The sequence below is a fragment of the Xenopus laevis genome, chromosome 6S (genome assembly GCF_017654675.1).
Source record: "Xenopus laevis strain J_2021 chromosome 6S, Xenopus_laevis_v10.1, whole genome shotgun sequence".
In the NCBI taxonomy this organism is placed as follows: Eukaryota; Metazoa; Chordata; class Amphibia; order Anura; family Pipidae; genus Xenopus; species Xenopus laevis.
Window position 1 is genome coordinate 128171660 of NC_054382.1, and position 227075 is coordinate 128398734.

The following is a 227075-nucleotide window of genomic DNA, read 5'->3' on the forward strand; positions in this document are numbered from 1 at the left end:
CCTTATAATACATGAGTGATACTCAGAGTTCCCTGTATATCTCAGCCTCAAAAAGCTCAACTTTAAACTGATATACATGGATATATATGGCTAGCTATGTACGGCGGCAGACACTGTGGGAGGACTGTGGCAGTAATTGTATAGATATGTGTGATATGACTATGACTTCACTTTGTTTCTTACTTGTCCTTTAATATCGAATATGGAAAATGGACAAAATGGGTAACAAGTGTGTTGAGTGGGGCTGTTGAGAGGAAGCAGAGTTACTGTATAAGTAGTAACACATTCCAGCCACACAGGGATTATTGGAGACATTCCCAGTAATACACTCCTGGACCATCATTATCCTCCATAAACAGCTCTAAAGGTCAATGGTTTGCTTTCGAAGCATCATGAAAAAATCATGGGATTTTATTTTAAAAAGAAATTAGACAATCTGTGGATACACCATTAGGGGCCCATTCACTAAGCTCGAGTGAAGGAATAGAGGAAAATATAGGAAAAAAGTTCGATTTTCGAATGTTTTTTTTGGCTACTTCGACCATCGAATTGGCTACTTCGACCTTCGACTACGACCTTCAACTTCGAAACGAACGATTCGAACTAAAAATCGTTCGAATATTCGACCATTCGATAATCTAAGTACTGTCTCTTTAAAAATTTCTTCGACCCCCTAGTTCGCCACCTAAAACCTACCGAGGCCAATGTTAGCCTATGGGGAAGGTCCCCATAGACTTCCTAACAATTTTCTGATCGAAGGATAATCCTTCGATCGATGGATTAAAATCCTTCGAATCGAAAGGATTTATGCGCAAAATCCTTCGACTTCGATATTCGAAGTCGAAGGATTTTAATTCGGCAGTCGAATATCGATATTCGACCCTAAGTAAATGTGCCCCTAAATGTCATTTATTATAATTCCACCCCCCTATAAGTGAAAGAACACCATGGACACAATACAGGTATGGGATCTGTTATCCAGAAACAAATTATCCAAAAAGCTCAGAATTACAAAAAGACAGACTCCCATAGACTCCATTTTACCTAAATAATCAAAAGTTTTTTAAAATGATTTCCTTTTTCTGTGTAATAATAAAACAGTAGCTTGTACTTGATCCCAACTAAGATATAATTAATCCTTATTGGAAGCAAAACCAGCCTATTGGGTTTATTTAATGTTTACATGATTTTCTAGTAGACTTAAGGTACGAAGATCCAAATTACGGAAAAATACGTTATCCGGAAATCCTCAGGTCCCGAGCATTCTGGATAACAGATCCCGTACCTGTACTTGGCAGTCAGTAGTAGGCACAATGTATAACCCTGGAACAGCAATAAAGTGATAATGAGCACAAATACATTTATGGTTTTATATCCAAATAACTGCTGCACTATTTCACATATTCACTTGTTTCCCAGAAGCAGAATTTATAAACCTGAAAATCAATAGGAATTATAAAACATTCAGTTCCAGTGCTTATTATGTCTAAATCAGGTTGGAATATCAATTGGCGTTGGCTTTACCTCCCCCACCCGCCGCTACTCCCAGTGTCCCACTTCCAATCTCCTCAGTTAATATAAGGAACGTCCAACAATTCAGATGGATTATCCTGGGTGCAAACCTGCCATAGTTGCTTCCACTCTCTATTATTCCTGGTCAAAAAAAAACTCCATCCGCCTCTAACAGTATTGGTTTATTAGCAACTCACAATTTACTACTTGTACTTCCCACTGACCTTACATAATGTAGCTGAAACCATTTGTAATGATTGATTGTACCATAAATGTAATAGAGTGCAAGAGCTCAGAATGTCAGGAACAAGTAACAGGAAAAGAAGAATATTCTCCTGTCTGACTCACAGCAAATCTAAATTTGCTAAATTTCTCTAAACTATTAAAAAATGTTAGAAATATACTATAAAAAATGAATACAGGGCTCAACTGGGTGCTATGAACCATCATTCTACACATATATAAGTATGTAAGATCTGTAGGAATAATATTCCAGTGATATATTTGTCACTCTCTGATGTCACAAAGTAACAAATATAAGGATATACGTTACTGATCATGTGACCTCCATCCAGCTTATTGGGTAGGGAGAGATGGTGCCTATAGTAACAGTGGATAATAGTCTCTGGGAAGGGAGTGTGACTGTGGGATAGCAGGTATAGTAGGGAGAGATGGTGCCTATAGTAACAGTGGATAATAGTCTCTGGGAAGGGAGTGTGACTGTGGGATAGCAGGTATAGTAGGGAGAGATGGTGCCTATAGTAACAGTGGATAATAGTCTCTGGGAAGGGAGTGGTGACTGTGGGATAGCAGGTATAGTAGGGAGAGATGGTGCCTATAGTAACAGTGGGATAATAGTCTCCTGGGAAGGGAGTGTGACTGTGGGATAGCAGGTATAGTAGGGAGAGATGGTGCCTATAGTAACAGTGGATAATAGTCTCTGGGAAGGGAGTGTGAACTGTGGGATAGCAGGTATAGTAGGGAGAGATGGTGCCTATAGTAACAGTGGATAATAGTCTCTGGGAAGGGAGTGTGACTGTGGGATAGCAGGTATAGTAGGGAGAGATGGGTGTCTATAGTAACAGTGGGATAATAGTCTCTGGGAAGGGAAGTGTGACTGTGGGATAGCAGGTATAGTAGGGAGAGATGGTGCCTATAGTAACAGTGGATAATAGTCTCTGGGAAGGGAGTGTGACTGGTGGGATAGCAGGTATAGTAGGGAGAGATGGTGCCTATAGTAACAGTGGGATAATAGTCTCTGGGAGGGAGTGTGACTGTGGGATAGCAGGTATAGTAGGGAGAGATGGTGCCTATAGTAACAGTGGATAATAGTCTCTGGGAAGGGAGTGTGACTGTGGGATAGCAGGTATAGTAGGGAGAGATGGTGTCTATAGTAACAGTGGGATAATAGTCTCTGGGAAGGGAGTGTGACTGTGGGATAGCAGGTATAGTAGGGAGAGATGGTGCCTATAGTAACAGTGGGATAATAGTCTCTGGGAAGGGAGTGTGACTGTGGGATAGCAGGTATAGTAGGGAGAGATGGTGCCTATAGTAACAGTGGGATAATAGTCTCTGGGAAGGGAGTGTGACTGTGGGATAGCAGGTATAGTAGGGAGAGATGGTGCCTATAGTAACAGTGGATAATAGTCTCTGGGAAGGGAGTGTGACTGTGGGATAGCAGGTATAGTAGGGAGAGATGGTGCCTATAGTAACAGTGGATAATAGTCTCTGGGAAGGGAGTGTGACTGTGGGATAGCAGGTATAGTAGGGAGAGATGGTGCCTATAGTAACAGTGGGATAATAGTCTCTGGGAAGGGAGTGTGACTGTGGGATAGCAGGTATAGTAGGGAGAGATGGTGCCTATAGTAACAGTGGATAATAGTCTCTGGGAAGGGAGTGTGACTGTGGGATAGCAGGTATAGTAGGGAGAGATGGTGTCTATAGTAACAGTGGGATAATAGTCTCTGGGAAGGGAGTGTGACTGTGGGATAGCAGGTATAGTAGGGAGAGATGGTGCCTATAGTAACAGTGGATAATAGTCTCTGGAAGGGAGTGTGACTGTGGATAGCAGGTATAGTAGGGAGAGATGGTGCCTATAGTAACAGTGGGATAATAGTCTCTGGGAAGGGAGTGTGACTGTGGGATAGCAGGTATAGTAGGGAGAGATGGTGCCTATAGTAACAGTGGGATAATAGTCTCTGGGAAGGGAGTGTGACTGTGGGATAGCAGGTATAGTAGGGAGAGATGGTGCTATAGTAACAGTGGATAATAGTCTCTGGGAAGGGAGTGTGACTGTGGGATAGCAGGTATAGTAGGGAGAGATGGTGCCTATAGTAACAGTGGATAATAGTCTCTGGGAAGGGAGTGTGACTGTGGGATAGCAGGTATAGTAGGGAGAGATGGTGTCTATAGTAACAGTGGATAATAGTCTCTGGGAAGGGAGTGTGACTGTGGGATAGCAGGTATAGTAGGGAGAGGTGGTGCCTATAGTAACAGTGGATAATAGTCTCTGGGAAGGGAGTGTGACTGTGGGATAGCAGGTATAGTAGGGAGAGATGGTGCCTATAGTAACAGTGGATAATAATCTCTGGGAAGGGAGTGTGACTGTGGGATAAGGGAAGGTGATGACAGTAACAGTCAGTGCTACCCATTTTGTCTCCCCTTGAATTCTCAGCTCTCTAGAGTCTCAGTACCACTATACACAACCTCATTCACAGCCAAACAATCTCAGAGTTTCTTTAAAGGTCGAGGCAATGATTGAGCTGCAGCATTTTACGATCCAGCCCATTAGTACGACTCTACCATTTATTTTCAGTTGTATCAGCAGAAAGTATTGGCTTAATGGGCTGACACTCAGGAGCAGACGCTTTATAGACGTGAGTATAAATAAATATAAAAGTACAATACTCTGCGGGTCCCTGGAGGTGGGAGAAGCTTACGAATATTCTGGAAATCAATGACTTTATAAAGGTAGAAAATCTTGTTTAGCCACTGGGAAGACTTTCAGAAGGGGGAGTTGTGCGTTTTGCAATAGAAGGTCATTAATACCATGTGACACATTTCTATAATGAGGATGTTTGAGAGAATATGGACAGACCTGGAATAAGACAGAAGTGGAAGTGGTTTAACAAAGAAATTGCAGATGACGAGACACAGTCCTTCCCTGAGAAAAGCGTCGGCAGGAAAATCACTGTCATTACTAAGTTACTAACACTATACTAGTGGAAAACTACACATTGTGTGAGCCAAACACTTCCATATTTTAGGGTAAAGGAGGGGGGGGCAACCACGAGAAATGCTCTTTTATTGCTCGCGACTCACATGGGACACCGTCCAACTCCAGCTGCACTACACACACGCGTTTAAAAAAATAGTTTGCATTCAAATTAACTTTAAACATTTTTTAATTATTCACCTTCTCCTTTTCAGTTTAAATTGGGGGTCACTGACCACAGAGACCAGAAAACTATTGTTCTGTGAGGTTAAAATGTGGAAGGATGCAGCCCGAAAGTACTACTCCTGTACTACTACTCCTTTATTACTACTCCTGTACTATTACTCCTGTACTACTACTCCTTTATTACTACTCCTGTACTATTACTCCTGTACTATTACTCCTGTACTACTACTCCTGTACTACTACTCCTGTATTACTACTCCTGTACTACTACTCCTTAATTACTACTCCTGTACTACTACTCCTGTATTAATACTCCAGTACTACTACTCCTGTATTACTACTCCTGTACTACTGGTGCCGTGTCTAGAATATTAGCAGCTGGGGTGGCAAAGCAGAAATTAGAAGTGACCATATAAAGGCACAAGGCTGCAGGCTGAGTTATACAGGGAACTCTGAGTATCACTCATGTATTATAAGGGATAATGTACCCCCTACTGTAAATGAGAAGGATATTAGAAGTCACTGAGGGGTTGTTCTGTGACCATATAAAGACACAAGGCTGCAGGCTGAGTTATACAGGGAACTCTGAGTATCACTCATGTATTATAAGGGATAATGTACCCCCTACTGTAAATGATAAGGATATTAGAAGTCACTGAGGGGTTGTTCTGTGACCATATAAAGGCACAAGGCTGCAGGCTGAGTTATACAGGGAACTGTGAGTATCACTCATGTATTATAAGGGATAATGTACCCCCTACTGTAAATGATAAGGATATTAGTACAGTATTACATTACATTTTTCTAGATTTTAACACTTGCCGGAGGTCTGCCACTTTGTAGGTTGTGTGTATATCCTTAGTAATATTATAGCAAATCACCCCCAGTGACAAGAAACATTAGAGAATGTTGTTATAAGAAGGGGCCGGACAGAGAGTTGTTAGCAATTCTAGTTACAACTGTGAAGTCAGAGAAAGTCCCTTACAAACTGCACTGTGACAATGATATAAAAAACACTGTATAAGTGTAACTGGGTTTATACCCTACTCACCTTTATTCACTCAAGGAGGTTGTCAGGAGAAAGAAAGAGGCTGCTCTGATGTTCTTCTGCTTAGGATAAAAATTAGAGAACTTTCTCAAATCTTTCCTAAGCAGAAGAACATCAGAGCAGCCTCTTTCTTTCTCCTGACAACTTCCTTGACTACTTGGTGGTCAGAATAGTCAGAAACTGACCAGCAGGTGGCGCTGTTGTAACAAAATTCATTCATATTAACAGCACATGTATCCCTTAATATCTTGGAATAAAAAGAAAATAAACAATGAATGTACATTGCAATAGTGCTTAGAATAGCCCCCTCGTCAATTTTACATTCACTTATTCTAAAGGTTTATTATACTCTCAGGACTGGACATTGGGAAGTTGCTTAAAAGGACATTTTCTTTCATTGAGCAAAATTGTATTTTGTGGGGTTTATATCCCCTTTAAATCTCAGGCTGGACGAATGGGCACGTTCTGCACTTCAGTGTTCTGGGGAGAGACGGAGCAAAGTACAATAAAGGGAATATAAAACACACAATTACAGGAGGGGGTTGGTTCTCAGAATAAAATTCCTTATCGACCCTCATTAAAGCTGCGGCTTTATCACAAAGAGGAGCAGTAGATGTGACCGACATTCTGTTCCACATTCAGATCAGAAATACGAGTCCCTTTATGAACCGCACAGAGAGAACAAGCCCAATCTACAATCGTCTGTTCTGCAAAGCCCGGGAACATAAATGAGCCGCTCCAGCAGGATTTCTCCTCACTCCTCACTGCCGGGAGTCCCACGTCTATTCATTCCCGGCTCATTACATTATTGCCCCAGAGCTTACGCTTTGACCCTCTAACGGCTGATCAGGGAGTCATTTTACTTGGGGAAGAGAAGAACAGTTTTGCTTCCGTTATAATGTGATTTATTTATTTTTTTGCATCAACCCTAGAATACTAAATGTTGAGCAAAGGAGATGGTTACAAAGCCGTGGACTTAAACTCACCCAAAACCTTTGCTGGAAAGGTCCCAGACTGGGAGAGATTTGGGAAGAATCTCCATTTTCTCAGTTTGAAGTGACATTTGGCAGTGAACAACTATTTCAACATCTAGTATCCTTGGAACTCTCAGCCTGATGCAGTGATATTTCCATGGCTGAGATTCTAGCTATCTGTATAACAGAGCATTCTGTCCCAGTGGCTGCACAGATCCTATCTGATCCCCATTGTAAGCAGCAGTCCTGTCCTGCTTTATGGCAGCTGAGATTCTAGCTATCTGTATAACAGAACATTCTGTCCCAGTGGCTGCACAGATCCTATCTGATCCCCATTGTAAGCAGCAGTCCTGTCCTGCTTTATGGCAGCTGAGATTCTAGCTATCTGTATAACAGAACATTCTGTCCCAGTGGCTGCACAGATCCTATCTAATCCCCATTGTAAGCAGCAGTCCTGCCCTGCTTTATGGCAGCTGAGATTCTAGCTATCTGTATAACAGAGCATTCTGTCCCAGTGGCTGCACAGATCCTATCTGATCCCCATTGTAAGCAGCAGTCCTGTCCTGCTTTATGGCAGCTGAGATTCTAGCTATCTGTATAACAGAACATTCTGTCCCAGTGGCTGCACAGATCCTATCTGATCCCCATTGTAAGCAGCAGTCCTGTCCTGCTTTATGGTAGAAATTCTCTCTCATCTAAGAACTCACGTTTTTTACATCCAGAGCAGGATTGAATGCTCTTAAGAGGTTTAATTAGCAGAATGACTCGTATTAAGAAACCATGCAGATCAATGCAGCAGAAACAACCCCACAATAGATCTAAAATAGGGAGTTTTATGATAACTGGACACATTGTCCGTCACTAATTAGCATGAAAAGGTAAAGTGGAACATGTTATCCCTCGAAATATTATGATCTCACAGATCAGCCAACACCTCTTCCTCCAGCTCTGCTCATACTTCTCATTTCTCACTCACTGCACTTCTCTGTTCTCCGTCTGACAGTTGGACACCACATCTAGGATCTAAACAGAATTAAAATAATTCAGTCCTTTAATTGTTTAGAAAGGAAATGTAATGCCCAGCGACTATTCCAGCGGTACAGTAATATGTCATGAGATCCACAACTCCATTCCAGTCTATGGCCGCAGGGACTTCTGGGATTTGTAGTTCAAGTGTAACCCTAGTGTTACTCTATAGAATACCATTGTTCTCAGTATGTCAGGGTTGAGCACCAACACCGATCTACAAGTCAGTGGCAGCAAAATTCTAATTTCCAGTATATATATATATATATATATATATATATATATATATATATATATATAGGTTTAAAAATAAGGAGCAGGTTAATTATGCAACTCATTTTAATTTGTGCCCCACAAGCCCTAAGCAGGGGGTGGTACACCTTTAAGGTAACTTTTAGTATGTTATAGAATGGCCAATTGTAAGCAACTTTTCAATTGGTTGTCTTTATATATTTCTTATAGTTTTATAGTTATTTGCCTTTTTCTTCGGACTCTGTGCAGCTTTCAAATGGGAGTCGCTGACCCCTTCTAAAAAGCAAACCCTCTGTAAGGCTACAAATGTATTGTTATTGCTACTTGGTATTCACCATCTTTCTAATTCAGCCCCACTCCTATTCATATTCCAGTCTCTTATTTAAATCAATGTGTGGTTGCTAGGGGAATTCGCACCCTAGCAACCAGATTGCTTAAAATGCAAATTGATGAGTTGTTGAATAAAAAGCTAAATAACTCAAAAACCTTAAATAATTAAAAATGAAATCCATTGCAAATTGTCTCAGAATATCCCTCTCTACAGCATACTAACAGTTAATTTAAAGGTGAACAAACCCTTTAAGAATGTTTTTTCAATACTGCAATTCATCTACTGGGTCCATCTATAACAGGGCTACTCAGTTAAAGGACTGTGGACCTAATGAGGCCCATAAAGGAATTTATTGGCCCCAGTCAGCTCAAGGGCTTAACATACATCACATTGTTATTATAATATAATCCATGGAACACACAGAATGACAAAACATCAGCCACTACGAGTAACTTCCCCTTTACTATTTACACTCCTAATGTAAATCTGCACATAATAAAGTGTCTGCCAGTCTGGTTATGGGAAATGGGTTAAAAAAGGAAGAGTTGGCTTATTCTCCCCTGCCATTTGCTCATCTTTATTACACTTCCCTATGGGACCCAAGGCAAATACACCCTGAGCCCAAGGCTTCCGAAAGGAGAAGTCTGTTTTATTTTAATTTAACATTTGCGAAAGAAAAATAATTATTACTGTGTAAATACGGTGAGATAGGACTGCAAGGAGGAAGTTCTGATTTATATACTCACAGCAAGAACAAGAACTCAGGAGGAAGGAACAGTTTAACCCACGCATTGCTGCAGGGACAGTTGTCTGTAGGGTGATAGCAGGTATAGTAGGGAGAGATGGTGCCTATAGTAACAGTGGATAATAATCTCTGGGAAGGGAGTGTGACTGTGGGATAGCAGGTATAGTAGGGAGAGATGGTGCCTATAGTAACAGTGGGATAATAGTCTCTGGGAAGGGAGTGTGACTGTGGAATAGCAGGTATAGTAGGGAGAGATGGTGTCTATAGTAACAGTGGATAATAGTCTCTGGGAAGGGAGTGTGACTGTGGGATAGCAGGTATAGTAGGGAGAGATGGTGCCTATAGTAACAGTGGATAATAATCTCTGGGAAGGGAGTGTGACTGTGGGATAGCAGGTATAGTAGGGAGAGATGGTGCCTATAGTAACAGTGGGATAATAGTCTCTGGGAAGGGAGTGTGACTGTGGAATAGCAGGTATAGTAGGGAGAGATGGTGTCTATAGTAACAGTGGATAATAGTCTCTGGGAAGGGAGTGTGACTGTGGGATAGCAGGTATAGTAGGGAGAGATGGTGCCTATAGTAACAGTGGATAATAGTCTCTGGGAAGGGAGTGTGGCTGTGGGATAGCAGGTATAGTAGGGAGAGATGGTGTCTATAGTAACAGTGGATAATAGTCTCTGGGAAGGGAGTGTGACTGTGGGATAGCAGGTATAGTAGGGAGAGATGGTGCCTATAGTAACAGTGGATAATAGTCTCTGGGAAGGGAGTGTGACTGTGGGATAGCAGGTATAGTAGGGAGAGATGGTGCCTATAGTAACAGTGGATAATAGTCCCTGTGAAGGGAGTGTGACTGTGGGATAGCAGGTATAGTAGGGAGAGATAGTGTCTATAGTAACAGTGGATAATAGTCTCTGGGAAGGGAGTGTGACTGTGGGATAGCAGGTATAGTAGGGAGAGATGGTGTCTATAGTAACAGTGGATAATAGTCTCTGGGAAGGGAGTGTGACTGTGGGATAGCAGGTATAGTAGGGAGAGATGGTGCCTATAGTAACAGTGGATAATAGTCTCTGGGAAGGGAGTGTGACTGTGAGATAGCAGGTATAGTAGGGAGAGATGGTGCCTATAGTAACAGTGGATAATAGTCTCTGGGAAGGGAGTGTGACTGTGGGATAGCAGGTATAGTAGGGAGAGATGGTGCCTATAGTAACAGTGGATAATAGTCTCTGGGAAGGGAGTGTGACTGTGGGATAGCAGGTATAGTAGGGAGAGATGGTGCCTATAGTAACTATATAATATAAGATAGGTACAGCTCAGCCCAATGGACAGTGTCTAGTTGAATCTGCAGGATTGATACAGTCCCTCCACTGATGACATTGACACTATTGCTTTAAGGCAATGGGGCAACTTTAAAGGGGTTGGGCGCCTTTAAATTAACCGTTAGTATGATGTAGAGAGGGATATTTTGAGATAATTTGCAATTGGTTTTAATTTTTTATTGTGGTTTTTGACTTATTTAGCTTTTTATGCATCAGCTCTCCAGTTTGCAATTTCTGCTATCTGGTTGCTAAGGTTGAAATTCCCCTAGCAACCATGCATTGATTTGAATTAGAGACTGGAACATAAATAGGAGAGGCCTGGATAGAAAGATGAGTAATAAACAGCAGCAATAACAATAGATGTGCAGTGTTAGGGCTCTTACACACGGGCGGTTTTTCCTGCGCTCCCCTGCATTGCGCTTTCTTCCGTTCAGCCGCAGGGGAGCGCAGGAGTAGACACAGTCAATTATTATGAAGGGGCTGTACTCATAGAGAGGCATATTTGTTGCACAATAAAACTTCTACATGACGCCATCATTCTTGCACTGGTTACAGTAGGTGCCACACATCAAGCAACTCATCATGGGAAGCTTGAGAGCAGAAGACTTGAGATGTTCTCAAGAGTTGTACCTAGAAGCTTGGATATTGGTGTCTATTTAACCTATGGGCTGTGCCACTCAGTGACTTGTAACTTTATTGGTGGGGTAACAAGATTCCAAGAGGAGTGTGGGGCGGGTAAAGAGATAATAATGGTGTATTTGGGCCTGAGAAAGGGAGGACTCATAACTACAAATATATTGATTAGCCCCACTGTTTGTTGTAGGATCTAACGGACCCTCCCTACAACCACAGTGTCAGGAATGTGACAGTCTATCTGAAAAAGATTGGGTACAACCCAACTACCATCCCCTTCGTACCAGTGTCTGGCTGGACAGGAGAGAATATATCTACGCCCAGTCAAAAGGTACCATAATCCAACTTCTAGGGATCTAGCAGATAGTTGGGCAGTGGGTAAATCCTGAATTGTATTGGTCTACATCATACAAGTGTTGGTCTACACATCATACAAGTGCAAGGATTAACTGCCCCATTAGGTCTCAATTATTTTTCTCTTTTTCTCTAGATGGAATGGTTGGAAGGTGAAACGAAAAAAATGGCTTTACTAAGGGTCAATCCCTTTTGGAGGTTCTGGATGCCCTTGTGCCTCCAGTGAGTCCTGCAAATAAGCAATTGCGGCTCCCCTTGCAGAATGTATACAAGATAGGGGGTAAGTCAAAGATGCAAAATGGGAATAGTATGAATCCATCGTTCCAGTGGCCAAGAAAATGGGGAAATCTGTGGCCAATAGGAACCCAATGTAGGGATTGGGTTGGCTCTACAATGAAGCTACACAGATTACCCCCAATTATGTAAGGCTAAATTAGTGGGTGTAGCTGGGTGAAAATTGTATTTGTGCTATAGGGGGGACTGTGCCAATTATAAATCAATTGGGGGGAATTACTATGGCCCTAACTATTTCCTCCTATAGGCACGGTTCCTCTGGGCAAGATAGAAACTGGGATTCTCGAGCCAGGCATGACCATCAGCTTTGCACTGTCCAGTTTCTCGGCTGATGTTAAATCCATAGAGACGCACCACGAGCCGCTTCAGATGGCCTTCCCAGGGTTCAACATCGGATTTAATGTCAAGAGCGTTGTGGCGAAAAGTCTAAAACGTGGCAATGTGGCGGGAGATTCAAAGAGCGACCCACCGACTGAGGCTTCCAGCTTCACTGCCCAGGTAAGTGGTACTAAAATCCCAAGAGGCGAGTTCTTGTATAATCACTCAGTACAATCTCATCTGATGCCCCAGATCTTCAGTACTCGGCACAAATTCCACACAGTGATAGAAATACCCAAGTCTGTTGGTACCAGTGGGATACCCAGTTACATGGTTGGCATATCTTGGAACCATCTAGTACATTGCCTGAGAAAGTCTGAAGTCCACTTAGAGATCCATGACTTGTATAGGTCCTCTTGCAGTTTATATGCCAATCCAGCTTCATATAGACACAGTGGGCCCTGTTCATATTGGGGAAATGGGTCCTTGCCAACATAACTCAAACTGTTGGATCAGATTGCATAGGTTGAAGACCTCTGTCAAAACCATATTTCTTCTGCATTTGACCAATAATTCTAAGTGCATTAGGCCATACGTGACCTATAGCCTTAAACTTCTATATGGTCTTCAGCCTAGATGTACCTCAAGTTTCTATAAGGTCTTCAACCTCAATGTACCTTAAGCTTCTATATGGTCTTCAACCTCAATGTACCTTAAGCTTCTATATGGTCTTCAACCTCAATATACCTTAAGCTTCTATATGGTCTTCAGCCTCAATGTACCTCAAGCTTATACATGGTCTTCAACCTTGATGTACCTCAAGCTTATACATGGTCTTCAACCTCAATGTATCGCTTATATATGGTCTTCAACCTCTATGTAGCACATGTCGGCAGTTGACTATTTTGAAGACCTTAATGCAGTGATCCCCAACCAGTAGCTCGTGAGCAACATGTTGCTCTCCAACCCCTTGGATGTTGCTCCCAGTGGCCTCAAAGCAGGAGCTTAGTTTTGAATTTAAGGCTTGGAGGCAAGTTTTGGTTGTATGAAAAACAGATGTACTGTCAAACAGAGCCTCAATGTAGGTTGACAATTCACATAGGGGCTACCAAATGGCCAATCAAAGAACTTGTTTGGCACCCCAAGAACATTTTTCATGCTGTTGTTGCTCCCAAACTCCTTTTACTTCTGAATGTTGCTCACGGGTTCAAAAGGTTGGGGATCCCTGAATGAATACAGGACTTGGTATTGTCGAGCTGGCCAAGGTGGCTGCTTACAATAAGTGGTACAAGAAACTCCATGGACTATTCAATGCATTGAGGTCTGCTTTTTGAGTATGTTGGCAGGCAGCTGGTTGTTATCTTCTTTATGTACATTGCCAAGTATACACCTTACCCCTTCTCTATATCCATACCGGTCTTGCAGGTGATCATTCTGAACCACCCAGGCTTTGTCAAAGCGGGCTACACACCGGTTATCGACTGCCACATGGCGTACATCATGTGCCAGTTTACAAAAATGCAGGAAAAGATTGACCGGCGGACAGGCAAAAAACTAGAGGACAACCCGGGGCTACTAAAATCTGGAGATGCCGCCATCAAAACCCTGAAGCCCATCAAGCCTTTCTGCGTGGAGAGGTTCTTTGATTATCCGCCTTTAGGTCCGTTGGGGAGTCCATAATTCGGAAATGTTGCCCCGAAAGCCTAAATTATTTGCATCCTTGGTATTGCCCAATGAGTATGAGCGGAGGACAGGGTTGTCTTCACTGTGGCTATTGGGTGAAAGTCAAAGGTCACCTGGTGTATTTCTGAACTAGGGGTGCAAATATCAAACCTGTGGTACTACTGAGTTGGACTAACCAGGTTTTGCTTTTACTACAGGGAGGTTTGCAGCACGAGATCTAAAACAGACCGTTGCCGTCTGGGTTGTGAAGTCAGTGAGGCTGGAGCTGTTGCCAGAAGACAAGTCATGAACTTCCAGCAGGCCGGGGTTGCCAGTTTTCCAGCCAAATTGGGCTACTAATTTAAAGCCAAGGTGGGTTTTTGAAAGGACTACATTTTGGGCCTTTGGCTGGTTTGTACTTTGGAAACAAGAGTTATTTTATTTTTGTGCCAAGCCTGCGTCCCAAGGCATGTTGGGTAATGTTGTTTCTGCTTAACAATTTGCCAACTTTAATACAAAAGCATGATCTCATTTTCCAGTGACTTCCAAATTTCAGACAATTTTGGGGCAAAAATCTGCTGCCCACCGAAATGTCTAGAGGTTGAAATGTTTTAACTATCTATTGAAATAGTTTATGTATTAGGGCCTCATGGGACCCCTGTACCTCCTGGGCCCCTCTGTAGTTATTGCCCTGGTGACTGGAGGATTTTAACCATTTTGCTTCATGGAAAAACTTGTGAACATTTGAAAAAATGCTCATTTAATTTTTTTTAGACTTTTTTTTTCCACTGGACGTATTGTGCTATTTTGGGGCTACTTGTGAAGCGCCTCTTGGCTAGTTTTTGGCTGGTTGTGGCTGTTTTTTAAAATTAGACCTGGGGTCAGTCACACCAACCTGTAGTTCTGCCCCTGAGCGAGTGATGACAAAGGGAAAGACATTGGATTTGTTTTTAATGGGAAATATGAATTTGTTTATATGGGGCTCCTAATGGGCACAATATTGGTGCAGCTGATGCCATTGCTGGGTTGGGGCCCTGGTTTTGACACAAGTCCATTTCATTAAGACATTCGCTTACTGTATATAACGGAGTTGTTTACTGGGCCTCAAGCACATGTGCACTGCAGGGAACTTTGACTGCAAGCTCTTCTGCAACATGGACTGTGTAAATAAACTCTGCTGTATAGAGAATGATGCAATGTAGGGGTTAATTGCAGCACTTGTACATATAACCGTATACTATCTCTATTCCATTAACAAGTCTCCCATCCATAAAAGCATTTAAAGGAGAACTAAAGTTTAACTAAAGAAGTAGGCTAGAAATGTTGTACATGATGTTTTGTGCTTCTGTACCAGCCCAAGGCAACCACAGCCCTTTAGCAGTAAAGATCTGTGTCTCCAAAGATGCCCCAGTAGCTCCCCATCTTCTTTTCTGCTGATTCACTGCACATGCTCTGTGCTGCTGTCACTTACTGAGCTTAGGGACCCACTCACAATATACAGTACACATAGAATAGAAATGTCACAATATAAGGCTGATTAGTAATTAATACACATAATTACTACATGGCAGCACAGAAACCAGTGCAATTAGCATCAGAATTTAATAATCAGCAAACCTGTAGCATCAGCTTATATTACAGCCAGGGAAGCTCATTTTCTGCTGGATAATTAGTGACGAGCCCTAAGCTTAGCTTCTCAACAGCCAATCAGAGCCCACTGAGCATGTGAGTGTCACAGACACTTTCCAAGATGGTGACCCCCTGTGACAAGTTTGAAGTCCTGGATCATTGCTGCTATTGACAAGCTCAAACTTTAGCCTCATGCAATAAGTTCAAAATATGCCATTTTAGGTCTATTCATTTTTAGGGTTAAGTTCTCCTTTAACATTCTGTTCCATGGAAAATATTACTTAAGTATTAATTTATGAGAATTTATTATTTAATAACTATTTCTGATATAACTTTAACATAATAATTATCTGAATGAAACAGGAGGGTGATATAGAAAAGCTGTTTGTTGAGTCTTGAGATCTACTCACCAGCTAAAGGTCTACTGGTAGATCCCGATCCCATGATTTAAACACTTATTTGATAAGTGCTCCCTCTAATGGCTACACATAGAAAGTGCAGGTATATATATATTTATAATAATACACACACATTACTGACTGGTTAATATTTGCCCCATTTTGATGATACTGATGTGCCTGACATATAAGGTAAATGATTCAACTATATATATATATATATATATATATATATCTATATATTTTTAAGTAGGGATGCACTGAATCCAGGATTCGGTTCTGGAGCCAGCCTTTTTCAGTAGGATTCGTATTCGGCCGAATCCTTGTTTCTGGCTGAACCAAATCCTAATTTGCATATGTAAATTAGAGGCGGGTAGGGAAATCACGACTTTCGTCACAAAATCACTGTTTCCACTTTTTCCTTTCCTGGCCCTAATTTGCATATGCAAATTAGGATTCAGTATTCGGCCGAATCTTTGAGCAAATATTCAGGGATTTGGCCGAATCTTTCCCCCAGGATTCGGTCGGATCCCGCTGAGAACAGAAAACATAAAGGACAGGTCCGTGTCTCTGAGAGCTTCTTGTTCTAGGCGTATGTTTTCCCACTGCTGGTGCCGATTGATGTAGTTGTGCCCTGGGCATATGAAAGGACTAGGGATGGGCGAATTTTTTCGCCTTATTTCGCCGAAAAAATTACGCCCATAGACTTGTATGACAGTGTGCGTCAAAAAAAAAAAAATGCGCTTCTAAAAAATTGCACTGTGCAAAATTTTTTTGAGGACCATAGACTTTAATGGGCGTCTGCGTCATTTCGCCCAGCGGCAAATTTTTTATCGAAACTAAACGGGTCAAATTTGCCCATCCACAGAAAGGACCCCCAGCAACTCGATGCTTTACGACTGTGTCACCAAGCAATCTAATCCTGGCCAGGACCAGGCAGAGAGCATGGAGATGTGAGTCCCCAGAACTCAGACCAACCGCAGGGGTGTCTTATTCTGACTCCTTGTACAACTGATTGGGACTCAATAACGCAACGATTTCCCCCTGAAATGTGCCACATTATCATTTGTACTGGCCACACAGGATAAAAAGCACTGCAGTGTGTGGCTGGTGTCAAACCCTGAGCATGTAGCTAGGAATGCTGGGAGTTGTAGTACATAAAGCACTAAATGGGGTTTATCCTATTTATTCTCCCTTATTCTGTAACTATAGGACCCCAAATACATATCTGCTACACGCAAGGTGGGTCCCGGGGTTTAGGGAACTACAACCAAGGGTGAGTTTAGTTATTGTTTATGTGAGTAATGTCTGAGTGTAAAACCTATTGCAGGTATAGACGTGATGTTGGAGTGGGTTTGTATATACAGTGGTGTGAAAAACTATTTGCCCCCTTCCTGATTTCTTATTCTTTTGCATGTTTGTCACACTTAAATGTTTCTGCTCATCAAAAACCGTTAACTATTAGTCAAAGATAACATAATTGAACACAAAATGCAGTTTTTAAATGAAGGTTTACGTTATTAAGGGAGAAAAAAAACTCCAAATCTACGTGGGCCTGTGCAGTGTCGGACTGGGGGGCCCGGGGCCCACCGGGACAGCTGTCTAGGGCCCCCCTCTGGCCTCCCCGTCCGGCCCCTACTTTGAAGTGCGCCGGCGCGCACGCATTCTGGCGCGCTCAGCGCGCACGCACGATGCTGTACTCGCCGCATGGGCGCATGCGCAGGCTGCGCGGCGCAGTTTTCTCTTTCCGATTTGTGAATGGAGAGAGGTGGTCTGGCCCGGCGGGGGCCCATGAGGGTCGGGGCCCACCGGGTTTTTTCCCGGTGTCCCGCCGGGCCAGTCCGACACTGGGCCTGTGTGAAAAAGTGATTGCCCCCCTTGTTAAAAAATAACGTAACTGTGGTTTATCACACCTGAGTTCAATTTCAAAGGTTATAAAGCCATTTCTAAAGCTTTGGGATCCAGCGAAACCACAGTGAGAGCCATTATCCACAAATGGCAAAAACATGGAACAGTGGTGAACCTTCCCAGGAGTGGCCGGCCGACCAAAATGACCCCAAGAGCGCAGAGACAACTCATCCGAGAGGCCACAAAAGACCCCAGGACAACATCTAAAGAACTGCAGGCCTCACTTGCCTCAATTAAGGTCAGTGTTCACGACTCCACCATAAGAAAGAGACTGGGCAAAAACGGCCTGCATGGCACATTTCCAAGGCGCAAACCACTTTTAAGCAAAAAGAACATTAAGGCTCGTCTCAATTTTGCTAAAAAACATCTCAATGATTGCCAAGACTTTTGGGCAAATACCTTGTGGACCGACGAGACAAAAGTTGAACTTTTTGGAAGGTGCGCGTCCCGTTACATCTGGCGTAAAAGTAACACAGCATTTCAGAAAAAGAACATCATACCAACAGTAAAATATGGTGGTGGTAGTGTGATGGTCTGGGGTTGTTTTGCTGCTTCAGGACCTGGAAGACTTGCTGTGATAGATGGAACCATGAATTCTACTGTCTACCAAAAAATCCTGAAGGAGAATGTCCGGCCATCTGTTCGTCAACTCAAGCTGAAGCGATCTTGGGTGCTGCAGCAGGACAATGACCCAAAACACACCAGCAAATCCACCTCTGAATGGCTGAAGAAAAACAAAATGAAGACTTTGGAGTGGCCTAGTCAAAGTCCTGACCTGAATCCTATTGAGATGTTGTGGCATGACCTTAAAAAGGCGTTTCATGCTAGAAAACCCTCAAATAAAGCTGAATTACAACAATTCTGCAAAGATGAGTGGGCCAAAATTCCTCCAGAGCGCTGTAAAAGACTCGTTGCAAGTTATCGCAAACGCTTGATTGCAGTTATTGCTGCTAAGGGTGGCCCAACCAGTTATTAGGTTCAGGGGGCAATTACTTTTTCACACAGGTTTGGATTTCTTTTCTCCCTAAATAATAAAAACCCTCATTTAAAAACTGCATTTTGTGTTTACTTGTGTTATCTTTGACTAATAGTTAAATGTGTTTGATGATCAGAAACATTTTGTGTGACAAACATGCAAAAGAATAAGAAATCAGGAAGGGGGCAAATAGTTTTTCACACCACTGTACATATATAGACATATAGGTAAGGGCAGATTTATCAAAGGTCGAGGTGAATTTTCAAATTAAAAAAATTCGAATTTTAAGCTATTTTTGTGCACCTCGACTAGGGAATAGTCTAAATTCGAATTTGAGAAAAATTCGAATATCAAAATTTATCATGTACTGTCTCTTTAAAAATTCAACTTCGACCATTCGCCATGTAAAACCTGCTGAATTGCTGTTTTAGCCTATAACCTCCTACAACCTATCTGGAGTCAATTGGTGCACTATGAAAAAAAATCTGGTTTTTTTTTTTTTGGGAAAAACTTCGATTTGAATTCGATCGAATGCGCTATTATATCAATTCGTACCATTCGAAAACGGAACCAACTTAATTTCGGTTGGTCTTTTTGAATTCGAATTTCGACCCTTGATAAATCTGCCCCGTAATGTCCATTTGCTCTACTGTCCTTACCAGCAATTATACCCCTATAGGGGCCCCACTCCTTTATTTGCATCCCTTACAGACAGCTCTGACTACAACTTAAATCCTGCACAGAACCAATTTCCGCGACCAGGCATGTTTACTCACTTTAATCCGCTACCCAACCCAGACCCGCAACTGCCTTATCCGTAACCCAACCCGCTGACCACCACCAAACAGGAAGTGATATTGCTGCAAACTGGAAGTGACGTCATCAAAAGTGGGCGGGGACAGAAACAAGTTTTGTAAAATATAGACAATATTACATAAGATAATATACCCACACCTGAAAATCTTTCCCTCATTCCCCAGGGTGCCACTTTTTTTGGCAGGTAACCCGCAGGTACCGAGTGTTACCACCTTTTCTGAAAAAGTTTACCGGCCTGTGGGGGGGCGGGAACAAAAGGGGGTGGACTGTGATAGAAAAGTGGGCGGAAACACGTACAGTGATGCAAAAAGGGCGGAGCAACATCACACAATGGCAGAAGGCTGAAAAAAGGTACGTTTTCAGCGAATTGGGGGCGGGAACAAAAGGGGGTGGTCTGTGATAGAAAAGGGGGCGGAACCACATACAGTGATGCAAAAAGGGCAGAGCAACATCACACGATGGCCAGAAGGCTGAAAAAAGTGTACGTTTTGAGTGAATTGGGGGCGGGCCAAGGGCTTTTTTTAAAGGGTATTACAAATTACTACATTGCCGGTAAATCTGTAATACCGGCCCTGGACGGCTAGGCCCTTAAAATAGCGGAGGGGAGGCAACCCTACTGGTACCGGAGCCGCTGCAAGGCTCTACTACAACTCCCAGCATCTGAAGGAATTGAATGTAGAAACCTCTCCTTGAACAGCTTCACCTCATCTGAAAATCCTTTACCTCTTTCTGGGAGCAGCCCCAGCAGAAGAGGCAGTTGGAGAGTCGCCATTTCCACGACTGTCAGCCAGGGGGCGCCACCTATATATTTAGCACCACTTATTTAGGGCTCACCCAACACACACAATAATGACACAAATGCTCTTGCTGGATTGACGTTAAAACATTTTTATTATCCTATAGTATGGAATGGTTAATAAATTCAGCTTCCAGGCTACCGTACCATGTGCTGGGGCTACTGAGCAAGGGCTGCTATTCCCCATCTGCGCTTTCCCTTTAAACTCAACCTGATACGAAGTCGCCACAATAACGGCAAATAAATAGGACTTTCCCATGCAAAGTCTCACTGCTTTCTGTTTTTGAATTGTATAACTTTATTAATAAAAAGTAAAAAATGGACTGGAACCAATCAAAAAGTATTTAAAAAAAAAAAAAAAAAAAAAAAGGGGGGTTGGGGAGAAAACCTCTCCCCCCAAAAAACTAGGAAATATAAATAAAGTCAATTTTCCATGCCTTAAAGCAACGGTAGGTATTGGTTCCCAAAATAAATGCGTAAAGCAAAGTGCATATAAATAGGGAGAAGGTTCAATAAAGGTTTTATATTCTCTTTAAGGTGGAGTTCCCCTTTAAGTTAACCTTTATAGAATGTCCTTAGAAACTTTTCACTCGTTCACTTTTTGAACTATTTGCCTTCTGCATCGTTTCAGCTTTCAAAACAGGGGTCGCTGACCCTGGCAACTAAATAACTACCGCTTTGTGAGGGTACTTTTTTTTTTCCTGCTTATTGTGGTCTTTCTATTCATTTATACATATTCCACGCGGTCCCTCAAACCATCGCCTGGTTTTAAGGGTACATTGGACCCCTAGCAACCAGAGAGGCTGCTGAATTTCCAACCTGCAAAGGTAAATAATTTAAAAACCACAGTAAAACGAGGACCAATTGCAAACTCTTAGAATATCCCTGTCTAAATCACACTAACAGCTCATTTAAAGGGGAACTAATCCCTTGAACACGAGTTGTATCCACAGAGTTCTCCCTCACCCCTTCCCAAACTAAAAAGCTACCACAGATAGTTTCACTAATAATGATTAGGAGTCACGTGATTATCCGTGTAAGGCGGATCTGAACACGACTCCGCCCCCTACGTAGAACCGGCCAATAAAAACTCTCTCCAGTTTTAATCACATGTTGTTAAGAGCCAATAAGCTTCTCTATCACTAGCCATGTACATAAATCACTCTACCTTAGTACAGATTAAATTATATACAAAAAAAAATGACAATTGTACATCGCCGTGGTACTAATGATATTTATTACTGATCCCGTATTTAACACTGTCTGTTCCATGTAGCCGTTTACATGGGGGAAAAAATAGAATCTCTCTGTGAAGTCCCGTCGCACCCCAATAAAATAGATTAGGACTACAATGAGTAAAATCCTGTTTGTTTAAGGGCAGGGTTCAAGTAGGCTGGAATGGGGTTAAGAATCGCATGCAGAATGGAAACAGACTAATATCGGACATTCGTTTTGAGTCCGGCGAAATCAAGCGGAAATGTCGTATCTATATATATATATAGGTGTGTGTGTGTGTGTGTGTGTGTATATATATATTTATATATGTATATCCTTCTAATAAAAGAAGCCTTTAGATAGAAATATAGCTTTTTGTCTGTACTACTTGTAGTAAAGTGGAGGCGGCCGATGAGTAGGGAACAGACACGGGGCACATTAATACCATCAAAGAGTTAAAATCTACATGAAATTCTGCCGTTGATACAATAAATACCTTGATGTGTTCATTATAAGGAGAAGCAGCATTTCCCTGGCAGATATACAGGTATAGGATCTGTTATCCGTAACCCCTTATCCAGAAAGCTCCGAGTCTCCCATACACTCTGTTATAATGAAATAATCAAAACTTTTAAAATGATTTCCTTTTCCGTAATAATAAACCAGTAGCTTGTACTTGATCCCCACTAAGATATAATTAATCCTTATTGGAAGCAAAACCAGCCTATTGGCTTTATTTAAAGGATAAGTCAACCTTTAATATAAGTCAATGTAAAATTGATGAGGGTGCTATTCTAATAATTCATTATTTATTTTTCTTTAATTCCAAGAGTTAAGGGTTACATGTACTCTTTTGTTACAACAGCGCCACCTGCTGGTCAGTTTCCCACCAGTCTGACCACCAAGTAGTCAAGGAAGTTGTCAGGAGAAAGAAAGAGGCTGCTCTGATGTTCTTCTGCTTAGGATAAAAATTAGAAACCTTTCTCAAATCTTTCCTAAGCAGAAGAACATCAGAGCAGCCTCTTTCTTTCTCCTGACAACTTCCTTGACTACTTGGTGGTCAGACTGGTGGGAAAATGACCAGCAGGTGGCGCTGTTGTAACAAAATTCATTCATATTAACAGCACATGTATCCCTTAATATCTTGGAATTAAAGAAAAATAAACAATGAATGTACAAAGGTGCTTAGAATAGCCCCCTCAACAATTTTATTTTTAATTTTTAATGTTTACTTATCCTTTAATGTTTACATGATTTTCTAGTAGACTTAAAGGAATCGTTCAGTTTGAAAATAAAAACTGGGTAAATAGATAGGCTGTGCAAAATAAAAAATGTATCTAATATAGTTAATTAGCCAAAAATGTAATGTATAAAGGCTGGAGTGACTGGATGTGTAACATAATAGCCAGAACACTACTTCCTGCTTTTCAGCTCTCTAACTCTGAGTTAGTCAGTGACTATAAGGGGGGCCACATGGGACATAACTGTTCAGTGAGTTTGCAATTGATCCTCAGCATTCAGCTCAGATTCAAAAGCAACTGTCATGTCCCATGTGCCCCCCTCAAGTCACTGATTGGTTACTGCCTGGTAACCAATCAGTGGAAAGCAAGAGAGCTGAAAAGCAGGAAGTAGTGTTCTGGCTATTATGTTACACATCCAGTCACTCCAGCCTTTATACATTACATTTTTGGCTAACTAACTATATTAGAAACATTTTTTGTTTTGCACAGCCTCTCTATTTACCTAGTTTTTATTTTCACACTGAACTGTTCCATTAAAGGGATCCTGTCATGATTATTATGGTGTCGTTTTTATTTCTAAATGACACTGTTTACACAGCAAATAATTCTCTCTACAATATAAAATGTCATTCCTGAACCAACAAGTGTATTTAGTTGTAATATTGGTGTGTAGGTGCATCTCAGGTCATTTTGCCTGGTCATGTGATTTCAGAAAGAGCCTGCACTTTTGGATGGAACTGCTTTCTGACAGGCTGTTGTTTCTCCTACTCAATGTAACTGAATGTGTCTCAGTGGGACCTGGATTTTACTATTGAGTGCTGTTCTTAGATCTACCAGGCAGCTGTTATCTTGTGTTAGGGAGCTGCTCTCTGGTTACCTTCCCGTTAGGGATGCACCGAATCCACTATTTTGGATTCTGCCGAACCGCCGAATCGGCTGAATACCGGACTGAATCTTTCTTATGCAAATTAGGATTTGGTTCGGCCTGGTAGAAGGATTCAGACAAATCCTAATCCTGCTCAAAAAGGCCGACTCCTGGATTCGGGAGCATCCCTACTTCCCGTTGTTCTGTTGTTAGGCTGCCGGGAGGAAAGGGAGTGGGTAATATCATTCCAACTTGCAGTACAGCAGTAAAGAGTGACTGAAGTTTATCAGAGCACAAGTCACATGACTGAGGGCAGATGGGAAACTGACAATATGTCTAGCCCCATGTCAAACCCCAGGTCCAAGCATTCTGGATAACAGACCCCCATACCTGTATAGTGTTGAACGGAGAACACCAAGATGGGGTATGTTGGCAGGACAGAGACCAGGGACCACTAGGGCACATGGCAGGTTCCAAGAGTCCCCTGGGCTACTGTAATACTGGCAAAGGCAGAAGGACATTGAACACAGACAATACATATACATAGAGTTCAGCACAAGATGAAGGTTCAGGACTGTGTAACAGAAGCATATATATATATATATATATATATATATATATATATATATATATATATATATATATATATATATATATATATATATATATATATATATATATATATATATACACACGAGAGACTGGAGCACAGAGCAGAAATATTCATTTCTTATTATTCAGTCAACAGGTGGACGAAGGAAACAGGGAATACTCCTTTCCGGTCCGGGAAGCCTTCAATGTGCCCAATCTGCAATCAATAAATAAAGTTTATCTAAACATCTGTTTTACAATCACAAAAAAAAAAAAAATAGACACACTGGGGTTCATTTATAAACACCGGGCAAATTTGCACCTAGGCAGTAACCCATAGCAACCAATCAGTGATTAACTTTTTTTTCCCAGCCAGCTACAGGCTGAACTCTGAAATCAATCATCTGTTTGGTTGCCATGGGCTACTGCCCAGGTGCAAATTTGCCCACTGTTGAAGCCAATGTCTTAAATAGAGAAAAGCTTTGGATGCATGGTGGCAGCTCTACTGTAGATTTCAGGGTGGAAGGTCCCAGCTGAGCAAAGAGCTAACACACAGCAGTATTATGGAGTCTGTCCATATTGCAGTGATCCCCTCGGGGAACACGTTGCTCCCCAATCCCTTGGATGTTGCTCCCAGTGACCTCAAAGCAGGGGCTTATTTTTGAATTCCAGGCTTGGAGGCAAGTTCTGGTTGTATAAAAACCAGATGTACTACCAAACAGAACCTCCTGTAGGCTGCCAGTCCATATAGGAGCCCCGAAATAGCCAATCACAGCCCTTACTTGGCTCCCACAGGTGCTCGTGTTGAACCCCAACTCTTATTACAATTAAATGCGTCTCACATGGGGTCCCCTTGCCGTATTGTATGTATAAAACCATATCCCAACTACATGAAACTCACCCACCACTCCTGGTCCTCTTCTCCGGTGACGACAATCACTTCCCCCTCCGCAAACGTGAGTTCGTCGTCATTGTCCGCTTGGCAGTCGTATATTGTTTTAACTCGTTTCGTTTTATTCTTCCCCTTTAAAAAAAAATAAAGTCAGTTCTGTTTAAATTACTATTAAACATTATAATTATTCATCTATTAATATTCAGGTGTGGGGTTCATTATCTGGAAACCCGTTATCCAGAAAGCTCTTAATTACGGAAAGGCCATCTCCTATTTTATCCAAATAATCCAAATTTTTAAAAACGATCTCCTTTTTCTCTGTAATAATAAAACAGTAGCTTGTACTTGATCCCAACTAAGATATAATTAATCCTTATTGGAGGCAAAACCAGCCTATTGGGTTTAATGTTTATATGATTTTCTTTAAGGTAACAAATTTCCAAATTACAGAAAGATCCATTATCCAGAAAACCACAGGTCCTGAGCATTCTGGATAATAACAGGTCCTGTACTGTGTACTTGATCGAAACTAACAACTAATTAATGCTTATTGCATTAGTATTGCATTAATTATCCTATTGGGGTTATTAGGAGGCAAATTTATCAAGGATCGCGTTTTTTTAAAACTCCCATAAATTCGAAATTCTACCAAATTTATTAATAAAATAGAATTTTCTCAGCTGGGACAAATTTAATCGACCCGAAAAACTCAAATCAAAATAGTTTCTAATTAGATTCAAATAAGAAAAACTCGAATCGAATCAGAAGAACTCGAACCGAAATACTAAAACTTGATTTAAGTTTTTTTTTTCCTCCAAAAAAACCCTAGAATATCAGGAAGGCTGCAAACATCACCAAATTGATCCCTGGACGTCTCCCACTGACTTACACAGTAATTCGGCAGGTTTAAGGTGGTGAATAGTTAAATTCGAGTTCTTAAAGGGCCAGAGTATGATAAATCTCAAAATTTCAAATTCACATTCACACTGGAATCGAGTTTGGATAATTCACAATTCGAATTTGAGAGATTTGACCCAAAAAAAAAAAAAGTTGAAAATTCGAATTTTCACTTCGACCCGTAATAAATCTACCCCTTAATGTTTAAATTATTATTTTGTAGACTTATGGTATAAAGAACCAACTTATAGAAAGACCCCTAATCCAGAAAGCCCCAGGTCCCGAACTTTCTGGAAAGTAGGTGCCATAATTGTATTTATCTTCATATTTATATTCATCTGTATGAATTATAAAATTTCCGACTATCCACAGCACTTACCGTGTTAATCTTTCGGGGGAGGGGCACAGGCGTTTCTGGAAGTGGGGGTGGGCCATTGTTGGAAGTTTCTGGAACTTGCTTTTGGACAGGGGTTTGGTCTGTGTGCTGTGCATTATGGGTCACATCCACCGGCTGAGCATTTTGATTGGTCTCGTGGGAGTGAGGCTTGGGAACTATATCCCCAACAGGGGTTTTAGACATCACCTCTGCCAGGTTGGGCTTGGGTGGAAGATCTTTCAGCTGGGGCTTTGGAGGTAAATCTTGGGGTTTGGGGGGCAAATCTGCCAGCTGAGGTTTAGGGGGCAATTCTCCAGGCTTGGGAGGCAGATCTCCGACGTGTGGTTTCTGGGCGATATCCGAAGGCTGCGGTTTTGGAGGAAGATCGGCAATTTGTGGCTTCTGAGGAAGATCTGCAGGCTGGGGAGATTTCTGGAAGATTTCGGGCTGCTGGTTATACTTATCCATCGACAGATGATGACTGGTGTCTATTTTTCTAAGTGCCACTGAGGACAAACAAAGAAGAAATAGTCAGACTTCTGAGAAACAATGAATGTGGGTAAACTTAGTGCGTATCCTGTATTTACATACAAATGACATGGAATCAAAGTATAAATCCTTATTCTATGCCCACAATTTATTTACTCTGTGTAAAACACATTCCAAATATATAAACATAGGGATTCAAGGCTGACAAGGCTACAGGGAACTCTGAGTATCACTCATTTATTATAAGGGATAATGTACCCCCTATTGTAAATGATAAGGATATTAGAAGTCACTGAGGGGTTGTTCTGTGACCATATAAAGGCACAAGGCTTCAGGCTGAGTTATACAGGGAACTCTGAGTATCACTCATGTATTATAAGGGATAATGTACCCCCTACTGTAAATGATAAGGATATTAGAAGTCACTGAGGGGTTGTTCTGTGACCATATAAAGACACAAGGCTGCAGGCTGAGTTATACAGGGAACTCTGAGTATCACTCATGTATTATAAGGGATAATGTACCTCCTACTGTAAATGATAAGGATATTAGAAGTCACTGAGGGGTTGTTCTGTGACCATATAAAGACACAAGGCTGCAGGCTGAGTTATACAGGGAACTCTGAGTATCACTCATGTATTATAAGGGATAATATACCCCCTACTGTAAATGATAAGGATATTAGAAGTCACTGAGGGGTTGTTCTGTGACCATATAAAGACACAAGGCTGCAGGCTGAGTTATACAGGGAACTCTGAGTATCACTCATGTATTATAAGGGATAATGTACCCCCTACTGTAAATGATAAGGATATTAGAAGTCACTGAGGGGTTGTTCTGTGACCATATAAAGGCACAAGGCTGCAGGCTGAGTTATACAGGGAACTCTGAGTATCACTCATGTATTATAAGGGATAATGTACCCCCTACTGTAAATGATAAGGATATTAGAAGTCACTGAGGGGTTGTTCTGTGACCATATAAAGGCACAAGGCTGCAGGCTGAGTTATACAGGGAACTCTGAGTATCACTCATGTATTATAAGGGATAATATACCCCTACTGTAAATGATAAGGATATTAGAAGTCACTGAGGGGTTGTTCTGTGACCATATAAAGACACAAGGCTGCAGGCTGAGTTATACAGGGAACTCTGAGTATCACTCATGTATTATAAGGGATAATGTACCCCCTACTGTAAATGATAAGGATATTAGAAGTCACTGAGGGGTTCTGTGACCATATAAAGGCACAAGGCTGCAGGCTGAGTTATACAGGGAACTTTGAGTATCACTCATATATTATAAGGGATAATGTACCCCCTACTGTAAATGATAAGGATATTAGAAGTCACTGAGGGGTTCTGTGACCATATAAAGACACAAGGCTGCAGGCTGAGTTATACAGGGAACTCTGAGTATCACCCATGTATTATAAGGGATAATGTACCCCCTACTGTAAATGATAAGGATATTAGAAGTCACTGAGGGGTTGTTCTGTGACCATATAAAGGCACAAGGCTGCAGGCTGAGTTATACAGGGAACTCTGAGTATCACTCATGTATTATAAGGGATAATGTACCCCCTACTGTAAATGATAAGGATATTAGAAGTCACTGAGGGGTTGTTCTGTGACCATATAAAGGCACAAGGCTGCAGGCTGAGTTATACAGGGAACTCTGAGTATCACTCATGTATTATAAGGGATAATGTACCTCCTACTGTAAATGATAAGGATATTAGAAGTCACTGAGGGGCATATGCATATATATGCACATACACGTCTCACATTTAAAGAAAAAGGAAAGCTACTGGAGCAGTTTATTGCCAATAGATTTTCCACAATAGTGCAAGTTTTAACACTTTATTTATTCTGTAGAATGCTTTACCATACCTGAGAGAACAACTCTCTGTTTAGGAAAGCAGTTGACATATTAGCTTGGTGTGACATTGCTTCCTGCCTGAGTCTCTTAAAGCTGTAGGCTCAGATTACAGCAGGGAGGGGAGGAGAGAGGGAGAGAGGAACAAACTGAGCATGCTCAAGCCCAAGCCCTGGAGGTTTAAGCTGAAACAGGAAGTCTGATACAGAAGCCCATGAGTACACAATAGAAGGAAAGAAATGTGATGTTTCTTCTGACAGAGGACTCAGAGCAACATTACTCTGAGGGTTTACTGGTGTATTTATATAGACCTTTCTGATAAAGCTTACTTAGTTTTAACCTTTCCTTCTCCTTTAAGGTATAGGTGTGAAAGAGAGAGACTTACCTTTCTGAGGTAGTTTAGGTAGGACTCTTGGGCCTAACGTAGTCTTCGTTGTTCCTGTGCTAAAATAAATTAAAAATAAAACAACAGATGATATACAGGTTTCCAGGCTCTTCTCTTACAAGGAAAAATAATTGCCTTATTAATCTTACTGGAAAGCAGCAAGAGTTAAACTGTCTACTGACATGTAGATCTCTAATAGTGGCTTAGTCCATCCATGTTCTCCCTTACAGAATAGCTGCAATCCATACACCCCCACAAGCCGTCTCCTTAAACCCAACCAGACTCACCTTACTGAATGGGACAATCTCTCAAACTTGTTCAGAGTTTTGTCTGCAGCACTCAGGCCCGTGTCATTACCTGGCGGAAATAAATATTAAAAGTATAAACACAACCACAAAAAAAGTCTTCTTTAGAGTGGGAATATACTCAGTTTATAAGCAGGGTTATCTTACTGAAAAATAATACGAGTGGGTACTGCCATACTGCATGCACTGACCAAGGCCAATCTTCTACCTCACCTTACGAGCACTAAAGGTGCTACTTTTATTCCCTGACATATAAGAACCCTTCCAGACCCCAATGATTCCTTCTGAGTGTGCCCCATAATGGATTGGCTTATATTGGTTATGGTTCTTAAGCATTGTTGCTTAAAGGAGAACTAACCCCAAGAAACAAACGTGGCTAAAAATGCCATATTCTATATAGTGAACTTATTGCACGAGGCTAAAGTTTGAGCTTGTCTATAGCAGCAATGATCCAGGACTTCAAACTTGTCACAGGGGGTCACCATCTTGGAAAGTGTCTGTGACACTCACATGCTCAGTGGGCTCTGATTGGCTGTTGAGAAGCTAAGCTTAGGGCTCGTCACTAATTATCCAGCAGAAAATGAGCTTCCCTGGCTGTAATATAAGCTGATGCTACAGGTTTGCTGATTATTAAATTCTGATGCTAATTGCACTGGTTTCTGTGCTGCCATGTAGTAATTATGTGTATTAATTACTAATCAGCCTTATATTGTGACATTTCTATTCTATGTGTACTGTATATTGTGAGTGGGTCCCTAAGCTCAGTAAGTGACAGCAGCACAGAGCATGTGCAGTGAATCAGCAGAAAAGAAGATGGGGAGCTACTGGGGCATCTTTGGAGACACAGATCTTTACTGCTAAAGGGCTGTGGTTGCCTTGGGCTGGTACAGAAGCACAAAACATCATGTACAACATGTCTACCTACTTCTTTAGTTCGGCTTTAGTTCTCCTTTAAAGTAGCTGCCCATTAGCTTAAGACAATACTTTTATATTAAACCCTAGTGCCAAAGTGGTCAATGAGGCTTCTCAAGTTCTTTCCTAGCAGTATGGCAGCTTCCGTGCACATATACTTCATGACAAACAAATGGGAAGAGAACCCCCTGCTGATAAATCAAGTATATTCTGCCAGTGCTTATCTCAAATTGGGAATAAAATAAAGGCCTTAGAGAAGAGAAAGCAGGAATTTAGAAAAGAACAAGAGAAAGGAATATCCCAGCGTTCATGTTGCTCATAATTCTCATTTTAAATAACTACTGCTCCCAGAATCCTTAGCCATATCTATCATATCTATCTATAACTATCTCTCTCTCTCTCACTATCTCTCTCGCTATCTATAACTATCTCTATCTATCTATCTATCTATCTATCTATCTATCTATCTATCTATCTATCTATCTATCTCTCTCTCTATCTCTCTATCTCTCTATCTCTCTATCCAGCTATCTATCTATCTATCTATCTATCTATCTATCTATCTATCTATCTATCTATCTATCTCTCTATCCAGCTATCTATCTATCTATCTATCTATCTATCTATCTATCTATCTATCTATCTATCTATCTATCATCTATCTATCTATCTATCTATCTATCCAGCTATCTATCTATCTATCTATCTATCTATCTATCTATCTATCTATCTATCTATCTATCTATCTTATCTATCTTATCTATCTTATCTATCTTATCTGTCTGTCTGTCTGTCTGTCTGTCTGTCTGTCTGTCTGTCTGTCTGTCTGTCTGTCTATCTATCTATCTATCATCTATCTATCTAAACTAAATAGCATTGAACATATATATATTGAGGCTGATTAGGGATAAGATGAAGAAAGAGCTGCTGAAATCAAGGCAGGAATAGGACTGGATTATGTCCTAGTGGAGCTTACAATCTAAAATCCCCACCATATTCCCACACATTACAGGACATTCTATCAGCAGTAGGGATGCACCGAATTCACTATTTGGGATCCCTGAATCCTTTGTGAAAGATTTGGCCGAATACTGAACCGAATCGGAATTTGCATAAACAAATTAGGGGCGGGAAAGTAAAAAGCGGGAACAATTTTTTCACTTGTTTTGTGATGTCACGTGATTTGGCTTCCTGTCCCTAATTTACATATGCAAATTAGTATTTGGATTCGGTTTGGCCGAATCCTGCTGAAAAAGGTCAAATCGTGGCCGAATCCCGAACCAAATCCTGGAGTTGTTGCATCCCTTGTCAGGTGTCTGTCTGTCAACCTGTCTATGAATTGTCGGAATACGAGGAAAGAGACCTAGTGATAATGAATGCAGCAGCAAAAATGACAAAGTAAAAAAAATTGTTTATTTAGGACATAGCAGCCTATGAGTAAGTGCAAGTCTGGTACGAAACGCGATAGGCTACTATGTCCTAAATAAAAACTTTTTTACTTTATAATTTCTACTGCTGCATTTATTATCACTGGGTCTCTTACACGGATTTGGAATTATAGCATCCCATTGGACTGGGGTTTCATGTGTTGAGACCTAAGTGGAACTTTTTTTGTAAGTTGTAAGAGCAAAAAGATTTCTTTTTACATTTAATTTTGAAATCTGACATGGGGTTAGACATATTGTCAGTTTCCCAGCTGCCCCAGTCATCTGACTTGTGCTCTGATAAACTTCAGTCACTCTTTACTGCTGTACTGCAAGTTGGAGTGATATCACCCCCTCCCTGCCCCCCCCCAGCAGCCTAACAACAGAACAATGGGATGGTAACCAGATAGCAGCTCCCTAACACAAGATAACAGCTGCCTGGTAGATCTAAGAACAGCACTCAATAGTAAAATCCAGGTCCCACTGAGACTGATTCAGTTACATTGAGTAGGAGAAATAACTGCCTGCCAGAAAGTAGTTCCATCCTAAAGTGCTTGCACAAGTCACATGACTGGGGGCAGCAGGGAAACTGACAATATGTTTAGCCCCATGTCAGGTTTTAAACTTGAAAAAAAAATCTGTTTGCTCTTTTGAGAAATGGTTTTCAGTGCAGAATTCTGCTGGAGTAGCACTATTAACTGATGTGTTCCGAAAGAAATGTTCTCCCATGACAGTATCCCATTAATCCTAGGGCCAGGGGGGCACAACTCATAGAGGAAGAGGCATTACATTTCTCCTCTGTTCTATAGCTATTGAGAAAGAGGAGGAGAATGGTTTATCCCGCTGATCCTGTCAGCTACTTGCCCTGCATTTTTCTGCGTAATGACTTTGCTGCTTTCCTCAGGCAATTAAGGGCAGAGTCACATGATCAGATTCGGGGAGATTTAGTCGCCCAGCGATTAATCGCCTCTTCTCCGGGACGACTAATCTCCCCAAACTGCCTTCTGTCGGCTAGAATCGAAATCACCGGCAGGATGGCACTCGGAGTGCTTTGTTTTCCGAAGTCGCCTGACGTTTTCTCGTGAGGCACCGATTGCCATCCCGTCGACAATTTACATTCTAGCTGGTGGGAGGCAGTTCGGGGAGATTAGTTGCCTCGGATGAAGAGAAGATTTGTCACTGGGCGACTAATCTTTCGAATCTGATCACTTGTCTCTGCCCTTAATGGCCTGAGGAAAGCAGCAAAGTCATTATGCAGAAAAATGCAGAAACCAGGGGATAACTACAGCAGACCCTATGCACTTGCCAAAATGGCATTACAGAGACAACTGACAAGTAGCCAGAGAACCAGATATTCCCCACAGAGCTGGGAGCTACAAGAAGTGACCCAAATATCCAAATCTACCCCCCTATGAGCAGCGCATCTCAAAAACACACGTGCTCCACAACGACCAGAAAATCAGATATATAAAGTGACTTGAGTCCTGAGCGCAACCCGATCTGCAGTCCATCAAGAAACAGGAAGTGCCGTCATTGTAAACTGGAAGTGACATCACTAGAAATAGGCGTGGTCAGAAAACGTTTTAAAAATATGCGTAAAGGCGTAAAACTCGCAATTGAGAAGACCCACAGAGCAGCCGACCCATGTCTATACTCGCACCTGAAAGTTACCCAAGGGTACCCGACCCACTGCAGGCCACAAAAGCAAATGTGCGCTATATCCATACAGCCATTGAACGAAACGACCGCCATAGGCACCAGCACCAAGCCAGACATGGGACCAAATGAGCTCTGAAGATGATGGGAAGTGATGTCGATATCCAGAAAACTCAATGGACTCCAGAGACGCCACAGGAACAAATGTGCTCTAGAAACATCAGTGGAGGTGACCAAGAAAGTTTCTGAAGAGTAGGTCTCCTCAGGAGATATAACTCCATATCTGGATCTGCCAGATATCTACTGGCCCGTTGATGTGGTCCTCTTTTGACAGGCCCATTGATGGCCGATATGAATTAAGTGGACTGACTTGGCCAAAGTGAGCAACGGTCTGCTTGTTTGGAGGTCTTGCCAAATAAACAGGTATATTAGTGTAGGCCACCTACTGCCATGGCATTATGTATGGCTGATGGTTCCATTTTGGCTCCTTTCAGCACTTCTCACCATAACCAGGTTAGGCTTTCCATTTTGCTACTTCCCAAGTCTTACCCCATCAGAAACCATGTTCCAATATCTTGCATTGATGGGATCTAACAAGATGGAAACAGACTGTCTGCAAGTTTGATATATGGCTCTGAACCATTAAGTTGTATCTGTGCTATAAACCAGCGGTTCTGGATACAAGGTTGGCCAAAGGGACATAAAGGAGTGATTTGCATGTCTCCGCCCATGAGGCCTTATGGGAGAATAAAAACTCTAATTAATGGTATTTAGGTAGTGTTGGGTGTATGGCATGAGACAAGTAAATACCTTCTGAAGGGCTTTTTGGCTCCTTTTAGCCCATCTCACCCTAACCAGGTTCAAGGAGAAGGAAAGCTACGGAGGCATTTTATTGCCAATAGATTAGCTGCAATAGTGCAAGCTAGAATGCTATATTTATTCTGTAGAATGTTTTACCATACCTGAGTAAAAAGCTTTAGAAACTCTCTGTTTGTTTGGGATAGGAGCTGCAGTATTAACATGGTGTGACATCACTTCCTGCCTGAGTCTCTCCCTGCTCTGGGCTCAGATTACAGCAGAGAAGGGAGGGGGTAGGAAGAGGAGCAAACTGAGCATGCTCTTGCCCAGGGCAATGAGGTTTAAGCTGAAGGCAGGAAGTCTGATACAGAAGCCCATGAATACACAATAGAAGGAAAGAAATGTGCTGTTTCTTTTGAAAGGGGACTCAGAGCAGCACTACTTTGGGGGTTTACTGGTATATTTAGATGGACCTTTCTGATAAGGCTTACTTAGTTTTAACCTTTCCTTCTCCTTTCAGTTTTCTATGATGGTTCCATTATTATACTGCATTATAAACCGTGCCGTGAGATTAAATCGGAGTCGCTAAAGTGGCCCAATAGCAATGCAGCTGTTTGTTTTTGGGGCCACACTGAACATTTGCCCAGTCCCTAAGAGTTTGACAGATTTAATGTTGGCAAAGCCAGAGAGAGCACAAGCTGCAGCCATTGGCTGAGAACTGTTTGCAGAGTGGAAACGTTGTGAAGAGGTGGATACAGAGGAGGAAGTGCAGCAGCAAAGCATGGAGAAAAGAGGAAGACGAGGAAAGGCACAAACTTGGCCAGACAGCTTTCACTTTAGAACTCACCACAAATAACTGAGCCCTTACTGGGGGGGCCATGAGGTAGCGGACTTGGTGGGTCGGAGAGGGTTCGTTTGTGTCCCGGGGGTGGGGGAGGAGGTCTCTTCTTGGACAGGGTGCAACTGCCACTAGGGGATTGGGTGCTTAGAGGGAGGGTTGAAGTAGGGCCACTCGCCACTAGAAAAGCATAAAGAAATCTTACTAAAGTTATTCGCTTCCCTACTAACATCTCTCACTTCTGCTCAACAACGGAGTGAAAGCAAATCTGAAACGTCACGTTGTCAGAGACACTTTTGTGTTGCATTCAATTTGCAGACAGTTGCTTTCAGATGATCCAAACAGCTGGGAGGGGAATAGACAATAATTAAAGACACTGAAAAGGTTTTTGAAAACATTTAAGGAACATGAGAATTTACTCAACTTACCTTTAAATTTAGTTGCGGTTTCGTGTTTGCCTGTGCCCCTATCTGCGCATGAAGCTCCTGGGCTCAAAGGAGAAGCTATGCCCATCAGAATTGTTTTGTGCCAAGTGATTAGAACGTTAAAGGGGAACTATAATGAAAATCTAATATAAGCTTCATCATACTGAAATAAGAAACTTTCTAAATATAATCAATTAAATATTCTGTACTGTTTTTGAAATCTGAAAAAGTTTATATTCACTATTCCTCTCTCAGCATCTGTTTCTCTTCATTCTCTCTTCATGCAGCAGTTGGGTGTCAGATATTCATTGACAGTTAGATCCAATATATCTTATAGGGGGGCTCCTTTCCTAGCAGATGAATTAGAGCTCACTCAAATAACTGATTCCAGCACAAACAAAATCTAACAAAATAACTGCCTTTTGCACAAATTCTGCATGTAGAGAGACATGATGTCTGGTGATTTTAATAGCGTGAGCTCTAATACATCTTCTAGGCAAAAGGAGCCCCCCCTATAAGATATATTGGATGTAACTGTCAATGAATATCTGACACCCAACTGCTGCATGAAGAGAGAATGAAGAGAAACAGATGCTGAGAGAGGAATAGTGAAGATAAACTTGATTATTTCAGAAACAGTACAGAAATTTTAATTGATTGTATTTAGAAAGTTTCTTATTTATATATGTAGGGATGTGAAAATTTAGACACCCTCACATATCATTGACAGGCACATCCCTAGTAATACGGACACCTAAACGGGTCTTAATGGGGACCTTGTGTCTTAGCTGTGCTTACCCCTGTAGTTCTCACAGTTTACTCCAGATGGCAATGTGTCACAGTATAAAGGTCCTGGAAAACATGCGGTCTGGGTCCATTACTTTAGCCCAACCAAGCAGGCTGGAAGGGAATGGGTAGTGGATCCTAGGAGCAGTGGCCCTAGTAAAGTGATAGCATACTCTTTTATAGATCACTCTAAGAGTGATAGACAGGTTATGTAGTTGAGCAGCTCAAGGCTCTGACGAGCATAGCTTCTTGTAGTCGATGGCATACCCGAGCTATGTCCCATAGACAGTGTGAATCACTCTCTTAGGGGTTACCCAATATTTGACGAGTTTGAATATATTACAAAGGGGCCCTCGAGAGAGAGGGGGAAGGTCAGATTCTTATACTGGGTCCCTGATGAGCCTTGTAAGAAAACATGGCCGTCCACAGTCTATCCTATTGGAGCCCCTGCCAGGGGTTGCCCGTGTGTCTATCAGGACATGTTTAAGCCACGTCCGGTTAAAGACCCAAGTATGCTGGTTATACTTAGTCAGCTTCCCGTGAAGGAAGAGAGTACCAGGCTAACTGAATCTATGGGAATAGAATGGATGGGACCCTTTCACCGGGCTGACCAACTTCCATTGGTGGAAGAAATAAGGGATAAGGTGAGCAACAAACCCATCATAGTTTACCAGGAACTAGAGGGTGCCCCGGGGGTGTCAGCGGCTGCGGCCCCCACATCAGGACCTGTCCCAGAACCCGCACTAGAGCCAGCATTAGAACCCATAACAGAAGCCGTACAAGATAAACCACCTCGCGAGGTTTCGCTCACTCCTGATTGTGCCTCCCTATCCGATGTGGTTCCGCTTGAGGGAATAATGAAGCTTATACTAAAATTTCATTTTTGCGATAGTTCCCCTTTAAAGGAAAAGACAGTGCCAAGGAAAATGGAGTTCCTTCAAGATGACTCTAACATATCATATTGTATAGAAGACACAGTCCTGCTGTGCTCCCGGGACAGACATGTGTGAAGAGAGGGTCAAGTGTGGATATAAAGGAAAGGCTAAAGGTTTCTGAGAGAGAGTTGCCAACCCCAAGGGCAGAGCTGCATATGCAGATTGGGACACAGACCAACATAAAACTCCATCTAAATACAAAGATCAATGAATAAAAACAGAAAAATAAAAATAATTGATGCCAATTGCAGGATGTTTTATAATACACCATATAGATACTAATATATCAGAAATAGTTATCATCCATCTACCTAAATACACACACAAAAGGCTCTCTGATATTAAAGCTGATACGCATAGTGCTCTAACAGAGCTGTAATATTTTTTTAAATACAGGTATGGGACGTAGAATGGTTTTCCGGATCACGGATCTTTCCATAATTTGGATCTTCGTTCCCTAAATCTACTAGAAAATCATGTAAACATGAAATAAATCCAATAGGCTGGTTTTGCTTCCAATAAGGATTAATTATATCTTAGTTGGGATCAAGTACAAGCGACTGTTTTATTATTACACAGAAAAAGGAAATTATTTTAAAAACTTTGGATTATTTGGATAAAATTGAGTCCATGAGAGACGGCCTTTCCATAATTCGGAGCTTTCTGAATAACAGATCCCATACCTGCTTAACGTATTTTAAAGACATTTTGAAGTCTCTTTTGCACTGGGTGTCCTTTTGTCATGTAGTTTATTGAAGGTATGGGATCCGTTATTCGGAAACACGTCACCCAGAAAGCTCCAAATTACGGAAAAAGGTCTCCCATAGACTGCATTTTATCCAAATAATCCAAATTTGTAAAAACGATTTCCTTTTTCTGTGTAATAATAAAACAGTATCTTGTACTTGATCCCAACGAAGATATAATTAATCCTTATTGGAAGCAAAACCTACTGTAGCTCATTATCTCCTTCAGAAGGTAATCCTGTTGATATTACTTAAAGGGCCCTCATGTTGATATATAAAGCCAGAGAGCCTGCACCGTACCTTTGCCTGCGTTCCGAGGGGGCAGCGGAGGGGCATCTGCAACAGGAGACGTGGGGGAGTCTGTGCTCGTAGACATGAATATCTGGTTGGTGAAGGCTCCATAAGAGAGTCTCTGCTTGTCCCGAGGAGTGATAAATCCAGGCAGCGACAGCTTGTCTTGTGGGGAAATGCTGGACGAATGGCAGAAGCTCTGGGGTCTGGGGGAACGCTCTTTCTTTATTGGGCTTGGCTTTTGGGAGAAACAAATTAAAGTCAGTCACATAAATATAAGCACACACATTACCCCCTCTCATCCTCCTGTCTGAATATCTGACGTAGAGAAAGCAAAATACACCTACATATAAGGTAGGGATGTACCAAATCCAGGGTTCGGCCTTTTTCAGCAGGATTCGGTCGAATCCTTCTGCCCGGCTGGACCGTATCCTAATTTGCATATGTAAACTAGGGGCGGCAAGGGAAATCGCGGGACTTTTGTCACAAAACAAGGAACTAACATATGTTTTCCCCTTTCCATCCCTAATTTGCATATGAAAATTAGGATACGGATTCGCTTCGGTATGTGGCCAAATCTGTCGCGAAGGATTTGGGGGTTCAGCAAAATCCAAAATAGCGGATTCAGTGCATCCTTAATATAAGGAGCACTTAGTATTATGTGGGTTTATGGAAAGATATATAATGAACATTTAAGCCAACCTTATACTCTAAATCATCATCGCTCTCATCCATTTCTTCCTGTCGGAGGTTCCAGTCGTACTCCACATGGACATGAGGATTCAGCTTCCCTGCCAGGCCTTGGGAAATCTGCACCAGAAACATTCCGTTAAAAAAAAAAAAAAAAAAATATATATAAATATATATATAAATATATATATATATATATATATATATATATATATATATATATATAATATATATATATATATATATATATATATATATATATATGGAAACTACGCAGGAGGGGAGATTGGTACCATATAGACACTTCTTTACATTGTCCTACTGCCCATAAAATTAATATTCTGCTATTGGTTTCCAGGAAGCTGTATGGCACCACTTTTTGATATATATAAGTTGATATTTACATAACTAAGCATAAAAGGCTTTTAATAGTTCTTTTAAGGAACACCACTAGTTTACATGAATTTATTAGTGGTTCTTGCATTTTCGCCTTGCTTAAAGGAGAACTAAACCCTAAAAATGAAAGTGGATAAAAATGGCATCTTTTATATAGTGAACTTATTGCACGAGGCTAAAGTTTCAGCTTGTCAATAGCAGCAATGATCCAGGACTTCAAACTTGTCACAGGGGGTCACCATCTTGGAAAGTGTCTGTGACACTCACATGCTCAGTGGGCTCTGATTGGCTGTTGAGAAGCTAAGCTTAGGGGTCGTCACTAATTATCCAGCAGAAAATGAGCTTCCCTGGCTGTAATATAAGCTGATGCTACAGGTTTGCTGATTATTAAATTCTGATGCTAATTGCACTGCTTTCTGTGCTGCCATGTAGTAATTATCTGTATTAATTACTAATAAGCCTTATATTGTGACATTTCTATTCTATGTGTACTGTATATTGTGAGTGGGTCCCTAAGCTCAGTAAGTGACAGCAGCACAGAGCATGTGCAGTGAATCAGCAGAAAAGAAGATAGGGAGCTACTGGGGCATCTTTGGAGACACAGATCTTTACTGCTAAAGGGCTGTGGTTGCCTTGGGCTGGTACAAAACATCATGTACAACATTTCTACCTACTTCTTCAGTTAAGCTTTAGTTCTCCTTTAAATCACTGTCTCTTATGTTGTCTTCCTTCCTTATCACCTCCCACAAATCCTGTTCTGTTACCATGAACCCCCTAACTAAAAGTCAGAGAGAGTCAAGCAACTAGCAGCCTAGAAGGAGGCATATCATCACTGGATGCCCAATAACCAACCCGAGTCGTAAACAAGCCTTTCCATAGCCCGAACTTCTGTCTCATAGCCTCATACTATATAATTATGGCAACATCATGTTCCTCTATAAAAGACTTCTCTGATGTTCTTCTGCTTAGAAACCATAGACAGATACTTACCAGCTCCTCACACTGAGTTGCTTTCAGTCTCTTTGCTATGTCGTTAGCCGTCTCACCGACATGGTTAACTGTTACAAAAATGACAATGCCTGTCAGTCCTGAAATTTATGCAGCATCTGGCTAAACTGTATACTGCCCTACTATTTATTATTATTATTACAAGTATGGGATCCGTTAACCGGAAACTCGTAATACAGAAAGCTCCAAATTACAGAAAGGCCGTCTCCGATAGACTCCATTTTATTTAAATAATGAAAATTGTTTAAAATGATTTCCCTTTTCTGTGTAATAATAAAACAGTCGCTTGTACTTGATCCCAACTAAGATATAATCAATCCTTATTGGAAGCAAAACCAGCCTATTGGGTTTATTTAATGATCACATGATTTTCTAGTAGACTTAAGGTACGAAGATGCAAATTACAGAAAGATCTGTTATCTGGATTATCCGGAAAACCCCAGGTCCCGAGCATTCTGGATAACAGGTCCCATACCTGTGTTAATGTATTTTTAGAACGCCAACATATTGCGCAGCACTGACTATGCAAGAGAATCAGGATCAATGTGTGGTGGAGGATTACTATGTAAATGAAAACAAAAGCATTATTCACTAGAGTCCTGCAGCGGGGCGGGTACAAAAAAATTGATCCGTGCAGGACTAGTGATCTTATCACATGATAAGGACCAGTGGGACCAGCCATAAGGCAACAAACTACAGATATGGGACCTGTTATCCAGAATGCTCGGGACCTGGGGTTTTCCACATAATGGATCTTTCTGTAATTTGGAACTTCATACCTTAAAGAATAAGTAAACCTTTAAAATAAGTGAATGTAAAATTGACGAGGGGGCTATTCTAAGCACTTTTGCAATGTACATTCATTATTTATTTTTCTTTTATTCCAAGATATTAAGGGATACATGTACTGTTAATATGAATGAATTTTGTTACAACAGCGCCACCTGCTGGTCAGTTTCCCACCAGTCTGACCACCAAGTAGTCAAGGAAGTTGTCAGGAAAAAGAAAGAGGCTGCTCTGATGTTCTTCTGCTTAGGAAAGATGTGAGAAAGGTTTCTAATTTTATTCCTAAACAGAAGAACATCAGAGCAGTCTCTTTCTTTCTCCTGACAACTTCCTTGACTACTTGGTGGTCAGACTGGTGGGAAACTGACCAGCAGGTGTCGCTGTTGTAACAAAATTCATTCATATTAACAGTACATGTATCCCTTAATATCTTGGAATTAAAGAAAAATAAATAATTGCAAAAGTCCTTAGAATAGCCCCCTCATCAATATTACATTCACTTATTTTGAAGGTTTACTTATCCTTTAAGTCTACTAGAAAATCATATAAACATGAAATAAACCCAATAGGCTGGTTTTGCTTCCAATAAGGATTAATTATATCTTAGTTGGGATCAAGTACAAGCTACTGTTTTATTATTACAGAGGAAAAGGAAATCATTTTTAAAAAATTGGATTTAATTGAGTCTATGGGAGCCGGCCTTTCCGAAATTCGGGGTGCTTTCTGGATAATGGGTTTCTGGATAAGGGATCCTATACCTGTACCGGTTGCTTTGGATGTAAAGTAGTAGCTATATAGCAGGACACCACATTGGGGTTCTTACCAGCATCAATAGTTGGCTTTCCCCTCAAGAGCAATTTTAAGCATTCTGGCTTGTTATATAAGCAGCAGTAGTGTAAAGCAGTGTTGCCCTTTCCAGTCTGTTTATCTAAATTTCCACTGCAGGAAAAAAAAAAAGTGAGACAAGAAAATAAATTTGGGGTGGGGGTAATGATTCACAGTGCTGCACATTTTAATCATTTTATTCTATCAATAATGAGGAGATATCAAGAACATTCCAGACAACAATAACTAAAAAGTACTTATTACTAATTACATTCACTCTTTCTAAGGCCTAAAGCTTAAAGGGGTGGTTTAGCCAGGGTGGGTCCAATGCCCCCATTCCAAAGCTGGGTTTACCTTTACGTTAACTTAGTATGTTATAGAATGGATAATTCTAAGCAACTTTTAGGTTGGTCCTTTTTATAGTTTTTAAATTATTCTTCTGACTCTTTCCAGCTTTCAAATGGGGGTCACCGACCCCATCTAAAAAAACGAATGCTCTATAAGGCTGCATATTTATGCTTATCGCTAGTTTTTTTTTTATTACTCCTCTTTCTGTTTAGTCCCTTAGGCTCATTTGTTATTGCTACTTTTTATCACTCATGTTGCTATTCCGGTCACTCTCCTGTTCATATTCCAGTCTCTTGTTCAAATAAATGCATGGTTACCAGAGTAATTTGGACCCTAGCAACCGAATGGCTGAAATAGCAAACATGACAGCTGCTGAATAAAAACCTAAACAACTCAAAAAACACAATTTATAAAAAATGAAAACCAATTGCAAATTGTCTCATAATATCACTAAATAGCAAAAGGATGTGAGTTTTTATCAAAAAGATAAACCAAAAAGTAGTTTAAAAGTTCAAATACATTTATTAGGACAATGCAGGTGAAGGCCTAATGCGTTTCGTGCCTATTGGGGCACTTACTTATAGGCACAGCCTAAGTGCCACAATAGGCATGAAACGCGTTAGGCCTTCATCTGTATTCTCCTAATAAATGTATTTGAACTTTTAAACCACTTTTTTTAAATAGGCACGAAACGCGTTAGGCCTTCACTTGTATTGTCCTAATAAATGTATTTGAACTTTTAAACCACTTTTTTGGTTTACTTTTTTTAAATAGGCACTTTACGCGTAAGGCCTTCACCTGTATTGTCCTAATAAATGTATTAAAACTTTTAAACCACTTTTTGGTTTACTTTTTTTAAATAGGCACTTTACGCGTAAGGCCTTCACCTGTATTGTCCTAATAAATGTATTAAAACTTTTAAACCACTTTTTTGGTTTACTTTTTTTAAATAGGCACGAAACGCGTTAGGCCTTCACCTGTATTGTCCTAATAAATGTATTTGAACTTTTAAACCACTTTTTTGGTTTACTTTTTTTGAAATAGGCACTAAACGCATTAGGCCTTCACCTGTATTGTCCTAATAAATGTATTTAAACTTTGAAACCACTTTTTGGTTTACCTTTTTTTAAATAGGCACTAAACGCATTAGGCCTTCACCTGTTTTGTCCTAATAAATGTATTTAAACTTTGAAACCACTTTTTGGTTTACTTTTTTTGAAAAAGGCACTAAACGTGTTAGGCCTTCACTTGTATTGTCCTAATAAATGTATTGGAACTTTTAAACCACTTTTTTGGTTTACGTTTTTTAAATAGACACTAAACGCGTTAGGCCTTCACCTGTATTGTCCTAATAAATGTATTTAAACTTTTAAACCACTTTTTTGTTTTACTTTTTTGAAATAGGCACTAAACGCGTTAGGCCTTCACCTGTATTGTCCTAATAAATGTATTTAAACTTTTAAACCACTTTATGGTTTACTTTTTTGAAATAGGCACGAAACGCGTTAGGCCTTCACCTGTATTGTCTATATAATGTATTTAAACTTTGAACCACTTTTTGGTTTACCTTTTTTTAAATAGGCACTAAACGCATTAGGCCTTCACCTGTTTTGTCCTAATAAATGTATTTAAACTTTGAAACCACTTTTTGGTTTACTTTTTTTGAAAAAGGCACTAAACGTGTTAGGCCTTCACTTGTATTGTCCTAATAAATGTATTGGAACTTTTAAACCACTTTTTGGGTTACTTTTTTTAAATAGACAGTAAACGCGTTAGGACTTCACCTGTATTGTCCTAATAAATGTATTTAAACTTTTAAACCACTTTTTTGTTTTACTTTTTTGAAATAGGCACTAAACGCGTTAGGCCTTCACCTGTATTGTCCTAATAAATGTATTTGAACTTTTAAACCACTTTTTGGTTTACTCGCCAACACAACAAGCTTTTGTGTTGGCGAGTGATATCACAAAGAGTGGTGTGATGTCAGAGAACATTGTTGTCAAGACCGCCGGGAGCGCGAGGAGTCGCGTCCGCTCCCGGCGGCGAAGAATCCAAGATGGCGGCGCCCAGTCAACCCACGTGGGTTCCGACGCCGGCGCCCGTGACGTCAGCGCGGCGCGACGGTTCCAGCGCGCGCGCTGACGCTGGCGCAAGGGCGCCAAATTCAAAATATAAAAGGACGCCTGAGACGCCAAGATGGCGCCCGAAAATAGGATTCTGTTCCCTGAGAGTTTCCTGGGTTCCCTTGCTGTTTTCCCTACTTATATCTGCCTGATTCCTTGTTGTGACCCTTTGCCTGGACCTGGACTTCGCTGATACTCTGCCTGCTATTGACCCCCTGCCTGGACTTTGGACTTTGATTATATTCTGCCTGCTTTGTGACCTGTTGCCTGAACCCGATTACCCTTTCTGCTTAATCCCTGGATACCACGATCCTGATCCCTCCTGAGGGGCTTCCTCCTAGATCCGGACTACTCCCCAGAGGGGGCTCCCGGCTCCCTGACATTATTTTCGGGCCATGGATCCTTCTGAGGAAGCCACACCTCATGTCGGACGAGCGCTCCGCGGACTGGCATCCCGCATGGAGGACTACGAAAACCAGCAGGTTCGCATTGGGCAAGCACTCGATGTCCTGCTAGCTCAAGTGCCCTTCTGAGCCTTCCACTGCTCCACCTACTGGAGATCCCCCCATGGCGGCAGCCCCTACGAACGCAAGCTACCCGACAGGTGAGCCTCGCATTCCACTCCCCCTCGCTTCAGTGGGGACCCACAAGCCTGCAGGGGGTTTGCCACGCAATGCCAAATTCAATTTGAGTTCCAACCCAACACAGTTTCCAAGTGAGCGTTCCAAGGTTGGGGTATGTGAATGTCTCGATTGGAAGGCAAGCCACTAGAGTGGGCAACGTCTCTTTGGGAGAAGAATTCCCCGCTGACTTTTGATGTTAAAAGACTTTCTCCAAGCTTTTCGTTTAATCTTTGATGCTCCAGGTCGGGTTACGAACGCCCCTGCCCGTCTCTTGCAGCTCCGGCAGGGAAGCCGCAGTGTCAATGACTATGTTATAGACTTCCGAACACTGATGGCGGAGACTTCCTGGTGTGATGACGCTTACAAGGCTGTTATACTACCAAGGCCTATCCATCCGCATCAAAGATGATCTCGTCTCCAGAGAGACTCCTGACACCCTGGAAGGGCTGATCGCTCTATCCATTAAAGTGGACACTCGTCTCAGAGAGCACCAGGTGGAGAGAGAGCGCAGCAGACGATTTTCTCCCTTGTTGGCCCCTCGCTTTCAAAAGGCCGATTCTGCAAACACCCGCTGTTCCTGTGACTCATGTGTCGACGTCCCCCTTGGAGGAACCTATGCAAGTAGGAAAGACTCGCCTCTCCGAGCAGGAAAGACTCCGAAGACGTATGGCAGGTCTCTGTTTATACTGTGGTGGGCATTCCCATTTTGCCAACGCCTGTCCTGCCAAAACCAAGAGTTTTGTACCCGAGGTATGTCTCAGGTTTTCTCATGTAGGGGGCATCACTCGAGGTCCTCTGGAGAAGTATCAAGAAAGTTCACGCAGACTTCTTCTTCCTTTGCAGATTCACCTGGCAAGTAGGTCTATCTTCGAAAGGGCCTTCCTCGACTCCGGAGCGGATGGCAATTTCATGGATGCCTTTTTTGCCGAACGCATGAAGATTCCCCTGCTTCCATTATCTTCACCCCTGCGAATTACCGCCATAGATGACAAACCCCTGGAGTTTGAATTCGTCACAAAGTTCACGGCGGAACTATCTGTACAAGTTGGGGCGCTGCATCAAGAAAAACTTTCATTTTTCATCATCCCCTGTCCTTCTACTCCAGTAATATTGGGTCTTCCGTGGTTACGTCTGCATAACCCCACCATAGACTGGTCCACTGGGCAGATCTCTCGTTGGAGTTTATTTTGCCAGCAACATTGCCTTCCGTCAAAACCCCTCGAGAAAAGGGGAATGTCTCCTCTGCGGAATTAAAAACTTTGCCCTCCACTTACAAGGGATTTTCCGATGTCTTTTGTAAAAAGTCGGCAGAGTTCCTTCCCCCACATCGCTCCTACGATTGTCCGGTTGAACTCCTGCCAGGAGCTATGCCCCCAGAGGGCGCACCTACCCTCTCTCTCCTGCAGAGACTACCGCTATGAAGGAGTAAAATCCAAGAAAATCTCCAGCGGGGGTTTATCCGCCCTTCTACCTCTCCTGCAGGGGCTGGGTTCTTCTTTGTGGAGAAGAAGGACGGAGGCCTTCGCCTTGTATAGACTATCGGGGTCTGAATAAGATCACCGTGAAGAACAGGTACCCCTGCCCTGATTGCCGAGCTCTTTGACCAGCTGAAAGGGGCAAAGATTTTCTCCAAGTTTGGATCTCCGGGGGCTACAACCTCATTCGCATCCGGGAGGGTGACGAATGGAAGACGGCATTCAACACTCGGGATGGGCACTATGAATATCTTGTTATGCCCTTCGGCCTATGCAATGCCCCTGCCGTCTTCCAGGAGTTTGTTTAATGATGTGTTCCGAGATCTCCTAGGAAGGTTCGTAGTCGTATACTTGGACGACATCCTGATCTTTTCCAAGGACCTTGAAAGTCATCGCTCCCAGGTGAAGGAGGTACTCTCTCGTCTGAGGAAGAACTCTCTCTTCGCCAAGTTGGAGAAGTGTGTCTTCGAGGTATCCAAGATCCCCTTCCCTAGGATACATTATCTCTCCAGAGGGATTTGAGATGGACCCCGTGAAAGTGTCGGCCATCCAGGAGTGGCCTCTCCCACTGAGTACCAAGGCAATCCAGAGGTTCATCGGATTTGCTAATTATTATCGACAGTTCATCCGGGGGTTCTCTCCCGCATTGCACCTATCCTGGCCCTCATTCCGGAAAGGGGGTAAACCCAGCCTGTGGCCTCAATCCGCCATAGAAGCCTTTCAGTCCTTGAAAGAGGCCTTCACGTCCGCTCCTGTTCTCCGAACATCCCAAATCTGCTGCACTACCCTTCTGCATCGAAGTTGATGCTTCTGAAGTCGGAGCCGGAGCTATCCTGTCTCAGAGGACACTCCACTGATGGAAAATTGCACCCCTGTGCGTTTTTTCTCCAAGAAGTTCTCAATCCGCAGAGCAGAACTATGATGTCGGAAATCGAGAACTCTTAGCAGTCAAGCTTGCCTTGAAGAATGGCGTCACCTCCTGGAGGGCTCTGAAATTCTGTCCAGATTTTCACAGATCACAAGAATCTGGAGTTTATACAGTCCCTCAAGAGGCTAAATCCCAGACAAGCCAGGTGGGCCCTTTTCTTTTCCCGTTTTAACTTTGTTTTGACTTATCGCCCAGGTTCCAAGAATCTGAAAGCCGATGCCTTGTCTCGTAGCTTCACTCCGGTGGACCGTGACCCTGAGAGGCAGGAACCAATCATTCCACCAGTCAAGATCATTGCCTCTCTGTATCCCCAATTTGCCGACCAGATTCTGGCTGGGCAGTCCTCGGCTCCTCAAGATACTCCGATTGGCATGGCCTTCGTCCCTCCAGAACTTCGCCTGGCCATCCTGCAACAAACCCACTGCTCCAGACAAGCTGGACATCCTGGTCCGGCCAAGACCCTTGAACTCTTGAGGCGCCTAGTCTGGTGGCCTGATATCCGCAAGGATGTAAAGGACTTTGTGGCTGCTTGTAATGTCTGTGCCACTTCTAAGCCTAGCCATTCCCGCCCCAGCGGGTTGTTACAGCCTTTGCCGGTTCCCTCTCGTCCGTGGACGCACCTCTCTATGGACTTTATTGTCGAACTTCCTCCCTCCGGTGGGAATACTGTGATCTGGGTTGTCATTGACCGCTTCAGCAAAATGGCCCATTTCATCCCTTTGAAGAAGTTACCCTCTGCGGTGGAATTATCCCAACTCTTTATTAAGTACATCTTCCGCTTGCATGGTTTCCCGGTGGAGATCGTCTCCGACAGAGGCACCCAGTTTACCGCCAAGTTCTGGCGTTCTCTATGTAAAGACTTGGAATAACACTTAAATTTTCATCTGCCTACCACCCGCAGACGAATGGGGCAGCTGAACGTGTGAACCAAGCCTTAGAACAGTTCCTGAGGAACCACGTGTCTCTTTGCCAGGACGATTGGTCTGACCTCCTCCCGTGGGCGGAGTTTGCTCATAATAATGCATGTCATTCCTCCACAGGAAGGTCTCCATTTATGGTGGTGTATGGACAGCACCCTCAAGCCTTTCCTCAGGACTTCGTGTTGTCGGACGTCCCGGCTGCAGATGATCTGACAGCCCATATGCTTGCTATTTGGGCTGCAACCAAGTCTAATCTGGAGAAGTGTGCTCTAGTCCACAAGACTTTCGCGGATCGCCGTAGAAGGCCCTCTCCTCCCTACAAGGTGGGTGATACTGTCTGGCTCTCTTCCAGGAATATTCGCTTGAAGGTGCCATCTCCCAAGTTGGGTCCGAAGTTCCTGGGTCCATTCCCCATCTTGGAGATAATTAACCTGTAGCCATCAGACTTCAACTCCCACCAGAGATGAGAATCCCCAACGTGTTCCACGTCTCCCTGGTGAAGCCCACCGTCTCCAACCGTTTCTCTGGTGTCCAATCTCCTCCTCCTGCTGTCTCTGTGGAGGGTCAACAAGAATTCGAGGTGGAGAGAATCCTTGATTCCAGAATCTCCAGAGGGTCCCTTCAGTACCTCATCCATTGGAAGGGCTTTGGCCCCGAAGAATGCTCTTGGGAGGGACATCGTGATGTGCATGCTCCTCGTTTGGTAAGAGACTTCCACTCCAAGTTTCCCCAGAAACCAAGTCCCGGTGGTCCTGAGGCCCCCCGTGAGGGGGGGGGTACTGTCAAGACCGCCGGGAGCGCGAGGAGTCGCGTCCGCTCCCGGCGGCGAAGAATCCAAGATGGCGCGCCCAGTCAACCCACGTGGGTTCCGACGCCGGCGCCGTGACGTCAGCGCGGCGCGACGGTCGCAGGCGCGCTGACGCTGGCGCAAGGGCGCCAAATTCAAATATAAAAGGACGCCTGAGACGCCAAGATGGCGCCCGAAAATAGGATTCTGTTCCCTGAGAGTTTCCTGGGTTCCCTTGCTGTTTTCCCTACTTATATCTGCCTGATTCCTTGTTGTGACCCTTTGCCTGGACCTGGACTTCGCTGATACTCTGCCTGCTATTGACCCCCTGCCTGGACTTTGGACTTTGATTATATTCTGCCTGCCTTGTGACCTGTTGCCTGAACCCGATTACCCTTTCTGCTTAATCCCTGGATACCACGATCCTGATCCCTCCTGAGGGGCTTCCTCCTAGATCCGGACTACTCCCCAGAGGGGGCTCCCGGCTCCCTGACAATTGTGCCCAGTGAAGCTGTACAATTGTAGGCACTACACCATTAAATATGCAAATACAGTTCAGCTGTTTCTTAAAATGTACAACGGTGTCTGCCGAGGTACATAAAGTGCAATAGATTTGTGTGATGTGATATAACCGGGTTTGGAATTTTAGCATGAATATGTACACATTAGAGATCTCAGAGCTTGGCAGAGTTAGGGGTGCCCTGGATAATGCACGGTTATTTTAGAGTAGGGCAAAAATACAAAATCCTACCAGTTTTGTACCAGGAAGTCGACCAAGGGAAGAGACGTAGGGTCAGCAGTCCGGACTGCAAAATGAAGTGCAGTTTCACCTGGCTCCTAGAAGGTAAAATACACTCTGCACATTACTTCAACTCAGGGATATAGACAAGGAAATTACTGGTACTGTCTTAAAGGATAAGTAAAACTTTAAAATAAGTGAATGTAAAATTGATGAGGGGGCTATCCTAAGCATTTTTGCAATTTACATTCATTATTTATTTTGTTTTTATCCCAAGATATTAAGGGATACATGTGCTGTTAATATGAATGAATTTTGTTATAACAGCGCCACCTGCTGGTCAGTTTCCCACCAGTCTGACCACCAAGTAGTCAAGGAAGTTGTCAGGAGAAAGAAAGAGGCTGCTCTGATGTTCTTCTGCTTAGGAAAGATTTGAGAAAGGTTTCTAATTTTATTCCTAAGCAGAAGAACATCAGAGCAGCCTCTTTCTTTCTGACCAGCAGGTGGCGATGTTGTAACGAAATTCATTCATATTAACAGTACATGTATCCCTTAATATCTTGGAATTAAAAAAAATAATAATGAATGTACAAAAGTGCTTAGAATAGCCCCCTCATCAATTTTACATTCACTTATTTTAAAGGTTTACTTATCCTTTAAGTTTGTAGAAAGGCAGAATATTACAAGGACGCACAATGCAGAAACAATATATTCATGCAACCTCTATTCTTTAACAGTACAGAACAGCAGCAGCTCTCGGAACTCTCAAAACCTTTATTTGTCATTGACAAATAGAAAACATTAAAGGAGACATTTTATATAACCTTCATATTCAGATATATTACTCATCCTTCCTTAAAACATGGAATGATGCAGAATGAAAAATGGTTTAAAAGCATTTTACCTCTAAAAACTGTCATTATATCAGAGCTGCAGAGAGAACCTCTCTGCTCTGTGTCTAGGCTGAAATGAAGAGTGGGAGTGTCTGTTCTTTCTCTCACAGGAAGTGGTCACAGCACTGACTGACAGGCTGAACTCTGCACGGAAACTCCTCCCCTCTCACCCTCTGTCCTGTGTTTCCCCAGCCTGCACATAAACTGTCGTATGTCTTAGCTGTGGGTTTGTTTTCCTGCATATTGATATATGATCAGGTGCAGGGAGTTGCAAAGGAATAAATGCAGCAGTTCTGGGACAATTTATGTTTAATTGCAGGGAGTTGCAAGGGAATAAATGCAGCTGTTCTGGGACAACTTATGACCAGGTGCTGGGAGTTGCAAGGGAAAAAATGCAGCTGTTGTGGAACCGTTTATGGTCAGGCACAGGGAATTACAAGGGAATACATGCAGCTGTTCTAGAAAAATTTATGATCAGGTGCAGGGAGTTGCAAGGTAAAAATTCAGATGTCTGGAACAATTTATGATCAGGTGCAGGGAGTTGTAAGGGAAAATGCAGCTGTTGTGGAACAGTTTGCGGTTGGTTGCAAGGAGTTGCAAGGGAATAAATGCAGCTGTTCTGAAACAATTTTTGATCAGGTGCAGGGAATTGCAAGGTAAAATGCAGCTGTTCTGGAACAACTTATGTTTAGGTGCAGGGAGTTGCAAGGGAATAAATACAGCTGTTCTGGAACAATTTATGATTAGGCACAGGGAGTTGCAAGGTAAAAATGCAGCTGTTATGGAACAATTCATGTTTAGGTGCAGGGAGTTGCAAGGGAAAAAATGCAGCTGTTGTGGAACAGTTTATGGTCAGGCACAGGGAGTTACAAGGGAATACACGCAGCTGTTCTGGAACAATTTATGATCAGGTGCAGGGAGTTGCAAGGGAAAATGCAGCTGTTGTGGAACAGTTTGCGGACGGGTGCAGGGAGTTGCAAGGGAATAAATGCAGCTGTTCTGAAACAATTTATGATCAGGTGCAGGGAATTGCAAGGTAAAATGCAGCTGTTCTGGAACAATTTATGTTTAGGTGCAGGGAGTTGCAAGGGAATAAATACAGCTGTTCTGGAATGATTTATGATCAGGTGCTGGGAGTTGCAAGGGAAAATGCAGCTGTTGTGGAACAGTTTATGGTCAGGTGCGGGGATTTGCAAGGGAAACTGCAGCTGTTATGGAACAATTCATGTTCAGGTGCAGGGAGTTGCAAGGAAATAAATGCAGCTGATGTTCTGGAATTGTATAACATATAATAAAAGATGCGGGGAGTTACAAAGGAAAACCCAAAAGATGTTAATTGCTTTTTGTATACAACATAATACTGTGTAGAAAATGACTATGGTATTTACACTAACTGCTGATATACATTGCCCCCAGAAAAGAATAAAATACTTTTAGTAACAGATTATGTTTTATTTATACAGCAGTTTGCTTTTCTTTTTTTCCCAGTCATAGCAGGGCAAGGGAAAGGAACAAGCAGTGAAGGGAGGAGGAAGGACAACGAACAGGGCAGAGCGAGGGTTAAATGAACAGGGCAGAGAGGAAGAGAGAGGAAACCTGCAGGGAGGGAGTTAAATGAACAAGGCAGAGAGGGACAGAAAGGAGCAGTTCAGGTAAAGTAAAGGGTGATCTGATATCTGCATCACAATACAAAACACGCCCAATCCTCCCTCAGTCGCTGCTGCTCTGTGCCAAAGGCAAGTTGCAAAGGGGGAGGGCTGAGCACAGTTTTCAAGCTAATACAGACATTTGACCCAAGAGGTATTAAAATAAACAGTATTTCTTCTATTTTACATTATTTTATAATGGTTTGATGCATTGCCAAAATGTATGCTATATGTCCCCTTTAACTTGGGGTTAGATCAGTGGCTTCCAAAGTCGGTGTTTGTGACTATTTGTTCTCTTAAATAAACAGGAAAGCCCAGTTTTCAGTTAACTTTAAGTATGTCCACTAGCAACCAGATGGCTTTAACTGCAAACTGGAGAGCTGCTGAATAAAAAGCTAAATAACCCAAAACCCCCAAATAATAAAAAATGAAAGCCGATTGCAAATTGTCTCAGAATATAACTCTCTATGTCATACTAACAGTTAACTCAAAGATGAACAACCCCCTTAAGGCCAGTTATAAATATATATAAATAATTTATTTGCTGCCTTGATATTTTTGAAACTATGACTTATTGACCAATGTTTTCCTATATCTGTCCACATATCCTGAGCTATGTATTGTAGGGTACTGCACAAAGGTCAAGTTGGGCTTGAGCTGAGCAAGTTTGAAAAGAGAGAGAGAGGAAACTAGACCTAGGTATGGTAATGCTGCTGAGATAATGTCAAATGGACAATATAACATTTTAAATCACATATAAATAGCATGTCAGCATGAAATCAGTAACAAAAAAAACCCATTAAAGCTGAAGAGCTAGAGTCAGTTACCTGTCCAGATTCTACCAGTGGTTCCATGATCTCTGCACCTTCTGCATAGACTTGGATTAGTGCAAGTAAGTCCCTGGATTTCACAGCCTTAAGTAGCTCATTCAGTTTTTCTGCCCCGGTAGAACAGATCATTCTGGAAAACCTCCGCTCCACATACTTAGCAATGATATATTCTTTACGTGCGATCCTGTGAGCAAGGCAGCGATAAAGGGAATTAGAAGAGAAATTTCTGTACTGCAGACATTATTGGATATTACATCTACTATAAGTAATTCTAAAAAAAAACTGGACTTGCTGTAGAAAGACAGCCGAGTCTTGCCCTGTAGAGTTCTCCCTCCTATGCTGAGCCATTTGCTTGGTGAGAAGTTGTTTTGTCTCCCCAATGTATAGATCTGTGCACTCCTCACTTACCTGTGATACTGTTACAATTAGAAGACTATGTGAAGCCAAGTTATCCGCAAGCAGCCCCCGCAAAGTCCCATTGTTGAAAAAAAGACGTACTGAAGAGCTTACAATTTGCCAAAGAAAACAATGACTGGCCTAAAGAGAAATGGCACAACATTTTGTGGACTGATGAAACAAGATTGTTCTTTTTGGGTCTAGGGGCCACAGACAGTTTGTCAGACGAGCCCCAAAAACTGAATTGAAGTCACAGTACAGAGTGAAGCCGGGGGCACAAGCATCATGATATGGAGATGTTTCTCATACTGTGGTGTTGGGCCTATTTATCTCATACCAGGGATCATGGATCAGTTTCAATACATCAACATACTTGTTGCCTTATGCAGATGAGGAAATGTCCTTGAAATGGGGGATTCAACAAGACAACGACCCCAAACACACCAGTAAATGAGCAACACCTTGGTTCCAGACCAAGATTCATGTTATGGAGTGGCCCAATCCCCTCACCTTAATCCAATAGAAAACTTATGGGATGACATCAAAAATAGTGTTTGTGAGGCAAAAGCAAGAAATGCAGAACAAGTTGTTGGAAGTTGGTGGACTCCATGTAAAGGTGGCCATACACGGGCCGATAAAAGCTGCCGACAGACCGTGTCGGCAGCTTATTGGCCCGTGTATGGGGCCCCGCGACGGGCTTCACCGATCGAGATCTGGCCGAAAGTCGGCCAGATCTCGATCGGATGGGACAGAAAATCCCGTCGGATCGCGGCCGCATCTATTTGTTGATGCGGTCCCGCGATCCGACCGCCCGTTTGGGCATCGTTAGGATCCGATCGTTGGGCCCTAGGGCCCACGATCGGATCAGCCCGATATTGCCCACCTCAAGGTGGGCATATCGGAGGGAGATCCGCTCGTTTGGCGACATCGCCAAACGAGCGGATCTCTCCATGTATGGCCACCTTAACACAGATGTTCAGCAGATCTCAGAAACACTGATTATACAACTCAATTTTAGTTCAGCCATTCAAAGGAAAGCAAAATCTTGATACAGGTTTCAGTTAATACAGTGAATGAGTCTGACACTGCTATTTTTGGCAACAGCCTGATATTCCCTTTTTTTCAGGCTGCTGTCAGGAACCAGATAGGGATAGGGGTACAGTGGCCCTTTAAAGGAAAATAAAAGCCTTTACCACACGACTTTATTATGTTATAGGGAAACCTTTGCTTTACCTTATCGCTACCTTTTTTTTCCAAAATACTTTTTATTTATTGTTCGGTGTCATCTCGTATGTTAAAGCATGAAGGCTGCGAGTTGAAAGCATTTTTGTGACTTGGTTGCTATTGGTGCAGGCTGAAGATAAGGCAGGTATTGCGAGGGTCAATGTTTGCATTTGCGCATGCGTCACTTACTGATTAAAGCTAATACGCATGCTCGCAGTCACGGTCAGAGTGCAGGAGAGCTGCATTCTGAGATATTTTTTTCATTAACTCCACATCTTTTTCTAAAGCGCGATGTTTAAACTGCTGAATGGGTTGAACTAAAGGAGAATCAGTCATCACAAAACAGGTATGCTTCGCTAATGAGCTTAACTCTTTGTTAGACTTTCCTTGTCCTTTAACACCCAATGCAGATTGACTTGAAATACTAAGAAAAATAAAGAGGGTGAAGCCGGCCATAGACGTACAGATATAATCGTACAAATCCTCGATTCGTATGATTTTCGGACCGTGTGTGGAGTGTCCCGACATTTTTCGTGCCATGGCGATCGGTCGTTCAGACAATCTGACAGGGTAGAACATTTCTGTTGGTTACCAATAATATCTCTCCATGAATTGCTGATCTGACGATATCAGTGGGAGACTGTCACCAGCTTTGTCGGACATAAACGTTCATACGATTGCTGTTAGGGGCAGAACATTGTTTTATCTGTTCTTTTACTACTTTATTTAAACTGAAGGTTAGTGGCAGGTCGGGGGATGGGGACGTCCGTTCATTCGTCCGATATTGCAGGTAAATCTGCACGTCTATGGCCACCTTTAGAACAGTATTGATCCCAGACAGCTGTGGGAGCCAATCAGAGACTACATACTTGTCCTGCTCTATCCACATCTGTAACCTGCTACCTTCATAGTCAGGTCTAGATATAGACAAACATGATAATAAATCTAGACCAGACCAGGTGCATTCAGGTTACTTACATATCACTGGAGGGAGACGGCTTGGCTGATGGAGAAGGCAAATTCCCTTCCATAATGTCGTTGAAGCTATTGTTTCCTACATTCTTGGCCAGCTGTGGACAGAAGAAAAGAGAATTACATTGTTCTTGGAAGCACACATTTAAAGAGAGAGAGAGACAGCGCATTAGAGATATCGACAACATCAAACATCATTGTTTCTTCAAATTCACATATTGTATCAATGATAAATGACTCGTGTTAGACACACAACTGGCAGCATAGACATTGTCCAGGCAAATTGCTTGTATAATATCTACTTTATAGAAAGTCTGATTAATATAATTAATCCTACTAGGGGTCCAGTTCTTTTTGTATTAACAGGGGGTTTGTATTTTTTTCATTCCACCCCTGTCACAGTGAGACCCATAACTCTTGTGAGCATTCTGTAATATAATTAGCCCTCCTACTGTTGTACACTCACTCAATGATGTAGGCAAGGGGCAGGGCCGCCATCAGGGGGGTTGAGGGGGGACAAGTATCCCGGGCCCGGGGTTGAAGGGGGGCCCGGCAGTGCTGCACTTTTCGAAGAGCCGGGCCCCTCTTAACCGCTCCGCAGCCGTGCCTCTGCTTGCGAAGTCCCGAAGAGGCAGAATGCGGAAGTGCCAGGTATACGAAGTCCTAAGCGGCGGAAAGACCTGAAGTCACGAAAGGAGCAGACAATGAAGTCCTGAAGCGGCGAAAAGACTTTAACTTTTAAGGGGGGCCCTGGCACCAATGTTTTTTTAAAAAATAATTTTTGGGGCCCCAATTTTTTTTAACTTGTAAAAAAAACTTTTATGTGGGGCCCTGGCGCCAATGTTTTTTTTTTTTTTTACCTTATAAGGGGGCCCTGACCATCAATATGTGTGTGGGGGGTTACTTTTTTAGCGCTGATGTCTGTGTGGTCTTTTAATTGTGATGTGGAGTGGGCAGGATCAGGGGTGGGGCTTGGGCACCAGGGTTTTTGTTGTATGGGGCCCCGTGATTTCTAATAGCGGCCCTGGCCAGGGGTCCCCAAGCTTTTGTAGCCATGAGTCACATTCAAATGTAAAGAAAGTTGGAGAGCAACACAAGAATGAAAAAAATTCTTGGGGGCTAAATTTGAGCTGTGACTGGCTGTTTCGGTCTATAGTCCTGCAGCGGGTTGTGTACCCGCGGGTTACCTTCAAAAACATGCGGTACCCTGCGAGTTGCAGATAGAAGTTTCGGTAGCAGCTATAGATGCAGGTCGGCGGTTCTTCGGATCTTCTCAATAGCGAGTTTTACACCTTTATTTGTGACCACGCCTACTTCTAATGATGTCACGTCCGGGTTACAATGACAGCACTTCCTGTTTCTTGATGGTCAGCAGGTTGCGGATCGGGTTGTGAATAAGGTACTTGCGGTCGGGTAGTGGGTGGAAGCGGGTAGCGGGTCCGGGTTTAACAAATTGGTTCTGCGCAGGACTCTAGTCTATGGTAGGCCCAGAAATGTGCAGAACTAGTTCTACTTTGTATCACGTAGCAACGATCATGTGGTAACTATTTCCTTTTTTTAGCAGATTGGATACAATAATGTATTGGAACACGGATGTTACAAATGTATTACTATGTCTCAATGGTGTGAAAAATATGCATTATGGACACTGCTACATGGATTTATTTTAAAATACTGGGACTCACATACTGATTGGACATTTGCATATGGCCTGGGAAAATAATTGGATTCTGCACATACCCCCTCTTTTTTGTTTTAATTGCTCATTCAAGCACTGGTGGGGGGATGGAAGGGGTGTGTTTAAAAAGCCTGAACATTCTGTTTTTTTATGTTATACTTGATAAAGGGCACACAGGCCCGAAACATGTCGTGTTTCAGTAGTCGGCAATAAAAGACTATTCACAGCATTAATATGATTTTTGAGAGCTCTCCTCAATTTTCAAGATTCTAAAGTCCATATATCAGGATATTTGTGAGCTGATCGGGGAACGTTGCACTCCTATACTGGATTGAACTAGCAGTGCGTTTGGATAGCCCCTACTACTCTGTTACTGGCTCTTTGGTAGCCCCTATGTGTACTGGTAGCCTACAGGAGACTCTGTTTGGCAGTACACCTGTTTTTTGGGCAACCAAAGCTTGCCTTCAAGTCATGAATTAAAAAATAATCACCTGCTTTGAGGCCACTGGGAGCAACATCCAAGGGGTTGGAGAGCAACATGTTACTCATGAGCCACTGGTTGGGGATCACTGATGTAGACAATTAGTTCTGGGTGCAAGACCACGAAAATTGAGCCCCATATAAAACTACAACAGCCTGATGAGGTTCAATTAACACTTATCCATTATCCGGAAACCCGTTATGCAGAAAGATCTGAATTACAGAAAAGGCCGTCTCCCATAGACTCCATTTTATCCAAATGTTTTAAAATGATTTCCTTTTCCTCTGTAATAATAAACTAAGATATAATTAACGGATAATGATAAAACTTGGAATAAACAGCTTTCAGGCAGTGATTTTCAGGTTCTGCCCGAAACATGTAGTGTTTTACACTGCTAAAATAAATGGAAATTTGCAGTTTGAAAATCACTGCCTGAAAGCTGTTTATTCCAAGTTTTATCATTATTCGTGAATACTTTTTGGGGTTAAACAGACTCCTGGAACTACTACAGCTGCACGAACTTTAATATTTGGAACGTTTGAGCCAGCATTTTCACTTTTCTTAAGATATAATTTATCCTTATTGGAAGCAAAACCAGCCAATTGGGTTTATTTCATGTTTATATGAATTTCTAGCAGACTTAAGAATTACGGAAAGATCCATTATCAGGAAAGCCCCAGGTCCTGAGCATTCTGGATAACAGGTCCCATTCCTGTACTGACTTTTAAAGTTCTTTTTACACCGGTAGGATAGTTACTAGGACATGGCTACAAAAACTGCCTCGAACTAATACGGAATGAGTATTGGGATAGGTGGTGAGAATAAAGGGGAGAAAGCAAAGGAGATGATAACATTAACAGAGCACAATTTATAGTACTTACCAAGAGTTCAGAAGTTCCTAATTTGTCTAACTCCAGAGATTGGATCCTAGAGATATGAACCCCCATTTCCCTATGTATCCCCGAACATTCTATACAGGTTAAAATCCCAAGGTTTGTGGAAAGCCATGTTGGGTCTGTGAAAATATATGAAAAACACAACAGAACTGGATTAATAATATCCAATGTATAAACCTCTGAATGGCACCATTAAACTATACGAACTAGCATTTTCTTTACATTCATGTTATGTACATTTAATAGATGAGGGGGCTATTCTAAGCACTTTTGCAATGAACATTCATTATTTATTTTTCTTTAATTCCAAGATATTAAGGGATACATGTGCTGTTAATATGAATGAATTTTGTTACAACATCGCCACCTGCTGGTCAGTTTCCCACCAGTCTGACCAGCAAGTAGTCAAGGAAGTTGTCAGGAGAAAGAAAGAGGCTGCTCTGATGTTCTTCTGCTTAGGAATAAAATTAGAAACCTTTCTCACATCTTTCCTAAGCAGAAGAACATCAGAGCAGCCTCTTTCTTTCTCCTGACAACTTCCTTGACTACTTGGTGGTCAGACTGGTGGGAAACTGACCAGCAAGTGGCGCTGTTGTAACAAAATTCATTCATATTAAAAAAAAATGCCAACAATTTTTGGTGACTTTCGGCCCATGTGCAGTGGTTCGGGACAGGAAATTTACTCCAACTGCGCATGCGACGAAACTTCTGAAAAAGACCAAAGAAAGAAGATGGCTGCTGTGAACGCCAAGGCCAGAATCTGCACGGAGGGGTGAGTAAAAAATTAGGGGCATTTGCTCGGAGGGGGCAGGTAGCATGGGGGGAGGAGGGTCTACCCAGGGTAGGGTTGAATTCTCCTTTAAAGAAAAATAAATAATGAATGTATATTGAAAAAGTGCTTAAAATAGCCCCCTCATCCATTTTACATTGACTTATTTTACAGGTTTACTTATCCTTTACAAGGAACACAGCAGTCAGCCCAAAAAGGTACAGAGCATAATGAATTGTGAGGAGTAATGAATGGCTACTATCAGCAGATGGCAGCATATCCCCAACCCTAGCTCTTACATGCCCGACTGAATTCCCAGACAAGCTCAAACAATTTTGGAAGGTGTAGAGTAGACACTGCAGAAGACCATTGATCTTGTCAGTGGGAATACTGATATAATACAGAAAAGCCATGAATATCTTGTAAATTATATCCTTATAAACGGTGAGTTCTGATGTCATCAGTTATAAACAGTGAGTTCTGATGTCATTTCTGTCACATGACTCACTGAAACTTGTGTATTATAATAAATAAATAATAATATCGGAGTTCCATGACCTGTATAAAAACACTCGGCCTTCGGCCTCCTGTTTTTATATGGTCATGAAACTCCTCGGTAACTTATGATATCCTTATATTTTACAAGAGGGGGTACTTTATTCACTATATAACATGCATCAGAATGCCTGGTGTGTCATGCAGTATAATTAAAGGGATACAGTCCTTTCTGCGCCTAATCTCTCAAGAGACTCCAGTAACTCATCATCAATGGACACCCCAAAGCAGGCACTAAGTGGTATTCAGCAAAGTAATGGATTTGGCAGTTGCCAAGTTTATTTAGACTGAAATGCAGCGATTGCTCATCTGCCTGAACTGATTTGAACAAACCTTCAGGATGAAGGAGGTACAATACCAACACCAATGCTGATTCATTTTGCATGAAAGTGAAAAGTAATTGTTTAAGACATAGAGGAGGGGCAGGCAATATTTGATTGACAGCTGAGATGTTTAAATGAGTTTACAACAGCTATGAATGCTTTAATAAAAAAATGAATTTGGATTTCATGTTTAATTTGAAAAGGACTTTTATTATACAGATTTGTATGTCTGGGTGACAGGTCCCCTTTAAATGATTAAATACCACATTCTAGGTACTGTTAAATCCCTTACTTCATTGGATGTAGCTTAAAGGATTTCTGCCATGATTTTTATGGTGTCGTTTTTATTTCTAAATGACACTGTTTACACTGCAAATAATTGACTCTACAATATAAAATGTCATTCCTGAACCAGCAAGTGTATTTAGTTGTAATATTGGTGTGTAGGTGCATCTCAGGTCATTTTGCCTGGTCATGTGATTTCAGAAAGAGCCAGCACTTTAGGATGGAACTGCTTTCTGGCAGGATGTTTCTCCTACTCAATGTCACTGAATGTGTCATAGTTAGGGATGCACCAAATCCAGGATTTGGTTCGGGATTTGACCTTTTTCAGCAGGATTCGGCCGAATCCTTCTGCCCAGCTGAACCAAATACGAATTTGCATATGCAAATTAGGGGCGGGGAGGGAAATTGCATGACATTTTGTCACAAAACAAGGAAGTAAAAAATGTTTTCCCACTCCTAATTTACATATGCAAATTAGGATTCGGTATTCGGCAGAATCTTTAGGAAAGGATTCTGGGGTTCAGCCTAATCCAAAATAGTGGATTCGGTGCTTCCTTAATCTCAGTGGGACCTGGATTTTACTATTGAGTGGTGTTCGTAGATCTACCAGGCAGCTGTTATCTTGTGTTAGGGAGCTGCTATCTGGTTACCTTCCCATTGTTCTGTTGTTAGGCTGCTGGGAGGGATGATATCACTCCAACTTGCAGTACAGCAGTAAAGCGTGACTTAAATTTATCAGAGAACAAGTTTATCAGAGCACCAGTCACATGACTGGGGGCAGCTGGGAAACTGACAATACGGCAAACAAAAAAATTTGTTTGCTCTTTTGAGAAATGGATTTCAGTGCAGAATTCTGCTGGAGCAGCACTATTAACTGATGTGTTTTGAGAAAAAAAAATTCCAGTGACAGTATCCCTTTAAAGGCAAATCTCACACGAGGTGGTATCTCTGATTTTACAGGCAGTTATAAAATTAGAAGTCACCTGTACACTGTGTGACCCTTTTGCTCACGCCATCATAATAATGTTGAACCCTCTTGGTTTTGAAATTTCTTTAAAAACAATATAAAGAAGAGCATTGCTAAATACCTGGTGACCCACAATCACAGCAAACTTCGTTGCCAGGCGTTTTTTGTACATCGTCTATAATTGCTTTAGTGAGATCCTCCAGGCTGCTCTCGCCAGTGCTCTGATCTCCCCGGAAAGCCATATTCAGTGCATCTTCTTTGCTATTCGTCAGCACAGAGATCCACCTGTAACAGAAAAACACATTGCTATGTTAATATCTGTAAACACAAAGTATACAATTGGGAGCAGCTTCCATTGGATAGAGAGAGAAACATATATGGGGTGCAGGGTCCAGTTGGATACTTATTAAACAGAAAAATTAGAAAAAGAATCACCCATTTAGTTGCACCCACCCATGATATAGTCAGAGAGTCCCACCAAAGGTAAGTTAAAACGTAACTTTTAATATTATGTTAAGAGTGAATGTCCAGACATCAAATCTAGAAGGGTTAAAGGAGAACTAAACCCTAAAAATGAATGTGGCTGAAATGCCATATTTGATATAGTGAACTTATTGCACGAGGCTAAAGTTTCAGCTTGTCAATAGCAGCAATGATCCAGGACTTCAAACTTGTCACAGGGGGTCACCATCTTGGAAAGTGTCTGTGACACTCACATGCTCAGTGGGCTCTGATTGGCTGTTGAGAAGCTAAGCTTAGGGCTCGTCACTAATTATCCAGCAGAAAATGAGCTTCCCCTTTAATATAAGCTGATGCTACAGGTTTGCTGATTATTAAATTCTGATGCTAATTGCACTGGTTTCTGTGCTGCCATGTAGTAATTATCTGTATTAATTACTAACCAGCCTTATATTGTGACATTTCTATTCTATGGGGCCCATTTACTTAGCTCGAGTGAAGGAATAGAGGAAAATAGAGGGAAAAAAAACTTCGAATTTCGAATGTTTTTTTTGGCTACTTCGACTATCGAATGGGCTACTTCGAATCGAACTATTCGAACTAAATCGTTCGACTATTGTACCATTCGATAGTCGAAGTACTGTCTCTTTAAAAAAAAAAAACTTCGACCCCCTAGTTCGCCACCTAAAAGCTACTGAAGTCAATGTTAGCCTATGGGGACGGTCCCTATCTTTTTTTGGTCGAACAAAAATCATTCGATCGATGGATTAAAATCAACGAATAGTGCTAAATTAGGATTTAACTTCAACAGTCGAATATCGAGGGTTAATTAACCCTCGATATTCGACCTTAAGTAAATTTGCCCCTATGTGTACTGTATATTGTGAGTGGGTCCCTAAGCTCAGTAAGTGACAGCAGCACAGAGCATGTGCAGTGAATCAGCAGAAAAGAAGATGGGGAGCTACTGGGGCATCTTTGGAGACACAGATCTTTACTGCTAAAGGGCTGTGGTTGCCTTGGGCTGGCACAGAAGCACAAAACATCATGTACAACATTTCTAGCTACTTCTTTAGTTAGGCTTTAGTTCTCCTTTAAAAGAAAGAATTCGGAGCCAAAGCTATATAGACACTTCTGTCACTAGCTTGTACAAAGATTGTTGAGGGTTAACTGCTATTCAAAGTCATTGCATATAAACCCTTTGAGGGGAATTGCTTTGCCCATATAAAGATAAAATTGCAGGAAATGTGGATAACTGAAATTAATCCCCTTAGTAATAACAGAGAAGAAAAGAACCCCTCTTCTATCCGATAATCCTATGGTCCATTTCTAGTAATCAAATGAATCAATCAACTTGCTTAATAAATATAAATGAACGTGAATTCACTTTAACTATATTGCTGCTTGATCTTGGAAGTATAAATATAAAGGTGGATAGATCAATTCATTAAAATTTCATTATTTGATTACAGAGTTTATGGCTTTTAAATTAAAGTGCTAGTTCATCGAATTTTTTAAAAAAAGGCAGACTTAATTAATTAGAATCTATTATAGGCTTACCATTCATTAACAATTAATTCAATTGCAATTAATCCACTACCTGAAGTGCATAAGTGTTAAGAATACAATAAATTAATGAATTATAATACCTAAAGTGCAAGTGCATTAGTCCAGTTTAGGACTTAGAAGAAAATAAGAATTAATACATGAACCAAATTAATTAAGGATAAATCAATTGTCCAGCAACTCAAACCCAATATAGAAGTAAGAAAACTGATATACGAAGAGGTGGAGTTGTCCCAAAACTTTCTACCTATTGTATTTACTATGCCTGGGACACCACAAAGCGAAGAAAGGCAGGGAAACCAGGAATGTGGTCTCGATTTTTATGATGGCCCTATCTGTTGTAAGAGCTTATCTGTTATCTGCTGTGTAACCTGATCCTTTTCTCCTTTGAATGGCTGCCCCCATGGCTACACAGCAGCTTGTTTATATAAACTATAGTAGTACTTATCTGTTATCTACTGTGTATCCTGTGCTTGAATGGCTGCCCCCATGGCTACACAGCAGCTTGTTTATATAAACTATAGTAGTACTTATCTGTTATCTACTGTGTAACCTATGCTTGGATGGCTGCCCCCATGGCTACACAGCAGCTTGTTTATATAAACTATAGTAGTACTTATCTGTTATCTACTGTGTATCCTGCGCTTGAATGGCTGCCCCCATGGCTACACAGCAGTTTGTTTATATAAACTATAGTAGTACTTATCTGTTATCTACTGTGTATCCTGTGCTTGAATGGCTGCCCCCATGGCTACACAGCAGCTTGTTTATATAAACTATAGTAGTACTTATCTGTTATCTACTGTGTATCCTGTGCTTGAATGGCTGCCCCCGTGGCTACACAGCAGCATGTTTATATAAACTATAGTAGTACTTATCTGTTATCTACTGTGTATCCTGTGCTTGTATGGCTGCCCCCATGGCTACACAGCAGCTTGTTTATATAAACTATAGTAGTACTTATCTGTTATCTACTGTGTATCCTGTGCTTGAATGGCTGCCCCATGGCTACACAGCAGCTTGTTTATATAAACTATAGTAGTACTTATCTGTTATCTACTGTGTATCCTGTGCTTGAATGGCTGCCCCCGTGGCTACACAGCAGCATGTTTATATAAACTATAGTAGTACTTATCTGTTATCTACTGTGTATCCTGTGCTTGTATGGCTGCCCCCATGGCTACACAGCAGCTTGTTTATATAAACTATAGTAGTACTTATCTGTTATCTACTGTGTATCCTGTGCTTGAATGGCTGCCCCCATGGCTACACAGCAGCTTGTTTATATAAACTATTATAGCGTTTTTGAAGTTTTTATCAGTGTAGCACAAAAGTACATTATATTATCATTACTTTTAAACAATTTAATTTTTTGCTGCTATTGTTCCTTTAAGTTACTGAGTGGAAACCAGTTTTTCACTCACGCTATGTATTCCTGTTCATCTTCAGCTTGGAAGTGGTATGTTCTGTTGTCTGCAAAGGGAAAAAAGAAATAACTGATTAAAAAATAGGTAAACCACAGAAATTCATTGTAAAACATGTAAAAATACAATACTATTAGACAAAAATGTAATTATGTGTACAGGTCCCTTTGCCTCATTAAGCTTTATCATTAGATGTAGACAGGGCTAAATGTTTTACTTACACCAATGACTGAAATAAATAAGGAGTTATTGAAATGATCTTTAGCTGCGGCCCATCGAGGCAGTCCAGCATGACACTGATTTATTTATTCTTTAAAATTAGGGATGCACCGAATCCAGGATTCGGTTCGGGATTTGGCTTTTTTCAGCCGGATTTCACGTGATTTTTTTGTTACGAAAAAAGGAAGTAAACCAATTTTTTTCCACTTTTTCCTTCCCCGCCCCTAATTTGCATATGCAAAAAAGCATTCGGATTCGGTTCGGGATTCGGCCGAATCTTCCAAGATGGATTCGGCCGAATCCAAAATAGTGGATTCGGTGCACCCCTATTTAAAATACTGTCTTGCCCTCATGACAACTATAAAGGTGTGGGATCCGTTATCTGGAAACTCGTTATCCAGAAAGCTCAGAATTACAGAAAGGCATATGCAAATTAGGGGCGAGGAGGGAAATCGTGTGAATTTTTGTCACAAAACAAGGAAATAAAAAATGTTTTCCCCTTTCCATTCCTAATTTCCATATGCAAATTAGGGTTCGGATTCGGTTCGGTATTAGGCTGAATCTTTAGCGAAGGATTTGGGGGTTCGGCCGAATCCAATAGTGGATTTGGTGCATCCCTAGAAATAATTTGAAAAAAATTTGGCTTAATTAGATAAAATGGAGTCTAGTGGAGAAGGCTATTCTGTAATTTGGAGATTTCTGGATAACGGGTTTCCAGATACCGGATCTTATACCTGTAATTCGCAGTCAATCACAACATTGCCTTTCTTTACCCGGAAACCCGTTATCCAGAAAGTTCCAAATTACAGAACGGCTGTCCCGCATAGACTCCATTATAATCAAATAATCCAAATGTTTTTTTTTCCTTTTCCTCTGTAATAATAAAACAGGAGCTTGTACTTGATCCCAACTAAGATATAATTAATCCTTATTGGAAGCAAAACCAGCCCATTGGGTTTATTTAATGTTTACATGATTTTCTAGTAGACTTAAAGGTGTTGTTTACCTTTCCTTTAACTTTTAGTATGATGTAAAGAATGACATTCTGAGACAATTTGCAATTGGTTTTCATTTGTGTTTTTTGCGTTATTTAGCAACTCTCCAGTTTGCAATTTCAGCAATCTGGTTGCTAGTGTCCAAATTACCCTAGCAACTACACACTGATTTGAGCAAGAGACTGGAATATGAATAAGAGAGGCGTGGATAGAAAGAGGAGTAGTAAAATGTAGCAATAACAATACATGTGTAGCTTTACTGAGCATTTGTGTTTGTTAGATGAGGTCAGTGACCCCTATCAGTAAGCCGGAAAGAGTCAGAGGAAGGCGGAAAATAATTTGAAATTAAACAATGAAAACCTACTGAAAAATTGGCCATTCTATAACATACCAAAAGTTAACTTAAAGGTGAACCTCCCCTTTAAAGTATGGAGATCCAAATTTGAGAAACCAGAGCTGAACCTGATAGGCTTTATGTATTGTGTACAATAGGGATAAATGGGGGACCACACAATGAGCACATACGTGAGATGAGATCAAAGCTTTTCTTCTCGTCAGCATTCGGCTTGACTTGGCAGGTGAGCAGGTTCAGCTTTGCCGGTGGCCTGTTCGACTGGAATGAGAAAATAAAATAAAGTTTGAGGAATTTCAGTCAACAGACACATTTCAATAGACTGGCTGGTTTCCTTGCTTCTCAGCAACAGTATCACACCCTTGGCATTAATAGAGGGAGATCACGTCCTTTCAATGCAAACAATAGCTCCCTATACAAATGTATTTAAAGGAGAACTAACCCCTAGCAAAGAAGTAGGATAGAAATATTATGTATCATGCCTGCGGATCCTGTACAAGCCAATTCATTAAACCAATAATGTACAAACTGACCTGCTGGTCAGTTTTTGACCATTCTGACCACCAAGTAGTCAAGGAAGTTGTCAGGAGAAAGAAAGAGGCTGCTCTGATGTTCTTCTGCTTAGGAATAAAAATAGAAACCTTTCTCACATCTTCCCTAAGCAGAAGAACATCAGCCTCTTTCTTTCTCCTGACAACTTCCTTGACTACTTGGTGGTCAGACTGGTGGGAAACTGACCAGCAGGTGGCGCTGTTGTAACAAAATTCATTCATATTAACAGCACATGTATCCCTTAATATCTTGGAATTAAAGAAAAATAAATAATGAATGTACATTGCAAAAGTGCTTAGAATAGCCCCCTCATTAATTTTACACTCATTTATTTTTATTAATCCTTTAAGGTGCCCATAAACGAGTAGGCATTGGCCTACGTGGTCTCTCTTCACCAAACTGGCAGTTGACTGCTCTGCACATGGTTCCACACCGTGGGTCTGTGGCTTCTTCAGACTCGGATTGGGCTAGCTGGAATAACCCTTATTTTATTTTGATAACTTACATTTTATCTTATTTATGTTCTAAAAATGACCTGACAGAGCACACAGGCTCATTTCCCAGTAGGCCTAACTGTACTGGATTTTGTAGAGAAGAGCATCTGGGAACACAGACAGTTCCAAGCAGTTGGATCTCATGAGCAAGTGTCTAATTGCTGCACTCACTGAAGCACCAGCTGGTAAGTCTCATCAGCCAATATCTGCACTTGCTACAATACTGGGTGACACAAAGTAAATATATTTTCATTCCTCACCTGTTATACAAGCAGATGAGCAGATTTATTTAGTTACGTATACTATCATGCAGCAGTTGGGTGTCAGATATTCATTGACAGTTAGATCCAATATATCTTATAGGGGGGCTCCTTTTGCCTAGAAGATGTATTAGACCTCACTCTATTAAACTCACCAGACATCATGTCTCTCTACATGCAGAATTTGTGCAAAAGGCAGTTATTTTGTTAGATTTTGTTTGTGCTGGAATCAGTTATTTGAGTGAGCTCTAATTCATCTGCTAAGAAAGGACCCCCCTATAAGATATATTGGATCTAACTGTCAGTGAATATCTGACACCCAACTGCTGCATGAAGAGAGAATGAAGAGAAACAGATGCTGAGAGAGGGATAGTGAACATAAACTTCAAAGAACTTTAATTTGAAGCAACGTAGGGGGTTCATCACAGTGAGGACAGTGAGGTTGGGGAATGCACTGCCGGGTGATGTTGTGATGCTGATTCAGTTAATGACTATAAGAGGGACTTGGATGATTTCTTGGACAGACATAATATCAAAGGCTATTGTGATACTAAACTCTATAGTTAGTATAGGTATGGGTATATAGAATTTAATTAAAAATAGAGAGGGGTGTGTGTATGGATGCAGAAACAGTGCAGACTATTTAAATGATTGTATTTAGAAAGTTTCTTATTTCCGTATGAAGACGCTTATATTAAATTTTCATTTTCGAGTTTCCCTTTAACCAGTGACATACCGTTGCATGGGAAATGGTCAGGATCCCGTTTTTCACAGTGCACTTTCTCCTCTGCCAAACTTTCCGGATCCTATAACATAAACACACAAATATATATATAAATGAATTATTAAAAGTAGCTATGAAATGTACAATGCCGAGAACCGGTTGTCAATAATCTCCTGATCTCAAAGGATTCAAGAAGATAAAGTTATAACCCTAATCTAATGTATTGATATATATATATATATATATATATATATATACATCGCAGTAGCCAGACACAGTATAATACACAGTTTTAAATAGGCTGGTTTTGCTTCCAATAAGGATTAATTATACCTTAGTTGGGATCAAGTACAAGCGACTGTTTTATTATTACAGAGGAAAAGGAAATCATTTTTAAAAATGTGGATTATTTGGATAAAATGGAGACTATGGGAGATGGCCTGTCCGTAATTCGGAGCTTTCTGGATAACGGGTTTCCAGATAACGGATCACATACCTGTACTACAGAATAACAGCAGTATGTAACGTACCCATCGCTCTTCTTCAGCAGGTAGCCTTTCTTCTCACTCCCGTACTCCTTGTTGCCCTGGAGCTGGTGCATGCTGTAGCCTGTCTGTTTACTCTGGGAATCCTGGGGAAGGGACACATGGATGAGTAGGGGTAGAAGGGTATAAATAACAACTGTAGGGGTAGAAGGGTATAAATAACAACTGTAGGGGTAGAAGGGTATAAATAACAACTGTAGGGGTAGAAGGGTAGAAATAACAACTGTAGGGGTAGAAGGGTATAAATAACAACTGTAGGGGTAGAAGGGTATAAATAACTGTAGGGGTAGAAGGGTATAAATAACAACTGTAGGAGTAGAAGGGTATAAATAACAACTGTAGGAGTAGAAGGGTATAAATAACAACTGTAGGGGTAGAAGGGTATAAATAACTGTAGGGGTAGAAGGGTATAAATAACTGTAGGGGTAGAAGGGTATAAATAATAACTGTAGGGGTAGAAGGGTATAAATAACAACTGTAGGAGTAGAAGGGTATAAATAACTGTAGGGGTAGAAGGGTATAAATAACAGTGTAGGAGTAGAAGGGTATAAATAACAACTGTAGGAGTAGAAGGGTATAAATAACAACTGTAGGGGTAGAAGGGTATAAATAACTGTAGGGGTAGAAGGGTATAAATAACAACTGTAGGAGTAGAAGGGTATAAATAACAACTGTAGGAGTAGAAGGGTATAAATAACAACTGTAGGAGTAGAAGGGTATAAATAACAACTGTAGGGTAGAAGGGTATAAATAACTGTAGGGGTAGAAGGGTATAAATAACAACTGTAGGAGTAGAAGGGTATAAATAACAACTGTAGGAGTAGAAGGGTATAAATAACAACTGTAGGGGTAGAAGGGTATAAATAACTGTAGGGGTAGAAGGGTATAAATAACAACTGTAGGAGTAGAAGGGTATAAATAACAACTGTAGGAGTAGAAGGGTATAAATAACAACTGTAGGAGTAGAAGGGTATAAATAACAACTGTAGGGGTAGAAGGGTATAAATAACTGTAGGGTAGAAGGGTATAAATAACAACTGTAGGAGTAGAAGGGTATAAATAACAACTGTAGGAGTAGAAGGGTATAAATAACAACTGTAGGAGTAGAAGGGTATAAATAACAACTGTAGGGGTAGAAGGGTATAAATAACTGTAGGGGTAGAAGGGTATAAATAACAACTGTAGGAGTAGAAGGGTATAAATAACAACTGTAGGAGTAGAAGGGTATAAATAACAACTGTAGGGTAGAAGGTATAAATAACTGTAGGTAGAAGGGTATAAATAACTGTAGGGGTAGAAGGGTTAAATAACAACTGTAGGGTAGAAGGGTATAAATAACAACTGTAGGGTAGAAGGGTATAATAACTGTAGGGGTAGAAGGTATAAATAACTGTAGGGGTACTGTAGGGTAGAAGGGTATAAATAACTGTAGGGGTAGAAGGGTATAAATAACTTTAGGGGTAGAAGGGTATAAATAACAACTGTAGGGGTAGAAGGGTATAAATAACAACTGTAGGGGTAGAAGGGTATAAATAACAACTGTAGGTAAATATCGGACTGTAATGAGCATTGAGCACAGGTGAACATGACTGCTACAATCTGCAACTGATCTTTTTGGATTTGGAATGAATGTTTATGTTTTTGTGGCTTTTCAGTTTGATGATTAAATTGCTATATACAGTGGTGTGAAAAACTATTTGCCCCCTTCCTGATTTCTTATTCTTTTGCATGTTTGTCACACAAAATGTTTCTGATCATCAAACACATTTAACTATTAGTCAAAGATAACACAAGTAAACACAAAATGCAGTTTTTAAATGAGGGTTTTTATTATTTAGGGAGAAAAGAAATCCAAACCTGTGTGAAAAAGTAATTGCCCCCTGAACCTAATAACTGGTTGGGCCACCCTTAGCAGCAATAACTGCAATCAAGCGTTTGCGATAACTTGCAACGAGTCTTTTACAGCGCTCTGGAGGAATTTTGGCCCACTCATCTTTGCAGAATTGTTGTAATTCAGCTTTATTTGAGGGTTTTCTAGCATGAACCGCCTTTTTAAGGTCATGCCACAACATCTCAATAGGATTCAGGTCAGGACTTTGACTAGGCCACTCCAAAGTCTTCATTTTGTTTTTCTTCAGCCATTCAGAGGTGGATTTGCTGGTGTGTTTTGGGTCATTGTCCTGCTGCAGCACCCAAGATCGCTTCAGCTTGAGTTGACGAACAGATGGCCGGACATTCTCCTTCAGGATTTTTTGGTAGACAGTAGAATTCATGGTTCCATCTATCACAGCAAGTCTTCCAGGTCCTGAAGCAGCAAAACAACCCAAGACCATCACACTACCACCACCATATTTTACTGTTGGTATGATGTTCTTTTTCTGAAATGCTGTGTTACTTTTACGCCAGATGTAACGGGACGCGCACCTTCCAAAAAGTTCAACTTTTGTCTCGTCGGTCCACAAGGTATTTTCCCAAAAGTCTTGGCAATCATTGAGATGTTTTTTAGCAAAATTGAGACGAGCCTTAATGTTCTTTTTGCTTAAAAGTGGTTTGCGCCTTGGAAATGTGCCATGCAGGCCGTTTTTGCCCAGTCTCTTTCTTATGGTGGAGTCGTGAACACTGACCTTAATTGAGGCAAGTGAGGCCTGCAGTTCTTTAGATGTTGTCCTGGGGTCTTTTGTGGCCTCTCGGATGAGTTGTCTCTGCGCTCTTGGGGTCATTTTGGTCGGCCGGCCACTCCTGGGAAGGTTCACCACTGTTCCATGTTTTTGCCATTTGTGGATAATGGCTCTCACTGTGGTTCGCTGGATCCCAAAGCTTTAGAAATGGCTTTATAACCTTTGAAATTGAACTCAGGTGGGATAAACCACAGTTAAGTTATTTTTTAACAAGGGGGGCAATCACTTTTTCACACAGGCCCACGTAGATTTGGAGTTTTTTTTCTCCCTTAATAACGTAAACCTTCATTTAAAAACTGCATTTTGTGTTCAATTATGTTATCTTTGACTAATAGTTAACGGTTTTTGATGATCAGAAACATTTAAGTGTGACAAACATGCAAAAGAATAAGAAATCAGGAAGGGGGCAAATAGTTTTTCACACCACTGTAGTTGTCGGGGTCGCTGACCTAGCAACCAGGCATTTGTTTGACCATCAGAAGGCAAGGTGATCAAAAATGAGGGATTTATGGCGGTGATAACAATGAGAGACTTGTAGAGCAATTGACAATAAATAAAGGTGACACTTACTCTCCTAGACTTCGATCAGGGAAAGCAAAATAGAAAACAAGGGAAGAAAAGCAAAGCAGCAATTAAACAATAGTCTTTATGGCAGCTCCCACAGTTCAGTCAAAGATTGTTTCTTTATTCAACGGCAAGAAACATACAGGTCACAGGCTTGGTTAAACTACACTGTAATACTTTATCATTATGGCTTATGACTCCCGAGACAAAGAAAGGCAAAGCTCACTGCAAAGTCAAGGGCTGAGATGATTAAAGAGGAAGCAGAGGAGTGTAGGGAAGTACTGATGGATAATCAGTTTACTATTTGTTTAGGGTATAGACTAGTACAAATGGATAATCAGTTTACTATTTGTTTAGGGTATAGGGAAGTACTGATGAATAATCAGTTTTACTATTTGTTTAGGGTATAGGGAAGGACTGATGGATAATCAGTTTACTATTTGTTTAGGGTATAGTGAAGTACTGATGGATAATATTAAATATAATGAATAAGCTGAACAATGAAGAATGGGCCATGGGGGTCCCAAACCGTTGACTCCAGCATGACACAAGTATGATTACATGAGTGAGTGCAGTATGATTACATCAGTGAGTGCAGTATGATTACATGAGTGAGTGCAGGATGATTACATGAGTGAGTGCAGTATGATTACATCAGTGAGTGCAGGATGATTACATCACTGAGTGCAGGATGATTACATCACTGAGTGCAGGATGATTACATCACTGAGTGCAGGATGATTACATCACTGAGTGCAGGATGATTACATCACTGAGTGCAGGATGATTACATCAGTGAGTGCAGGATGATTACATCAGTGAGTGCAGGATGATTACATCAGTGAGTGCAGGATGATTACATCAGTGAGTGCAGGATGATTACATCACTGAGTGCAGGATGATTACATCAGTGAGTGCAGTATGATTACATGAGTGAGTGCAGGATGATTACATGAGTGAGTGCAGTATGATTACATGAGTGAGTGCAGGATGATTACATCACTGAGTGCAGGATGATTACATCAGTGAGTGCAGGATGATTACATCACTGAGTGCAGGATGATTACATCACTGAGTGCAGGATGATTACATCACTGAGTGCAGGATGATTACATCACTGAGTGCAGGATGATTACATCAGTGAGTGCAGGATGATTACATCACTGAGTGCAGGATGATTACATCAGTGAGTGCAGGATGATTACACCAGTGAGTGCAGGATGATTACATCACTGAGTGCAGGATGATTACATCAGTGAGTGCAGGATGATTACATCACTGAGTGCAGGATGATTACATCAGTGAGTGCAGGATGATTACATCAGTGAGTGCAGTATGATTACATCAGTCAGTGCAGCATGAGTTTATTATTAAGGGTTCACACACTTAACTACAAAATAACGGTCATTTGCTAAGAAACTATTTGCAGAAGCTGTCCGAAATTTCCAGTAAAATCCCCCATTATTTCTCTTGTTATAGTGACTGTGTCCTCTCAGACAAAAGCTGAAGGTCAGAGAAACTGCAGCAAATCCGCAGCATTACGTCTGCCCACTAGAGGGAGCTTGATGACTCTGCTGGTAAGCTCTGTGTTATTTCTTGTGCCTCTGATGTAATAAAAAGCATGTGATAGGCAATTATACAAATGCTGATTCATTAACACCCTGGCATACCATAATAAATATGCTGGGGGCCCACAGACTAATTCCTAGGCCCGAGGGTATCAGAATTAACCAGGTAACCCCAGCACTTTAATGGTTCAAGTAGAAGCTCACTGTGTGAGTATAGCGTCAATAAAGTAGGTGCAATATGCTGCAGGCCTATACGTTACACAGGGAATAGCATCCAGCACATTCTACGTATTCCCACCCAGCTTATTGTGTATTGATGCATAGACAGTGCAGTATATAAAGGAAAGGGCAACACTATACTGGAACACAATCAGGTCTAACCTGGAGATCAGCTCATCTACTCCCTCCTTCCCCACCATATAGTGTTAGCCTTTATTTATAGCTATGGGACCTATTATCCAGCATAGGGGGTTTTCAGATAAGGGATCTTTCCATAATTTGGATCTCCATATATTAAAGGGGGTTATTTATTACAGTCCGAATGTCTGAGATGGAGGATTATTAGATTCAGACTTTTTACAGCCTCAGGGTACAGGTATGGGACCTGTTATCCAGAATGCTCGGGACCTGGGGCTTTCCGGATAACGGATCTTTCCGTAATTTGGGTCTTCATGCCTTAAGTCTACTAGAAATTAATTTAAACATTAAATAAACCCAATAAGCTGGGGTTCCTTCCAATAAGGATTAATTATATCTTAGTTGGGATCAAGTACAAGCTACTGTTTTATTATTACAGAAAAAAAGGAAATCATTTTAAAAAATTTGGATTATTTGGATAAAATGGAGTCTATGGGAGACAGCCATTCCGTAATTCGGAGCTTTCTGGATATCGGGTTTCTGGATAAGGGATCCTATACCTGTATAATAAATCTAAAAAAAAAAATTGAGTTTTTTTTTTACTATAAAATCTGAAATTTTAGTGAAAAAAAAATAGAATTTTTCAAGATTTATTATACCCCAAGGCTGCAGAATCTCCGAAATCTCAGACCTGTCAAGGTCGTATATAAGTCGATGGGAGAGGTCCCTATGCTATTTGGAAGTTTCTGTGGTCTGGGCTGGAATTAGCCTAAAAATCCGGCTATTTCGGGCAAAAATCAGGAAAAATTCAGACTTTTCTGGAAAAAGCTTGAAAAAATCATATAATTTGAGAAAAAACTCGTATAATGCGATTTTTCGTACAATCTTTTCCCCAAACCGATGAAATCATGCTTTTTAAATAATAAATAAGGTCAAATCGTGGATTCTAGTTTGGTCAGACTTTTTTTTTATTCAAGATATCAGTAAAATCCATATTATAAATAACCCTCTAATTCTGATTAAAATTAATTTAAACATTAAATAAACCCAATAGGATTGCTTTGCTCCTAATAAAGATTTATGATATCGTCGTTTGGATCAACTACTGTTTCGTTGTTAAATAGAAAAAAGAAATCAATTCTCAAAATCTGAATTATTTTATTACAATGGAGTCTATGGGAAAAGGCCTTGCCGTAATTTGGAGCCTTCTGGATCATGGGTTTCCGGATAAAGTATTCTGTATAAAGTGCTAATATAATTTGCAGTACAGGTATGGGACCTTTTATCCAGAATGCTTGGGATCTGGGGTTTTCTAGTCTACTAAAAAATCATTTAAACATTAAATAACCCCAACAGGCCCTGGAGCTTTCTGGATAATGGATCTTTCTGTAATTTGGGTCTCCATATCTTAAGTCTACTAGAAAATCATGTAAACATGAAATAAACCCAATAGGCTGGTTTTGCTTCCAATAAGGATTAATTATATCTTAGTTGGGATCAAGTACAAGCTACTGTTTTATTATTACACAGAAAAAGGAAATCATTTTTTAAAAACTGGATTATTTGGATAAAATGGGAGAAAGCCTTTCTGTAATTTGGATCTTTCTGGATAATGGCTTTCCGGATAACGGATCCCATACCTGTACTTTCTAGGGTTATATTTCTGCAACCCACTCCCAATGCTCTAAGGGTTAAATGGAAACTCATGTGGGGCCAATTCACTAACTTCGAGTGAAGGATTCGAAGGTAAAAAACTTCGAATTTCGAAAAAAAATTTTGGGTTACTTCGACCATCGAATGGGCTACTTCGACCTTCGACTACGACTTCGAATCGAAGGATTCGTAGTAAAAATCGTTCGACTATTCGACCATTCGATAGTTGAAGTACTGTCTCTTTAAAAAAAACTTCGACCCCCTAGTTCGCCACCTAAAAGCTACCGAAGTCAATGTTAGCCTATGGGGACGGTCCCCATAGGCTTGGCTAACTTTTTTTTGATCGAAGGATATTCCTTCGATCGTTGGATTAAAATCCTTTGAATCGTTAGATTCGAAGGATTTTATCGTTCGATCGTACTATCTGCGCTAAATCCTTCGACTTCGATATTCGAAGTCGAAGGATTTTAATTCCTAGTCGAATATCGAGGGTTAATTAACCCTCGATATTCGACCCATAGTGAATCGGCCCCATGTGTGATTATAGAGTTATTATTGAGGGCAATACCATATGTATAAAAGGTCTATGAGAATAGCAATGAGTGCAATATTTTGGCCAGCACAGCTAGGAGACAGGATCTCAGTAACTGTTGGGGAATGGGTCCCAGCTGCAGTATGTGAGTGAGATATAGTGAAGAAGACAATCTATTAGCTTATGCCAGGTACAGTGCTTAAAGGAGAACTAAACCCTAAAAATTAATGTGGCTAAAAATGGCATATTTTATATAGTGAACGTATTGCACGAGGCTAAAGTTTCAGCTTGTCAATAGCAGCAATGATCCAGGACTTCAAACTTGTCACAGGGGGTCACCATCTTGGAAAGTGTCTGTGACACTCACATGCTCAGTGGGCTCTGATTGGCTGTTGAGAAGCTAAGCTTAGGGCTCGTCACTAATTATCCAGCAGAAAATGAGCTTCCCTGGCTGTAATATAAGCTGATGCTACAGGTTTGCTGATTATTCAATTCTGATGCTAACTGCACTGGTTTCTGTGCTGCCATGTAGTAATTATCTGTATTAATTACTAATCAGCCTTATATTGTGACATTTCTATTCTATGTGTACTGTATATTGTGAGTGGGTCCCTAAGCTCAGTAAGTGACAGCAGCACAGAGCATGTGCAGTGAATCAGCAGAAAAGAAGATGGGGAGCTACTGGGGCATCTTTGGAGACACAGATCTTTACTGCTAAAGGGCTGTGGTTGCCTTGGGCTGGTACAGAAGCACAAAACATCATGTACAACATAGCTACAGCTACTTCTTTAGTTTAAGTTTTAGTTCTCCTTTAAGGGCATGCTGGCTTGAAACCCTGGCTTCATCACCTGGCAGACACGTAACAACACATTACAAGCACACAGCACATGCCTGTTATCAGCGGCTGCATTTATTGTATTAGTGATGGGGTTCCTGACCCACCAACACAGAGTCCTAAATGAAATGACTGGGTCTGTGGGGCGCACTGTGTATTGTAATCATAACATTTGCACATGAAGAGTGAAAAGTCAGGCAGACACAGGGCTGGCACAGATCAGTAAGCAGCAGATGGAAGACACACACACAGCATATGGCAGGTACAGACTCAACAAGGGAAAGTGGGCAGCACATGACACACAAGGAGACAAATGTGTCTGTAACAGGGGCAGCAAAGGGCTCAGAGTATCTAAGAGAAGCACAAGCAAAAAGAATACACGTTATAGGCAGAAGCACAGCGAATACATGTTACAAGAGAAGGAAAGGCTAAAACTAAGTAAGCCTTATCAGAAAGGTCTATATAAATACACCAGTAAACCCTCAAAGTAATGCTGCTCTGAGTCCTCTGTCAGAAGAAACACCAAATTTCTTTCCTTCTATTGTGTACTCATGGGCTTCTGTATCAGACTTCCTGTTTTCATCTTAAACCTCCAGGGCTAGGGCTTGAGCATGCTCAGTTTGTTCCTCCCTCCCTGCTGTAATCTGAGCCCAGAGCTATGAGAGATTCAAGGCAGGAAGTGATGGCACACCAAGCTAATATGGCAGCTGCTTTCCTAAACAAACAGAGGGAGCTTATAGAGCTGTTTACTCAGGTATGGTAAAGCATTCTGCAGAATAAATATAGCATTCTAGCTATTGTGGTTAATCTATTGGCAATAAACTGCCTCGGTAGCTTTCCTTCTCCTTTAAAGGCAATATGGTATGCAGACACACAGGGAATACGTGTGTGAGTGTTTTATAGGCAGGACACAAGGGAGGCAGAGTTTATCGTTTGCAGTCATCTAAGTATATACCTATAAGAGTTATAGTACAGCAATAGTGCTATAGTTGCCTATACCTTGGGTATATGCTAAATGCAACCATTTTTCCATATCCCACTAATATTTTCACCTACTCCTTAAGCTTGTATCCCCTCCTCCCACGATATACCCCATTAGATCCCTAACCTTGTGATAAGACCAGCCCCCTCACACTCAAACTAAGAGACAAACACACTGAGCAGCCAGGGTAGCACAACACTGGTGGCCAGGAGCAACTTTCATTACACTGGTTACCAGCATGGTACAGCACTGACAGCTCCCACACAGAAATTCCCTAAACTGGAAGGAAAGCAGATGTACAGAATTTGTTTGCTGCATACTGTGGCAGTATGACAGACCTCTGTTAAAAAGATGTTCCCACTTGCTTTCCAAAGAAACAGATTACAAAATAATGTATGCAGACTTACGGTGGCCATAGACGATACAATTATGATCTTTCTTGGAAAAGATGTTTCCAAGAAAGATCGTTAGTTTCAATACACACGTGTAGAGCTGAATGGTCAGATAAACAGAGAGAAACAATAGAATTCTACCTGTATTTGACGATTCAGCACTAATAAAGGCAGATGTTTGGGAGCCTTCAAAGTCACCCGATCAAAATGTTGCAGCCAGCCCGGTCGGCTTGTCTTCCACCAAACACGCACCAAATATCGTGTGAAAATTCGTTTCGTTCAATATTATCGGTGCATCTATGGCCTCCTTTACTCAGATTCCAGATTTGGTTATCCAGAACCTTAAAGGGACTCTGTCATGATTTTTATGATGTCGTTTTTATTTCTAAATGACACTGTTTAATTCACTCTACAATATAAAATGTCATTCCTGAACCAACAAGTGTATTTAGTTGTAATATTGGTGTGTAGGGGCATCTCAGGTCATTTTGCCTGGTCATGTGATTTCAGAAAGAGCCAGCACTTTAGGATGGAACTGCTTTCTGGCAGGCTGTTGTTTCTCCTACTCAATGTAACTGAATGTGTCTCAGTGGGACCTGGATTTTACTATTGAGTGCCGTTCTTACGACCCCCATACACAGGCCGATAAAAGCTGCCGACAGACCAAGTCAGCAGCTTATCGGCCCGTGTGTAGAGCCCCGACGGGCTTTCCCAATCTATATCTTTCCAAAAGTCAGACAGATGCCGATCGGGCAGGTTAGAAAATCCCATCGGATTGCGGCCGCATCTATGCGGTCCCACGATCCGACTGCCCATATCGGATACATTATGATCCGATCGTTGGGCCCTAGGGGGCATATCAGGGAGAGATCCGCTCGTTTGGCAACATCACCAAACGAGCAGATGTCTATGGCCACCTTTATATCTACCAGGCAGCTGTTACCTTGTGTTAGGGAGCTGCTATCTGGTTACCTTCCCATTGTTCTGTTGTTAGGCTGCTGGGGGGGGGGGAAGGGGGGGGGTAGTATCACTCCAACTTGCAGTACAGCAGTAAAGAGAGACTGAAGTTTATCAGAGCACAAGTCACATGACTGGGGGCGGCTGGAAAACTGAAAATACGTCTAGCCCCATGTCAGATTTCAAAATTGAATTTTTTAAAAAAATCTGTTTGCTCTTTTGAGAAAAGGATTTCAGTGCAGAATTCTGCTGGTGCAGAACTAACTGATGTATTTTGAAAAAAAAATAAAAAAATTTCCATGATAGTAACCCTTTAAATCAGCAGGCAGTCGGTAATAGGAAGAGCGAAGTAAAAATTCTTCAGGAAACATACAATTAACCTGAACTATGACAAAAGGCCTAGTGTATCAAACTAAATTGCATTTGATTGGCCACAAGGATCCAGGACCTTATACATGGCACCACTGCTGCACCAGCCATGCCGACCCTTACAGACATGGTTCTACGGCTAGGGTTGCCACCATTTCTGGAAAAAAAATCCTATATTTTATGTTTTTTTTATAACATTGTCAACAAGCTGCATTATTACCGGCCGGGCCGGTAAAATCCTGGCCAGGTGGCAACCCTATCTACTGCTAAAGCCACAACATACAACAGTGATCTTGTAGCAGTTCAGCAACAGCTGGAGAGAGCCAGGCTGAAGATCACTATTGTATAGAATGAGTGTGAAACCTGAAATTGCTCCTACCTCCTTCTGATCCAGCTGTAAAGAGGATTTAATCAGGTCTCGCAGGGCAGTGAGCTGTTTCTTTTCCTCATCCTGAGTCTGCTTAATCTGGAAAAAAAAAAGCATACGGACACATTTTTTTTCTGATACATCTTTAAATCTCATAAATATATATTTTTTTTATTTAGAAGGATCTTCCCACTTCTGATTTGCACAAACATTTAGGCTAGGGCCAGACGATTGCGGATCTCTGAAGGAGGAGAATCTGATGATCTGATGATCCCCAATCCACAGGGCAGATTTCGGCAAGAAATACAAAATGTTGGTGTCGAAATCCACCGTGTTTGCCTGCACCCGAGCGGAGACGATGCTTCTGGGTATTATAATACATCAGGTAGCCCTTGTTGTAAATTATATGGTGAAAAAAGTACCCCTTCTTGTAAAATATAAGGATATTATAAGTTAATGAGGAGTTTCATGACCACATACATATATATATATATAGATATATATATATATATAGATATATATATATATATAGATATATATATATATATATATATATAGATATATATATATATAGATATATATATATATATAGATATATATATATATATATATATATACACACAGGTCATGGAACTCTGAGGTAACTTCTAATATCCTCATATTTTACAACTGGGGGGACTTTATTTATTATAATACACAAATTCCAGTGAAAATACACAAAAGCCATGAATCTTGTAAATTATATCCTTATAAACAGTGAGTTCTGATGTCATCAGTTATAAACAGTGAGTTCGGACTCCCTGAAACTTGTCTATTATAATAAATCAGGTAGCCCTTGTTGTAAATTATATCCTTATAAACGGTTTAGTGATGTCATCAGTTATAAATGGAGCTTAGTGATTTCACTTTTGTCACATGACTCACTAAAACTTATAATAAATCGAGTAGCCCTTGTATATTAAAGCCTTATAAATGGCTTAGTGATGCCATCAGTTATAAATGGAGCTTAGTGATGTCATTTGTGTCACATGACTCACTAAAACTTGTGTATTACAATAAATCGGGTAGACCTTGTTGTAAATTATATCATTATAAACGGCTTAGTGATGTCATCAGTTATAAATATTTACACACAATGTAGAAGCACATGGTGTGCCCAGTCACACTAAAAGATACCCCCCCTCTCCTGGTGCAGATATTTCTTTAAGAGGTTACTTAAGGACAGAAAAGCAAAAACATTTTGATCAGAGATAACTATCGTACGACTGCTGTCAGGGGCAGAACATGAGCTGATCTGTTCTTTTCTACTTTTCTACTTTATTTGATCTGAATGGTTAGTGGCAGGTCGGGAGATGGGGAAGTCCGATTGTTTGAGGATTCAAACGATCGGATCATCACATCCATGGCCAGCTTAAGTCAGACTGTAGTGTTCTGGCTATTATGTTACACATCCAGTCACTCCAGCCTTTACACTAGTGATGTGCGGGCCGACTCGATACCAGCGGGTCGGGCGGGTTCGGGTCGACCTTTGCAGTGCTCCTCGCCTCCTTCAAATGCCGGCATTCGACTTCCGGTTTTATAGTCTCGCGTTTGCTCACCCGCCCCTTTTGTGACATCATCGGCAGGGCCGGTCAGGTCTATAAAAGGACCTCTGGAAGCGGGTGCGTGCGGGCGGGCGTGGGTCATAGCAGGGCGGGTTAGGGTCGGGTGCTGGAAACCCTGACCCACACATCACTACTTTACACATTACATTTTTGGATAACTAACTATATTAGATACATTTACCCAGTTTTTATTTTTACACTGAACTGTTCCTTTAATGTTTACATGATTTTCTAGTAGACTTAAGGTATGAAGATCCAAATTATGGAAAGATCCATTACCCGGAAAACCCCAGGTCCCGAGCATTCCGGATAACAAATCCCATACCTGTATTTAGAAAACGTATTATTTCAGTATGATAAAGCTTATATTGAATTTTCATTTTTGCGATAGTTCCCCTTTAATGGAAAGTCAATATTGTTCTCTTTTCCGAGCTTTCAAGTACAAGTAAACACTGTGTATTAGGCTAGTTCCTCACGGGTGCTGATATCAGTCTGATGAAATACAGAGGCCAAAAATCGGCCCCATCTCAAGTATTAGCCTGCTCTCCTGCCCAGAACCATTGTGTGGGCTTGTGTTCAAGCACAAGTATTAGATTTTGGCATGAGAACGCATTTCTTCTGCAAAATCAGCCTTATGTCCCTGCACAAACCCCACACAATTGTTCCGGGCAGGAGAGGAGGCTAATGCCAATGTAGCAACTGATTTTAGCCCCAGTGTGGCAATAGCTTTAAGGTGGTGCTATCCCTTTAAATCATGTAAAAAGTGGGGATGTTAAACATGTGTAAGTGGAAAATATAAAGGCAAATAAATAGTGGGCAGTTCATATTCTCAGCTGAGCAATTAAAACGTCAAAAAACCCGCGACACTCACAAATTCACAACTTCAAACCCCCCATCCCACCGCCGTGGTAAAATGATGCCTCACTTACATTGTACAAATCTGCAGCCAATTTCTCTATGTACTGCTTGAGCTTGTCAGCTGTTTTCAATCCGTCCTGGAAGAAACTAGAGTGCAGTGTTCTTAAATATCAACGTGAATATGAGAGGAGAAACATATGGAAAGTGATGATCTCTTTGTTAATATTGTAAAGCGAGAAGCCGTAAAACTATGGCAGCATAGGTATTCCCCATTACTAAGCACAATTCAGCAGGAACAGTCCCTAAGTTTGCTCATAGTCTGTACAGAGATCCCATAAAACTATGGCAGCATAGGTATTCCCCTGTACTAAGCACAATTCAGCAGGAACAGTCCCTAAGTTTGCTCATAGTCTGTACAGAGATCCCATAAAACTATGGCAGCATAGGTATTCCCCTGTACTAAGCACAATTCAGCAGGAACAGTCCCTAAGTTTGCTCATAGTCTGTACAGAGAGATCCCATAAAACTATGACACATAGGTATTCCCTGTACTAAGCACAATTCAGCAGGAACAGTCCCTAAGTTTGCTCATAGTCTGTACAGAGAGATCCCATAAAACTATGGCAGCATAGGTATTCCCTGTACTAAGCACAATTCAGCAGGAACAGTCCCTAAGCTTGCTCATAGTCTGTACAGAGAGATCCCATAAAACTACTGCTCTGATGTTCTTCTGCTTAGGAAAAAATAGAAACCTTTCATAAGAACATCAGAGCAGCCTCTTTCTCCTGACAACTTCCTTGACTACTTGGTGGTCAAAATGGTCAGAAACTGACCAGCAGGTGGCGCTGTTGTAACAAAATTCATTCATATTAACAGCACATGTATCCCTTAATATCTTGGAATTAAAGAAAAATAAATAATGAATGTACATGGCTCAAGTGCTTAGAATAGCCCCCTCATCAATTTTACATTCACTTATTTTAAAGGTTTACTTATCCTTTAACAAATGAGGCAGCTCTGGGTGCTTTTAGCCTTTTCTCCTCCAATGGTGAAAATCCCAATATACCCAATGTTTTTGCCGAACATATAAACTTCTTATTGGATCACTTTCTTCCACCCCAGGACAAGAAGACACTTACTTGCACTGCGCGTGATAGTACTTTATCAGGTTCTGCAGCAGATCCACGCCTTTCTTAGTCTTGATTTCATTAACTTTAATGAGATACTGCCAAAACAAAAGAGAGAGCATTGTTGATAATTACACGTTGCACGCTGGGTATTCAAGCTGTGCTTTAGCGTTAGGAATCTTCCTTTCTGAGCTGAACAGCTAATTGAATAATCATCCCCCCTGGTTATTATGTTAATAGGAGAAAAGATCCAGGGCTTCTGTTTTGGGAAAACAATAGGAACAGGCAAGTCAGACACACACATTCTTATATGGATTTGGGTCATGATTGGGTCTGGTATAGATATAGGGACACAGTAATAAGTCTCGAAGCTCACTGTGAATGCTGGGAGAGGATTTAAATAACAAGTAGTGATTTTTACTTTTTTTTGTACAAATTCATATGACATTTTGATATTTTAAGAGAAAGATGACCCTTAAAGGAAAACTATACCCCCCAAACAATGTAGGTCTCTATTAAAAGATACTGAGTAAAATAGCTCATGTGTAAAACCCTGCTTCATGGAAAATGAACCATTATCATAATAATATACTTTTTTTGTAGTATGTGCCATTGGGTAATCATAAATAGAAAATTGCCATTTTAAAAAATAAGGGCCGCCCCCTGAGATCGTAAGATTCACTGTGCACACATACAAACCACATGTAAGGTCACATGAGCCAATAAACAGACAGAGTTCTGCCTTTTGCTTCCTCACTTCTTCCTGTTACAGTTAGTGTTGTAGTATTTCTGGTCAGGTGATCTCTGAGGCAGCACAGATAGAGTCACGAAATGGTGGTTCAAGGCAAGAGATGTAAAAGGGCAATATTTATGTAAATATATATTCCAGTTTGGTAAGATTCTTTAATATGTCATTCAATTTGATATAAACTATCTGTTGCTTAAGTATTCATTTTGGGGGTATAGTTTTCCTTTAAGTGAAAAATAGAATTCCCATTAGTAAGAATAACCACAAAGCCACTAAAATGCAGAAATGGGTGGACCTGGGGCAGTCACTTCTCTTTCCTTTCCCCTTTATTTCTCAAAAATAGGAGTTGGCAGTGTGTTTTAGATAGATGTGGCCCTTATAAAGCAGCGTATTAATTGTGCCTATAACACTTTACTTAAAGGATAAGTAAACCTTTAAAATAAGTGAATGTAAAATTGATGAGGGAGCTATTCTAAGAACTTTTGCAAAGAAAGAGGCTGCTCTGATGTTCTTCTGCTTAGGAAAGATTTGAGAATGGTTTCTATTTTTTTTCCTAAGCAGAAGAACATCAGAGCAGCCTCTTTCTTTCTCCTGACAACTTCCTTGACTACTTGGTGGTCAGACTGGTGGGAAACTGACCAGCAGTTTATTTTGTTAGATTTTGTTTGTACTGGAAACAGTTATTTGAGTGAGCTCTGATTCATGTGGTAGGAAAGGAAGCCCCCCCCCATAAAATATATTGGATCTAAATGTCAATGAATATCTGACACCCAAAATCTAACAAAATAGCTGCCTTTTGCACAAATCCTGCATATAGAGAGACAAGATGTCTGGTGATTTTAACAGAGTGAGCTCTAATTAGGGTTGCCACCCGGCCAGTATTTTACCGGCCTAGCCGGGAAAACACCTGCCAAGGCCGGGGCCGGTATTACAAATTTACCGGCAATGTAGCTGCTGGTAAATTTGTAATACCCTTAAAAAGACCCCCTCGGCCCACCCCCAATCCCCTGTAAACTTACCTTGTCCTTCGGTTCTTGTCCTGGCCGCGCCGTGGCCCGCCCCTTTGTGACACAGCCCCGCCCCCTTTGACATCACACCACACCCCCTTTTTGGACCCGCCCCCACCAGCCGGAATACATACCCTAGCTCTAATACATCTTCTAGATAAAAGGAGCCCCCATATAAGATATATTGGATCTAACTGTCACTGATTATCTGACACCCAATGAAGAGAGAATAAAGAGAAACAGATGCTGAGAGAGGAATAGTGAAGATTGGACTGTCAAGGTTGGGGTTGTTTTCTCTGGAAAAAAGGCGCTTGCGAGGGGACATGATTACACTTTACAAGTACATTAGAGGACATTATAGACAAATAGCAGGGGACCTTTTTACCCATAAAGAGAATCACGTACCAGAGGCCTCCCCTTCAGACTAGAAGAAAAGAACTTTCATTTAAAGGAACAGAGTAGGGGGTTCATCACAGTCAGGACAGTGAGGTTGTGGAATGCACTGCCGGGTGATGTTGTGATGCTGATTCAGTTAATGACTATAAGAGGGACTTGGATGATTTCTTGGACAGACATAATATCAAAGGCTATTGTGATACTAAGCTCTATAGTTAGTATAGATTTGGGTATATATAATTTATGTGAAATCAGGGAGGGGTGTGTTTATGGATGCTGGGTTTTCCTTTGGAGGGGTTGGACTTGATAGACTTTGTCTTTTTTCAACCCGATTTAACTATGTAACTAACAATGTAAAATAAACTTGATTATTTCAGAAACGATGCAGAATACTAATGGATTGTATTTAGAAACTTTCTTATTTCAGTATAATGAAGCTTATATTACATTTTCATTTGCACCATAGTTCCCCAATGCTTTGTACCTCACACATCTGCAGCTGAAACAGTCGCCTCTCCTTCTCCATCTCTTCTGCAATCTCGGCCCCGGTAATCTCTGTGCGGATCATCCCATGTTGTTTGGCATGTTCCCTTTTCTCCTTTTCGATTTTCGTGCTAAATTGAAGAAGATGCTCTCAGTTTACAAGATTGTCTCTTTCCTTCCCCAGATTTTTAAACATACAAGATAAAAATAACAGGTATTTTATTTCATAAGAGTACATTTTTAGCCATACTAGTCCTTTGACTGGAAAGATCACGTCTGTACGCTGCTGCTTTAAATGAAATCTGCACCAAGCAGGAGCATCTTTATGATTTATTCCCGTCTTCAGTAACTAAACAGATGGCAAATACGTTGCAGATCTGACTCTCTGGGAAACCTGTGTCTCCAGACAATATGCAATGCTGTAGTGAGTATACAGCTATTCTCCAAGGGGAATTAGGTTGAGTCCTTAATTGTTTCCATAAAATGGGAGGAGGGCAAACATACTTACAATTTGGTTTCATAATCCTTCCAAGCTCTGTCAAATGGCTTCTTGAGGTCCTGACAGAGGTAAAATAAGGTAATAATTAACGGCACTGCAAAATAATTTTAAAAAGTATAGAAAATACATTGTTTGTGTGGCCACTTACCCCTTTTACTCCCTTTAAGTCACCTTTCAAGAGAGAATCCAAGGTGAAGATAACATTGTGGCTTAATCCCTGTAACTGGTTGGAGAAAAATACTTTTAGTATATTCAGTATATTAATCATAATGCAGTTCTACTAACAAGAGCCTCTCATCTCCACTGAACACATACTTCATCTGAGGTGTTCCTCATGTCTAGTTGAATTGCCTTTATTGAACAATATGTAACAGGACTGAGGTTGTTTTATAGCGGAAAATGGTGTAAAATATAGGTCACATACGCAAAACATCATTTTTATCCGTATGCATGAATTAACATCGTGCGTTCTGAGTCTGGACAATTATCCATTGTAAACAGCTAAACCACAATGCAATTTATTTTTATTAATTATTTAACACTGCCCCAGACCTGCTGTAAACCATTCAATGTCAACGAGACATATTTGTAACAACCTGCCTGGAGTTGAACCAAGGACCTGGTGTTTCTCTGCTGTGCTATGTGAGCAGACAACTAAGGCCCTGGTTCAATCCTATTGCTTTCCATGTAATTGCAAGTAGGCTTGGCTTGTTTCACCTGTTCCAAAGCTTATAAGGGTCAGCGCTAGAAAAGCTCAGGGAGAAATGGAGAAATGGTATAATGGAAAAAAGGGAAAAAAACCAAGGATTTTGTAATGTAGTACTATTTGTATTGTTGTAGTTCCACAACTTCATATGTTTCACCTGTTGTCAATCTGGCCACAGGTGATCAGTGTAAGCCAATAAGCGGCCTATAAACTCCCTACACTGCACCAACCCATTGGCCAACTTAGCATTATTTCCCAATCGTTCCTGTGTGTGATTTTTGCCTGATTTTCTGTTCCTGACCTTTGCCTGTTTTTGACCTACTGCTGTATCGCTGCCTGAACCAACCCTTGCCCGTTTGACCACTCTTCTGGATCCTGACTGTACTGTCTGACTGATACTGATCCAGCTTGTTTATCCTGACTACACTCCTGGCTCCTGATCCTGTACTGCACTGTCAGGCCGGATCAGTACCAGTCAGTTTATTCTGACTATGCTCCTGGCTCCTGATCCTGTACTGTCTGACTGATACTGATCCGGCCTGTTTATCCTAACTACGCTCCTGATTCTGTACTGAAATGTCTGACTGATACTGATCCAGCCTGTTTATCCTGACTTCACTCCTGGCTCCTGATCCTGTACTGCACTGTCTGACTGGTACTGATCCGGCCTGTTTATCCTGACTATGCTCCTGGCTCTTGAATCTGTACTGCATTGTCTGACTGGTACTGATCCAGCCTGTTTATACTGACTACACTCCTGATTCTGTACTGCAATGTCTGGTTGGTACTGATCCAGCCTGTTGATCCTAACTACACTCCTGGCTCCTGATTCTGTACTGCATTGTCTGACTGGTACTGATCCAGCCTGTTTATCCTGACTACGCTCCTGATCCTGGCTCCTGATTCTGTGCTGCACTGTCTGGTTGGTACTGATCCTGCCTGTTCATACTGACTACACTTCTGGCTCCTGATTCTGTACTGCGCTGTCTGGTTGGTACTGTCCTAGCCTGTTCCAAGACAACCCTCTCTTTTCCCCATCTGGGCATGGTTTTATGCATTGCACGGTGGTGTGTTTGGTGTGATATAAAGCCAATTACACTGCTTTAGAAATATACCCCATAGGCCTAGGAAATATGGGCTGCAATATGGGCACATTGACACCAAAACGGTTACCCTCTTGCACCCGTTCTAATCTGCAGTCACCTCCCATGGGAAATGCAGTGCCAATAAACATTATATCTACTGGACATCTGATTCAGTACGCCTTCTCGATGACCATGTTGCCCTTTATGTGCCCGGTCATACTCTGGGCAGGCTACAAAATGTGGCACTGGATGTTATATGGAAAACTGGTGAAAAAATAATGTGGCCATAATCTGACCATAATATGACATGACAAAGGAATGGGAATATCACTATGGAGCCATAATCTGTTGCTCCCTCTGGGGAGAGAAATTTAGCTACACTCTGCTAATGAAACTAATATTTTAGCCACACAAGGGATAGCAGAGGGACTAGTGCCTCCTTTTTTCCTTTTCTGTGTGCACAAACTACTTCTTGGGAATAAGCAACAAGAAACAATTAACTGTTAATATTAGAAGTGAAAAGGCAGAGGGTGATTCCCTACAGATTCGCAAGCCATTTGTTGAAAGGGAACATTACTAATTGGATGATGGTGCAATTTTACGAAGATAATGACAATTCTAAGAAGCAAAAGAAATGCAGCTGTAGCATAGAGAAAGACAACAATGGGCAGAGAGAATTGAATGGAAAATGAGAAAAAAGCAAGAACTAGAGAAAAGACAAGAGACAAAAGAATATTAAACAAAGGAGAGAGAAAATATCAAAACAAGACAGAGAAAAAGAAATGAAGGTCACAGAACAGCGTTTAATAGTAGACCTAATAATTAGCCAAACAGAAAATCCTACACAACCTAAAGATCCAGTTTTGAACCTTGGGATTCAGTTGGAACTATGACTTCATTTATCTGAGGTAGGAATGCACCAAATCCACTATTTTGGATTCTGCCAAACCCCGAATCCTTCGGGAAAGATTCAGCCGAATACCCAACTGAATCCAAATTTGCATATGCAAATTAGGGGTGGGAAGGGGGAACATTTTTTACTTCCATGTTTTGTGACAAAAAGTCACACAATTTCCCTCCCGACCCTAATTTGCATATGTAAATTAGGATTCGGATTCGGTTAGGCCGAATCCTGCTGAAGAAAAAGGCAGAAGCCTGGCCGAATCCCGAACCGAATCCTGGATTCGGTGCATCCCTAATCTTAGGTGATGTGCTTAAACTAGAATTTACTTTAATTTCAAATTAAATAATGAAAACTAAAACCAATCTACCAAAGTACCAAAATCAGTGATTCGCTTTTTAAAGACAGCTGCAAGTAGAACAATGAATGCAGCAATTTGATTTGTTGCCATGGGTTACTACCCATAGGAAAATTTGCACAATGTTGATAAATGACCCCCACTGTCTCTATTTCTTTAGGATAAAGCTGCCATATTAAAAGAAAACTATACCCCCCAAATGAACACTTAAGCAACAGATAGTTTACATTATATTAAGTGGCATATTAAAGAATCTTACCAAACTGGAATATATATTAAAGTAAATATTGCCCTTTTACATCTCTTGCCTTGAACACCTATAGTGATGGTCTATGTGCTGCCTCAGAGATCACCTGACCAGAAATACTGCAGCTCTAACTGTAACAGGAAGAGATCACCTGACCAGAAATACTGCAGCTCTAACTGTAACAGGAAGAGATCACCTGACCAGAAATACTGCAGCTCTAACTGTAACAGGAAGAAGTGTTGAAGCAAAAGACAGAAATCTGTCTGTTAATTGGCTCATGCGACCTAACAAGTATGGTTTGTTGGTGTGTTTGTGTGCACCGTGAATCGTACGATCTTATTTTTTAAAATGGCAATTTTCTATTTCTGATTACCCAATGGCACATACTACTAAAAAAGTATATTATTATGAAAATGGTTTATTTACATGAAGCAGGGTTTTACATATGAGCTGATTTATGCAATATCTTTTTATTGAGACCTACATTGTTTGGGGGGTATAGTTTTCCTTTAACTTGGTGTGACATCACTTCCTGCCTGAGTCTCTCCCTGCTCATAGCTCTGGGCTCAGATTACAGCAGGAAGTGGGAGAGGAGCAAACTGAGCATGCTCAAGCCCTAGCCCTGGAGGTTTAAGCTGAGAACAGGAAGTCTGATACAGAAGCCCATGAGTACAAAATAGAAGGAAAGAAATGTGGTGTTTCTTTTGAGGACTCAGAGCAGCATTACTGGTGTATTTATATAGACCTTTCTAAGAAGGCTTACTTAGTTTTTACCTTTCCTTCTCCTTTAAGAGTAAAAGCAATCAGCACTTTGAAGAATGAAGGAACCAGAAATCTATGATCTAGAACTTCTCATAAATGTTTAGTGTAACATCTGATAATCAGGAGGCTAAGGAAAGCCATTTGACTTGATCCTGGTCTTCAAGAAGCTATTGCTGGATTTGTTTGACTGTGTGCATGCAGGCCATTACTATCTTAAGATATGGGAACATGAATGAGCAGTGTTTGCACCTCAGGGTGCCTTATATCCCTTGCACATTTAACAACCGTAATAAGAAATCCTTGAACCCAATGACTACAGCATGATGGCTGCCCATAGGATTTGGCCAGCTTGTTTAGCAGTTGGCATTGGATATAGGGTTTTGAAGACATCATAGCTTATGTTTTCTGTTGAAATGATGCTTGCTTGTATCGCTGACCATCCATAAGGAAGACGCTGGGTAATATCAAGTCGGCTTTATTATATCATACAGTGCGAAAGCATAATAACAGTGGGTGTGCAGTAATGATAACCTACGTGTTTCGTACCTGTGTAGTGGAAACTTCCTCAGGGTTACGTGAACATCATGTGAGCATCATGTGTCATAGTGTTTAAATAGGGTCACACTTTCAATGCAAGTGAATAAACATGGTTAATTTCTACAAGGGATATTTTTTTTTATTTTATTTTTCATAAATTAATATTTTGTTATAATACCTTCAGTTTCTCATTAATCAGCGCTATTATTATATTTGTTATGTAATCAGTAGATCACACTAAAATATAGTAGGAGACTTCTCTAGTATTTTGGGGTTATTATTTGCACTTATCACTAAAATTAAGTTGTTTTATCTTAGTTTGCTATTTTATTATAGCCAACCACAGACAAAATATATATGTTACAAAATATAAGCAATAAAGTTATAAGAATCCACAACAGAGGTCTACATGATAGATACTGGCTACATGACACTTACCAGGTTTTTAAGTAGAGTTGACAGTTCTTTCGTGAGAGTGGTAAATTTCACAAAGGCGGTGCCCAAATCTGCATTATCACGACTTAGAAAATTACTTCCAAATTTATCTAAGGCTTGTGCATAGTTTTCTTCATTTTGAACATGATCTTGAAATCAAAACATAAATATATTTCATATTAAAGCAATGCCCTTGTTGGCAAATGATTTAGCATTCTGGCTAATAGGTCCACTACCTGTACCAAGAAACTTCAGCTAGCCTGTTTATTTAATGACATAATATAGACCTGCACATGATGCGATGGCACTGGCTGGGTAAAGATGTTAACAGATGAAACGGTGAGACCATGTGATGTCTAAATTTCCACCAACTTTTGTGGAATCATGAATGGGGAATCCAATATCAAGAAACAGATGCTTCTATTGTAAAGCAGTATTCAAGCAGGCAAAAATAGAAAATGGGGAACAGATTGCTTCACTTGCAAAGACTAATCACAACATTTTTAAAGGTATATCTGTAGTAAAAAGATGAATAGTGAGAGTGCAGCTTTATTAAATAAAAAGAAAGATATTTGGTTACAGGGAACTCCGAAAAAGCAAATGGGCTTAAAGTGTTGTATCCCCTGATGTAGAGTCCTGCAGCGGGTCAGGTACCCGCGAGTTGCAGGTAGAAGTTTCAGGAGCAGGTATAGACGCAGGTCAGCGGTTCTTCAGGTTTGCGGGTCGGGTCGCGGGTCTTCTCAATAGCGAGTTTTACTTCTTTTTTTCTGATCACGCCTACTGCCAATGATGTCACTTCCGGTTTACAATGACAGCACTTCCTGTTTTACTCCTTTTTTCTGATAATGCCTACTTCTAATGATGTCACTTCCAGTTTACAATGGCAGCACTTCCTGTTTTACTAAATTTTTTCTGATCATGGCTACTTCTAACGATGTCACTTCCGGTTTGCAATGACAGCACTTCCTGTTTCTTGATGGTCAGCCGGTTGCGTATAAGGTACTTGCGGGTTGGGTAGCGGGTAAGTATGCGGGTCGCGGGTCCAGGACTCTACCCTGATGTACACTGTAGAGGAGTCACAGCAACAGGACCCACTTTGTAAATGTATACATAGCTCAGTTCAAAAAAGTTATCATTGGCAGACACATACTTTCAGCATCTGACTATTGTTCAGTCTACTTTTTTAATAATTGGAGGGACAAATATTTTTTGTGCAACATTTGTCCACTGCGTGGGTAGGTTAGTACTGACTTATACAGCTTGCTTGTTCTGAAATGCTCAATCCATGCTGCATCAACTTGGGAAAATGTGAAATATGTCATGGTCTGAGGGCATATGAAAACATTCTTTGTGCTCCACAGTTTATTGTGTGCGTTGGTCTTACTTATCAACTGCATTATCTTTTCAAGAAAGGAGCACCAGACTGGGGGAAAAAAACGTTACGATTAAATTCTCTGAGGGGATGCCTAATATATTGGCTCCCTGTAGTGAATGGGGCTTTCCTTGTCCTTAAAGAAAACAGCCTGTTTCTTAATATTTCATAAATAACTTTAAAACCAATAAAAACTGCAAACCGCTGCTTAGAAATGACATGTTCTTTGATTATACAAAATGTTACTTGTGGGTTTAAAATCCCTTTAAGCATGACGGGGCATGAAATGTAAAGCTCTGATGGGTGGGTGGGTAAACAGACCTTTGCTATGAGCGCACCTTAGCTATAAAATCTAGCGTTGGCAACTCAACAAGAAAAGATTTATTGACCTGGAAAGAATTCAAAAACCGGTAAGAACATGAATATGCATTGAAGGAAAATGTACTAAGGCGCAAATGCTATTTCATTTGAGAGGCAAGAATGAGAAACTAAACCCAACTAATAATATAATAAGAGAAAATGATTTCTATTTCAGATGTAATAAATGGAGAAAGAACTTCTTATGCTAATTGGCTATGTTTTACCCCCAATTCACCATGCTCCAATTGGAGGCTATAGCAAGCACTCACTGTACTACAATACTTGCAGAATCCTGAATACTTTATGAAAGATTCGGCCGGATACTGAACCAAATCTGCATATGCAAATGAGGGCAATTAAGGATTTAAAATGTTTTAGCTTGTCCGTTTGACAAAAAGTCATGTGATTTTTAGGATTCAGTTCGGCACTTCTGAAATCTGAATCCGTCTCAAAAAGGCCGAATCTTAGATTCAGTGCAACCCCACATTACAGCAGCAAGGAACTGGTTTAAGGCAGCCGTGTTATGCATCCCTTGATCTCGTTGTAACTTAAAAGGACCAGTAACAGCAAAAATGTTCTAAAAATAATTCGTTAGTATGCTACGAAAAAAGACGCCAACACATATTAAACGTTAAAATCGCTAAATCTTTATTAAGAAATAACTTACCGAAACTCCGCTTGCGCTCCTCTTCAGATAAGGCGACAATCCATCATGCAGGGCCCGATTTCTCCTCCCTGCCTATCTCCTATAAGGAAGGCAGGGAGGAGAAATGGAGCGCCAAACAATGGATTGCCGATCGCCTTTTCTGAAGAGGAGCGCAAGCGGAGTTTCAGTAAGTTATTTCTTAATAAAGACTTAGCAACTTTGAAGTTTAATATGTGTTTGGTGTCTTTTTTTCGTAGCATACTAACAAATTTTTTACAAAATGTTTTGCTGTTACTGGTCCTTTAATGGTGCATCTGATGCAGAGAGCCGAGCATGCTTTAACATATTCTAGAACTGAAGAGTTTTTCTGAGACACTGCATATAATGAATAAATATGAGCTTTATGTTGTTCAAGTGATTCTGACTGATGATTTTTATGATGTTGTTTTTATATCTAAATGACTCTGTTTACACTGCAAATAATTGACTCTACAATATAAAATGTCATTCCTGAACCAACAAGTGTATTTAGTTGTAATATAGGTGTGTAGGTGCATCTCAGCTCATTTTGTCTGGTCATGTGATTTCAGAAAGAGCCAGCACTTTAGGATGGAACTGCTTTCTGGCAGGCTGTTGTTTCTCCTACTCAATGTAACTGACTGTGTCTCAGTGGGACCTGGATTTTACTACTGAGTGCTGTTCTTAGATCTACCAGGCAGCTGTTATCTTGTGTTAGGGAGCTGCTATCTGGTTATCTTCCCATTGTTCTGTTGTTAGGCTGCTGGGGGGAAAGGGAGGGGGTGATATTCCTCTGTACAGCAGATATTCCTCTGTACAGCAGATATTCCTCTGTACAGACTGAAGTTTATCAGAGAACAAGTCACATGACTGGGGGCAGCTGGGAAACTGACAATATGTTTAGCCCATGTCAAATTTAAAAATTAAATATAAAAAAATCTGTTTGCTCTTTTGAGAAATGGATTTGAGTGCAGAATTCTGCTGTAGCAGCACTATTAACTGATGCGGTTTGAAAAAAGTTTCTTCCATGACAGTATCCCTTTAATGCTTATGAATATCAGCTGGCTAATACACATTTTGTTTTGAATGCCATTGATGCAATATATATTTTGCCATACCATGTTTCGGTCCACCCCAGGTCCAGGTTTCGGTCCACCCCAGGGTCGGACTGGGGGGCTCGGGGCCCACCGGGGCTGCTACTTCAGGGCCCCCAAACCCCTCTTTGGGCCCCCCGCCTAAGAACTGAAGACAAATCAGGCCCCACCACGCCGCAATCCCCCCTCCAGCACCCCCCACGCACCTACTTTTTTTTTTTTTTTTTGCTGGCAGCAACAACCGGGGACCTCTAATAGTGGGTCTGTGCAGGTGGGGCCCACTGGGGTTTTTTTTTCGGTGTCCCGCCGGTCCTGTCCGACCCTGGTCCACTCCCACACTTTCCCCACCCGCCGACCCCCCAAAAAACTTAAATTATAGGGGAGTCTTGTCACAGTGGCCTGATTTATTTACCGGAACATAATGGGTGTACCCCTGCCCGGTCCTTTATATTCAGAATAATTAAAGCACTTCCCAATAAGCTCAGCAAATGAAAGAAACCATTTATATTAATACTTGAGAAAAACTTAAGAGTGCCCCTGCAATAAGCAAATTACCTCTAGCTATAGATCCCATTCATTAATTGAACGAGGCACACGCTCACATTTATAATAATATCATCTGAATGCCGCAAGTTACATTCCCAAGGCCTCAATCCAAACATTCAATCTTGTGATTACACTGATTTGCTTGTCGTATACGTGTTGTGAAGTTAAAAATGTGTTCTCGCAGCATATGGCCTTAATCTATTATTTAACAAATGTCTTGGCACCCGTGCAAGGCCTATGTGCCAGAGAGAGAGAGATTGTATTTTTTATTCTGATGAATAATTACAATGTTGAAGAGCTATTTATACAATACAGAGCTGCATGGATATTGCAATCAACTTTGCATTGTCCTTCTGCAGCACTCTGGGGGGGAAGGCCCCCTTGAATGTATCTTCCATCGCTTTGCACATTAATTATCTATGCGCTTAGATTTAAAAGACAATGGGCAAGGTTGTTATTACACTGGGTAACAGTTTCACATTAATTTGCGTCCAGTCTTGCAGAACTCCAGGAACATTCAATTACTAATTTGCAGGTTAGTGTTGTAATGTTATTAACTAGGGATGCGGCGAATCCAGGATTCAGTTCGGGATTAGGCCTTTTTTAGCAGGATTGGGATGCGACCGAATCCTTGTGCCCGTCCGAACAGAATCCTAATTTGCATATGTAAATTAAGGGCGGGAAGGGAAATGATGTCAAGTAAAAACATTTTCCACTATTTCCTTTTGCTCCCCTAATTTGCATATGCTTATACAAATTAGATTTCGGATTTGGTTTGGAATTCGGCCTTTTTCAGCAGGACTGGGATTCGGCCGAATCCTTGTGCCTGGCTAAACTGCATCCGAATTTGCATATATAAATTAGGGGTGGGAAGGGAAATCATGTGACTTTTCATCACAAAACAAGTTTCAGGCACTGCTGCGATTCGAACCAGGGACCTTTGGGTTTCTGGTTCAATGTCTTAACCACTGGGCCAGGTGAGCAGCCTGTAGGGTTTCTCACTATATATTACCTGGCCTTTGCAGCCCTAGCCCAGCAGTAGCCTGATTGGTTTCCAATCAGGGCTGACTCTGCCCTAATTAAGGCCAGACCTCACAACACTCCTTGCCTGAGCATTGGTCCCTATCCTAGCAGTGCAGCATTGTCCCTAGCTAAGGGTTCCTTGTTCTAGCCTCCTTGATATTCTGCCTTGCTTTGTCTGAACCCTTCCCTGTCTTGTCCTGCCTGGCTCTAAACCACGTCCTGTCTTTTCTTCCCCTTCCAGTTCTGCTCCAGGCCGGCTTTCAACCTTGATCTTTCCTTGCTTAACCTTGCCCTGCCCAGTTTTCCTTGCTATTCTGAATCTTGCTCTGCTCCTCACTCCAAACCTGATCTTGCCTTAACCTTATTCTGCCTTGACCTGACCTTGCCTTTCTGGTTCCTGCTTCCTGTTCTGACTTGTACCCTGTCTATATCCTCCATCGTCTCGCTCTGCATTTTGCCCTGCCTTTTCCTCCAGTCTCTTTCCGCTATCCAGTCTTCCTGTTCCCGATCGCTAGTCTGCTCCTGCCTCCTGATCTGATCTACGCCCGCACCATCCAGTTCTGATCCAGTCGGTTCCTGTCCTGACCTTCGCCTATCTGTCCTGAATCTGTTCCAGTCCGATTCATCGCCCTCGTCACCCTGTTTCTTCCCTTTTCGGAGTCCCGTGGGTTCAGCCAGCTCTTGCCTGAAAGACTCGCTTTCCTCCTGCTGCCTCCACAGCGCCCCCTACGTTATCCCTTACAACAAGGAAGTAAACATTTTTTCCACTGTTTCCTTTCAATCCCCTAATTTGCCATTATCCGGAAAATCCCAGTTCCGAAGCATTCTGGATAACAGGACCCATAGCTGTAATTCGTTGACTTGCAAATCTATGTACTACACACAAAGTAGGGATCCCGCCGAAACCCACAAATCCTTCACGAAAGATTTGGCCGAATACCGAACCGAATCCTAATTTACATATGCAAATTAGGGATGGGAAGGGGGAAACTTTTTTTTATTTCCTTGTTTTGTTACAAAAAGTCATGCAATTTCCCTCCCCGCCCCTAATTTGCATAGGTAAATTAGGAGTCAGATTCGGTTCGGCTGGGCAGAAGAATTCTGCCAATCCGAATGCTGCTGAAAAAGGCCGAATCCCGAACCGAATCCTGGATTCGGTGCATCCCTAATATAAATATAAATGATTTAAAAAAAGGAAGCCTATGAACTCAGATATAATGACCAAAATGTCAGAGAAACTGTTAGAAAGCTTGGGAAGATTTATTGGAACATTACTGGCATCTCACAGGCGCAGGAGTGTCCTTGTCTTAGTCAGAAAGAAATGCAGTGCAGCATCTTTATTGTTTTCAGAAGTCTTTTCTAATACGTATAATGTCCCTGTCAGACAGAAGAAATCAAAGCCGGCTTTCCCTGCTTGAGATCTACATAGTTCTGCAAACTCAGATACTTCCCCCTCTGGGAACATGATATATTCTCATTACAGATGAACCAAACACTGATAGAAATAATGAGGCACTTGTCATTGTCACCGAGTACAGAGCGAGCAAGTTGTGTGTCATCTACAGGTTACACAGCCACCATACAGGAACGAAAGCAGGTACATGACATGCTCAGGCTACTGATCAACCCTTAAAGGAGAACTAAACACGAATGTGGCTAAAAATGGCATATTTTATATAATGAACTTATTGCATGAGGCTAAAGTTTCAGCTTGTCAATAGCAGCAATGATCCAGGACTTCAAACTTGTCACAGGGGGTCACCATCTTGGAAAGTGTCTGTGACACTCACATGCTCAGTGGGTTCTGATTGGCTGTTGAGAAGCTAAGCTTAGGGCTCGTCACTAATTATCCAGCAGAAAATGAGCTTCCCCTGTAATATAAGCTGATGCTAAAGGGATGATTATTAAAGGGGAAGTAAAGTATAAAATAGAATCAGGCTAGAAATGCTGTATTTTATATACTAAACAAAAACATGAACTTACTGCACCAGAAGCCTAATCAAACAAATGATTTATGCTTTCAAAATTGGCCACAGGGAGTCACCATCTTGTAACTTTGTTATACATCTTTGCAAGACCAAGACTGTGCACATGCTCAGTGTGGTCTGGGCTGCTTATGGATCGTCATAAATTATCAAAACAGCACAAGTCAAATAATATCTGCCAGAAGTTGATTCAGCAAGATTAATTAATAATCAGAATATGCAGACTGCACTGGGTCCTGTGTTGTCATGTAATCTAATGTGGATTTTATAGTTTTTGTATTATTTTATACAAACTTTCTCCAACTCTGCAGAACCAGTGACTGCAGCAAAATAATCCTCCAAATAGAATCCCAGTTTTTCTGTTTAAATCTGGCTCCATGATCTTTGTCCCTGCAGCTGGAGTTGGAAACAGTAAAGGGGATGTAAAGGCAAAAATAAAATCCAATACAAATCTCTACACAGTATCCGAAAAAAAACAAAGCTGCTTGAGTTCTGCATGGCTGGGAAGTAAGGCGGGGGCTCCCCCTGCTGTACATAAGTATGATTGTTTCCCTGCAGAGCAGTTAGGGACCGTATGACAATTACTTTCCACAGCAGTAAATGAAGGGAGAATTTCACTGCATACAGTCAGGTTTCTTATAAAAACGGTACACATTATTTTTAATTAAAGTATATTGGAGATAGGCTTCTTTTTCATTAAAGAAAGTAAAAATGGGATTTTATTTTTTTTTGCCTTTACATACCCTTTAAATTCTGCTTATTGCACTGGTTTGTGTGAAAGTTGGACTGTTAGCATGTTGGACTGCCTCTGGTACCTGCACCCTAGAAATTCTACAAGGTATATCCTCAGGAAGCATCAATGCTTATTCCAGGGGTGCCCAAAAGGTAGATCAGGATCTACCGACAGATCTTTAGCTGGTGATCAGAATAATATTTTCCATGGAACAGAATGCTAACAATGCTTTTATTAGAAAAGTATGGGAACGCCTGACATATTCTATCCCAAACTAGATATGTCCTAATATATACGTTTCAGTGTTCCACTCAATAAACTTAAACCTGATTTTTTTTTTTGCAACTCCGTTCCATAACTCAACAAGCTCCACATTGGATGGGACAGCTGTGCTTAGCAAGTCATTGCACCAGTTGAAAGCAAGGGACGATGTTCATTGTATAAAGCATGCAGCACTTCTTTATGTTTGTGTCATTAGATAAAACATTGGTATGACAATAGCCAGCAAATTCCAATACACAGCTGGTCATACATTTAATGGGCCACTCAAGGTCGTCAAACAAGTGGATCCCTTGAACACCAGACTTGACAGTAGTTCACATTGATGGCTCCTCCGTGTACCCTAAACTGTTTTAGAGATTTCAGCAGGCCAATGTTTATTATTATTTTATAATACACAAAAGCCATGAATATCCTGTAAATTATATCCTTATAAACGGTGAGTAGTGATGTCATCAGTTATAAACAGTGAGTAGTGATGTCATTTCTGTCACATGACTCACTAAATTTTGTGTATTATAATAAATAAAGTACCCCCAGTTGTAAAATATGAGGATATTAGAAGTTACCTCGGAGTTCCATGACCTGTATAAAAACACTCGGCCTTCGGCCTCGTGTTTTTATATGGTCATGAAACTCCTCGGTAACTAATAATATCCTTATATTTTACAAGAGGGGGTACTTTATTCACTATATAATACACAAAAGCCATGAATATCTTATATTTAAATTATATCCTTATAAACGGTGAGTTCTGATGTCATCAGTTATAAATGGTGAGTTCTGATGTCATTTCAGTCACATGACTCATTAAAATTTGTGTATTATAATAAATAAAGTACCCCCAGTTGCAAAATATGAGGATATTAGAAGTTACCTCGGAGTTCCATGGCCTGTATAAAATGAGGTCAGTCGGTTGTAGACTAGGCGCTCAAGTAGTTTAGAGATGAAAGGTAGCAGAGAGATAGGTCGGAGGTTGTCAAGATTGGACGGATCAAGAGAGGGTTTTTTTCAGAATGGGGGTGACAAGAGCATGTTTTAGTTGAGAGGGAAACAGTCCAGTTGAGAGCAAAAGATTAAATAGGTGTTAAATAATGTTTCATGGGAAAAGATCACTTGGAAAAAAGCAACATCAGAGCAGCATCTTTCTTTCTCCTGACAACTTCCTTAACTAAATCCCCCTCCTCAATTTTACATTCACTTATTTTAAAGGTTTACTTATCCTTTAAGAAGGGGCTGGATGGCTTTTTAGCAAGGGAGGGAATACAGGGTTATGGAAGATAGCTCATAGCATAAATTGATCCAGGGACTAGTCCAATTTTGGAGTCAGGAAGGGATTGTTTCCCCACTGAGGCAAAATCGAGAGGCTTCAAATGGGTTTTTCGCCTTCCTCTGGATCAACTGGCAGTTTTAACTAGAGTTAAAAGGCTGAACTTGATGGACGTGTGTCTTTTTTCAACCTAACTTACTATGTTACCTAAGCATGCTGGATAATCTTCCCGTCTTTAGCAGCTTCTCTGAATTGGACCTGAACCAATTTCTCACTGTGCCAGTTCCACCATTTATCAAATAATTCCAAATAAATCAAAATCAACAAATGAAATGGTTATGCTCCATGCACCCGCAGTTGTACCGGCATCTGCTTCCTCAAGGTTAAACGATATTGCTTCTAAACAGCCAGCAATGCTTTACAGATCAATAGTTTTGTGCTTTCCAAATTCAGCCAAGTGGCCCTTTTTATATCCATTAGCCTCAAGGACTTGTGACAAGTCATTTCTTTCAAAGGCTCGCGCCATAACAGATATACGTTAGAACAGGGAGACAACATTTTGGCAGAAGAGGAAGTCAAAATTGGGGAAATAATTTACCTTCCTTGACAAGTAATCAAGCGGATTATATTTTAAAGAATTTATAGAGCTTGATTTATCATCTGCACATTTAGAAAAGGAATATCGGGTTCCATCTTGGGTATCCATGCCTGCTTCAAGCTAGATACACTGCAAATAGGGTATATTTTATGGCACAGTGAAATATGGCAAGTGTAAGACAAGATATTCTAGTACAGGTATGGGACCCTGTTATGCAGAGTGCTTGGGACCTGGGGTTTTCCGGATTATGGATCATTCCATAATTTGGATCGTCATAAAGGGATACTGTCATGGGGGAAAAAATTAAAAAAGCATCAGTTAATAGTGCTGCTTCAGCAGAATTCTGCACTGAAATCCATTTCTCAAAAGAGGAAACAGATTTTTTTATATTTATTTTTGAAATCTGACATGAAAACTGACATATTGTCAGTTTCCCGGCTGCCCCCATTCATGCAACTTGTGCTCTGATAAACTTCAGTCACTTTACTGCTCTACTGCAAGTTGGAGTATCACCCCTCCCTTTCCCCCCAGCAGCCTAACAAGAGAACAATGGGAAGGTAACCAGATAACAGCTCCCTAACACAAGATAACAGCTGCCTGGTAGATCTAAGAACAACACTCAATAGTAAAATCCAGGTCCCACTGAGACACATTCAGTTACAATGAGTAGGAGAAACAACAGCCTGCCAGAAAGCAGTTCCATCCTAAAGTGCTGGCTCTTTCTGAAAGCACATGACCAGGCAAAATGACCTGAGATGCACCTACACACCAATATTATAACTAAAAAAAATACACTTTTTGTGGTTCAGGAATGAAATTTTATATTGTAGAGTGAATTATTTGCAGTGTAAACACTGTCATTTATAAATAAAAACAACATCATAAAAATTATGACAGAATCCCTTTAAGTTTACTAAAAAATCATGTAAACATTAAATAAACCCAATAGGCTGGTTTTGCTTCCAATAAGGATTAATTATATTATGCAAGGCACGGTTTTATTATTACGGAGATAAAGGAAATTATTTTTTAACATCCGGATTATTTGATTATAATGGAGTCTATGGGAGACGTCCATTCCCTATTTGGAGCGTCCTGGATAATGGGTTTCCGGATAACGAATCCTATACCTGTATCCACATTCCTGCAGTAGAAATGAGACTCTCCAGTAGCCCCACATTACTTTGCCAACAGCAACAATATTTTTAAGGATGCATTCACAAAAGAAGAATTGGCCATTAAAATAACCCCAACCCACAGAGTTCTCCTCAAATCTTCCCAACACACTGTAATCCATGTGAAAGTCATTATTCCATTGGCATTTGGCTGCCGTGAGAAAGTCCAAAAGAAACAAAGGTAACAATAGCTTTACGGATGATAAATGTGGACAAAAATCAAGCCAAGCTGAAATAATGACCATATTATTTATTTATGAACTGTTTTATATGTAAAATACACTGTACAAACATCCCTTTCATACTATTAGTATATTGTTTTGTGACTATAATTCAGAAAGTCAAGTGACATGAAATGCCAAAGACTAAATCAAAAAGAACTGTATAAAATGAACACTATAGAGAAGTTAGGTTGGCAAGGAAATAATCCTTAAAGAGACAATACAAAATGAGGCTATATCTTACTGTGCTCAAAGAACACTCTACTACTGTACATAGAAGGCAGAGTTTCCTTGTGTAGGCACAAGCAGTGGGAACTGGCAACCCATAAATGTTGTTATAGCCTCTGGGAAAGGTTTTTGACTGTGGGATAGCAGGTATAGTAGGGAGAGATGGTGTCTATAGTAACAGTGGATAATAGTCTCTGGGAAGGGAGTGTGACTGTGGGATAGCAGGTATAGTAGGGAGAGATGGTGTCTATAGTAACAGTGGATAATAGTCTCTGGGAAGGGAGTGTGACTGTGGGATAGCAGGTATAGTAGGGAGAGATGGTGCCTATAGTAACAGTGGATAATAGTCTCTGGGAAGGGAGTGTGACTGTGGGATAGCAGGTATAGTAGGGAGAGATGGTGTCTATAGTAACAGTGGATAATAGTCTCTGGGAAGGGAGTGTGACTGTGGGATAGCAGGTATAGTAGGGAGAGATGGTGTCTATAGTAACAGTGGGATAATAGTCTCTGGGAAGGGAGTGTGACTGTGGGATAGCAGGTATAGTAGGGAGAGATGGTGCCTATAGTAACAGTAGATAATAGTCTCTGGGAAGGGAGTGTGACTGTGGGATAGCAGGTACAGTAGGGAGAGATGGTGTCTATAGTAACAGTGGATAATAGTCTCTGGGAAGGGAGTGTGACTGTGGGATAGCAGGTATAGTAGGGAGAGATGGTGTCTATAGTAACAGTGGATAATAGTCTCTGGGAAGGGAGTGTGACTGTGGGATAGCAGGTATAGTAGGGAGAGATGGTGCCTATAGTAACAGTGGATAATAGTCTCTGGGAAGGGAGTGTGACTGTGGGATAGCAGGTATAGTAGGGAGAGGTGGTGTCTATAGTAACAGTGGATAATAGTCTCTGGGAAGGGAGTGTGACTGTGGGATAGCAGGTACAGTAGGGAGAGATGGTGCCTATAGTAACAGTGGGATAAAAGTCTCTGGGAAGGGAGTGTGGCAGATATATTTTATATTTTAAAGCACTTGTTAATATATAAAAAAGGTATTTTAGACCTGCATACCTCCAGCAGTTAACTACAACCACATTTAAGGATTCTGTGAGCTGCAATACAGAACAGCCAGAGGGCATGGATTCTGCCAAAACTAAAATATAATTAATTATTATGTGCAACAATAATTACTCTTACCTTGGCCTGAATTATAAATTGCTTTCACTGATTTTTTCACTTTTTGTAAAGATGTCCTATCTTGATCTAAGGCCTGAAAAAAAGAAGAAAAAAAAAAACTTTTAAAAATTCACAGCTCATAACAATTTAAAGGGGACATATGTCAAGAACAAGCATTTGTCATTGCATTATTCATCTCTAAAAATAGAAGAGATGTGCCTTTAAAGTTGCTCTTTGTACATCTTTATTAACATATACCGTATATACTCGCGTATAAGCCGAGTTTTTCAGCACCCAAAATGTGCTGAAAAACTCAAACTCGGCTTATACGCGGGTCATACCTCCTTCCGCGGTCCCAGCAGGACTGTCTGTGACTGACTGTGTCGCCGCCCGGAGCAGGTCCAGGAGCTCCGGGCGGCGCGTCCTTCCCTGCCGGCGTTCGCTCCCAAAATGGCGGCGCCCATTTTGGGAGCGAACTCCGGCAGGGAAGGACGCGCCGCCCGGAGCTCCTGGACCTGCTCCGGGCGGCGACACAGTCAGTCACAGACAGTCCTGCTGGGGCCGGGTCACGTTTTACTGTGACAGAGGGAAGAGCAGCAGACGTGAGGGCCGGGGTGGGGAGAGCGACAGATGGGGAGGGCAGGGGGGGGGAAGTGGCAGAGGGAAGCAAACATGAAATAGGGGTAGACAGAGGACCCTTTAACAGGTACCTGCCCAGTGTCCCCCAATTGTTGCGGCCGGGTCACATTCACATTTTGAAATCTGACATGGGGCCCCTAGGCTTATACACGAGTCAATACATTTTTCCAGTTTTCTTAGGTAAATTAGGTACCTCGGCTTATACACGGGTCGGCTTATACACGAGTATATACGGTACATTAAAAGCCATCTAGCCCCAGCCAATCCACTTCATCATTCAGCACTTTACTTTACAATGTAGGTTCACAGACAAACCTTATCTGGTGAGTGTGCTGGACCTGACAGGGAACTTCATTAGGTATGGGACCTATTACCCAGAATGCTCGGGACCTGGGGTTTTCCAGATAACAGATTTTTTTGTAATTTTGATCAGTTAATAGTGCTGCTAGAGCAGAATTCTGTACTGAAATCCATTTCACTTAGAAAAAAATTTGACTTTTTTTGAAACAATCCCTATCTACTCTATTGCGCTTCGCCAGGTCTGAGGTGGCGAAGGAAGTCTAGCGTAAAAGGTAGCGTTCGCTACACTGCGCAAGTTACTGAATTTGCGTAGTTTCGTCGCTAGCGAAGATTCGCCTGGCGTGAGGTTGCAAGGTAACACTAGCGAAACTACGCCACCGTTCGTTAGTGAATTTGCGCAGTAGCGAAAATGCCAAACGCTAGCGAATTAACTCGTTCGGCGCTTCGCACGTTAAGTGAATTTGCCCCTATATGTTCATTTAAAGAAGAACTAAAGCCTAACTAAAGAAGTAGCTAGAAATGTTGTACATGATGTTTTGTGCTTCTGTACCAGCCCAAGGAAACCACAGCCCTTTAGCAGTAAAGATCTGTGTCTCCAAAGATGCCCCAGTAGCTCCCCATCTTCTTTTCTGCTGATTCACTGCACATGCTCTGTGCTGCTGTCACTTACTGAGCTTAGGGAGCCACTCACAATATACAGTACACATAGAATAGAAATGTCACAATATAAGGCTGATTAGTAATTAATACACATAATTACTACATGGCAGCACAGAAACCAGTGCAATTAGCATCAGAATTGAATAATCAGCAAACCTGTAGCATCAGCTTATATTACAGCCAGGGAAGCTCATTTTCTGCTGGATAATTAGTGACGAGCCCTGAGCTTAGCTTCTCAACAGCCAATCAGAGCCCACTGAGCATGTGAGTGTCACAGACACTTTCCAAGATGGTGACCCCCTGTGACAAGTTTGAAGTCCTGGATCATTGCTGCTATTGACAAGCTCAAACTTTAGCCTCATGCAATAAGTTCACTATATAAAATATGAAATTTTTAGCCTCATTCATTTTTAGGGTTTAGTTCTCCTTTAACACTATAAGTCCATTTAATAGCAGCCATGTATTTTTTAGCCTGTGTGGCATTAAACAGAGTATTCCCACGCTGGGCAACCACTGTGGCATTTAATGAAATGGTAAAAACAGTGGAGTAATAGTAAAACATTCTTTGCCGCAAGTTAGAGCGAAGCATTGTGTCTGCCTGAGATGTAGCAGTGCTATTGTTCCCTCCCTAAAGCTCCGGCACTAAACATAATGAGGCTGCTAATAACAGCAATCAGCCGCTCTATTCATCGGCACAGCTTTTGTACTACACTCACACAACAAATTATAGCAGCGAGTGTAGTAAAGAGCAAGAGTACACACAGCTCCCCACTGACGCTCATTCTGTTGCCCTCAAATCACTTTTACCAAACACATTGAAGCAGGAGAAACTGATTTCCCCCAACAATAAATTAAAGGCCCAGTAAAAACAGAAAGGGCCCCCCAAGGTAGAGTCCTGCAGGGGGTCGGGTACCCGCGGGTTACACGCAAAAACCCATGGTACCCTGCGGGTTGAAGTTCCGGGTGCAGTTATAGACGCGGGTTGGCGGTTCTGCAGGTCGCAGGACTTCTCAACAGCGATTTTTACTCCTTTTTTCTGATCACGTCTACTAGGATGAGTTTTTTTAGGGTTTCATCATCTTTTAAAGCAGCCGTTGGACAGTTATATATATCACAATGCTGTATTGCTCAGTGCAGTACAGTAAAAAAGGTCTTGTACCCGAGCTCAACTTACCTAGCTGTGCCCCCCAATATTTGTCCAGCTTTCTACGAATATATTAATCGTGCACCCCAATATTAACTGATCTGGGCACCCCGTGGGACAGCAGTGCTGGAATCTCTTTGTGGTCTATGGAAGGTTAAAGGAATTGTTCAGTGTAAAAATAAAAACTGGGTAAATAGATGTGTAAAATAAAAAATGTTTCTAATTTAGTTAGTTAGGCAAAAATGTAATGTATAAAGGCTGGAGTGACTGGATGTGTAACATAATAGCCAGAACACTACTTCCTGCTTTTCAGCTCTCTAACTCTGAGTTAGTCAGTGACTATAAGGGGGATCACATGGGACATAACTGTTCAGTGAGTTTGCAATTGATCCTCAGCATTCAGCTCAGATTCAAAAGCAACAGTTATGTCCCATGTGCCCCCCTCAAGTCTCTGATTGGTAACTGCCTGGCAGCCAATCAGTGGAAAGCAAGAGAGCTGAAAAGCAGGAAGTAGTGTTCTGGCTATTATGTTACACACCCAGTCACTCCAGCCTTTATACATTACATTTTGGCTAACTAACTATATCAGGTAAATTTTTTATTTTGCATATACTATATACCCAGTTTTTATTTTCACACTGATCCATTATCTGGAAAACTACAGGCCCAGAGCATTCTGGATAACAGGTTCCATACCAGTTCTATACATACACAATATACAGGAACTATTGTTTGTCAGTAGCCTTGGGGGAGCCATTCTCCGTGCTGTTCTGCACTACCAGTGTCAGCAGTACAAACAAAGAGAAAATTCATGTCGATATATTCAGATTTTTGACATTTGGTGTATTCCTGTGTGCCTCTAGCACAAGCCTATGAATAACAAGTGAGTGTCTGGTGTGGGTAGTTGTTGCTAAGGGTCTGTAAATATATTCCCTCTGTATTCAGGCTTTGTATTCTGTAAGAAATACCGCTTTCTGTATATTTCTATTGGAACGGCTTCCCCATTGCCTAGTTTGGGTCTTCATACCTACTAGAAAATCATATAAACATTAAATAAACCCAATAGGCTGGTTTTGCTTCCAATAAGGATTAATTATATCTTAGTTGGGATCAAGTACAAGTTACTGTTTTATCATCACATATAAAAAGGAAATCGTTTTTTTAAAATTTGGATTATTTGGGAGATGACCTGTACAACATAAGCAATATACAACTGTGTGTAAAAGTAATTAGTGACCCGCATCTGCAGGTATGTAATTATATTGTGTGTATTCATATGTATGCGGCACAGGGTTAGAGACAATGAGGATTCCCTAGCACAAAGCCTGACCTGGAGATATCTCTTATCCAATACAAATCACAAGGCGACTCTCTGGAAAATGATAGGGCTTCAGCAACAAATAAATTGCCTGGGACATGTCATGTAAATGTTGCTGGTTACTATTTACAGATATGAATCAAGTGCAGCTACTGCTGCTTGTAGGGAAATTATCATAGTGTTCTGCATCCATGGTGGGAAGACTGGCCTATTACTACCTGTAATATATATATTACAGGTGTCACCTACTGCACAATTCCTTTACCTTTTACTTTTCATCTCTAATTCATGCCTCTATGTTAGCCACCCACCCACTTAGACTGTAAGCTCTATGGGCCTTAAAGGAATAGTTCAGTGTGAAAATAAAAACTGGGTAAATGGATAGGCTGTGCAAAATAAAAAATGTTTCTAATATAGTTAGTTAGCCAAAAATGTAATATATAAAGGCTGGAGTGAACAGATGTCTAATAAATCAGCCAGAATCCAACTTCCTGCTTTTCAGCTCTCTAACTCTGAGTTAGTCAGTGACTTGAAGGGGGGCCACATGGGACATTTCTGTTCAGTGAGTTTGTAATTGATCCTCAGCATTCAGCTCAGATTCAAAAGTAACAGATATGACCCATGTGGCCCCCCCTCAAATCTCTGATTGGTTACTGCCTGCTAGCCAGGGTAACCAGTCAGTGTAAACCAAGAGAGCTGAAAAGCAGGAAGTAGTGTTCTGACTGACTTGTTATACATCAAATCACTCCAGCCTTTATACATTACATTTTTGGCTAACTAACTATATTAGAAACATTTTTTATTTTGCACAGCCTAAATATTTACCCAGTTTTTATTTTTAAACTGAACAATTCCTTTAAACGCCTTCTTACTGTGTCTCTTACCACATAGCACTTAAGCTCTACGTCTTTATTTTAAGCTCCATGTACTGTATATATTTATTGTATTTATCATATGACTTGTAGGGATGCACCGAATCCACTATTTTGGATTCGGCTGAACCCCCAAATCCTTCGCGAACGATTCGGCCGAATACCGAACTGAATCAGAATCCTAATTTGCATATGCAAATTATGGGTTGGAAGGGGGAAAACATTTTTTACTTCCTTGTTTTGTGGCAAAAAGTCACGTGCTTTCCCTCCCTGCCCCTGATTTGCATATTCAAATTAGGATTCGGTTTGGCCGGACAGAAGGATTTAGCCGAATCCGAATACCGCTGATAAAGGCTGAATCCCGAACCAAATCCTGGATTTGGGGCATCCCTAATGAATTGTCATCCAAGTGTGCATGTAAGAAACTTACCCTGGTGGTCTAGTGGGCAGCGGGGTCCACGGCGCGTCCTTGGCGTGGAAGCCCGCTGCGCCGCGCCTATCCTGCCCTTGCCGGCGCCATCTTTGATTCCTAGGGCGCGCGCGGCTGCGCGTCTCTTAAAGGCGCAAAATTGCGCACGTTTTGACGCGAATTGGATCCCTATTTAAGGCCCATTCAGACCTGTAGCCAGTGCCCGTTATAGGATCATATCCTGTGGTTTCCTGAGCTTTGTGCTACCTGTTCCTGAATTTGCTATCCTGACTGATTATCCGTGTTTGAACCAGCCTGTTCCTGACTACTCTGCATTCTGTATCCTGAACCTTGCCTGCCTACGACAACTCTTCCTGCTTAACCCCTTGCTTGATCACCCGGTTTGACCCCTTGCCTGTTTGACGATTCTGATATCCGCCTGCCTCGACCCAGCCTGTCTGACCATCCTTCTGCCTTATCCAGTCTGTCTGATTATCTGGTTTTGACCCCTTGCCTGCCTGACGATTCTGTTATCTGCCTGTCCTGATCCGGTCTGTCCTGTTTCCGTTTCCACCAGATGCCTTGTCCTTGACCTTATGCCCAAAGACTCTTGCTATCTGGTCGTGCCCCTTTGCCAGCCAGAACATCTCGCCTTGTACCCCTCGTTAAGTCCAGGTGGCACCCAATTAAGCTGAGGGCTCCTCCCGAAACCCAAAGGTGGTCACACTACTGGTGAAGCCGAGCCAAGACCAGGGTCCTTGGCATTTGTTCTGGTATTGGGTGCCGGCCGTGACCGTGCACTTTTATAAATTATAATTATATATATTGTACTTTTATGCATTGTAGGCACTGCGGCTACTTAACAGCACTTTACAAATAAAGTTATACATACATACAGCACTGCTGGTCCACCCTACTCAGCCCCTTTAGAAGAAAGCCACACCTCTTTTGAAGCATCTTGGAAAAGGGCAGTGAAAAGGTTTCTGCCTATTACACCCTATGGCAGCCATGCTGAGTTTGTAACATAAAAAAAGACAGGCATTTATTAGCAACTAAAATTCTGAAGCCACTCTCATCTAGGGTTGCCACCTGGCTGGTATTTTACAGGCCTGGCCAGTAAAACTGTTGTTTGGAACCAATGTCATTTATAGGGAAAAACCTATAAAACATAGGAAGTCCGGTATTTTTTTCCAGAAAAGGTGGCAACCCTACTCTCATCCCAAATACCTTTCTGCATTTTCACATCAAGCCGTCCCTCCTGATGATGGAAGCTTGGACATGTATACTATGTATAAATATTAGGATGCACCAAATCCAGGATTCAGTTTCAGGATTCGGCCTTTTTCAGCAGGATTTGGCCGAATCCTTCTGCCAGGCTGAACTGAAACCCACCCCTAATTTGCATATGCAAATTAGGGGTGGGATGGAAATTGCGTGACTTTTTGTCACAAAACAAGTAAAACATTTCCCCCCTTTCCAACAATATTTTGCACATGCAAATTAGGATTTGGTTCGGTATTTGGTCGCATCTTTCCCGAAGGATTAGGGAGTTCAGACAAATCCAAAATAGTGGATTTGGTGCATCCCTAATTAATATATAAAGGGATTATATAATAATCTCTCTAATGATTTATTTACCAGTAGGTCTTTCCAGCTGACACAAGGTCACCCATTCCCATTAGAAGAAAAGAGGTTCCGCCTAAATATTGGGAAGGGGTTTGTTACAGTGAGAGCTGTGAAGATGTGGAATTGTCTCCCTGAATCAGTGGTACAGGCTGATACATTAGATAGGTATAAGAAGGGGTTGGATGGTGTTTAGCAAGTGAGGGAATACAGGGATATGAGAGATAGCTCATAGTATAAGTTGATCCAGGGACTAGGAAGGAATTTGTAAATTGGAGAGGCTTCAAATGGGGTTTTTCGCCTTCCTCTGGATCAATTAGCAGTTAGGCAGTTAGACATGTGTCTTTTTTCAACCTAAATTACTATGTAACATGCAAAGAGGTTAGTCTGGGGCACTTGGGCAGGCATCAGTCTGGGTTAGCCCATGGGATCACTAAAAGGTAGATCAGCCAAGAAAGCAAAGGGGAAACTGGAGTAATATTCGGGGTGCAGATAGTTCCAGCTACAAAGTCATCTGTAGGAGGCTGTTCGCTCACTGTACGAGGTTGTACACAACATTTGTACTTGTTTCATCCATCACTTGCTCTTCAAAGTCAGCGAGTCGACACACTTGTTACAAAAAGACTCTTTCATTTTATTGTGCTGATCTGGATGGTTACAGAAGAACCAAGATGAAACGTTGTTGCTGAATGCCATGTATTACTATGCAGTCTGTATGCGCCAAATGCACGGCTGGAATGCACATAAACATCACAACTGTCACATGTGTCTCTGTGTATCACAACTGTCACTTTCGCTGTGAGCCCCCTCCTGCACTAGAGCCCAGGCTTTCCGTGTCCGATAGTGTGACTATAGCCCATGTCTATATAGCTTATTCTATACCTTGCCTAATGAAAGACAATGACATTCTAAATTGCTTCTGTGGCATTGTTTCATGAGTCAGGACCAGCAGTGCAGAGAATTAAACAAAACAATAACATTTGCTTAGATCTGCAAGGTATTAAAAGCTGATATTCAGGCCATGGCTCAATTTGAAGTGGTCGTTCACCTTCCAAACATTTATTTCAGTTGAGTTGTTTTCAGATTGTTCACCATAAACAAATACTTTTTCAATTGCTTTTCATCTTTTCTTTTTTACCGGTTTCCCAAAATGTAAGTTTAAAGTTGAATGTTGAATTTTCGAGTTTTTTTATGGTAAAAATTGTCAAATTGAACCAGGGAGTTATTCAAATTCGATTCGAGTTTTTCAAAAAATTTGAATTACATTTTTCGAGATTTATCATACTCTTGCCCTTTAAGAAATCGAATTAGACTATTCACCACCTAAAACCTGCCGAATTGCTGTTTAAGTCAATGGGAGACGTCCAGTGATCATTTTAGAGTTGTTTGCAGCCTTCCTGACATTCACGTTTTTTTCAGAGAATTAGATTCAAATTCGATTCCACTTTTTCAAAAAATTCTAATTCGATTTTCGAGATTTATCATACTCTGGCCCTTTAAGAACTCAAATTCGACTATTTGCCACCTAAAACATGCCGAATTGCTGTTTAAGTCAATGGGCGATGTCCAGGGATCATTTTAGAGTTGTCTGCAGCCTCCCTGACATTCACGTTTTTTTCGGAGAATTCGATTCGAGTTTTCGGTTCGATCCTATTGACCCGAGTTTCAAAAATTCGATTTTTAAAATAAATTTCGATTGGTTGAATGTCGAGTTCATGGGAGTTTTAAAAAAACACATGAAATCGAAATTCGAACTTTGATAAATGTGCCTCTTAGTTGATACATTTCTCAGAAGTATCTGTGGAATAATAACAACTATTGTATCAATTCTAAGTCAATGGGAGATGTCCAGGGATCATTTTAGAGTTATTTGCAGCCTTCCTGACATTCACGTTTTTTCGGAGAATTAGATTCAAATTCGATTCGAGTTTTTGGGTCGATCCTATTGACCTGAGTTTCAAAAATTCTACTTTTATAACAAATTTCGATTGGTTGAATGTTGAGTTCATGGGAGTTTTTTAAAAAAAAAAAAACTCACATGAAATTGAAATTCGACCTTTGATAAATGTGACTCTTAGTTGATACAATTAGTTGATACAATTAGTTGATACATTTCTCAGCAGTATCTTTGGAATATTAGCAACTATTGCATCAATTTTAACAGCTGCCTTTAAGGGTCAGGGCACAGATTTGGGGAAATTAGTCGCCCAGCAACAAATCTCCTCTTCTTCGGGGCAACTAATCTCCCGGAACTGCCTCACGCCGGCTAGATTATAAATCGTCGGCGGCATGGCACTCGGAACGCTTTGTTTTCCGAAGTCGCCCGTAGTTTCTGGGTGACTAATCTCCCCGAATCTGAACGTGTGACCTGACCCTTATAAAACGCAGGGATTATGCTCAGCAGGGACAAAGATAACAAATGTATCAACTAAATGTATCAATTTAGATCAGTTTACAGGGTCGGCGACCCCCCCCCCCCGAGCTGCTTTAGAAGGTGAAAAATAAAAGTTTACACCAGTAATAGAGAAACAATGACAAATAGAAAGTAATTGGAAAAAAAGTTTTTATTTCTGGTGATCTATCTGAAAGCAACTGAACTGAAAGAAGTGTCTGAAGATCTTATGCATACAGGCATTTTGTAGACACAAATAAAACATCAGCGAAGCAGAATATTACTCAGCGGACTGTCAGAAACGCAACAAACCACGTGTGATTGGCTAAAAGGCAAGGACAGGCCGCCAGAAAATATCAGCTCAGACAAAACTCATGTCGGTCCAGAACTGAGGATTCGGCTCCCCCCCCCCAAACGTTCCAAATGTATGTGACTGCAGCTTGTGCACAATGCGGGGGGTCGGCCCAGAACTCTCACATTGCTGCCGAGGGATTCTAATCAGCACTTTACTTTGGAAATAACTCAGCGCCACTGCCATAAAGAGACTCATTTTTAGGTGAAAATTATACGCTGCAATTTTTTTTTTTTCAAAAGGTAATTAAGCGTTATTAAAGATGTGGTTATTTCATGCACCTGCACTGCTTCCACTAGGAAACATGATTGGTGTGATAAAAAATGCACATCTGCAAGTTCAACATCACAACATAAACACCAAGCAGGTTGATTCTGATTTATACATAACCATTTATACAGATTCCATATTCTGAATTAATGGGAGCGCCTTCATTACAGTAAGGGGTAGATTATACATCGCATACGTGACACTCAGAGTTCCCTGTATAACTCAGCCTGCAGCCTTGTACCTTTATATGTGTCACAGAACCCCTCAGTGACTTCTAATATCCTTATCATTTACAGTAGGGGGTACATTATCCCTTATAATACATGAGTGATACTCAGAGTTCCCTGTATAACTCAGCCTGCAGCCTTGTGCCTTTATATGGTCACAGAACAACCCCTCAGTGACTTCTAATATCCTTATCATTTACAGTAGGGGGTACATTACCCCTTATAATACATGAGTGATACTTGGAGTTCCCTATATAACTCAGCCTGTAGCCTTGTGCCTTTATATGGTCACAGAAAAACCTCTCAGTGACTTCTAATATCCTTATCATTTACAGTAGGGGGTACATTAGCCCTTATAATACATGAGTGATACTCAGAGTTCCCTGTATAACTCAGCCTGCAGCCTTGTGCCTTTATATGGTCACAGAACAACCCCTCAGTGACTTCTAATATCCTTATCATTTACAGTAGGGGGTACATTATGCCTTATAATACAAGAGTGATACTAAGAGTTCCCTGTATAACTCAGCCTGCAGCCTTGTGCCTTTATATGGTTACAGAACAACCCCTCAGTGACTTCTAATATCCTTATCATTTACAGTAGGGGGTACATTATCCCTTATAATACATGAGTGATACTCAGAGTTCCCTGTATAACTCAGCCTGCAGCCTTGTGCCTTTATATGGTCACAGAACAACCCCTCAGTGACTTCTAATATCCTTATCATTTATAGTAGGGGGTACATTATCCCTTATAATACATGAGTGATACTCAGAGTTCCCTGTATAACTCAGCCTGCAGCCTTGTGCCTTTATATGGTCACAGAACAACCCCTCAGTGACTTCTAATATCCTTATCATTTACAGTAGGGGGTACATTATTATATAATACATGAGTGATACTCAGAGTTCACTGTATAACTCAGCCTGCAGCCTTTCCTTTTTAGTATTTGACACTACAGTTGGTTCCATCTGCTAAAACAACCCCCCCCCCCTCCAGTATTCACATCTTCATCAGGAAATGCAGCAACTGAAAGAAACTAAAGGATGTTGCAGACATTTCATATTCAGTTGAAAACTGAAAGTTACGACACTGATTATGCAAATACAGTGTATGTTTATTGGGGCCGATATGTTGAGATGAATCTGAGAGGTGGCAAGTGAGTCAAACTGTCCATACACAATAAAATCTGCTCATCTCTGAGACAAATCAGACAGCTGATGCTGGGAGTTACAGTATAAATATATCTAGCGGTGCTTCATTTACCAATGCTCCTGCTAAAACAAAGCACGGGTTAACGGTGCTGCATAGAGGCGAGGACTAAACATATTATACGCACTTCCCAGGTACGATGGTCAAATCAATTCCCTGCTTCAATGTGCATTGAAAGCCGTATAGATTGCAAGCTCCCGTGGGTAGAACCCTTTGCTCTGCATTATTACTGTATGGTAGTTTGTATGTAATGCAATTAGACAGCGTGCCGATACCTTGGAATAATTTATTGCTCAACTGACCCAGTTTTTCACCATCCCCCAACGCAGTTGAGTCTCCCAATTGGGCAGCTTAATGGGCAGTACAATAGTGAATATTGTTATATTATGCTCCCTGTCATGTGCAATTGAACATCTCATATCCTTGTGCTTTTATCTAGATTTTTCCCTGGAGGAGACCCTCAGATGCTAGGAGCCCAGAGTACAAACCCCTCTTCCCTCTTCCCCAGTTTCAATCTTTATCCATTTTCTCTCTTTTCCTTTGTCTCTGTGTTGTCTCTTTTGCTGTCACCATGCGACTGGCTTTGCAGGTACTTAACACTTTATACTGAGAAGTCTTTATCGCTGCGCTCCCCTCCGTTCAGTTTAAGGGGCAGATTTATCAAGGGTCCAATTGAAAATTCGAATTTTCGAAATGTTTCATACTTTTAGTCAAATTCAAGTTCTTAAAGGGCCAGAGTATGATATTGTGGAGAGTCCCGACATTTTTCTTCCGGCGGAGATCGGACGTTTGGTCGATCGGACAGGTTAGAAAATTTCTGTCGGCGGCAGGTAATATCTCTGCGTGTATTGCCGATAGTACGATTTTCAGTGGGAGACTGACACTAGCTTTGTCTATCGTACGATTGCTGTCAGGGGCAGAACATCGGCTCATCTGTTCTTTAAAGGAGAAGGAAACCCAGTCGGCGCAAAAACCCTCCCCCCCCTCCCGTGTGTTGCTTCCCCTCCCTCCTCCCCCCTGGCCTACCCGTCCCGCTGGGCAAATGCCCCTAACTTGTTACTTACCCTTCTGTGCAGGTCCAGTCTACGGAGTTCACCGACGCCATCTTCTTCCACGCGATCTTCTTCCTGCTTTGACCGGCGTTTTGGCGCATGCGCAGTAGGAGCATTTCGCCGGTACGGATCTACTGCGTATGCGCCAAAAGTCACAAAGTTTTCCGTGACTTTTGGCGCATGCGCAGTAGATCGTACCGGCGAAATGCTCCTACTGCGCATGCGCTGGTCAAAGCAGGAAGAAGATCACGTGGAAGAAGATGTCGTCTGTGAACTCCGTAGACAGGACCTGCGCAGAAGGGTAAGTAACAAGTTAGGGGCATTTGCCCAGCGGGACAGGTAGGCCAGGGGGGAGGAGGGAGGGGAAGCAACACACGGGAGGGAGGGAGGGAGGGTTTTTGCGCCGACTGGGTTTCCTTCTCCTTTAACTACTTTATTTGGTTGGAATGGTAAGACTTTGATCTGAATGGTTAGCGGCAGGTCGGGCCAGCTTAAGAGAGAGAGGCACGGTCATTGTTTCAGGTCTGTACAGGACACATTTGCTTTATGTGCATCAGATAATGAAACATTACCTCTCCCTAGTGCTTGTTTGTCTCCTTTATTACAATCAGTGCTGCTAGTTGATTGGCTCAGTGTATCAGCACAACACTCCAGTAGAGGAGCGCACGGTGCAGCCCCGGAGAGACCTCTGCAGTGGATTGTGGGGAAGCAGCAGGGAGAAATGCTGGATGTTACTGGGCAGAACACACTGCAGACTCATAGTTTCATTCAGCTCCATGGTCTGTATTGTGTCTCAGCCTGTAAATCTAAGTCTGATGTGTCAGGAAAGATCATGGCTGCCCATTCATTGTATAGGATTCCCGTCTATTAAATACCCTCACTATTAATGTACTGTGTAATAACTGTACCTCTGGCGAATGCAATGTCATGATTTTTATGGTGTAGTTTTTATATCTGCAAATAATTCACTCTACAATATAAAATTTAAAGGAAAATTATACTCCCAAAATGAATACTTGAGCAAGAGATCGTTTATATCAAATGAAGTGGCATATTAAAGAATCTTACCAAACTGGGATATATATTCAAAATTAATCAGTTAATAGTGCTGCTCCAGCAGAATTCTGCACTGAAATCCATTTCTCAAAAGAGCAAACAGATTTTTTTATATTCTATTTTAAAATCTGACATGGGGCTAGACATATTGTCAATTTCCCAGCTGCCCCAAGTAATGTGACTTGTGCTCTGATAAACTTCAATCACTCTTTACTGCTGTACTGCAAGTTGGAGTTGGGAAGGGGAAAACATTTTTTACTTACTTGTTTTCTGACAAAAAGTCACACGATTTCCCTCCCTGCACGATTCGGTTCAGCGGGGCAGAAGGATTTGGCCGAATCCACCTGACCAGAAATACTACAAGTGTGGAAGCAAAAGACAGAACTCTGTCTGTAATGTGACCTAACATGTATAGTTTGTTTGTTTGCACCGTGAATCATACGATCCCAGGGGGCGGCCCTTATTTTTTAAAATGGCAGTTTTCTATTTATGATTACTCAATAGCACATTCCACTAAAAAAGTATATTATTATGAAAATGGTTTATTTACATGAAGCAGGGTTTTACATATGAGCTGTTTTATGCAATATCGTTTTATAGAGACCTACATTGTTTGAGGGGTATAATTTTCCTTTAATTCCTGAACCAACAAGTGTATTTAGTTGTAATATTGGTGTGTAGGTGCATCTCAGGTCATTTTGCCTGGTCATGTGCTTTCAGAAAGAGCCTGCACTTTAGGATGGAACTGCTTTCTGGCAGGCTGTTGTTTCTTCTACAAAATGTAATTGAATGTGACAATTTGCAATTGGGTTTTTTTGCAATTGCTTTTTATTCATGCAGTTCTCCAGTTTGCAATTTCAGCTATCTAGTTGCTAGGGTCCAAATTACCCTAGCAACCATGCATAAGAGACTGGAATAGGAGAGGTCTGAATAAAAAGAGGAGTAATAAAAAATAGTAATAACAATACAGTGACCCCCCCCTTTGAAAGCTGGAAAAACTCAGAAGAAAAGGGCAAATAATTAAAAAACTATATAAAAAAATAATAATAATAATAATGAAGACCAACTGAAATGTTACCTAGAATTAGCCATTCTATAAAATCCTAAAAATTAACTTAAAGGTGAACCACCCCTTTAATTTTATCTTAGTTGGGATCATAGAACAAGCTACCGGTTTATTATTACACAGAAATAATTTTTAATAATTTAGATTATTTGGATAAAATGAAGTCTATGGGTGATAGCCTTTCCATAATTCACAGCTTTCTGGTTTTCGGATAACGGATCCCATACCTGTAGTTATAAATTATGAATGTTCAGTTGCAAAAAGATAAATCCCCAAGACCTAGCACAAGTCCTGACAAACAGATAAAATTGCACTTCAAGCAAACAATGACAAATGGTATTTCAGACAAGAGAAAATGTAATATAGTGCAGTAATTATACACAGATGATATACACAGAGCATCACACTACAGGAATAAAAATCTGCCTGGCAACAGTTTAGTTGCAGAGATGTATATATCAACTACTACACAAGGAGCTTCCCTCTAGCAGATCATGAATCATCTTGCTTAATACAACTTCGGTAATTAGAACAAGTAAAACACAAGGGAATAAATCACCAGAGACTGCCAGGCTAATTAATTTACTCTGCACTGAACAACCAGTTAGCACAATATCAATCTCAAAACCAAGGAATAGCTAATCAGCTCTGAAGCTTACGAGCAGGACCTTCTACATGTCAAACAATTAAACAAATGAACTGATTCCTAACCCAAATCTGAATCCAGTACTGATCAGCCCCTGCTATAATAACCATTGTGTCATCAGCCCCTGCTATAATAACCATTGTGTCATCAGCCCCTGCTATAATAACCATTGTGTCATCAACCCCTGCTATAATAACCATTGTGTCATCGGCCCCTGCTATAATAACCATTGTGTTATCAGCCCCTGCCATAATAACCATTGTGTCATCAGCCCCTGCAGCACATAACATCACCTAACCCTATCAACCCCTGAGACACACACTTATTTTTAATCAGCCCTGCAGCACATAAGCCTTTCCATGGTTTGCACCTGCAGAACATACGCTTACCCCTAATCTGAACCTACAATACATTAACCTAGTCCCTATCACCCCTGCAGTACATCAACCCAAACCAATCAACCCTGCATCACTTAAACCTATGCAAACCAGCTCCGCAGCACTTAAACCTATTCAAACCAGCTCCGCAGCACTTAAACCTATTCAAACCAGCTCCGCAGCACTTAAACCTATTCAAACCAGCTCCGCAGCACTTAAATGTTTGGGACCTGGGACTTTCCGGATAATCAATCTTTCTGTAATTTGGATCTTCATACCTTAAGTCTACTAGAAAATCATGTAAATATTAAACTAACCCAATAGGCTTCCAATAAGAATTAATTATATCTTAGTTGGGATCAAGTACAAGCTACTGTTTTATTATTACACAGAAAAGGGAAATCATTTTAAAAAATTTGGATAAAATGGAGTCTATGGGAGAAGGCCTTTCTGTAATTTGGAGTTTTCTGGATAACGGTTTCCCATAACTGCACCAGAAAAAGTAAAAAAAAATTCAAAGTAGACTTTTTAAATAAATCTCTAAAGGAAATGGCATTCCAATTTTTAAGCACTTTTTTTAAAAGCTTTCTGGGTAATAGATCCAATCCCTGAATTGATTCTACCTCTTTTAACCTGAGAATTTCTGGTTTCTGGGGACAGAGACATTTGCAACCAGGCAAAGAACTGACAGTTGAGCCAGATTTCTATGACTTTTCTATTCAGACCGTCGGCGCTTTGCCGAGTCTGTTGCTTAATATACACATAGATGTTTTAATCAGCAGTTTAGAATTGCCTTTTGTTTAGACCAATTCATCTCTGCGTGCGGCACATTCCCAGTTTAGCACAAAATCACTATTTACAGATTGGAACAACAAATGTTAACGATGCGCCATCTCCGAACAGGAGCAAGAACATCCCCAAACCCATCCCTTATAATGGGCCCTCTGTTATATTGTTGCTTTTTTTAATTTACTGTTGTGTAATAGAATAAAGATTAAAAAAGATTTACTCCAATTACCACAGGCAGCAAGACTAGAAGAAAAGAAGTTTCATTTGAAGCAACGTAGGGGGTTCATCTCAGTCAGGACAGTGAGGTTGGGGAATGCACTGCCGGGTGATGTTGTGATGCTGATTCAGTTAATGACTATAAGAGGGACTTGGATGATTTCTTGGACAGACATAATATCAAAGGCTATTGTGATACTAAACTCTATAGTTAGTATAGATATGGGTAAATAGAATTTATGTAAAAGTAGGGAGGAGTGTGTGTATGGGGCTGGGTTTTCATTTGGAGGGGTTGAACTTGATGGACTTTGTCTTTTTTCAACCCAATTTAACTATGTAAAGGAGCTGCTGCATAGTTTGTCCAGATAACGGATCTTTTTGGACTGATCTTACATTAAGTCTACTAGAAAATCATGTAAACATTAAATAAACCCAATAGGCTGGTTTTGCTTCCAATAAGGATTAATTATATCTTAGTTGGGATCAAGTACAAGTTACTGTTTTATTATTTTTTATTTATTACACAGAAAAAGGAAATTTTTAAAACTTGGAACATTTGGATAAATTGGAGTCTATGGGAGATGACCTTTCTGTAATTCAGCACTTTCTAAATAACGGGTTTCCAGATAACAGATCCCATGCCTTTACGGTTTTATTATTAAGACAAAAAGGAAACCATTCTTAAAAATCTGGATTATAATGGAGTCTATAGGAGATGTTCATTTCGTAATTCAGGTTTCCGGTTAATGGATCCCATACCTGTACATGAAATTCAAGAGTGATTTCATGAAGGTCAGGGGACTGCCCCAGACAAATTGGAACGGTAGACAAGGATGAACGGGGATCATTTATGCTCAGGAATTTGTAATTATTAGACACCATCAAGATTCCCTTGGAGAGGCGTTCAATACTAAAACCTAAAACCAACATAATCACATTTCAGCAAATAACTGAAGATTCACATTGGTAAAACCAAAAAAACTTTCATGGTTACTAAAAGACATTTTGGTGGACACTGGTGGGCAGATTTTTCAAGGGTCGAATTGAAAATTTAAATTTTTTTATGGCCAAAACTATCAAATTCAACTTTGTAAAATTCGATTCGAGTTTTTTTTTAAAAATTTGAAATCTATTTTCGATATTTAACATATTCTGGCCCTTTAAGAACTCAAGTTCAACTATTCCCCACCTAAAACCTGCTGAATTGCTGTTTTAGTCAATGGAAGACGTCCTGGGATCAATTTGGAGTTGTTTGCTGCCTGCCCGACATTCAAGTTTTTTTCGGGGAAAAAACTTGAATCTAATTCAATTTTGATTCCAGTTTTCAGGTTGATTCTATACACCCGCGTTTTGATAATTCGATTTTTTTAAATAAATTTAGATTGGTCGAATTTCGAGTTCATGAACGTTTATGGACGTTTTAAACAACTCCCGGGAATTCAAAATTCGACCCTTGATAAATCTGCCCCGGGAGTTCAAAAACATCTTTAGGGTGTCAGCAATTCCATTACTATTCCATGGAAATCCACGGCTCACCTCCCACTGAATAGAGATAATGAGAACATTAGACTGAATGGACTCCCCAAGGGGGTAACATTATTATATCCTCGAGTCTTGTATTAAGTGAAATCTCCCCTTTAACTGTTTTACACAAGAAAGGATTTATACGAAATATGAACTGCTGTTTAATTGCACTATTTATTTCTTATAATACAGAAGAAGAATCACCCCCTATAATTATAATCCATTCCTTGCGGTGATTCAGAAAAGAATAGTGAGAATACAGACATTTATGGCTTCCAGCTCTCAGGCAGGGGTTCTGTTTGTTTTGTTCATGTAGTTCTGCCTGTTACACGCGAATGTCTGGCATAAGAAAAAAGCAACTTGAAATGAGCACACAACTCACTGTTACAGGTAAGGGATCCGTTATCCGGAAAGATCCAAAATGAGCAGAAAACTCATCACACATAGGGGCAGATTTATCAAGGGTCGAAGTGAAAATTCTAATGAAAATATAATCGAATTTCAAGCTATATCCTTATATTTTACAATAGGGGGTAATTTATTCACTATATATATATATATATATATATATATATATATATATATATATATATATATATATATATATATATATATATATATATATATATATATATATATAATGGATCTTTCCGTAATTTGGATCTTCATACATTAAAGGGGTGGTTCACCTTCAAACAACTAGTTGTTTTCAGATAGATCACCAGAAATAATAACTTTTTCCAATGACTTTCTATTTTCTATGCGTCACAGTTTTTCTAATACTGAAGTGTAAAGTGTCATTTTTCACCTTCTGAAGCAGCCCTGGGAGGGGGGGTCACCGACCCTGTAAAATGTTCTAAATGGATACAGTTAGTTGATCCATTTCTTATCTTTGTCCCTGCTGAGCAGAATCTCTGGGTTTCATTACAGGCAGCTGTTAGAATTGATACAATAGTTACTAATACTCCAGAGATGCTGATGAGAAATGGATCAACTACATGTTGCAAAATTATAAAAGTTCAGAGTCTGCACCTGAATTACTGAGCTGCCAGACTCAAACACCAGAGATAGGAACATTTTTAAACTTAGATTTTGGAAAAACAGTAAAAAATAAATAATGGAATGTAATTGAAAAAAGTCTTCATTTCTGGGAAACAATCTAAAAACAACTGAATTGAAAAAAGTGTTTGGAAGTAGGGATGCACCGAATCCAGGATTCGGCCTTTTTCAGCAAGATTCGGATTCGGCCGAATCCTTCTGCCCAGCCGAACCGAATCCGAATCCTAATTTGCATATGCAAATTAGGGTGGGGGAGGGAAATCGCGTCAGAAAACAAGGAAGTAAAAAATGGTTTCCCCTTCCCACCCCTAATTTGCATATGCAAATGAGGGTTCGGTTCGGTATTCAGCAGAATCTTTAGCAAAGGATTCAGGGGTTCGGCCGAATCGAAAATAGTGGGTTCGGTGCATCCCTATTTGGAAGGTGAACAACCTCTTTAAGTCTACTAGAAAATCATGTAAGCATTAAATAAACCCAATAGGCTGGTTTTGCTTCCAATAAGGATTAATTATATTTTAGTTGGGATCAAGTACAAGCGACTGTTTTATTATTACACAGAAAAAGGAAATCATTTTTAAAAATGTTGATAATTTGGATAAAATCAGCTCTTCCATAATTCAGAGCTTTCCGGATAACGGGTCCCATACACACACACATATATATATATATATATATATATATATATATATATATATATATATATATATATATATATATATATATATATATATACACACAGTATATATAGCAGGAACACTAGGCACTATGAAGGACTCAGCAGTAGTGTTGACTGCAAAGCTTTAGCTGCAAAGAAAGACGCCCATAGATGCTAATGGGTGAATAATATTCTTGCACATCCAAAAAAAACTGTCGCCCATTAACCTTAGTGCATTTAGCCGATTTGTTGATGTTTTTGTGAATCTTTGGCAAAGCGAAATGGGTTAGATTTGCCCATCACTACTCAGCAGGGATAGTTCCAGAAATATATATATATATATATATATATATTATAATAATTTTTTATTTTTTTTTGTGATTTATTTCACATTATTTCATGCTGCAGCCAATATTTCAGTCCAACCTTTATCAAGTGTTACATTAATTAAATAATGACCATGCACTCAAACTGGTCAGAGAGTGAGATCTTTCCAACTACTGTAGGTATATCCATACAAAGAGAAACTCTGCAGGCTTTTTGTTTGCATGCTGATAGAAAACGAATGTTCGCCCTGATGCCTTGCAACATTCTTATCTGTAAGGCCCACAGGCAATAAGAACGCAAGAGGAATGCAAACATACCTGAAACCACATGATTATCAACAGATAAATGTAAGATATTTAAAGACTGGGGCAAGGCTGTCAGGTTATGCTCTGCATTGTCCCTTAGCAACAGCAAATGTATGTATGTATGTATATCTTTATTTGTAAAGTGCTGGTAAAGGACTAAAAAAGTAGCTAGAAATGTTGTACATGATGTTTTGTGCTTCTGTACCAGCCCAAGGCAACCACAGCCCTTTAGCAGTAAAGATCTGTGTCTCCAAAGATGCCCCAGTAGCTCCCCATCTTCTTTTCTGCTGATTCACTGCACATGCTCTGTGCTGCTGTCACTTACTGAGCTTAGGGAGCCACTCACAATATACAGTACACATAGAATAGAAATGTCACAATATAAGGCTGATTAGTAATTAATACACATAATTACTACATGGCAGCACAGAAACCAATGCAATTAGCATCAGAATTGAATAATCAGCAAACCTGTAGCATCATCTTATATTACAGCCAGGGAAGCTCATTTTCTGCTGGATAATTAGTGACGAGCCCTAAGCTTAGCTTCTCAACAGCCAATCAGAGCCCACTGAGCATGTGAGTGTCACAGACACTTTCCAAGATGGTGACCCCCTGTGACAAGTTTGAAGTCCTGGATCATTGCTGCTATTGACAAGCTGAAATTTAGCCTCGTGCAATAAGTTCACTATATATATATGCCATTTTTAGCCTTATTTATTTTTAGGGTTTAGTTCTCCTTTAAAGGACAGAACTGCTAAGAGAGATACCATGCTTAAACTGTGTCCTATTTAAAGGCTCTGAGGAATATTACCTCCTGCAAAACCAGTAATAAGTAAACAATAACAATTTTGCAGATGTTACAAATACCCATTAAACAGCAGGAATGTAGAACAGCTTGTCTTTATTATTAGGGAAAAGTCCCCTTAACTGTGATAAGTGACCCCAGAATAGCTCAATAGGAGGGAGAAGCTTAATCCTCTGCTAATAAATCCAACTGGTAGCCGCTTCCCAGAGACACTTGCCTGTTGCCAGGAGGACAGTAGCAGCTCAGCAAGACTTGCCAGCCATTGGCTCACAGATACAAGTGGTCACATGACTGCAGAGCTGCTTCACAATAATCCCAGCAGTGAAATCCCATGGGCTCATCTGGCTGCTTTTCTCACTGACCAATTGCAGGGCTTGTTTTATACATCCCCCAAAGTCAAGGAATTCTATTTTGTGTCAGCATAGTATTAATGAGCCTGGACAGCTTTAAAGAGACACTGAACTAAATTAAATATTTGACTAATTGTACCTAAAATAATTAGATCCTATTGCTGACACTGTCTAATGGCACCTCTCTGTAATAATTATAAAATAACCTATAGGCTGTTCCTGCTGAATTGTGCTTAGTACAGGGAATACCTATGCTGCCATAGTTTTATGGGATCTCTCTGTACAGACTATGAGCAAACTTAGGGGCTGTTCCTGCTGAATTGTGCTTAGTACAGGGAATACCTATGCTGCCATAGTTTTATGGTATCTCTCTGTACAGACTATGAACAAACTTAAGGGGCTGTTCCTGATGAATTGTGCTTAGTACAGGGAATACCTATGCTGCCATAGTTTTATGGGATCTCTCTGTACAGACTATGAGCAAACTTAGGGGCTGTTCCTGCTGAATTGTGCTTAGTACAGGGAATACCTATGCTGCCATAGTTTTATGGTATCTCTCTGTACAGACTATGAACAAACTTAAGGGGCTGTTCCTGATGAATTGTGCTTAGTACAGGGGAATACCTATGCTGCCATAGTTTTATGGGATCTCTCTGTACAGACTATGAGCAAACTTAGGGACTGTTCCTGCTGAATTGTGCTTAGTAGAGGGAATACCTATGCTGCCATAGATTTATGGGATCTCTCTGTACAGACTATGAGCAAACTTAAGGGACTGTTCCTGCTGAATTGTGCTTAGTACAGGGTATACCTATGCTGCCATAGTTTTATGGGATCTCTCTGTACAGACTATGAGCAAACTTCAGGGCTATTGCTTCTGAATTGTGCTTAGTACGGGGCAATACCTTTGCTCGCATAGATTTACGGCATATTTCTGTACAGACTATGAGCAAGCTTAATTTCGCCATAAACTGGTGGATGTTCCTCATGGTATCTGCCCAATTATTCTGCAGGCCAAACATCACTCCCCTCGACTACACAATGTGATCAGACACTGCACATTTTTCGGAGCGCTGTCCCTTTAAACCTTAGGAAAGGAGGAGCTATCTGGGAAGGAAACATTACCCGCCAGGAAGAGCACAGGACACTGACCTACAGTTCCTAAGGGATAAGAGGATGACTGACTCAGGAATTTCCAGGAAGAAGTGTCCATCAATATTCACTGTGAGCATGGCGCCCTCTTATCACATGAGCTTCACAAGTCAATTAGCCAATTAGCTGTGTAATCCTCAGTGATTTCCAGTGCAAATGTTTATTTTACATCACATTTCCAAACAGTGGCCTGAGTTAATGCATGGAATAGCATTCTCCCTATGGATAAAATCAGCTCTTTGCTTGCCCCCCTGTATACTGATGATTATAAACTGCCACATTCCACAAAACTGTCACATTCCACACATTCAGCAGCTTCTGTGCAGACCAATGCCAACCTCGGGGGAACTTTGGGAGAGCTGGGCTGTAGGTCGCTTGCACCTTTATTCGGAAACTGACCCCTTTTCTGATAATATTGATTTTATATATGTTATACATGGGGAGGCACATTTATCAAGGGTCAAATTTCAAATTCATGTGAGGTTTTTTTTTTTTTTTTTTTAAACTGCCCTAAACTCCCATAAATTCGACCAATCAAAATTTATTATTAAAATCGAATTTTACGAACTCGGACGAACTGAAACGACCCGAAAATTCAATCAAACTCAATCCAAGTTTTTTCTCCGAAAAAAAAAAGTGAATGTCAGGAAGGCTGTAAACAGCTCCAAATTGATCCCTGGACCTCTCGCATTGACTTAAACAGCAATTCGGCTGGTTTTAGGTGGCGAATAGTCAAAATTTGAATTCTCAAAGGGCCAGAGCATGATAAATCTCAAAAAACGAATTATAATTATTTTGAAAACTCGCATCGAATTTGAATAATTTCCTAGTCGAATTTGACAGTTTGACCATAAAAAAAAATTCGAAAATTCTAATTTTCAATTCGAACCTTGATAAATCTGCCACCTACTTTTTGAGACTTCTGAATTAAGTGCCCTATTATTAAGGACTGAAAAGTAAAATATTGTGCCAACATGGGCAATAGAACTCTGTTGGTACCGGACGTTGCATCAGGCAGTAAGTGAGGGAGAAATCTGGCTCCTCTAACGTCAGCATCTGCTGTAGTTCTGCAAATAGCCTCATACAGGTAAAAGAAACCCATTATCCAGAAAGCTCTGAATTACGGAAAGGTCGTCTCCCATAGACTCCATTTTATCCAAATAATCCAATTTAAAAAAAAAAAAAAAATCTCCTTTTTCTCTGCAGTAAAACAGTACCTTGTATATAATGTAGGGATGCACCAAATCCACTATTTTGGATTCAGCCGAACCCACGAATCCCTGCCGAAAGATTCGGCCGAATACCGAACCAAATCCTAATTTGTATATGCAAATTAGGGTTGGGAAGGGGAAACCATTTTAACTTCCTTGTTTTGTGACAAAAAGTCATGCAATTTCACTCCCTGGCCCTAATTTGCATATGCAAATTAGGATCCGGATTTGGTTCGGACGGGAAGAAGGATTCGGCTAAATCCTGCCCGAATCCATTATCGAATCCTGGCTTCGGTACATCCCTAATATAATCCACACTAAAATATAATTAATCCTTATTGGAAGCAAAACCAGCCTATTGGGTTTATTCAAAGGGGTGGTTCACCTTTAAGGTAACTTTTAGTATGTTATAGAAGGGCCAATTCTAAGCAAATTTTCAATTGATTTTCATTATTTATTTTTTATAGTTTTACAGTTTCCTTCTGACTCTGTAGCTTTTAAATGGGCGTCGCTGACCCCTTCTCAAAAACAAACGCTACAAATGTATTGTTATTGCTACTTTTTATTACTCATCTTTCTATTCAGGCCTCTCCTATTCATATTCCAGTCTCTTATTCAAATCAATGCATGGTTGTTAGGGTAAATTGGACCCTAGCAACCAGATTGCTGACAAAGGAAACTGGAGAGCTGCTGAATAAAAAGCTAAAAAAACTCAAAAATCACCAATAATAAAAAATGAAAACCAATTACAAATTGTCTCAGAATATTCCTCCCTACATCATACTAAAGTTATTTCAAAGGTGAACTACCCCTTCAATGTTTCTAGTAGACTTAAGGTGTGAAGATCCAAATTACTGCAATATCCATTATCCGGAAAGCCCCAGGTCCCACATTTGTATTTGTAAAACTACCCAACCTTTATTGTTTTCCTGCCCTCTCCTACTCATGTCTGAGTGATCCAAAACCACAGCCTGGTTTCTACAGGCAGTAACCTCAGAAAGAGTCGGGGGGGGGGGGCTATAATAAAATATAGTTAATAGTTGAAAATTGCCAATTAAATACTTCAACTTAGTGAATTAAAACCAAATACAATATATACATAAAAATACAAATGAAAGATTAGTTACAAATGTTATTAATTTTGAGCCACACTTCCCCTTTAAATCTTCCACTTCTGTTTCTTGAGTGGGTAAAAAAAAAATAAAAAGAAGTGCCTTTTGGAGTAGTCAGAGGAATATTTTATTGCTTAGCGCAGACAAAAAGATGCCATTGAGTTGCATGCAGAGGAGCGTGCCTGAACAAACCCAAAACCTTGGCAGCCTTCCACCCATCATTAGTTTAGTCTTGCCGACAGCAGCTTTATTCTGCACTGCAAATATTTTGCTGGGCCGTCCCATTTCCCTGAGTCGGGGAACTCAGCTGCACATACACTCACTTGTGATGACTGGCCCATCCTTATAAACAAGCCCCTCATCATTACCCCCCACAATAAACTGGGCCATGACTTAACCCTTGCCATGCTGTGCTAGGTGCCACTGTATGATCATTTCATCCAGGCATTATTTAGTGATATTATTTGGCGGCTCTCCTAGGATTCCCCCTTTAAGCAGCACCTGGCAACTCGCAAAATGACCAGCAATTGCCCGTGAAGCTTTACCTGTATTGAGACAGGACATGGAGTGTTACATTCCCATTAAAGGGGTTGTTCACCTTCAAACAACTAGTTGTTTTCAGATAGTTCACCAGAAATAACGACTTTTTCCAATTACTTTCCACTTTATATGTGTCACAGTTTTGAGTGTAAGGTGTCATTTTTCACCTTCTAAAGCAGCTCTGGGAGGGGGGGTCACCGACCCTGTAAACTGTTCTAAATTGATACATTTAGTTGATACATTTGTTAGCTTTGTCCCTGCTGAGCAGAATCTCTGGGTTTCATTAAGGGTAAGGCCACACTGTGCGTTTTCGGGTGACTTTGGAAAACAAATCGCCGCGTGTGATTAGCTTGGGGAGATTGGTCAGCGCAAAGAAGAGGCGATTAGTCGCCAGTCGACCATATCTCCCCAAAATGCCCAGTGTGGCCTTACCCTTAAGGCAGCAGTTGGAATTGATACAATAGTTGCTAATATTCCAGAGAACTGTATCAACTAAATGTATCAACTAAATGTATCAACTAAATGTATCAACTAAATGTTGCAAAATTTAGCAGGTTTGAGTCTGCACCTGAATTACTGAGCTGTCAGACTCAACCAGAGACACGAACATTCAACTTTAAACTTAGAAAAACAGTAAAATAAATAAATAATGGCAAGTAATTGAAAAAAGTCTTTATTTCTGGGGAATAAACTAGTGAACTTATTGCACGAGGCTGAAGTTTGAGCTTGTCAATAGCAGCAATGATCCAGGACTTCAAACTTGTCACAGGGGGTCACCATCTTGGAAAGTGTCTGTGACACTCACATGCTCAGTGGGCTCTGATTGGCTGTTGAGAAGCTAAGCTTAGGGCTCGTCACTAATTATCCAGCAGAAAATGAGCTTCCCTGGCTGTAATATAAGCTGATGCTACAGGTTTGCTGATTATTAAATTCTGATGCTAATTGCACTGGTTTCTGTGCTGCCCTGTAGTAATTATCTGTATTAATTACTAATCAGCCTTATATTGTGACATTTCTATTCTATGTGTACTGTATATTGTGAGTGGGTCCCTAAGCTCAGTAAGTGACAGCAGCACAGAGCATGTGCAGTGAATCAGCAGAAAAGAAGATGGGGAGCTACTGGGGCATCTTTGGAGACATAGATCTTTACTGCTAAAGGGCTGTGGTTGCCTTGGGCTGGTACAGAAGCACAAAACATCATGTAACAACATTCCTAGCTACTTCTTTAGTTCCCCTTTAAAAATAAATGGACCCTGGGCAGCATAAGAGTAAAAGCCATAATATGAGGAGTCATATCATAAATCAGACTGGTCGGTGATATCCTTGTACTATACAGCCTCGCTGGGTGGAGAGGGGCTCTTCTGTACTGCAGTATGCTATATAATGTGCTATTATGGCAATATGGCAGCTCTCACTTACATGTAAAAAGACAAATATACAGACAAGGACTGCCCTGTGCACACAACTAGATACACACACCTATAACTCGATGTGTTTTGGTGGGGGCAGGGAGGAATCACAGGTTTTTAATGAACCACAGTCTCTGCAGGGCCCCCTCTGTGGGCATTGAGTCGGATACTCCTATAGCTATGCCAATGCCCCAACATAGGGGCATATTTATAAAAAAGAGTGAAGTTAGAGATCGCTACAGTAGCTAGAAGCTAGTAGACTTAAAGGGATAATACCATGGACAAAAAAAAAATGTTTTTTTCAAAATGCATCAGTTAATAGAGCTGCTCCAGCAAAATTCTGCACTGAAATCTGTTTCTCAAAAGAGCAAACAGATTTTTTATATTTAATTTTGAAATCTGACATGGGGCTAGACATATTGTCAATTTCCCAGCTGCCCCCAGTCATGTGATTTGTGCTCTGATAAACTTCAGTCACTCTTTACTGCACGTTGGAGTGATATCACCAACAAGAGAACAATGGGAAGGTAACCAGATAGCAGCTCCCTAACACAAGATAACAGCTGCCTGGTAGATATAAGAACAACACTCAAAAGTAAAATCCAGGTCCCACTGAGACACATTCAGTGACATTGAGTAGGAGAAACAACAGCCTGCCAGAAAGCAGTTCTATCCTAAAGTGCTGGCTCTTTCTGAAATCACATGACCAGGCAAAATAACCTAAGATGCACCTACACACCAATATTACAACTAAATACACTTGTTGGTTCAGGAATGACATTTTATATTGTAGAGTGAATTATTTGCAGTGTAAACAGTGTCATTTAGAAATAAAAACTACACTACAAAATCATGACAGGATCCCTTTGAGGATCCAAATTAAGGATATAAGGTATGAGGATGCAGATTACGGAAAGATCCGTTATCTGGAGGAAAAAAAAACAGGTCCCGAGGATTCTGGATAACAGGTCCCATAGCTGTACAATAATACAGAGTCTAGTGTATCACTTTGTTTGGCTGGGTAAATCCATGTTTGCTGTACAGACCCATCTGCCATTTAATCGCATCCAGCAATAACGCAGAGTCTGAACTCGCACTTAAATATAAAATATTATCAAACAAGGAGACGGCAGATTAAAGAAACAGAAGGTTTCCCCGAATACTGAAAGACATTTCCAATTTTCAAATGCACAATAAATCCAAGAGTTCGTTTCCCAGGCTTCATTTTTCCTGGCAAATATCTCGAGGAATCATTCCAGCAACAGGGAGCTTTATTCTCAGCCTGCACATCTGATATTGGCTTTGCTATACAGGTGTGGGATCTGTTATCCGGAAACCCATCATCCAGAATGTTCCAAATTACGGAAAGGCCGTCTCCCATGGACTCCATTTTATCCAAATAATCCAAATTTATAAAAATTATTTCCTTTTTCTGTGTAATAATAAAACAGTCGCTTGTACTTGATTCCAACTAAGATATAATTAAATCCTTATTGGAAGCAGAACCAGCCTATTGGGTTAAATAAAGGGGTGATTCACCTTTAAGTTAACTTTTAGTATGTTATGGAATGGCCAGTTGTAAGAAACTTTTCAAATGGTCTTCATATTTATGTTATAGCTTTTGATTTTTTTCTAGCTTTCAAATGGGGGGGTCACTGACCCCATCTAAAAAAACAAATGCTCTTTAAGGCTTAACATGTATTGCTATTGCTGCTTTTTACTACTCCTCTTTCTATTCAAACCCTCTCCTATTTATATTCCAGTCTGTTATTCAAATCAGTGCATGGTTACTAGGGTAGTTTGGACCCTAGCAACCAGATTGCTGGAATTGCAAACTCAAGTGCTGCTGAATAAAAAGCTAAATAACTCAAAACCCACAAATAATAAAAAAATAAACCCAACTGCAAATCAGCTCAGAACATCCCTCTCTACATCATACTAACAGTTAATGTAAAGGTGAACAACCCCTTTAAGGTGTGAAGATCCAAATTACGGAAAGATCCATTATCTGAAAACCCCCAGATCCCAGGCATTCTGGATAACAGGTCAGAAACTGTCCAGTCTAAAGCAGAGACCTCCAGTTATAAACAGAGAGTTACTCCTCACTAACATATCAGAAAATAACAAAAAAAGAAGAAATTGTATAGAGCAAATACAGAGCAGAGAACATTCATTCATTTCATAGCGGCATTTACACTTATTGCTGCCATACTGCTTGCCTCAGTAAATTCTCTTTAGAGTAACAGAATAGGAATGCATCTAGTCCACTATTTTGGATGGATTCGGCCAAACCCCTGAATCCTTCTCGAAAGATTCGGCCAAATACTGAATTGAAATCCTAATTTGCATATGCAAATTAGGGATGGGAAGGGGGAAACATTTTTTCTACTTGTTTTGTGACAAAAAGTCACAAGATTTCCCTCCCTGCTCCTAATTTGCAAATTAGGATTCGTATTCGGTTTGGCCAGGCAGAAGGATTCGGCCGAATCCTGCTTAAAAAGGCTGAATCCTGGCCGAATCCAGAACCGAATCCTGGCCGAATCCAGAACCGAATCCTGGATTCGGTGCATCCCTATAACAGAATATATTGTAATGCAGTGTTGTTCTAGGAAGATGCCTTGGTCACTCATTTGTATAAATATCTACAGAGAGGAAACAGGACAGGCATTTTTTTTTTAACGGCAGTACTGTTCACAAATACTGTTAAAGGAACAGTTCAGTGTGAAAATACAAGTGGGTAAATAGATAGGCTGTGCAAAATAAAAAATGTATCTAAAAATGTAATGTATAAAGGCTGGAGTGACTGGATGTGTAACATAATAGCCAGAACACTACTTCCTGCTTTTCAGCTCTCTAACTCTGAGTTAGTCAGTTACTATAAGGGGGGCCACATGGGACATAACTGTTCAGTGAGTTTGCAATTGATCCTCAGCATTCAGCTCAGATTCAAAAGCAACAGTTATGTCCCATGTGCCCCCCCCCCCCTCAACTCACTGATTAGTTACTGCCTGGTAACCAATCAGTGGAAAGCATGAGAGCTGAAAAGCAGGAAGTAGTGTTCTGGCTATTATGTTACACACCCAGTCACTCCAGCTTTTATACATTACATTTTTAACTAACTATATTAGATTTATTCTTTATTTTCAAGTCTATCTATTTACCCAGTTTTTATTTTTACACTGAACAATTCCTTTAAAACCATTGAACCATTGAAAATGTATTATTAATCTGTAATGGAAAGCTGCTTAGAATTACAATTGCTTACATTTCATTTTGGTGTTACATCCCCCTTAAATGGACAGCTGATTGGCCGCACATGTTATTGTGAAACCTCAGTCAGAATCAGTGGAAAAAGTAGTTGGATCTCAGTAAATTTTCCCAAGCAGAGGAAACGTAATGTTCCATCCAGCGCTTGAAATCTTAAGATTTCCTGTTTTGGTTTTTTTTGTTTTTTTAAAGTATTTATTTCTTTACAAAAATAGATGATGCTAGCACAGTGGGTCGGTATCGGTATGGCCAGATGGAGATATTAACGTTATAGTGGATATAAAACAAATCCGTTTCATAATATATCTCAGTCTGAGATATTTCATTATAAATGTGACTCAACTGAATGTTTTCATTGCTGCAACTGCTGGATCCCATGGGGGCAGCCATTCAAACCTGAAAAAGGAAAAAAGGGAGAGGATACACAGCAGATAACATATGTTCTGTAGAATACAATGGGATTCTTCAAAACGTATCTGTTATCTACTGTGTAACACAAGAATGGCTGCCCCCATGGCTACACAGCAGCTTGTTTATATAAACTATAGTAGTACTTATCTGTTATCTACTGTGTATCCTGTGCTTGAATGGTTGCCCCCATGGCTACACAGCAGCTTGTTTATATAAACTATAGTAGTACTTATCTGTTATCTACTGTGTATCCTGTGCTTGAATGGCTGCCCCCATGGCTACACAGCAGCTTGTTTATATAAACTATAGTAGTACTTATCTGTTATCTACTGTGTATCCTGTGCTTGAATGGCTGCCCCCATGGCTACACAGCAGCTTGTTCTTATAAACTATAGTAGTACTTATCTGTTATCTACTGTGTATCCTGTGCTTGAATGGCTGCCCCCATGGCTACACAGCAGCTTGTTTATATAAACTATAGTAGTAATTATCTGTTATCTACTGTGTATCCTGTGCTTGAATGGCTGCCCCCATGGCTACACAGCAGCTTGTTTATATAAACTATAGTAGTACTTATCTGTTATCTACTGTGTATCCTGTGCTTGAATGGCTGCCCCCATGGCTACACAGCAGCTTGTTTATATAAACTATAGTAGTACTTATCTGTTATCTACTGTGTATCCTGTGCTTGAATGGCTGCCCCCATGGCTACACAGCAGCTTGTTTATATACACTATAGTAGTACTTATCTGTTATCTACTGTGTATCCTCTGCTTGAATGGCTGCCCCCATGGCTACACAGCAGCTTGTTTATATAAACTATATTAGTACTTATCTGTTATCTACTGTGTATCCTGTGCTTGAATGGCTGCCCCCATGGCTACACAGCAGCTTGTTTATATAAACTATAGTAGTACTTATCTGTTATCTACTGCGTATCCTGTGCTTGATTGGCTGCCCCCATGGCTACACAGCAGCTTGTTTATATAAACTATAGTAGTACTTATCTGTTATCTACTGCGTATCCTGTGCTTGAATGGCTGCCCCCATGGCTACACAGCAGCTTGCTGGTTTTGCCAGTGCAGGGCACCAGTACATTATATTGTCTTTTCTATAAAACACTTCCATTTCTTGGTGTTACTGTTCCTTTAATGCTCAACAGCTGACACCAATTGCCTGTGGTGGTCTGAGTTTAGGGCAATCCAGGTTGCAGGCCCACCAGTTGCTGCAGTTTGGAAAACAAGGGTTGCCACAGTTTCACATACCTGACAGATGCTTTCCCTATCTGAAGATTCCCAGCATGAGCTTCAGAAATAAAACTCTGACCAATTGCAGCCAGACATTCAGTAACAGCTGGAAAGCCACACACTGGGAATCCCATACAAAGGCATCCCCCTAAAGGCCAGTATTCTGTTATTATGTTGTTTATAGCCTTGTTTATAGGTACTTTGAAACATTTTGTACTTTGCTGGTTCAAGTTGGGGTTTGTTTAGCTGTTGCAGCACATTGCTGTTGGTCCTTTCTAAAAGTTCTGTTGCTGCACTTTTTAAACTAATTGACTTTTTTATGAGATTTTTTTTTTCATAATATTGCTGCAAGCTATAGGCTAGCTTAATTTCACATGTATAAATATATCTCAAAGCAGAAACCTGTAGGCTTTTTGCATTCCTGCCCGGCGCTCAAACGATTAAAGGAGAACTAAAGCCTAACTAAAGAAGTAGGTAGACATGTTGTACATGATGTTTTGTGCTTCTGTACCAGCCCAAGGCAACCACAGCCCTTTAGCAGTAAAGATCTGTGTCACCAAAGATGCCCCAGTAGCTCCTCATCTTCTTTTCTGCTGATTCACTGCACATGCTCTGTGCTGCTGTCACTTACTGAGCTTAGGGACCCACTCACAATATACAGTACACATAGAATAGAAATGTCACAATATAAGGCTGATTAGTAATTAATACACATAATTACTACATGGCAGCACAGAAACCAGTGCAATTAGCATCAGAATTTAATAATCAGCAAACCTGTAGCATCAGCTTATATTACAGCCAGGGAAGCTCATTTTCTGCTGGATAATTAGTGACGAGCCCTAAGCTTAGCTTCTCAACAGCCAATCAGAGCCCACAGAGCATGTGAGTGTCACAGACACTTTCCAAGATGGTGACCCCCTGTGACAAGTTTGAAGTCCTGGATCATTGCTGCTATTGACAAGCTCAAACTTTAGCCTCGTGCAATAAGTTCACTATATAAAATATGCAATTTTTAGCCACATTCATTTTTAGGGGTTAGTTCTCCTTTAAAGGAAGCTTTATCAGAAAGGTCTATATAAATACACCAGTAAACCCTCAGAGTCCTCTGTCAAAAGAAACACTGAATTTCTATCCTTCTATTGTGTACTCATGGGCTTCTGTATCAGACTTCCTGTTTTCAGCATACATCTCCAGGGCTAGGGCTTGAGCATGCTCAGTTTGCTACTCACTCCCTCCCTCCTCCCTGCTGTCATCTGAGCTCAGAGTGAGCAGTGAGAGACTCAGGCAGGAAGTGATGTCACACCAAGCGAATATGGCAGCTGCTATCCTAAACAAACAGAGACAGTGTCTAGAGCTGTTTACGCAGGTATGAAGAAGCATTCTAAAGAATAAAAATGGCATTCTAGCTTGCCTAGATAGCTTTCCTTCTCCTTTACGCATCTTTCTTTAGCACCAAGCAGACAAGCACTGCCACCCCATTGCTAATGATTGCTTACCATACACCCTGGACTGGTGCACCTCCTTAATGAAAAAATCCACAGACCCGTAATATTATTCAAGTGAGCACTGCGCCGCCATCTTGTTTCCTGTCCCCACAATCTATGCTTCAGCCCGGGGCTGTGCACATAGCAAGTAGAGCAACAGTTTGGGTTTCTAACTTCTATTTGCATGCGCATAACCCAGGATAGCTGTGAAGGATCCCTGGTATAGACATAAAAATGCAAGTACTCACTCGAATAATAGCCCTAGCTAGTGCCTATTTTTTTAAGCAAATAGAAACACTGGCATGGAGCCACAGGTATATAATTACATTATCGGATCATAATGAAGGGTAAACAGCTGTCGGATTGCGGGACCGCATCAATGAACAGATGCAGCCGCATTTAAGTCCTGTCCGAACGAGCTCTCGACGACTTTCGGCCAGATATCGACTGGGGGAAGCCAGTTGGAGGGCCCCATACACCATTAAGGTATAATAAGGGGCCAATAAGCTGCTTTTATCAGCCCATGTATGGCCACCTTAAGAATATCACTGTCTATACTATCCCACTAAAAGTTAATTTTAAGGATAACTATCCCTTTAAAGCAGTATTTAATCCCAGCTTCAAATAATTATTAAAAATTGCAACCTATTTCAACTGACAATGATTCACTATTAATTAAAGGGGTGGTTCACCTTTAAGTTAACTTTTAGCATTTTATAGAATGGTTCATTCTAGGCAACTTTTCAATTGGCCATCATTTTTTAATTCTTATATTTTTTTAAATTATTTGCCTTCTTCTTCTGACTCTTTCCAGCTTTCAAACAGGGGTCGCTGAAGGCTGTGAGGCTACACGTGTATCATTATTGCTACTTTTTATTACTCGTCTTTCTATTCAGGCCTCTCCTATTCATAATCTATTCTCTTATTCAAATCACTGCATGGTTGCTAGGGGAATTTCAACCCTAGCAACCAGAAAACTGGAGAGCTGCTGAATAAAGAAAGCTAAATAACTCAAAATCCACAAATAATAAAAAAAAAATGAAAACCAATTGCAAATTGTCTCAAAATATCACTCTCTACATCATACTAAAAGTTAATTCAAAGGTGAACAACCCCTTTAATGCACACATTTACAAATTAGACATCACTTTCTTATGGAATCATTCCTTCCACTTAGTCATTTTGGAGTGCAAACAGCATTCTCTGTCAGGCCTCTGTAATCCCAAATCATGTGAGGATATTTCGTAAGAGCCCAGCGAGGGAACGGCTTCTGTTTTCCATTAGCCGTTGGTACCAATGGCAGCATGACGATTATTAAAGGGACAGTGACATACATATCAATCTGATGCCATGAACAGATACATAAGTATACACACTCCCCTGTATTGATAACATCTCTATTAGTTGAAGTGGGGGGGGGCAATGCAACATTTGGATCTCTAACAGTGACTTATCTACAGTGTAGAGGGTCTCATTATACAACTTTCTAGGTTTCCAGGTCAGGTCAAAAATATAATTGCGCCATTAATGTTTACATGATTTTCTAGTAGCCTTAAGGTATGAAGATCCAAATTATGGAAAGATCCATTATCAGGAAAACCTCAGGTCCCGAGCATTCTGGACAACAGGTCCCATACCCGTACTGAGCTTTATATAGTGAATAAAGTACCCCCTCTTGTAAAATATAAGGATATTATAAGTTACCGAGGAGTTTCATGACCATATAAAAACAAGAGGCCGAAGGCCGAGTGTTTTTATACAGGTCATGGAACTCAGAGGTAACTTCTAATATCCTCATATTTTGCAACTGGGGGGACTTTATTAATTATAATACACAAATTTTAGTGAGTCATGTGACAGAAATTACATCACTACTCACCGTTTATAACTGATGACATCACTACTCACCGTTTATAAGGATATAATTTACAAGATATTCATGACTTTTGTGTATTATAAGACTTTACGCACCAAAACATCACATTCCCCTGAATACACAAATCACAAACTGCGATTCTTCAGATGTGGCTCGGCCACTAAAGCAGTAAAAACCATAAGGTCGTTTTATATTACGTGTGGTATATATATATATATATATATATATATATATAGATATAGATATAGATATAGATATATATATATATATATATATATATATATATATATATATATATATATATATATCCAGGAAAATATGCATGAAAATGTTGAGGAATGCACTTGTTAGTCATAAGACGGTTTTAAAGTGTTATAAAAGTGTAAAATTAAAATGTTATGATTTCCGGTTTCTTCCCACATTTCAAAAACATACGGAGCAGTTAAGAGACTAATGTGAATGATGTATATTATCTGTAAAGCACCACGGAGTGTGTCAGCGCTATATAAAGACTAATAATATAATAAAAATAAATGCACCTAAGTATTATCTCCTGAGCACAAGGAAGACATTGATAATGAAAGGCTTCTGTCATGTGCACAGAAATCCCGAGAAGCGAATGTTTCTCTCCTTGATAAAGTCTTGCTGTTTCCTGCTGAGTCGGAATAACGGATGTGTCTGTTATCATTAAACTAACCCAGCATAAAGGACATACTAACCCTTAAAATAAAATTGTGTTGTAACCTTCCCAAAATGCCACTGAACACATGCTCATATCGCCATATACAGGCTGCTTTGCTGTATAAAAGGCAAAGTCTTTATTAAGAAATAACTCACTGATACTCCGCTTGCACTCCTCTTCAGAAAAAGGCGACAGGGCGATCCATAGTGCGGCGCTTGATTTCTCCTCTCTGCCTTCTATAGGAGATAGCCAGGGAGAAGAAATCAAGCGCCGCACAATGGATCATCTCCCTGTCTCCTTTTCTGAAGAGGAGTGCAAGCGGATTATTGATAAGTTATTTCTTGATAAAGACTTGGCAGATTTATAGTTAAATGTGTCTTGGTGTGTTTTTTTTTCGTTATGTACAAGCAAATTTTTTTACAATTTTTTTTATGTTAATGGTCCTTTAAGGGGGTTATTTATCAAAGGTTGAATTTCAAATTAATGTTAATTTTTTTGTTACTCTAATAAATTCGAATGTACTCACAACTCGAATAGGAGGTTATTTATGGAAAAAACCGTGAACGTCTTATATTCAATTGAGTAGTCCCAGCCTGAAAACATTCTAATCGAGTTTTCCTCAGAAAAAAAACTTGAATGTCAGGAAGGCAATTTACATATTCAAATGGTTCAAGGGACCTCTGCCATTGACTTGTACATGAACTCGGTGGAGAATATTCGAATTTCCATGGTCAAGGTGTGATAAATCCCACATCTAAAATCCCATTTAAATTGGCGAGTTTTGAGTAAAAAAAAAAAAAAAAAAAAAAAAAAAAAGTGAAAATTCAAATTCACCATTCGAACCTTAAAGAAGAATTCAACCCAAAAGTTAAAAAAACACTACCCCCGGGCAAATGCCCCTAACTACTTACCCCTCGGTGCAGATTCTGTCCAGCGGAGTTTACGGGCGCCATCTTCTTCTCTTCGGTAATCTTTGGGATGACGCCGGCGTAACAACACATGCGCAGTTGGAGCAACTTTCTGTCTCGCGACAACTGTGCATGCGTCAAAACTCGCGAAGATTGCCAAAGCGTCAGTCTCATTCCGAAGATTACTGAAGCGGCTGAAGATGTCGCTCGTGAACTCTGCTGGACGAATCTGCACCGAATGGTAAGTAAAGAGTTAGGGGTATTTGCTCGGGGGGCCACTAGGCTGGGGGAGGAGGGAGGTCCATATAGGGTAGGGTTTTTTAAACTTTAAGGTTTAGTTCTCCTTTAATAAATCTGCCCCTTAAAGGGGAGGTTTGCCTTTAATTCAACCGATAGTTTATAAAAACCCTCCCCCTACCCTGGTTAGACTCTCCTCCGTTCTCCCCCCCCAGCCTACCTGCCCCACCCCCCTGGGCTAATGCCCCTAATTTTTTACTCACCCCTCCGTGCATATTCTGGCCTCAGAGTTCACAGCAGCCATCTTCTTCTTCTCCGGTAATCTTCGTGCACTGACGGCATTTTCGGTGCATGCGCAGTTGGAATAAATTTCCAGTCTCGAACAACTGCGCATGCGCCGAAACTTCCGAAAAAGACAGAAGAAAGAAGATGGCTGCCATGAACTCTGAGGCCAGAATCTGCACGGAGGGGTGAGTAAAAAATTAGGGGCATTTGCCTGGGGGGGTAGGTAGGCTGGGGGGAGGAGGGAGTTTTTTTTTTTAAAACTATGGGTTGAATTCTCCTTTAAGGTAACTTTTATTATGTTATATAACAGCCAATTCTAAGCACCTTTTCAGTTGGTTTTCATTATTTATTTATTTTTATAGTTTTATAGTTATTTGCCTTTTATTTCTGACTCTTTGCAGCTTTCAAATGAGCGTCGCTGACTCCCTTCTATAAAACAAATGCTCTGTAAGGCTACAAATGTATTGTTATTGCTACTTTTTATTACTCATCTTCCTATTCAGGCGTCTCATATTCATATTCCAGTCTCTTATTCAAATCAGTGCATGGTTGCTAGGGGAATTTGGACCCTAGTTACCAGATTGGTTAAGATGCAAATTGAAGAGCTGCCGAATAAAAAGCTAAATTACTTAAAAACCTTCAAAACCTTGCTGGGATTAATACTTTAAGAATGGGCAATAAAGAAGATGCAGCTAGGACACGTCTGTTTTGGAATAAGTGTGTGGGAGAATAAAAGGTTACACATAAAAGAAAGCGCACTGCAATTCGGCAGAAGAATAAGCAGAGCCACCGCTCAGCATTTTGCAGCTGAAATCATCAGAGCACAGAGACGTAGGACTGACATATCCATTACATGCACCCAGCATAGAAAGAGAGGACACGGTCATGGGAAAAATATGCTTTTTTTCAAAACACATCAGTTAATAGTGCTGCTCCAACAGAATTCTGCACTGAAATCCATTTCTCAAAAGAGCAAACAGTTTTTTTTATATTTAATTTTGAAATCTGACATGGGGCTAGACATATTGTCAGTTTCCCAGCTGTCCCCAGTCATATGACTCGTACTCTGATAAACTTCAGTCACTCTTTACTGCTGTACTTCAAGCTGTAGCTCCCCTTCCTCCCCCCCAGAAGCCATAGACATGCAGATTTTACCTTCATATCTGACCTGCCACTAACCATTCAGATAAAATAAAGCAGCAATGAGAACAAACCAGCGATGTCCTGCCCGTCACAGCAATCGTGTGGAAGTATGGCCGACAAATTCTACTGGGAAGCTCACAGAGATATCATCAGATCAGCAATACATGCAGAGATAGTATCGCCAGCCGACAGAAATCTTTTAACCTTGCCAATCGTCCAAACGACTGATCTCCATGGGAGGAAAATTGTCAGGACTCTTCACACAGTCCGAAACGGATCTTTGCGTCTATTGCAAGCTTAACAACAGAACAATGGGAAGGTAATCAGATAGCAGCTCCCTAACACAAGATAACAGCTGCCTGGTAGATCTAAGAACAACACTCAATAGTAAAATCCAGGTCCCACTGAGACACATTCAGTTACATTGAGTAGGAGAAACAACAGCCTGCCAGAAAACAGTTCCATCCTAAAGTGCTGACTCTTTCTGAAATCACATGACCAGGCAAAATGACCTGAGATGCACCTACACACCAATATTACAACTAAATACACTTGTTGGTTCAGGAATGAAATTTTATATTGTAGAGTGAATTATTTGCAGTTTGAACATTGTAATTTAGAAATAAAAACAACATAATAAAAAACGCCCATAATCCTTTCATTATGATCCGATTGTTGGGCCCTAGGGCCCACAATTGGATCAGCCCGATATCTCCCACCTCAAGGTGGGCATAACAGAGAGTGATCTGCTTGTTTGACGTCATCTCTCTGTGTATGGCCACCTTAACTCCGCTTTACTGTATGTAGCCTTTCAGCAGAAGTAAAAATACAACACAACAGCTCGACACGAGATCAATGACTTGTATTTAGTGCTCTGCGACCCCAAAGACTGCTCAGAAACAGCCAAGGCTTTGACAGCATTACTAACTTGTTTCTGCAATACCATAGACTTGCTGGCCAAGTGCAGCTGAACTCTCAATCAGGGGACGCTGAAATATAAAGCGATTGGCCACCTGAGAATGCTGGGAGATCAGCAAGGTAGTAACTAAATAAAACTTTATGGGGGGAATTTACTAAAGGGCGAATTTTCACCTCTGGCAGCTTCAGCACACTTTGTCAGACATCAGTTTGCAGCGTATACGCTTTTTCATCAAAATGTACAGTTACGTCTCGACAGACGAACTCTGGCGAAGTTTTGCCACCGAAAATTCGTCAGCGCGAGCATTTCTTAGTGAACTTTCGCTAGCGTTAAAGGGTTGCTTCACCTTTAAGGCAACTTTTATTATGTTCTAGAACGACCTATTCTAAGCGACTTTTCAATTGGTTTTCATTATTTATTTTTCATAGTTTTATAGTTATTTGCCTTTTTCATCTGACTCTTTGCAGCTTTCAAATGGGCACCACTGACCCCTTCTAAAAAACAAATCCTCTGTAAGGCTACAAATGTATTGTTACGGTTACTTTTAATTTCTGATCCTTCTTATTCAGACCCTCTCCTATTCATATTCCAGTCTCATTCAAATCAATGTATGGTTACTAGGGGAATTTGGACCCTAGTTACAAGAAAGAGCTCTACTCCAACTCTAGTTCCCACAACGTCTACCAGTTATTCTCCTTCTTAGGTCTGTTATTATGAGAACATGCAAAGTTTGGGGGAATTGGAGTCTCGGTTTGAGTAGAGCTGAATATTTCCGGGAGTAGGCGTGATATTCAGGGTGTGAATAGTAAGAAAAACTTCTTTTAACAGCAATTAATTTACAATTAACTTTTAAAGGAGAAAGGTTAAAACTAATTAAGCTTTGTCAGAAAGGTCTATATAAATACACCAGTAAACCCTCAAAGTAATTCTGCTCTGAGTCCTCTGTCAAAAGAAACACAGCATTTCTTTCCTTCTATTGTGTACTCATGGGCTTCTGTATCAGACTTCCTGTTTTCATCTTAAACCTCCAGGGCTTGGGCTTGAGCATGCTCAGTTTGCTCCTCCCTCCCTGCTGTAATCTGAGCCCAGAGCTGTGCGCGAGCAGGGAGAGACTCAGACAGGAAGTGATGTCACAGCAAGCTAATATGGCAGCTGCTATCCTAAACAAACAGACACAGTGTCTAGAGCGGTTTACTCAGGTATGGAAAGGCATTCTAAAGAATAAAATTGGTGTTCTAGCTTGCGGCTAATCTATTGGCAATAAACTGCCTTCTCCTTTAAATCACTGAAAATATTCAGCTGAATATTGTAAAAGTTTCTTAAAAAATACAACTTAATTTTTTTTATTCCTTGGGTTGGGTCCATTTAATTGTTCCTGATGTTCAGATTGCAAAGCAGAATAACAAAACTGAAAGTCACACAGAGGCCAAATGTTTGCAGCTTCTTTACTGAGAATGAACTGGAGGTTGTGCCATCCACCCACAGCATCCAAACACATTCTGTGGTCTCTGACTTCCTTAGTGAGTTCATGGCCCTGCATGTTGGTAGAGCCGGAAATTCAGACCTTTGCAGCTAAACCTGCTTATCATCACTGACGGATCAAACCCTTGGTCCAGTCTGCTAGTCTAAGTAATCGTTGAAGGCAGAATTAGAGGACCTGGACTCCTGAAGGAATTGAAAGCACATAAAAACATGAACAAAAAAATAGAAAAAAATCTGTTGGGGAGGAGTGAAACCTGGATGAGCCACATTAGATCTCTTCTTGTTTCATTCTTGTTACCTGCTGAGTATTATCCAGCTTACGTCTGTTCTATAATCAGCATATGTGCAAGGAGTCACCTTGTAAAAACACAGAAGCACGAGGATATCAGGCAAGGAGTATTTGGATAAAATGGAGTCTATGGGAGATGGCCTTTCCGTAATTTGGGTATTTCTAGATAATGGGTTTCCGGATAACAGATACCATACTTTACTTGATCCATACTAAGATATAATGAATCCTTATTGGAAGCAAAACCACGATTTTTTAGTAGACTTAAGTTGCGAAGATCCAAATTACGGAAAAGATCAGTTAATCCGGAAAACCCCAGGTCCCGAGCATTCTGGATAACACGTCCCATACCTGTACTGCATTTACTGTCGTTTAACTTTCCTCAGATGTTACGGTTGGTTTTTTTCAGACTTATCAATGCCGCTCTTTGGGGCAAATTCACTAACTGGCGGAGTTGCGCCAGCAATGGCTTCGCTGCACTTCGCCTGGTGAAATTTTCGCCAGCGCTCCGCAAATTCACTAAAATGCTAAGTTGCAATCAGCGAAGCGAAAGGTAGGGAAGTTGGGCAAGTGAAAATTCGGCAGGCAAAGCGAAGTTGCGCTAGCGAAGGGTAATTTGCATACGGCGGGAACTTAAAAGTTTAAATGGACGTATATGTTACGTAGTGAATTTGCCCCTTTATCTTTATACTTAATATATGAAGTGTTTCAACTCTTCCTGCTATGAAAAACGTAAATGTATTTAAAAAAAATCTATATTAACTACAGAACAAAATGGAAATAAAATTGTTACACGATAAAAAGACCAAACGCAAGCTACTTAATAAAAAATAAAAAAAAAACACCCTTTGCAAAACATTAAAGTTATTTTCCCCTTTAAAGCATTGATGCAAAGTATAATTTTTTACACAAACATCCCCATGCAAAGTATATGACACCTGGATATAAGTAATATCTCGCTCTATTTAATATCGGACTAGGGAAACGAATAATCTGGCCCTCTTTGAATTGCAGGGAAGAGAAAGGGAAGCAAATGTTGCAAGTAAAATTTCTTCCCCCATACTACATGTGGGATTTTGTTATAAAACGCTATAGAAGATATTAATATAGATCTAAAAATGAAGCATCAAATTGCATCAGCATCCCCTTTAAAAGACAGTAGGGCTCATTTATCAACACTGGGCAAATTTGCCCATGGCAAACAATCAGTGAATAGCTTTTAAAGCCAGCTGCAAGTAGAACAATGAATGCAGCACTTTGATTGGTTGCCATGGGTTACTGCCCATGGGCAAATTTGCCCAGTGTTGATAAATGACCCCCACTGTATATATTCTACTGAGTCCGTTCCTTCCGACAGATCCTATTCTCCATTTTGTGTGTGGTCCCCCGGGGAGGTCATATAAAGGAAAAAAAATAAATCATGTGTGATCCCCCTACTAAAGGATAAATCAATCCAGAGCTTTATTTTCTTTGTAGCAAAATGGGACTGTCGAGAAGCAGGTTAGCAGACAAGGAGCAAGCCATCTTTGCATCCTAACGAGGTCTAGACAATACAGCAGCCAGTGAATATATTAAGGCACGGGATTCAAACCCTACCTCTTCCAGCACATTGATCGAATTCCTGCAGCTCTGAAGACGGGTAGTAAAACTGGACGTCGTGGGTGAATTGTAATCCTCTGTGGTCTCCGATATAAACTCCGATACTGAGATCTGATCGGGCATCCTAGCGATGAGGAGACAAAAAAAAATAAAATAAACAAAAGGAGATGAGGAGAGAAGGTCCAGAGAAGGGGGGTGAGCAGACACACACACACAATATGGGAGGCGAGTTACGTACATTCAGTAATGTATTGGTATCCTAATAAATAGTATTAAATACAAATGCAGATTTTGCCCCCTTTTTTTGCATATGTTTATGAAGCACAGAATGAACACAAATAAGAGTGTATGCGAGAATGAGGCACTTAATTACATTACACATCCCTAGGGATGACAGAATGTCAGCTGAAACTGCTGTGCATTGCAGTGTCAAACAAGGTCACTTACACCCTTTGTTAAAGAAACTGTAACATCAAAAAATTTAAGGACTTAAAAGTAAAACCAGTTTTACCAGGTCAACACTGAATTATATGTGTGTGTTTGCTACAGAAACATTGCTATAGTTTATATAAACCAGCTGCTGTGTAGCCATGGGGGCAGCCATTCAAGCACAGGATACACAGTAGATAACAGATAAGTACTACTATAGTTTATATAAACAAGCTGCTGTGTAGCCATGGGGGCAGTCATTAAAGCACAGGATACACAGTAGATAACAGATAAGTACTACTAGAGTTTATATAAACAAGCTGCTGTGTAGCCATGGGGGCAGCCATTCAAGCACAGGATACACAGTAGATAACAGATAAGTACTACTATAGTTTATATAAACAAGCTGCTGTGTAGCCATGGGGGCAGCCATTCAAGCAAAGGATACACAGTAGATAACAGATAAGTACTACTATAGTTTATATAAACAAGCTGCTGTGTAGCCATGGGGGCAGCCATTCAAGCAGAGGATACACAGTAGATAACAGATAAGTACTGCTATAGTTTATATAAACAAGCTGCTGTGTAGCCATGGGGGCAGCCATTCAAGCACAGGATACACAGTAGATAACAGATAAGTACTACTATAGTTTATATAAACAATCTGCTGTGTAGCCATGGGGGCAGCCATTCAAGCACAGGATACACAGTAGATAACAGATAAGTACTACTATAGTTTATATAAACAAGCTGCTGTGTAGCCATGGGGCAGCCATTCAAGCACAGGATACACAGTAGATAACAGATAATTACTACTATAGTATTTATAAACAAGCTGCTGTGTAGCCATGGGGGCAGCCATTCAAGCACAGGATACACAGTAGATAACAGATAAGTCCTACTATAGTTTATGTAAACAAGCTGCTGTGTAGCCATGGGGGCAGCCATTCAAGCACAGGATACACAGCAGATAACAGATAAGTACTACTATAGTTTATATAAACAATCTGCTGTGTAGCCATGGGGGCAGTCATTCAAGCACAGGATACACAGTAGATAACAGATAAGTACTATTACAGTTTATTGTAGTGTTTCTGAAGCAAACACATCAGTTTTACCAGGGCAGGACAACACTGCATTATATTTTTATTACTTTAAAACACTAATTTTTTAATTTTACTGTTTGAAGTGAGGAAGGAAATTGAGGAATATCACACAGACAAGATGACTTGCAAATAGTTCCCTTGCTGAAATTGAACCAATAACCCCAGTGCTACAAGTGTAATACATGTAGGTGTACTGGACAGGGGCATACAATCCAGTGGATTCCAAGGGCAAGTAACCCTGTGATTCACCTGTGGAATACCAGCGATAACAAGTGATGGAGAGCAAAGTGACATAAATCTGCTGCACACGTCTTCCATCATACACGCCATTAAGGCATTGATTGCACCTGTACTTACATGTATATGCAAATGGGAGAACACAGAATATATACGCAGGTTATATGCAGGTTGTGTGCTGAATTGTAACAGTCGGGAATAAATTGCATTAGACTGCGTAAAGCAAATTCACATACTCGACAAAGTATAAAAATTTTCCAGAAAGCCCCAGGTCCTGAGCATTCTGGCTAACAGGTCCCATACCTGTATATATATTGTACCGAACCTCAAATCCGCTAGCATCATTATACAGTAAAAAGCTTTGAACACACACACACACATATATATGTGTATGTATATATATATATATCTATATATATACACACACATATATCTATCTATCTATCTATATATATATATATATATGTATGATCATACAATGCTTCACTTGCATTCTTACATAGATCAGTATACAGTCATACATCATATAAGCATACATTATATAGATCAGCATACAGTCATATATCATATAAGCATACATTATATAAATCAGCATACAGTCATACATCATATAAGCATACATTATATAGATCAGCATACAGTCATACATCATATAAGCATACATTATATAAATCAGCATACAGTCATACATCATATAAGCATACATTATATAGATCAGCATACAGTCATACATCATATAAGCATACATTATATAGATCAGTATATAGTCATATATCACATACGTCATCACAGGAGCCCCACTTACATCATTCTACAGAGCTACGCTTGCATTATTTACTCTTCCACACACCATACAAAAGAACTGCGTACCGCATAACACAAAGCCCCTTGTCATCATACAGATCTTTACATACATCATAAGGAATCCCCCGCTGACATCATTGCATCATCACACACACACACAACACACTGAGATTTACATGCTTCATCACACAGCTTTAGTTACATCATGAAAGGGAGTCTCACATACACTGAGCTTTGCAAAAATCACCAGATGGAGACCCACATCCCCACAACAAATCTCACCGACATCATCATCATACTGAGACCCCACCATCACATGGACCCCACTGACATCATTGCTTACATCATCATGCATAACTTTGCATACATAGGTTAATGGAACCACGTTTATCTCATTAACACACATATATCATCATAGAAAACCGCACTTAAATCATCATAACAACCTCTCATGATCACAAGGTTTTGCATGCACTATACAGACCCCATTACATCATCATGATACAGATCATATACAACATTATACAGATCATATAAATCATTATACAGAGCCTCCCATCACTCAGGGGCTTATATTTCAACCTTCAATCATTACAAAATGACATTACATTTTACAAAACTCGTCCGGCACTTTCTGGATCAGCAGCTGAATTGTAACATTGCATTAGACTGCGTAAAGCAAATTCACACACTCGACTGCTCTGAGAAATGTACCAACTCTCCCCTGACAGTCCAGAAAGGGTTAATACTGAAAACAAAATATCCAAGGAGGGTCACACCAATCACAGAAATACACAAAAGATGCTGGATTCACGCAAAGTGTCAGTTATCAGACACACATCTTCATGCAACATACACACAACAACACAGATTAACACAAGACATGCTCACGCACGGTTTTGTCCATGGAAACACAAAGTATGTCTCACACGCATATCACGCGTGAGATTGTAATATGGAAGGATCACAGATGTTTATCACAATCACTTACCACATCACACAGAGAAATCAAAGTTCCAAGCACACACAGCCATGTGTCACACACATAGTACTGCACTAAAGCAATGCAGAGTTTCACACATGATCACACAGAGAATGACAGACATATATGATATGAACTATTATTCTCATAGAATGGCACACACATACACACAGAATGACACAGAGTATCCCATACACACAAGGTATCTCTCGGAATGTATTACATAGAGAGTATGTCACAGACTGACACAAGAGTATGTAACAGACATACACACAGGGTAACAAAATATCACACAAAAAATATCTAACAGAATGTCACACACACCGTAGCTTGCAGAATATCACACACACAGAGTATGTCACAGAATGACACGCAGAGTGTCTCACAGACTATAATACACACTATTTCACAGAATGTCACAGACTGACATATACACAGGGTAACATACAAAATATCACACACAAAAAGTATGTCACACACACAAACAGTGGCTTGCATAACATCACACACACATAGAATGTCACAGAATGACACAGAGTATGTCACAGACTGACATATACACAGGGTAACATAAAATATCGCACAAAAAATATCAGAATGTCACACACAGAGTAGCTAGCAGAATATCACATACACAGAGTATCCCACAGACTGTCATACACACAAGGTATTTCACAGAATGTCACACATACAGAGTATCTCACGGAATGTCATACACAAAATGTCACCGAATAACACAGAGTATCCCACAGAATGTCACAAAATGACACACAGAGCATCTCACAGACTGTCACACACACACAAGATAGCTCACAGAATGTCACACACACACACAGAATGTCACAAAATGACACACAGAATGTCACAAAATGACACACAGAATGTCACACACACACACAGTAGGTCACAGTGAGCCCACACAAACACAAAGAGTAGTTGAGGGTGACAGACAAAAGCCCACAGTAGGAATCACACACAGACACAAAAGAGAGAGGGGGGACAGACTATATGCAGCCTACAGACAGTCCATGCTGTTAACGATGATCACATACATGTCAGGCTGCAGAAGTGCGAGGCGCTCCCCCCGCAGTCAGTGGTAGAGTCTGTCCGTGTGTCCCACACTGCCCTGTCCTGCGCCTTCTGAGCTGCTGTTATACCCGGTCTCGCCTCACTCTCTCCTCTGTTGTCCCTCAGCTCTGCCGCCCGCTGCCTGGCTCATCCCCACGGACTCTCCCAGCCGCACACAGCCGGGCTCAGACCTCTCTCTCTCTATGGCGCCCTCGCTGACTCTCTCCTCCGACACCACTAGCAGCAGCAGCACGCCTAGCAGTGAGCGCGCACCGCGGGCACACACACTCCCTAACCCTAGCCTGGCGCGCGCACCGCACACACTGAGCGCGGCCTTGAAACAAGGAAGCAACTCCCTAAGCTGCTTCCTGAGCCCTCGCACTGTGAGTAAGAGACGGGCACTCTGTGTGGTACTGTGGCATCATCATAGCTCTGCGCTAGTTCTTTTATCCCCCCTCCCGCCTACAATGGACCCTTCCTGCACCGTCTTTGTCTTTTATCCCTCCGCCTCTAAATCTACAGCTGGGGGTTCCCAACACAGCGTTTTACTTCTTCTTTCACCCCTCAAACTGAAATGGGAGCTCCCTGTTCGCCATGAGGTACAGAGCGCGGGAACCGTTAAAGCCAGAATTAAAGGGCTGCTGCACCTTTAAGTTAACTCTTAATACAGGGGAGCCCAAAGGGTAGATCAGGATCTATCAATAAACAGCTTACCCTCCTCTTTCATGCTTTATTTCACATATTTATTCTGTTAAGGTTACATAAGGAATAGTTGTTTGTTAAATATAACAATATACATTGTCCCACATAATCCAGTCTCTTATTCAAATCAGTGCATGGTTGCTAGGGGAATTTGGACCCTAGTTACCAGATGACTTAAAGGGATACTGTCATGAGAAAAAAAAAATTCAAAATGAATCAGTTAATAGTGCTGCTTCAGCAGAATTATGCTCAAAAGAGCAAACAGATTTTTTTATATTCAATTTTGAAATCTGACATGGGGCTAGACATATTGTCAGTTTCCCAGCTGCCCCAAGTCATGTGACTTATACTCTGATAAACTTCAATCACTCTTTACTGCTGTACTGCAAGTTGGAGTGATATCACCCACTCCCTTTACCCCCAGCAGCCAAACAAAAGAACAATGGGAAGGTAACCAGATAGCAGCTCCCTAACACAAGATAACAGCTGCCTGGTAGATCTAAGAACAACACTCAATAGTAAAAACCCATGTCCCACTGAGACACATTCAGTTACATTGAGAAGGAAAAACAGCAGCCTGCCAGAAAGCATTTCTCTCCTAAAGTGCAGGCACAAGTCACATGACCAGGGGCAGCTGGGAAATTGACAAAATGTCTAGCCCCATGTCAGATTTCAAAATTGAATATAAAAAAATCTGTTTGTTCTTTTGAGAAATGGATTTCAGTGCAGAATTCTGCTGGAGTAGCACTATTAACTGATGTGTTTTGGAAAAAACATATTTTCCTATGACAGGATCCCTTTAAATTGCAAACTGGAGAGCTGCTGAATAAAAAGCTAAATAACTCAAAAACCTTCAATAATAAAAAATGAAAACCAATTACAAATTGTCTCAGAATATCCCTCTCTACATCAGGGGTCCCCAACCTTTTTTGGATCGGGGACTGGTGGCAAAATTTTTTTTTTTCGAGGACCGGGGGGTGGGGTCGGAAGGGGTCACCGTGGGTCAGCAACAAATTTGGACGTGCCGGCGTCCAATTCGGCGCACTGCGTTTTTGTGCACTGGGCTCGGCGTCCTAGTGCGGGAGTGTCCGTGGCCCGGCGGTTGGGGACCCCTGCTCTACATCATACTAAATGATATCTCAAATGTGGACAACCCTTTTAAAGTCCGAATGCCAAAAACTCTATATTTACTATAGTGGCGATACAAAACTTGAATTTTTCATGATTTATTATACCCTGAGGATGGAAAAAGTCTGAATCCGAAAATCCGGCATCTCAGACCTGCCAAGGTTGTATATAAGTCTGCACTGGAATTAGCCTGAAAATCCGACTATTTCAGACAAAAATCTGAAAAATTCTGGCTTTTTTCCCGAAAAGCGGGATTTTCTGGCTCATTCTGGCTCATTCGTAATTTGGTAAATTAGCAACACAAAAACATTTATTGGTTACAGATCATTTAAATTGCAAAATTAAAAGGTTCATACTACACCAAATGACTAAATGGATCTCCTTGTGCCCTATGGTCCCCATTCTGCACTATTGGGCTCTTATCCTCTTAAAAATTCACTGGCCTTTTTCAACAGGATTCGGATTCGGCCGAATCCTTCAGCCCGGCCGATCCGAATCCTAATTTGCATATGCAAATTAGGGACGGGAAGGGAAATCGCATGACTTTGGGGCACATTTACTTAGTTTGAGTGAAGGAATAGAATTAAAAAAACTTCGAATTTCGAATGATTTTTTTGGCTACTTTGACCATCGAATTGGCTACTTCGACCTTCGACTACGACTGCAAATCAAACGATTTAAACTAAAAATCGTTCGACTATTCGACCATTCAATAGTCGAAGTACTGTCTCTTTAAAAAAAACTTCGACCCCCTACTTTGCCAAGTAAAACCTACCGAACCTCAATGTTAGCCTATGGGGAAGGACCCCATAGGCTTTCTAAGCTTTTTTTGATAGAAGGAATTTCGTTCGATCAATGGATTAAATTCCTTCGAATCGTTCGATTCGAAGGATTTAATCCTTCGATTGAACGAATAGCGCTAAACGAATATCGAAGTCGAAGGATTTAACTTCGACAGTCGAATATCGAGGGTTAATTAACCCTCGATATTCGACCCTAAGTAAATCTGCCCCAAAGTGTCACAAAACAAGGAAATAAAAAATGTTTTCCCCTTCCCACCCCTAATTTGCATTTGCAAATTAGGATTCGGTTCAGTATTTGGCGAATTTCGAATTCATGTGAGTTTTTTAAAACTCCCATAAATAAGAAATTCGACTAGTTTAAATTAGGGATGCACCGAATCCAGTATTTGGTTCGGGATTCGTCCTTTTTCTACAGGATTCGGCCGAATCCTTCTGCCCAGCCGAACCCGAATCCTAATGTGCACATGCAAATTAGGGGCGGGAAGGCAAATCACGTGAATTTTTGTCACAAAACAAGGAAATAAAAAATGTTTTCCCCTTCCCACCCCTAATTTGCATATGCAAATTAGGATTCGGTTCGGTATTCGGCCAAATCTTTTGCAAGGGATTCAGGGGTTCTGCCGAATTTATTAATAAAATGAAAAATGTTATAATCTAACAAATTGAAATGACCCAAAAATTTTGAATTTGATTCGAATTTGATCAAACTCAATTCCAATTCTTTCTCGGAAAAAAAATTTGAATGTCAGGAAGGCTAAAACATCTCCAAATTGATCCCTGCACCTCCCCCGTTGACATAAACAGTAATGCGTCAGGTTTTAGTTGGCAAATTCAAATTCTTAAAGGGCCAGGGTATGCTAAATATTGAAAATCAGATTCAAATTTTTTTAAAATTTGAATCGAATTTAAATAACTCCCTAGTTGAATTTAACAGTTTTTACAATAAAAAATCTGATTTCGAATTTTCAATTCGACCTTGATAAACCTGCCCCTTGGTGTGGTATAAGCTTAATATCTGGCTTGTTAAGTCACTTGAAGCCTAGAGCTGGACAGACATCGAAGCACGGAAGTGATCCGGAAGCTCTTTGATGCATGACTGATTAAGAAAGAAGATGAGATTATATCTAAACACTGAAAGCTTTTGGACACATATGTCATGGGGTCCTTTTGGGATCTCATCACTGCTAAAAGGTTAGAAATCAATTAACTGGTCAATAGACAGCTTGGCCTTTATTAACTGAAAGCTACATTTGGAATATCACAGGACTCTTCCCAAACTGGGAGTGGCTGGACCAAGAGCATCAGCCTATATGCAAGCACAGCATCTCATAAAGGGAATTTCACTGAATCATGCCATTCCTAACTCACAGCATGGGTCTCATGGGTTTGATTCTTATATTAACACACAGAAGGGCTTTTTAAAGGGGAACTATCACAAAAATGTAAGCTTCAGCATACTGAAATAAGAAACTTTTTTCATATTATTATTATTAACATGTATTTATATAGCGCCAACATATTGCGTAGCACTGTAAAGTAAATGTGATTATACAACTACATCACATGAATTATATACATAGAACATATGGAGTTACACACATCACAATGTTATGAAGTGCTTTGAATGTCAGGGTCATTAATTTGAATTTGATTCTGAAAGGTAACGGAAGCCAGTGCAGGGATTGACAGAATGGCGAGGCAGAGGAGGAGCGGTTGCTGAGGTGTATGAGCCTCGCAGCAGTGTTCATTATGGACTGGAGAGGTGACAGTCTCTGGAGGGGAAGGCCAATTAAAAGAGAGTTACAGTAGTCTAGACGTGATATGACGAGAGAGTGAATAAGAATTTTGGCAGCATCTTGGGTGATAAATGATCGTATTTTGGATATGTTCCTTAGGTGGAAGTGACATGATTTAATAATCAATTAAATATTCTGTGTTGTTTCTGAAATAATCAAGTTTATGTTCACTATTCCTCTCTCAGCATCTGTTTCTCTTCATTCTCTCTTCATGCAGCAGTTGGGTGTCAGATATTCACTGACAGTTAGATCCAATATATCTTATAGGGGGGGGCTTCTTTCCTATCTTCAAAATCAATTATATGCCACAATAATAGTGGTTTAATTGGCTCTGGGTCCTCAAGTGCCTTATTCATTTGTTAAACTGATACAGGTATGGGATCTGTTATCTGGAAACCCATTATCAAGAAAGCTCCAAATTACGGAAAGGCCGTCATCCATAGACTCCATTATAATCAAATATTTGTAAAATGATTTTTTTTTTCTCTAATAATAAAACAGTACCTTGTACTTGATCCCAATTACAGAGAAAAAGGAAATCATTTAAAAAAAAATTGGATTATTTGGATAAAAATGGAGTCTATGGGAGACTGCCTTTCTGTAATTCGGAGCTTTCTGGATACTGGGTCTCCGCATAACAGATCCCATACCTGTACAAGAAAACTGACACCCTGAAAGATTAGTTGGCAATTAATATAAAGACTCAGAAAGCAGTGCAGTCTGCAGCATGCACCTAAATTAAAGGGGCTTGTTCACCTTCAAACAGCTAGATTTTTTCTGATCATCAGAAATAATGACTTTTTTTCAATTACTTTCTATTGTCTGAGGGGGGTCGCCGACCCTGCAAACTGTTCTAAATGGATACATTTAGTTGATACATTTCTTATCTTTGTCCCTGATGAGCAGAATCTCTGGGTTTCATTACAGGCAGCTGTTAGAATTGATACAATAGTTACTAATACTCCAGAGATGCTGCTGAGAAATGGATCAACTACATGTTGCAAAATTGTAACAGAATCTGCAGCTGAATTACTGAGCTGCCAGACTCAAACACCAGAGACACCAACATTCAACTTTACACTTAGATTTTTGGAAAAACAGTAAAAAATAAATAATGGAAAGTAATTGAAAAAAGTCTTTATTTCTGGGGAACAATCTGAAAGGCGTATTTATCAAAGGAGGAACTTTTCATCACTTAGGGCTTGTGCTGAAGTTACTTGTTGCCTATTCTTTTAATGGGGTGGTTCACCTTTAAGTTAATTTTTAGTATGTTAGAAAAAAGTTCTAAGCAACTTTGGTCTTAATTTTTTTTTTATAGTTGTTAATTATTTGCTTGTTTCTTCTGACTCTTTTCAGCTTTCAAATAAGGTCACTGATTCCATCTAAAACAAATGCTCTGTAAGGCTGCAAATGTATTGTTTTTGCTATTATTTATTACTCTTATTTCTATTCAGGCCTCTCCTATTCATATTCCAGTCTCTTATAATGGTTGCTAGGGGAATTTGAACACTACAATATGCTCCAAGGGGTTATCCTTAGTGGTGTTGGGCACTATTGCTTAAATTAGTTTGAAATACCTTGCCCTATTATACGTGCTATCCCACACCCACTGTTACTATAGGTATCATCTCTCCCTACTATACCTGCTATCCCACAGTCACACTCCCTTCCCAGAGACTATTATCCACTGTTACTATAGGCACCATCTCTCCCTACTATACCTGCTATCCCACAGTCACACTCCCTTCCCAGAGACTATTATCCCACTGTTACTATAGGCACCATCTCTCCCTACTATACCTGCTATCCCACAGTCACACTCCCTTCCCAGAGACTATTATCCCACTGTTACTATAGGCACCATCTCTCCCTACTATACCTGCTATCCCACAGTCACACTCCCTTCCCAGAGACTATTATCCCACTGTTACTATAGACACATCTCTCCCTACTATACCTGCTATCCCACAGTCACACTCCCTTCCCAGAGACTATTATCCACTGTTACTATAGACACTATCTCTCCCTACTATACCTGCTATCCCACAGTCACACTCCCTTCCCAGAGACTATTATCCACTGTTACTATAGACACCATCTCTCCCTACTATACCTGCTATCCCACAGTCACACTCCCTTCCCAGAGACTATTATCCCACTGTTACTATAGACACATCTCTCCCTACTATACCTGCTATCCCACAGTCACACTCCCTTCCCAGAGACTATTATCCCACTGTTACTATAGGCACCATCTCTCCCTACTATACCTGCTATCCCACAGTCACACTCCCTTCCCAGAGACTATTATCCCACTGTTACTATAGGCACCATCTCTCCCTACTATACCTGCTATCCCACAGTCACACTCCCTTCCCAGAGACTATTATCCCACTGTTACTATAGGCACCATCTCTCCCTACTATACCTGCTATCCCACAGTCACACTCCCTTCCCAGAGACTATTATCCACTGTTACTATAGACACCATCTCTCCCTACTATACCTGCTATCCCACAGTCACACTCCCTTCCCAGAGACTATTATCCACTGTTACTATAGACACCATCTCTCCCTACTATACCTGCTATCCCACAGTCACACTCCCTTCCCAGAGACTATTATCCCACTGTTACTATAGACACATCTCTCCCTACTATACCTGCTATCCCACAGTCACACTCCCTTCCCAGAGACTATTATCCACTGTTACTATAGACACCATCTCTCCCTACTATACCTGCTATCCCACAGTCACACTCCCTTCCCAGAGACTATTATCCCACTGTTATTATGCCACTGTTACTATAAAAATTGCTTCTTTGCCTATACAGAGAAAAGGTAGATTTGCGGAACACATTATTAGTCTTTTATGTGTCCTTCCATTAAATGTTGCTCTATGTTACCATTCTATGACAGGTGCCAAGTGCAGGAACCTATGGCATATGGAAGTAGAAACAACATATGTGACTTTAGGAATACTATTAGAGCCTTAGAAAGGGCTTGTGTTGAGCACATAATACAGGCCAGGCAGACTTATTTTGGAGTGAACCCATGCAGAACATTTCTCTTAATAGTGACCCCTCAGTGTAAGGTTGGCTGCATCGTGATACAAGAGATAAATTCAGCAGCTACTGGATCAGCAGATGTTGCTGCTCAATGTGTCACAAGGCAACAAATGTGCTGAGCCCATCGGAATAATTTTCCCGGCCAGGAACGATATTATGAGGACTCAATGGAAATTCTAATGGTTATTGTTGTTCGTTTTTTTTCAAATTTTCTTTTTTTTTTTCTCTAGGGCCAAAGCTGTTATGGAACCACAGCTCCCAGCATCCTCTGTCAACCACACTCAACAAAAAAAACCTTGAAGATTCCGAGATGTATTATACTCCAAAGAAAAGTCCCTATCCTATTTGGAAGTTTCTGTGGTCTGCACTGGATTTAGCCAGAAAATCCAACTATTTTGTTTTTTTCTGCAAAAATCCAAAAAAGTGAACTTTTTGGGAAAAAGCCCCGAAAAAAATCGATTGATTCTGAAAAAAACTCTGAAAAGACTGTACGATTCGGGTTAGTTTTCCCCCAATTTGATTAAATTGTGCTTTTTTGATAATAATTAAGGTCAAATCTGGATTCTAGTTTGGTGGGACTTTATTATAAAAAGTCAGATACATTTGGATTTTGAAAAATAACCCCCACAAGCATTCCCGATTTCCAAAGTTTGAAGGAAAGCATGCTAACTCCATCAAGCTATTTCTTAAAATGTAACCCTCTCCCTCACTTTCTTCTCTTGAAAAATGATGAACAGGTTCTTTGGGACGTCAGGACTTGAAGAACCGATTTTTTTTGGAAAACATCACTTCACAACGGATCACAGCGAGAAAATCTGGAAATTACAAATGTTCCCAATAAACTCATATTGGGAACATCAGTTTAATAAATAGAGTTGGTGCTGAACATGGTTTTTGCCTATCATTTTAAAATAAAGAGACTGCTGTGATGTACTTCTGCATAGGAAATGCTTGAGAAAGGTTTCTAATTTTTTTCTTTCTCTCTCCTGACAACTTCCTTGACTACTTGGTGGTCAGACTAGTGAGAAACTGACCAACAGGTGGCGCTGTTGTAACAAAATTCATTCATATTAACAGTATATGTATCCCTTAATATCTTGGAATTTAAAAAAAAATAAATAATGAGTGTCAATTACAAAAGTGCTTAGAATAGCTCCCTCATCAATTTTACAGTCACTTATATTAAAGGTTTACTTATCTTTTAAGCAGCTTCACCTCTAAGTTTTAGCTCCTCATAGCGCCACATATTTTATTAATTTAAGTGTGACTGTTGCCTCTCTGATGTGACCATATCCTGTTCATCGGTTTATAGCCTGAACCTTTGATACCCCTTAGTAACTGGATTGATTGTTGCTGAACATTTTCAAGTAACTTGGCTTTGCTAGGAAGAAACACAAAATCACTCCATACTGAGATATTACTGTTTACCAGTACTCTGTTATTTTATTGTTAGCCTGAAGCAAAGAGATCTGTGAGACAGCATTATTAGTGTACGGGATGTAGCCTTCTACAACCAGGGACCAATACTAAAATAAAAATAGCAAGCTGATGTTATGAGGAAGGAAGTGAAATGTGGCGAGGAACTGGTCTGTGCTCATAAGATGGGAAACACTGTGGTCTGTACTAAGGGTCTTGTCTGTGGTCTGTGTTTCATTTGTTGAAAGATTGTGACCATGGTGTGGGTTCGTAGAAAGCTGGTGGTCTATGTTAACTGATTGGTCTATAAGGGGCACGTCTGTGGAAGGCCGTTGTCTTTGAAAATGTGCTTGAATATTACAAAAAGCACTTGTCATTCATTATAAATCCTATGAGTGAGTGGTGTACTGTAACTACAGAGGAAGCAGACCCTGAAGCTGCAGGTGGGCCCAGGAAGTACATTGGGCCCATGTAGGGTCGCCACCCGGCCGGTATTTTACCGGTAGTTGCCGTAATTTTTAATAACCTTAAAAAAAAGCCCTTGGCCTGCCTCCAATTTGCTCAGAACTTACCTTTTTTCTCAGCCTTCTGACCATCTTGCATGTTGCTCCGCCCCTTTTTGCGGCACAATACATGCCCCTGCCCCCTATGCATCATGGACGGCCCCCTTTTGCGGCACAGACCATCCCCTTTTGTTCCCCCAACGGCCGGTAACATTTTTCACAAAAGGTTTCAACCCTAGGCCCATGAGGCTTTAATTCATATACAATTAAAACAAATATTGGTAAAACAGGTCAATCTCTAGATATTTTGGGGGCCTGAAAAATAATTTGCTATGGGGTCCAGTAATTTCCAATTACACCACTCCTAATTTAAATGACCTGATTTGAAACTAGTAGGATTTGTTTTTCAGATACAGAGGTGCAATTGCCTCAGGACTAATATTGTTATATTTTACAGCAGCGGGTACATATCTTCTTGTAATACCCATTTTTTAATGATTTCAGGGAAGCATGTGACCTCACAAATCACCATTTATGTAATAAGTAATGTAAATTATAAGAAGTCACTGAGGGGTTCTGTGACCATATAAAGGCACAAGGCTGCAGGCTGAGTTATACAGAGAACTCTGAGTATCACTCATGTATTATAAGGGATAATGTACCCCTACTGTAAATGATAAGGATATTAGAAGTCACTGAGGGGTTGTTCTGTGACCATATAAAGGCACAAGGCTGCAGGTTATACAGGGAACTCTGAGTATCACTCATGTATTATAAGGGATAATGTACCCCCTACTGTAAATGATAAGGATATTAGAAGTCACTGAGGGGTTGTTCTGTGACCATATAAAGGCACAAGGCTGCAGGCTGAGTTATACAGGGAACTCTGAGTATCACTCATGTATTATAAGGGATAATGTACCCCCTACTGTAAATGATAAGGATATTAGAAGTCACTGAGGGGTTGTTCTGTGACCATATAAAGGCACAAGGCTGCAGGCAGAGTTATACAGGGAACTCTGAGTATCACTCATGTATTATAAGGGATAATGTACCCCCTACTGTAAATGATAAGGATATTAGAAGTCACTGAGGGGTTCTGTGACCATATAAAGACACAAGGCTGCAGACTGAGTTATAAAGGGAACTCTGAGTATCACATGTATTATAAGGGATAATGTACCCCCTACTGTAAATGATAAGGATATTAGAAGTCACTAAGGGGTTCTGTGACCCAGTGTCGAACTGGCCCACCGGGATAACAGGAAAACTCCCGGTGAGCCCAGGTATGAGTGGGCCCAGGTATGAGTGGGCCCTTCTGCTCACCCAATATGCCTTGTATGTCTATACGACAGCCAATCACTCATGTATTAGAAGGGATAATGTACCCCCTACTGTAAATGATAAGGATATTAGAAGTCACTGAGGGGTTGTTCTGTGACCATATAAAGTCACAAGGCTGCAGGCTGAGTTATACAGGGAACACTGAGTATCACTCACGTATTATAAGGGATAATGTACCCCCTACTGTAAATGATAAGGATATTAGAAGTCACTTAGGGGTTGTTCTGTGACCATATAAAGACACAAGGCTGCAGGCTGAGTTATACAGGGAACTCTGAGTATCACTCATGTATTATAAGGCATAATATACCCCCTACTGTAAATGATAAGGATATTAGAAGTCACTGAGGGGTTGTTCTGTGGCCATATAAAGGCACAAGGCTGCAGGCTGAGTTATACAGGGAACTCTGAGTATCACTCTTGTATTATAAGGGATAAGACACCCCCTACGATAAATTAAAAGAATATTAAAAATTATATAATTATATTATATTTATAAGATCTTTTGTACCAGGTTATTTATGAGTTTTGTGTAGAATTCACGTAAACAGTAATAAAGCTCTTATACAGTGCATTATATGAAAAGCGTAATACTGCTATTGAAGCACACACAGTTCATGATGATAATCTCTGGGGTTTTATGTTCGCTGGTTATGTAGAAAAGGAATCAGCCCGTGCTATAAAATGACTTTTGCAAATACAGCGGGTGATAATAATCTGTACATTCCTACGAACGGCATTGCAGAAAATCTAGGGCCCCTGCCTATAGCTGTTAAAAGAATGGAGGCTGTTGCAGGTCAACAGCAGCAACAACAACAACAGCAGCAACATCCCTGAGGAATAAACTGGAAATATATAACAAAAACAGTTTCAATATGTCCAATCTTATGTGTTATTTCCTCTCTGCCCTCCTGTTACATGTACAAACATCATCTCTGCTATACTGTACATTAAGGGGCAGATTTATTAAGATCGAATTGGTAATTCGAATATTCGAGTTCGATTTTTGGTCAAAACTCAAAAATTCGAGTTGGGAATAATCCCAATTTGAATTCGAGATTTATCATATCTAGACTCTGGGAACGATTCAAATTCGACTAGTCGCCACCTAAAACCTGCTGAGTTTATGTAACAGTCAATGGCAGAGGTCCAGTGACCCATTTAAAGATGTTAATAGTCTTCCTGAAATTCAAGTTTTTTTTTTCAGAGAAAAAAAACTCAATTTAAGTTTAGTCGAATTCAATTTGAAGTTGATTTGAGTTTTCGGGTCGGTAATATTTGTTCGAGTTTTAGAAGTTTTTCCTTAAATAATATACTATCCAAATTTCGAGGTCGTTCGAGTTCTACTATGGCAGCCTAGGTATTCCCCTGTACTAAACACAATTCAGCAGGAACAGCCCCCTAAGTTTGCTCATAGTCTGTACAGAGAGATCCCATAAAACTATGACACATAGGTATTCCCCTGTACTAAGCACAATTCAGCAGGAACAGTCCCTAAGTTTGCTCATAGTCTGCACAGAGAGATCCCATAAAACTATGGCAGCATAGGTATTCCCTGTACTAAGCACAATTCAGCAGGAACAGTCCCCTAAGTTTGCTCATAGTCTGTACAGAGAGATCCCATAAAACTATGGCAGCATAGGTATTCCCTGTACTAAGCACAATTCAGCAGGAACAGTCCCCTAAGTTTGCTCATAGTCTGCACAGAGAGATCCCATAAAACTATGGCAGCATAGGTATTCCCTGTACTAAGCACAATTCAGCAGGAACAGTCCCCTAAGTTTGCTCATAGTCTGTACAGAGAGATCCCATAAAACTATGGCAGCATAGGTATTCCCTGTACTAAGCACAATTCAGCAGGAACAGTCCCCTAAGTTTGCTCATAGTCTGCACAGAGAGATCCCATAAAACTATGGCAGCATAGGTATTCCCTGTACTAAGCACAATTCAGCAGGAACGGTCCCCTAAGTTTGCTCATAGTCTGCACAGAGAGATCCCATAAAACTATGGCAGCATAGGTATTCCCTGTACTAAGCACAATTCAGCAGGAACGGTCCCCTAAGTTTGCCTACAGCCTGTACAGAGAGAGATGCTATATTCCTGTACTAAGCACAGTTCTGCAGGTAAATATAAGGCTGTGTGACCCTTTCACTGTTGCATTAGGTCATAATTGTCTTTTCCAGTAATAGCTTGAATTTATGGGATACAATATCATGGCACTGCGGTGCTTCAGTTTCCATCTCATAAATAAACAGGTCAGGCTTGTTTATGAAGTCACAAATCCTTTTCATTTATGGTTATATATGGCTGCATTTAATTTTATGAGAAGAGACAATAAATCCTGATAATAACTGCTTTGCATAATGCTAACCATTGGATCTCTATTGGCTCATTCATTCATCTGCCCAGTCCTGGCAGGATTAAAACTACCCGGGGCTGTTTTGATATGTCCTTACCAAAGCCACACTGGAGATAAATATCTGGAGAGATTTCTTGAGATGTTGCCCATGGCAACCATTCAGACCTGATTGGTTGCTATGGGCAACATCTCCAGAAATCTCTCCAGATATTTATCCCCAATGTTAGTAAACAGTATTTTATGTCATTATAGCTGTACTAGGAGCCAGTCAGGCATTTTATGCCATTATTTTAACTGCACCAGACTGGCTACAACTAACTGCTAATAGTCATCATGGGCTGGAAAGTATTTTACCACCATTACTTGGGGTATAAGTGGGTGGAGTCAGGTAAGGGAGTGGGTGGAGTCAGGGCGGGAGTAGGCGGGAGGATGGGGATCGGAGTGCGCTGGGCCCCTCAGAAGATTGTTTTGCAGGGAGGCCTGGCGCACTCTAGTTACGCCACTGACATAAACATACTTATATGCAAATTCGTTAAAAAAAACAAAAAAACGAGTGGATTAACGTTTCGTATGATGTAGTGATGTACAGTGATATCTGGAGACAATTAGCAATTGGTTTTCATTTTTTATTATTTGTGGTTTTTGAGTTATTTAGCTTTTTATTCAGCAGCTCTCCGGTTTGCAATTTCAGCAATCTGGTTGCTAGGGTCCAAATTCCCCTAGCAACCATGCACTGATTTGAATAAGAGACTGGAATATGAATAGGAGAGGCCTGAATAGAAGTATCAGTGATAAAAAGTAACAATAACAATACATTTGTAGCCTTACAGAGCATTTGTTTTTTTAGAAGGGAGTCAGCGACCCCCATTTGAAAGCTGCAGAGTCAGAAGAAAAAGAGAAATAACTATAAAACTATAAAAAATGAATAATGAAAAATTGGCCGTTCTATAACATTATACAGGGTACCTTAAAGGTGAAGCACCCTTTAAAATCCTTTAATTTATACACACAGGTTACTAATCAGTGACTGGCCAGTCTAGTAATTCATAAAAACTATTCAAAATTAATACATTATCAAATACATAAATTAGGAGACCCATAAAAATCATATACGCTTCTGACCATAATTCTCTCACAATTCAAACAATTCAATCAATTTCAGTTAAAAATCCAAAATCTGAAAAAAAAATAAATATATATTCTTTTCCCTTTTCGGTTACCAGTTCCAAAACATCAAGTATTAGGTGGAAGCGTCACGTCCATAGCCTGAGATCCTTAAAAAGGAACGGACTAAAAATCTACTTCTTGAGTTCAAATTCAGCAACTAGATTTTCTTGGTTTATTGAGCTCTCCATACAGTGTTTTGGGGGGATCTACCCCCTTTCTCAAGTGTATGCTTGGAGAGCACTTGAGAAAGTGAGTAGAACCCACCCGAAATGTGGTGTAAAGATCTCAATAAAGCAAGAAATTCTAGCACATTTATCTTGTTGTTTTCCTTCTTGCTATTAATATGCTACCAGCAAACTGTCTATATAGAAATTATAACAAGATGTTTTCAGTTAAGAAAAATGCATTTGGCAGAAGGACTAAAACCTAAATGACTCTTGAGAGTAGGGGATCTGTTGTTGTTCATGGAACCCCCGAGCAGCACAGTTCCCAGATAGATCACCATACTATTTGTTACACAGGACCTGGATTTGCGTTAAAGGAGAACTAAACCCTAAAAATGGCATAGTTTATATACCGGACTTAGAAATCACGTGCCCCGTAGAACAAAATTTACTGGGCCCCCTGGGCCTCACCCATCACAGTTAAAAGACCACATAGACATCAGCTTTTTTATAAAAAGCTATTGGGGACCAGGGCTCCCCTATAAGTTAAAAAAAAACCTTGGCGCTAGGGCCCCTCCATAACATTTTTTTTAAAAAGCATTTGTGCCAGAGCCCCCCTTTGGGGCCCCAAAGAATATTTTTTAAAAAAACATTGGTGGCAGGGGCCTATAGAGTATTAAGAAATACATTGGTGGCCAGGGGATTAAAGAAAAACACACATTGGTGCTCGGTAGAATTGAACTCGTGGCTTCAGGACTTCAACTTCGCCTCCTTTAGTGACTTTGAGTCTTTTTGCCGCTTCGGGACTTCGGAACTTTCGCCACCTCCACATTTCCGCTGTCGGGACTTCGGAAAGAGGCGGCAAGGCTTCTACTCTGTCAAGGGGGGCCTGGCTCTTTTGAAAAGTTTAGCACTGCCGGGCCCCCCTTCAGGCCCGGTACACTTTTACCCCCTGATGGTGGCCCTATCTGGACTTATTGCACGAGCCTAAGGTTTCAGCTTGTCAATAGCAGCAATGATCCCCTAAGCTTAGGGCTCGTCACTAATTATCCAGCAGAAAATGAGCTTCCCTGGCTGTAATATAAGCTGATGCTACAGGTTTGCTGATTATTAAATTCTGATGCTAATTGCACTGGTTTCTGTGCTGCCATGTAGTAATTATGTGTATTAATTACTAATCAGCCTTATATTGTGACATTTCTATTCTATGTGTACTGTATATTGTGAGTGGGTCTCTAAGCTCAGTAAGTGACAGCAGCACAGAGCATGTGCAGTGAATCAGCAGAAAAGAAGATGGGGAGCTACTGGGGCATCTTTGGAGACACAGATCTTTACTGCTAAAGGGCTGTGTTTGCCTTGGGCTGGTACAGAAACCAAACATATATTGTACAACATTTCTACCTACTTCTTTAGTTAGGCTTTAGTTCTCATTTAAAGTGCTAGTAACATGTTACCTTTTATTGGATCTCATGCTGCTGCACCTTTATTTTACACAGCTCAGTGATTAATATTGCATTGTAGAAACACCTACTGGAGTGTTTTAAAAAAAAAACTTGAATGTAAAAAATTTGGCATTTAATAAATAATCCCCACAATTTATGTATATTGGAAAGTTCCCGAGAATGAATATATAAAAGTGAATTAAAGGAAGCGAACTGAACTGTGTCACCTAATCGGTTAATTGGCTAATGGCCCTCATATGTTGCCCAGCCCAATAAGTGAAAGACTGACATAAATACTAATACTAGAGGCCAGATAAGATCATTGAAACCCGGTTTCTCCTTCCAATTCTTTTTCTCTCTTTGTCTCCTACACTGATTCCTGCTAAAGCTATTTTGGCCACTCATCTCATGATAAACGCAGCGGCTAAAGCTATAATTGAAAGCAGGTTGAGCTGTGCATTACATATACTGGCAATCCTCCATGGATCGTCACAACTTGCCCATAGGAAAGCTGCCAGATAGGGGTATGAGACATTGCTCCAGCCCTGAGTATGAGCAAAATGAGCCTAAACGAGCTTCCAATGAAAACAGATTGACTGTAATGTCATATTTTGAATTCCCTGACTCATCAGTTCCTGTTATTATCATGTGCACTTATGTGTTGAGAGGTGACCAATTGAAACTTAATCTTCCCGCAGTCCAGCTGCATCCTTTATAGACACCTATAATAACCAGAGAGACACAAAGCGAGCCTGATCTGTGCATGACATAGCACCTTGCTCAATGGAAGCTCTGCAGCCTGGAGGCTCTGATGCAAAAGCTGAGAATTGTGTGAACCTGTAATTCTCACCTTGAGAACTGATTCAAGGACACACACCATCCTCAGTGACTTTAGGTTGAGGGATACTATCATAATTTATTTTCATTTTAACTCCATCATATAGGCATTCATGTTATAAAAACATGTAAGTGTTTTTTTTTTTTAAATATAGGTGCTACTATTCTGCACCAAATGGCTTAATTAGGAACCCAATCCAATTTCCAAAGGCATGTCCCCATGTTTTTTTAGCCACAACGCAGCCATTTTTTCCCCAGCAAAATTGCAGGAGCTGCTTTGATGTTCTTCTGCTTAGGAAAACAATTAGAAACGTCTCTCAAACCTTTCTTAAAGGGGACCTGTCACGCCAAAAAAATTATTCAAAATCCTATTTTATCACATTAGTCAAGCAAAATGAACTTTAATTACACTATATAAACTATATGAATCTTGTTTTCTTCAGTCTGGGAATTCATAATTATAACAAGCAGGCAGGAGCCATTTTGTGGACACTGTTATTAAGACAAGTCTTGTATCATCTCAGAATCTTGTTTGTGCACCAGAATGGGGGGACCTGATGTCCATCCCCATGTCCTGGCTACACAATTAAATGGGGAAGAGAACGGGGGAATGTGGGGAGAGCAGTGACATGTAGGAAGTGCTGAATGGAAAGTGAAAGTAATTGCCTGTCCCGCCTCTATGCCTCAGGCATAGAGGCGGGGCAGACAATACATTTGATTGACAGCTGATTTTTAAATGAGCTTACAACAGCTATGAGTGTTTTAATAAGAAATGGAAATTGTATTTCAAGTTTAATTTGAAAAGTACTTTTATTATACAGATTTTTGTGTCTGGATGACAGGTCCACTTTAAGCAGAAGAACATCAGAGCAGCCTCTTTCTTTCTCCTGACAACTTCCTTGACTACTTGGTGGTCAGACTGGTGGGAAACTGACCAGCAGGTGGCGCTGTTGTAACAAAATTCATTCATATTAACAGCACATGTATCCCTTAATATCTTGGAATAAAAACAAAATAAATAATACATGTAAATTATAACAGTGCTTAGAATAGCACTCTCATCAATTTTACATTCAATTTTCGATTAGGTTTGGGCAAAGTGAGCGATACAAAGCTCTATTCTGGGACTAATTAGCCTGGATCACAGATATTCTATTATGTGCATGGCCAGGTTATACTGTTTCACTAGTCCTGCCAATGGGTGGCAAGGCAAGGAGGAAGAAGTTGCTCTTTGTCCCTACAAGGTTGGCCATATGGAACACATTTTAGGACATTGTCAGGGGAAATCCTTGTCCCGCATGCGCTTTCCTAAGCAAGAGGAATGCGACATGGCATGCTTTTTTACTCACCTTTCCTCCAAGGCTGATGTCATACCTTGCTCCTCCCTCTTCACCCGCCAGCTCTTGCTCCTCACTCCTCCCTTGTCAGCCATCCGTCCTGGGTCCTCGCTTCTCACTCCTCAGTCGTTGGCTTTTGCTCATGCCTCAGGGTGCACATATTCAGCCCTGCGCCCTGATTATAGTTACTTGTTCTTGGAATTTGTTTTAGCCAATAGGCATTTTAAGTTTTATAATTGCAGCAGTCAAATTCGAGCTACAGCTGATGGTGGAGGAGGGAGAAGCTGGGACCCAGGTTGGATGGATGAGGGGGGAGGAGTGAGGAGCAGGACCTGACAGGAGCGAGGTGTGACATCTCCTTTGAGGAGGGGTGAGTGGAAAAGCAGTCGACGTTGCGGCCAGTCAATGCCATCATCATCATGCATCACTGGAGCCTCACCAGAATGATTATTTCGGGACAGGGCAGCTGCTATCGGATTTTATAACACTATGTTCTGTCAAAGGGGTCAATACATGGACATATAGTCAGGCAATAGAAAATGATTGCCCATCTATATTGTTCTTTGATCGTCAGCTTTAGAAAGAGGGATGTAAGGAAGGAAGTTGATGGGGCATCCTCTTATGTTGCGCAACAAAATCACAGTGGGGTTGTTGTATTTGCCTGCTGAATTTAGTTCCTGGAAAGAGTAAAGACATTCCGGGTGGGGAGTGGGGCGGACAAAGTAATTGTAGGAAAACCTAATTCGTTGTTAAAGGGATACTGTCATGCAGGGCCGGCCAAGGGGTAGGCAGAGTAGGTACGTACCTCCGCTGTCGCCTACCCCCAGTCTGGTCCCCTCTCTTTGCCGACTCTGTGCTTTTTTTCTTTTCGCTCCTGCATATGCACATGTTCTCGCAGATTCGCACATGCGCACTTGCGCTAAGCCGGCTCCGCGTCAGGGGGCCTTGCCTAGGGCGCCTGAGCAGTTCGGTCCGGCCCTGCTGTCATGGGAAAACATGTTTTTTCAAAACACATCAGTTATTAGTGCTGCCGCAGCAGAATTCTGCACTGACATCCATTTCTCAAAAGAGCAAACGAGTGATATCACCCCCACCCCAGGAGCCTAACAACAGAACAATGGGAAGGTAACCAGATAGCAGCTCCCTAACACAAGATAACAGCTGCCTGGTAGATCTAAGAACAACACTCAATAGTAAAATCCAGGTCCCACTGCGACACATTCAGTTACATTGAGTAGGAGAAACAACAGCCTGCCAGAAAGCATTTCCATCCTAAAGTGCTGGCTCTTTCTGAAATCACATGACCAGGCAAAATGACCTGAGATGCACCTACACACCAATATTACAACTAAATACACTTGCTGGTTCAGGAATGAAATTTTATATTGTAAAGTGAATTATTTGCAGGGTAAACTACACCATTAAAACCATGACAGTGAATATATTCAGGATTGGAAGGCAGTAGGGAAATCATGAGAGCCAATGAAAGTGCCATGTTATAGTAGGAAAAAATGAGAATAGAGATTAGTGTTGAATTGTGACTCACCAAAAAAAAGTATGATACGGCAACAACCGCCCAACAACTATATCATACGTTTGCCCATATACTCCCTTTAGCACAATTCACACATTCGGCTCAATGTGATGGAGAGCATGCCATTGTGGAGACTGACCCACCTGGAAATTTACAGCAGCCTGGACCTGCCGGCCATTCTAGGGTTCCCTTTGCAGGAAGTTTCATCATTTGCAACTTACATACAGTGAATTCAACATGAATGCATTACTGACACCACGAGCCAGAAGTTGCAACATTCACACAAATGCTGCAGGACCAGAATAGGGGTAACAGAAGAGGCATGTGTCTAAGGCACAAAGTTTGGGGTGGCACCAGCACATGCCTTCTCTGTCCTCCAACCCTAGTCTGGGCCAAAACTCCCTCACTGGCCAGTGACAACCGAGCTCCGCTCCCCACGCAGAAAACACGCAGACATGCGCCTGTTTGCACATTTGTGTACAACCAGGGGGTGGGGCAACATCAGACTTGGGCCCCCCACCCCAGGCATAAGTGTCCTCTGGCCCCCCTCCTTGGGGGCCAGGAAGGGAATTCGGAAGCCGCTTCCGTGCAAGGAGCGGGACGAGGGCCGTGGCCCACCGGGTTTTTTCCCAGTAACCCGCCAGCCCAGTCCAACACTGGATGGGGGAAATGCAGTGATAAAAACATTTGCTGCAACTTGAGTTTAATTTTCCAAAGCAAGGGGCAATTTGCTGCCATATAGATGGGTCCTGCTCAAGTTGCGGTACACACTATTTAGCGGGGACCTGCTATGAGGCTGGAATTGTTTGTAAGAACTGCTGGCTTTGGATCTGCTTCCAGCCACACCATGTTGTGAATCTCTGTGCAGATCACATTGTAAAATACCTGCCATGGAGGCCCCGTGTGGATAACATAAATAAACACAGATGTTAAACTGAGAATTTGGTTCAAATTAAAAATTCATTTTAAAGGGATTGTTCCCCTTTGAGTTAACCTTTAGTATGATGTAGAGAGGGATATTCTGAGACAATTTGCAATTGGTTTTCATTTTTTATTATTTGTGGTTCTTGAGTTATTTGGCTTTTTATTCAGCAACTTTCCAGTTTGCAATGTCAGCCATCTGGTTGCTAGGGTCCAAATTCCCCTAGCAACCATGCACTGATTCCAATAAGAGACTGGAATATGAATAGGAAAGGCCTGAATAGAAAGAGGAGTAATAAAAAGTAGCAATAACAATACATTGGTAGCCTTACAGAGAATTTGTTTTTTAGATGGGGTCAGCGACCCCCATTTTGAAAGCTGGACAGAGTCAAATAATTAAAAAACTATAAAAAATAAATAATGAAGACCAATTGAAAAGTTGTTTAGAATTGGCTATTCTATAACATACTAAAAGTTACCTTAAAGGTGAACCACCCCTGTAATGATGGGATAAAAAATATTTGCATACAATCAGCACACAACAGATTTAATTCTCGTTTTTCTCCCCCTCTGAACTGCGGCGTTCAGCATACTGTAACATGATGTAAAGGGGTAATGTGAGGTCTTGTAATGAATCAGGAACAGAGAAGCCTTTCTGGGAAATTCTTTCAGATTATTTACAGTTCTCTCTTGCTGCTGTTTTTCTTTTCATTACTGCCCATGAAGGAACATTACTAGGAAGACTGAGCAGGAAACTGAAATATCTGCCTGTGGTATACAGTTTACTACTGGTATGGGATCCGTTATCCAGAAACCTGTTTTCCAGAAAGCTCCAAATTATGGAAAGGCTGTGTCACATAGACTTAATTTTATCCAAATAACCCAAATTTTTTAAAACGATTTCTTTTTTCTCTATAATAATAAAAAAGTACCTTGTACTTCAGCCAAACAAAGATATAATTAATCCAAATTACAGAAAGATCCGTTATCCGCAAAACCCCAGGTCCCAAGCATTCTGGACAATGGGTCCCATACCTGTACTATCTAATAAGGCACAGAAAGCATCAATTGACCTTTATTATGTTCTTCCATGTGCCGCCTATTGTGTAATAATTTAATATTCAAATATATAGAGAGGGATTGTAGGTGCACAACCCAGTGAACCTATAGTAATCAGCAACAGGGCAAACATAGAGCCCAGTAAAGCACTGGCCACATACTGTACTGTATAGCCACAAGGGGCAGATCATTCACTGGAATCAATCTTACAAATGAGTTGGTCGCTCCTAGACTCAAGCAGACCAATCGCAGTGGGGGAAGCTCAGTGCTGTTTTCCACCTGGGACCCCAGGCTTTTTGGGTGTATGCGAGTAAAATTGAGATCATACTAGGGAGACATGAGCAGTGCTGGGCAAGCATTTACTGTTCTTGAGGCCTCATATGGAGCAAGAGCTTTTAGACATTAAGGGATTCAAAGAGGCACTCAGTGAAACAAGTCAATGAATTATTACTTAGTGAATAAATAAAAGGCATGATTAATTAGGGAATGGTTTACTCTCCCTTCATATAGAAAATCTCACAGGTATTGCAAGTGCCTTGCCTTTGTACAGCAGATTGGATCAGTATCGTATGCTAAACCAGCCCTACTTACTAAGGCCAATACAAGTACTGTACTTATAATATGCATGGCTGACATTATCATGAGCGACCTGTATCCCACATAAGGGTTAAATACTGTGGAAAGTTGCATGATGGGAAAAGAAGGCATGGGAAGTTGGGTTTAAATGGGCTACTGCACTAAGAATTGTATCCTGATGGGGTGGGTGTTCCCCCCCAAAACTATCCTGATGAAGGGTGGGTGTTTCCCCTGAAACGTTGAATGTTTGGTGGCTGAATAAAAGGGGATACTCCCCGACTGCATTAACCAGTGTGTGTGTGCGGATCCATTTTCTATACACATACTTAACCTGCGTCGGACTGGAGGGCCCAGGGCCCACTGGGGCTGCTGCCTTGGGACCCACCACCACCCGGGCCTCCCACCCCAGACACAAAGCATCCTCTGGCCCCCCTCCCCAAACCACAACCCCCCTCCGTCCCCCAGCACCTTCCTTCTTTTTCTTTCAGCCACTCAGGGGCCAGGGAGGGAGGTTGGAAGTTGCTTCCGGCTTCTGCTCAAGCAGGGCCGCTATCATGGGAGGCACAGGAGGTACTGTTGTTGTGGGCCCGGGCCTAAAGGGGGTCCCGGCTGTGCTGCACTTTTTGAAAAAGCCAGGCCCCCTTAACAGAGACGAAGCTGTGCCGCACCTGCCAAAGTCCTCGAAGAGCCGAGGTCCGAAACCTGCGAAGTTGATGTCCCGAAGCAGCGAATATAATCTGAAGCCACGATAGGAGCCGAAGTTGAAGTTCCGAAGCAGCAAAAAGCCCCAAAGCCCCAAAAGGAGGTCGAAGTTGAAGTCCCATAGCCGTAAAAAAGACCCAAAGTCACAAAAGGAGCTGAAGTTGAAGTCCCGAAACCGCTAAAAGACCCAGAGCCAAGATAGGAGCCGAAGTTGAAGTCTCAAAGCAGTGAAAAGACCCAAAGCCACGAAAGGAGTTGAAGTTGAAGTCCCAAAGCCACAAAAATACCCTAAGCCACGAAAGGAGACAAAGTTGAAGTCCCAAAGCTGCGAAAAGACTTGAAGCCACGAAAGGAGCCGAAGTTGAAGTCCCAAAGCCGAGAAAAAAACTTAAAGTCACGAAAGGAGCTGAAGTTGAAGTCCTGAAGCAGCAAAAAGACCCAAAGCCTCAAAAGGAGGCGAAGTTGAAGTCCCAAAGCTGCGAAAAAGACCCAAAGTCACAAAAGGAGCTGAAATTGAAGTCCTGAAACCGCTAAAAGACCCAAAGCCAAGATAGGAGCCGAAGTTGAAGTCCTAAAGCCACAAAAAGACCCTAAGCCACGAACGGAGACAAATTTGAAGTCCCGAAGCCGCAAAAAGACCCGAAGCTACGAAATGAGCCGAAGTTGAAGTCCCAAAGCCGAGAAAAAAAACCCATAGTGAGGAAAGGAGCTGAAGTTGAAGTCCCAAAGCCGCGAAAAGACCCAAAGCCACGAAAGGAGCCAAAATGAAGTCCCGAAGCTGCAAAAAGACCCAAAGCCACAAAAGGAGCCAACGATGAAGTTCCGAAGCTGCGAAAAGACACAAAGACACGAAAGGAGCTGATGTTGAAGTCCCAAAGTCGAGAAAAAAAACCATAGTCACGAAAGGAGCTGAAGTTGAAGTCACAAAGCCGCGAAAAGTTTAGTTTTTTTTTATTAAACCCCTGGCCACCAATGTATTATTTTAATAATTTATAGTCCCTTGATACCAATGTTTTTTTTTTTGTTTTTTTTTAAAAATTCTCCTGGGCCCAAATGTTTCTCTTTAACATGTAAGGGTGGGCCCTGGCGCAAATGTTTTTTTAAAAAACTTTTATGGGGGCCCTGTCGCCAATGTTTTTTTTTTACTTCTAAGGGGGCCCTCACCATCAATGGCATTTTATAACTTGTGTGTATGGGGGGGGGGGGTTTACCATTTTTAGCTCTGATGTCTGTGTGGTATTTTTACTGTGGTGTGGGTAAGATCTGGGGTGGGGCTTGGGTGCTGGGGTAGGCGGAGCCCAGAAAATTCAGTTGATTTCTAATGGCGGCCCTGTGCGCAAGGACCGGGTGTGGGCCTTCAGGGCCCACTGGGTTTTTTCCCGGCCCAGTCCGACACTGATCATGACTACAAATGGTTGTGCTGATTAGAAGAATGTTCAAAATAATGATGAAAAAGTGATTTTTATAAAATAAATATTACAAGGTAAATTAGGTTCCTGTCCAATGACAGACAACCAGTTATATGTTAAACCCATCCGAGCTATCTATGTTGATTAACTTTATTGATCAATCAGTCCATGAGTCCACATGTACTCATGAAAAACTGTCAGGAATGACAACATGGAGATGATAGGTCGCCAATTAGGGGTAAATTTAATAGTGAAGTTCCGCCACTAGAGTGAAATTCCGCAGCTCTCAATTCATTTCTGTGGGATTTTGAAAGGCGTATTTATCAATGGGTGAAAGTGAAAGTTCACCCTTTGATAAATACGCCTATAAAAATCCCATAGAAATGAATTGAGAGCTGCGGAATTTCACTCTAGTGGCGGAACTTCACTATTAACTTCACTCTTTGATAAATATACCCCTATGGGTGTGACTTCAGACTGCAGACTTCAATGTGAGGCCAAGAAAGTCTGAAATACCTGCTGGTGGCAACAACCATGAAATAAATACTGAGTGCAAGTGTTTCTCTTCTGATTGGTTGAGGCAGTTATTGTCTTGAAGTGTAGCACATAATAGCATGTCAATGTGAGAGAATCCAAAGGAAAAGGAGACCAGGAGCATTAAGCAAAGTGATTCCCATCCTCGCTCTTGAGACTGTGCATTAGACTGGCTTTCTAAAAGCCATTATGGATGTGATCATCATCAACATCAACATCATCATCATCACAGACTCAAATTAACAGATGGGGCAGGCGACATTACTCATATAAAAAAAATATTTTTCAAATAATTTATGCTCCATAGCCATGAAGATAATGTATTTCCAAACTGCTAATAATAAATTATCTGCAAATGGTGAACACATGTGGAGTTCGAGTTCGGGGAATGCAAAACAGTTTATGAAAGGGGAACATAAACCAAAGGACGGATAAAACTACCTACCGGTTCCATAGTGAGTCTCTAGAGGAAAAACTCGAAAGTCTAGAGGCCGAAGATCGCATGTCGCTGCCGTCACCATAAGAAAATGACCTGGAAATAATGAGAAGAAACAAGCTGCAATTACATGTGTGTCTTGTATTTATTTCATCGAATTATTCTGCAGTGAGTTCAGAATGGCTCATGCCCATAGGCTCTTCTGTAGAACTTTGGTTTATCATTTTATTCAAGCTAATGTGGAATGTTCGTTCCCTGTCCTGTTCTATTTACTGAATAATGTTGGTTTATTGTTTGGCTCTGGCCACATCATAATATTAGTTCAGATATTGCTGTTATGTGGGAACAGCTTCTAGTTCTTGGCCCAACCAATATGCTATTTATTTTAGTTCTGTTTTTGTATCGCTTGTATAGACGCTATCTCCTCATTGATTAGATAAATCATTCATGCAAACTGCAGCTGACCATTGCTGGTCCTGTTCCAGATACCTCTGCATTTTTTATTAAATTGACCCAACTCCTTATAGGATTTAAAGGATAAGTAAACCTTTAAAATAAGTGAATGTAAAATGGATGAGGGGGCTATTCTAAGCACTTTTGCAATGTACATTCATTATTTATTTTTCTTTAATTCCAAGATATTAAGGGATACGTGTGCTGTTAAAGGAACAGTAACGTCAAAAAAGAAAAGTGTTTTAAAGTAATGAAAATATAATGCAGTATTGCCCTGCACTGGCAAAACTGCTGTGTTTGCTTAAGAAACACTACTATTGTTTATATCAATAAGCTGCGGTGTAGCAATGGGGGCAGCCATTCAAAGGAGAAAAAGCTCAAGTTACACAGCAGATAGCAAATAAGCTCTGTCTGTCTAATGGTGTTATCTGTTATCCATTCGTTAACCTGTGCCATATAGCCGTTTTTCAATTTCCGCCATTGCTCCACAGCAGCTTGTTTACATGAACTATAGTAGTGTTTCTGAAGCAAACAGATCAGTTTTACCAGTGCAGGGCAACACTACATGATATTTTCATTACTTTAAAACATTTAAATTTTTTGGTGTTACTGTTCCTTTAATATGAATGAATTTTGTTACAACAGCGCCACCTCGGGTCATTTTCCCACCAGTCTGACCAGCAAGTAGTCAAGGAAGTTGTCAGGAGAAAGAAAGAGGCTGCTCTGGTGTTCTTCTGTTTAGGAATAAAATTAGAAACCTAAGAATCCTAAGCAGAAGAACATCAGCCTCTTTCTTTCTCCTGACAACTTCCTTGACTACTTGCTGGTCAGACTGGTGGGAAACTGACCAGCAGGTGGCGCTGTTGTAACACAATTCATTCATATTAACAGCACATGTATCCCTTAATATCTTGGAATTAAAGAAAAATAAATAATGAATGTACATTGCAAAAGTGCTTAGAATAGCCCCCTCATCAATTTTACATTCACTTATTTTAAAGGTTTACTTATCCTTTAATATCTTGGAATTAAAGAAAAATAAATAATGAATGTACATTGCAAAAGTGCTTAGAATAGCCCCCTCATCAATTTTACATTCACTTATTTTAACGGTTTAAGCTATGCCTACTGCTAATGGCGATCCTGATACTTACAAAGAGATTTAGCAGCTGGACAAAATCCTGTTGGGAATTGTATTATAAATGGGAGAGATCTGGGAGACAGTCGGCGCTACAGAAACCTAATATAGTCCAAGAGCAGAACCGTGATTTTTATATAAAGAGAAGAAAGTTGTGGAATCCTGAACAGAAGCGGATGGAAAAAATTCTTCAGAGAAATCCAGAGAAACAGTAAAACAGAGGGAGGATGTCAGTCTAGATGTTAACCTTTACAGATATTTATATGAGAAGGGTTATGAGACCAGAATTCCCGTTGTGTGTTTATTGATTGGAGCCAAGGAATGGCCTTGTTTTGATTGGTGGGTCCAAACAAATGCAGTCAGCAGGGACCCAAGTCAATGACCTCCTGCTTGAAACTCACTTTGAGACGTGTATATTTTCCAATGCCTAAAGGACAAGTTGCTTTTGATTATGAACTGCTAAAACATTTCTGTTGCAAAGGGCTACTATTTTTTATTGATTACTGGCAACAGAGTAATTTATTCTACCTAATCCCTACATTTTCCAACCACCCTAGTGAACTGTAGGCATCTTGCTAGGATATTGAGCTGAGTTTTCTAGTAGGACTATTTTCCACACAAAAATAGGGTGGAGCCTGGAAAAATAATGATATTAATATACATGCAATAAGATAAAATGTGCGCTGGGTAGAATACCTCATTTGGCTCCACCATGTCCAAGGCAGGTCTGTTGCTTCTTAAAGCCGAGAAGGTGAACATTAATCAATAGTGTTTAATTAACTGTATTTTGAACTTTTTGGTTTTCAAGCCATCCTTTTAGGCCTCCCTGGTTTCGAACCAGAGACCCGTTACATTCCAGGTACTGCTCCTCCTGCCTGGGCCACAGGAGGCAGCGTGGAGACAGACTAGCTCTGACAGCTGCCTCTGTGTCAGTTTTCACAAGTACACATCCTCTATCCAGTTGAGGGCAATTGCTAATTTGAGGGCTATTTATAGGGCACCTATCACACCCAAAATCAAACACATATTAACAATCTGACCAGTACACGTTTAATCAAACTACATATACAGTTGTTTGTGAAAAAAACAGCAGTTTTTAATATATCCCTTACATTGTCAAATGGGTTCTTTCACTGAGGGAGTCCATACTGTGACTATAACATGCAAATGAGTTCAGGAGCATGCTCAGATTGTAGCACTGCCCTGAGTATTCTACCCAGAATGCCTAGCTTTAGTAAACTCCTCCACTAGAAGTATCATGAGATTTCCCTATCTTGGCCCCTGCTGGTGATGTTATTATGCAAATGAAGGGCACACACTAACTTGCAGAAGGTGGCAGCACTACTGAACAGCAGCTAACACAGAAGTCTGGCTGATTTGAAAATAGCTTAGAAGGGTTGCTAGGCAAACAAGTAATTTCAACTGAGCATGTGCGAGATTTCAGAGCTGCAGTTGACTGGGAAGATATAGGTAGGAGGAGCCAGTGAAATCCAAAATGTCTGCCTCAGCTAGAACTGCAGTGGAGATAGGGGAGATCTTGCAGAAGGAATAGTGAGCTGATGATTTACATTATACAAACAATTCTAACTTTTTTAAAAATCGGATTTATTAAACTTTCACATAGTGTATTTACTTAGTAAATGATTTTAGTTGATGATTGGTGCCCTTTAAGCCTGATTCCCCGACACCCTGTGCTGAATTATTGGCCCTACCGCTGACTCCAAGCCTCTTGATATCCTGATCTTGTTCCTGTTCCTGATCCTGCTCCAGTTTCTGCTCCTGTTCCTGAATCTTATCTGGTAACCTTGTCTTGTTCCTGCCCTGTCCTGTTCCTATATGGTCCTTGTTCACATACTGATCTCCCGTTTTTGACCTCAGCTTGTTTTTTGACCTTGCATGTACTCTGCCCGTCCCGAACTTTGACCTGTTCCTGATACTCTCTGTCTCCCGCCTGCCCTTGACTTTTGGCCTCAACCCAGTTTTGTTTCGTGCTGTTGTTATATCCCTCCGCAGAGATGTTTGCACTTTCTTCTCCTTATAAACAGGGATGGGCGAATTTGACCCGTTTCGTTTCGCCAAAAATTCGCCACTGGCGAAATGTCGCAGACGCCCATTAAAGTCTATGGGCGTCAAAAAAAATTTGTCGCGCGGCGAAATTATTTTGTCGCGCGTCTTTTTTTGACGCACGTCTCCATACAAGTCTATGGGCGTCATTTTTTCGGCGAAACGAGGCGAAAAAATTCGCCCATCCCTCCTTATAAAAAAAAACAATTTATACAGCACATTGGCTCCTGTCCGTCAATCATTACAGGTCCAACATTTAGTTCCCCTTCACACACTGTTGACATTAAATCATAGTTCCAAAAAAATCTCTGGGATTTGACCTTCTTTCTGTGCATCCAAGAGTATCTAGTAGATCAATTATGCATTTCTTTACAACCACACCCTACATGACCTTCAGGCTGGGCCACCACATCCTCTTCTATGGATCCTCCAAATGGGACCAGCCTCACAGTTTAGGCAACCTTTGAAAAACCAAACGCATGCACAAAGGAAGGTGGGTCTTTGGTCACATGCTATGCTATCCCTAAGATAATGTACTTTTGAAATATGGACATGGTATCAGTGAACAATCACAACCTTGTGATCACAATGACTCAGCAGTGAAGACAAAGTCATAGGTTCATATATAGTTTGTTCATTGTACTTGGGATCTTCCAAAACTTGTGAACTGCAATTTCCAGCAATCCTACCCTAAACCCTAATCTCAGCAGGCAGTTGTGAGTGACATGTAAAGACTAGGCAGCTTTTTTTTGTTATATGAGCTTTCATGATTATACTTCTCATATTCCCTTAGGTGCTACAACAAATTACACAGGGATGGCATGATTTCATGTTCATATTTGCAAATCTGATATGAATGTCACCCAACGTGATGTAGTTAGTACTAACATTTGTTATAACATCTGTCAGACAGCTTCATGGTTGGGTTTCCTTCTTTCCTGTGTTCATACCCCAACATTTCCCACAACTTCCTTGCACATCACACAAACAATTAGAGCAGAACAGGGTCTTGTACAAAAGCCAAATGTAGCCCTGCAGGGCCTTACTAGCTCTGAATAGACACACACCATATAAGTAGTTGATGGAAAAATGCTACAGAAGTAGTAGTAGTAGTAATAGATTCAGTAGTTTAAAACTAGTTTCAAACATAATGGGGATTATTTATTAAAGTCCAAATGCCCCAAAAACTCAAAAAAAATCAGAATTTTAGTGAAAAAAAAAACGAATTAATTATACCCCTAGGATGGAAAAAGCACAAATCCGAAAATCCGGCATCTCAGACCTGCCGAGGTGGTATATCAGTCAATGGGAAAAGTCTGGAAGATATGATCTGCACCGGGTTTAGTGCAAAAATCCGAAGATTTTGTGAGTTTCAGGGTGGTAAATTCCTGCACTGGAATTTTTCGGGAAAATGTATTGGTAAATAAGGGGAAATATACTGGGCGGATTTGGTCTATAGTATATTTCAGAAAATAATGAGATAAATTAGAATTTTGATAAATAACTCAGAATGTGTTTATAAAGTGCAAGTAGGACTAAATGTAAAACATCACATTCCAGATGACAGAAGTGCCCTCATGCTTTATGGTCCTTCAGGGAGCTTCATTTGAAGAGTTCTTTACAAACAACCCTCCAGCGATACTGAACTTTCTCTCTGGTACTTGAGGATGGGGTCAACATCCCTTCGCCCAGACAGATCCTTCACTACCATGTGTCTATCCCTGTGTGTCTATCCCCTTCTTAGGCCAATCACTGCCTGAGTTCCCTCCCACCTAGTATGCAATAAATATTCACCAGCCATCCCCTTGATTTAAAGGTATCCATTCTAGACTTAGGCCTCCTCACTCACATCTATACTATTGTAGGGACCCACTAGGGTGCTAACTCCATTACCTACTCATTGACACCATAGACTGCTCACTAACTACCCTTGTCCAGGCTGTTGGTCCCAAGCAACTACTAGGCCTTAGGTGGAAGACGAGCTGACCAATAACAGCAGAAGACTTGGATATCAGTCAGCTTGTCAATTGGGCTGGCCGGAAAAATTTGATTGGACACCTTTGAAGGCGCCCAAACATTGGCCATTGTTAAGGTGGTCATAGGCGTTACAATTTTGATCTTTCCTGGAAAGATCTTTCCAAGAAAGCTTATTTGTTTCAATACATACAAGTAGAGCTGAATCGTCAGATATACAGAGAGAAATAATAGAATTCTACCTGTATCTGATGATTCAGCACTAAAGGTGGCCATAGACTTAATACTTACAGAACAATCTTTCTTGAAAAAACATAGGTAGCTCTAGGTAGAGCTGAATTTTCAGATATACAGGTAGAAACAATGGAATTCAACCTGTATCTGACAATTCAGCTCTAGCAATGGCCGATGTTTGGGAATCTTCAAAGGCTCCCGATCAAAATTTTCCATCCAGCCCGATCGACGAGCCGACCAATATCCAAATATTCTGCCGATCTTTTCCCACCATACACGCACCTTTACTGCTGAGTCATTAGATACAGTTAGCATTCTATTGTTTCTACCTTTATATCTGATGATTCAGCTCTACATGTGTGTATTGAAATGAACGATCTTTACTGGAAATATCTTTTCCAGGAAAGAGTGTAATTTTAACGTCTATGGCCACCTTAAGGTGAAGAGTCAGTACCATTACATCACTTGAGAGTAAGTTAGAGGGAGAAGGTCCTCCATATGAGAGTTAACGTGGCCATAGAGGCACCGATAATATTGTACAGAATGAATTTTCATACAATATTCGATGTTTGTACTAAGATCTCTTGTCTCAGGCTTCCAGAGCCTCACTCCACTAGAGTAGACCCAAACAAGAACACTATGTGGATAGAAAATGACTTCCTCCCACCCATACCAAAGTGACCTTGCCAACTAACTAAGAAAAAACAAAGCATCCAAACTTAATGGAAACGTTATGATCAATAAGATAATGGAGATAGTTGGGCTGATGTTTTTAGGTGGAGAAGGCATTAAAATCTGGTGGAAAATACAAAATGCAGTGTGTTTAAACACTTATTTGTAATGTGCCTTTCCACAGTTTACATAGATCAATAAAACCACTCTTCCCCAAGACAGCTTTCCTGCCATAGAGGTCTGCAGTCTAGCGAGCACTTTGCAGATGATAGAAATGTAAATGAAAGAAAATGTCAGCGCTGAAGTATGGTTGTGTGCCAAAGAATTGTTTTAAGACTGAATCTGATGGACTCCTTGTTAAGAGGAATTCAGGCTTCAATTGGCTACTAGCGAGGATAGTCATGACATAGGAGAAAATAAAGAATTTGGAATCCCACCAAACATTGGGTAGGACTGGAAATAGTCTTTAAAGAGAGTGAGAGATTGTCCACGTGGGCACATCTGAAAAACCCACAAGTGTCCATCGATTCATCATTTGGATCACACGCTATAAATTATTTCTATACGTTAAAACTAACTGTACCGCATTTCAGAATAGTCTGTTCCAGTACAAACCAAGGGTAACAAAGGCCAAGCTAGAAATCAATAAAGATAATATGGCGAGCAGGACTGCTGCTATGACTCCAACCATGGGGAATAAAAGTGCTCTTACTCCACATCTTATTGGCATCTAATCTTGCTTTAGACTTGTATTTCAGGCCTGATATATTGCAAAACCTATACAAGCAAGGGAGAAGGGTTTACACATCAGGTTCCTTTTGGTAGTAACTGGACACGTGATTCAGAACATCAGTAGAAATGCAATATAACTGGCTATTCAACCCTTAATATTCAACTGAATAAACATACAAAATATATTGAATATAATGACATTGGCTCCTTCATGCCAGTTTGATTTCTGTCACACTGGGGGACATGCTGATGGGCAACGTTGAAAAATGTTTTGGCTACCATGGCTAGAGAAAGAGACAGTGAGAATGAGGGAATCACTCAGGCATGAGTTAGGCATGAAGGTGTTCAGCTTTATGTAATAGTATGGGTCTTTTTAAAAGGGTTCCAAACACTTTTTTCAGTTTAGTTGTTTTCGGATTCTTCGCCATAAACAAGGACTTTTTTCAATTACTTTCCGTCTTTTATTTTTTACCGTTTTCCCAAAATTAAAGTTTAATTGGAAAAAGTCTTTATTTCTGGTGAACGATCTGAAACAAAATGAACTGGAAAAAGTTTTTGAAGGTGAACAACCCTGTTCAATTAAATCCTAAAAATGCTTAAAGTTTCAGCTTGTCAATAGCAGCAATGATCCAGGACTTCAAACTTGTCACAGGGGGTCACCATCTTGGAAAGTGTCTGTGACACTCACATGCTCAGTGGGCTCTGATTGGCTGTTGAGAAGCTAAGCTTAGGGCTCGTCACTAATTATCCAGCAGAAAATGAGCTTCCCTGGCTGTAATATAAGCTGATGCTACAGGTTTGCTGATTATTCAATTCTGATGCTAATTGCACTGGTTTCTGTGCTGCCATGTAGTAATTATGTGTATTAATTACTAATCAGCCTTATATTGTGACATTTCTATTCTATGTGTACTGTATATTGTGAGTGGCTCCCTAAGCTCAGTAAGTGACAGCAGCACAGAGCATGTGCAGTGAATCAGCAGAAAAGAAGATGGGGAGCTACTGGGGCATCTTTGGAGACACAGATCTTTACTGCTAAAGGGCTGTGGTTGCCTTGGGCTGGTACAGAAGCACAAAACATCATATACAACATTTCTAGCTACTTCTTTAGTTAGGCTTTAGTTCTCCTTTAACACAACATTCTATATATGAGCTGAAGGAAAGGAAAAGAGGTGCCTAATGGTGTGAAATCATTAGTCCCAAACCCTTCCATTACTCTACAGTTCTGAGCTGGCTGACATGGGCCTCTGGACTGACTTCCCCCCACAGTCTGTAACTGATATGCAGATCTCCAGTCCCCGGCTGCCCCTGTGTCTAAAATACTTTCTTAATTAAAGAGAGAACAGGAAATGGTTTCTGCTCAGGGTAAAAACCTAGGAGGGGTTTTAGGTCCTAGATTGTAAAAAATACTTCCTATCCACTTCCTATCCTATCTTCCTATCTTCAGGGAGAATTTCCTGAGCTGCCAGAAAGTGGACCCACTTAATAAAAATAGTCTGTTGTAAGGATCCTCTCCCTGATTCATTGTTTCCCGCCAGACTGTCAAGGAGGCACAAGGAAAGGGGGTCTCTCTAAAAGTCAAAATGAACAAACATGGTCAATGCTGCATGATGCCTGAATTATCTATAGGGGATCTGAACAACTGAGGCTGCTTTTGGCCCCTTTAATAATACAGCCCTACAACACCACATGCTTGTAACAAGAACTATTGGAAATGCATCATCTGTAGCAGTTGGAATATCAGCGATTTAGAGGGGTTGTAACTGTGAGATAGCAGGTATAGTAGGGAGAGATGGTGTCTATAGTAACAGTGGATAATAGTCTCTGGGAAGGGAGTGTGACTGTGGGATAGCAGGTATAGTAGGGAGAGATGGTGCCTATAGTAACAGTGGGATAATAGTCTCTGGGAAGGGAGTGTGACTGTGGGATAGCAGGTATAGTAGGGAGAGATGGTGCCTATAGTAACTGTGGATAATAGTCTCTAGGTAGGGAGTGTGACTGTGGGATAGCAGGTATAGTAGGGAGAGATGGTGCCTATAGTAACAGTGGATAATAGTCTCTGGGAAGGGAGTGTGACTGTGGGATAGCAGGTATAGTAGGGAGAGATGGTGTCTATAGTAACAGTGGATAATAGTCTCTGGGAAGGGAGTGTGACTGTGGGATTGCAGGTATAGTAGGGAGAGATGGTGCCTATAGTAACAGTGGATAATAGTCTCTGGGAAGGGAGTGTGACTGTGGGATAGCAGGTATAGTAGGGAGAGATGGTGTCTATAGTAACAGTGGATAATAGTCTCTGGGAAGGGAGTGTGACTGTGGGATAGCAGGTATAGTAGGGAGAGATGGTGTCTATAGTAACAGTGGATAATAGTCTCTGGGAAGGGAGTGTGACTGTGGGATTGCAGGTATAGTAGGGAGAGATGGTGCCTATAGTAACAGTGGATAATAGTCTCTGGGAAGGGAGTGTGACTGTGGGATAGCAGGTATAGTAGGGAGAGATGGTGCCTATAGTAACAGTGGGATAATAGTCTCTGGGAAGGGAGTGTGACTGTGGGATAGCAGGTATAGTAGGGAGAGATGGTGCCTATAGTAACAGTGGGATAATAGTCTCTGGGAAGGGAGTGTGACTGTGGGATAGCAGGTATAGTAGGGAGAGTTGGTGCCTATAGTAACAGTGGGATAATAGTCTCTGGGAAGGGAGTGTGACTGTGGGATAGCAGGTATAGTAGGGAGAGATGGTGTCTATAGTAAAAGTGGATAATAGTCTCTGGGGAGGGAGTGTGACTGTGGGATAGCAGGTATAGTAGGGAGAGATGGTGCCTATAGTAACTGTGGATAATAGTCTCTGGGAAGGGAGTGTGACTGTGGGATAACAGGTATAGTAGGGAGAGATGGTGTCTATAGTAACAGTGGATAATAGTCTCTGGGAAGGGAGTGTGACTGTGGGATAACAGGTATAGTAGGGAGAGATGGTGCCTATAGTAACAGTGGATAATAGTCTCTGGGAAGTGGCTGTGGCTGTGGGATAGCAGGTATAGTAGGGAGAGATGGTGCCTATAGTAAACACTTTACTCTAGGGTTTCCCAAATAATGTTGTAAGTTACTAATAACAATTAAATTTATTTTACACATCATTTATTTTTATTTTGTTTAATCAGATATATCAATACAATTATAACTGTGCACCTCTCCTCCATCGTTTTCCTTCTAAATAGAATAGCTACTCTCCATAGATATCTCAGTGATGGGACAGGAGCAGGAAGCACCATTGGCTACTCGTTTCATTCACGTGAGATGTGATGTGAGTTGATAACGGTTTCATGTGATTTGGAAGCGGAGTCGGGAAGATGATCATTATTACAGTTTGAAGAAATTGTAGATCTCGTTTCACTTCTTGGGAGGAGCAAAAACCCATTATATTAGGAAGAGAAGATGAAATCTATTTTTAATCAGATACTAACAACAATATCTATATCAACTGCCATTCTTACATTGAACAATGGAATTCATTTCTGAATGATCATATCTAATAGCAGGTTGCAATATGGGATTCCATCCTGAATCCTGTAGGGAAATGAGAGCAGAGCAGGCAGTAACTCTTCCAACGCTTTCCCCTTGTCTCTGTTCTCTGTTGTCTCCCCTTGTTTTAATGAGCCCTAATATCTTCCAACCGTTTCCTTTTTTCTCTGCCCCTTGCCCCTACCCTCACAGTAGCTTTATAATCTATTTTGCCCCAGGCAGTCGCCTCCCCCGTCACTCGGTGCCATATAATGACAACAACTTGCACAAAGAAGTGTCTATTTTATTGAGAGACCATGTGATAAATCCTTGGGTTTTTGAAAATGCAATAATATAGGTAAACAATAGACAATGGTAGAATGGTTGACACTTTCTGCTTCGCCATTTAAAGAAATTACTTTTTTTTTTTTTTTTTGCTATGGTCCCTTTTGTTTCTGTATCTCTTTAAAAGTGTGCACTGCTTGGCGGCATTGAGTGATGAGTGTGTAGTCAGAACTTCCTGTGCACTCCGTTAACTGCTTGTGTGCACTGCTATCAAAGCCTGTGTGTTACATTGATTTCAGCAGAATGTCAAATGACGGCTAGATATTTCAGTAAGTACCCCAGTGCTGCCTATGAACCTTTACTGAACTACACCTCCCAGCCATAGGGGCAAATTCACTAAGCGCTGAAGCGCCGAACGCTAGCGTTACTTCGCTAGCGTTACTTCGCTAGCGTTACTTCGCTAGCGTTTGCCATTTTCGTTACTGCACAAATTCACTAACAAACGCTGGCGTAGATTCGCTAGTGTTACTTTGCACCCTTACGCCTGGCGAATTTTCGCTACGGACGTAACTACGCAAATTCACTAACGCACGCAGTGTACTGAACGCTACCTTTTACGCCAGACTTCCTTCGCCACCTCAGACCAGGCGAAGCGCAATAGAGTAGATAGGGATTGCTTCAAAAAAAGTCCAAATTTTTTCTATGTCCCAAAACACGCTGGCGTGTTTTCTACATTATGGGTGATAGGCTGAAAAAGATCGAAAATTTTTTTGGGGCTCCCCTCCTTCCCCCCTACATTTCCTAACTCATGGCAACTTACCTAGACAGTGGGCACATGTGTAGGGCAAAATAAAATTTTTATTTGATGTTTTGAAGGTTTCCCAGGCATTTGTAGTGATTCTACGTATTGCTCCATTGAAATTTGAATTTGGCGCCGTATGCAAATTAACCATTGCTAGCGAAACTTCGCTTCGCTTAGCGAATCAACGATAGCGCAACTTCGCAATCTTACGCTACCCCGGAGCGCAACTTCGGATTTTAGTGAAATTGCGAAGCGCTGGCGAAACTACGCCTGGCGAAGTGTGGCGAAGTGCGGCGAAGTTACGCCTGGCGCAACTACGAATCTTAGTGAATTTGCCCCATAGTGAGTCCATTTATTATAATTACATCTTCCTTGACTTTTTACTCTGCCCTTTGCTATTTCTGTTCCTACACGTCCTGGTTGCATCAAGTCTGTAGTTAATCCCCACATCACCCCACAGCATGAGTGTGCCCACCACTCTCTCACATCTTTAGTCTCCCTCCTGCACAACCTGAAAACAGATAGTAAGCTCTGCGGCAAAGAGATTCCTTTGTTTGACTCGACATGAAAAGAAATGATTCACTGTTTAATGTGCTCCTATAAGGTGCTCTATATCTCTGATATATATATATATATACAGCTATTGGATCAGTTATATGGAAACCCTTTATCCAGATTATGGAAAGGCCATCTGTAATCTGTAATAATGAAACATTACTTTGTACGTGATCCCAACTAAGTTATAATTAATCCTTATTGGAAGCAAAACCAGCCTATTGGCTTTATTTAATGTTTACTTGATTTTCTAGTAGACTTAAGACATGGAGATCCAAATTGCGGTAAGATCCCTTATCTGGAAAACCCCAGGTCCTGAGCATTCTGGATAACAGGTCCCATACCTGTATATATTTGCAGACAGCATCGTTCATTCAGTATATTTAATCCCAAAGCCGTTACTGTATAAAGTGACACATAAATGCAGATTTTATTTCCAGGTTGGCTGCATTATTGTAATAAAACCCTTAACCCCTTCTTTCTTAACCTTAAGCCCCTAAGTGTTGCCAGACTTTGATTCCCAGAATGAATTAACCCATGATTATGTTGAAACAAAGCTTTTCATATAAATCTCATATACCCCAGCCAAACATTTGTCATTTGCTTTCATCCATTTAATTTCCTCCCTTATCCTTGCAGAAAAAAGTAAAGTTTGGTGATACCTTTTATTGGCCATCACCAAACTTTACTTTTTCTGCATTTTTTTTCAATGGCTAAGGGCAGAGACACACGCTCAGATTTGGGGAGATAAGTCGCCCAGCGACAAATCTCCTCTTCTTTGGGGGCGACTAATCTGCCCGAACGGCTTCCCGCCAGCTAGAATGTAAATTGCCGGCGGGATGGCACTTGGAGCAATTCGTTTTCTGAAGTTGCCTTACAAGGAAACTTCGGGCGACTTCGGAAAACGAAGCACACTGATTGCCATTCCGCCGACGATTTACATTGTAGCTGGCGGGGGCAGTTCGGAGAGATTAGTCGCCCGAAGAAGAGGAGATTTGTTGCTGGGCGACTAAATCTCCCCGAATCTGAGCGTGTGTCTCTGCCCTTACACGGTACAACATCCTAATCCCTTATCCTTAAGAACCGGCAGAAAACCTAATTTAAACAAATAACCCCACACTCACCAGAAACCATCCAGTTCCAATTCCCATCTCAGGCTCTTGTCGTCTCACCATTAAATCCATTATTCCATGTTACGAGAGAAAATAGAATTCCGTGCAGGGTGATTGGGAAAAAAAATAGTCCGAAAAGTGCCACCCAGAGAGGAAAGAAAAAGAAAGTCGGAACGAATTTTCCTTTTGTAGAATCCAAAGCTCTAAGTCAAATCATTCCTGGGAAGTGTGGGAGAGATCCATGCAGCCTCCTGGTTAATGTGAAACACTGGAAAGAGAGGCAGGAAGGGGAATCAGGCATGTGAGCAGGAATACGAGAAAAAAAAAACTGCCTTTTTTGTGGAAAGCCCTTGGGTTGAAAGCAGAGGGATTTCAGGAAATTCAAACAGTCCAGCAGGAAATCTGAACACAAGACATTCCACCATCTGGAGAGTTAAGGACACAGAGTTGTATCCTGCTGAGCTCGGCCTTGGGAGCCCAAATGTACATTATCTCTCGTCAGATATTCACATCACTGCTTGTTACAGCAATATATTGATTTACAAACGGACCACAACTCATCTGCCCCCCTCTCTCTTGCTTTTTCTCTAGGCTATTTACAGTGGACGCGGCTCAGCCTCGGATGCTTTGCATATACATAATTCATCACAAGGAGGGTTGCTAAAAAAGGGTCTGGCACAGGACTGGTTTAGCTCAAAACTTTATTGGGATACCAACAATATACCAACAATATACCTAGAGCTGGGGTGTTATAATTTGACCTTTCAGCAGTTTTCTGTGCCGGATAGGATACATAGGGCAGTGATGTTATTACAGGGGTTGTTCACCTTTCCATTAACTCTTAGGGGCCGATTCACTAACTTCGAGTGAAGGATTCGAAGTAAAAAAACGTCGAATTTCGAAGTATTTTTTGGGCTACTTCGACCATCGAATGGGCTACTTTGACCTTCGACTATGACTTCGAATCGAAGGATTCGAACTAAAAATCGTTCGACTATTCGACCATTCGATAGTCGAAGTACTGTCTCTTTAAAAAAAACTTCGACCTCCTAGTTCGCCATCTAAAAGCTACCGAAGTCAATGTTAGCCTATGGGGAAGGTCCCCATAGGCTTGGCTAACTTTTTTTTTGATCGAAGGATATTCCTTCGATCGTTGGATTTAAATCCTTCGAATCGAAGGATTTAATCGTTCGATCGAAGGAATAATCCTTCGATCGTTTGATCGCACTATTTGCGCTAAATCCTTCGACTTCGATATTCGAAGTCGAAGGATTTCAATTCCCAGTCGAATATCGAGGGTTAATTAACCCTCGATATTCAACCCTTAGTGAATCAGCCCCTTAGTATGATGTAGAGAGTAATTATCTGACAATTTACAATTGGTTTTCATTTTCTATTATTTGTGGTTTTTGGGTTATTTAACTTTTAATTCAGCAGCTCTCCAGTTTGCAATTTCAGCCATCTGGTTGCTAGGTTCCAAATGACCCTAGCAACCAAGCATTGATTTAAATAAGGGACTGGAACATGAATGGGAGAGGAGCTGAAAAAAAAGATGAGCAATAAACATTAGTGATAACAGATAGATAAGAGGGTTATTTATTAAAGTCTGAATGGCAAAAACTCAAAAAAAAATAGATTTTTTTTTTTACTATAAAATCCGAATTTTTAGTGAAAACAAAAACTCAAATCTTTTCAGAATTTATTAAACCCCAAGGGTGTTAAAAGTCCAAATAAAAAAGTACTCCAGCTCAGACCTTCTGTAGAAGTCAATGTGAGAAGGTCTAAAGATATCCTGATCTGCGTTGGGTTTCATACAATTATCTGAAGATCTTGTGGTTTTTGGGCATCAAATCCGAATTTTTCCCCGCACAGGAAATTTTCAGGAAAATGTATTGATAAGGGAAAAAAAATCAGTTTGGATTTGGTCGGACTATTTTACCAAAAATGATCAGAAATTTGCGGATATTGATACATAATGCCCTAAATGTGTAGACTTACAGAGCATTTGTCTTTAAGATGGGGTCAGTGTCCCTCATTTGAAAGCTGGAAAGAATCAGAAGAAGAAGGCAAATAATTCAAAAACTATACATAATTAAAAAAATGAAGGCCGATTGAAAAGTTGCTTAGAATTAGCCATTCTATAACATACTAAAAGTTGACATAAGGTTGAACTATCCCTTTAAAGGAACAGTTCAGTGTAAAAATATCACAATATATAAAAAACTGCAAAATGACACATAAATACAGATAGACAGACAGATGGATAGATAGATAGATAGATAGATAGATAGATAGATAGATAGAAAGATAGACAGACAGACAGACATAAATAGATGATAGATGATAGATAGATGATTGATAGATTAATAGATAGATAGATAGACAGACAGACAGTCAGACAGACATAGATGATAGATAGATGATAGATAGATAGATGATAGATAGATAGATAGATAGATAGATAGATAGATAATAGATAGATAGATAGATAGATAGATAATAGATGGATAGATAGATAGATAGATAGATAGATAGATAGATAATAGATAGATAGATAGATAGATAGATAATAGATGGATAGATAGATAGATAGATAGATAGATAGATAGATAGATAGATAATAGATAGATAGATAGATAGATAATAGATGGATAGATAGATAGATAATAGATAGATAGATAGATAGATAGATAATAGATGGATAGATAGATAGATATAGACAGACAGACAGACAGACAGACAGACAGACAGATACAGTAGATAGGGAAAAGAAATGATACACCCTAATTATATCTAGCTACTTAAAAGGAAAAATATTAAAGTAGTATTTTCGTAATTAATTAGCAAAATGTATGTACAAATTGTATCTGTTTTCTGTAGTAGAGACTAATTCTCCCAAGGAAGCTGGTTCTTCACAACAGGAAGTTGCCTTTATACAGCACAGCGGGATTCCTGGAAGTCACGGGGTACAGGAAGACAATTCCCTCTGAACCGATAAAAAAAAACCAACAAATGGATTTTTATTATTTTGGGAGAGGAGTCAATAAGGTCTATCGCACACTTGTGCTTTGATCACCACTATATTATCTTTCTGTATTTCAACATTTAGCCAAATAAATATTCATAAACGTTTGCACTGAAATTGTGTTATTTTCCTTTTCAAAAGAAATCCATATTTACGTATGTGTATCATGTTTTTGTCCACAACAATAAATGGCACATTCCCAACACCAGCCCAGACATTTATCCATTTCAAAGTTACTGGGTTTATGTGTTTTCTGCTTTGTGTTCATATTCACTTACTCTGTACGGCTGTGTGGGACACTATGGGACTATAAATTAGAATGATATTTATTTATCAGGTTTGGTTTGGCGGCAGCTGAGTATTGGCCCTTAGGACAATGTAACACAGGACAATCTCTCAAGCATTTTATCCATCAAATTGTTTATTTGTATACATTGATGTATGATGATATTTGGGAGTTTTGCAAAATGCTGTAGATGTTCATGTTCCATTGCTCAAGTGTTTGGATGATTATTTCCCTCCTGTACCTGCTATCCCCACAGTCAACATCCATTCCCATAAATTATTATCCCACTGTTACTATAGACACCATCTCTCCCTACTATACCTGCTATCCCACAGTCACACTCCCTTCCCAGAGACTATTATCCCACTGTTACTATAGACACCATCTCTCCCTACTATACCTGCTATCCCACAGTCACACTCCCTTCCCAGAGGACTATTATCCCACTGTTACTATAGGCACCATCTCTCCTACTATACCTGCTATCCCACAGTCACACTCCCTTCCAGAGACTATTATCCACTGTTACTATAGACACCATCTCTCCCTATATACCTGCTATCCCACAGTCACACTCCCCCAGAGACTATTATCCCACTGTTACTATAGACACATCTCTCCTACTATACCTGCTATCCCACAGTCACACTCCCTTCCCAGAGACTTATTATCCACTGTTACTATAGACACCCATCTCTCCCTACTATACCTGCTATCCCACAGTCACCTCCCTTCCCAGAGACTATTATCCACTGTTACTATAGACACCATCTCTCCCTACTATACCTGCTATCCCATAGTCCACACTCCCTTCCCAGAGACTTTATCCACTGTTTACTATAGGCACCATCTCTCCCTACTATACCTGCTATTCCACAGTCACACTCCCTTCCCAGAGACTATTATTGTCACGATCGCCGCCCCGGAGCTCCGGGCGGCGCGTCCCTCCTTGCCGGCGTCGCTCCCAAATGGCGGGCGCCCATGGCCGCCACGTGGGTAGCGGGCGCCGGCCGCGATGACGTCAGCGCGCCGACGTCGGCGCAAAGAGCGTCAATGAACGGTCAGAATGGGCGCCAAATTTGAAAATTAAAAGCGGCCAACTAGACGCCAGAATGGGCCCCAGAATAGGAATACTTTCCCTAAAGTGTATCTTGGGTTTCCTGTGTGCCTTATTGCCAAAATCTTGTTCCTGATCTGTTTCCTGACCTTTGCCTGGACTTTGGACTTTGTTTGTATTCTGCCTGCCTGGTGAACTCTTGCCTGATCCTGACTATTCTTCGTTTAAACCTTTTTGGACACTGCGACCTTGTTCCTCAAGAGGGCTTCCTCCTTGATCCTGAAACCTCCCTGGAGGGAGCTCCCGGCTCCCTGACATTATTCTTGGGCCATGGATCCTTCTGAGGAAGCCACAACCTGATTGTCGGACGAGCCGATCCGCGGACTGGCATTCCCGCATGGAGGACTACGAAAACCAGCAGGTTCGCATTGGGCAAGCACTCGATGTCCTGCTTGCTCGAGTGCCTTCTGCGCCCTCCGCTGCTCCACCTACTGGAAAATCCCCCATGGCGGCAGCCTCTACGAACGCAAGCTACCCGACAGGTGAGCCTGGCATTCCACCTCCCCTTCGCTTCAGTGGGGAACCCACAAGCCTGCAGGGGATTTGCCACACAGTGCCAAATTCATTTTGAGTTCCAACCACACAGTTCCAAGTGGAGCGGTTCCAAGGTGGGTATGTGATGTTCGATTGGAAGGCAAGCCAACTGGAGTGGGCAACGTTCTTTGGGAGAAGAATTCCCCGGTGACTTTCTCCAAGCTTTTCGCATAGTCTTTGATGCTCCAAGGTCGGGTTCACGAACGCCCCGCCGTCTCTTGCAGCTCCGGCAGGGAAGCCGCAGTGTCAATGAGTATGCTATAGACTTCCGAACACTGATGGCGGAGACTTCCTGGTGTATGAGCTTACAAGGCCGTATACTACCAAGGCCTATCCATCCGCATCAAAGATGATCTCGTCTCCAGAGAGACTTCCTGACACCCTGGAAGGACTGATCGCTCTATCTATTAAGGTGGATACCCGCTCAGAGAACACCAGGTGGAGAGAGAGCGCAGCAGACGATTTTCTCCCATGTTGGCCCCTCGTTTCAAGGCCGATTCTGGCAAACACCGCTGTCCCTGTGACTCATGTGTCCACGTCTCCCTGGAGGAACCGTATGCAAGTAGGAAAAGCTCGCCCTCTCCGAGCCAGGAAAGGACTCCGAAGACGAATGGCAGGTCTCTGTTTGTACTGTGGTGGGCATTCTCATTTTGCCAACGCCTGTCCTGGCAAAGCCAAGAGTTTTGTACCCCCGAGGTATGTCTCAGGTTTCTCATGTAGGGGGCATCACTCGAGGGCCTCAGGAGAAGTATCAAGAAAATTCACCGGCAGACTTCTCCTTCCTTTGCAGATTCCACCTGGCAAGTAAGTCTATCTTCGAAAGGGCCTTCCTCGACTCCGGAGCGGATGGCAATTTCATGGACGCCTTCTTTGTCGAACGCATGAAGATACCCCTGCTCCCATTGTCTTCACCCCTGCGAATTACCGCCATAGATGACAAAACCCTGGAGTTTGAATTCGTCACAATGTTCACGGCGGAACTAATCTGTACAAGTTGGGGCGCTGCATCAAGAAAAACTTTCATTCTTCATCATCCCCTGTCCTTCTACTCCAGTAATATTGGGTCTTTCCGTGGTTAGTCTGCCATAACCCACCATAGACTGGTCCACTGGGCAGATCTCTCGTTGGAGTTTATTTTGCCTGCAACATTGCCTTCCGCCAAAACCCCTCGAGAAGGTGAATGTCTCCACTGCGGAACTGAAGACTCTACCTCCCTTTTACAAGGAATTCGCTGATGTGTTCTGTAAGAAGTCTGCAGAATTCCTTCCTCCACATCGACAATACGATTGTCCTGTCGATCTCCTGCCTGGAACCATGCCCCCTAGAGGTCGTACTTATCCTCTCTCTCCAGCGGAGACCACTGCTATGAAGCAGTATATCCAAGAAAATCTTCAGCGGGGGTTTATTCGCCCTTCTACCCCTCCTGCGGGCTGGATTCTTCTTCGTGGAAAAGAAGGATGGAGGCCTTCGTCCTTGCATCGACTACCGGGGGTCTTAATAAGATTACGGTCAAGAACCGGTATCCCTTGCCCTTGATTGCCGAACTCTTTGACCAACTGAAGGGGGCTAAATCTTCACTAAGTTGATCTCCGTGGGGCGTACAACCTCAATTCGCATCCGTGAGGGTGATGAATGGAAGACGGGCTTTCACACTCGTGACGGCACTAATGAATATCTCGTTAATGCCCTTCGGCCTTTGCAATGCCCCTGCCGTCTTCCAGGAGTTTGTTAATGATGTGTTCCGGGATCTCCTAGGAAGGTTCGTATCGTGTACCTGGACGACATCCTGATCTTTTCTAAAGACCTAGAAAGCCATCGCTCCAGGTGAAGGAGGTACTCTCCCGTTTGAGGAAGAAATCTCTCTTCGCCAAGTTGGAGAAGTGCGTCTTCGAGGTTTCCAAGATCCCCTTCCTAGGATACATTATCTCTCCTGAGGGTTTTGAGATGGACCCTGTGAAAGTGTCTGCCATCCAGGAGTGGCCTCTCCCGCTGAGTACCAAGGCAATCCAGAGATTTATTGGATTTGCTAACTACTATCGACAGTTCATCCGGGGGTTCTCTTCCCGCATTGCACCTATCCTGGCCCTCATCCGGAAAGGGGGTAAACCCAGCTTGTGGCCTCCATCTGCATTGAAGCTTTTCAGTCCTTGAAAGAGGCCTTCACGTCCGCTTCTGTCCTCCGACACCCCAATCCCGAACTACCCTTCTGGCATCGAAGTTGATGCTTCTGAAGTCGGAGCCGGAGCCATCCTGTCTCAGAGACACCCTGCTGATGGGAAGTTGCATCCCTGTGCTTATTTCTCCAAGAAATTCTCGTCCGCAGAGCAGAACTACGATGTCGGGAACCGAGAACTCTTGCTGTTAAACTTGCCCTTGAAGAGTGGCGTCACCTCCTGGAGGGTTCTCTGATTTCCTGTTCAGATTTACACCGATCATAAGAATCTCGAGTTCATCCAGTCCCTCAAGAGGCTAAACCCCAGACAAGCAAGGTGGGCTCTCTTCTTCTCTCGATTTAATTTTATCTTGACTTATCGCCCAGGCTCCAAGAATCGGAAGGCCGATGCCTTGTCTCGTAGCTTCACTCCGGTGGACCGCTCTCCTGAGAGACAAGAGCCAATCATCCCTCCAGTCAAGATTATTGCCTCCCTGTATCACAGTTTGCCGACCAAATCCTGGCTGGTCAGTCTTCTGCTCCTTCAGATACTCCCATTGGAATGGCATTTGTTCCTCCTGAGCTGCGTCTGCCTATCCTGCAACAGACCCATTGCTCCAGGCAAGCCGGACACCTGGCCCAGCTAAGACTCTTGAACTCTTACGACGCCTGGTCTGGTGGCCTGATATCCGCAAAGATGTGAAGGACTTTGTTGCTGCTTGTAATGTTTGTGCCACATCTAAGTCGAGCCACTCCCACCCCAGTGGGTTACTACAGCCTTTGCCGGTTCCTTCCCGTCCCTGGACCCACCTGTCCATGGACTTCATTGTCGAACTTCCTCCCTCTTGTGGGAACACTGTGATCTGGGTTGTCATTGATCGATTCTCCAAAATGGCCCATTTCATCCCTCTGAAGAAGTTGCCCTCTGCGGTGGAGTTGTCCCAGCTATTTATCCAGTACATCTTCCGCCTGCATGGTTTCCCGGTGGAGATCGTCTCCGATAGAGGCACCCAGTTTACTGCCAAATTCTGGCGTTCCCTATGCAAAGACCTGGGAATTGTTCTTCAGTTTTCATCTGCATACCATCCGCAGACGAATGGGGCAGCTGAACGTGTCAACCAAGCCCTGGAACAGTTCCTGAGGAACCACGTATCCCTCTGCCAGGATGACTGGTCTGATCTCCTCCCATGGGCGGAATTCGCTCATAATAATGCTTGTCATTCCTCTACAGGGAGGTCTCCGCTCATGTCGGTGTATGGTCAGCATCCTCAAGCTTTTCCCCAAGACCTTGTGCTATCTGACGTCCCGGCTGCTGACGATTCCGCAGCCCATATGTCTGCTATTTGGGCTGCTACCAAGTTGAACCTAGAGAAGAGCGCTCTTGTTCATAAGACTTTCGCGGATCGTCGTCGAAGATCCTCTCCTCCCTACAAGGTGGGTGATAATGTCTGGCTCTCTTCCAGAAATATCCGGTTGAAGATACCATCTCCCAAGTTGGGTCCAAAATTCGTGGGTCCATTTCCCATCTTGGAGATAATCAACCCTGTGGCTGTCAGACTCCAGCTTCCACCAGAGATGAGAATCCCCAACGTGTTCCACGTGTCTCTGGTGAAACCCGCCATCACCAACCGGTTCTCTGGCGGTCAATCTCCTCCTCCTGCCATCTCTGTGGAGGGTCAACTCGAGTACGAGGTGGAGAAAATCCTAGACTCCAGGATCTCCAGAGGGTCCCTTCAGTACCTCATTCAGTGGAGGGGCTTTGGCCCTGAAGAATGCTCCTGGGAAGGACACCGTGATGTTCACGCTCCTCGTCTGGTGAGGGAGTTCCACTCCAAATTTCCCAGAAGCCAAGTCCTGGTGGTCCGGAGGCCCCCCGTGAGGGGGGGGGGTACTGTCACGATCGCCGCCCGGAGCTCCGGGCGGCGCGTCCCTCCTTGCCGGCGTCGCTCCCAAAATGGCGGCGCCCATGGCCGCCACGTGGGTAGCGGCGCCGGCGCGATGACGTCAGCGCGCCGACGTCGGCGCAAGAGCGTCAATGACGTCAGAATGGCGCCAAATTTGAAAATAAAAGCGCCAACTAGACGCCAGAATGGCGCCCAAGAATAGGAATACTTTCCCTAAAGTGTATCCTGGGTTTCCTGTGTGCCTTATTGCCAAATCTTGTTCCTGATCTGTTTCCTGACCCTTTGCCTGGACTTTGGACTTTGTTTGTATTCTGCCTGCCTGTGAACTCTTGCCTGATCCTGACTATTCTTCGTTTAACCCTTTGGACACTGCGACCTTGTTCCCTCAAGAGGGCTTCCTCCTTGATCCTGACAACCTCCCTGGAGGGAGCTCCCGGCTCCCTGACAATTATCCACTGTTACTATAGACACCATCTCTCCCTACTATACCTGCTATCCCACAGTCACACTCCCTTCCCAGAGACTATTATCCACTGTTACTATAGACACCATCTCTCCCTACTATACCTGCTATCCCACAGTCACACTCCCTTCCCAGAGACTATTATCCCACTGTTACTATAGGCACCATCTCTCCCTACTATACCTGCTATCCCACAGTCACACTCCCTTCCCAGAGACTATTATCCACTGTTACTATAGGCACCATCTCTCCCTACTATACCTGCTATCCCACAGTCACACTCCCTTCCCAGAGACTATTATCCACTGTTACTATAGGCACCATCTCTCCCTACTATACCTGCTATCCCACAGTCACACTCCCTTCCCAGAGACTATTATCCACTGTGACTATAGGCACCATCTCTCCCTACTATACCTGCTATCCCACAGTCACACTCCCTTCCCAGAGACTATTATCCCACTGTTACTATAGGCACCATCTCTTCCCTACTGTACCTGTTATCCCACAGTCACACTCCCTTCCCAGAGACTATTATCCCACTGTTACTATAGACACCATTTCTCCTTCTATACCTGCTATCCCACAGTCACACTCCCTTCCCAGAGACTATTATCCACTGTTACTATAGACACCATCTCTCCCTACTATACCTGCTATCCCACAGTCACACTCCCTTCCCAGAGACTATTATCCCACTGTTACTATAGGCACCGTCTCTCCCTACTATATCTGCTATCCCACAGTCACACTCCCTTCCCAGAGACTATTATCCACTGTTACTATAGACACCATCTCTCCCTACTATACCTGCTATCCCACAGTCACACTCCCTTCCCAGAGACTATTATCCCACTGTTACTATAGGCACCATCTCTCCCTACTATACCTGCTATCCCACAGTCACACTCCCTTCCTAGAGACTATTATCCCACTGTTACTATAGGCACCATCTCTCCCTACTATACCTGCTATCCCACAGTCACACTCCCTTCCCAGAGACTATTATCCACTGTTACTATAGGCACCATCTCTCCCTACTATACCTGCTATCCCACAGTCACACTCCCTTCCCAGAGACTATTATCCACTGTTACTATAGACACCATCTCTCCCTACTATACCTGCTATCCCACAGTAACACTCCGTTCCCAGAGACTATTATCCACTGTTACTATAGGCACCATCTCTCCCTACTATACCTGCTATCCCAAAGTTATGGTTAGGGGTTCATAGGGCCTTCCATCTCTGCTGTTGATGATGTTCTACTTTTGTACGTTTTAAAGTCACACAGTAATGTGGTGCTACAAAATCCAATTTGATCCAAGCTCCATTACCACAAACTTGACGCTGATATTTTTGGATCTATAGCAAGAGTGTCCATTACAAACAATAACTGATACTCCAGCTTGTATAGAATAAGAGAGAGGTGATGGTTTGTTCCTGTTTTGGGCAATGTAAAGAATATAAATATTAATGTCTATTCAAGGTCAGTTCATCAGTTTCTCATTGTGTTGCCATGTTTGTTGATGTTTTGGGTTTCCTGTCTCACAATTCACATCTTTTCAGGGCATTAAAATAGACTGGAATGGCCACACACTGTCAATAAAGTTGTTTTTAGAGGAGAAAGGAAGTGCCAGTCAGACTGCTGAGAAAAACTGCGGACCCTTAGGAAATCGATGTAAATATTAAAAGTGACACAATATGTTACACGCGGAGTCGCCATCTTGTTTGGAATATCTTCTCTGGACTTCAGTCATGACTTCTGTCCCACTGGTTCAAGACAGACAGATTTTAATTACATAAAAACTAAACATTGAAACACTGACATTCATCAATGAGTTTGTATTCGATAGCAGATTAAAATTGCATTTGCTCTCTCTAAGAAAAAGCCATTTTTGGGTGGCGTTCCCCTCAACTAAAGTGCCATTCATGACTCAGCATTGGCACCATACAGAAAAGTCCATAGAAATGAAAAGGACGAGGGGTCGCCAGTGCCTGAAACTGAAATAAATGTCATTCTGGGTTTTGTATTAGCGGAATAGTTGGCCAATATTGATGTGGTTCAAGTTCCATGTCCCATGCCAGGAGGCTCATAAAACTATAAAGTCATAACGAAGAGAAAATCTGCCAATAAAATCAGCAGAGAAGGCTTGGCACTCAAAGAAATCTATAAAGGAGACAATAAATGAGCTTCAAGCAAACTTATAGGGCTGTTCCTGCTGATTTGGATTTTGGAAATAATTATTGTAGGTGTTTTATCCACCGTTCCATGCGCCTGTTGCTGTTTGAAGGGGATTTAAAGGGATGGTTCACCTTTAAGTTAACATTTAGTATGTTTTATAATGACTAATGCTGATCAACTTTTCAACTGGCCTTCAAGAAGTTTCGATGTTCTCGAAATTTCCTTCCTGGTACTACATTTCCTACCACACTCCAGAACCAAACAAGCAGGTTAGTTGGCTTCTAATTTTCTTCAGCCCAGGGAGCTACTTAATGTTACTCAATGGCAGCGCCTGTTGCCATTTTTAGGTTCAAGCGCAGTTTTATAATTGCCAAAGTCCCAATTTGCTCACTCATTAGTGGAGAGGGCTAAGCCTAAACTAACTGTGTACTTGGCTGTGGTTAGTAATAAAAACACTGTGACCACCCTGCTCAATATAGAGGCTTACACAATAAGGAAAGTGCAGGCTGATACTAGGGAAAACTAGGGCAAACAAAGCAAGGGAAAAACAGTAATTGTATAATTATAGAAGAGCTATACTGTCTACTGTCTTTCTTTACAATAGCTTTAACCAAGAAATCAGAGCAGGGAGTTGCACTCTAGGCAGGAAGGGGTAAATGCATAAATAATTAGTTGCATAAGGACGTCCTTTCCCTAATATACAACATATGTTGTTTCAATAAGATACTGAGATACACATAGGTAGATAAATACAGATACAGAGATAAAGTTACAGAGAGAGGTACAGCTACTGAGATACAGATATAGAGAGAGATGCAGATAAAGAGATACAGAGATATAGAGATAGATGCAGAATTGCAGATATAAAGATACAGAGATATTGATAAAGAGATAAATAAAGATACTGAGATACAGAGTTAGGTACATATACTGAGTTAGATGCAGATAAAAATAGGTACAGATACTGAGATACAGAAACAGATGGGTATAGAGACTGAGATACAGAGATATTGATACAGAGATTCAGAGATAAATATTGAAATGCAGAGATTGTTACAGAAACTGAGATAGATGCAGGTACAGGGTTACAGATACTGAGTTAGATGCAGATAAAGATAGGTGCAGATACTGAGATACAGAAATAGATGGGTATAGAGACAGAGATACAGAGATATTGATACAGAGATATTGGTACAGAGATTCAGAGATAAATATTGAAATGAAGAGATTGTTACAGAAACTGAGATAGAAGCAGGTACAGGGTTACAGATACTGAGTTAGATAAAGATACTGAGATAGATGCAGGTACAGGGTTACAGATACTGAGTTAGATGCAGATAAAGATAGGTGCAGATACTGAGATACAGAATAGATGGGTAGAGAGACAGAGATACAGAGATATTGATACAGTACAGAGATTCAGAGATAAATATAGAGATGCAGAGATAGGTACAGAAACTGTGATAGATGCAGGTACAGAGGTACAGATACTGAGCTACATGAAGATAAAGATAGGTGCAGATACTGAGATACAGAATAGATGGGTATAGAGACAGAGATACAGAGATATTGATACAGAGATAGTTACAGTTACTGAGATATAGAAATAAATCTAGAGATACAGAGATAGGTACATATACCGAGTTAGATGCAAATACTGAGATACAGTGAGAGAAATACAGATAAATTAATGCAGACACAGAGAAGCAGATCAGGTTTCTTCTGCAGCCACAGTCAGGGGTTCATTCCTCTAATTAGTGAGAGAGCCTTGCCAGGAGGGGTTTCAAGGCAAATTCCTCTACACAAGAAGCAGAAAGAAATCAATTAAACACATTCTTAGAGTTAATTAATGAGCTAAGAGAATGTCAGTTGATGAACACCAAAGAATTCTTATTAGGTACAAGCTACTGTTTATTATTACAGAGAGAAAGGAAATTATTTTTAAAAAGGTTGATTATTTGGATAAAATTGAGTCTGGGAGACGGCCTATCTGTAATTTGGAGCTTTCTGTATAATGTGTTTTTGGATACTGGATCCCATAGCTGTATATATGAGTATATATGGATGTGATAAGGTAGCCTAGACTCACCCAAACTCCCCTTCCAATAGAGAACACCTCTTAATAATTCTAACCAATCAAAGGTTTGCTTTCATTGTTCAACTTGCTATGGGTTACTGTTTCCAGGTTAAAAAAAAGAAATTTGTCTCGGGGGTAGCGATGGGCGAATTTGCGCCGTTTGCGGGAAAATTCGAGAATTTCCCACGAAATTCGTGAAATGGCGAAAAATTAGCGAGATGGCGCCGTTTTGGCGAAATTTTTTTTTGACGCCGGCAAATTTTTTCGGGCGAATTTTCGCGGGCGTTTTGCGAATTTATTCGCTGGTGGCGAATCGCGCAAATTCGCTGTGAATTCGCACCTGGCGAATAAATTCCCCATCACTACTCGGGGGTCCTGATTTATCAAAATCCGAATTTTTATGACTATTTAAATAAAAATTAGTCCGACCAAACTAGAATCCACGATTGGACCTTAGTTATTAAAAAAACCCACAATTTAATTGGATTGGGAACAAACACAAAAATATAATCAAGCAGTTTTTTTTTTCCCAAAAAGCTGGAATTTTTCAGATTTTTGAATTAAAAGTTGAAAATAGTCAGATTTATGGGCTAATTCCAGTGCAGACCACAGAAATTTAGGTTGGCACCTCTCCCATTGTCTTATATACAACCTCGGCAGGTCTGAGATGCTGGATTTTCATCCGGACTTTTTTCATCCTCTGGGTATAATAAATCTTGAAAAATTAGAGGTTTTTTTTTCCACTAAAAATTCTGAGTTTTTGGCATTCGGACTTTTATAACCCCCTTAAAGTTACAAGAGACGGCCTTTTGCCTCCCCTTTTTATTGGCCACTCGCTGCAGCATGAGGCAAGTCTCTCATGGCAGGAGCAACTCCAGTAACATTAATATATAATCTTGTAACTGACAGTGAGTCTCTGCAGGGAGCAGGCAGGTTGCTGGCAGTTGTGTGACTACAGAGCAGCAGGGTAGGCAAGTTCAATGTGATTGATGGTCTTGAGTGCAGTATAACTGGCAAGCGGTTTCTCCTCCCGTAGTGACATTGGGAGAATAAAACTGGCATCAGAGTAAAAGGCATTTTGTGCAGCTGTAACTAATGGCAGACTCTTGGCTCAGGGCTCATTAACTCAACATCAGTCATTAGCCGGACAGTGTTCCTGAGGAGGTGTCTGTGCTGGACTGTGGGCAACTGACTGAGCGCCATTAAAGGAAAACTATACCCCCCAAACAATGTAGGTCTCTATTAAAAGATACTGAGTAAAACAGCTCATGTGTAAAACCCTTCTTCATGTAAATGAACCATTATCATAATAATATACTTTTTTAGTAGTATGTGCCATTGGGTAATCATAAATAGAAAATTGCCATTTTAAAAAATAAGGGCCGCCCCCAGAGATCGTAAGATTCACTGTGCACACATACAAACCACATGTAAGGTCACATGAGCCAATTAACAGACAGAGTTCTGCCTTTTGCTTCCTCACTTCTTCCTGTTACAGTTAGAGCTGCAGTATTTCTGGTCAGGTGATCTCTGAGGCAGCACAGATAGAGTCACGAAATGGTGGTTCAAGGCAAGAGATGTAAAAGGGCAATATTTATGTAAATATATATTCCAGTTTGGTAAGATTCTTTAATATGTCATTCAATTTGATGTAAACTATCTGTTGCTTTAGTATTCATTTTGGGGGTATAGTTTTCCTTTAAATCACTGATCACTCATTACACAAGCAGCGGCTTCAGCATCTAACAGCACATCTACCCTCTTATCAGCGGAAACATAAATTAAAGTTTGCTCTAGGTCTAGTTACCGATAGCAACCAATCAGCAGGTACCATTTATTGGTCACCTCTTTAAAAAACAAACAGCTTATTGGTTGCTATTGGTTACTACATTGCACTGAGGCCCATGTGTCTCCAGTTGTGCCGCCGGTGATGTGCCAAGACGAGGTGTTTTTATACAGATATAGGACCCGTTATCCAGAAAGTTCTGAATTACAGAAAGGCTCTCATAGACTCCATTTTAGCAAAATAATCAAAATTTTTCAAAATAATTAGCTTTTTCTGTGTAATAATAAAACAGTAGCTTGTACTTGATCCCAACTAAGATATAATTAATCCTTATTGGAAGCAAAACCAGCCTATTGGGTTTATTTAATGTTTACATGATTTTCTAGTAGACTTAAGGTATGAAGATCCAAATTACAAAAATATCCATTATCCGGAGCACCCCAAGTATCAAGCATTCTGGATAATAGATCCCATGCCTGTACTTGATCCCAAATAAGATATAATTAATCCTTACTGGAAGCAAAACCAGCCTATTGGGTTTATTTAATGTTATGATTTTCTAGTCAAGTTAAGTTATTAAGAGCCAAATAACAGAAAGATCTGCTATCAGGAAATCCCCAGGTCCCTAGCATTCTGGATAACAGGTTCTATACCTGTAAAAGCAGAATGTCAGATGGGCCAATCCGACCCATTTCTGTTTGCCGATTATTTGTGAAATTGTAAAAATCCGGCAAAGTGCATTGAAGTCTATGGGCGACAACATTTTTTACAGGGGAACATTCTTGAATACCACCCAATGGTCCCGTATTCATGAGACAATCCCAATAGGTCAACCCCCAAAAATAATGGGGGATGAAAATGGTGCATTTTGGAGCATAGCTGAGCATGGTGTCTGGAAGATGTGAGAAAGGTTTCTATATTAATTCCTAAGCAGAAGAACATCAGAGCAGCCTCTTTCTTTCTCCTGACAACTTCCTTGACTACTTGGTGGTCAGACTGGTGGGAAACTGACCAGCAGGTGGCGCTGTTGTAACAAAATTCATTCATATTAACAGTACATGTATCCCTTATATCTTGGAATTAAAGATAAATAAATAATGAATGTACATTGCAAAAGTGCTTAGAATAGCCCCCTCATCCATTTTACATTCACTTGTTTTAAAGGTTTACTCCCCCTTTAATTTTCCTGTATTTGAAGGCACACATCTTAATGATGTGAGAATCTGTTGCATTTCACTTTGCCAAAAATGTTGTTTTCACCTGGTGGAAAATACGCTCATCCCTACATGTAGTGTTATTGGGCTGTATGTGCCTTTTGTGCCTCCTCTAAAGATGACCATACACAATATGCCCACCAACTGAAGGGAGATATCAGGTTGATCCAACTTTCACCCCTAGGGCCAAACGAGTGGATCACAATGAAGAGAATGGTGCCATCGGGATGAGGACTGCATCAACAATGCTTGACAAAGGGGTACAACCCGAAACATTGCACATTTGCTAAATAAATACGCAAGGGTACACCCGTGATTGAACCTGCCATGAGGGCCAGTGTTTATTCTGGACTGCATCAACAAGCCATCAAATAGGAAAATCAAACCTCCCCTATCGATATCTTGGCCAGAGATCGGGGAGCCCCGTTGGAAGCCCCCATGATAAGCTGTTGAAGGACCGATATCGGCAGCTTTAATCTGGCCACCATAAATCCCCCTGCTCTGGGGTAGCCAGAAGGCCAGTTAGTGTGAGATCTGGAGAGGAGGCCTTTTTTTTCTCTTGCAAGAACATTGTACGAATAATATGTATCCGTATAGGAGTTAATCTGCTCTGAAAATGTGTTCTGTACAGCCCTATTCCAACTAGCACGGCAACCCCCATCACTACCTAATAGCCTGTTTAAATCAATTATATTAGAATTTTGATGCCCTAAATTCAAAAGGCCACAGTTGTGCACCTAGACCATTTTAAATGGTCTTTAATGGTTTTTAAAGCCACAATCCGTTATATTTAAATGTGTACCAATCTCTTTCATCTTTTCTGCTATTACTGGCCCCTTTTCAGGCTCCCTGTCCTGCATGTTACCTACTGTTTAGATGAGGTTTTATTATATGACTGTAGGAATTTCTGGAGTTATTTCCAACCTAAACACGTATTGAGCTGACACTGGGGAGAACATACCAGCTCCTCGCAGACAGAGTACTGGTCAGAATCAAACTCAGGACCCCAGCGCTGCACAGCAGTAGCACTAACCACTGACTTCACCTTTAATGCACAAATAATGGTTTTTTATTGGTCTCTAGGAAACATCCCAAGCAGATAATTCAAACAACGGACATAAATTACAGAATATATGGAAATTATTAAACCTACAATATTTTTAGCTTTAAGGGGGCTTTGTGACTAACTGTTCTCCCCCGTGTCTGCTAGTGGCACAGTCCTAGGGGTAAAATTCGGAGTAGAACATGCCCTTGTTTGGGGGCAATGTATTTTGTAGTAATTTCTTTCCAGAAGACTTGTATGGAAGGCATATGGATAGGGAATAATTTCTGCCTCATTAAATCCAGAATGCAATGGACATGGACCATTATGGATAATGTAATTTGTATCTTCACTAGAAAATAGGGATGCACTGAATTCAGTTCGGGATTTGGCCAGGATTTGGCCTTTTCAGCAGGATTCGGATTCGGCAGAATCCTTCTGCCTGGCCGAATTGAATCCGAATCCTAATTTGCATATGCAAATACGGGACGGAGTGGGTAGGAAAACAAGGAAGTAAAAAATGTTTTCCCCTTCCCACCCCCAATTTGCATATGCAAATTAGGATGCAGATTCAGTATTCTTTCGCGAAGAAATAGTTGGATTCGGTGAATCCCTACTAGAAAATCATGTAAACATGGTTCTGCTTCCAATAAGGATTAATTATATGTTAGCTTGGACTAGCGATGAGATAATTTTTTCACCAGCCATGGATTCAAAGCGAAATTCTACATTTCACCATCTGCAAATTTTTTCAGAAACTGAGGCAAAAATTCGCCATGAAATAAATTTGTCGCAACAAAAAAAGTTTGCAACACAAAAAAAAAAACAGTAAAGGCATGAGGGACCTGTTATCCAGAAAGGTCTGGACCTTGGGGTTTCCGGATAACGGATCATTCCGTAATTTGGATCTTCATACCTTAAGTCTATGAAAAAAGACTGTTTTATTATTACACAGAAAAAGGAAATACGTTTTTAAAATTTGGATTATTTGATTATAATGGAGTCTATGGGAGATGGCCTTTCCGTAATTTGGAGCTTTCTGGATAATGGGTTTTTGGATAACCGATCCCATACCTGTACAAGGTACTGTTTTATTATTACAGAAAAAAAGATTTTTTTTTTTCAAAACTAGGATTATTTGGATAAAATGAAGTCTATGGGATGATTCAATGGCACTAATTAAAAAGAGGAATAAAGAGGATGTTGCCCAACAATTAGGCAGTAAGTGGATCTATTTATATGGGGGGGGGGGGCACACAAAGCCTGTGCACAGAATGTGTCCCAATCATGTTTAGAGATTTTATCCTTTTCAGCAGGGTCACTGTCTTCACATTTATACACATATAATGCTCAACGTAGATCTCCCTGTGCTGTAAAACATTTGTCCTTGATTATCTCCTGGCCCCGGTGCTTTCACTTAACCTTTACATATTTCTAGTGATGGGCGAATAAAATTGCCTGGTGTGAATTTGCAGTGAATTTCCGCATTCACCACCGGCAAATAAATTTGTGAAACTCCTGCGAAAATTCGCCGGCATCAAAAAACTTTGGTTGCGTGTCCGATAAGTCAAAATCGCCGAACGTTAACACTATCCCCATTGACTTTAACACCAGCATTATTATTATTAACATGTATTTATATAGCGCCAACATATTGCGTAGCACTGTATCAAAATCAAATTTGGATGCGTGTACAAAATTGATGCAATTTTGGAGTTTCACTATATTTTCCATGAAATTTTCACCGTTTTCCGGCGAAGTGAAACAGGAGAAATTTGCCCATCACTACATATTTCTTCTTATATTTATAGGTGTCAAATAAACTGTAATTTTTACTGTATCATGAAAAGATCTTGCGTTTGCCTCTGGAGGCCGTTTTGCACTGGTCAGCAGAGATATTTCCATGCACACAACATGAGGATTGTATATAAGAAACGACATAAAAGCTGGAGGCATTGAACAGCGCAGGGATAACAGCCTCAGCATTATACAAGGAAACATTAGCAAAAGTGAGTCTGACCAATAGTGTTTACAGTTCCATTGTTATCCTCGGCGGAAAAGGAATGTATAATGAGCATCGGTTAATGCATGTTTGTAGAGGGGCGGGAGGAGGGGACAGTATATGTGATATAAAGACAATGGGGTCAATTAACGAAGTGGCGAAAATTCGGCAGCAATGGCTTTGCAGCCAGCGCAACACTTCACCGGTTGAAAATTCACTCAGACAATGCTAATTTACTAAAATGCGAAGTTGCATCCAGGGCGCTAAACGCTGTTGAATTTACACTAGCGTTACTTCGGCAATGCGAGCAAATCAAAGCGAAGATGCGCTCGGGTTCAATTCTGCCTAGCACAACTTTGTTAGAGGTCTTCGCTCAGGCTAATTTGCATACGGTGGGAAATTTAAAGCTGAACGGACGTATATGTTGCAGCAAATACATTACATTACAGAAGTCCAGGGAACCTTAATAAATACAAGAGAGTTAATATAATGCCTTACAAATGAGCCCACTGTATAGCTTATGATCCATATGTTAGAAAATGTTTGAGGGAACCCAGTTAACCAAAAAATCTATCACTGTGAAAAAATGAAACAACGCCATCACTTTTTGGACTTTTCCCACTAAAAAATATATAAGTAATAAGGTCTTGAAGGTCTCCATAGATGCAAAGATTTTTCTTTGGCGAACGACCGATTTTAGCGAAATCCGACCAATCCGTCAAATTATCGTGAAGTTTAGTGGGATTCGAACGATCGTACAGCTTACAGTTTTCCGTCCGTCATCTGTCCGAAAATTGATCGGACAGGTTTAAAAATCTTTATCGTCCCAGTGCAATCTATCTATGTCTGCAGGCAGCTACTCTTCAGTTTTGCTGGCAATATCCCCTGAAATGGTCTTTTTAGTTGATGGACACATCGAACATTTAAACAATCGTTTCGATATAATCACAATAATAAAAAGATCTTTCAAAGATCTTTACATCTATGGCCAACAGATGATTGAGGAAGATCTATACACTCCAGTGCACTTCGTCTGGTCTGAGCTGGTGGAAAGAGCTAACGTTCAGTAAAATCCACATCTTAGTGAATTTGCGGAGTAACGTCCATTCGCCAGAGCGAAAATTCGCCTGGTGATAGAGTGCGAATCACTCCGTCTATCTGCATCTATCTCCTTCACTAGCAAAGTGACGCCTGCGGCCGTTAGTAAATTGGCGAATTCCCTGAAAACGGTAACACTGGCGAATCTTCTTAGTCACTTTTTCCTTTAGTAAATCTGCCCCAACATTCTAAAATGTGCAGTTTTCAACCTGTGACTGTTGGGACCAGTACTGTAGAGCATCAGCCTCTCGGTTCAGTTACAGCGGTGCAGGTCCGGACTGAGAATTAAAATAGGCCCTGGTATTTCAGGTACATAGAGGCCCACTCAGCCCACACAGAGGCCCAAACAGCCCCCACCAGCACACTAAATAAAGACTTTCTATGGCACCTTATAGCAGCCCCTCTGGCATTTGCCAGAACCCACAGATTGCCAGTCCGGGCCTGCAGCGGTGTAATAATGTGGAGGCAAACACAAGTAAGACTTGCTTTGGCACATTGGCTAATATATCTAGGAGAACCAAGAACTTCTTCTTATTGTCTGCAGAATTGTCTGCCTATCACTCATTAGAAGCAGCAGCAGAACCCATGGGGGAATTGCACTTAAATGTAATTTTCTTGTCTGGACTCTTACCCAGATGCAGTGTATAATGTATAATGTCCTGACACATCTCAACACAAAATGCTTGTACTGCACTGTGTTACTATACAGCAATAAGGATAATTATCTTGTATGTTCAGTACAAATTAACCTGCCGTATTCTGCATGCAATAGTATTGCAGTAATAATTCTCAATGCCTAACCGTTGTGCTGAGCACCATCCCTTCTTCTAGATCAGGGGTCCTCAACCTTTTTACCTGTGAGCCACATTCAAATGTAAAAATAAAGGTGGAGAGCAACACAAGCTTGGAAAAAGTTCCCGGGGAAGCCAAATAAGGGCTGTGATTGGCTATTGGTAGCGCCTATGTGGACATGCAGCCTACAAGAGTTTCTATTTTGCAGTACAAAAGGTTTTTTATGCAACTATAACTTTCCTTCAAGCTTGGAATTGCAAAATAAACACCTGCTTTGAGGCCACTTTGAGCAACATCCAAGGGGTCGGAGAGCAACATGTTACTCGCGAGCCACTGGTTGGGGATCACTCGTCTAGATTATGTCAGATTTTATATGTAAGGGCTCATGTACAAAGGCTGGACCAAGTGCAAAGTGCAATGTAATGACCCGCAATGCATAGCTTTTTTTAAACAGAATTCCAGGGGATTAACAGGCACCTGAAGAGGCATCCAACGCAACTTGCAACCAATGGACTAATATGGATCCAGATTACTGGCAAGTTGCATGCAATTTATTACCCCATTTGTGTACAGATGGAGTTACTTTACGTCCAATCCCTGGTGTCAATAAGAGTCAATGGAATCAGTCACAGCTATCTACACTCCCAAGCAACATGTTGCTCAGCAACCCCATGGATGTTGGTCTCAGTGGCCTCAAAACAGGTGATTATTTTTGAATTCTTGGCTTGGAGGCAAGCTGTGGTTCCATAAAAAACAGGTTTGATGCTTGTGTTTCCCCAAATCTTTTTACATTTGAATGTGGCTCATGGGTAGAAAAGGTTGGGGACCCCTGCTCTAAGGGAACCCTGAAATCACAGCCAGGTCCAGGGTCACTATTAATGGTATGGTGGATTTCAGATATAATTCTTATTACTTACTCTTGTTTTACATGGAGGGGATTGCAGAACTGTGCTCAAACCTTCACTGTTACCATAAATACATTTGTTTCTTGTTAAAAAAATTAAAGCTATACTTATGTCTGACAACTTAAAAGAAACAACTATGCCTGCTGGATAGTGGTATCACCATAGCCCTGGAAGTGGCATCAGTAGCTGGAAGAGAAAGGCCTGCCGAGGGTTGCTAGCCTGTTCCTAGCCAACCAAGCTTTGTTTTGGCCACACATACCATAATGAGCTGGTGAGAGTAAAACTGCTGGTTATTTACTGGCTTCCCAGTTGTAAAGACGTGTCTCTCTTATTACTCCTAAGTGTCTTGTTGTCTGATCCATGTTGTCTCTCATGAAGCAAAATCAATTCAGTGGTTGATAAATATTGCCTCGATGGAAACTAGCGCTCACGTTTATTGGGATTTATGTACTTGGCACCCTGCCACCTACATAAAAGTCCCTACTGGCCCTGACCATGAAGTCAGTGTTCCTACACTAAAGTATTATCCTATTAGTTCTCAGGCACTAAAATCCTGTACATCATTTGTACACAGAATATTCAAAGGATGACACTTGCTTTTGGACCTTCCCTGCCTTCAGCCTGGCACCTTGTGCCTTGGACCTTGGACCTTGTGCCCTGGACCTTGTGCCCTGGACCTTGTTCCCTGGACCTGGCTCAGCCTCAGGAGAATCTGTAGACTCAGCTTAGCAAACAATCATCATAAGCTTCTCTACCTCATTAATTTCACTGCAACCTTGTTAAAGGGGTTGTTCACCTTCCAAACACTTTTCAGTTGACTGGTTTTCAGATTGATCTACAAAAATAAAGTCTTTTTTTCAATTACTTTCCATTCTTTGATTTTTTTTTACAGTTTTTCCAAAATCTAAGTTTAAAGTTTAAAGCTCCTGTCTCTGTTTCAGTCTGGCAGCTCGGTGATCCAATCTGGCCACAGGTCTGGCTATAAAACCCCCCTACACTGCACTGACTCATTATCCAACGTAGGTCTATTTCCTGATAGGATTTTGGTCTGATTATCTGTTCCTGACCTTTGCCTGTGTTTGACCTATTTTTGTATTGCTGCATGAACTGACTCTTTCCTGTTTGACTGACTTTGTACCTTGTTACTAATCCCGGCCTGGTAATCCTGACTAACCTCCTGATCCTGTACTTGCTGATTAGTACTGTCCCTGCCTGTTTCACGACTACGTTACGGTTCCTTCGCCTGCCTAGAACTTGGTCCTCTCACTTTAAGAACTGACGGCATCTGAGCAGTGGAGTAGTGGAGGGCTCCTCCCAAAGTCAAATGCAGCTGCTATAGGCAGAAGTATGAGCCGAGAATGGGTCCTAGGGGTTTGTTCTGGGTTTTGGGATACCATATGTGACAAGCAGGGCCAAAGACAAAATAACGTATCAATTAAATATATCAATTTAGAACAGTCTAGAGAGTCGGACCCCCTGCCCCCAGAGCTGCTTTAGAAAGATGAAAATTATGACTTTACATTTCAATATTAGATAACCGGTCACAAATAAAAACAGAAAGTAATTGGAAAAAGTCTTTATTTCTGGTGAACTATCTGAAACCAACTTAACCGGAAAAAAAGTGAAGGTGAACAACCCCTTTAAAGGGCATGTAAAGGCAAAAACAAAATAGACTTTTACATTCTCTAATGAAAAAGAAACCTATCTCCAATATACTTTAATTAAAAAATGTGTACCGTTTTTATGAGAAACCTGACTGTATGCAGTGAAATTCTCCATTCATTTACTGCTGTGGATAGGAATTGTCAGATGGTCCCTAACTGCTCTGCAGGGAAACAATCATACTTATGAACAGCAGGGGGAGCCCCCACCTTACTTCCCAGCCATGCAGAACTCAAGCAGCTTTGTTTGTTTCCCTGTAGAGCAGTCGGCGACTTTGTAGAGATTTGTATTAGATTTAATTTTTAATCTTTACATCCCCTTTACTGTTTCCAACTCCAGCTGCAGGGACAAAGATCATGGAGCCAGATTTAAACAGATAAACTGGGATTCTACTTAGAGGATTATTTTTCTGCAGCCACTGGTTTTGCAGAGTTGGAGAAAGTTTGTATTAAACAATACAAAAACTATAAAATCCACATTAGATTACATGACAACACAGGACCCAGTGCAGTCTGCATATACTGATTATTAATCAGTCGTGCTGTATCTGGCAGATATTATTTGACTTGTGCAGTTTTGATAATTTATGACTATCCCTAAACGGCCCAGACCACACTGAGCATGTGCACAGTCTTGGTCTTGCAAAGATGTATAACAAAGTTACAAGATGGTGACCCCCTGTGGCCAACTTTGAAAGCATAAATTATTTGTTTGATTAGGTTTGTGGTGCAGTAAGTTCATGTTGATGTTTAGTATACAAAATACAGCATTTCGAGCCTGATTCTATTTTAGACTTTACTTCTGACTTTGGTCTCTTTACTGCTCTGTTTACCAGTCATTTCCTCCTGTCTGATCTCTAACCCTTGCCCTCTGTTTCATAGAGAGTCCCCACAGTAAGTCCTATGTCCAGTGTCAGAAGGCCATGGATGAAGACTTAGAGTCTCAGCACAGATACACAGATTTACAAATACACAACACCTTTACAACCTGACAGTGTCGGACTGGCCCATCGGGATACCAGGAAAACTCCCAGAGGGCCCAGGTGTCAGTGGCCCTCATGCTGCTAAACATTTGGATTATTTCATGGCCATTCCATATTTCTATAAGAACAAAGAGTCTAAATAGATGGAATAATAGATTATAGTATATAAAGAAAGGTACTAGGAGAACAGAGGCTGAGTGAGGAGAGGAAGAATAATAGTACTGAGAGTGGGCTCAAGGGGCCACATGCTATCAATACACAACCCATTACGGCATTCTCTTCCATGTAGACACAGAATTTCCAGCCTCATTCAATAAGGGACCTCGGGTTAAATGAAAAAGTAGAATATTGTGTAATGTGGCACCATGGACTGATGGCTCTATCACTCCATTAGTGGATATGAGTAAAGGAACAGGGAAAATTCCTCCAAATCTGGTAATGCCCCCTCAAGGTCTGTCACAACCAACCCCATAGTAATAAGGTCAAACTCAATCAGTGCAAACCTGGAAGTTGGGCTGAGTTCTTGCAGGAGAGGTGACCCACCTTGAGTTGACCACATCTCCTGCAAGAGCTCTACCCAACTTCTTATTGACTTCACCATGAAAATCAAGTATATTTCTTTAACAATATCCATTCATCATAAAGCCATTCGTTGTTTTATGGTATCTTAAGTGTGATCTAGCAACAAACCCTCAAGTGAAAACATGACAAATCTATTCATGGGAATAGTACATGCATAAATGGTGGCACAGTCTACATTCTTAAAAGTAATTGAATTGTATTGGCTGTGAACATCATGTGGCTCTAGACTGGAATAGTAAAAACCAGGGGCATCCAAATATTCCAGCAATGAAGAGTTAAGATCTTAGATTAGTGATGCCAGGTCTGTTCAGTGTTGCTCTATTGGATAAAATCTTGTTTAAATTATGAGCGCCAGGGAATGGAACAGGAGCAACCAGGACTGAGCTATTAAAATAAATCATTAGTTTCTGTTTAGAAATACCAGTCTAGGTGCATAAATATTACTGAAAGATATCACCATGGCACTATGAGACTGAATCTAGCTACAGTTTAATCTGTGCAGCTTTAAGCCATGGTAGTAGTTCTCTGCCAGAGTATTAGAGCTCCTGGTAATGCTTGCCTTGTAAAACCAACAGATCAATGTAGGTATAGTGGAATTACAGGCAGATGCCCGGTTCAGGACTAAGGTTGTACGGGTAAGTCATGTCAGGCATAGAATATTAGAAAATAACACTGACATTGACAAAGATAGATGACCCAACACAAGGATGCCCATTCAAAGACAAATATGGACCCTAATCTATAATTTATATATAAAAGTTATAGGATATAAGACTGCAGCATTGCCAAATACTTACCTTCTACTTTCCTCATGGGTACCCTTATTCTTGCAAGACCAGAACACAGAACAAGCAAATGTGCTGCCTCTTAGGTACAACGACCTTGAAGGAACTGGTACAGTGCACCCTAGGGTGCTGCATTGAGCATGTGCATACATTTCTTGGAGGAGCAAAGCCATACTGAAAGACAATGGAAGATACATTTGAGGAATATGATGGGTTTTATCTTTCATTCCAAACACCTTCTGGTCATGGGAACCCGGCACAGAAGTCCTATAACTATCAAACTACTGCTGATTATAGGCTTTAGTTACCCTTTAAATAACTATTTTACGGCTCTCCATTTGCCAAAGCTCAAACTATCATACTGCATGTCCACACCTCACCCCATGGATGCCCGCACAAAAGCAGAAGCAGCAAAAGCCCGTGCCGCCTTTGCAGAGAGGGAAATGGAGGCAAAAATAGAGAGAGAAAGCCTAGAAGCAGAAGCAAAAATAGAGAAAGCGTGCCTAGAAATGGAAAGGGCCTCACGCTTAGAAGCATCTCTAGAAAAGCTGGCCATAGAGAGAGAAGTTGCAGCAGCCATATCTGAGGCAGAAGCCTTAGAGACAAATATATACCCTGACAGTGAAAGACACAGCAGGGTGCCTTGTCTGGAGGTTGAGCCCCAATACCCACTACAGCGCACCTGAATATGTCTACCAACACTTCAAACACTGTACAGATTCTCTTTCAGCACAAGGAACAGGTTAACAGGCTATCCCTGAGCCAGACCAAGGATGCCATACACCTCCAAAAGCTGTCAGCAAGCAGCAATTGCAACAAAGAGGCTACGCTGAACAAAGCAATCCTGCTTCCAGAACCCACTTCAGGCAGGTACCCAGGCCTAGGGTTAACCCTGCACTAGCTTCCCTTGCTATGTTAAAGCGGTATGTCATAGACCAGCCTAAAAGAGAACCTCCAGACAGGTATGGTTACACAACACCTTCTCGCTACTACACTCATCCATCTACCTATTCTAGTACTAACCAGGTCACAATGGACTTTGCCCAGTTCTTTGCATGCCACAATAAAGGTTACCAAAAACTTAGGGAACTAAGTGGCTTGTTAATGGAACTACAGGTAGCCAAAGCTGAAGGTGACTTACCTGGACTTGCATTCCTCAACACAGCCAGAGGTGTTAACCCCATAGTGCAAAAATTTCCCTACAACTTACAAGAGTGGTGGATGGGTCAAAATTCAAAGAAGTGCACAATGTCCCATTTCCTCCTTTCACTGTATTCATGGACTTTGTATACCAACAAGCCAGGGTGAGAAATGACCCCAGTTTTGATTTCACTTTGCCACATGCCACACCTTCAGTACCTAATACTCAAAAAGCAGTACACAAAACTAATGCTCCCTCTTTAGAATCTTTTCACAGATCTGCAGAACCTTCACATGAGGAGACAACAAACAAAGACCCTGGTAAGCAGTGTCCTTTACACAAAAAGCCTCACCCTCTTCTGAAATGCAGAGCCTTCAGAGAGAAGTCCATAGAGGACCCCAAAGCCTACCTAAAGGAAAACAACACCTGCTACAAGTGCTGTTCATCAACATCTCATCCTGCCAAGGACTGTAAGGTCAGTGTAAAATGCACAGAATGTGATAGCACACATCACAACATAGCTTTACATCCTGGGCCAGCCCCATGGACTGGTCTTTACACCAAGAGCGCCAGAAAGCATGGCGGGGAGGAAGATGACAGTGCCACAAACACCAGAAAGGTCAGTTCTCAATGCACAGAAATCTGCAACGATACCATAGATGGCAGATACTGTTTCAAAATTTGCCTGGTCAAAGTATACCTGACAGGCCAAACAGATAAAAGCATTAAGCTCTATGCATCCTGGATGACCAGAGCAACAGATCTTTAGCCTGCCCAGTTTTCTTTGATGCATTTAATGTCAAGAGCCCAAACACTCCTTACTCTCTAAAAACATGTACAGTAGTTATCGAGACAGCAGGAAGAAGGGCATCCAGCTACCAAGTAGAGTCCATAGATGGAAAGGTATGCCTACCGTTGCCAAATATAATTGAATGCAACCAGATCCCCTATAATAGATCTGAAAACCCTACACCAGACGTAGCTAAGCACCAGGTACACTTGAAATGTATAATGCACTTAATTCCCAAACTTGACCCTAAGACCAGATAAATGGCCCTCACAATGCACCTTATGCCCAGAATCTAGACGTCGGATGGGTCATAATAGGAGATACTTGCCTTGGAAGTGTACACAAACCAGTCTGCATAAACAGCATACTGACAGACACACTAGAAAATGGACACAACCAGTTCCTAATAAAGGAAAAACCTTACAGCTCCAGTCTGGTACACCCCCCCCCAAACATTTCTGATGATAATCTCACCTATGACAGTGATCAAGATCATTTGGGATGCACAGTGTTCCAGAGAAAAAAAGAGGATAACCAATTAGCCACGTCTATTGAGGATAAATTCTTTCTAAAAATAATGGAACAAGAACTAGTTAAAAATGATTCAAACAATTGAGTCACCCCTCTACCTTTTAGGCCTCAGAGACAACGCCTGCCTAATAACAGAGAGGAAGCCCTTAAACCTTTCTCTTCTCTCATACGCAACTTTCAAAGAAAGCCAGAGATCACTTATTTTCTTTCATGGGGAAAATATTTGAAAATAGCCATGCAGAGATAGCACCCATCCTCAAAGACTGGTACCTACCAATATTTGGGGTATACCACCCAAAGAAACCAGGACAAATTAGAATGGTCTTCGATGCCAGTGCCAAATTCAAAGGTGTTTCCCTAAATGACATTCTCCTAACAGGCCCCGACCTCAATAACAAACTTCCGGGAGTACTCCTTTGTTTCCGCAAAGACTCTATTACCTTTATTGCTGACATTCAACAATGTTGTTTTCTTGTTAGAGAGACAGACAGAAACTTCTTGAGATTTTTCTGGTTCCGAGACAACAACCCTTCCAAGGACATCACAGTGTACCTTATGAGGGTGCACATCTTTGGCAACAGTCCTTCACCTGCAGTTGTGATCTACGGACTCAGACGCTCTGCTCAAGAAAGTGAGGTCGATTATGGGTCAGATGTCAGGCAATTAGTAGAAAAAGACTTCTATGTAGATGACTGCAATCAGTCTTCTCAAAAGAGCGCAGGAAGCACTTGCCTGCTCCAACCTCAGGCTTCACAAAATAGCTTCTAACAGCAAAGTAGGGATGGAAGCCTTCTCTTCACAAGACCATTCCAATGATCTAAGAGACTTAGACTTGGGAGCTGACTCTTTACCCGTGTAACAGAGCTTCGGGTTTCTGTGGGAATTAAAGTCTGATACCTTTGCTTTCCAAGTAAACAGGGTAGAAAAACCCTTCATTTGTTCTGTCCACACTAAATAGCCTGTACAATTAGTGATGGGCGAATTTGCGCCGTTTCGCCCAAAAATTCGCGAATTCGCGCGCGAAATTCACGAAACGGCGAAAAATTCGCGAAGCGGCGCCGGCGTCTCGTTTTTGACGCCGGCGCCCGTTTTTTGCGCGAATTTTTGCGGGCGTTTCGCGAATTTATTCAAGGAAGTTGTCAGGAGAAAGAAAAGAGGCTGCTTTGATGTTCTTCTGCTTAGGAAAGATGTGAGAAAGGTTTCTAATTTTCTTCCTAAGCAGAAGAACATCAGAGCAGCCTCTTTCTTTCTCCTGACAACTTCCTTGACTACTTGGTGGTCAGAATAGTCAGAAATTGACCAGCAGGTGACGCTATTGTAACAAAATTCATTCATATTAACAGTACATGTATCCCATAAAATATTGAAATTAAAGAAAAATAAATAATCAATGTACATTGCAAAAGTGCTTAGAATAGCCCCCTCATCAATTTTACATTCACTTATTTTAAAGGTTTCCTTATCCTTTAAGTGTCTACATGTCATACAATGACCACTGACAAACAACTTAAATCTAGCAGATTTAACAGATTCTCAACTTGGAAATCACTGATCCGAGCTCTCACCTGCTTAACCCACATAGCCCACTCCTTCAACCGCACTTCATCTACAAATGTAAGTACCTGCAAAGGATGGCATCACTGTAAGAATGTCTACACAGTGGCAGAAATTCAGCAAGCAAAATATGTCATCATCCGCACTGTACAACAAGAGATCAATTCCAAAGAGATTGACAGCATCATAGGAGACAAGCCTGTTCCCAAAGACAGCACTTTAAGGAAAGTTTGACCCATTCCTTGACCAAACTGGCCTACTGAGAGTAGGAGGCCGTCTCAAATCATTCCAGGTCACCACCATATTGCAAGTTTGCTTGTGTTCCACTACCACAATCAAGTCAAACATCAGGGTCGTCTATTTACAGAAGGAGCTTTACGAGCGGCTGGATTGTGGATAATCAGAACAAAAAGATGCGTTAACAGTATCATTTTCAAATACATTCTTTGCTGTAAACTCAGTGGGAAGGTACAAACACAAAAAATGGCTAATCTTCCAGCTGACAGACTTAGCTTAGACCCACCTTTCACCAATGTTGGCCTAGACGTGTTCGGCCCTTGGTCCGTCTCCACACGTCACACGAGGGGAATTCATGCCAACAGTAAATATTGGGCAGTCATATTCACTTGTATGACCATCAGAGCTGTCCATATAGAGGTCATTGAGTCAATGGACACTTTCATAAACGCTCTGAGATGCTTCATTGCAATACGAGGACCTGTGAAGCACATTCGTTCTGCCAGAGGTACTAACTTTGTTGGAGCAACTAAGGAACTGCATAGTCCCTCGAACATCAATGTTATTGATGTGGAGAGATACTTAACTGATCAGAATTGCATCTGGACAGTCAACCCACCTCACTCTTCTCACATGGGAGGAGCTTGGGAAAGAATGGTCAGCATAGCCCGAAGGATATCTTCTTACAAGTGGGAACTGCAAGGCTCACCCATGAGTCTCTAATTATATTCATGACTGGAGTTTCAACTCTTATAAATGCCAGACCTCTTACTTCTGTCTCAAATGACCCAGAAGATCCTTTCTTGCTTACACCCGCCACTCTGCTTACTCAAAAGACTGAGACAATTAGTGTTCCTACTTGAGAATTTACCACCAAAGACTAGTACAGTGTCTCGCAAACATTTTCTGGCAAACTACCAAACCCAACAAGGGGCAAACTACCAAACCCAATCTCAAACTTGGTGATGTTGTTCTTGTGAAAGACTGTCAATCTCAGAGAAATGAATGGCCCTTAGGTCTCGTCACCAAAACATTTCCAAGTGAGGATGGGAGAGTCCGCAAAGTTGAGGTCAAGACCTCCAAGCAAGGAGAAACCAAATTGTTCCTCAGACCAGTGACTGAACTGACTTTACTGTTGTCTCCTGAGGAATAAAGTGGTGTCATCCATAGATGCCAGACGGGGAGTGTCATGTCTCCAGCATAAGCTTCTACCATGTTATCATCTTTCACAATTCATTTGCTGGGAGCTCCCTCCGCTGGACACTTGCTGTAAGTGCACAAGGTCACTTACTGTATTTGTTCTGCACCTCCACATGGCCTAATTGAAATAATCAGGCTACCATGCTCCCAACATATGACCTAAAACAGTGCCTTGTGGGAGCTAAGACTCTATTTTACAGGTGTGGAAGAAGGATACAGTTTCATCTCCTCCTCACTGTAGCATCATTGGTAAGCAAAATAGTTGCACCAAATCACCTCCACAGCTGCCAGCACCCCCTAGAGAGGGGGTATTTATACATGAAATTATCTCTGTGCCATCCTACTATGATTTCTGGGGTTATTATACACAGAATTGCCACTGCGTTCATTTATCTATTCATAGAGGCTTAATTTGTGAAATGGGGAGTGGTTAGTAGGGGTGTGTCTTTCACAGTAGGCGTGGCCTAATTGTTTTTGCCACTGCACCATTAACTGCCCTGTCCTCGGATTTCACTCTGAAAATCTGGTCACCTTATAGTTGACTAATGGCTGCCATATGCAATTATGGCAGCTGACAATGCAAATTGGGTGCAGTTCTTACTCATTCTAAGTTGAATGAGCTGATTTCCATTTGAACCAATGCTGATGCGCCTTTGAATGGATTTCAATGGATCCTGGCAGGCAGGGCTGCACTTTTCAAAGAGCCGGGCGCCCTTGACAGCTCCGAAGCCGTGCCGCTCGATCAAAGTCCCGAACAGCTGAACGCAGAAGTGCCGAACAGAAGTCCTGAAGATGCGGAAAGACCTGAAGTCACAAAAGGAGCCGACACTGAAGTCCTGAAGTGGCGAAAAGACCCGATGTCCCGAAAACATCTATAATTGAAGTCCTGAAGCCACGAGTTCAATTCTAGAAACACCAATGTGTTTTTTTTTTGTTTTTTTTAATCCCCTGGCCACCAATGTTTTATTTTAATACTCTATAGGCCCCTGACAATTTTTTTAAAAAAAACATATTTTATGAGGCCAGAATTGTTTTTTTAACTTGTAAGGGGGGCCTGGCGCCAACGTTTTTGTAAAGAAAACTTTTATGGGGGACCTGGCGCCAATGTTTAATTTTTTTTTAACTTATAGGGGGGCCCTGGTCATCAATTATTTTTTTTTAACTTGTAAGGGGGCCCAGACCATCAATAGCTTTTTATAACTTGTGTGTGTGGGAGGGTTACCATTTTCAGCGCTGATTTCTGTGTGGTCTTTTAACTCTGTGTAAGTTATCAGCAAGCGCCCGTGTTCCTGTTACAGTGTTGCATCAGGTGCCTGCGTGTCCCGCGTTTTGTCTCCAGTTGGAACGGCCTGTCACCACATTCGTATGGATAATTATATGAAGAGTCACTCAAGGGAAATTCATTTCATTACTCAATAAAATTGAATTCCTATTGAAAGCAATGTCGGCTGCCCATTTCTGCCACTGACACTGCCAGTTGTGCTCTCGATCTGTCGACCAGCTGGCTTCTACTGTTTTGTTTCACTAGTCAGAACCAGCAGTTCAGAGAACAGAAAAAAGCCAGACACTTTCAATAGCAATTACATTGACAAATGACTTTCATGCATTGATAGCGTGTCATGAATGTATTTTGGGAAATTGCTCCCTTGTATTCCGATATAAAAACAGACAGGCTCAAGAGCTTACAATCTTAAAACTCCTATTTCACGTAAAAAAAAAAGGAAAAATGTTCCAGTAAAAGGATCCCAAGTGATGCAGGGAAAATAACTGTACCCCCAAATCCATAGATAAAAATCTTTGCACGTAGAATGGCGGGGTAAGTTCGAAGTTCTCCGTTGCCGTAGGCGGGGGATATAATGTGTTTAAATGAGTAAAATCATAATAGGTAAATGAAATGACAGGAATGAACAAAGGTAAGATTTTTAGCAATGACATCACCGCATATTTATCCTCCCAGTATTCAGGTGTCTCGATTTCTATGCGTAGAGCAACATCGCCCCCTGGTGGTTTGACCTCATGATCACAGTTTATGGGAGTGTTGTTGAAGCCTCTACAGCAGAAATATTGTACATGATGTTTTGTGCTTCTGTACCAGCCCAAGGCAACCACAGCCCTTTAGCAGTAAAGATCTGTGTCTCCAAAGATGCCCCAGTAGCTCCCCATCTTCTTTTCTGCTGATTCACTGCACATGCTCTGTGCTGCTGTCACTTACTGAGCTTAGGGAGCCACTCACAATATACAGTACACATAGAATAGAAATGTCACAATATAAGGCTGATTAGTAATTAATACACATAATTACTACATGGCAGCACAGAAACCAGTGCAATTAGCATCAGAATTGAATAATCAGCAAACCTGTAGCATCAGCTTATATTACAGCCAGGGTTGCTCATTTTCTGCTGGATAATTAGTGACGAGCCATAATTCCATTGGCAGCAGCCACCAGACTGCAGGGACTCAAGTGTTTAGGACCAAGGTGCTGTTAGCAGTTCCCTCCAGCTGTCAGGGAGGCTCCCATTACTAATAAGGACACAGATGTCAAAGTAAGAATTTGTTTTATTTACATACATTTAATTCAATATAAACGTTCATACAGTAACACGTATATTTACATATAATCAACTCAGTGCCTCCCAGTCACTTTCCCTACTGTTAACTCCTTCCATTGGGGCCCTCCTGGTATATGGGTGTCTAACTAAAGCTGACCTGCAGGTAATAGTCACCTTTTTTATCATTCCCAGAGCAATTCCCTATATCCAACACTGGGATTAATCCATGTCCCACACTGCCATCTAGTGACTGCAACAAGTAATTACAAGTAATCATATTGTTAAGTGTTAAGTGTTAGGGGCAAATTCACTAACAGGCGAAAATTCGCCAGCGATCGCTTCGCGCACATCGCAACACTTCCCCAGGCGTAAATTCGCCTGGACAACGCTAATTCACGAAGATCTGAAGTTTCACACAGGATACTGAACGCTGGCGAAATTACGCTCAGCAGTTCGAAGTTATGCTAGCGTTAGCTAATTTGCATACGGCGTGCAGTTAAAGTACAATGGACGTATATGCTGCAGCAAATACATTACACTACACAAGGCCAGGGAACCTTAATAAAATTATATAAAAGTTGTTATAATGCCCAACACATGAGCCCAGTGTATAGTTTATGTGCCATATGTTATCAAATGTAGGGGGGAAGGAGGATACCCAAAAAAAAAAGTACAATCTTTTTCAGTCCATCACCCTTTAAATAGGAAAAAAACGCCAGCGTTTTTTGGGACTTAGAAAAATTTTAAACTTCTTTTTGAGGAACTCCTATCTACTCTATTGCACTTCCCCTGGTCTGAGGTGGTGAAGGCAAGTCTGGCGCAAGAGGTAACGTTCATTAAAATCAAAAACTTAGTGAATTTGCGTAGTAACGCTCTTTCGCCAGACCGTAAATTCGCCTGGCGTTAGAGTGCGAAGTTGCGCCAGAATATATCACCTTGGCGAATTTACGCCAGCTACCGTTAGTAAATTGGCGAAGTGCCGAAATGACGTC

At 41.2% G+C, this 227075-nt stretch overlaps 1 protein-coding gene across 5 annotated transcripts; it reads right to left on the reverse strand.

The window, feature by feature from the left end:
* Positions 1-24414: 24414 nt before the first annotated feature.
* asap1.S (ArfGAP with SH3 domain, ankyrin repeat and PH domain 1 S homeolog) lies at positions 24415-191756 on the reverse strand. Of its 5 annotated transcripts, XM_041568018.1 has the most exons (31): positions 191498-191756; positions 177979-178065; positions 148104-148230; positions 105223-105295; positions 92495-92640; positions 87609-87683; positions 87470-87519; positions 86963-87092; positions 84340-84425; positions 83272-83347; positions 80751-80837; positions 72733-72741; positions 69470-69570; positions 68952-69021; positions 67083-67170; positions 65344-65392; positions 62019-62182; positions 58984-59117; positions 55950-56041; positions 53349-53535; positions 49995-50080; positions 42038-42153; positions 40411-40478; positions 39037-39144; positions 38344-38572; positions 35161-35331; positions 29506-29575; positions 29219-29277; positions 26469-26971; positions 25202-25324; positions 24415-24517 (listed from the first exon to the last, which is right to left on the reverse strand). In XM_041568018.1, the coding sequence occupies exons 2-31, from the start codon at positions 178035-178037 to the stop codon at positions 24443-24445; spliced, it is 3411 nt and encodes a 1136-aa protein (XP_041423952.1). In that variant the 5' UTR covers positions 178038-178065; positions 191498-191756; the 3' UTR covers positions 24415-24442. The 5 variants fall into 5 exon arrangements, with proteins under 5 accessions (XP_041423952.1, XP_041423953.1, XP_041423955.1 ...); XM_041568019.1 differs by lacking the exon at positions 72733-72741; XM_041568021.1 differs by lacking the exon at positions 35161-35331.
* Between the last annotated feature and the right edge of the window lie 35319 nt (positions 191757-227075).

Excerpts from the sequence above, each read along its gene's own strand:
- asap1.S (XM_041568018.1), bottom strand. The coding sequence starts at position 178,037 with ATGCGATCTTCGGCCTCTAGACTTTCGAGTTTTTCCTCTAGAGACTCA. Across the intron at positions 83,348-84,339 it reads TACTATCACGCGCAGTGCAA|TTTCTTCCAGGACGGATTGA; the intron begins GTAAGTGTCTTC and ends ACTGCACTCTAG. Across the intron at positions 69,022-69,469 it reads CTGCTGAAGAAGAGCGATGG|GATCCGGAAAGTTTGGCAGA; the intron begins GTACGTTACATA and ends TTTATGTTATAG.